General features: G+C 39.4%; 9 protein-coding genes across 22 annotated transcripts; 5 read left to right on the top strand and 4 right to left on the bottom strand.

Moving 5' to 3' along the window:
• Window positions 1–65,035: 65,035 nt before the first annotated feature.
• On the top strand, window positions 65,036–88,016 carry LOC109040168 (UPAR/Ly6 domain-containing protein crok). Its single transcript, XM_019055988.2, has 3 exons — window positions 65,036–65,404; window positions 78,106–78,279; window positions 83,969–88,016. The coding sequence occupies exons 1-3, from the start codon at window positions 65,326–65,328 to the stop codon at window positions 84,193–84,195; spliced, it is 480 nt and encodes a 159-aa protein (XP_018911533.2). The 5' UTR covers window positions 65,036–65,325; the 3' UTR covers window positions 84,196–88,016.
• A 12,287-nt stretch (window positions 88,017–100,303) lies between these two features.
• sra (RRM_RCAN_like domain containing protein Sra) lies at window positions 100,304–108,579 on the bottom strand. The gene is made up of 4 exons (XM_019055996.2): window positions 107,975–108,579; window positions 106,807–106,980; window positions 105,772–105,940; window positions 100,304–105,002 (listed from the first exon to the last, which is right to left on the bottom strand). The coding sequence occupies exons 1-4, from the start codon at window positions 108,203–108,205 to the stop codon at window positions 104,860–104,862; spliced, it is 717 nt and encodes a 238-aa protein (XP_018911541.1). The 5' UTR covers window positions 108,206–108,579; the 3' UTR covers window positions 100,304–104,859.
• A 122-nt stretch (window positions 108,580–108,701) lies between these two features.
• ENGase (cytosolic endo-beta-N-acetylglucosaminidase) lies at window positions 108,702–119,436 on the top strand. 3 transcript variants are annotated; one of them, XR_002009800.2, is made up of 11 exons: window positions 108,702–108,948; window positions 109,659–109,914; window positions 110,329–110,477; window positions 111,257–111,554; window positions 113,069–113,234; window positions 114,008–114,223; window positions 115,341–115,525; window positions 115,871–116,005; window positions 116,468–116,611; window positions 117,413–117,669; window positions 118,773–119,436. XR_002009800.2 is itself a non-coding variant. In XM_019055991.2 (10 exons), the coding sequence occupies exons 2-10, from the start codon at window positions 109,661–109,663 to the stop codon at window positions 117,543–117,545; spliced, it is 1,680 nt and encodes a 559-aa protein (XP_018911536.2). In that variant the 5' UTR covers window positions 108,702–108,948; window positions 109,659–109,660; the 3' UTR covers window positions 117,546–119,436. The 3 variants fall into 3 exon arrangements, 1 of the variants encoding a protein (XP_018911536.2); XR_002009799.2 differs by having other exon boundaries at window positions 118,187–119,436; XM_019055991.2 differs by having other exon boundaries at window positions 117,413–119,436.
• On the bottom strand, window positions 118,805–123,459 carry LOC140223981 (uncharacterized). The gene has a single exon (XM_072296655.1). The coding sequence runs from the start codon at window positions 123,102–123,104 to the stop codon at window positions 121,608–121,610; it is 1,497 nt and encodes a 498-aa protein (XP_072152756.1). The 5' UTR covers window positions 123,105–123,459; the 3' UTR covers window positions 118,805–121,607.
• A 94-nt stretch (window positions 123,460–123,553) lies between these two features.
• On the top strand, window positions 123,554–126,214 carry l(3)neo43 (cytochrome c oxidase assembly protein COX16 homolog l(3)neo43). The gene is made up of 3 exons (XM_019045217.2): window positions 123,554–123,973; window positions 124,640–124,754; window positions 125,316–126,214. The coding sequence occupies exons 1-3, from the start codon at window positions 123,825–123,827 to the stop codon at window positions 125,484–125,486; spliced, it is 435 nt and encodes a 144-aa protein (XP_018900762.2). The 5' UTR covers window positions 123,554–123,824; the 3' UTR covers window positions 125,487–126,214.
• A 1,615-nt stretch (window positions 126,215–127,829) lies between these two features.
• sws (patatin like phospholipase domain containing sws) lies at window positions 127,830–163,397 on the top strand. Of its 2 annotated transcripts, none has more exons than XM_019045198.2 (27): window positions 127,830–128,119; window positions 129,220–129,307; window positions 130,057–130,160; window positions 131,398–131,514; window positions 132,659–132,753; window positions 133,692–133,786; window positions 134,444–134,589; window positions 135,533–135,742; window positions 136,618–136,717; window positions 137,339–137,490; window positions 139,483–139,710; window positions 140,049–140,257; window positions 140,533–140,664; window positions 141,085–141,208; window positions 141,773–141,929; window positions 142,047–142,202; window positions 142,814–143,046; window positions 143,888–144,070; window positions 146,146–146,301; window positions 147,070–147,189; window positions 148,505–148,691; window positions 154,609–154,725; window positions 155,885–156,096; window positions 157,029–157,118; window positions 158,232–158,415; window positions 158,911–158,996; window positions 163,168–163,397. In XM_019045198.2, exons 1-27 carry the CDS (start codon window positions 128,012–128,014, stop codon window positions 163,225–163,227), a joined length of 3,849 nt encoding a protein of 1,282 aa, XP_018900743.2. In that variant the 5' UTR covers window positions 127,830–128,011; the 3' UTR covers window positions 163,228–163,397. The 2 variants fall into 2 exon arrangements, with proteins under 2 accessions (XP_018900743.2, XP_018900741.2); XM_019045196.2 differs by lacking the exon at window positions 154,609–154,725 and adding an exon at window positions 153,593–153,709 and having other exon boundaries at window positions 127,831–128,119.
• A 1,736-nt stretch (window positions 163,398–165,133) lies between these two features.
• LOC109032875 (bestrophin-4) lies at window positions 165,134–197,997 on the bottom strand. Of its 5 annotated transcripts, none has more exons than XM_019045203.2 (12): window positions 197,740–197,997; window positions 183,122–183,630; window positions 179,387–179,497; window positions 177,994–178,165; window positions 177,006–177,135; window positions 176,440–176,681; window positions 175,578–175,718; window positions 174,847–174,954; window positions 173,910–174,137; window positions 171,751–171,943; window positions 170,154–170,183; window positions 165,134–168,564 (listed from the first exon to the last, which is right to left on the bottom strand). In XM_019045203.2, exons 2-12 carry the CDS (start codon window positions 183,190–183,192, stop codon window positions 167,831–167,833), a joined length of 2,160 nt encoding a protein of 719 aa, XP_018900748.2. In that variant the 5' UTR covers window positions 183,193–183,630; window positions 197,740–197,997; the 3' UTR covers window positions 165,134–167,830. The 5 variants fall into 5 exon arrangements, with proteins under 5 accessions (XP_018900748.2, XP_018900750.2, XP_018900749.2 ...); XM_019045205.2 differs by having other exon boundaries at window positions 170,169–170,183; XM_019045204.2 differs by lacking the exon at window positions 197,740–197,997 and adding an exon at window positions 187,011–187,408.
• A 97-nt stretch (window positions 197,998–198,094) lies between these two features.
• LOC109032844 (NAD-dependent protein deacylase sirtuin-5, mitochondrial) lies at window positions 198,095–206,076 on the top strand. 5 transcript variants are annotated; one of them, XR_011899232.1, is made up of 7 exons: window positions 198,136–198,470; window positions 199,276–199,550; window positions 200,678–200,895; window positions 202,060–202,205; window positions 202,803–202,953; window positions 204,074–204,197; window positions 205,650–206,076. XR_011899232.1 is itself a non-coding variant. In XM_072296654.1 (7 exons), exons 1-6 carry the CDS (start codon window positions 198,437–198,439, stop codon window positions 204,138–204,140), a joined length of 891 nt encoding a protein of 296 aa, XP_072152755.1. In that variant the 5' UTR covers window positions 198,136–198,436; the 3' UTR covers window positions 204,141–204,156; window positions 205,650–206,076. The 5 variants fall into 5 exon arrangements, 4 of the variants coding, with proteins under 4 accessions (XP_018900697.2, XP_072152755.1, XP_072152754.1 ...); XM_072296654.1 differs by having other exon boundaries at window positions 204,074–204,156; XM_019045152.2 differs by having other exon boundaries at window positions 198,095–198,208; window positions 204,074–206,076.
• A 911-nt stretch (window positions 206,077–206,987) lies between these two features.
• ovo (transcriptional regulator ovo) lies at window positions 206,988–262,260 on the bottom strand. 3 transcript variants are annotated; one of them, XM_019045147.2, is made up of 7 exons: window positions 261,571–262,259; window positions 217,421–218,658; window positions 216,050–216,355; window positions 214,370–214,603; window positions 212,278–212,605; window positions 211,600–211,724; window positions 206,988–210,673 (listed from the first exon to the last, which is right to left on the bottom strand). In XM_019045147.2, the coding sequence occupies exons 1-7, from the start codon at window positions 261,692–261,694 to the stop codon at window positions 210,503–210,505; spliced, it is 2,526 nt and encodes an 841-aa protein (XP_018900692.1). In that variant the 5' UTR covers window positions 261,695–262,259; the 3' UTR covers window positions 206,988–210,502. The 3 variants fall into 3 exon arrangements, with proteins under 3 accessions (XP_018900692.1, XP_018900693.1, XP_018900694.1); XM_019045148.2 differs by having other exon boundaries at window positions 214,430–214,603; window positions 261,571–262,251; XM_019045149.2 differs by lacking the exon at window positions 214,370–214,603 and having other exon boundaries at window positions 261,571–262,260.
• Between the last annotated feature and the right edge of the window lie 26,098 nt (window positions 262,261–288,358).

Genomic DNA, 288,358 nt, shown 5'->3' with positions numbered 1-288,358 from the left:
AATGAAAACATTTTTCTCGGGTTGACAACGTGTCTCGAGGACCAACCTTTTTAAGTCAGTCCCCCAATGACGCTCACCTATCACTCACAATCGGAGATTATTTATGCGGGTCATGACCTTTGAGCTGAAAATAGGGCCCATTTTTGCGAGGGTAAGGGGGGCCTCCGAGTCTGGCCTCAATTAACGTGGTCGCAAATTGGTGTGCGGGTCGCTGGATTTGAGTCCTAGAGAGTGATATACTGCCCTTGTGGTAGTCACCCGAATGTCGCTCAGTTGTAAATTCAGTTCCCAGCAAAGAATAAAACCAAAGGAATCAGACAAAATCCGTTAGACTGTTTTAAAAAATACTTCATTTGGACCTCAGAATAGTTCCTGGGATTTTATTTAATTAAACTTTTTATAGTGAAAAATTAAAATGTCTTGATTAGGGTATAGAAGAGAAGTTGCTGTGCGTCCTAAAGTTTTGATTTTTTAATTCCCAGTGCGCCAGGAAGAGGGCCGCCTGACTTCTGCAATATATCTTGAGCCAATTTTAGCTGGTGTTGAATAATGCTGTTATTGTTCAGAACCTACTTGTGGGGTCCGGAAAATCTGCGGTGGCCTCATTAAAAATACGTTAGTCATTACCTGCACGTTATCCTCTAGTTTTATATTTTTAAGGATTAAACTTCTTAATTTCAACAGCACATACTTTAAAAGCCTATAGTATTTTCTTCATTTTTTTTCTCGTTGTCCTTTCCTATTTAAGATTTATGCTATGAAATCATGACTTAATAAAATAAGTTTCATCCCCTACCCCCGCAAAAGAAAAAATTGTACAAACATCCATGCTCTGCGAGCTGCCTATCACGTAACAGTAAATCCATTACGTTCCAGGCACCTCCACCGGGATTCGAACCCGGGACCTCAGGGTCACCACACGGTTATGGTAACCACTAGACCACTGAGGTCGGCGATGAACGCACCCCTAATCTTTCCCTCAGTCTCAGTCTCATGTATACCCAAAGATATTCAACCGGTTTTCAAACTATGGCCATGCAGGCGTCAGCGTCAGTGCTACCCTCGAAGAAAGCCATGGTTTTTTCCCCATTCATTCCACAAGAACTCTTACAAATGGTCCACCCTTATGGTATGGTGACGCACAAAAATGGAAACCACCCCAGGAACCATTAAATTTGAAGTTTTCCCAACTTGTGTCTATCGAGCTTGAGCGCAATAATAAAAAAGTTCGTGAGATTTTTCGATGGGATTCCCACGTTTCTCGGTTTGAAACGTTGCGAATTTTTCTTTTTCAACCCTGGAGAGTCTACTTTTACTCGAATTTAATTTATTGTTATTTTTTACTGTCATTTAAAACCAGCTTCCAATTTATTCTGGGTTTTTTTTTTGTTCCAAATAATGAGTTCCCGGTGCAAAATTGCAATGCAAATCTCGGAGATTTCCACGCAAGGTTCAGATATACTCGCTTACTATCACTGGTTCACTAGTGGCATGCTATCACTCATTATTTTTCGCTTAAAATTCTGTGTTTCCGACGCGAAGTTGCAATGTAAATCCTGGAGACTTTAACGCGCAAGGCTAGGAAAAAAATTCGCTTGCTATGCATGAGAAGGATGGCTCACTGATGCCATGTTATTACTTTTTCTTTTTCCTGTCACAAATTCTTCGTTTCCGATGCAAAGTTGCCATGTGAATCCTGGAAACTTTAACGCAAGGTTAAGAAAAAAAAATTGGTTCACTCACAAATTCCCAATAGAAACAAATTCAATTCTTTGTCTGAACACTAAAAAAAAGTACTTGACTCAAGCATAATGATTCTTGAAATTGCTTCCTAGAGTTTCTTAATCTTAAATCAAGCTGAATTTCTCTTGGAACAAGAGAAACCATACTTGGATTGAGTAAGACAGTAGCTTAAACTAAACAACATTATTCTTGGTACAAGAAAAAGTATTTCTCGGTAACAAATTTAAGTATCGTGATGCTGGTGTCAAGCACGTGCTTTTTCCCTGAATGTTTTGCCATCCAACCATGTTAATTATGAATACTCCTAATACTTTCTCAAAAAGTCGATTTGTAAAATTCTCGTCTTGTGAATCATTTTTTGCGTTAAACTTTAAGAGTTAATATATACTGAACTATTTTAGTTCGTAACTTTCCTAGTGTCCCTTTCTTACTCCATTTTTCGCTCGTCTCGATCCATCGGTTCAAGGAAAAGCCCACATCTAGACTTCCATGCTAAGCAAGAACACCGTATGAGCCCTCACCCGTTGCCAGGCCTCATTTGACAAATCTCGAATTTTCCGGAAAATTTGTGGATACTTTTCCTTCAAATGTTCAGAGAATATCGTTCGTAATTTGGACTACATTTTGCAATTTGGACCTATAGATTCTAGCCCGGTTTAAAAGCAACGTATGTGACATCAGTTTCCCTATGCACATAAGCGTTTTTCCAGAGGAGCCAGAATTTATAGTTCTAAATTGCAGAATGCGGTACATTTGATCTACGGTGTCGAAAAGTTTCAATGAGAAATATGCATGATTATCCTCAAAAATAAGTCTTTTTAGAGTAAATTTGGCAACATTCGAATGTTCTTACGGCGTTCTTCCTCTAACACGGCAGTAGACAACTCTATAATCGCCGGTGAGTCGCGTGGCGGCACGCCTGGCGTCAGTGCCATAATCAATGGAGCCTCCGGTGGGAAAGAAACAAAGCACTCGAGATATTCGTCGACTCATAGCGCAAAATCATCAAGAGTTCTAATTGGCAGCGAAAGGAAGGAGGTGAGAAGTGGTTGGAGCTGCTGGAGGCTGTTGAGTGTTGAGCGATGGAGTAGTTATACACTCGGGGCATTAGTTTGACAAATAGGCACTGAAAGATTAGCCCAAGATCCTCCTGACCCATCATAGCAACTTAGCTGCCACCCCGAGAGACTTCCCGGTAAAATCGCTTTTAAGGTTGAGGATGCAGGAATGCAGAAAATTCAGCGATTGGCCTCCTCTTGGGCCTTCCACCTTTCTTTGCAATAAACCGGCTACTGCGCTTCAATATTTCATTGACTGTAAAATATTCCACCAATAGTATTATTTTTTTTTTTTTTTTTTTTTTTTTTTTTTTTTTTTTTTTTTTTTTTTTTTTTAAACTTGTGATTCTGCACAAATCAACTAATTCAATCAAAATAATGAAACTAAATTCAGACCAAAAATATTTTTAGTTTTAGATTTAAAATGTGACTGGAAATTTTAGACACACTGGAAAAAAAACACATAGGATCCAGAGTCTAGACTTTTGAAAACATTGACAAGAAAAAATACTCTTGATTCAATCAGATTTTTGCTTAAATCAAAAGGAAATCCGCTCACATTAAGAGGCTTGGTTCTTGATTTAAGCAAAAACCGATTGAATCAAGAGTATTTTTTCTTGTCGATGTTTTTAAGAGTTTGGACTCTAGATCCAATGTGTTTTTTTCCAGTGCATGAATTTTCGACTAAAATTGCAGTTTTTAACAAAAGGAAATATCAAAAAAACTATAACAAAAATAGATAAATGGCTGTTAATTCCTCAAACAGCGTGATCGCCGTAGCCTTATCGTTATAATTGGTGTATTGAACTAAACGTTCTTGCATTCGACCCCTTAATTTAAGGACTGAATATTGCATTATGGTTCAAGCATTATTTCATGAAGTTAATGTCTCGAATTTTGCTCAGAATTATAGTAACCTCTCCATTAATCTTTACATTATAATGTAACGAACCTTAAGAAATACTATCAATTGGGGGAATGGACGGGGTGTGTACATAGCTCGTATCTGTTTTTTTTCTTCCTCAGTGAAGATATTTGTGGACGTCTCGGCAACATTGGCAGTGATAGTGAAGACAACACAAGACCAAGACAAGACAGACCCAGAGATCATCTCTCAGTTCTCGAGTATGAACAGAGGCTCTAATTATTATTAATCTAGGTGGCACGGCTAACGCGCGGGCAAAACAAACTCGTCTGCAATCAAAAACCAACAAGACGCCCCTCCTCCTACCTCCCTCCGGCCCCCCTGCCCCCTCGGTCGGGCTTTTTAATTTTGTTTGCTCGCTGGCGCAGAAACAAAAGGCGGAAAACCAATTATTTGTTCGGCTGATGATAAGGTGGCTGCTAGGAAGAGTCCCAGGCGATGAGCCCTGTAATTACATTATTGGTTTTGAGAAACACGAACTTCACACAGATACCCTACAAGAGTAACACCTATCATGTTATAAGTGCCCGCAACCGGACACCTGCCTTTTTTCGACGCAGGGCTTACAGCATTAGACGCGAATCGCTTCAAATTGATTGCCTCAAATTGCCCGCCGCCCGCCGCTAAGGAGTCAAAAGTTTGGAAACATGGATCTTTGGAAGATCAAAAATACACTGGAAAAAAAACACATTGGATCTAGAGTCCAGACTCTTAAAACATCGACTAGAAAAAATACTCTTAATTCAATCAGATCTAAGCTTAAATCAAGAACCAAGCCTCTTAATTTGAGCGGACTTCCTTTTGATTTAAGCTTAAATCTGATTGAATCAAGAGTCCTTTTTCTTGTCAATGTTTTCAAGAGTCTGGACTCTAGATCCAATGTGTTTTTTTCCAGTGTGGAAGAAGCAACGTATTGTTGTCAAATTAATGTTGGCAACATTAATTTGACATCAATCTACCATATTTGAGAGGCTCAGAGGACATGGCGCATGAGTGCAAGTTTTGCTATTTCAAGAAATACCTATGCTGTTGAAAGTTACAAAATTACATGGAACCTTATGGCAGAGAGAAAGTTCAAACTAACTTTTTTATGCTAAAAATTGGAATTTGAGCTAATTTTTCTCAAAAAAAAAATGGGGCCGGGTGGCTATTTTCTTCTTATATGTCTAAAAAAAAAAACATTTAGTTATGCACGGAAAAAAAAAGGTTGTCTCGTGCAAGCCATGAAGATGGTCGATTCGACCATCTTCGAAAGCTGAAAACCGCGCCAACCAAATTGTTGGCTAGATCGACAACCAGCAGGTAGTGACGCTGCCTTCATGCCGCGCGGCTGGGTCAGCCCTGCGGAGATGGTTAGATCAACCCGAGCGCTCGGCCGCAGCGCTCAGCAATTATGTCAAAGTGACCCATTTTGAGGGCTACCATGCCCGCTTAGTTTTGCCAAAATGGACAGCGGTCATTGCTACAATTTTTCGGGGCTTTTAATGGAAAATAGGGGGCCAGGAGCCCCATAAAATAAATATCTGAGAACGCTAAATTGTAAAAATGAAAAATATGAAATTTGTTAATTTACTCAACTTATTTTACTACGATAGAATTTTTTCAACCCATTATTTGGGATTGAACCTGGACCTACCTAATCCTAACCTAACACCCTAACGATTGAGCTATGACGACCGATGATGAAGGAGCACAAAAAATCTATATTTAACCGTCAACGTCGATCTGCTTGAGTTTGATAACTGAATTCGAATCTAGATTTGTATTTGTGATCATTTGTTTCATTTCTTTAAATCGCACAGCCTGTTTTTTTCTTTATTATACTTTTTATTTCTACTACACACGCTACAAAAAAAAATATGATCGGATTTACCAGTGTTTGGTTATTATTAACCATGCTGTCTTCTTGCTTTTTTTCCAATGAAGCTGCGCAGTTTAGTTAGTTACCAATATACCAGTATTGTAAATTACACGATACGGCTGACACCATGCTAGTGTGGCGTTTCCGACTGCGTAGTATGGTAATTTCAAGCTTCCCGAATTCCATATGCTCCGACGAACTTTATGGATTCTAACATCCACTCAACATATATTTTTAAATATTAACTCAAATTATCAGAAACAAATTTGATATGAAAGTAGTAGATATTTTACTTACTTTTTGATTAAAAATTCCGGTACACATACAATTACTGGCAGTTAAAGCAAATTTGACGAGAAATAGCAGATAATTGCTTCACCGATTTCAAGTAAATGATACCAAAACGAAACTTGTTTTTACCGTCAAAGAATCATTTACAGACTAAATCAGTTTCACAAAAAGTTTGATTTCATAATAAGTAGATAGATAGTTCAAAATATACCTAAAAAAATAAACTACACGCAGTACCAATTGCCACAGTTCACGGTGGGACAGAAACTGTCAAATTTTGATTAAAGCTTATATTCAACAAATATCCCAGGAAAATTTTACTCTGCATCAGAGTATTTTGATTCTCTAAAATTTTAACACAAATAGATATACGAACGAAGTATTCAATAATCACTGGTCTATCATTTTCAAGGGACTTCCGTATCTTCCCGCTTTCGCAATGACTTTATACAGAACCGACACTCACTAAATAACAGAACATTATTTTGCGAAACGCCCTTCAAGTTTTCAGAATTCACACATTTTGTTAGCCAGATTCATCGCAGCAACTCTTATAACCTCCAAAAAGTGGTCGATACAGGTAACTAGGAAATCTCGGAAAATATGCGTGGAAAGTTAAAACAGATAGATTTAAAGAGAAGACGGTAGCTGTAGAAACGATTCGAACACGAATTTGGGCAAATTACGCGTAAATTCACATGGATTAATATAGATAAATATAGCCAAGCGCACAGACTCCGAACAACAACGTGATGAACTCGTAACTGAGTGACAAAGGAAAAATGGCGGACCGCAGCTTAGCCAGGCGGGAACTCTCACCGCGCTGACGGTACCTGATGGTTGGGTCGCCTTTGTGATGGCCAGTTCAGCTTTGTCAAGATGGTTAATCCGTCCATCTCAGCCACAGTAACATCCGCCGTAAGATTCTTGCTGGCTTGGCCTACTTGTGAGGGTATGATAACATACATTGCTGGTTGCACCACTAAAAGATGCAACAGTCGGATTTAATTTAGGCGTATAGGTAAATTGGATTCGTGCTTGGTCACATCGGTCAACGTGGCTGGTGAATCCAACTATTTTTGTTGGTTCTCACGGCTTTTTACTTTTCAACCATACCGCATTAGCTGTTAGAGACAACCTGTTTTTTTCCGTGTGCACTCTGCACAATGAGACATTACAACATAGTCTGATACTCACAGCCATGAATTCTTTTCAAAGGTTTTAATAAAATAAAATTCATTTAACGAATACGTATTAATGTCTGCATACAAATTAAGATTAACAAAGAATCCATGTACTCCTTACTTTTTGGTGTTCCCTCTTTGGAACCTCCCATTCTGGCTGTTGAAGCGTCAAGCGATACCTACTGTGGGTCAGCTGGTTTTATTTGCTTAAACAAGTCTGTTGAACGCAGCCGCCAAGTTCCCTCAATTTTAATAACACACCGTGTAAAACTAAGCGAAATTAGCCAGACGATGATATTAATAGAGGTCAGCTTCTTGCACCTTTCTTTACCGACAACGCTTTCTCTCCCTTTTCCGCGTGTAAGTCCTTACGTTCTCTGGTAGTAAGATGAAATTATATCGTATTGTATAACGGAATATTCAGCTGTTCAACAATTTTTAGGGCATCACTGAACTTTATCTACGTTACTCTTTAATTATAATTAAGTTTGTATTTAAGTATACCTGCATCAATTAAATCATATTCTGTCTAAAATTTGTAAAATGTGAATTTTGATTTAGCATAATTGTTCAAAAATTATATATGTTTTTTTTTTATAAACATATTGAAGGTGCTTTTAAAGATCGGTGTGCTAGTTCCAAGATCGTTCCAGAAAAATAAATAGATGAATAAACGAGAGGATCTCTCACAAAATGAAAGAAGCTCAAAAGCTTGCCTTGAAAACATGTTTGGCAAATAACTTGAAAAGGACTATACCTCTTAATTATCAGTGTTCAGACCCGGTCACGGGAGTATTGGGGGTGTGCATGGGACCTGCCTACAGCTTAGAGACGTGTTTAGGTGGTTTCGTTGCGTTCAAAATTGAGGTATTTCTTGGTAAAAGGGCGTAAAAAACTTCCAATGCTGCTGAGATTGTGCAATGTAGTTCTCTGGTTGAGAGTACCTTATCCGGAAGTTCCGCCATGAATATTTCCCTGATCTGCTCCGATTTTTTCCTCACTACTGTAATGACTTATAGGTCGACTGTGAATACATTTCATCCGCCGCAAACGCTATGAAAAATTACTCAATCTTAGCAGCATTGCAACCCTCATAAGCCTTTTCATCGAAAAATGCCTCAACTTCATCGACAAAGATCAATCCTTGAGCCCGATCAAAGTATTCGCACGGAATTTTAGCCAAATTTTTGACCTCCCTCTTCCCTTGTAGGGCACCCTTCACATAACCTCTAACACAGCTCCCCCCTTTTTTAATAGCTCGAGCCCTCCTCCCCTTTCGAGAAAAAAAACGGCGAAAGCCTGAGAAGTAATTTGGAAAAAGTACTGTTATAAAGAAACATTGTTTTCTTCTTTAAGTATGAGGCTTACTATGCCGTCAGTCTCTCCCTCAAAAGACCCAGTAAGATAAGCTTCCTACTTAAGTGGCTTACGCAACACTGGAACGTAAAATTTCAATACTAGAGAAAGGAAAGTACCACGCTTAAAATGATACTAGAAAAACAATTGGATTACATTATGCAATAAGGAACCACTCTCTCTGGCTCTCCCATAAAATCACATATCTGCATAGGGAAACCAATGGCATGTACGTTGTTTCTAAAATGGGCTAGAAATAGTGGTTCCTAATTGCAAAATGTAATCCAATTCATCTTTCCAAGAGGACGAATTCAGTCATTTGAGAATGAATCCAAGGTTTTTCTATGCATATTGAGTTTGAGATTTTTTATTTTTTATTATTCTATAAGCGGGGAAAGAGAAACAAACTTGATTGGTGCCGTCGCTTACAACAACAATACATCAAATCGCTAGAATAACTGATTTTAAATTTCCTTCTCAGCCTTTCGTTCCATCCGCGCCGCGGGAGCACTCAGCTGGCGATAGCAAGTGTGCGAAAGTCGTAAAATCTACCGCAAACTGTGCGCGTTAGATTAAGTGATACAAATTTTTTCATCCGAATTTTAGAGCGCATCATTAAGCCCAGATGTCACCCATCTGATGTATAGTGCTCTGGCCGATCGCCGCTATAATTTGTTATCAGCAACATCGTCGGTTAAAAGGAAACCAACCGCGGCGCAAGAACTTTCGGCACAGCTCGGCCGTAATGCCGCACCGATGGATCGAGTCAATAGGAGAGGTCGGACAAAATTTGAAACTTTAAACGCTTATAACTCCGCTTATACAAAACTTTGAGGTTCTAAAAGTGGTTCCATTGGTTTCCTCGTTAAATTTCCATTCAAGAGCACCCCTTGAAATTTAAATTGTGCCGAAATAAACATCAAAATTTGCAGTTTTGGTCAAAAATTTCATGTCCGACCTCTTTAATTGACTCGATCCACTGTGCGCCGTGCCGTGTAAACATTTGAATGAGGCCAAATTCACACATTTAACATTTCAATTCACTTCGATATAAATTTATTTTTGAGGAAAGCCATGAATAGATTACCTATGTATAGGGAGAGTATGGACATGTCGAAGTATGGAGCTCTTAGGGCCCAAAAGAACAGCCAACCTTTGGAACTTCTGATTTTAATAGAGAAAATTTGGCCACATGTGGATGCTCTAACGGCCTTTTTTCTTCCTCGCACGGCACAGCTGGACTCGGATTTTTGTATTTTTACAACTGTGCTCCAACGACACAACCGATCGAATTTCAAAGCGACGCCGCGCCGGGCGGCGGCGGCGTCGGTTCGTGGTCGTCGTGTGCCAGAACCGTCACAAGTCCCTCTCTAGCAAAATTTTGTGGCCTTTTAAGGCAACCCTCACCGCCCCGAATCGAATCGGCCACGAAATGGCCACCATCTTTCCGGCCTCCGCCACGCGCACCCATTAGAAATATTCCTCCGTTTTTTATCCTCCAGCTTCTCCGCTACTTATTTAAACGCGCTTCTCCCCCCCCCCCCCACCCCCTTACTCTCTATTTTTCTGTTTAGTTCCATAAGAGGTAAATAGCGCTAAAAGATTTTATCTCTCGACTCAATCCTCTTAGATCGCCGTAGTATATGCAAAATTCGTTAGGGCCCTCTTTAAAAGGTAGCAAAACTATTCGGCAGACATTCTGTGGGGCATCTGGTGGGCATTCGATCAGAATTCGAAAAGTATAAATCTAAAGAGGCTCAGGAATGGGAATGTTTACAATTTTATGACTCGTCGCGGGATAATCCGCGATTTCGTCCAAAATTAGGTAAACTTGCCACTTTTTTCGCCTAATGCTGATTTATGAGCAAAAGGATTAACAAAACAGACCTAGTTTGACGAACTTATGTAGCACCTGTTCAACGTGTGACGCTCATCAATCATCACTTGTCAAAAGTGAATTTCCCTGCGTGTAAGAAAATGTACGCCCTAGAAGACTGCCATCCTAAGGAAGAACGCCGTATGAACATTCGAGAGTTGCCAAATTTCCCCGAGTAAAACATGTATTTTTGAAGAAAGTTATGCGTATTTTTCCTTGAAATTTTCCGATATTTTAGATTGAATTGGGAACAAAATTGTCTGAAAAATTGGAAGAAAAATATTCAGAATTTTCCAGTAAATTTGTTGGTTATTAAAGGAAATATGGCAACGCCTGAAGGCTTATACGGTGTTTTTCCTTAGCAAGGCAGAAGAAGCGTCCGTCGCACCTCTACGCGGATTTTTTTAAATATTTTGTCTCCAAAGCCAAAACGTGCTTCTTCTTCGTTGATGTATCTCATACACTATTTCCATTAATACACTATTTTTTTTTTTTTTGTTCCAAATACTGAGTTCCCGATGCGAAATTGCAATGCAAATCTCGGAGATTTTAACGCAAGGATCAGAAAAACTCACTTACTATCACTGGTTCACTAGTGGCATGCTATCACCCATTATTTTTCGCTTAAAATTCTGTGTTTCCGACGCGAAGTTGCAATGCAAATCCTGGAGACTTTAACGCAATGCTAGGAAAAAAAATTCGCTTGCTATGCATGAGGGGGATGGCTCACTGATGCCATGCTATTACTTTTTTTTTCCTGTCACAAATTCTTCGTTTCCGATGCAAAGTTGCCATGTGAATCCTGGAGACTTTAACGCAAGGTTAAGAAAAAAAAATTGGTTCACTCCCAAATTCCCAACGGAAACAAATCCAATTCTTTGTCTGAACACTAAAAAAAAAGTATTTGACTCAAGCATAATAATTCTTGAAATTGCCTCCTACAGCAATGTCTCGTCGTCGCTCCTCTGGCGTAAGGGCGTATCTCCAATTCCACTTGAGCCTTGAGAAGCATGGAGTTATATGGAGAACAGGGCTCACGTTGAAATCAAGATACTCCCTTACGCCAGGGTAGCGACGACATCGTCGTTTATCCCACGAAAGAACGTACTACATTTGAGGGGCCTAGAGAAGAAGTGCAGTTTTCGAAATAAATTGAGATATGAATGATTGCAGGTAAATCTAGTCTTGATGCAAATTCTGTGAAAAATTCGCTACCAAATTTCAACTTTAAGGCATCAAAAATTGAGTTTGAAATTTTTTTCCGCCACAAGGAACCATGCAATTTCGACACATCAAACACTTTTTTCTCGAAATAGCAAAAACTGCACTTCTACGCCTTGTCCTCCAAGCCCCTCGTTTCAATGTTGCCAGATTTATCCCCCGCGAATTGCATTCTTACCGGGAAAATTTTGAGAATTTCTGACTGGAATTTTCACCAATGTATCCTCTAATCTCCTGCAAAAATCATATACATTTTCGACGAAAATGATGCCGGTTTACTCTCGTAAAAATGATTTGTTTGAGTCAATTTTGCAACCTTGAAATACAGTTGTGCTTCTCCGTGCAGGAAACGACAATACAAATAGGTCTTTCATTCAACTTGGGTGTATCACGTTCCTATGCCCCGGCAAATGCACCGTTTTCCAATAGAAAAAATTCCCATCCTTCAGATGAACTTCAACACAGTACATTTTCATGTAGCTTCCAGCTCTTAAAAGAAACGACATGCTTTAGAGGGAACTCGTGGTGTTAAGAACGCATGGAGAAATGTGACATTTCATTGAATGACTTCTTGACGACTGAGTTAGGAGCTTAGTGAAAAGATTTTGAAAACATCACCAAAGCAACAAAATTTTCATTATCCAGTGGTTCCTAGCAACTCTTGCCCGCAGCTGACCAAACTCGCCCAAGACATACGATGATTCTTGAATTGAGAGGTTGGAATTATTTGTTAAAGAAGCTCCGACAGTCAAAAATCGCGTATTTCTATGTGTTTTCATGTTAACGTGATGTCAAGTTCCTCCAACTGTAGAATCTAGAAGTTTACACTTCAATATGTAGTGTCTGTGTGTTTACACTACTCCTTCCTTGGATTCTGAAGTGGGCCAAGCCAGAAAAGGGGTGAGAATGCGTGTCATTTGTTTGTCCGATTCCATTAACCGAGTGATTTGGAGCCGGACACATCTTACCTGTGTTATTTCAGGGTGTCGCACTGTCTCAACAAGGAGTGTCAGGACTGTCTGCCAAAATTCGCAGATTGGCGTTCAACGAGAATCGATTTGGAACCCAAGTATCAAGAGAACGAACAGAAAATCTCAAATTTTTCTATCTCTGATCCAGTCAAGTTGGATCAAGTCAAGATATTTTGAAGTATGTTTTTTTCCATGATACTCCTTACAAGAGTAATAAGGAGTAAAATGACCGTCTTGACTGGATTTAAAACAAGCATATTGCTTCCTCAGACAACCGTACTCGAGGCAAAATACCAATGCAAATACTCAAACTACACGATACAAAATTGAAATCAGAAAGAGAAAAAGGAAAAGCATGGGTAAACCCAGCACCGAAAAAAGTATGATGATTTCAATTATTCTCTTGGCTGATTTTGATGCTGGCTAAGATTGTGGTCTCATTAGCCTGAAGTATGGTCGAGAGAGCAGAAATGTGGTTGATGAATTCATCGCTCCAGCTTTCCTGTTACATTATAATTTTTATTAGAAAATAAATTAACGTTATTTTTAAAAATCTTCACTGACTTTCATTCTATCTACTCACACAATAACCAAAGAAAATTTCGAAAAATTGCTACCAATCGTTTTTCATAAAAAAGCAACACAGTTCCGAATATTTTCAAACGTCGCAATCGAGATACATAATCTTTGATTTTCACTATCGATGTACATACATGTTTGGTAAGTTCTATTTAACTATCAGTTCCTCTTTTTCACATCCTTTGGTGAAAAAACTTCCGATATCATAAGTCATGCAGTCATAACTTATAGGGTGGAAGCGAGAGACGCTCTGCCGTGCTAAGGAAAAACACCGTATGAGCATTCAAATGTTGCCAAATCGCCTACCATGAAATATTCAATTTGAGGAACTTGCAGTGCATATTTTTCCTTTATATTTTCAAACATTTTAAAGCAAATCACGGACGAAATTCTTCGCAAAATTTGAACAAAAATATTTACAAATTATCCGGAAAATTCATGTTTTATCGAAGGAGATTTGGCAACGCCTAAAGGCTCATACGGCGTTTTTCCTTAGCACGGCAGGGCTGCCCTCCCCACTTCCTTCAAATCACCTGAACACGCTCGTGAACGTGGAAAGACTCCTCTGCCGTGCTAAGGAAAAACGCCGTATGAGCCTCCAGGCGTTGCCAAATTTCCTTCGATAAAACACGAATTTCCTGGTAAACTTATGAATATTTTTCTCCCAATTTTTAAGATAATTTTGTTCGCAATTTCACCTAAAGTCCCTGAAAATTTCAAGGAATGATACTCATATCTAATCTCAAAAATTAACATTTTACTAAAGGAAACTTGGCAACTCTCGAATGTTCATACGGCGTTCTTCTTTAGCACGGCAGTCCTCCAATCTTAACAAACCTGTCAAAAACGTAGTTTTTTTATGGCTCTCTCGAGGCGGGGCTACACAGTTCAGAACTTAGCTGTAAATGGCTTCATAAAAATTCACGACTCAAATTCGATTAAAACTCAATCGGTGTCTGGAGAGTTACGGTTTGCGGGAGATGAGCGAGCGGGCCCGCAAAAAGGTTTTAAATCATCTCGCCCCAGTAATCTCAAATCGTCAGAACAAGAGTACATTTCATTGAGTGGCGGAATAGGTTCAGCGAATTTGAAGATAACGTAATTGCGCGGTTCGCCTTTAAATCAAAGTGCAGTTTGAAATTAAAAGATAGGATGCATTGATGGTTGGGACGGGTGGAAGGATAATTTTGAGAATAATGTTTTTTAACACTTTAGAGACACCCGTTTCCTTTTTAGAGAGCGGTAGGGGAATAAGCCCGGCATAATAACCTACATTAATATTCAGTAGTCTTGCTGTGAGATACGTTTTTATTTGTTTAACTATTTATCACTTTATTTTCAGTGAGCTGATCATGCGAAATATACGCTTTGAGTATAGCTCCATCTCCAAAACCGTCTCGGGAAATATTCAGAAAAGAGTCCTATTCGACAACTTTACAACCCTGCTGCGATCCGAAATGTAGGATGAGGGTCCAGATAAATGTCGTTCTGACTTGGCACACAAGCAAAATGAGGGTCTAATGTAAACATTAAGTAACAATGATGTTGTAGGGGGTGGCCAGGAAAAGAGGATTAGGCCGATTCCGAACGAACTGCATGGTGCTGCGACGCGTTTTATAAGCGCGAAAGATGCATTCTCGGCGAAAGAAAAATTTGCAGCTGCTTAATTCAACCAACCCGTTTAACATGCGATAGCCACTAATTCACAGTCACCAACTATTTACATTCGGGCGCACACTACTGTGCCATTCTGTGTATAATCTCGTCTTTTCGCGTAAAGAAGAAAGTGTGCGTGTTTGCCAAAACTCCATAAAAGCAACAAGCAAATAATATTGAACAGTAAGAATGTTTTTGACGGTAACGACGGTAATGTGAGGCGCAGCAGTACAATATGCGTCTTGACACGGAAACTCAAGTTTTTCAGTGGAGCGAAAAAAAAGCCCTGGTTGGAGTCAAAAATATCGATTTTCAGATTTCGTTGCTGGACACCCTCTATGACATTCTCAAAACTGTAACTTTTACTTCCACGCCAAAATCATAACAGCAAAAAAACTTCATTATAAGTCACAGCAAGAGGAATTTCTCAGGCATGCGATAAATATTTAACAATCTGTTTTGGATTTTTAGGTCTGGCAGTGACCTTACCCAAAGATTGAACTCTATCACAGGGCCGGATTAAGGGGATTGCCACATGGGCCGCGGCTCATTGCGGCAAATTTTGCCATTTTTATAAATGTAGCCATAAATAAAAATCCGATTCAGACAAAAAAATTACGAACGAGAAAAGGTGACAAAATCTCTCATTTCCTGAGAGTATATCTCTAATTTTGTCGTCCTTCTGTGATACAATAGACAGCACCTTCGAACACGGAATTTGGCCTGGAACGGCGCGGCGCAGAGAGCAATGATGACGAGAACTTGAGATGAAAAGAAGAAACCCTCGGCGCGGCGCGGCGGTATATGAGCACCTACAAGACTGCATGAATACTTCACGCATTGCGCCAAAGACAGTGCGGTCGCTGCGGTCAGCAGCGGGCAGCGTGAAACGCATAGCGCCTACAAGACTGCATGAATACTTCACGCATTGCGTCAAACACAGTGCGTGCAGCAGCGGTCGGCCCGAAACGCATAGCGCATGTAAGACTGTATCGGAATACTTCACGCATTGCGCCAAATACAGTGCGATCAGCGCGGCGCGGCGGCGGAAGTTAAAATTATTAAACCACATTTATGTTTGTTCTTTCATAATTTTTTGGTTCATTTCTTATAAATGGAGGGCCTTGTCCATACAGAGATAGGTTTACGGAACTTAACTTTCGCGCAAAGTTCCGTGAACTTTTGCTAGTAGTGTTGACCTTGACAGGGCTTTCACAAGAAATTTTACCAACACGAGTAAACGCGTCTTATACGCCTCTCCCCCTCCGACACGTTTACTTGATGGCTTTTATGGATGTTTCAAAACGAATGAGAAGGGGACGGCAAAATACAGGCGGCCCATGGGTGGCAAGTAAATAAATCCGGCCCTGCTCTATCATGTATCAATTTCCCGAAAAATAAACGCCCATCTTTAAAAGAGAATATTCATTTCTCAGAGAATTGGTGATTATTGGTAAAATTTGGACTGCGGAATAAAAATTACATATGCACCATTTATCAAATGTCAGCCTTTTTTTAAGTGTAGAGATGTGCAGTCTCGATTCCGGGACCACTCACCCAGAGACTTGTCACCCACGGAGTAGTCACCCAGACATTTCCACCTAGAACTCTTGACCCACACCATTTAGATCCTCGTGCACTTTTGCTTACATGACTTTTTGCAGAAAAGATGTTTTGACCTACATGCATTTTATCCTACCTGTGGAAGTCTTAGGTGAAATCCAATTGTAGGCGTACTTGATTTTTAAGTCTAGTTTCCAGTTATTAAGACGAGGCCGCAAGAGCTGTGCTCAATTCGCTATCTTTTAAAATTTAGACCTGAATGTCATTACCAACATTGTTTTCTACAAGGAGATTCCAGCAAAAGTTACTGGACGTTTCGCTGGAACGGTCGTCGAAAGTAACTCGCCCTCCGCAGATAACACTAAACTAAAATGCGTGATACGACTATTTCAACTCGTGAGCCGCTCAAATTGCATCCATCTAGTTGAAGGCGAACTTAAGTTCTAACTCCAGTTTTCAGTTATTAGGACGTAATCGCGATATTGGTGCTCAATTCTAACTTTTGTAACTTGATGAAAAGGCTTCTAGGTAAAAAGACACGTAATTTAAAAGGATTGTGGGTGTATACCCGTGGGTTAAAAAGTTTTGGGTGAAAATGTGTGGGTAAATAGTCCCTTCGACGAAAAGACTGTAGGTGAGTAGTCTTGGCACTGTAATCTCATAGCATTCATTTAGTTTGAGTCCACCCCTTTAAAATAATGAGGGCATTTTCGCGAATTCATAAAACTAACATTGTCATGCCAAGGAAAAACGCCATGTGAACCTTCAGGCGTTGCCAAATTTCTTTCGATAAAGCATGAATTTCCTGGTAAACTTATGAATATTTTTCTTCCAGTTTTTCAGATAAAATTGTTTGCAATTTCACTTAAAGTTCCTGAAAATTTCGAGGAATAATATTCATAACTTTCCCCGAAAATAAACATTTTATTGAGGGAACTTTCGCAACTCTCGAATGTTCATACGGCGTTCTTCCATAGCACGGCAGAGCAGGTATTAAATCCCCTCGAAGATTCTTTTTGGACTGCTGGAGGAGGTTTGATTCGATTTCGATGTCGAAGACTGAGCTCACAAATGTTACTGGGAGGTGGAGATTCGAAGTGCGAACCACCTAACTAGGCTCATAAAATTCTGATTTGTAATTATATTGTCATGGGAACGGAGTTCCCCATGATATTAGAATCGTTCCGTTGCTTTCGCTATGGGATTCCCTATACCTCTGCGACCTTGAGCGTTTCGCCCAGTCTCCGATTTTTGGTTGATTTTCCGATGTATCAAAAACCGTTGTATTTTTTAGCCAATCATGTCTCTACGTCAAGTTGTGTTGATTGCTAAAATTCGCTTTCAGCGAGTTTTTTTCCACCTCGAGATGTCGTGTCTGACTGGTAAATCTGCGCAGAACCACGAAGTTCCGTTTTTAGGCAAATTCTTTTTTTTGGGAGGTTCTGATTGGTTATTTTTCGCCATCAGTTTTCTGTTCGTTGGTGCAAAAGATCGCCTACCTCGGTGTTCTTGAGAAGCCGCCATTATCCCACCTCAAATTTGAAAAATAGAAGTAAAGAAATAATAACCATCGTACAAGGTGGAAAATTGTTCTGGAGGACTCGTTACGGATAAAGAAGTCAAAATCAGAGCTCGATTGATTGATTTAATTCATGGATACGCAAATATTGCCTTAGCTCAACTGCCGCGATCGGAATGCGTGCTGGGATGGACCTCGAGACGCATTAAAACAGTGCGAACCATGGCTCCTACAGCAATACAGCAATGCGCTTCATATCATCCCAAAAGCAGTCTCTTGTGATAAGTCCCGCCCATTGCTTGAGTCTTTTGTATGCTATTTTTACTCTCGCTCACGTGGATCCGTCATAGCCTAGTTGACTAAACCGCCTCGTATTTTTGATTCGGTGCGGGCACCCGGCGATCGGGAGTTCGATACCCGACGATGGAAACTACTTTTTAATGGTTGTATTGAATGTTTTAGACTAATCATCAAAAAATAATTAATAGTAGATGATAAATGTACGAACATTTTCTCGTGAGTTAATATGTTAAACAAAAATACTGGAATATACCTTCTTCATATAATCAGCCACATGTTCCCCCAAATTAATGACGTTATTTTCTTTTTTCAATAAAGTTAATTTGCATTCAACGTTCGTAAGTTAAGCAAAAAGTACCTATTGATACAAATAGAAAGACATGAAAATAGTATGTCTAACATTTCAGTTGTTTTTTTTTTTTTTATTTATTTTTTGTTTTTTTGTTTTTTCAATAAAACAAATTGACTGGGACTAGAATCATCGTATCTCTGAAGACAAAAGCTAAGTTTTTTGATACAGAAATACTAATATATTCATCCTTTATATAATCAGGGAGATGTTGACCCAAATATTGATGTATATTTTCTCTGTTCGCCCAAATTAATGATGGTATTTTCTTTTTTCAATAAAATTAATTTACATTCCACGTTCTTAAAGCAATATTTTCTCCAAAATTCAGCAAAAAATAACAATTTATACCTACGCAAAAAGTAAATAAATAAATAAAGCAATGACATGAAAGTAGTATAGGTAGTACACATCTAACATTTCGGTTACATCTATTTGAATGAAAAAAATGGCAACTTAGGAAGCACATAGGTCACTTATCGACGGTGAAACTACCAAACCACGTATCTCGGTTTGCGACGTCGCAGACTTCCTGTCATACTTTATTTTTTAAATGAAAAGCTACTTAACGTCCAGTCTTGAAAATTTCCGTGATTTTTCCTCTTCGTGCGGAGAAAATTCTGTGAAAATTTCAAGGAATGATATTGATTTGGTCTACTTCAAAAAAATAAAATGTGAGCGGAGATTTTTAAACACCGCAAACGAGATACGTGGTTTGGTAGTTTCACCGTCGTTATGATGCGTATTCGGGCATATGCGTAGAGTAAAAATATCATACTTTACGCCGAAAAAACGAAACTGAAAGTTAAATGCGTTAACTTCCAAAAACCATACATAATCCAACGAAAATAAATAATTGGTAAATAACAGCTTTCTTGTATGCAAAGAAAAAAAATTAAAAATGTTAAAAAAGAGATGTCGACACAAAATTACATAGCCCCTTCAATTCTGAAGATACTACAAACGAACTGTACCTTAAAATTTTCATATCCCAGAAGCAAAAGTTCCCATGACGAATATTGCTATCGCTAGTATGGGGGACTGTACTCAGTACTGTCACAGGTTTAGCAAGCCTGCGGACCCCAGCTGGTAGCCCCTGCCTTAAAGGGGGGTGGAGATGGTCACCGGCTTCATGGCGTATGAACCACTCATCAGAGGGGCAGACAGGGCTCATAGCTGTGGTGAAAGCAGCCTGTCTAGGAGACGGTACTCCAAAATCAAACCCTGGTCCTCCAGGTTGGGGGTTGGGGCATCGGGCTAACTCCCCGATACCCGGAAAAAACTTAATGTTAAAAAGCCTAATAAAGATAGCCTCGGTGATAATGGAAAAAAACGGATTTTGCGACACAAACTACGGAAAAGGACAATGGTTTTTGGGACTTGGAATGTACAGGGCATTTCTAATAAATTGACAGAGGTTGTATCGGAGGTAAAAAAGTATAATGTAGATGTCGCCGTGTTAACAGAAACGAAAAAGAAAGGCACAGGATCAGAAAACTTGGGATGTTATGATCTGTTCTATAGTGGTGTCAGTAAAGATCAACGCGCACAGCAAGGAGTCGCCATACTTATCCGGAAAAGTTTGCGTCCGTCTATAACTACTTGGGAAGCAGTAGACCAGCGGATCATCAGAATGCATCTTACACTGCATGGTCACAAGGTGGCCCTGTTAGGAGTATATGGTGTGAATGATGATGCTCCCGTCAATCTAAAGGATCAGTTCTTTGAGCAACTCAACGACGAGGTTCTGAGGGTTGGAAGGACAAGGGAGGTCATTATCATGGGAGATTTGAATGGTAGAACCGGACGAAGGAATGGTTCTAAAGTTGTTGGACCTTTCGGTGAAGAGGCGATGAATGACAACGGTGCACGCATCATTGATATGTGTGAACAAAACGAGTTGAAAATACTGAACGGATTCTACCAACATCGAGATATCCATAAGTACACGTGGGTTCAGCAAACTCGGGGGCTGAAGTCAATCATCGACTACGCGGTCACCAGGCAAACGAGTACCATGAAGGTTCAACAAGTAAGAGTTTGCCGGGGGTTCTCCTGTGGTAGTGATCACCACTTTCTCAAGGCGGAGATTGCATTTCCGGTTAAGTATGGGCTGCAGAGGAATACCTTGCAACATCAGAAGTGCCAGCCACAAGGAACGAAGATCGAACAAGTGCACTACAACATCGATAGCTTACAGCATGAAAGCGTGAAAGCGCTCTACAGGAAGCGGCTGGATGAGAAACTGGGAGTAGAAACTTTCGATACTGCAGAAGAGTTGTACCAGTTCATCAAAAGTTGCATACATTCAGCTGCGAAGGAAGCCCTGGGTATGTGTAATGAGAGCAAGGATGTACAGAAACCCTACTGGTGGGACAAAGAGGTAGAGGAGGTAATTGAAGAAAAGCGTAGGAAGTACCATGACTATCTGGCTTCTAGGACTGCAGACACCCGCGGCGCGTACAGGAAAGCCCAGGCGAGGGTTCGTCTTTTAATCACCAGGAAGAAAAACGAGTCTTGGGAGACCAACTGCTCAAGGATTGACACATACCTGGGGGGAAGGAAGAGTGCTGAGAGCTGGAAGCTGATCAAAGGCCTAAGAAGGGACATGAAACGGGACATTATATCTCCGATAACAATCTCACAGCTTGACGAACATTTTAATAAATTATTGACGGAAGGACGACCAGAGTTTCAAACGGGGAATGCTGAAAATATAGTCGAGGATCACTCAATGGAAATTCGAGTTGAGGAGGTGGTCAAAGCAATCAGGGAATTGATGAATGGAAGAGCTCCTGGGCCAGGAAACATTCCAGCCGAGTTAATTAAATGTGGGACTGGCAAGTTGGTTAACCATCTCAGGGATTTGCTGCAGAAATGCATTGACGGTGATGACATCCCGAAAGAATGGAAAGAGGCCTGGATAACAGCGTCGCATAAAAAAGGAAGGAAGGATGACTGTGGGAACTACAGAGGGTTAGCGGTGACAGGAACGATAAGTAAAATTTATGGAAAAGTGTTGAAAGCGAAGATCGAAGAGGAGTGGACCCCGTTCGAGGCGGAGGAGCAAGCAGGTTTTAGGGCTGGTCGGTCTACCGCTGATCATCTGTTCTGTGTTACCCAGTTAACCGAAAAGAAGAGAATTGTTGGCCAGGAGCTTCATTTAGTGTTTTTGGATATTGAAAAGGCTTATGATAGTATTCCTCTTGTGAAACTCTGGGAAGTCCTAGAAGAAACTGGTTTTAGTAAAGGACTTATTGGGGCAGTCAAGCAGTTTTATCGGGGGGCTTTTGCTAGAATTAAGTGCCAAGGAAGGCTTTCAGACGGTTTTTTTGTCACCAAGGGGCTTAAGCAGGGATGTTGTCTGTCACCGACGCTGTTTAAGATATATCTAGAGCACGTTCTGAAGGAATGGAAAAGAAAGTGTGCCGGCATGGGCGTCCCTCTAAATGACCAAGAAACACTGTTCACGCTATGCTTTGCTGACGACCAGGTAGTCATAAGTCAAGATCACGATGACGCGGAGTATATGACCCGGAAGTTGGTGGAGGAGTACCGCAAATGGGGCCTCGAGGTTAGTGTCCGTAAGACAAAAAAGATGTCAGTCGGAGGTGCTCAGCAAAGCATAGTCCTGGAGGATGGTCAACATATAGAAAGTTGCGAACAATACAAGTACCTGGGGGTGAACCTGACTTCGGATGGGAAGCTGGATCAGGCCATTCGGGACCGTAATCTTCTAGGAAGGAAAGCCATCGCCATGCTTAATGGGATCCTTTGGGACCAAAGGATTTCCAAAGACAACAAGAAGAGGATTTATAACTCGGTTGTCAAGCCTATTATCACCTATGGCAGTGAAGTGTGGCAGTTGAAGAAGCGGACCCAAGAAATGCTCAAGGCGACCGAGATGGATTTCTGGCGAAGATCGGCTGGAATCTCGAGGAGAGAACGTGTCAGGAATGAACGTGTCCGAGAGATAATGGGCGTTGAGGGGACGATTGTGCACGATATCATGACCAAGCAATTGGTATGGTATGGGCATGTGCAGAGAATGGCTGATACCAGGTTGCCGAAGAAGGTGTTGGAGTGGGTCCCCCCAGGTAGGCGACGGAGAGGGCGTCCAGCCAAACGGTGGGTAGAGGGCATCCATGAAGAGATGGAGAGATGCCACCTTCCGGAGGATCTCTACCATGACAGATTCCTGTGGAGAATAGGCGTCGCAGAGCGCCCTAGCGCGCCGTAAAAGCGGCTCATACATACATACAATTTCACTTAAAGTTCCTGAAAATTTCGAGGAATAATATTCATAACTTTCCCCGAAAATAAACATTTTATTGAGGGAACTTTCGCAACTCTCGAATGTTCATACGGCGTTCTTCCATAGCACGGCAGAGCAGGTATTAAATCCCCTCGAAGATTCTTTTTGGACTGCTGGAGGAGGTTTGATTCGATTTCGATGTCGAAGACTGAGCTCACAAATGTTACTGGGAGGTGGAGATTCGAAGTGCGAACCACCTAACTAGGCTCATAAAATTCTGATTTGTAATTATATTTATAAGTTTTCTTTATTTCTGCGGCCGCTAATCATTAATGGTGATGGCAAACTGCAGATGTGACAAATCAATTTCCTTTATTTATTTTTGGCACTGTGACGGTAAAGTCCGGTTAATTTGAAACGTATGCATCTAAACAACCCCTAAATAAATTCCGAAACGTCACGCACAAAAAACCGCTATCCGGCTTATCAAAGTGCATCACAATTGAACCACTGTAGCGCGGTTGAATGGCACGTAACCATAGTATAACCAAAGACCTCTGAGCTAGCGCACTGATTGTTACAAGGAGCCATAATGAATAAATAACTGATCATGAAAAGATTCTCCGTTCAAAGGCCCCAAGCCAAGGAGCAGGGTCCTTTTACAAACAAACTACCTTTGTTACGCGATTTCTTTCATCGTATCTCCCGTCTTGAGCTTCCTAAATCCCCTCGATTTTGAATTAAGGGCAGGTTTGTGGTATCGAGCACAGAACTCATTCAAACACCCACCTACGATCCATGTAAAATGCGTGGAATTTCAGCACTCTTTGCCAACGCCGGATGTGACATAGCGCCGAGAGTTGCCACTGATTTTAAAAATTCACCCTACTGACGGGCTATTCAAGGATCTTTTTTTACATTTAGTAACCTGACTCGGCACCTGACTTTCCGCGAGATCCGTTGGGAGGGGGTGGTTAATTTATCTCCCACCCGATGATATTAACAATCATAATAGCCCTTGACAGTGTTCTGATCTTATTTCGAAGGTTTTTATTATGATATTCTAAGCTTCTCACCCCCTAACTTCCGAAGAAAACATACAAGGAAAGTGCAAGTTCCACTTCAGACAGGGCCGCCACAAGGAGGGATACTGTGTCCGTGGTACCGGGGGGCCGTGCCGCCCGGGACACACTACATCGAATTCATATATAACCCTTGTCTTGTAAGGAAAAGTGAAAAATTTACTCTAAAAATGTCGCAAAATGTTAATAAATTTTCAAAAACACGTTGTACATGCACAGTGGACGAAGTCAATAGGAGAGGTCGTACAAAATTTGGAAACTTCAAAAGCTTATAACTCCGGTTACACAGAAATTTGAGGTTCTTAAAGCGGTTCCCTTGGTTTCCTCGTGAAATTTTCTTCTAGAGGTGCCCCTTAAAAGATAAAATGTGACGAAATAAACATCAAAATTTGCAGATTTAGAAAAAAATTTCATGTCCGACCTCTCTGATTGACTCGATCCACTGTGTGGCGTGTGATGTATCGCATCGGTTAAGTAAGATTTTGACTTTTCGGCCAAAAAGAGGACGATGGCCCCTCCGCATGAGCCTAAATAATAATTTTTAGCCATGAATTTTCGGTAGAATTCAATTGAACACAGTATTTTGGACGCGATTTTTTTTTCCGTATTTCCATCTGTATTATTCTTCCTCCTTTCAGTGATACACTTGAAAGTATTTTTTAAAGTATCTTTATATAAGTTTTCAATAATTCTCAATAAAACAGTAGCTCCAGGGCTGTTCGTGGGAAAATGAAGAATATTTCAAAATATTTTGCCCATGGTGATGGAGGTCAAAGATGCGTGAATATATTTCGAAGAATCATCCAAGACCGCTGAGTTGAATGGAGACGGCAAGCAATACCTGAATCACATCTTAAGGTTTGTGAATGGACAAACTTCGAATATAAGGTCCGCGAAGATTATTGTTGAGGAACCTATTCAACCGTGCGTGCCAAGGAACGATGTTTGACATCTGTTCCGGGACAATTATTATTTTAATAGATTTGCCAACCCGCGGACAAACCGATAGAATCACCCCCTCGGGAGAGCCCCATTTCCTCCCTTTATTCGAACCTTTTTCGAGAATAACGTTAATCACAGTATAAATATTGAATCCGTCTCAGTTTGAAACTAATACGTCCGATCAAATCGCTCAATAACCTAAAATAAACACGCTGGCTCCATTCAGCGGCACATCGGCGGTGGGTTGGTAAATTGGATCTTTCACGAAGCAATTTACTCGCGCAGAATTGTAGTTCGTTAGACTTAAGCAACTGTCTGCATTTTAGCATGAGCCCCTAACTGGATAAGAATGCACCACTCCAAGAGCTCAAGTCGAAACCCAGATGATTTATTTTTTCTCCTAGCGTTGACAAATCGTGGTCTGTTAGGGTAAATGGCTGTCGATCCACCAATATTAGTCATATTTTGGTCCATTGCACACCAGCTTTGGCTTAAAGGATTTGGAGAAATCCACTTTTTGGCGCTAAATATTTACAGTGAACACACATCTTTCGTCCCGAAGGTGCGACTGCAATTGGATTCGCTGGTGGTTCGCCGCAAGTTATGAAGTTATGTTTAAAAATGTGATAAGCTTAATCTGGCTTTTGTCGGAGTTTATATTCTAGAATACTTTTGAAGTAAGAGTAAAGCCCCTTGAAGGTCCATTTCTGATTGACTCTGCCACTCAAGTCTTTGCTGAGCTAATAGGAACCACAAACATAATGGACGTTATACCGTAGGAGGTTAAGGCAATTTTTTTAGGAGAGCGATTTTTGCTGAGTTCTATCAAGAAATTAAAATCAAGGTTTTCGAAAGGGAAAGCTTTTCAATACCCCCAAGGGCAATTTACGAGAGGTGACTTTCATAATGTAGGTAAATCTGTTCAATTGCGCAGTTGAAACGATCCACATATTAGATTCTACCGATAGGTGTATTGAAAACGAGGGATAAAACCTCTTTTGATTCCTAGGCGGATCCAGACATTTCGAGCAAGGGGGCGAAAAGGGGGTCCGGGGGGCTTCCCCCAGAAAATTTTCAAAATTTTAAAGCATCTAACATACGGTTTCAGTCAATTTCGTCTTGAAATATTTCCAAATATAAGCGTGTTTCTTCCTTTCGTTCCTTCCTTCCTTCCTTTTCCCCCGTTTCTTTTACCTTCGCCGAAAAAAAGTGATGTTGATTCAACATTCTGGATGTAAAAAAGTGTGCGAGAACTCATAAAATGCTGAATTACCCAATACAGCAGTTACTTTAGCAATGACAAGATGTAAATCTAACTGCTGTGGCGGGTAATTCAGCATTTTACAAGTTCTTGCACACTTTTTTGACATCCAGGATGTTAAATCAACTTCACTTTTTTTCGGTGTTTCTTTCGGGCAATCGGGAGGGGGAAGTACAGCCTACACCCTCCCCTCCTTTGAACTCGCTTATGCTTTAATTCGTGGCTTTGCAAATTCCCTCTTTAAAGAAAAAAGTATAGCAGAATTTATAAAACTATGCTATCAGAATCCGTTTTTTTTTTTTTTATTTTTTTGGCTTTATAACCATAATTTCTGTTCAATATTCATCACCAGTCCCGTCTCAAATGAAGATTCATGGCCGTCAGTTCTAGTTAAAGGGTCCTCTCGTGTTCTGTTCCATGTAAACGAGGATCGTTTAAGGATGTTTAAGGATTTCGTTCCGCATCACCGGTCGCGACGAGCAACAAATGAGCGGCATCAAACATAAAAAACCGCACACGCATAAGAAACCCCGGAAAAAGCGCGTATCAGCCGAACTGCTGGCACGCGCAGTTACGCGCCCGCTGAAAATTCGTGATGAAGATAGTGCTCTCTCGCTTAACACCCTCCAAATGTTATTCGCTCGGGATTCTGACGGAGGCTCACGACAAAATTCGGCCGGTCCTAATCAAGAGCTACCGGCCTGAGCGAGACGATCCGGAGATCGGAGATAAAAGATCCAACCGGGAGAAGGTGCAAAAAAATCGATGAAATTCAAATTTCGGCTGGTTATGCTCGACTAACGCCGTTAAGCTAACGAAGCGTCCATGTGAAGCTCGCGTTGCACCCCCCTCCCCCTTTCGCCGGATTGTGGCGGCCAATTAGAACGCAAAACCTGAGGTGTAGAATGGGTTCCTCCCAGATCCCGTCAACGCACATTGTTGCGATGTTCTTGGGTTCGAAGCAGTTAGTCACACCAAAATTGTAGTATTAGCAGGCTGACTATTGACATTTATAGATAAAGCTATAGATAAGGACGACAAAACGGGTATAGAGGGATCCTACTGGTGGAAGCGGATGGTTGCAATAGACATAGGAGGTAGGGAATAGACTATCTAACGGCAACCCACCAGAGATCCAATAGTTAGTCCATCATTCACCCCCTTAGTCTGTAAAAACTACCCATTTCAACCAATAGGATTGCTCCATACTTCGTATGTCTTCTTTGTCTATGGTTTTGTCTGTAAATTTCAATAATCAGCCCGCGCGCAGGTAACCGACATTTTTTATTATTAAAACCGAGCTAAGTTTCGGATAATCGAAGTAATTTACAAAAAAATACACCTATCAGTATGGCTGACAAATATTCTGGTTACATGCGGGCTGTTTATTGAATTTTGTAGACAAATTATGGACCAAAAAAAGGGAGAAATGGAGCGATCCTATTGGTAAAAGCGGGCGGTTACGATGTATAAAGGAGATGAAAGTGATAGACCAGCTAACGACTACCCACGAGGAGCCCAATAGTTATTTTATCATTTTTCCTCTTAGTCTATAACAACTATTCGCTCCTGCAATATAGTTGACTTCCCACGTGATGATCCCTATCCTCATAAAAAAAAAAAAGAAATTACACGACATTCTAGAAAGACCATACAGGGTATCACAAAAGAATAACCAAAAAAAAAGACTAGAAAATAAGATTTTTAGTTTTTTTTTGTAAATCTATCTGCTCTTAAAGATATGACCACTGTTTAGCATTTTTGTAATTTTTAGATTTTTAATTTATGAAAATTTGTAAATTTTAAATACTGAAGATGATATACATATATATTTACAAAATAAATGAGACCTCTGTAACTTTATAAGCCTGAAAGGGTAAGAATATAGTATGATTTCTATCTATCTTATAGGTAGAATTGAATTTGAATACAAGTGTAGTTCTTCCCCTCCATTCCCTGTTTTAAATCAAACTTCTTCGATAAAAATCTCCCCGACATTGCAACCTCGGAACAAAGGCTGTGTGTTCCTCCTCCCAAAAAACAAGTTGGCATCGAAATTTATGAATGTTTAACGCAGTCAGAAAAAATTAGATGTGCCTCGTTAATGGGATTTAATAACAATAATTAAAACGGTTTTTCACAAATGAAGCGGGGAAAGTTGCAGCTCTCAGCGCGCTCTGGCCACTAGACCGGTAATTACTATTACCAACAACATTTACCGGCAACAAATCGCCGCTCATGCAGGTGTCGGATTTTTGGCTCATTACCGCTGGCTGTCGACGCACAGTGGATCGAGTCCATAGGAGAGGTCGGACAAAATTTGAAAACTTTAAACGCTTATAACTCCATGTATACAAAAATTTGAAGTCCTAAGTGTGGCTTCATTGGTTTCCTCGTAAAATTTTCTTCTTAAAGCACCCCTTGAAATTTAAAATGTGTCGAAATAAACACCAAAATTCGCGGTTTTAGTCAAAAATTTCATGTCCGACCTCTCCAATTGACTCGATCCGCTGTGCGACGGAGCGACTAATCGATTATTAGCCGGTTGTTTTTATACGGTTTCAATGATTATAATAATTTTCATTATCTGGTCTATAAAATTGTTCAGAATATAATCCGGTTGAAGATGCGTTGAGGACTGCAGGTGAGTTACCTCATTATTAATGAGTGAGGAGAATAAGGTACTAGCGATGCGATCATTAGAATGCCATTAAGCAAACGGAGCTTATTGGATCCTTTTTAAAAATAGCGTATCATTTACAACTATTAAAATGGCGTATAGTTAGATAACGTCGAGTGACTTAGTCATACACTGAAAAAAAAAACTCCGGTCTTGGAAGCCGCACTTTACGGACATATCGTCCGCGTTTCGGGCTCAGAGGCCGAAAGTTCCGGGCGTGGCACCTGGAGCAGTCAAAGCTACGGCTCCAGCACCCGGAACTTTCGGCCTCTGAGCCCGGAATAGACAGTATGTCTATACTGCCGTGCTAAGTAAAAACGCCGTATGAACCTTTAAGCGTTGCCATATCTCCTTCGATAAAGAAAATAAATTTACCCGGAAAATTGAGAATATTTTTCTTCGAAATTTTTAGATTATTTTGTCCGCGATTTCATCGAAAATGTCTGAAAAATTCGAGGAAAGCTATGAATATGCATAACTTACCTAAAAAATACACGTTTTATCTGAGGAAATTAGGTAACTCTCGAATTTTCATACGGCGTTCTTCCTTAGTACGGCAGTATATAGCCCATAACTTTTTTTTTTGGTGCACTAACATGATTGCATAAACATGAATACAAACACAAACCAAAGAACATTAAGGACATTTCTGCCGTGCGAAGGAAGAACGCAGTATGAACCTTCAGGCGTTGCCAAATTTCCTTTGATAAAACCCAAATTTGCAGGAAAATTGTGAATATTTGCTCCCAAAATTTTCAGACAATTTCGTACGCAATTTAATCTAATATACCTGAAAATTTAAAAGAAAAATGTGCATAAATATCGTCAAAAATACATGTCTTATCAAGGGAAATTTGGCAACTCTCGAATCTTCATACGGTGTTTTTCCTTAGCACGGCAGATTTAGCTCTTAAGAGCGACTGTGAGAGGGCATCGCCTCGTTGAGGTACGTGGCGAGCAATTTTTTTTCTTTTTTTTTTCTTTTTCTCCACGCGAATAAAGGCTCGTGGCAGCGCGCGCTCCGGCCGGACAAGAAAGCGAAACCCTACTAATAATCCCTTTGGCGAATCCCGGTGGTTGAATGGGTGGGTGTGCCCCAGGGACGGATCTCGCGCTTCCAGGCGTGTTAAACTCCTTGTAAACATCCGGGAAACATTCGGGAAACACTCGCGAGTGCTCGGACACAAAGGACCTCCGTCGTTTGTCATTCAATAAACAAATCTATTTTGCGCTAATCCCGGGAGCGTCTTGGCCAGGGGCGGATCAGGGTCGCCGCTTCCTTAAGAATCCGATCAATGGACCGTGGGGTCACTTTTAACGCCAGCTTTCTCGATATCTTGGATCCTTTGTCGGGGCACCTCGGGGGCTCTCCGCGTATTCTGCCGTGCTAAGGAAAAACGCCGTATGAACCTTCAGGCGTTGCCAAATTTCCTATAATAAAACATAAATTTCCAGGTAACCTTATGATTATTTTCCTCTCAATTTTTCAGATAATTTAGTTTGTAATTTTGCCTAAAGTTCCTGAAAATTCAAAGGAAAAATATTCGCAACTCCATTAAAAAATAAACATTTTATCGAAGGAAATTTGGCAACTCTCAAATGTTCATACGGCGGTTTTCCTTAGCACGGCAGTATTCTTGGACGTTGAAACCACGCTGTCGTGCTAAGGAAGAACGCCGTAAGAGCCATCAGACGTTGCCACGTTTCCTTCAATAAAACCTTAATTTACTGGGAAAATTGTGAATTTTTTTCTTCAATTTTTTCAGACGATTTTGTTTGCAATTTCGTCTAAAATGTCTGAAAATTTCAAGGAAAAATACGCATAATCGTTCTCAAAAATATATGTTTTATCCGGGGCAATTTGGCAACTCTCGAATGGTCATACGGCGTTTTTCCTTAGCACGACAGCGCGGATCTTGTGTGCACTTTCTGTCGAATGGGATCTATCGATCTTATTAATCTATAGATTGAGGAGGGGCCCTTCACATCACGACCTTCATACTGCCGTCCTAAGCAAAACGCCGTATGAACATTCGAGATTCACCAAATTTCTTTCAAAAAACCGCTTATTTATGAGAAAAGTTTTGAATATTTTTCCTCGAAATTTTTAGGAGCTTTAGTTGAAATTGCCGACAACATTGTCTGAAAAATTGGAAGAAATATGTTCATAATTTTGCCAGGAAATTCGTGTTTGATCAATCGAAATTCGGCAACGCCTGAAGGTTCATACGACATTTTTCCTTAGCACGGCGAAATAGGTTTGGAAATGTATCGATCAAGGTAGCTCGATATTGATTCAACAATCGACTCATTGACCGAACAAGGATGGAATCCGTCCCAACTTCCGTATCTGCCTTTGAATTTAAGTGAAGACTTGAGATGAATGGCCGAAATAGAGGGTGTGCCTCGCGCTATATCCCACCCTTACCTCTGCATTTAAGTGCAATTGATGCGTTTCCAATGTGGCGATCTAGGTGCTGACCCCGATGACCATTCACATGGACCCATTCACCCATTACAATTATAAGCAGTTCAGCCGAGGGCTCGAGAGTCACTCCGGTGCAGGATAAATATTTGCATCCAGGGAGGGCGTTGAGGGAGGGTGATGAGTTCATTCTTGACCATGTCACCTACCCACGGCAGATTTAGCTCTTAAGGAGCGACTGTGAGAGGGCATCGCCTCGTTGAGGTACGTGGCGAGCAATTTTTTTCTTTTTTTTTTTCTTTTTCTCTCCACGCGAATAAAGGCTCGTGGCAGCGCGCGCTCCGGCCGGACAAGAAAGCGAAACCCTACTAATAATCCCTTTGGCGAATCCCGGTGGTTGAATGGGTGGGTGTGCCCCAGGGACGGATCTCGCGCTTCCAGGCGTGTTAAACTCCTTGTAAACATCCGGGAAACATTCGGGAAACACTCGCGAGTGCTCGGACACAAAGGACCTCCGTCGTTTGTCATTCAATAAACAAATCTATTTTGCGCTAATCCCAGGAGCGTCTTGGCCAGGGGCGGATCAGGGTCGCCGCTTCCTTAAGAATCCGATCAATGGACCGTGGGGTCACTTTTTAACGCCAGCTTTCTCGATATCTTGGAGCCTTTGTCGGGGCACCTCGGGGGCTCTCCGCGTATTCTGCCGTGCTAAGGAAAAACGCCGTGTGAACCTTCAGGCGTTGCCAAATTTCCTATAATAAAACATAAATTTCCAGGTAACCTTATGATTATTTTCCTCTCAATTTTTCAGATAATTTAGTTTGTAATTTTGCCTAAAGTTCCTGAAAATTCAAAGGAAAAATATTCGCAACTCCATTAAAAAATAAACATTTTATCGAAGGAAATTTGGCAACTCTCAAATGTTCATACGGCGGTTTTCCTTAGCACGGCAGTATTCTTGAACGTTGAAACCACGCTGTCGTGCTAAGGGAAGAACGCCGTAAGAGCCATCAGACGTTGCCACGTTTCCTTCAATAATATCTTAATTTACTGGGAAAATTTTGAATTTTTTTCTTCAATTTTTTCACACGATTTTGTTTGCAATTTCGTCTAAAATGTCTGAAAATTTCAAGGAAAATTACGCATGATCGTTCGCAAAAATATATGTTTTATCCGGGCAATTTGGCAACTTTCGAATGTACATACGGCGTTTTTCCTTAGCACGGCAGCGCGGATCTTGTGTGCACTTTCTGTCGAATGGGATCTATCGATCTTATTAATCTATAGATTGAGGAGGGGCCCTTCACATCACGACCTTCATACTGCCGTCCTAAGGCAAAACGCCGTATGAACATTCGAGAATCACCAAATTTCTTTCAAAAAACCGCTTATTTATGAAAAAAGTTTTGAATATTTTTCCTCGAAATTTTCAGTAGCTCTAGGTGAAATTGCCGACAACATTGTCTGAAAAATTGGAAGAAATATGTTCATAATTTCACCAGGAAATTCGTGTTTGATCAATCGAAATTCGGCAACGCCTGAAGGTTCATACGACATTTTTCCTTAGCACGGCGAAATAGGTTTGGAAATGTATCGATCAAGGTAGCTCGATATTGATTCAACAATCGACTCATTGACCGAACAAGGATGGAATCCGTTCCAACTTCCGTATCTGCCTTTGAATTTAAGTGAAAGACTAACTTGAGATGAATAGTCGAAATAGGGGTGTGCCTCGCGCTATATCCCACCCTTACCTCTGCATTTAAGTGCAATTGATGCGTTTCCAATGTGGCGATCTAGGTGCTGACCCCGATGACCATTCACATGGACCCATTCACCCATTACAATTATAAGCAGTTCAGCCGAGGGCTCGAGAGTCACTCCGGTGCAGGATAAATATTTGCATCCAGGGAGGGCGTTGAGGGAGGGTGATGAGTTCATTCTTGACCATGTCACCTACCGATCTCCTTTCAGTTGGAAGTCCTCCGGTAAGACTTAACGTAGAGAAAACAACTTCACTGGAAAAAAAACACATTGGATCTAGAGTCCAGACTCTTAAAAACATTGACAAGGAAAATGACTCTTGATTCAATCAGATTTAAGCTTAAATCAAGAACCAATCCTCTTAATTTGAGCGGATTTCCTTTTGATTTAAGCTTAAATCTGATTGAATTAAGAGTCCTTTTTCTTGTCAATGTTTTCAAGAGTCTGGACTCTAGATCCAATGTGTTTTTTTTTTCCAGTGTTCGTTTAAAACAATCTAGTGGCCCACCAAAACATGTCGATCCAGGTTACTGAAATTTTCGGAATTTACAGAAACCAAATTTCGGTTCAGGTAATGAGCGGCGTGAATCAATGTCTATCGATATCATCCCATACTAAATCAAAGTAAAAAAGATTTGAAGAATTATGATAGAACATAAATAAGAACTTTAGAGTTTGTTTTAAAAGTTTTTAAATATTCGGAAATTTTTAAATTTTACATACTGTTGAGTAAACCCGCCGTTTTTGTTCAAAATTTTTCACGACCGTCGCAGTCAAGACCGTCGCACCGTCTCAATTCATCTCTTTTTTTATGAGAAACAATCCCAATTTACGACTTTAAATTTTGAACCAAATCTTCTGCTATCGAATACGAAAAATCATGGAGAATTTAAGTTTCATGTTGACCAGCTTCTCGAAAGAAAAATAAAATTTCTAAGGAAGTCTGCAACGTCGCAAATGGAGAGACGTCGCCTCTCATTTTGCCCGAAAATACGTATGTATAAAATCGAAGGCATTATGACTGGCCTCTCTCAACTTATATTCGTCTGTAACGATAAACAATGGGACGCGCTTGCTACGGCGCCTTGATACAACTATACAACCTCGACGGATGTCCGTATTGCGTTCAAAAAATTGAAGGCGTTTTGACTTCCCACGCATAATACCTGTAGTTGATTCGATCGACAAACGCGTTGGTCGGCGGTGACGGGGACTTGATGCTACTATTTAAGCTTGTTGGATGTCCAAGAGAGAAACCAAACACGCACAATGCGGGCGTGGAAAACATGAACGTTAAAACACGCGATTGTTATCTGGTCTAATCCAGTTCAGGTATTATTTCGTCCCATCACACGTGTTTTGGCGGATTGGCGTCGGCCATGATGAGTATTGCCGACGATGGAACGACTCCTCTTACAAAATGTTCACCTGTGCCGTAGTATCGCTTTTGAAGCGGGAAGCTCAAAAAACCGCAAATTTCTTACGCAGACTGTGAAGTTATGAGTGCATTTCAGACTTTGCCGATGCGCTCATCGTGATTTTTGAGCATTCTTGCACTTTTGCTCCGGCAACAGGCCGGCGCGCGACTTAGAAAGAAATGATGACGAGGACTTGAGATGAAAATCAGAAGCCCTAGGCGCGGCCTTCGGCACGTAATACATATTAGCGCCTACAAGACTGCATGAATACTTCACGCATTGCATCAAACACAGTGCGGTCACTGCGGTCAGCGTGAAACGCACAGCGCCTACAACACTGAAGGAATACTTCACGCATTGCGCCGAACACAGTGTGGTCTGCGCGGCGCGGCGCGGTGGTGGAAGTAGAAATCATTAAACCACATTTATGTTTGTTCTTTCTTAATTTTTTCGTTCATTTCTGATAAATGGAAGGCTTGACCACACAGAGATAGGTTTACGGAACTTAACTTTCGTGCAAAGTGCAAAGTTCCATGAACTTTTGCTAATAGTGTTGACAGGGCTTTCTCAAAAAATGTGTCCAACACGAGTAAACGCGCCTTATGCACCCCTCCCCCTCCTGCACGTTTACTTGATGGTTTTTATTGATGTTTCAAAACGAATGAGAAGGGGGCGGCAAAATCAGGCGGCCCATGGGAGGCAAGGAGGTAAATCCGGCCCTGATTACCTCCTAGAGTTGTGCTTTCACGTGCCAACGAGTTTATATAATGACCAGTGGCAAGGTTTGAATGATCGATTATCGATGTCTTCACATTCGAAGCCATGGTTAAGAATCGATAATTAAGCTGTTCGTTGCGAACACCCTGTTTATAGATCCTTTTCCAAATAAATATAATTAAAGTAGTAAAAGAAAATCTTCAAACTTAAAAAAATTTGGCGGTAGCTTAACCTAACTAGAGGAATCTGCTCTGTAATTGACAATCCACAATCTGTTAAATTTAATTTAACAATATTTATATATCGCTGTTAAATATAAATTCAAAAATAGTATTTGAAATTTGTTTAAACTCATAAAATCAAGTCAACACATAATTTTTTAAAAATGAAGTGGATTACATTTAAATTAATTTAATAGAATAACTCAATAAACAAAGTTTAAAAAAGAATTTAGAAGTATGATAGATCAATCGATATACCACAAAACATGCCTCGCCACAGAAAATGACGTGAATTTTTCATAATTCAACGTTGACTAGTGCGAGTCTGGTCGCGCTATAAATATAATTATTACTTGAAAACTTTTTATTTTTCTTCGTGTTAGCAGAAAGTCCATCGATACTGTAAGCTGAGAAAAAAAGAAAGGAATATGAAACTAAGCTTTGATTATTTGCCAAGCGCGCCGATTGATTTCAATGTTTTTTTACTCAAATTTTATCGGACCGCAAATATTTTTAGCAAAATTATCAACCCTGCTTTAACTGTTGCGAACTACAAAATAGAAAGAAACGAGGAAATCTAAAGAGGGAAGGGCAAGGAGAACAAAAAGTAGAACAAGCAAAACATAATGGACCGTACACGAGAAGCAAATTAATGTATGCAAACTAGAATCTCCTCGATGAGATGAAAAATATTCAAAAGCATTGTCTGATACAAAACCGCATTTGTCTATTTAACATATCGTCCATTTTCGGATTCTGTTTTGAATAAAAGTTTAGGAAATGACCAAATACGTGCGAGCCTCCTCCATAGTCGAAATATTCTGGTCTACATGTCAGGAGCCTGATGTCAAAGTGGTATTTTTTTTTCTTTTTTTTTTTTTTTTGTCAAAGTGGTATTGTATCCGAGAAAAAGAGAATCCTCTTTTCAATTCTACCGTCGCTTTTCCTGATGCAGGAATGCTGGTTCCTTCTGAATCAGAACCCACCAATTTTGATAAGCGCGTATGTATTGAGTTGGTAGTCGAGGTTTGCACGGCTCACTCAAAGGTCAATCGATTGGTTACTGGAAACAGAGGTCCTGAACGAGAGAGGAGGAATGTACCCAGAAGCGGATCCAGCAATTTGGCAACACCGGGTTTCCTCAATTTAAACCTACGTTAAATAATCGATTCTTATCAAAGCACCTGGCCCCTCCAAGAATCGATACATTTCCATAGGTTTAAATGGCGGAAAATTATGTTGCCGATTTGCTGGATCCGCGAGTGAATGTACCTCCTGACACAATGGGAATTAGCCAGTCAAAACACGAGTATTTTGGCAATATTGGGTCAGCATTGCCGCAAAATTATGAAATTAATTATCTTAAAATTATGCCAATATCATACTAAACGCTAATGATAGAACATTGATTCATTATGGTAGGATTTTACTAGAAGTCATTGAAAATGTTGTTAGTATAAGTAGCTTTATTCTCAATACATTGACTGATGTTATGTTTTCTTTACCATTTTCTTCTGTTTTTTAACAGTATCCATCCGTTTCATCATATTTTAGGTGCACGGAGTTTGACCTGAACTTTTTTTTACGCATCAGTTCGTTGTTTTTGCAAATTTTTAGTGTCGGTTAAATTGCACCGCCAGATGTTGCGATTCGTGTGATGTAGCTGTCAAAATCTGAGTGAAAAGTGAATTTTACAACATAGTTTGGATCCTACATGTCTCCCGTGCATGTAATGCATGCTGGGTGGGACAGTAGCGAAGCGTGAATGATCGATTATCGATATATCTCCATTTGAATCTATGGCCAAAGAATCGATTATAAAGGTGTTCGTTGCGAACACTCTGTCTGTCGATCCTTTCCCTTAGATTTAAATGGCAGATCAATCGATATATCGCAAAGCACGCCACGCCACTGGGGTGGGAGGGGACTATCACAACAGCGGGCCGATTATCGAAACTGATAGACAAAGCTATAGACAAAGACGACAAAAGGGATTTGGAGGGATCCTATTGGTGGAAACAGATGGTGGCAATGGACATAGGTGGTAGGTCATGGACTAACTAATGGCAACCCACTAAAGACCCGACAGTTAGTCCATAATTTCTTCCTTAGTCTATAAGAACCAACCATGTCAACCAATAAGGTCGCTCCATACTCCTTATGTCTTCTTTGTCTATCGCTTTGTCCATCAGTTTCAATAATCGCCCCGCTGGAAAGCAGCGTGGCCAGTGGTAGTGAAATTAGAGTAAAATGCCCGTTCACATCATCAATCATCGGACGATTCGTTCCGGGTCCGATGAAAGCATCTTCAGGACGGACTGGCTCCTCGACCAGATATGACAAAAACCCGAAAATGCTGAGGTCACCCAGGCAGACCACTTATCATTAAAAAGTCTTTTTGGTGGTCCTACAGCGAGAGGCAGACACATCGTCCTTCGTGTTCAAACCAACGAGGCTTGATCATACTGCCGTGCTAGGGAAAAACGCCGTATGAACCTGCAGGCGTTGCCAAATTTCGATTGATAAAACACAAATTTTCTGTTAAACTTATGAATATTTTCCCCCCAATTTTTCACATAATATTTTTCACAATTCAACCTAAAACCCCTGAAAATTTCGAGGGAAAATATTCATAACTTTCCTCAAAAATAATCATTTTACTGAAGGAAATTTGGCAACTCTCGAATGTTCATACGTCGTTCTTCCTTAGTACGGCAGCATAGGTCGACTTAATTCGGTCCTAGGCTCCAAATCCTACTTTAAATTTTACCGAATCCACGCCCGAAAGCGGGAGTTTCGGTCAGATTTGGCAAGTATAATTCGACCACGCGCCGGTTCCCAATACAATGTTATAACGTACGTTCTAAATGTCAAATATTTTGTGCGTGGAATATATTTAAATCGATCGAGTGAGCACCGACAATCGGGCTGACCCTTTTTACGAGGCGGTTTTTTGCGAGGCACCTTTTGCGGGCTCTTCCTAAATCATTGGAGCGATCCGAGGTTAAATTTATTGGATATCGGGACGTCTCTTTTATTCCGCGAGCATTCATTTCACTCTCGTCATCGCCGTGCGAATGTTTCTACTCAATGCTTTCTCGAGCCCTTGTGAGAATCGGGCACCTACTTTTCTCCATTTGTGCAGGCTCCATTCAGATTCACTCAGATCTTAGGAATTGTGAGAAAGTAGCGAAGCTCGTCTCGACTTGAAATGGAGCTTACACTTGACTACTAAAAATTACGCTTCGGTTAAATCTAATCAAAGATTTTGTGAAGTATCAGATAAAGGTCAACCAATGTTGAATAAGGTTGAATGAACCTGTTGACAAGATTTTTCGGTTTTCGGCTACTCATAATGTGAAAACAAGACTTGAGCTATTAGCCGATTTTAAAAGTATATGCAATGATTACGAATCAGGCCATGCTTAATAAATAAACAATGTGCTTAGGATCATTAATATTATCGTAATACGTAACTAACTAACTATTTTAAGTACTCAATGCTTTCTCGAGCCCTTGTGAGAATCGGGCACCTACTTTTCTCCATTTGTGCAGGCTCCATTCAGATTCACTCAGATCTTAGGAATTGTGAGAAAGTAGCGAAGCTCGTCTCGACTTGAAATGGAGCTTACACTTGACTACTAAAAATTACGGCTCTATTAAATCTAATCAAAGATTAGGTGAACCAATGTTGAATAAGGTTGGATGAACCTGTTGACAAGGTTTCTCGGTTCTCAGCTACTCATAATGTGAAAATAAAAGTTGAGCTATTAGCCGATTTTAAGAATATATGCAATGGTTGCGACTCAGACCATGCTTTAATGAAATAAAACAATGTGCAAGAGGATATTAATATATTTACATTTTTACATTTTTTTATATATGTTAAGGTAAAATTGTAATTCTATTAATACCCTCTTGCACATCATTGATTTATTTTATTAAAGCATGGCCTGAGTCGCAATCAGTGCATATATTTTTAAAATCGGATAGGTAATAGCTCAACTTTTGTTATGAACCTGTTGTTGAGCTTTACAGCTTATTCTTTACATATTATTTACACTAATTAGTTATTAGAGATGGGTAATGAATGGGTAATTGAGGTTTTTTTTTCATTATTATTATTTCCTTTGTCCCGACAAAAAATTATGAAAATATTCCGAGTTAAAGATACGGACTGTAAGGAATTCATTTTAATATTATGTCCATTTATACAAGTAGGTAAGATGTAGATTGAAGAGAGTTCAGGACAGAATGTAAGTAGATCATTGAAATAAAAATATGATTTATACATTACGAAGAAATAAAGATTAAAAAATGACCTTTAAAAAGAATAGTTTTCCGACCTTGTACGATATTTTCAATGTGAAAACAATATTATCATTTTTCATATAGTAGAGCGTGAAAATTAGAGTCATGCAAGAATGGAAATTAAAATGTAAGAAATCCGTAAGTCACAAAAAAAATTAAACAAATGAAAAAATAAAAACAAAATAATAGGTTTATGAGACGGACCTCCTAAACATTTGTGCGAGCATGGGTCAAAATGGAAGGAAGAAAAAAACGAGCATAGTGTTTAAAAAAATATACGACTCCCCTACGATTAGTTTAAGTAGACGAGTTTAACACCTGAAATCTTGAGTCTCCAGCCCCGACAGGACAAAAAAATATTCATTCCTCTCAAACTAATTACCGTACCGCGTTTAAATTTATACTTGAGGGATCTGTTCCAGCCGCAACCATATCCAGTTACTCCACCGCAAATGTCGTCGCAACCTGTCAGCATCCCGCAAATTCGCCCCAAGCCCCCAGCAACCCTGACTCAACGTTGCCAGTTTGCAATATTCTTTCAATATGCGTACTCAATGCCGATGCCATGGACGACTTTTTGCGCGAAAATTGACAGCATCGCTCAACGTATTGAGCGAGTGTTGTCATTTTGCATAGAATATGATCAATCTGATCCAGAATATTTTACAGAAGAGAATTTCCGGGACCGTCTGATGGATCGACAACAATGTATTCTTAGCCGCCCCCTGGCGTCATGTCCATTACGCACCCTGCCGGATATGACACGGGTTTGACAAGCATCATATCAGATGTTGCGGAAACTTGTCCATTGTTGCGAAATTATGCAAAAATCGACGGTGTCCCTTTTAAAATCAGAAATTTAGGTGTTTGAAAAGTTAAAATTGGTTTGCCCTCTCAGGTTGGCTACAACTTTTTCCACCAACGCAATTTGTTCTCCTCGACAGTTTTTGAAAATATTTTTTGTATCCATCGGATTATTCGAAAGTAGATTTTTCATGTTGAAACAGGCGCTTTGATATTTACATGAAACGTTCATTAAGCCAAGAAACGCTGAAAAAGTGTGGCGATTACCAGAAGTATGATAAATTCTATCATTATAGTAGACTTGATTTTTAACACAGTGATATTGTAGGGTAAACATAACCAGAAATGAGGGACTTGGCGGACAAAGCGCATACGTGCAGTTTTTGAAAAAATTGAGATGGTAATAATCAAGTAAAACTAGTCTTAAAAACACTCATCCTCTTCATCCCCCACTCATTTTCATTAATGGTTAGCTTTTACTAAGATATTTATGTTATATACTCTTAAGTTAATGCTTAATATGTATTACATAGATGTGCTCAATAAATAATTAAAAAAAAAAAGACTTATAAGGCTTATTCTGAGAAAAATTCGCTCCCTAATCCCAATTTTTAAGCATCAAAAAGTCAGATTGAATTTTCTTTCCGCCATAAGGATCCATGTGATTTCGAAACTTCCAACTTTTATTTCTTGAGATAGCAAAAACTGCTATTATACGCCTTGTCTTCCAAGCCCCTCAAATCTGGTAGCATTTAACATATTTTTAGTAAATACGACCAGAACTGTGTTCTTTGCTGCCCTAGAGTCTGTTGGTGATTACTATAGACATATCATCCAAACCATACTCTTTTCTCAGTATGTGATGGCACGCTAATTTAGGCCCTACTCTCTCTCAAAATGTAGATGATGTATCCCTTATGTGCAATTTATGAACAGTCTCTAACGTCTTCCATTATTTCATTGAATTTCAATGACATCATTGAGTACCTGTAGATACTTGAAAATGAATTTTTCAGTCATAGCTGGCAACTGTGTGGTATATGAACGGTCAAATTTTTCGTGGATTTGGGCACAGTGATGCGGGTTCGAACAGTTGAAGTAGCCATCGATGAAACCGGGAAAATGATCTGATGACATAACCAGATCACGAGGGTTGAAAAGGCTACGGTCCACTGATTACCGCCTGATTGACCGCCTGATTGCCCGTCTGGAGACAGGAGCACCGACGACGGTTTGGAGTGCTTCAGTTGGAAACTGTAGGATCCCTAGACCGAACACCTACATTTTTGATGTTAGTAACTTGTTTCGTCCGTATTTTGAAAGGGTGGATGGGCATGATTGCCTACTTGATCTGTTAATTACTTAGTAAATTATTGATTGATTAGTACAACCTTCTGGGGAACGGTTTAAAACGAGTTTTTCCTCTTTTCTTTGATTTTTTGTTTGTTACTTTTTTTTCTTAATGGTTAGCTTTTACTAAGATATTTATGTTATATACTTTTAAGATAATAGTGCTAAATATGTATTCATAATGTGCTCAATAAATAATTTAAAAAAAAAAAAAAACTTTTTTCTTTGGTAGCGATATGACACCTCTACTTCTGTTTGAATAAAAAAATCTCTTATACTGGACATGAAAAACTTTGCAAGTGTAAAAGAATATATATTTAAGCACTTACATCAAGAAAATAATTGATATTGGATTTTTCCGTCAAAATGGTTGATTACCATCAAACTCTGTTTCGTTCATACTCAGCCATTGGGCCAGAGATTTAAACGAACGGTTAAAAAGAATAGCGAACCAAGTAATTAGCTGAAATCTGCTTTTAGAAGTTTCCGTTATTATTCATATCAGTTTGACATGAAAGGTTCCTTAGCTGTGCTTTGGTTAAATATTTTGACTCACCAGGTGCACCAAACAATCTGTTTCATAACAATCATACGTACCTACGCTACTAAAGGAACTTTGTCACACGCGACCTCTACGCACATAGTTCCTTTTAGCTAAGTCTAAGTAATCACTTCAACAACTCGATGACCTCAAGAGCACGGAAACTTGTTCTATTTTATGTTTGATCGTTAATTTAAAAAAAATCACCAACTCATATAGTAAAAATAAAACAAGGCATATGGGAAACAAGAGCAAACACTATTGATTAGTTCAACGTGTAAACATAGCCTCAAAAGTCAAAAGAGTAATCTGTGGGAACTGATTTTTTGGGATAAGATTTTTTACCACATGGCAGTGGAAAGTGACATTGTTAGGCATTGTCTCATATTCAGCTTTTCTAACTTAAATCCTAAAATTTTTGTTTGAGATTGTGTTCTATTGTTTTGAACCAAGCGATACATCGAACTACTATTGAATACGATCCATTACATGTGAGTAGTCTCAGAAGAAGTAAAGCCAGTGTTAACAACAAACGAGATGCGCCTCAATACCGTCGCGATAACTCATTGAGTTCTCGAACCGCGCGACTAGTAAAAAGTGATAACTGTTGAAATCAGAATCGCCTTCAAGAATGTGTGATACTTCAATGTGCGCCATCAGCGTTTAAATAGTTACATACTCTGCCCCTTCAAAGCAAGTGCTTCATATATCTGCTGCACTTTTACTTTTATAATTTTTTAACTGCAGAGCGTATATCGTGATGCGGTGGATGCGTGATTAATTGATTATTTATTTGATGTTTGAGAACCGAAAACTATCGGAATAATCCCGTCAGGAATTTTTTTGTGAAAATAGACAAAAAATGGATTAAAAAAGTAAATAATTAATTTTTTTGTGTGTGTGACTTTTAATTGAAACCAGTCAAGAGAATAAAAAAATTAACCATGAGAGTGATGTCAAGACTCAATTTCAGCGTTATTTGATCCCAAAACGAGTATCAACTGTTGACAAGTACATCTACCTAAAAAATTCAAAATTTAAAAATGAACATCGGCAGTTTTTGCATGACGTGATTCAATTTTAATTTTTTATTCTATCTTTTAACCTTTCTTTTTCTTCCAAATTCCGTTTTTAGTGTTTTCATCCCTTTAAACAACCGTCTCGAAGAAGGAGCTTAGTAAATATAGACACGAACGATTGACAAAAACAAATTGCCATATTATATGTAATCGTTGAATCGATGGCAGTCATTCCATCTTAAATCGATAACAAAATTCGCGTTTTGGGAGCGACAACATTCATTAGATCTAGATCGAAGCAGGCGTATCAACATGTTACAGACTGCATTTTGGACATCGGGCGAAGACAGAACCCTTCTTTTCAAGGCTGCCGTGCTAAGAAAGAACGCCGTATGAACATTCGAGAGTTGCCAAATTTCCGCGGATTAAAAGTTCATTTTAGAGGAAACTAATGAATATTTTTTCTTGAAATTTTCAGACACTAGATCAAATTATGAACAAAATTATCTGAGAAATTGGCAGAAAAATATTCAAAAACTTTCCCGAAAATCATTGATTTGCCAGAGAAAATTTGGCAACGCCTGAAGGCTCATACGGCGTTTTGCCTTAGCACGGCAGAGGGCCAGGAAGGAGAAAGGAGACAGAAAAAAACAGCCCAGCTGAATCGTCGGTCGGTCCGGGGGTGACCCGATTCAGAACTATTTAATCCTATCTCAAAATGGTTCAGTGGTTCCCGTTTTATAATGTGCAGCACTCCCACAGAGTGTTTGGCACTTGAATCAAATTAAATGGAAACATTTTTTCTCCCCGTTCAACCCTACTCAATAATGCATAAAGTGTACCCGGCGGATCCTCTCGTTAGCTCAGTTGAAAACTGTGTCAGTGAAAAAATAGCGATGTTAACGGGGGAAAAAACCTCTCCGAAGGTACAAAAAAATGAAACCTTGTCGGTGTCAGAGATTTTTCGAACTCTTTTATTGGGTAGCGTTTCACGTCTCTGACCCTTTCTTTCTCCATCCATCTCTCGTCTTTTGGCGATGCGATAAAAAACCTCAAAATATAGCGCTTATAGAAATGTGTTTCTCACCTCTTTTGAGGGAAAGATGCCAAGGACAGAGTTTTGTTACTTTGTGAATTTATTTTTCCGCAGCGATTGTATTTTATCCAATGGTACGGCACCCCTTAGTCTTTTTTAGCGAATATACGAAAAATAAATAAGCTTTTGAAATACTCCTCTGAGAGTCATTCAGTGAAAGGTTCGCCTTTCCCAACTTTCTAAATTCACATTAGTGAACAGGTTTTCTATAGTTTCAGTTTCATAACATTAGGTGCGATGGTGGAAGTATCAAACTACGTACCTATCTCGGTTTGCGACGTTGCAAATATCCTAAAAAATTTAATGTCCTAATGAAAGTTTAACCATCGTTTCTGCACACAATTTCGTTAATTTTTCGTCAAAAAAACAGCACTGCTGATCAAACTGAAGCAAAATCAGAATTGATGAGACAGTGCGCGCTAAAACATTAACCCTTCGTACTAACTCTACCGGGTTTCATAGTAAATGAAAAGATACCCTCAAAAAGTTTCACAGGTCAGCGCCAATTAAAACAAAAAATTCTAAAATACAGGACAATTTCAAGAAATGATATTGGTTTGTTTACCTTCAAAAAAAATAAAAAATGGAGCGGAGATTTTGAAACACCCCAAACGAGATACGTGGTCTGGTAGTTTCACCGTCGATATGTAAAAACACTGCAGGTATTTTTATTATAAAAATGAAACGAATAAGTAAATGACGAGTCCGTCATTACTGTTAAGATGTGTGGCACACGAGGGCAGACACTGCAGGTATTTTTATCATAAAAATAAAACGAGTAGTAAATAAGCGAGTCCGTCATTACTGTTAAGATGTGTGGCACACGAGGGCAGATGCAGACAATATCGTCCTCCAACGACGCGTTATCAATCCAAAGCTCGCATTATTACGTCGTCGGTCGGGGTTTGATAACCCGTGAAACCCCCGATTTTTTCACCCGCGACAACTGTGAAAAGGCTAAAATATTGTGAGTTCACTCCACTCAACAAAAGCTCCAGTGGGAGGTAATTTTGTGCACGGCTTACGCCGCGATTCCACCGAAGGCGGTGTGTTTACAATCATATCCTCCGACCTGCGTCAGGAAACCCACTCACTCCGATGTATAAAAAAAGGCGCTCCGATAACATCAACATTATTCTTCCGATCCTACCTTTTAAACCCAAAACCTAAACCTTTTACTTTCCTTCGCGTTCCGGAGAGTGTTTTGTTTGGATATCAGATGACATAACATCTACAGCTCTGCTTGAGACCACAATTATTTGCCCCGCGGCAGCGTGGCGGGGTAGGTTTCGTGCAAGGGTACCCCTTTACAGATTTACTACCCCTTGCAACTACCCCTTTCACTTGGTCGGTGCCGCCTCAGTGCCATTATTTGGATGATTCCTCGGGCTGATATCGGGATTCTGTGGATAATTTTCCTAGTGTCGACACATCTTCGATTCGGAAATAGTATTATTTACCTTTCCCGGGTATTCCTCGCCGGTGGCACCAAGCCTTTTGTCGTTGAAACGATATAGGTGCAGCGACAAAAGGACCTCTGTTATCCTTTTTAAGTACTTTCCTATCGAGCAAAATGATCTTTCATGAACATTTTATTGCTAATAAAATGTCTGAGGAGAGCAGACGTGAAGCAGTTTCGGTTGTCGCACTTCCATCCTGGGGCGGCATGAAACATAGAAACAGTAAATGTGTGTGTAGGCAGACCAGACAGGCCCGATTTGAGACGAATGCTTGGAGAAAAAGACTTCGTAGATGGGACCCGAAAAGCGGCGATTTCTGCAAGTTGGCAACAATGTTTTAATTTCATTGAAATGCATAAAAAATATCGATTATAGGTGGAAAATCGATTGTTTATCTACATTTAAATGGAGGAAGAACAGTGTTGATAACTTTCCGGAATCGCCACCGACCCGAAGTTTGGTCATATGGATCTCTGAAGTTTTTGGATGCCCGATCTAAAAACTTCATGACCTGAACTTTGGGAACGCGAGACCTAAATTGGTTTCGTGCATTTTCCTGTTACTCTACAGGTAGAGCAAAATTCTTGAAAGCTGTAATCTACATGAATTGGACGTATTATTACCAAACAGAACTGTGTGCAGGTGGGAAGGGACGTCAAGGGCTGTAAGAATGAATGTGAATTATAAAGCTCCAGTGACGTCAGCGGTGACGATGAGGCCGCAAAACGACGATCTGGGTCATTAACTCATGAGCCCTGTCCCCAAAGCTCTAGACGCATTAAGTCCCGTATCCAGTTTGCACATAATTCCGTTTAGCAGAATGTAAAATCCCGCTTTTCTAATGCAGCGAACGGAACTACGTGCCACCTGTATGATTCATTCTTACGACCCTCGACTTACGAGCACACCCCATCTTTCCCACCTGCACATAGTTCTGTTTGGTAGAAATACGTCCAATTTGGAAATAAATTGTAAGGCCGGACATTCTACTGCGCGATAACCTCCTTTAACTACGATTGAATTCCACTTGCCATTACATGTTTTTTACCTGCTCAATCGCTTATTTGCCTCCCCGATCCGCCCCGCATATTTTTTGAACTCTGGGAAAGATATTAACACTTGGAATTTCCCTGAATTTCATTAATTCTCTTTTTCTCACTTGTGAATCTAAAACAAACTAAATAAAATAATGGCTTTACTCCTGAATATTAATAAGGGATGATTGGGGGCTCCTTTCGTATTCGGGTTGAAATAAATTATCTTTGTTTGTTTTTGTTATTGACACCTTACTTATAGGGGCGAAAATATTTCAATTAATCATGTGAGATATTTGGAGGATTTGTGTGATCAATATCACACACAAAGCAGTTCGAAAATACTTTGATTTTCGACGGATACTGCCATCTTTTTATTCATGAGATCTTAAAAATACAAAAAAAAACTCTGAAAACTACACATTATTTGGACATATTGTACAAAAACTTGGATGAAAGTATGAAAAATAATTTATTCTTCCTTGCTCTTATTTTTAAAAATTGTTGATAACGCATTTTGGTCATTGTGTGCTTATCATAATGAATATTATGATTTTTTTAACGCATTTTTAAAATAGTTTTTTGCCGTGCTCTTTCCATGACCCCATGCAAAGTACATTATCAGATCTCAAATCTAGAGCGAAAAGACTCAAGAGAAGATAGGCGTGATATTCTGGTTTATTACAAAGTATGCAAAAGAATATACGACGAAAACATTACGCGCGCGCTACTCAGGTGCAAAATGTAATCCCGCAAGCGGTGTAATATCTGTAATTACCACTACATAGTTTACGCTCCGAACTGCACTTGTATCGAAGCCGCCATTAAAAACTCGTAAATAGTCGTTCCTTGGCATCCGAAATCAGCCCAACGCCCCGCAAAGACGGAAATTATACGTCGGGGGATCGTTTTGAATTGCCTTTTTATTTTCTTATTTTTGGTGTGAGCATGTGTCAGGCGGGACGCAGCGCAAGTGGTACAAGTGCAGGCGAACTTTACGAGTTTTCGGTGTTTCACGTTTAATTGTGTTCGAAAGGAGGTCTGCAAGTAATGTGCAGGTTAGGGGCTTCCAGTATCGTCTTGAAGCTGCAATTAGCACTCAGTTTCTCATTTTTTAATCTCGCCGTTTTAAATTATGAGTTTAAGCTTCTGTAGTGGTAGAGGTAGAGCAACCCTGCGAGGAAGTTTCAACGGAGAATTTCACTGCCGTGCTATGGAAGAACTCCGTATGAACCCTTGGGCGTTGCCAAATTCCCTTTGGTAAATCACGAATTTTCGGGAAAATTTGTAAATATTTTTCTTTCAATTTTAGATAATTTTGTCTGCAATTTTACCTAAAGTTCTTGAAAAGTTATCGGAAACATATTCATAACTTTCCTCAAAAACAATCATTTTATCGAAGGAAGTTTGGCAACTCTCGAATGTTCATACGGCTTTCTTCCTTAAAACGGCAGTGTAGGTGTAGGTGTCATCCACGCGGGGCATGTGCAAGGAATGAGTGGGTTTCTTCGCCAAAAATATCAGTCAATTAATCAATGAATTTTATTATTATATTCCTCTCATTTCTCCCCCTCTCTCCTTTCCTCCACTCTTCCCCTTCTGCCCACCTTCTGAAAGATAACCTTTTGTAAGGGAGGAAAATCTATTTGTGTAATAAACCTCAAAAATGTCATCGACTCATCAATCTGGTGCAATTAAAGACTAATATTACTGTGTATATTCTGAGCAGGGCATAAAAAAAGAAAAGAGGCATAGAGAAACGCCACGAGCAATTGTTTCCTCTTGAGCGACGTGTAAATCATAAAAATGTTCAACACAGGAATAAAGTCATTATTTGAACTGCAATTAATCAGATGTTGGGTCATTCATACGACGTTAAAGTCCGAGGGATTAAAAAAAACTGGAGGATCGAATCGGGTGTTGAATAATTTTTACGTAACTCAAAACAATAGCCACCCCCATGGTGAGGGATTCGGAATTTGGGAGCACCTGATGGTACTCAGGCACACCCTCCTCTCGGTATTTGTCCATTTTCTTCATCCCTTGAATGTTAGAGAGGCAAATCTCCGTTGGAATCTTTACATAATTGCATATTCAACGCAAAACATAGATGTAAGCTAGTTTTCTAAAGTAGCTATAATCATATAATGAGACAGAAATACCCGCACCTTAATATAATATTTTCAGGTGGCAATAAATCCTTTATGTCAATAATTTTTTTTTCCATTCCAATTGAAAAAGGATAGCAGGAACTACCCAGTAGCGTGGCGTGCTTTGCGATTTATCAATTCACCTGCCATGTAATCTTATGAAAAAGGATCGATAAATAGGGTGCTCGCAACGAATACCGTAATAATCGATTCTTTAGCGTAGCTTCGAATGGGGAAAAATCTATATTTCACGCTTTGCCACTGGAACTACGAGTAGTTCAGTAGGACATTTTTTTTTATAAATGAAGTCATTTAATACATATTAGGTGTGTATGGCTCCGCCTACACTATGCTGTTAATTTTCATTTACTAATTTCTTAATAGTGGAATTTTACACAAAGTTAGCCTGTGATATTTCGTGAGATTCTCAAGGGAAGTGGAAACCCACGACAGCATACAAACGTAATCTAAAATTGCGAGGTTAAAAATCATGTCGGTGGAATTTCGTTTTGTGTGGAAATCAATTAATTAAAAAAAAATTGCTACGACTCTTAAATGCTGCGGAGGCCTCATCACTGATAAGCTTTTAAAACATTTTGAAAGAAGCTATTTGATCTCTTTTGAGGTATAGGCGTTTTATGAATTCGCAACATGACTCGTGAAAATGATTTTAGAAAACCTTTGATTGAAAAAAGTACCGTATGTAAAAAACACCGATGCGCTAATCACGAAGCACGCGGCCGGCTGTAAAAATAAAAGATCATCTAATTTTAGTGTAACTCGTTCCATGATTAATGTATTGAAGTTCAAATGGACCACATTTTACGATTGGGAACTATAATTCCAGGCGCATCTATAAAAGCACGTACCGACAAAGGGAAACTTATGACACGTATGAAGCCAGAAATTGTAGTCGCTTATTTCAAATTAAGGTCCATGCAGGGCCGGATTAAGGGGTGGCCACGGGCCGCAACCCATGGCGGCAAAATTAGGGAGCGGCAAATTTTGCAATTTTTTTTAAATGCAGGCACAAAAAATTGGATTCAGAAAAAAATTACAAACAAGAAAAAGTGACAAAATCTCTCATTTCCTGAGAATTCATTAATTTCTAATTTTGTCGTATTTCGGGATACAAAAGACTGCGCACCTTTAATTAGTTGAGTTAAGAGAGAAACCAAACACGTAATATGGCCTGGAGCGGCGCGGCGCAAAGAGAAATGATGACGAGGACTTGAGATGAAAAGGAGAAGCCCTCGACGCGGCGGTCGGCAGTAACACATATTAGCGCCTACGAGACTGCATGAATACTTCACGCATTGCGTCAAACACAGTACGGTCAACAGCGGTCGCGTCGGCGCGGCGTGAAACGCACAGCGCCTACAAGACTACATGAATACTTCACGCATTGCGCCAAACACAGTGTGGTCAGCGCGGCACGGCGGCGGAAGTTAAAATTATTAAACCACATTTATGTCTGTTCTTTCTTAATTTTTAGTTTATTTCTTACAAATGAAAGGCCTTGTCCCCACAGAGATAGGTTTACGGAACTGAACTTTCGCCCGAAGTTCCGTGAACTTTTGCTAGTAGTGTTGACAGGCCTTACGCAAAAAATGTGTCCAACACGAGTGAACGCGTCTTATACCCTTCTCCCTCCGGCACGTTCCCTTGATGGTTTTTATTGATGTTTCAAAATGAATGAGAAGAGGGCGGCAAAATACAGGCGGCCCATGGGCGGCAAGTAGGTAAATCCGGCGATGGGTCCATGTATTCTTGTTAATGTCAACATACCACTACACAGGGTACAAAATGAAACACAATAAAATGAAACCTATTTATACCAAAAGGAACTATGTGCATAGGAATCGCGTATAACATAGTTCCTTTTAGCATAAATACGTCCAAATATTATTTTTTCCTAATTTGTACGCACAAGACAATGGATGCTCTAAAACATTTCATTTTCTGTTTATAAGTGAGTAAACTCTTCTTTCTGTAAGTTTATTCACCCTTCCCACTCACAGGTAACGAAAATCTACTCGGGTCGAATCGAGTACTGAGCTAACTTTGGTATAATTTTCCTAAGTACTGATTTTTCTTTAGGACAAGACTCGAGGTGTCTCGTGTCGGCGGGCCGATTATTGACATTGATAGACAAAGCTATAAACTAGGAAGAAATAGGAAAGATGGAGCGATCGTATTGGTATAGTTGTCATGGACTAAGGAGGAAAATGGTGGACTAACTATAGGGTCTTTCGTGGGTCGCCGTTAGTTAGTTTATTACTTGCTTCCTTTGTCCATTGCAACCATCTGCTTCTACCAATAGGATCGCCTTATTTTCAGTGTGTCATCTTTTTCTATCACTTTGTCTATCAATTTCAATAATCAGCTTGCAGGAGAGGACGTAAATGTATACGAGACCAGGGACCACGGAGCAACGAATCTACGGCGCGACGATGCAACTATTACTGACGGACGGTTGTCCTTGTTGCATACACCAAATAATGAAGGCGCTTTGGGTAACGTTTGGAGCGATTACGACGTTTCGCAACCGCCGATGTTGCATGGCTTTGATAGAATAGGGTCGTTGTGGAGCATTCTCACGTGATTCGCTCTTGCCATCCACTGTGCTCGACAAAATAGGATTCTATTTGCCCAAAGTATAGGATGAACTTTAAATCTGATTTACCCACGCTGATTATGCTTTTTGACGAACGGGTGATTTGAATTTATAAAGTACATTGGAAACTACGAACGGTGATGTATTACTTATGACTTAATTTCGGAATTTTTCCGTGTGCTCAACTTACTGAAATGAGAAAATATATCCAAACACGAATTGTTTATGTTATAATTTGTTATGTACTTGAGTGCAATTCGGGAAATATCAAGTGCGTGCAATGCGTGTTTTGGTATATTTTCTCGATAAGAACACGCGAGATGCGTTTCGCTAATTATGTTCAACTTGATTTGCCTGAGGTTTTAATGAAGACACGTATTTTTTAGACGTCTAATTCTTAATCTATTTTGTGATCCATTAAAGGCGCAGAAGATCTTCAAACAGTTTATGATCGCCAAAAAGCGTATAAAATGCACTCTTTTTTACAACCGGAATTCTTGATTTTTCACTGTTATATCTCAGATGCCGGTTGAAGTCGAATTCAGTATTGAAACTGACTATTCTGTTGCAAATGCAATAACTTTATTTGTTTGAAAAACAATGATCCAGTATTAATTAATATTTTCCGGTGCGTGTCCTGATAACGTTAAAGTTTTTTTTCTTCTTTTTTTTGACAAGAAGTAGTATTAGAGTTTGAAAGTTAGGATCTCGCCAAATAATTAAGTGACAAACACTTGTGTACATCAATCAGTGGTTTTTTTTCCGTCGAAATCGGACAGGCGAACGACCTGGATGCAAAAGCGAAGACGATAAGCTGCTCGAAGAGACGAACGCAGGGGCTACTTTAGCGACTGCAGGTATGCACACTAGCCAAATTGATCAAAAATTCGGAAAAACGTTAGTCGAGGGCTTCTCAATTTAACCACGGACGTAGTTACAAAAGCGACTGAAATGATCCAACCTTACCCTAACCTAACCCTAACCCAACCTAGAATACCTATGTAGGAGTGCGGAGTGAACATTGTTGGCCAATTGGGGTTGACATTGGAATCTGAAGATTAGCAGTGGCATTTTGGGCGCATCTGGTTACTAGATGCAACCTTCCCAACCGTTGAGACCTCCGAGGAAAATCAACCACAACATTAAACTAGAGTCTGAGGAACTCAAGATACAATTATTATTAACTTAGAAATCTAAGCTTCCACGGGACAGGGGGGAATTATAAGTAACAAATGACTGTATTATTTAGGAACTTTCTTTTAAAATGTAAACAAGGCCTTCGAGTGATATTCTGTTAAATATCATTCCACCCTGTAAATAAACATAATAAAATAATTGATTTTTTTAAAAAAAAAAACCCGTTGAGACCTCCCGATGTAACGTGTACACATGGTACATAGTGTGTTGCTTTATAGGTAATGATGCCATGTTGGTACAGGCGCCAAAATTTGAATCGTTTTCATTTTTTTGTGATTGTAAAAACTGGTCATAATAAGCTGTTGACAAAAAAAAATTGTGCACGGACGTATAACCCGGCTACATAATTTTTGGACCTCGTAATGTTTGAATATTTATATCGTAAACGTTCTCTTCATGGCTACTTTTGAAACAGTCACGTGCCTATTCCTTCTTCCTCCTACGATGACGTATCGTTCGGCTTATTCTGTGGCCGCCATAATCCCACCTTAAGTATCAGTAATATCGTAGAAAAAATAATGAGCATTGTACATGATGAAAAATGTCTCTAGAGGACCCATTACGTCCATAGAGGCGAAAATCAGACGTCCCCCCGACGTCGCCGTGTGTCCCCGCCATCGCTGCTGACGTCACTGGCGCTTTATAATTCCTGTTCATTCTTACGGCTTGTAACTGACGAGCACACTCCTTCTTTTCCACCCGTCTCTGGCTCCTCTTAGCATAAGCTCGTCCAATTCGACATTTATTATTTACAGATTTTGGTAACTTTTTTTTGAAAATTCGCGAAAGTCACGTCACGCTGAAGTACGTCGGGTGAATGGCTCTTGCTGTGATTGAAATTGAATCAGTGAGAACGAAAACACACCAACTCGGTAACTCGAAAATGCTGAATTTTCATTAGAGACAGTTGCTTTGCCTAAAGGTCATTGAAGTTATCGCATCAATTCCATCCTGCACCTTCAAAATGTCCTTAAATTCTTGTTTTTCGGCATCAAAAGTATTTTTCTTCGACTAACTTTTTCACCTACTGTACACTGGAAAAAAAAACACATTGGATCTAGAGTCCAGACTCTTAAAAACATCGACAAGAAAAAGTACTCTTGATTCAATCAGAATCTAGCTTAAATCAAGAACCAAGCCTCTTAATTTAAGCGGATTTCGTTTTGATTCAAGCAAAAATCCGATTGAATCAAGAGCATTTTTTTCTTGTCAATGTTTTCAAGAGTCTGGACTCTAGATCCAATGTGTTTTTCATTTTTTCAAGTTGGTGCGTTTTCATTCTCACTAATTCAATTAGACCAAAGTGGCAACGTGGGAGGAAAATTTGAGGAGCGCGCGCAGGCGCACGCTGCAAAAGCAAAAAGCGGCGGATTTGTCCGACTGACGACTGACCACAACTGAAAAATGGAGGCGATTAAAGTACCTGCTTGCACTCGCCGCCCGCGCCTCCGGGCGACTCGTAAAATGTCTCCATCCTCAGATCAAGATCGGCCCCGAATCCGCCGGCAGAGATGCAACTCAACTCGCTTTTCACTATTTTGATATGGGGATCCGAGCGGACTCATTTGCAATTTCGCAACGCGGTTGCAGTCCGGGTCGGAGTCACCTTAGTCTGGCCGACGGGAAAAGGGAGCCCGATGAGAATTAGCGGGGATCTGATTAATTGCCCGATTCCCTCTGTGCACGTCTGCATTTGTTCCCCCTTTCGTAGGACCGGTCAGTCGTCATAAACGAATCGCCGCACGGTGGACCGGAAAGAGCCGCCCGGGAGACAAAGCAGTGCTGCAATTTTATTTTACCATTTAAGATTCCAGAATTCCCGGAATGGAGAAATTGAGATAAAGAATAATCGGATTCAGAAATAAAAAAAAGAAAAAAAAGAAAAAAATTCAAACGAGAAAAGATGACAAAATATCTCATCTCCCGAGAGTATATCTCTAATTTTGTCGTCTTTCTGTGTCTGTGATACAATAGACAGCACCTTTAATTAGTCGAGTTGAAACTAAAAGAGAAACCGAACACGGAATATGGCGTGGGACGGCGCGGCGCAGATACATGCCGATGATGACGAGATCTTGAGATGAAAAGGAGAAACCCTTGGCGCGACGCGGCGCGGCGGTCGGCATGTAACACATATTAGCGCCTTCAAGACTGCATGAATACTTCACGCATTGCGTCAAAGACAGTGCGGTCGCTGCGGTCAGCAGCGTGCGCCGTGAAACGCATAGCGCCTACAAGACTGCATAAATACTTCACGCATTGCGCCAAACACACTGCGGTCAGCGCGGCGCGGCGCGGCGGCGGAAGTTAAACTTATTAAACCACATTTATGTTTGTTCTTTCATATTTTTTTCGTTCATTTCATATAAATGGAAGGCCTTGTCCACACAGATATAGGTTTACGGAACTTAACTTTCGCGTCGAGTTCCGTGAACTTTTGCTAGTAGCGTTGACAGGGCTTTCGCAAAAAATGTGTTCAACATGATCAAACGCGTTTTATGCAACCCTCCCCTTCTGGCACGTTCACTTGATGGTTTTTATTGATGTTTCAAAACGAATGAGAAGGGGGTGGCAAGTAAGTAAATCCGGCCCTGCAGGGGGGCCTGTGGGACTGAAAGCCCTGCCCTAAATTTACCAGCGACGCAATGAAAAATTAAAAGAAAATAAGAGGGTAATTATCTCATAAATTCACAAAATGTAGTCAACTTTAAGGTATGCGTTTAGGTGTAGCCGTGAAGTGCATCTAAAATGCACTTAATTTTTCAAAATTTTTTCGAAGAGGCTCCAGCACGTCCCTTTTTACAGGTGTGTATTCCATATCCCTTAGACTCTCCTACTTGAGTGGGGTTAAGATTGGGGTTTCTCTAGTCTGCTGTGCTATGGAAAAACGCCGTATGAACATTCAAGAGTTGTCAAATTTTATCTCAGAGAACAGTTATTTTTAAAGAAGGTTATGAATATTTTTTCTTGAAATTTTCTGGAACTTTAAAAAATTGCCAACAAAATTATCTAAAAAATTGGAGGAAAAATATTTACGCATTTTCCCGAAAATTAGTGATTTACCAAAGGAAATGTGGCAACGCGTGAAGGTTCATACGGCGTTTTTTCTTAGCACGGCAGTAGGGGAGTTAGGCCTCCTCAGGGTAATGATCCAATTATGCCAATGGCTTAAACGCTACTTCGCTGAGATTTCGAAAAAAAAATCACTAGAGCTAAAATCCAACCCACTTAGCGGCGAGTTATAAATGGACCCAAAAAGCAACGGACAGATCGTCTGGATTCCGTTTGAGATAATTGAGACATGCAAATCCCTACCACTCATGGGTGGAATGACGCGGGCGTGGGCTGATGCTTCGGCGAACGTTGCAGCGCTTTGCGATATATCGATTGATCCACCATTTGAACCTATGGAAAAGGATCGATAAACAGAGAGTTCGCAACGAACACCTTAATATTCGATTCTATACCACAGTTTCAAATGGGGAAATACCGATAATCGATCATTAACGTCTCGCCGGTGGAGCGTTGACAGGTGCGCGTCAGGAAAAAAACACACGTGTGTCAAATTCCTGATGTGGTCTTGATTTGGTGCAGCTGCAGCCATGCATAAGATGGAAATAACAAATCATATACTTTAAAGTATAGAGTCGTAAAAGTTACGCGTAACGCATAATGCCTGAGGCGCGAAGTGCTTCGAGGGGTTGAACCGCGAAGTAGTCAGGGGGCGTGCCCCCTAGTCTAAGTATATTTAGTATACGTAGATCGTAATAATCGCATACGTTTTAGAACCTATCAAAATCAAGTAATATACATAATCAACTGCACTGAATTTTTTCTACATGGGGGAGATCTGTGGGCAGACTTGGTCTATTCCTCACGTTTTTTTTTAGTAAAACTGACCCACCATTTGGGAAGAACCCATATCCACGTATCCACCGATGAGGCTGGTGAGTCTCTTCCAGAAAAACTGATTTCATTTGAGTCTATCTATCGCTAAAATTTGTGAAAGGCGCGCTGCACATGATTCCTCGCCCTTTTAAGCGCCTATCTCTTGCATTTCTCTTTAAGATACCTCACAATTGATAGACTTGTAATCAGGCAATAACACTGTAGTGACTAACTTTTGGCGCACTTTAGAATTAGAACACACATTGCGCCTTTTAGGCCCAATTTACTGACAAATGAAAACATTTTTTTTTTTTTTTAAAAAAAAAAAATCAAAAAAATCGAAGGGTCTTTTCCTAAACTTTCATTTTTGTATATCCAGAGGAAGCATTATATGGATTACTTTGAGATCGTATTCGATCAAATGATTTCATGAATTGCTCCACCCGACCCCTCAAGTTATGTCATGATGCACACTGCGAACATCCAACTCGAAGTGAGATCCGAAATACGCATTCTGAGGTATATATCGACGGTGAAACTACCAGACCACGTATCTCGGTTTGCGACGTCGCAGACTTCTTGTCATACTTTATTTTTTAAATGAAAAACTACTTAACGTCTAGTCTTGAAAATTTCTGTGATTTTTCCTCTTTGTGCGGAGAAAATTCTGTGAAAATTTCAAGGAATGATATTGATTTGGTCTACTTCAAAAAAATAAAATGCGAGCGTAGATTTTTAAACACCGCAAACGAGATACGTGGTTTGGTAGTTTCACCGTCGATATGCGTTTATACGTGTCGGCAACAGATCTGCCATTAGTAAAACAGAAACTGTAGTTATGTTTTTAATTATTAAATCTTTAATGTGATAATTGTGGCGATTTATGGTTTTGGCGTAATCCTCGTTTTGTCACACACCGTTCTGTTACCCTAGTACGTCACTAGTTCTTAACTATTACACTCATTTTTTTTTTTCAAAACTCCCAAAATGACGGACTTTTCTGTTTGAATGTGTCCAATGTGAGGCCACCAAAGCCATGTATTAACCAATAAGAGGATTGGATAGTGACCCAACGTTAAAAAAAGTGTGATCCGCAATGACACACAAGAAACTTGTTACCTTCACGACCAGGAGCACCTGAGATACTCCACTCCTATAGCCTTTTTGTAAACTTATTTAATCACCTGTAAAATTACAAGAGCTCGTAGCGTCCCTCGATGCCTACGACACGCTACTCAATCGATGATCGAGCACAGAACGTTGTCTCCCGGACGAAAGAACGTAACTCCATTCCAATGTTGCCAAATTTCCCCTCGAAAATTGCCTATTAATCAGGAGAATTTTGGGTATTTCTGACAGAAATTTTCCCTGATTTTTCTCTAGATTCCAAGCAAAAAACAGAGATATTTTGGATACAAATTGCTCACGTACATTTTTGTAAAATAAATTAATTGTTTAAGTCAATTTGGCAACCTTGAAATGGAGTTACGTTCCTTCGTGCGGGAGACGACGAGAAGATTCAGGAGCATTAACAACGATTAGCATATCCGCCGATTTTGAAATCCGATCCCGGAACCATACTGTCGTGCTAAGGAAGAACGCCGTATGAACATTCGAGAGTTGCCAAATTTCCCCGAGTAAGACATGTATTTTTGAAGAAAGTTATGCGTATTTTCCCTTGAAATTTTCCGATATTTTAGATTAAATTGGGAAGAAAATATTCTGAAAGATTGGAAGAAATATGTTCAGAAATTTTCCGGTAAATTCGTTGGTTATTGAAGGAAATATGGCAATGCCTGAGGGCTCATCCCTTAGCAAGGCAGCGTAGAAGATTTCAAAACGCTCTAAAATTAACGGAGGATCGGCCAAAAAAATACGAGGAAAAATAAACCTCGCGCCAAAAGACCGCTCTGAAACGCGATACGGAAAAAATGAGTCTTCTCCACTTCACGCTGCACCAGTGGCGAGGCGTGGATGATCGATTATCGATATTTCTCCATTCGAAGCTATGATAAAGTATCGATTAGTAAGGTGTTCGTCGCGAACACCCTGTTTAACGACCCTTTTCCATAGGTTTAAATGGCAGACCAATCGATATATCGCAAGACTCGCCACGCCACTGCGCTGCATGCGGTCTCGGTCGCTTTTTTTCTTCCCGTCTTAACTTCCCTTCCCACCCCCAACCCCCATTGCATCATTTTTACAAAAATCAGGAAAGAGCGGATTAAAACCAGCTTTGCCGATCATGTTCTATGCCATTTCTCCGGCAAACAGAGAAAATAAAAGGAACGGAAAAAAAAACACTCCTTCGTTTTCCCGATCTCGGCCCGCTACAAAGGGCAGTTATTTTTTGTGACTCGGCTGGCCGGCAAAAAAACCTCCCCAGGCGGCCGTAATACCTCCCTCGGTCTCCGTTTCTATTCCCCCGATCGGAATGGATTTCTTTTTATCATGCCTTAATCCGCGTTGTTTAATTTGTATCGAGAGCAGGACCTCTGGATGGGGAGGGGGGGGGGGTTGTGGACCGGGGCAAAGGTCACTCGGTATTTTAAACACACGATCATCCCGGCTTATGGCCTCAATTCCGTCTTTGTGCTACCCTCGATCGTTTTTCGTGGAGGTCACCTCTTCCTCCCTCGCGGTATAATGGACTGTGATGGACTCCCGGGCCGAGTTAAGATTTTTATGAATTACGATGTTATTCTTATCATTATTCTCCTTTTTTTATTGGCCTCCTACCTCGTGAAGCTTATTGCATTATTTCTGGATTTAAATCTGCAGTCTATACGTTCCATATGCGAGGGACACATGCACTCGGTTTTTCGGCCCTACGGTGGTCCGAGACACCAAAGGTTGAAGAATATGAGATTAGTGGTTTTTACTGGTCATATCATAGCTTCACCTGACCAACTTTTTGAATAATACAATTTCCATTGTGTGTCGCATCTGCATTCGGGTGTATTTGCGTTTCGATCTACCGCGATGTTTTTGGATCACTCGCTTTGAAGGGTTTTGATAGTGAGGAAGTTTTAAATATTTAAGTAGGATCAACGCGGAATAAAATAGGGTAGTCGACACAACCAGCGGGTGGTTAAAAATGCGCCAGCTATCGTACGATAACTACCGCGGTGGAGGTCACAACTAACCCGGTAACATCCATGGTTGTTGATATAACTACCGCACGATGGCTGGCGCATTTTTTTCCAGCCGCTGGTTGTGTCAACTACCCTATTTTTTTCCGTGGATACATTGTATAGACTTGCTTGGTTCATCCCACCATCAATCTAGGAAAAAATTATATAAATTTCACAGTAAAAATTTTTATTACCATGTATTATTCATTTATTTTTTCTTGATAAGTTTCTCGATAGATAGTTTTTAGGGAAACCCTTATATCAGTGCCAGGCTAAGTTATGCATTTTTAAATCTCGTCTCCCGTCAGTGTAATCACATGTGGGAAAAGATTCAGCCTGAATCATGCGGCTTCCAATCCTACACCATCGCCAAATGTATCTCTTTAATAGATTGGTCCTTATTTAGGTAAATCTTCCAATCCAGACATACTTCTTTTACGTAAATGAATCCTGGTTGAAAAATTGTCTTCAATAAATCAAGCATGCAAGCAAATTTTAATCAATGATACAAGCAAATCTCATAATTCAACACGCGTTGGTAGTATACTAAATCTTGAAATATGCTGAAAATGAACGTCCAACCGCACACTCTCTTGTACAACCCAAGAAGAAAAAGGTGGACTGTTTTGCTCAAAAGGGCCAAATTCAGTTGAATATTGATAATGAAGCCACGGTATATTTTGAAAGACACGGGAAGTGATCAGCAGTACGCCCTGCGTTCCATCGAAAGAAACTCGGAAACTGGTTGATTTAACGTAATTACGCGTTAGTGGTTCGAAGGATCCGCTTTTCAAATTTGCAAACAGGTGCAACCGGACCGATCTTATTAGCTTATCCATTTGCCTTTAACACCTCCACATAAATCGGTATTAACTGCGATCGCCCATGGAAAGCATTATAATACTCTTTAAACAAGAGAGGAAGAAAAGCCTTTCTAGATACGGAAAAAGTGCACTACAAATCAGGCAATTCGACGGGCAATGGTTAAAATAATGGACGTTCCCTCGACAAAGTAACGTATACTACACTTCAAAGTTGAAGTGTGTTTATTCGAAAACTTACTTGGAGACTAATTGGCATTTCTAACTGAAAATTCGCCAATTTCTTCTCTTATTACAAGCAAAAATCAGCAAAAATTGGGTCAAAAACTATCCTAAGCCCTTTTCTTGTAAAAAAATTGGATTGAGCCAACTTTGCAACCTTAAAATGGAATTTCGTTCCCTCTTCCGGTGGACGTCAGAATCTACGGGGAAAGGGACCTTTGTGCGAGGAGACAAAATGTTCAGTAGGGGGACTTTTTTGTCAAATTAGGCCGGGGACTCAGATTTTGAGATTTCGACGGAAATTCTACCTCGTGTACTGAAGAATAAACTACAAGTGGCTTTATTCATGATTGTTCCAATTGGGTGTGCTGTATAATTCGGTAATTTGGTATCTTTTTAAAGCTTTTTTTTCTAATAAAAACTCCTTAATGCGTACTAAAAACCTTTAAAACCCCTCCTGTTATAGAAATTTGCATAGAGAGGAACTGGTGCATATAAGGACTGTACAAAAACGTGTACGAAAAATAATACCGGACCTAAATCCAAAAGAATCAATTTTTCATTTTCAGGGGCTATTTTATCTGGGTAAATCAATAATAACACTTTGAAATTTGCCATGTTTTTCCCGAGATAAGATGAGAGATATATTTTAATACTTCATTCGCGTCTATTTGTATGCTTTCGGTAAGCGGAGTGTAGCCAAGTACTAGAAATAATGTAACATTTTCTGTAAAAACACTTACATTTTATTAATAAATTTTGACCGAAGCTTTTCAAAGCAAGCGCTTCATCGTCAGGGTCACAGAGTAAACATCACAAAGGCCATAATTTAATTTCAGACAAGGTAACAGATTCCAGTGGTAACAATTGATAACAAATTGTTATAACATAACATAACGTAACATAATTTGTTATTAATTGTTACCACTGAAATCGGTTACCTTGTCTGAAATTGAACCATGGCCTTTGTGAAGTATACTTTGTGACCCTGACAGTAAAGCGCTTACTTCGAAAAGCTTCGGTCAAATTTTATTAATAAAATATTTTTTTTTATAGAAAATGTTACAGTATTTCTAGCACTTGGCTACACTCCGTTTACCAATATATTGTGCTATAAGTGCTACTACCTTTTAGACATTATGTTATACAATGTTCGCAGAACTTGATGTATGCTTTCGTCTAAAAGGGGAAAAGAAGTATGAGTAGATTGCTTCGATGGAACAAAAGCGGATGCGAAAATGTATAGCCCTTGCTGTGAATGGACCCGAAGAGTTAAAAAAGCGCCGAAGCAAACTGACTGACAAGCAGTATTATCAGCTCAAATTTGCGTTTTTGCGTGTATGATGTAAAGATTATGAACTTTGATTATGTTCCTCCGGATGCAGTAATGAGAAGACAAGGAAAGATGAATAAATAAACAAGCAGTTTCAACACAAATAAGCCAAAGAGCGCGCCGATATCGAGGTCTGAATTAGCTGAGGCTGAGAGTACATCGATTGTGAAACTGAACAGAAAAAGAATAGATATCTCGATTGTGAAATTAGATAATTTCGAAGGCGCCAAGATATCATTTTAGGCCACTTCCACAATATTAGATTTTCGGATCTCGAAGATTTGAGTTGAAAGTCAAGTTTCACCCGGTACCAAGTTCTATAAAAGTGGATCAAACAGGAGCCGTGCATCCTAGACTCAGCAGTGCTCCACCGACAGCCACACGGTAGTAAAGGCTACCAGTCAATACGAGTACGACGTTAGGGCGCCTTCAATTACGCCTGATACTGTGCAATACTTCTGTGGTGGAATAGTTGCTCAGAGCGCCTTCAGCACTGTCGCTTCGATTTGATGGTAGAGGATAACGATTATTACCGCTAAAAGTGCTTACACTCTAGCGCTGCAGCGCCTGCGCAATTGCACATTTTCTAATCACCGACGGTGACATGAAAAACATACCTCAATTTGCGACGTTGCAAGTTTCTCTCTGCTTATTATATCTGAGTAAAGTAACTGAGTAACTTTAAAATCTGCCGTGATTTTTTCGAGATAAGATGAGAAATATTATTTTCATTCAAGTCAATCTGTATGCTTTCGTTAAAAAGAAAAAAAAAGTATATTAATTTGTAATTGTAATTTAGTATCGGCATTAGCAGTCTCAACCTCATGAAATCACCCTCTGCGACATTAAAGCTGGGCGCATTCTGTAGGGAGTTCTTTATATTAGAGCTTCACTCCGTTTGAGAGAGACGGCGGTAGCGGTAGCGAGAACAGTAGTGACCTTTCATTCTATCTTTTTTCGTTCTTCTTCACTGCCCTTAATGCTCATTACAAAAAAATTAGACAAAGATCTTGAATCTACAGACTTCTTATGCAACACTGATAAAACAATTACAATCTACTAAAAGTCTGTTTGATTTTTTACACAGTGATACTATTTAGTGAAAATAATCAGAATTGTAGTAATACGTACCAGAACTCTAGTGATACTTACCATAATTTAGTAAATGCTACTACAGAGTCTGGTGTTTATTGCCATACTCGGATCACTGTGTCAGAGTGATAAGATCCAATATGTTTTTTTACCATCTTCAGCGAATGCCATAATCACACTATATCAACGATGATAAGGCGATGTTCGATATATACACACACACACACAAATAATTGGTGCTGGTAATAGGACACCTTACCTAGAGGGTTCCAGAGCTTTTTTTTATGCCGTTGTGAGGAATGTTCCTGTTTTAAGCACAGAGTATACTCTGTGAAGATGACCGAAATTTTGTTTCTCAACAGAAACATTCCGCAGCTCTAACAAAGAAAGTTTGAAAGTCCTGAGGATAGAGTGATAATTATCTGCACCGATCACTTTTTTGTATTCATGTAACGCACGATTTTATGAGATGAAAACCAGTTCTGTCCTGAAAACGATAATAATAACTCGTGAAAATAATAAAAGTAAAAAGTATGCCTCAGGAGAAACTTAGCTGTTTATAAAACCGAAGGAGTTTATTTTAACGCCATATCAGTTTGCCTTCAATTTTAAGTGTAGGCATTACGAGATTCTACGTGATTAAATAGTGGTATCGTGAACTGGCACGTTCAATTGGAACGCACACAAATAGGAGCTTTTCTCCGAACGTGAAGGGGTTACTTTGCCGTCATATCAGATAATAGGAGGAAAAAAATGAACAAAGAAGAAAAATAGCAAAGAGGAAGGAGAAGAGGAAGAAAAAAGGATGAAGAGGAAGGAAAGTCAAAGGAGAAAAGTAAAAGGGATAGAAAAAGAAATGAAAAAAAGAGTAAGAAAAAGATGAAAAGAGAAGGAAGAGGGGAAAAAAGAGAGAGGAGGTAGCCGAATATAGTCTTATAAGTCTCATATACCCGTAAACTTCCAAAAATAGCCGGAAAAGGCTATGAATGGCATTGAAGGTATGAGAGCAGCCCAAATTATGCGCCTTGACGGCGGCCGTAAAGGATACTCTATGACGTAGGTAATCAATGGGTTCTCCTATGACGATGACGTCATCAACTGAAAATAGCCGGAAACACTCGAAAACAGCCGAAAATGTCCGGAATATGCCGAGTGGAATCCGGATGCAACAGGTGGATTGAAGGGTGAAGAGGGGGTAGGGTAGAGCAAGGAGTAGAACGCGGGGAAGAGTAAGAGATGAAAATAGTGTGGTAAATAAGGAAATTACAGTTTGTTAATAAATATTAAGGAGGCATTTTTATGGACTTTTGACGAAAGGAGATGGCTGATAACTTGGTATGTAAAGTTTTTGAGAGAATTTGGACAAAGACGGATGATGAAAATCGAGCGACGTGTCCTCCCGCCGCCATGATCGAGTCGATGAAAGAGGCCGGACATGAATTTTGTGACTGAAATTGCAAATTTTAATGTTTATTTTCACGTTTTTAATTGTAAACGGGCTTCTCGAAGAAAATTTCACGAGGAAACTCATGAACACTTTAGAACCTCGAGTTTGTATAACAGAGTTATTAGCGTTTAAAGATCGAATTCTGTCGAGCTCTCCTATTGACTCGATCCATTGTGCGCCGTGCTCACCTGATCTTCACTCAATTCGCCGACGTCACGGCCGAACACAGCGCCGCACGTGGCCGTTTACCTAAACCGCGCGAGGGATCGGGCTTTCCTACTAATATTCGTCCACGCGTTCTCCCGCAGGGTCGGAAAGCTCGGCCCAACTTCGTGACTTTCCGTGAGAGCCCGTCACCCCCGAGCGAGAGCCTTCGAGGCCAGTTACTGACGTGCTCACACACCCTTGATGCGCTTTTTTATACAGCTCAGCTGACTTTTGTTTTATTTTTTTTTATTTTTTATTTTTTTATTTTAATTCGTCCGTTTTTTCTACCGTTGTTGTCTCTACCCCGTTGTGTTTACTTGTGTTCATTCGTACGGTTATCCTCTGTGTTCTCGTTATTTCGTTAGATGCTCCTCAGCTGCCTAGAATGAAACTGAATTTGGAGTACTTGAGCAGCTACTTCTTCGTCAGCGTTTTCGCCTCCGTTTGCGTGGTCTTTGCATCTGGTGAGTTGCATCGGATACCATGGTTCGCCGTCGTAGATTTGTTTTTGAGTTGGAATGGTGGCTAAGTTTCGATAAATTTGACCAATAGCGCATGATTTGACACAACATCCACTCTAAAAGTTCAAAGGGGGAAAGTTGAAGGATAATCAACCCTTGAACACGATCTTCATGTCAGTCGGCCGGACGAAAAACAGGAAAAACGAAACACGGAATTCATAAATGTTTCTTTCATTGTTGATGGTTAATAGTTGAGAAAGTTTAATCTTTGACTGAGAGTAAATTTTCTAATTATGGTTTTTGTGCATGGGTGTCTTGTGACATTGCATAAACGGACGTATTTCTATCAAACAGAACTATGCGCATTGAGACATGAGCCTTGAGACCCATAAGAATATGTGCATACAGGGCTCACGGCATGATGCACATAGTTCCGTTTGACAGAAATACGTCCATATAAAGCACGTCGATGGCCTGATTGGAACCACGTATCACCGTTGCGGTGTCTCAACATTTCCGCTCCTATTTCATTTTTTCGAATAGAAATAAACCAACAAATAGCCTGAAATTTTTACAGAATATTCTGCTAATATGGAAGAAAAATAAAGGACGTTTTCAAAAAATTACGTTTACAAGTTTTCCGAAGAAAAAATAATGTATGATGGGAAGTCTGCACCGTCACAAACGGAGGTACGTGGTTTCGCGATGGCCATCGATGTGGCTGACATACCTAGTCCTAGGGCCTCAATACTGCCGTGCTGAGGAAAAACGCATATGAACCTTCAGGCGTTGCCAAATTTCCTTTGGTAAATGACGAATTGTTTAGAAAATTTGTAAATATTTCTCCTCCAATTTTTCGGATAATTTTGTCGGCAATTTCACCTTACATTCCTGAAAATTTCAAGGGAAAAAATTGATAACTTTCTTCAAAAATAACTGTTTTTTGAGAAGAAATTTGGCAACTCTCGAAGGTTCGTACGGCGTTTTTCCTTAGCACGGCAGAATAGATCACTCAGCAGGGAGACGCGTTAGGGGTCGCGGATGAGAAAGCTTTTTCGTGGAGATGTAGTGGATACGTCGACATTTTTAAAATTCGAAGTTATCCGTAGAGAAACAGCGTTTTTCACGAGCATCTCTCTAAACTTTCCCCTCCACAGTCTATTCGAGACGGATGAGGTCCCTTGCTGAACCGAATTTAGTGCGTTTTGCAATTATTGAGGGGCTCGGAGGACAAGGCGCATAAGTGCAGTTTTTGCTCTTTCGAGAAATACGTGCTTGAAATTTCGAGATTACATGGATATTTATCGCGGAAAGTTCAAACTGACTATTTGATGCTTGAAAATTGGAATTAGGGAGCGAATTTTTCACTGGATATGCATTATGACTAGTTTTACTTGCAATCATTAACATCTCAATTTTTTTCAAAAACTGCACTTATGCGCCTTGACCTCCAAGCCCCTCAATTGAAACAAAGTTTTCCTGTGTGCTGAGTTAATTATTATTGAAAGCCAGGAAATTCCTCGTATTAGAGGATTAACTTTGTTGAGGTATAACTTTAATGAGTTAGGTACTTTTAATGACAGAATGGATCAGTCTACAGAGGTGACATGCGACATTTGCTCGGCTCCAAAAATATACTGTATTCAGGTTTAGTATTTAACGAAGGGTCCTACGGCTCAAATGGAGTCCAAACTGGCCTTGTTGACCATGTGATTTGACTTATAGTGTCCTTCTCTTTGCAAGTTGTTCCTTTGGCCGAAGTTTATAATTTCAATCTGGAATCCGTAGTCATTCAAATAATCCTTTATTGAAGATATTCATTTTAGAGGCCTTTCGATTTCGATCCAGAGGGTTCTTTGGGCCATTTTATACAGTTTGTACGAGGAAGATCACTCTTACGGAGGAGTTCAGGCACGGCTTTGTCAAAGGAGACATACAGTCAAATCAAAGCCTCAAGCAGCCTATTTTCATGAGTATCAAATACCAGTTTTCGCAAGGCTCTCTGCATCATTTTTTCAGACTGAAAAATTATTTTTACCTTGAATTGAGGGATTCAAAAATTTAATACGCCTAAAGAAGGATGGGGGCATGCAAGACTAGGATACCGCCATTCAGCTTTGCAAATAGTTACGAGTACTTATTTGGCACAGTGTAGCTGTGTGTATCTAAGACACATACGTGACATTGAGTGTGAAAAAGTGGGAGGAGAGTATAAACAAATTATAAACAGTGAAAAAAAGCGGAGGTGAAATAGAATTTGGGATGCTAAACACTGACAGGCAAACAGTAAAGATAACTTCAAAAGCTACCTTTTTTGAAGAGCCCTTGGATTTCACTGAGATGAAATCTACTAAGTATAGCCTCCAATTAATTTTTAGCTTCAGTTCAAAGCTGATTTCAGCGATAAGGTTACGTAAACTTTAAATTTTTTGCACATAACAAAACTTTTTTTTTTTAAATTGTGTGAACTTGACAATCTTGTACGCTGAGACCAGCTCTGAACTCAAGCTAAAACGTTCTTCAGAGACTGATTTCTCCATCAGCTTTCATTTTAGCTTTAAATCGATGAAATTTCCGGGCTCCCAAGAAAAGGGGCAAAAACTACCCTTTTTTCGGAAGCCACTTAGACCGCGTCTAGTAGAAAGGAGCCAAGCCATATCATCTATTGCCAAATTTAACTGGGCAATTTTATTTTTTACAAGAGAATGTTTGTGCAGATTCCTCACAAATTTTTAAGGAATTTACTTTGTACTTTGCAGAAAATTCACTGAAATTTGCTAAAAAATCCGCGCAACCGTTTTCATATAAAAAATTAAATCACCCAATTAAATTTGGCAATAGCTGATGTGGCTTAGTTCCTTTCTGCTTAACGCGGGCCACTTTTGAGGCGTCTGAAGACAAATTTTTGAATATTCTTTTCTTTACCGGGAGCGAGCAGTAATCTCACGTGAGACGATAAGCTTGGAACTTGGACGTGATGAAAATACGTTGACCTAACCCACTCCATGGGAGCTGAAAAACAATCCTCAGAATCAATTAAGAAGCCTTTGAACGCCATTCCCAAGTTTACTATGTGCATTGTGCCCCCTTTTGACTGCCGATTGCGTGAATATGGCTTCCCACTTTTTTCAATAGACCCATACTGCCGTGCTAAGGGAAAAGTCTCATGAACACACAAATTTTGCCACATTTACAGCGAAAACATATTTACTTTTGTGGAAAGTTAAGTGTATTCGGACCCATACCTACAGCCGTGCTTAGGGAAAACGCCTTATGAACATAAAAATTTTGCCACATTTACAGCGATAAAATATTTATTCTTGAGGAAAGCTATGAGTATCTTTCCTTAACATTTTCAGACACAATGGACTTAACGACGAAACTAAATTCTCTGAAAAATTGGGAGAAATTACTTACAAATTTCCCTGAGAACTCGTGACAAGTCATAGGAAATTTGGCAACGTCTGAAGGCTCTTACGGCGTTTTTCCTTCGCACGACACGCACCTGGAGCTGCCAGGTCGCAGTGAGCCTCAAGTCCCTATCGGTGGCGTGGCGAGCTTCGCGATTCATCGATTGATCCGCCATTTAAACCCATGGAAAAGGATCGATAAACAGGGTGTTCGCAAGGAACACCTTAACAATCGATTCTTTACCATAGCTTCAAATGGGAAGTATCGACAATCGATCATTCACGCCTCGCCACTGATTATTTTATGGATTTGCGATATATCGATTGATCTGCCATTTAAACCTATGGAAAAGGATCGATAAACAGGGTGTTCGCAAGGAACACCTTAACAATCGATTCTTTACCATAGCTTCAAATGGGAAGTATCGACAATCGATCATTCACGCCTCGCCACTGATTATTTTATGGATTTGCGATATATCGATTGATCTGCCATTTAAACCTATGGAAAAGGATCGATAAACAGGGTGTTCGCAAGGAACACCTTAACAATCGATTCTTTACCATAGCTTCAAATGGGAAGTATCGACAATCGATCATTCACGCCTCGCCACTGATTATTTTATGGATTTGCGATATATCGATTGATCTGCCATTTAAACCTATGGAAAAGGATCGATAAACAGGGTGTTCGCAAGGAACACCTTAACAATCGATTCTTTACCATAGCTTCAAATGGGAAGTATCGACAATCGATCATTCACGCCTCGCCACTGATTATTTTATGGATTTGCGATATATCGATTGATCTGTCATTTAAACCTATGGAAAAGGATCGATAAACAGGGTGTTCGCAAGGAACACCTTAACAATCGATTCTTTACCATAGCTTCAAATGGGGAAATATCGATACTCGATCATTCAGGCCTCGCCACTGATCCCAATCCTCATCTATTCGGCGAATGTAATACCTACTCACAGCTTAATGGTTCAAAGCGGCGGCAGCGATCACAAAGTTGCTAGATTGCTTTTAAACTTCACCATGGCTTACGATAATATCTTTGTATTTTCTGGCACTTGCGACATGAACCCCCAAAGATGAAGGCGGAAAAATGCGTAACGCCCAACAGTCTACTACAATGATTTATTTTTTAGGGATTTTTAAGTGAAAAGTAACCAAAATATCTGTTCGACATTGTTTTTGAAAACTTTTAAATGAGTGCAGACGATTTACAGAAATTATTTTGAAAAACACTTGATTATAATTAAAAACAATTAAATAAATAAAAAAACAATCGGAGATTTATAAAATCGCAAACGAAAATACTACGTATAATTCATTTTTAGACTTTAGCCATCGATATGTGAGCCAACAAACGGTGGATAATAGTATATCAAACATCTCGCTTTGGGGAGGGCTGGAAGGTTCTACCATCAAAAAAAAGGGAAGGATTTTTTTGAGAAATCCGACTTGTTTCGAATTTAGCCGTTCGATTTTAAGCATTCATTAAGGGCGGTCTCAGACTCTCCAGTTTACAAGGGTTGACTACAATTTATTCAAACTATTTGTAGGTCAATCACTGTATCTTAACGTCTCACTTCTGTCAATTCAACGAGAATCTCATTCTTTCCCTTCTTTTCTATTTTTCACTTTCCTCTCTCATCTATCTCGTTGTTCCTTTATCTGTTTTCGCACAGATTCATAATTTTTCCCCTCGGCCTTCCAAAGCTCCACCGAAAAAAAGGGAAGTTGATTTAACATTCTAGTTGTAAAACAAGTGTGCGAGAACTTAAAAAATACTGAATTGCCCACCACAGCAGTTAGTTTTACATCTTAGCATTGCTAACGTAACTGATGTAGGGGGTAATTAAGCATTTTAAGTTCTCGCACACTTTTTTTACACACTCGAAAAAAAGTCACTTGGATCTAGTGTCCGAATTCTTAAAAACATTGACCAAAAAAATAGTCTTGGTTCAATCCAATTTTGTCTTGAATTGAAGAGCCGAGTTTCTTGATCTAGGCGGATTTCCTTTTGATTCAAGCAAAAATTCCGATTAAATCAAGAGTATTTTTTCATGTCCATGTTTTTAAGACTCTGAACTCCAGATCCAAGCGACTTTTTTCCAGTGCATCCAGAATGTTAAATCTACTTCTCACGTTTTTTCGGTGTCTAGTTCAACCCTAGAGAGAGGGCGAGTATCCGTTTTTGAACTGTCAGGTGCTTGATATTGAAGCGAAATGAAAAGCCGACCTTTTTTTGTTCTTGAATCCACCGGGCCTTTCATCGTGCTTTCGCGCCGGTTGCATGGGTTCGGAAAATGCATGCATCCACCGCCGAGTAGCTGGTGCATGGGGATCATTACGTCATAGAAGCTCCAGTGTCCTATCGATCTCTTTGCAAGACGTCAAACCGACCCAGCGCTGCCAACCCTCTACTAATCTCCCCGGAGTAGTACGATGAGATTTACATAAATATACAATTTACGAAATATTCCGTATAAAATATTTTGTCAGAAACGTTTTCCACAATAGTTTATCACAGGTCTATCCGTATAAAACCCACTGAGAAACAGGTTCAGTTTTACTAGAGGGTTGGCAGCGTTACATACGTTTTGTGAGGATCAGAAGATCTGTTTCAAAACCTCAAATAGGCTTTTCTGCTGATTTTTTCTTTCTTTTTTTCCTTTTTTTGTGGTGACCTTAAAAACGCATGTAAGTCTTAACTTTTTCTCTCTCATTAATTCATCATATACCTACGTTCCTCGATCATTTGGTCGTATTTATGCTAAAAGGAACTATGTGCATAAGACTTCCGTATAACATAGTTCCTTTTAGCATAAATATGCCCACTTATCGGTGTCAATACGGGTTTAAGAGGGAATTTCACCACAAATCTCATAGTCTGTGATCATCCACTGAAGCAAACTTTTTAGCAGAGCAATAATCGTCGATTTGGGTAAAATAATCAAATTTTGAGAATTTTTCCCAAAGTAGAAGTTGCAAGCAGTGTTTATTTATATGTCAAAGAGGACATGATCTGCATCATTAGCCACCAATTTCGTATACTGAGCATGACTAAGTAGAATTTTTAAACACTCTCTTCTGGAATGATGTTTTTTGAACGGCAATTTGAAATGGTATCAAATCCTGTTTGGTTCAATTTTTTTGTGCGCTTTTGTGCCAAAATGTTTGTGGAACACTCACCTTACACCAGTAACGACCTTGATAAAATCAGCGCAATAGTCTAAAAAGTGGCAAGGAAGAAACCACTTAAAAAGTGGGAGACCAAGCTTTAAAGACCCTTTTAAAGGCTAGGTTACCTACTTTAGTGCTACTTTCTCATTGGTATGAATTAATCAGTTTGTAGTTTTTGCGGAATATAAATTACTTAATTCCCTAGATGGTCTTATTTTGGACTCAAGGGGACAAAATCCCGATTATAAGATCGAAGGTTTGCACTCCTTGAAAGGGTAATGCAAATAATCTAGCTGTGAGGTGACTTTTATTTAATCAGGCATTTGGTCTCCTATTGACGGCAGATTTTTTTAGTCTATTCCAGTAGAGCGTACCGTTACATGCCATTGTAGACGCGTACAAACCTGCGAAGAAAATCGAATAAGTAAGACATTAGGATTTCTCGCTCTGGTTCGTTCATAAATAATGGAACTTGGCCCGAGTTATCTTGAGGCGTAAAAAACGCCTTCACTCTCGCTTGATACCTCTGTTAGCATGGGCGCTCGAATAGTGGTATTCACGAAGTACGATCATATTCTAAGATTTTAATCAACTGGGTTGTATGCCGGATTGATTGGATTTTTCAGTTGTCTGTGCTTTCTCAATTGGACAATAGAGAGAGAAGGGAAGAGTTTTTTTTTTTTTTTTTTTTTTTTTTGAATCTGATAGCTCTTGGCGATCAGACACATGATTATGTATTTAGTTATTTATTTCCGGTTAGGTATTAGTCTTCTTGATACACGCGCCAAATTCCGCACAGTCGTGCAGTCTCCGGAAAAATGATGTTTCTACTTCGATAGTGCACATGTGAAGGTTTTTAAAAAATTGAGTTATCAATGATTTAAAATTGAATTGGTCTCAAAATATATTCTGTAAAAAATTCCGACCTAAATCCAATTTTCATTCATCAAAAAATGAGTCTGGACTTTCTCTCCACCGTAAGGTTTCGAAACTTTAGACATATATTCCTGGAAATTCCGTAAACTGAAACTATACCCACCATATTCTGCCGTGGTATCAATCGACAGTCGCCAAATTTCCCCCGATAAGATGTTCATTTTTGAGCAGAGTTATAAATATTTTCTCTTGAAATTTTCATATGATATAGGTCTAATCACAAAGAAGATCTGATCCTTGAAAAAGATCTCTGAAAAATTGAACGGAAAATATTCGCAAGTTTTCCTAAAAATTCGTATTTGATCAAAGGAAAGTAGGCAACTGACAAAGGTTCATACGGTGTTTTTCCTTAGCACGACAGAACAGGTAGGCGGGTTCTAGAGTGCGACGAGACCAACACGAATTCTTCCGTGTTAAGGAAGAACGCCGTATGAACATTCGAGAGTCGCCAAATTGCCCCAGATGAAACATGTATTTTTGAGAACGATTATGCGTATTTTTCCTTGAAATTTTCAGACATTGTTTACAAAATTGCGAACAAAATGGACCACTAGACAAGGGACGAATTTAAGCATTCTGATACATGTGTCTTAACCAGAATTTCACGTAGAACACGATTCGCGCAACGAAAATTACTGGAATCAATTCCTAATGGAGATAATAATATTTTTATTTCACATTGGTTACGAGGAATTTGAACTGCCCGCTCACAAGAAACTCAAAGCTCTACGTGAGTCTAATCGCGCACTACAACGATTTCAGCAAGCTTCTCAATCGAGCAATGCTCATTTTCCACCATGTGTTTTTCAAATTATAAGTAATTTGCTATGGCTGAGCCAAAGTGTCAAGATAGAGGTTGCCAGATTTTTAAATCGCAGAGACGTTCATGATAACGTTTAGCGCGCGATGTGAATCACGTACAGCATTGAGTTTTCATGAGCGGGTGGTTTGAATTCACGCACCAAGAATCATTAAATATCTTCGGAATTAGTTGATTTCGGTAATTTTTGTTATGCGTATCGTGTTTTACGTGAAATTTTGGTTACGAAACATGTATCAGAATGCTGAAATTCGTACCTTGTCTAGTGGTCCATTGTCTGAAAAAATTGAAGAAAAAAATTCCCGATTTTCCCAGTAAATTGAGGTTTTATTGAAGGAAATATGGCAACGCCTAAAGGTTCATACGACGTTTTTCATCGGCACGGCAGAACAGGTAGGCGGGTTCCAGAGAGCGACGAGACCAACACGAATTGAGCAGCGGTTGGAGAGGTCACACCACGTGAAGGACGCGGTCGAAGAGGGGATGGAATGGCCGACGGAGATTAGGGGGTGGAAAATTTCGTGCCGGGTCGAGTTATTCCCGGGTGCAATAAAAGTTTTTCGCAAATCTGGATTAGTGCAAGTGCACATTGTTTGTGTATTGATCAGGACGAGGGGCCACAAACAACCCGCACGAGCGCACAACGGGTCCCCCTCCCCCCCCTTTTCCAAGCTGAAAACAACACTTAGATACCGGCAACCGAGCCAATTGGGGGCTGCGCACAGATTCACTCCATTCGGATGAAATGGGTCTATTGCTCAGAAATGATACATGCCAACCGATTGAGTGGACAGTAAGAAAACAACAATTTAAAAAGCAACACTGAAAAAAATAATATTCTGTTTTAGCAGGTAGGATGTCAAAAATGTGCCTAGTCATCCCAAGATGCTACCTTCACTGCCCCCGCAGTTGACTTAACATCCTGTGAATGCAAATTCAATTGGGTGGGCAATCAAAGTAACATCTAAGAATCACTAGACACATTTTTGACATCCTAGGTGCTAAAACAGCATACCATTTTTTTCAGTGAAGTAACAAGGTTAAAATTTCACGAATAAATCCAAAACGCTTCGTTTTAATCTTTTTCGTTTCGAATTTTTACCACTTTTCTTTTTACTATTTTATCCAACTGAGGAAGGCATTGGCGGATCCAGAAAATTGGCAACATTGTGTTTCCTCCATTTAAACCTATGGAAATGTATCGATTCTTGGAGGGGCGAGGTGCTCTGACAAGTATCGATTATTTAACATAGATTTACATGGGGGAAATCCGGTGTTGCCAAATTGCTGGATCCGCCTGTGGAGAAAGGCTGGCTTTTCAGCCGAAACGTTTTGGTTTTATTCGTGAAATTTTAGCCTTGTTACCCGCTTTTTAAATCGTTGTTATCTTAATCTATTATTGTGTATCTTGTCACGGGCTGCGGAGCGTCAATCATATCTCACGACTGAGTAGATTTTTCGTTGGTAAAATCGCATAAAATCACGCTCTACGTAACATCAAAAACGCCTTTCAAATACATTACAAAACGCGCAATCTTCATGTCCCCAAGTAGCAGTGATCGCGATAAGTTGCGATTTCATCGGAGGATGTATCGCGATTTTATCGATGTCGATTTATTGAAATGTTTTGCGATAAATTGCATCGCATAAATTTGCGATAAAATTGCGATCTAATTGACGGCGGTTCTCCTCAATATTATCGAACAAAAAATCGGGATATATTGAGTTAAAATCTCGATTTTATCAAATGCAATTACTTGGAGATAAAATTGCGACAAGATCGAGAATAATTGCTCAGATATTGATGATCCTTGCGATTTTATCGCCAAACAATCGTAAAAAAAAATCGCAACCTAATTTCAAAATATCGCAATTTTTCCGTTGGAAAATGCTACTTGGGGCCCGCATCACCCGCTTTCAAACTTACTGTAACCCAGTGGCGTGGCGTGTTTTGCGATATATCGATTTATCTGCCATTTAAACCTGTGGAAAAGGATCGAATCAGGGCGTTTGCAACGAACACCTTAACAATCGATTCTTTACCATAGCTTCAAATGGGGAAATATCGATATGTCTCGAAGCACGCCACGCCACTGCTGTAGCCCAAGCAAAAATACCAGGTGAATTTTGCAACTCAGATGGAAGTGATACTGAGGTCAGCGCCAAATAACACCTAGGTCAGTGTCCAAAAAAATGTAATCACAGTGCAAATTAAGATGACGTCAGTATTGATCAGTTTTTGCTTCTGATCATTAAGACTGAAAAGTGTCAGGAATCGAGACTGATGGTATCTTTATTTGCACTGGTTCAATTTGATTTTTTGGAAACTGACTTGGGTATTATTTGGCGCTGGCTCCAGTGCTACATCTGTGCACAGATTGTGCAGTTTAGAGTGAATTTATGACTTTTTTTATGAGCTCAGCGTGGCTCTCTTAAGATTTCACCCGTGAAAAGTCTACACAGCCGGCTGTATCTCTTGTATGCAACATACCCATTAGGATCACCGGACAGATCCACATTGCATTAATCCTTTTCAGAGAGAATTTCGATTCCTGAAGTAAAAATCCACGTATCTCCATTGCGATGTTTCAAAATCTCTGCTTCATTATATTTTTTCAAAAAAAAAACAAGCTAACTGTACAGCTTGAAGTTTCTACGGAATAATTTGCTGATAGACATGAGAAATCAAGGCAGTCCCTTGGTAAAAATTGGCGATAGGAGCTGCGTTTCAAAATACCATAGGAGTTCTTATAGCCGACTAAAGAAGGCTATTGAAAATCATGTAGCTGGCTGTAGAAAGCGGAGCAAATCATATAGCCGGGCTATACGAAGCTATAAAAAGTATACAGTCGGGCTATAGTTCCTATCGCCGGGCTTTACACTTTATCGCCATTGGCTATAAAAGGCTATAAGAAATTGTGTAGAAATCCGTGTGCTTTGGAAATCATAAAGTTTGATACGGAACTACCTTCATATTTACAAAACACACATTATATTTTCCTGTAAAACATATTTTTCTTTTCAATTAAAATGAGAACAGTCCATACAGAGTATGCAAACATTTCAAAATCATGAGTTGAAACACGCTGACTCCGCGAGATTAAATATTAGAGCTTAACACAAAGCGGAGCGGCGACGCACTGGCGCCTGCAAACCTAACAGGGATACTACGCGCATTGCGCAATGCGTGAAGTATCCCTGTTAGGTTTGTAGGCGCCAATGCGAGTTACGCGCTCTCTGCCCGCCCGCCGCGCCGCAGCGTTCCACGGTGTCTGAAGCAAGTATTTCACACCATAGGTATTGCACAGTATCATAAGAAATTGAAGGCTCTCCAACATATTAAGAATAACAGGCATCCTCCAAAAGTACGGAGCTTTCCTAGCAAAATAAATCAAGATACTACGGCACAAAAAGAGAGCGGTAGTCTAAAAACTAACTAAGTCTTAGTATCCGTATTTAGTAACGTTTAGCATAAACTTTATCGTCAGGCTGTTGCTTAATCGCCATCGGCTATAAAAGGCTATAAGAAATTGTACAGCCGGCTACAGAAGCCATTGGAAATCTTACAGCCGGCTTTAGGTCTATAGTATTTTGGAACACACATTCTACTGCCAATTTTTACCAGGGTTTTCAAGTAATAAATGTGATTAGATTCCTAATGCAAAACTAAAGTATGAAAAGAAGTTTGCAACGTCGCAAAGGGAGATACGTGGTTTTGCTCTTTGCCTGTAGATTTGTCTGAATGGCGAAGAGGTATAGAGGCTGTAGAGGTCTGCACCGCCGCGCCGGGCTGATTATTGAAATTGATGGGCAAAGCGATGGAAAGAGAAGACAAAGGGAAAATGGGGACAATAATTGCTTGAAGTGGGTGGTTATCATAGATTAAAAGGGAAAATGATGGCATGTGGATCAAGGGAGGCTGTGTATAATAATATGTAACATAATATACGGCTAGTGGAAATCGGAAACATTCTTAACTCGATTTTATCGAAAAATGGTTTGGTTTCTTTCCGAAATACTCGGTCAAATTTTGTTCAATCGGACACAACAAGCACCAAAATAGACCCAGGATTGACCCTTGGGCAGCGACTCAAAGTTCGAAGACGAAATACAACCACGAGAGATCCGGAAATGGAAATCGAAAACATTCTAAACTAGATTTCCTCGAAAATGTGGGTTGGTTCCCTCCTGGTGAACTCGATCCAATTAACCTCTCTAAGCCATGGTATAGTTATAAATGTTTTCTACCGCCTCCTCCGAGACACATTTTTCCTTTCTGCATGGGAAATACATTTTTTATTTTTTATTTTGGAATACATTTTTTATTTTGTTTTATGTGCAGGTGCAGAGGAGCCGAGCTCGATATCATGCTACTCGTGTAACTCGGCGTTCGACCCGCGCTGCGCGGACCCGTTCGACCCATACTCGATCGGCATCGTCAACTGCAGCCTCCGACCCAGGCTCGAACACCTCCCCGAGCTGGAGCCCGTCATCTGCCGCAAGACCTACATGAAAAGTAAGTCTTTTCTCCTCTTCCACCCCCTCCTTTCTCCGCACTTTCTCTCCCTCTCCCCCACCCCTCCTCTTCATCCCCCCATCCCCCTCTCGAGACGATCGAGGCTCTTATTCCCGCCCGGTTCCAGGTCAAGGGGGGCTTAAGTGCATCGGGACAGGATTCGCAGTATCCGAGGAGGTGGCGGAGCGATTACTCGGATGGGAAAAAGATAAGAGGGAGAGGAAAATCTGCGATGAGAAACGGGGAGCTCTCTTACGATGGAAATTGGACTGTATTTTGCAATGGATCGTATTCGATAGTGGTGAGAGGTATCGTTTGGTTCGAAACGATAGAACGTAGCCTCAAAAAAAAAAATTAGGATTTAAGTTGGAAAAGCTGAAAATGAGAAAATTCCTAGAAATTTCACTTTTCATTGCCATTTGGCACTCAAGAGAATAAAAAATCTATCACAAATGGCCCGTTCCCTCCGATTTCTAACTTGACTTTTGAGGCTATGTTGGCATGTCGAACCAATCAATATCGATACAATATCCTGTTTGATGTATCGAATAAGATCTATAGTCAGGAACCACTATTTCTGGCCCATCCATAAAAGCACCCAGGAAAAAACAGGGAGCGGGAAAGAAGGAGAGACTAAGGAAAAAATGAAGTTATGTATGAAAAGAAAAGGAAGTGAAATATGAGAAAGAAGAATAAAGAGAAAGGAAAAAGATTAGGAGGAGAGGAAAAAAACAGGAAAGTAGAAGGAGAAATTAAGAATAAAATGAGAGGAAAAGAGAGGGAAAGTTAAAAACGAGGAAGAATAAGAATAAAGAGAAGAGTGAAAAAGGAGAGGAAGGCAGGGAAAAAGATGAGGATGAAGAAAAATAGGATGGAGCACTTGTCCGTGTAGGAACATGAATTGCATGTACGTTTTTTTTTTGTTTTTTTTAAATGAGCCTAAAATATTAGTTCCTTATTGCAATATGCAGTCCAGCCCAATTGGAAGTCGTTGCTTGTTGCTCAACAGTCTTAATTTCGTGAATATGAGTCTTTATTGTTTAATCCGATTCGTGTAAAATTTCGAGAAGTTTTGACGATCCGATTAATGTCGTACCCTAGATCCTCATCGACTGCAAAAAAATTGCGCAAATTTCATAAAGCCACTCACCAACGCGTTCAATTGCTTCCCATCCACAGGCCTCTATGGAGTATAAATGACCTAACTATTGACTATACATCATCTTGGGTCTATATAAGCTTAAGTCCCCCAGTTCAACCCGCCCCCCCCACCGCACCTCCCTGCGCATCCCCCACCCCCTCTCTCACCCACCCCCGCGCCGCCCTTCCGCCCCCCCCCTCCCCGCCCCCCTCCCCCCCCCCCCCCCACCCCCCCTCCCCCCCCCCACCCCCCCCTCCCCCCCCCCTCCCCCCTCCCCCCCCCCCCACCCCCCACCCCTCACCCCTCGCGAAGCGCCCCCCCCGCCCCCCCCGCACACCAACACGCGATACCCGCCGACTCCCCCCCCGCCCCCCTCACCCCCTCGGCGCCCGACCTCCCCACCCCCCCTGCTACCGCCATCCCCACCCCCCCACCTACGCCCCATACGCCCCCCTCCACCCCCCGTACCCTCCCTACCCCCCCCCCCCCTTCCACTTCCCACTATCATCCCCCCACCCCCCACCACCCCGCCCCCCCCCCCGACCCCCCCCGCCCCCGACTCCCCCCCCCCGCCCCCGAACGCCCCCCCCCCCCCCCACCCCCGCCCTCCCCCCTCCCCCCCGCCAGCCTCCCCCGCCGGCCCCCACCCCCCTCCCCTCTCCCCCCGTCAGCCCACTCCACCCCCCCCCCCCCCCCCCCCCCCCCCCCCCCCCCCCCCCCCCCCCCCCCCCCCCCCCCCCCCCCCCCCCCCCCCCCCCCCCCCCCCCCCCCCCCCCCCCCCCCCCCCCCCCCCCCCCCCCCCCCCCCCCCCCCCCCCCCCCCCCCCCCCCCCCCCCCCCCCCCCCCCCCCCCCCCCCCCCCCCCCCCCCCCCCCCCCCCCCCCCCCCCCCCCCCCCCCCCCCCCCCCCCCCCCCCCCCCCCCCCCCCCCCCCCCCCCCCCCCCCCCCCCCCCCCCCCCCCCCCCCCCCCCCCCCCCCCCCCCCCCCCCCCCCCCCCCCCCCCCCCCCCCCCCCCCCCCCCCCCCCCCCCCCCCCCCCCCCCCCCCCCCCCCCCCCCCCCCCCCCCCCCCCCCCCCCCCCCCCCCCCCCCCCCCCCCCCCCCCCCCCCCCCCCCCCCCCCCCCCCCCCCCCCCCCCCCCCCCCCCACCCCCCCCCCCCCCCCCCCCCCCCCCCCCCCCCCCCCCCCACCCCCCCCCCCCCCCCCCCCCCCCCCCCCCCCCCCCCCCCCCCCCCCCCCCCCCCCCCCCCCCCCCCCCCCCCCCCCCCCCCCCCCCCCCCCCCCCCCCCCCCCCCCCCCCCCCCCCCCCCCCCCCCCCCCCCCCCCCCCCCCCCCCCCCCCCCCCCCCCCCCCCCCCCCCCCCCCCCCCCCCCCCCCCCCCCCCCCCCCCCCCCCCCCCCCCCCCCCCCCCCCCCCCCCCCCCCCCCCCCCCCCCCCCCCCCCCCCCCCCCCCCCCCCCCCCCCCCCCCCCCCCCCCCCCCCCCCCCCCCCCCCCCCCCCCCCCCCCCCCCCCCCCCCCCCCCCCCCCCCCCCCCCCCCCCCCCCCCCCCCCCCCCCCCCCCCCCCCCCCCCCCCCCCCCCCCCCCCCCCCCCCCCCCCCCCCCCCCCCCCCCCCCCCCCCCCCCCCCCCCCCCCCCCCCCCCCCCCCCCCCCCCCCCCCCCCCCCCCCTGGTCCCGTTGGCGTAATTATCATACTTTTGATCGGTTAGTCTGCGAACTGGTCGCTCAGTCCATGGATTGGGTAAAATATTGCTCAGACTGGGCAATTCCGTCAACAAACATGAAAACTACACAAAATACACCATAAAACTTGGTAACATAAAATTTGGTAAGTCACTCGGATTATCCGATATTTCCGTAATCCGACACTTCATCCGCCTTTAATGGTCAGATAATCGATGTTCGACTATAATTCAAGACATTTGTGATGAGACGTATGGAAACTGGGAGGAAGCAGGTAATTCTAACTGATCTGAAAATAGCGCTCTTACATGTGTCAGGAATTTGCGCTTTAAATACTGATACCCATGCAAAATTTCGGGAGAGACACGATGGTGCCACTGATTTTCTCTGAAATCAACTCCAAAGTTCGGAAAAAGTTCTCAAAGCTGAGGCCGTAACGGAGGAGATATCCCGCGCTACCCCCGAGAGTCCACTTCTATATCGAGACAAACTCTCTGTGCAAAGATAGGGAGCAAATGCATTAGCAGGGTTGCCGTGTTATCTGTTTTGAAGTCCCCAAACAAAGTGGCACCCCTGTTAATGGTACCTATTTGCTCCCTATCTTTGCACATAGAGTTTGTCTTCGTATAGAGGTGGACTCTCAGGTTAGCGTGGGATATCTCCTCCTTTACGGCCTCAGGTTTGAGAGCTTTTTTCGAACTTGGAAGTTGATTTCAGAGAAAATACCAGTGTGTTTCCCGCAAAATTTCACGTAAGATGAAGTACTCAAATTGCAAATCCATTACGCATGCAAAAGCTCAATTCTACCTGTTATGTCCTTCATGAAATGCTCACGAACACGAAAACAAGGAGGTGGGAACAAGTCCCATTCCTATCAAGACACAAATGTTGGGCTAACTAATGTTTGATCCCATCTCCGGGCACTCAATGGGCTACTTGTAAAGGTTTCCCCTGCTAAAAATGGTGAGTCCAAATGAGTAGAAAATCAAAGTCATATGAATAGAATTTCAACTTATATGAAAAGAATTTAACTCATAATGAGCAGAATTTCTCTATTCACTTTTCGCCAACTCATATGGCTAGAGATTTCAACTCACATGAGTTCAGCGTTGAATCTAACGTGTCCGATATCTCAGAAACTAGTCACCGGATCAAAAAAATTATAAGAAAAAAATGTTCTTATTTTCCAAATTTACATACTATGTCGGTGTCTCCTGGTCAAAAACACCACTTCTGAAAAATGAAAAAAATTTAATTCATATGAGTTGAACTTTTCTACTCTTATGAGTAGAATATTCTAGTAATATGGGTAGGATTTCTACTCATTTAAGTAGGAAATTCTATACTCATGTGAGTCGGCGAATTCTGAATAGCCTACTCATCATTTTTAGCAGGGTCATGGTGTACACTGTACAAGCGTTGACACAGATCTCCCTGTTCGAACCTTTTCGCTGATTTACCCATGGGAATAAAACTGCAGTTCCTCATCGATTTCATTCCCGTGTCTTTGAGATTCAATGACAGGCGGCTCAATTACTTCATTGGAGTGGGAGTTAAACTGCGAGCTGATTATTGAAATTGATAGACGAGGCGATAGACAAAGAGGATATAGGGGACATGGAGCGACCCTATTAGAGGAAACGGATGGTTATTATAGACCAAGGGGGGCAATGATGGACTAACTAAAGGGTCAACCCTTGTGGGTTGCCGTTAGTAGTCTGTCAAGAACCGCAGTTTGTTGGCGGTCGAAACGTATGCAACTTTTTCATTATTCCTCGTCTCCATCAGGGCCGGATTTAGGGGGTGGCCACATGGGCCGCAGCCCATGACGGCAAATTTTGCAATTTTTTTAAATTTAGGTGTAAAAAAAAAATTATAAACAAAAAAAAGACGAATATATCTTTCATTCTCTGAGAGTATGGTAATTCCTAATTTTGTCAGTTTGCGGTGATACAAGAGACAGCACCTTTAATTAGTCGAGTTATGAGAGAAACCAAACACGCAATTTTGCCTGGAGCGGCGCTGCGGAGAGAGCAATGATGCCCAATGATTGAGATGAAAAGGAAACGCCCTCGCCTCGGCGTGGCGGTCGGCATGTAACAAATATAGCGCCTACAAGACTGCAGGAATACTTCACGCATTGCGTCAAACACAATGCGTTCAGCAGCGGTCGGCGTGAAACGCATAGCGCCTACAAGACTGCATGAATACTTCACGCATAGCATCAAACACAACGCGGTCAGCAACGGTCGACGTGTAACGCATAGCGCCTACAAGACTGCATGAATACTTCACGCATTGCATCAAACACAACGCGGTCAGCAACGGTCGGCGTGGAACGCCTAGCGCCTACGAGACTGCGTGAATACAGTGCGGTCAGCGCGGCGGCGCTGCGGCGCGGCGGAAGTTAAAATTATTAAACCACATTTATGTTTGTTCTTTCATTATTTTTTCGTTCATTTCTTATAGATGGAAGGCCTTGCCCACACAGAGATACGTTTACGGAGCTTAACTTTCGCGCCAAGTTCCGTGAATTTTTGCAGGTAGGTATTGTTGACAGGGCTTTCGCAAAAAATGTGTCCAACACGAGTAAATGCGTCTCATGCACCCCTCTCCCTCCGGCACGTTCACTTGATGGTTTTTATCGATGTTTCAAAACGAATGAGAAGGGGGCGGCAAAAGACAGGCGGCCCATGGGCGGCAAGTAGGTAAATCCGGCCCTGGTCTCCATGTAGTTTGAAATATTACTTGTTTAATTTTTTTTGGCTTGTAGCTCGATTTTTTTCATTAAATCAATCACCAGGTTCTGCATAGCTTAGCCAGCTGAATTTGGCATCAAAATCTAATTTTGATTATTGTGTATTTCAGTCCAGGGGAAGGAGCGTGTTCTGCGAGGCTGTGGCTACATCGAGGGCGACGCGATGTACAACACGACCTGCGTCCGACGGACCGGCACAAGCGAGGTGGAGGTCATCTACTGCTCCTGCAGGGGTTCCCTCTGCAACTCGGCCGTCTCCATCATGCAGAGCCCTCTCACCCCACTCCTAGTCTCGATAACTAGCCTACTAGCAATAGCCAGGCTCGCTCAACTGTAACAACTCTAGGCCCTTCTCATCAATACCTGGTTAGAGTCAGAATTGAAGTGCCCACTTTGTTACTTGCAATAATAGCTTATCAGGCTCGCGAATGGGGTGGAAACCTCCAACCTCCGGAAGTTACGCTCTTCTTGGTCTAGTCAAACTTCTTAACCGTCTCCTACCGGAAGATTGGATGTCCACTCACATGCGAGCATAATCACTTGTCAATGAAGAGTTCGTCATAGAAGCAATTACTGTGGAACTTGCGTTATGATTATCGACGTCGCAGATCGTATTCGATAGTGGTTCGATGTATAAAGAAAAGATCTCTGCATGGAAGAAGAACGGTTGCTAAAAGTTTCCACTTTTGAGGTTATTGTTATTGTTTTAAACCAATCGATATCAATATATCGCATCGATAGAACGCCTGTTTGATGTATCGAATACGATCTGTTGTATTCAGTAGCGGCGAAGCGTTCGATCGACTATCGATATTCCCCCATTTAAAGCTGTGATAAACAATCGATTATTAAGGTATTCGTTGCAGACACCCTGTTCATCGACCCTATTCCATAGGTGTAGATGGCAGATCAATCGATGTATCGCAAAGCACGCCACGCCACTGAGAGGTAGTCAAGGCAGCTCGTTTTGAACTTCGGTGCTGCTGAAGTAAAGTGAATTTTCGTCGTTTAATGGATTGTCAAAAGTTGATTGCTAAAGAAAGACCGTTATTACACTTACTTATTAGCGAGAAGTGACTTGGACGGAGGTTGGCGAAATGTGGTTTGAGGTGGATGGGGTGGGGATAAGGCGAATGTAGCGTAGCTTAGGGGTCGTCTTTGCATCTTTTAGCGCAAAAAAACTCAGAAAATGAAAAAAAATTGACGTTTTAAGAACACGTCGAGGTCAGAGATGATGAATCAGGAATTGGAGAGAGACGCAGATGAAGTTTACCAGCGCTGTTTCTAGCTTTGAAAACACTGCATTTCCAAAAATGTATAACATAATTGGACATATTTATGCAAAGAGGAACTACGTGAAATTAAATAAAATCAATTGGAGTTTTGCGACGCACGCACGCAGTTCCTTTTGATTAAATTAGTCACTTAATTACCTTAAGTATAAGTAGTCTAATCAATAATGCAAATTATATTTTGAGACTTTGATCTCATGTTAAATTGCAAAATGATGAGCATCGAAAGCTGAAAATCGATATTTTTGACACCGAAAAAGTTATTCCGCTGCGCCAAATGATTTGAGTTTCCACCTTGTGGCACATTTTGTCCGACTCTATCTTCAGTTGTCTGTGACGCTTGCACAATATTTTGTGATGACATGGTTTGCCATCACAGAAATGGGGAGAAGTTAAGTGCCTATGTTAAGGGGATAAGGAGGATAAAGAAGTCAAGTGCCTATGTTGAGGGTGTATTTTATGAATATTAGTAACAAGTGGGGTGTATTGTAAAATTGGGAACCTATTTCAGCATTTGCATGGTATAATGTCACATTTCAAATGCATGCGTTAAACGTCCGTTTTAAACAAAAGACGTTTCGAGATAAATTGGGATGAATAATACTATCAATGATTTGGTACCTCCTTTCATGTTAAATCTCTAGCTAGTCTCTATCCTATAAGTATAGTCAGTCATCGAGGGTTGAGAAGCTTTGTAATGGGTAAACCTTGTGAACGTTTTTCTTTTTTAATTTTTTCTCTCCCTCTTTATAAAACTAACTCGGACAGTTAACGCTCTTTATTTAACGAGCAATAATTAATCTTAAAGGTATGTAAATAACGTAAATACACTTGTCCTTAGAATAGTCCTGAGTTTTTGGCGGAGGTTATGATTAGCTATAGCGTTAAGGGTGAAAAAAAAACGTCCGAAAACTGATTTTACAACCATCTTGATGGTTCCATTACATAAATATACATTTACATATATTAGGAAAATGCTCTAATTAATTTTCAATCAGCACCTTTTGATCTCATTGGCTCTCTCTTAACTGCCCGTAGTGAATTAAACAAGAGTATTTAACAGTTTAATTATTTTTGCTCAATCGGATAAATTATACATGAATAGCCGAGAGTTCTTTGCGGGGAAATTTTCGATTAAATGTTTAATAGATTGAGAAATTTCGCTAGAGATGCCCTAAAAAAGTCTCAATGATTGTTAGTTGGTGTAGGTAATGAAGTTTTTGCATAGGAAAGACTGTAAGCCGATTAAGTTTGAGAAGTTGCAATGCAATGTCAGTGTTGTCGATGGAACTGAGAGGCAAAATTTCTATATGGACGTATTTCTACCAAACAGAACTATGTGCATCATGGCGTGAGCTCTGTTATGCACATATTCTTATGGGTCTCAGGGCTCATGTTTTAATGCACATAGTTCCATTTGACAGAAATACGTCCATACAGCAGTCAAACAATTATTTTTTGGGTGGAAACAAAAAAAAAATTCGAACATTTGTAGTAAAAAAAAGCACCACTATTCCTTCCGGAAACGGATAGTTCCATTTTTACAATGTTATAATTACTAGTAAATTTCCACCTTGCCCTCACAAACATGAACTGTTATCTGGAAACACAGTCGCGGTGCCATTATGCCACATGCTATTTGATATTTTCAGAGATATCGGATGTCTCTTAAAGACCCTCAGAAAGTAGGAACATATTCAACACACGCAGAATTTCCTTGAGTTTAGTGCCAGGAGCCAAGCATCGTTGATTTTTTATTTTTCCACCGATGGTAGACGTGGAATTCGTTGAAATTAGACAATTATTAAAGGCCGTCCTTTAATGACATCACGATCCTCTGGGATATGAGCATCCGCGTGATGGGAGAGGGGAGGTTTACACTGTGCGATGTTCAGCAGAAATTGGCGCGAAATTTATTTTCAAAGGTGAAAATATCGACCAAAAATGTTAATTTATTGCGCAAAAATTGATTCTAGGAAAGCGTGGAGTAATTACTTTTTTCTTGGGAGAGGGGGGGGGGGGGGCTCAGACCTGGGTGGCAACTGCGTGATGGAGAAGGGAGAGGGGTTTCTGAAGTCCCCTAAGCATTCAGGTCTATCGACCTCTACGACTAGCAATAGGAATAGTAAGTAAGCGCAGTTGAGATTCTTGCAAATTGGCAATACTGTTTTTTCTCCATTTAAATGTATGCAAAACAATCGATATCTATCGGAGCAAGCTTCGTCACTTAGAGTCGATTGTTTAAAATTGATAAAATCCATTGTTGCCAACTTGCGATGATCGTCACTGTCATTTTCCTCTATCGCCAAGTATTCCACGGAATGCATTCACGTGGGGAATCAAATGGGTCAAGAACGGCAATGCTGTTGAGGTTGTCTATCGGTCGCGGCGCGGCAAGGCTCAGTGGCGTCTATGCAGTTTCGCTGAGTTTCGTATCGATCGGGCCGGGAAGTCTCGCCGGGTTGTCTACCAATTCCTAACAATGCCGGCACACGGCCATCTGCCAAGTGGGCCAGAAAATTGATCAATTATTTCCTTTCTTTTTAAATTTGATCTTTCTTCTAAACTTATCTTCGTCAGCAGTAAAAACAGAATAGAATGTCGACTACGTCAACCGAAGCGAAAGCTCCGTAAGAACCAATGTTACCTAACATTTTCCTTCCCTGGGTCGGTCAATTTCCGTACTTATTGAGGCCTGATTCGAGGTTAACTTACAAATATGGAATTGGAGGGGGAAAAAACATGAATTTTAAGCATTTTTACATTAATTCTCCGGTTTGCGGTAAATAAATGTAAAAAAAACCTCTTTAAATTCCTAAGAACGTATGCTACGTATCCATTACCATTCGACCTCCCCAGAACGAGATCTTACCGCAATCGTAAACAGTACTTATTGATGCAGTTCCCCTTCGTTGACATGAAAATGGCGGAGGCTTGCGCTTCTGTTGATGTTATTCTCTTTATTCTATAATAACAGTAATTATAATATTCTAATGGGCTCGATGGAATGGTCTGAAACAGTAATTTTTTTAATTTCATCCCGTGTAAGATGTATATAATGGACCTCTAGAATTTGAGTAAAAATCTAAGTACAATTGGACGTATTTCTGCCAAACGGAACTATGTGCATTAAGATATGAGCCGTGAGACCCATAAGAATATAAGCATAACAAGGCTCACGTCATAATGCACATAGTTCCGTTTGCAGAAATACGTCAATTCAGGTCACGCTGAAGACCGAATGGATGTGATAATGGTCACACTAGGTCACATGACGATCGAATGATAATGTGTAAAGAGGGGATACTTATCTAGAAAAAACTTTACGAGACTTTCTGTCCTCGTAAAGTGGTCCATTGTTTTATAAAAAAGGCTGTTTGGCAAAGACGGGAACTTTTGTGGCTTCCTTATTATCGGTTTCATTTGACTGCTCCGCGCGCAATATATGTTATAGAGGACCCGAGCGTGGTCTCCTGATATCATCGTTAAAAAGTACTTGAAATAAGCTATTTTCCGAGGAAGGCATGGTAAATGATATTATCCAACGGACGCGTAGATACGAACGCCAGTCGAAAGGGATCCTGACTCTCTAGAAGACCGATCTAATTTCATTTTGCAGTGAGGAGCTACTATTTCTGGCGCTCATTAACGGGGAAAAAAAACATGCTATTAGTTTCATTACGCAATAGAAAGACGTTTTATACGTAGCTAGATGACCCAGAAACACTGGTCCCTCATTGCAAATGCAGCCCATGGTCAATCAATGTTCCCCCCGCAAGGGACTGTCCATAAATTTGACGTATTTCTGCCAAACAGAACTATGTGCATGACGAGAGCCCTGTTATACATGTATTCTTATGGGTCTCAGGGCTCATGTCTTAATGCACATAGTTCCGTTTGGCAGAAATGTCCAATTACGTAACGCTCTAGGGTGTGGGTGGATTTTCATAATTTTGTGACCGATCGTAACAAGTGATGTGGGGGTGTCAAGCTCAGTGTTACGTAATAGTATGTAAATTGGATGTCAACTTCTTTTGCTTTTTCAGTTTTATATGCTATTTTCTGTTGTATTTTCTCGGTGAGAATGTATTTCTCCAATTATTTTTTTTTTTTTTTTTTTTTTTGTTAAAAAAGGGGGGGGGGGTCGAAGCAAATGTTACGTAATTATTTTGGAGGTGTCTGGACCAGGATTACAATCGCATTAGAAAGGACAGCCCCAATATTGCCGACTTCCAATAATCACCACTGTGTAACTGCGCAACCTCACGACCGAGCTTACTAAGTAGTGGAAAAGTCAATGAAAAGAAAATGAAAAAAATCGTAAAGTCGTTCTTGATCTGGGAAGGCACGAAATGAGAGCATAGCATCTGTGAGTTTCCTTCAGATAAGTTTAAAGTTAATACTGTACGTTTGAATTCTCTTTCATTGGAGGTACTTACTTCCGGTTCCGAGTTGGGGATTTTCTCTGTGCCATGGTGACGAGGCGTGAATGATCGATTATCGATAATTGCCCATTTGAAACTATGGTAAAAGATCGATTGTTAAGGTATTCGTTGCGAACACCCTGTTTATCGATCATTTTCCATAGGTTTAAATGGCAGATTAATCGATATATCGCAAAGTACGCCACGCCACTGCTGTGCCGCGGCGGCGTATTATAGTGCACTTCTTACCTCCATGATTTGCACACGATCTATACGTAGAACTTAAGAAGTTGTGAAACTTATTCTAATGAAGTAATGAGATGATTCTCTCCTTAATATGATAAGATAATTTTTTAGGGTTTTAAGGTATTCTTTATTGTATTAAATAGACTGCTCGAAGTTAATGTAGGTAGGTAAAATGGATATATCTCATTAGATCTTAAATTATTTTTTTCTCCTGTCGTTTGTGCTGCCAGGAGTGTGTGTCAGCAAAGGTGGGGGACTATGAAGGGGTGTAACCGTAAACAGATGTGATTTAGAGACTGCCCATTATGTTTGCAACGGTTATCCAAGACCAAAAACTTTTCTGCGATGAATACCTACACACCTTAAAATCGAAAAGAAGAGGCATTGACACAATTTTACTGTAACTTTTTTTCCGTGCGTTAAAGTACCAAGATCAAAATTTTTAAACCGCTGAATATAAAATACCTCTCTTCAACTCATTTGGCAGCCAAAAAATTTTGACGCATGAGGCTCATCTCAAAACTGCAACCCCCCTCCCCCTCCTTCCGAAAAAAAGCAGTTTCTGCCTCTGATACAAAAGCGGAGCAATTACTTAAAGTAAATTGGGCAAGTTAAGTTGTTTCAGTCAAATTTTCATTTTGCACGCGTTCCTCAGTTTATATAAGCTCTGAGATGCCAAGTTTTTTTTTAGTTTTTCTCAGGCCACTTGAGCTTTTGTTCATGACATTATACTCAAGGTTCTTGATATATGATTCAACTTCCTGGAAAACCTAATGACTTTGCCGGTGCACACTTCAACTGCACTTCTCTTCAATCTTACCTAGGGTCCTCGTGTTAAACATGACTTTTATAATTCTGTTACTCTGATGAAAACTGTTACTGTACACAGCACTTAAATGAAATTTTGCTTTCCTAGTTTTGTTTGTTTCAATTTACATCGTCGAAGTTTATGAATCTAAGTTCTTCTTTGTTTAAAATGCGCTTGTTTAATTTTAAAAAAAATGTACTTAGTTTTTAAATTTTGTATTGAGCTTACTTTCTTGTTGACTAATTGTACGGAAGCTGTTTTTCTACGGATAATATTAAACAAAGATTGAAGGATCGTAGTATAATAAGAGTTGTTGAATTCGAGTTAGTAGTTGAAACTAGAGCACATGAAATGCACTCAAATAATGATTGATTTAAATAGGTATAGAGGTAAATGATTACCTATGATACTTCATCGGCTGTCAGACCAATAAAAAAGTATTTTTACCAAGTTCTTATTAAACTTTTTCTAATAAAGGTTGATGTCAACCTGATAGTTATGATCGATTAAGAGAATCAGCCGTATGATAAGTATTTTTGCGCTGGAACAGTCTTAAATATGGAATTTGGTCTAGAGAAGGAAATAATTACCTAACAGTCTTGACAGGTAGGTAAAGAAACATGGATTTATAGTTTCTTACTTTTTTCTGTTTTTTTCATCTTGTTTTCATTATTTACCTTCATATTTCTTGTTGATATAAATGAAGGAAGAAAATAATTTCCTTCTATCCACCTCTGAATCATGTTATAAAGTGGGGAAAACGTTTGAAATGCTCTAAACCAGAAGAAAGCCAGCTTTTATTTTTTACAACCAAATAATATTATTGAAGAATCCTCAAATGTAATCATTGAGGTGATACAAAAGTGTTGCGTTATATAGGGATTGAAATCGTAATTTTCAGGAATAAATGGAATATATCATGCTAATAAAATAGGCGACCATTCTGATTAGCCTTTTTTTTTTCGTTTTTATCAAAGATGAGGAGCGATTAAACTTGATACCTAAACGGAATTAAGTGACCTATGTTATGCATTAACTTAATTAAGCATCACCAATAATACCCAATATCCTTTGAGTTCCGTTCTCACTTTCTTCTTCAACTACTCTCTTCGAGAATGCTTGTATTTTATTTGTCACCAATTATTTTGCCTTTTTATACCGTGAAATATATTAGTTGTGCCTTTCTTGTTGGAGGAACAGCTTCCATTAATGCTCTAGGTTCTATTCAATTTCTTCGTTGATTTCACCTTTTGAGAAATTGTGCTGAGAGTAGTTTTAATATTGTTGCTGATTCTAATAAAATTATCTGAAGTAATTCAGCCTACTCCTGAAAGTTTCTTACTTAACCCTTTTGCTGTCTCTGTGTTTTTTTGGTTTTTTTTGGTTTTTTTTTTTTTTTTTTTCTTTTAATTAATTTGCATCCCTCTACATGTGTACATCTATACATGATTCTTGACCAGAATTTTATGTGAATCACGATTCGCGCGACGAAAATTACTAAAACCAACTCCTAACGAAGATATTCACGGTTTTTTTCACCGATTGAGCACAGGGAAGAATTTTATGAGTGCCGCCGCTCGCGGCGCACCATGATCCAAAACTCAAGAATAGGAAGAAATAAGACGGATAATGACTGGAAGATCACGAAGTTTCATAACTAATGTTTCTTGAGTCGCTAATTTTGAATTTGATGTCAAATTGCCTACATTTTAACACCCCGACCTATTAATTGTGGGCAAGTTCATGGCACGCTGCGGCGCGGCGTGCAGCCAGCTCGAAACGCGCCCCGGCGCCTACAAACTTAAGGGGATACTTCAAGCATTGCATAATGCGTGAAGTATCCCCTTAGGTTTGTAGGCGTCAGTGCGCGTTTCGCGCTGGCAGCAAGCCGCGGCTCTCCCGGTGGGCGGGTGAGGAACGATTTCTTGCAGGAGAGCTCCCTGGCGGAGAAACTTGTCTATCGTGTAATTTTTTTTTTTTTTTTTATTGATTTTTTTTAATTTTTTTCTTTTTAAATTTTTGACTTTTACAATTACGTACTGGTCGTGTGCAGTAATTAGTGAACTTTCAACGCTATAGATGAAGTGTAATAATGAAAGGCGGGTCGTCCACCATGCGCGCTACTGGTCGTTTTGTGATGAAACTTGCTTTAAGTGCCGCAATTGTCAAGAATTTTAGTTTTACAACTTTATTTGAATGATAATCTACCGTTTTAATATCTTTAGAATGAATTTTGAGTATCAAACGGTTCCAAAACTCGGAGATTTTCACGAATCATGCGAAAACCGCTAATGTCCAGAGTCTTTTCATTTTAATTATTCCGTCCCAGACAGAGGAGGAGCTGGAAACTGTTAGGGATCCTTTTCTACGATCCTCTCCTGTAATAATTAACTTCTGAACATTTTCTAATTCCGCATTTTAAAGGCTCCTACAGTTTTTTGCAGTTCTCTCAAAAAAAAAGAAAATGGACATTAGCGGTTTCCGCATGAGCCGATTCAAATTGAGTCCATATTATTTAGTTACATTTTTTCCTGCGCTTGTTTATTTTTAATCCTTCTAAAAAATGATCAAAGTGATTGATAGAGGCTTAGCATGAACACTTTTTGTCCTCGCGGTCAAAACTGCAACAGCGGTAAAGGAACACTGACAAGGCCGCAGTGTGGAGGCTGATTTAATATCAATCTTAAATCGCATTGCTAAGGCGCAATGATACAACTATACGTACTCTCCGGAACGCGTGAGGTATCACGCCACATTTGAAGGCGTTTTCGAATTTGCCAATTTTAGTAATCCAGAACCTTACGTGTCATTGATTGGCGTCAACCAAAACTGGCCAGCAAATATTAAGCACTATTGCAGCCCTTCTTCAGAACATGTACTAAAAATTCTGTTCCTCAAAAGCAGAAAGAATGCAGTACTTTTTCGATGCCTATTAAGTTGATTGTTAAATTGAGTCCATATTATTTAGTTATATTTCTTCCTGCGCTTGTTTATTTTTATTCCTTCTAAAAAATGATCAAAGTGATTGATAGAGGCCTAGCATGAACACTTTTTGTCCTCGCGGTCAAAACTGCAACAGCGGTAAAGGAACACTGACAAGGCCGCAGTGTGGAGGCTGATTTAATATCAATCTTAAATCGCATTGCTAAGGCGCAATGATACAACTATACGTACTCTCCGGAACGCGTGAGGTATCACGCCACATTTGAAGGCGTTTTCGAATTTGCCAATTTTAGTAATCCAGAACCTTACGTGTCATTGATTGGCGTCAACCAAAACTGGCCAGCAAATATTAAGCACTATTGCAGCCCTTCTTCAGAACATGTACTAAAAATTCTGTTCCTCAAAAGCAGAAAGAATGCAGTACTTTTTCGATGCCTATTAAGTTGATTGTTAAATTGAGTCCATATTATTTAGTTATATTTCTTCCTGCGCTTGTTTATTTTTATTCCTTCTAAAAAATGATCAAAGTGATTGATAGAGGCCTAGCATGAACACTTTTTGTCCTCGCGGTCAAAACTGCAACAGCGGTAAAGGAACACTGACAAGGCCGCAGTGTGGAGGCTGATTTAATATCAATCTTAAATCGCATTGCTAAGGCGCAATGATACAACTATACGTACTCTCCGGAACGCGTGAGGTATCACGCCACATTTGAAGGCGTTTTCGAATTTGCCAATTTTAGTAATCCAGAACCTTACGTGTCATTGATTGGCGTCAACCAAAACTGGCCAGCAAATATTAAGCACTATTGCAGCCCTTCTTCAGAACATGTACTAAAAATTCTGTTCCTCAAAAGCAGAAAGAATGCAGTACTTTTTCGATGCCTATTAAGTTGATTGTTAAATTGAGTCCATATTATTTAGTTATATTTCTTCCTGCGCTTGTTTATTTTTATTCCTTCTAAAAAATGATCAAAGTGATTGATAGAGGCCTAGCATGAACACTTTTTGTCCTCGCGGTCAAAACTGCAACAGCGGTAAAGGAACACTGACAAGGCCGCAGTGTGGAGGCTGATTTAATATCAATCTTAAATCGCATTGCTAAGGCGCAATGATACAACTATACGTACTCTCCGGAACGCGTGAGGTATCACGCCACATTTGAAGGCGTTTTCGAATTTGCCAATTTTAGTAATCCAGAACCTTACGTGTCATTGATTGGCGTCAACCAAAACTGGCCAGCAAATATTAAGCACTATTGCAGCCCTTCTTCAGAACATGTACTAAAAATTCTGTTCCTCAAAAGCAGAAAGAATGCAGTACTTTTTCGATGTCTTTATGTTGATTGTTAAATTGAGTCCATATTATTTGTTTATTTTTCTTCCTGCCTGCGCTTGTTAATTTTTAATCATTCTAATATATTTTCTTTGCACTAAATACAAGCCTACCTTGAGCACACTTACAATTTGCGGTCAAAACTGCAACAGCGGTACAGGAACACTGACAAGGCCGCAGCGTGGAGGCTGATTTAATATCAATCTTAAATCGCATTGCTAAGGCGCAATGATACAACTATACGTACTCTCCGGAACGCGTGAGGTATCACGCCACATTTACAGGCGTTTTCGAAACTGCCAATTTTCCAAAACAGGAACCTTGCGTGTGCGTCGCGCTTAGATAGGCGTCAACCAAAACTGGCCAGTCGTCGCATTGATTGGCGTCAACCGGCGAAACCCGCGAATGTCCATTTCTTTCAATTTTGAGATTTTTGGGTTAAAATAGTCTCGGAGGTCAGACACACTCATTATTGTGGTGAAAATGTTTGTTCTTAAGGTTTGAAGCCCTTTTCAGGGGGGGCCGTGGTCCGAATCATGCGAAAACCGCTAATGTCCATCTTTCGTTATATGCCTCATTATACTGTACAACAAACCAAAGTAAAAAAATGTCTCCTGGACGAAATTAGGTGATCTTTATGCATTTTTGACGCTTAATCCGAATATGACCTCCGTTTTTTTCCATCACCCTCCAATTTTCCGGAAAAGCCGATTTTACTAGGAAAAATTACCATTTTCGGGCATTTTCAGTATTTTTCCGACTGCTATCCCCTGCATAATGTAGGTAAAATTTTTCGTAGCTACGAGATTCAATTGTGCCGATGTCTCTTTAACTGGTGAGTCCGGAAATGACTTTGATTTTTCCCGTTCACCTCTCTTTTTTCCGGGAACGCAACTTTATCCCGGGAAAATGAGCAAATCCGACGCATATTTGTCGTACATGCGTGTCGTACACGAAAACTTGGCTTTACCGGAAATCTGAAGCGTGATAGAAAGAAACCGAGGTCATTATTCGGATTTGGCAGCTCAAAATACATGAGTAGCATGCTACCACGGGTCCAGGAAAATTTATAAAAATACATTGCATGTACGACAAATATGCGTCGGATTTGCTCATTTTCCCGGGATAAAGTTGCTTTCCCGGAAAAAAGAGAGGTGAACGGGAAAAATCAAGGTCATTTCCGGACTCATCAGTTAAAAAGACATCGGCACAATTGAATCTCGTAGCTACGAAAAATTTTACCTAGATTATGCAGGGGATAGCAGTCGGAAAAACGCTGAAAATGCCCGAAAATGGTCATTTTTCATAGTAAAATCGGCTTTTTCGGGAAATTTGAGGGTATTGGGAAAAAACGGAGGTCATAATCGGATTCAGCGCATCAAAATACGTAAGGGTAACTTTCTTTACCCGAAAGGCATACTGAAAAGTATGCGTTTTCGATGATTTAGAACCGACCATGCACGAATCATGCGAAAACCGCTAATGTTCAGTTTATTGCTGGTCGTTTTGTGATGAAACTTGCTTTAAGTGCCGCATTGTCAAGAATTTTAGTTTTACAACTTTATTTGAATGATAATCTACCGTTTTAATATCTTTAGAATGAATTTTGAAAGTATCAAACGGTTCCAAAACTCGGAGATTTTCACGAATCATGCGAAAACCGCTAATGTCCAGGGTCTTTTCTTTTTAATTATTCCGTCCCAGACAGAGGAAGAGCTGGAAACTGTTAGGGATCCTTTTCTACGATCCTCTTCTGTAATAATTAACTTCTGAACATTTTCTAATTCCGCATTTTAAAGGCTCCTACAGTTTTTTGCAGTTCTCTCAAAAAAAAGAAAATGGACATTAGCGGTTTCCGCATGAGCCGATTCAAATTGAGTCCATATTATTTAGTTACATTTTTTCCTGCGCTTGTTTATTTTTAATCCTTCTAAAAAATGATCAAAGTGATTGATAGAGGCTTAGCATGAACACTTTTTGTCCTCGCGGTCAAAACTGCAACAGCGGTAAAGGAACACTGACAAGGCCGCAGTGTGGAGGCTGATTTAATATCAATCTTAAATCGCATTGCTAAGGCGCAATGATACAACTATACGTACTCTCCGGAACGCGTGAGGTATCACGCCACATTTGAAGGCGTTTTCGAATTTGCCAATTTTAGTAATCCAGAACCTTACGTGTCATTGATTGGCGTCAACCAAAACTGGCCAGCAAATATTAAGCACTATTGCAGCCCTTCTTCAGAACATGTACTAAAAATTCTGTTCCTCAAAAGCAGAAAGAATGCAGTACTTTTTCGATGCCTATTAAGTTGATTGTTAAATTGAGTCCATATTATTTAGTTATATTTCTTCCTGCGCTTGTTTATTTTTATTCCTTCTAAAAAATGATCAAAGTGATTGATAGAGGCCTAGCATGAACACTTTTTGTCCTCGCGGTCAAAACTGCAACAGCGGTAAAGGAACACTGACAAGGCCGCAGTGTGGAGGCTGATTTAATATCAATCTTAAATCGCATTGCTAAGGCGCAATGATACAACTATACGTACTCTCCGGAACGCGTGAGGTATCACGCCACATTTGAAGGCGTTTTCGAATTTGCCAATTTTAGTAATCCAGAACCTTACGTGTCATTGATTGGCGTCAACCAAAACTGGCCAGCAAATATTAAGCACTATTGCAGCCCTTCTTCAGAACATGTACTAAAAATTCTGTTCCTCAAAAGCAGAAAGAATGCAGTACTTTTTCGATGTCTTTATGTTGATTGTTAAATTGAGTCCATATTATTTGTTTATTTTTCTTCCTGCCTGCGCTTGTTAATTTTTAATCATTCTAATATATTTTCTTTGCACTAAATACAAGCCTACCTTGAGCACACTTACAATTTGCGGTCAAAACTGCAACAGCGGTACAGGAACACTGACAAGGCCGCAGCGTGGAGGCTGATTTAATATCAATCTTAAATCGCATTGCTAAGGCGCAATGATACAACTATACGTACTCTCCGGAACGCGTGAGGTATCACGCCACATTTGAAGGCGTTTTCGAATTTGCCAATTTTAGTAATCCAGAACCTTACGTCGCATTGATTGGCGTCAACCAAAACTGGCCAGCAAATATTAAGCACTATTGCAGCCCTTCTTCAGTACATGTACTAAAAATTCAGTTCCTCAGAAGCAAAAAAAAAATTGCAGGACTTTTTCGATGCCTTTATGTTGATTGTTAAATTGAGTCCATATTTTTTAGTTATATTTCTTCCTGCGCTTGTTCATTTTTATTCTTTCTAAAATAATTCCTTTGCACTAAATACAAGCCTACCTTGAGCACACTTAAAATTTGCGGTCAAAACTGCAACAGCGGTAAAGGAACACTGACAAGGCCGCAGTGTGGAGGCTGATTTAATATCAATCTTAAATCGCATTGCTAAGGCGCAATGATACAACTATACGTACTCTCCGGAACGCGTGAGGTATCACGCCACATTTGAAGGCGTTTTCGAAACTGCCAATTTTCCAAAACAGGAACCTTGCGTGTGCGTCGCGCTTAGATAGGCGTCAACCAAAACTGGCCAGCAAATATTAAGCACTATTGCAGCCCTTCTTCAGTACATGTACTAAAAATTCAGTTCCTCAAAAGCAGAGGGAATGCAGAACTTTTTCGATGCCTTTTAAGTTGATTGTTAAATTAATGGCTGCTGTTGTTAGTTGGATTACACTTGAGGGGCTTAGAGGACAAGACGCATAAGGGCAGTTTTCGAAAAATTGAAATACTCATGGACACAACGAAAGCTAATTTGAAAATATATTCTGTGGAAAATTCACAACTAAAACACAACTTTAAAGCATCAAAAAGTGAGTTCGAACTTCCTTCCTGCCATAAGGCTCCATGTAGTTTTGAAACTTTGCACAAATATTTCTTGAAATAACAAAAACTGCACTTACGCACTTTGTCCTCCAAGCCCTTCATTTTTCAATGAGGAACCGCTATCTCTGGCTCTCCCATAAAAGCACATGTCTGCATAGGGAAACCAATGGCAAGTATGTTGTTTCTAAAATGGGCCAAAAATAGTGGTTCCTTATTTCAAAATGTAATTCAGTTCTCAAGAGTTTTCTATATGGCATCACAATCGTTTTTACCGTGAAATCCTCATTGCCAGAATTCAAATGACCCATGTTGCACCGTGGCAGCGTTCCCAAAAGTTGCACATTCTCCACCGAAAAAATTAAATTTTCACAAAGGCATCGCTGATGTCAATCCCCCAAATTTCTACAGATAACATTTCCGCAATTTGCACCATTTTGCTACGCATGCCGTGATGAAGCACTGCTCATTCGGACTCCCGAGGATTTATGGTGAGCACGATTGTGAATGGGACGTACTTAGAAAACCACCGACCGCAGTCATGCGTTGAGCCTGAGAAAAACAGAACGCCTGCAATTCTTTGTGTATGCAACGTGGACATCCTGAGAACACGAATAGTTGCATCCGGAACTGACCATTGAAAAAGCCGGGCGCCTTCAATTTTTTTCAGCTTGTTGCAACAAAATGTGTCTCATTGCATTCATAAGTCGTCATTGCGCGAAGATACGGCGGTTTCAGTTTCAATTTGAAAAAAAAAGTAAATTAATGATATGAATATATGTATAAAATTGAGGCTATTCGTGCGGCAATTTCTCACCGCATTTACAAGCTTCTTGGACTTCAAAATTCCTCGACTTTTCAGGTATTTTGAACATAAAAATCCCCGACTTTTGCCTGGCTTTTTGATGGTTCTTTTTTCTTTCATTCACGTGGTTTCTGATCAAAAATATTTATCACGAACAATTCTGAGCGCAAATTCAGCACGTAACTTGAGAAAAAATATATCGACGACGTAAAACCGCAGTCACTCATCTCGTTTGCGGTGTCTGAAAATCTCCGTCTCTATGTTGTTTTTTTAAAGGAGAACAAATTGACATCATTCCTAGAAGTTTTTGCAGAATTTTCTTCGCACAGAGAAGACAAATCAGGGCAGTTTTAAAGAATTGCCGTTGAGTAGTTTTCCATTTAAAAAATAAAGTATGACAGGAAGTCTGCGATGTCGCAAACCGAGTTGTGTGATTGCCGACTTACACCGTCGATATGCAGCAAAATTCCCTGACTGTTTCCGAATTATTATGGGAAACAGTCCCTCAGCTTTAGAACCATGGGGCAAAACCCTGATTTCTGATTGGAGTACCTATACAGTCTGAACCAATTGTAAGATTCTCCGGATAAAAGCTACGACTTTAACTTCTGATTAGTCCGATCTTACTGTGGCTAAGGAGCCACCCATCCATGTATCTGTAAAAAATGGAAGGCCCTGACGCAGTCCCTTCGAAAAGAAAAAAATACGGTCGGAGGGGGAATAAATAGGAATATTAAAGAAATACTTTTGGTATATATTTCAATTCAAATGCAGATGACAAAAACATTCTTAAAATATATGTTTCAGACCTACGAATGAAAGTTAGATTTTTATCAGAGATGCATTTTCCAGCAAGCTAATTTACTGTGGAGCATAGATAGACTTTCCATACATATAACAGCTATTGAGTCAAGTAAACAGATCAAAATTTGTTGAAACGTGACCGAATCGGTGAAATGAGAATTGAGACCTTATTTTCCGGGAGAAACTTTCCCTTGACTTTTTACAAAAACTTAAACCACATGCTCGAGTGTCATGTGCCTTGTGATTGTATTTCAGTTCATTCAGTCAGAAATTTCAACAAATTTTAAAAAAAATTGAAGTAACCCTTAAACACAATCACTCAGATTCTCAAAAAAAATAACTAACAGATAGAATTTAGAATTTAAAATCAAATCGTGATTTTCTCATTGAACAAAGCAATGCATTGAAAATCGAAAATTTCTATTTCTAAATTTTTCTTCACAACTAGAGATTATTATTAGAGATGGAATATTCCAAGACTGAATTCAGTTTTACAAAAATACAATTACAGAGAAATTATCCAATAAGTACCTAACTTTCATTAGTATATTTTAGAGTGGGTAACTCAAACTTATATTTTAATGCAAGAAAAAAAAATTCTCTTGAACTGCAGGATAATAAACGCAACAGAAAGGAGCGGCTAGTTGAGGCAAAAAGAAAACCTTATTTCTCCCATGTCTTTTCGAAAATCTACCTTGATAAAATTCAGTCACGGCAAAAATAAAATTTTGAAAAAGTAAGAGATAATTAACTTATTTTAAAGGAAGGAAAACTTAAAAACAATTGTATTCCAAAAAAAAGGTAGAAACTTCATTATAAACCAAGAAAAAATAATAATTGACTACAAAATTTAATGAAAACAATAAGAAAAGATTAAGAAATACAAATACAAAATAAAAAACAAACATGTAATTGAGAGTTCAAAAACAATACAAATGACACTCGGGTGCCTCCAATTGACAAATGGCTTTTTTAAAGGTTCTTGTGCATACTTCTATTTTCCACTATTTCTCCACATAATGCAATTTTTTTTTTAAAAAAAATCTATCTAAACTATGATTTAATCCAACTGTATGAAATTCAAAAACTGTACCAAGAATACCTACATTGAACCATACACCAAACGTTATAGGTAAGTATGACTTGCTTGCAACTAACTCAATTTAAAAGGATAAGACTCACAAAGTGGCTGAACAGTTGTGAGCCAGATGGAAGAAAGAGGCTTCATATTCTGATCTATTAAAGAGATTTGGCTATTCAATAGCATTGTAGGTTTATGAATGTCACTCTGATACTGTTACACTATAGTTTAAACGCAATTTTATTGAATTGAATGGACATTTCCAAATTAAAAATGGGCGGAAAAATCTTTCATTTAATCAGTTTACTTGAGCCAGAAATTTATAACAGAAAAAGTTCAAAGTAATTACAAAACCTCAGATTGAGAGGAAACCAGGGTTATGAGGTAGAGGGAGATGAACAGTTGAGAAAAAATGGGGACACTTTTCAACACAACAGGGACTTAAAATCTAGAAACTTGCATTATCTATCTTACCACAATCATCATTGACAATGTTTATGAACTGCAACATGAGTCAGACTGTACAGAGGATGTCTTGGGTAAACTTGCTGTTTGGAAAAAGTAACTGATTTTGAATAATCTTAAGATGGAGGCACCCAAGCCAACTAAAGTCAGAAAAAGTTAGGTTCAGAAATTCTAATTTTTTTGGGTTCTTTCCTCAATGAGGAGATACCTCTAAGTTTTCAAGAAACCTATGTTTCTATTTAACTTAATAAAGCTCAGTTTTTACAAGCACTCAAAATTATAGTGAGACAAAAACATGTTGAAGAAATTAAATTTTACCTAAATGTGACACTCTCTGGAAAAACCACCCATGGCTTTGCATACATCGAGATGACTTTTGTCTAAATGTAAGTCGTTCACTCTTTAGAATGCTCAGAAACTAAGGATATGGACAACTATGGAGCAATTACAACTGTGAAGAAGGACAGTAGTTTCTCTGCCGAAATGAAATCCTACTTTTGCATGATAAGGCCATTAATCCTTTTTTAACAAAGCAAAGCCATTTAGGTCAACATACTAAATACAAGCCATTAAAAACAATGTATTGCTTAACCATATTCGTTGTTATTATTGCCCTCAGAAAAAACCCTCTTTCCCCGCAGGGCAAGGGGCAGTGATCCAAAGCGCATTACAATATGTAAAAATTTAATGAGGAGTTGACAGAATATCTATTAGGGTATAAACCCTAAGAAGAGAAGAACTCACTGCTGTACTACATCTTGCAATATCCTGCTATTTAATTGAGAACTTTTAAAGAATATCTTTGAAAGAAACAGGAGGCTTCCACTTGTTATGAAAGTATTCTGTAATCCAGTAACCTTTACTAAATCAATGATCAAAGGTTACTTCAACATACACTTAATCCGGCTATTGGTCCATGACAGTACCAAAAGTGATGCAGATCTGTGACTATGCAGCAATTGTTCTAGATTAACCGTAAAGTATATCACATTGTTTACATCTTAAATGTTTTACTACTTTTTGAAAGTTTGAAAAATACTTCGTTAATGTAAAGGAATACAGAACTGGTTGTACATCTCACAAAGATACATTTAGGTTGATACTAAAGGCAAAAAAGATACATAGAATGACAGTGGCTCAAATGTTAGATTTCTGATATGGAAAATAACATGAATACAGGAGATAAAAAGATCAAATAAAAAATAAGAAAATAAAAATAAAATAAAAATGAAATGAAATAATAAAAATAAATCAAATAAAAAAAATCAGAAGCATATTGTGGGAACAGCCATTCGTAGGAATTAAGACTGAGATTCTGCTGCCTTGCAACAAAAAATAGAAAAAGAAAAGGAGAAAAAAAATTTAAAAAAAAAAAATGAAAATAAAAAATGTAAAAAAAGTGCTTTCAAAACTTTTGAGAGAGCAGAAAGTCAGTCAAAATTAATTTAGACCTAGGTTCCAACTTTTTGAAACTAAATCTAGAACTTTCAAAACTATTTAAACTCCATGCAGCACAGACTGAGAAGTCTTGCCTCTACTCACAATCAGTATCATAATCTGGCACTAGCTGTTTCTTTAAATTCATAAATCATAGAGATATAATCTCTTAAAATACATAATTAGCCAATGGATATGGTGCGAAACCTTCTATAAATGAAGTCAATGAGAAAAATAATTTATTCTTTGTTGCAGCAATTTTTTTAATTTATTATCTTTATTTTAAATACCAATGACTCGAAATTCATTACCGGCAGTAATCAATTCCGACTGACATCTAATTTAGAATTGGATGAAACAGGTGCTTGCAATGAGAGATATAATTTGCTTGCATGATGGATTAGATTTTAGGATTGTTGAGAGCTAGTTTTGGCTGCTCAAACACTTCTATACATGGAGAATGACTTTCCATGAGACAGATTCTTCGGAACTTTCTGTGTGGATAGACTCCCTTCACATAGGTAAGTTCTATTATAATGTTTTACAATTTAAATGACACTTCAATTAAGGCTGGTCAATTTGAAATTAGTTGACACATGTTGACAATGATTAAGTTCTCTCTGCCTGTCATCATACCCCACTCATGGCACTGAGACAAAACAGAATCCTCTTCAAAAACTTTTTCTTCATCATTTGGTTTTAGTGATTTTGTTGACTACACGAAGTATTCTTCATCCAAATGATTGTCACTCTTTACTATGTATCAGCATTGTCACATAGTATCCATTTTTCCAACTTGCTTGAGAGATCGACAATGAAACCTTTCTGCTGAGCAATTTTAAACTGTTTCTATGATAAGCCAGCGCCAACTGCCTTATACTTATCCAAGTAAAAGAGTGAGAACTTAGAAAAGCACATGTAACTTTGAGAATCAAATTACACTTTTGAAAGGAATGGTAGTAAAAACGATTTTCTCCCAGTCAACCAAATTGACTAAATTTCAGCCAATCGGAACTCAATTAATATCCTTCCATTCCATCTAAAATACTTTCTGCTACTTTTTTAGAGGCCATTTATAAATTACGTAATGCTCTAGGGGGAGGGGAAATCAAAGAGAGCATTACGCCATTTTGTTTCTACATTTTTAAAGATAGGAACCTATGTCACAAAAGCATTACATGGAAGGAGGGGGGGGGGGGTCAAAAATGCCATAAAAGAGCATTGCGTAATTCATGAACGCTTTCTTAGTTGTGTTCATGAAGAGATTAGTCCCGAAGAAAAATCAAATCCTCATTGTCTTCCTATTTCTAAAAAGCTCAAGGGCTCCAATTCTAACAATGAAACAGACCAGAATTCCAGATTGGACCAACAATGAGCTTCAAAAATTGCCATTAAAGTAAGGGTACAAAAATAGGGGATAATGCTTCCTAGAAGCACACATTCAACAGAGGTAAAATTGAAAAACACTAGACACGGAGCAGGAAACAAAAGATGAGAGATTCTCAGTTGTATTTCGGACAACTTGTAGGAAGGATTTGCGGTTTTCGCTGCTTATCAGTGGCTTGAGAACTCAAACCATCTTCGCACACATGAACAACAATACCTGGCTGCGTACTTGACGCAGCATGAAGCTCGTGCATTTTACCTGCAGAAAAGAAAACAAGTGGCTCAGAGCAGCTGATAACAATACACACACATAAATCACTAATCATCAATTCTTCTTCAAAATACAGACATCATCAAGGTTAAATTGTGTAGATTGACCAATGTTGCAGCTGTTGAGCAAGTAGCCAAAATTTCAGCTGCATAAAACTGCACTGCCGTAATCATTTTCACAAAACTGACAATATGAATGATAGAAAAAACTGGTTTCAGGAACTTTTGATGAGCAACAATCAAAAATTAATACAAATTTAAAGTAGGAAAATTGCAATACCATTATTACTAACATTATGATGTCCTCTACTTAATCTAAAATAATTTTTATCCAACGCATCAGAAAGTACAGATGATTATGGGTCCAATTGTGAGGTGAAAAACTTAGAGACATGTTACCTGCATAAATGAGTAGTTGGATACTTACCTCTCACAATTGCGCTGGCATCTGAAGTTTTTTCATTGATCAGCGATGATGCTGATTTGCATACTCTCACATCAACTTTACTCAAATTTTTACCCACATAGCTAACTTCTATTTTAGTGTTGCCCTATTTAATTGGATCTCTTGCCCTCTATACTCTCTGCAACACATCATTCTTCATTTATCATCATTGTCAAATATCTGTCGACATTCTTAAAAAAGTTGTGCACATCCTAAGTACAAAGTAATTCCAAAACTTATTCGCATGTCGTCAGAGATCAAATTATCAATGTCGGCGCTTCTGAAATGTACGAAATGCCCAAATACTACTTACCAGGTGTTAAATTTGCAATTGCAGCTATTAGATCATAATTAACTAGCGGCTCATTTTCTTCTCTTGGTTCCCAACCCAAAGGCGGAGATGCAGGGGGAGAAATTAGGAACTGCTTTACGGGTGCTGGTAGTTGTAAATGCCGGTCAGCTACATCAATGGGTGTCACAGGCTAATACACACAAAAAAAAAAACACTGTATACTAAACAATTAATAATCTATAATTGGCTAAATGCAAAAACTGCGAATCTCAATTGCAATGTTTAGAAACCTCTAATAACCATGAACCATTAACGAAATTAAAACGGAAAAACTTTTCTGCTTTTAGAGGCTGCACTAGAAATGATCGAGAAATTTTAAAAAAGTACTCACTTGCGCATCAATTAATTATTATCGCCGACGCGTTTTGCTCCCGCCCGTGGAGCGAAACACGTCCACAATAATGATTAATTGACATGTAAGTGAGTACTTTTTTAACATTTCTGACCATTTACCATGTTTCATTCCTTTATAAAGAGAACTACAGTCTACAATGAAAACAGTGGCAGCAGAGGGGGAGTTCAGAAGAGCGGTTGGATCTATCGTTAGAGGGTTGAAACGCACGTATACGGGCACATTTAAAGGACCTGCACTTGCAAAAGCCAATCAAACCTATAACTATGAATTCAACTGCTCTCTTGATTCCACCTCTTAGCTGCTAGGTACTTCTTGCATCGTCGACTATAATTTAACTTAACCACCTAGTGGTGCTCAGCACACTCAAGGGACATTTTCTCAGCAAATGAAAATATATGCCATAATTTGAAAATTTAAGGACAAGGGCTCATTTGCAGATTATCATCTGCCAATAGCCAAATATTTATAAGTTTCAGCTAATAAATTCTCTGGTTATGATGATGATTTAAAAAGGACAAAAAAATGTATGGCATCAGAGAGGCTAGAACAAGCATGTAATTTCAGAGCTACATTTTGAGATTCTGCTAAAAGATGAAGTTAATGCAAAGGACCATCATAATCAAAACCTGAGCAACCAATACCTGAGCAAAGTAACAATTGATGATGTTATCGCCGAAACGTGTCTGATGCAGATGAATGCGGGCTTTCGCAGCAGCTGCTGAGCAACCATAATCCACTCGCATGCGCCGGAAACTTCGGAAATAGTGAAATGAAACAGGCTCACCGAACCTAGTGAATATTTCTTCAATTTTTTGCTGTCAAAATAAAAGTACAGATTATTAACTTTCTGATCCGCAGTGCCTTATATATGGATTGCATTTTGCAAAAGGGAACCAAAAGCATTCCAATGTAACTAGGATTGTGAAACTATCATTCATTGCAATAAAATTACTGGAATCATGCAAAAAATTAAATTTACAAAGGTAATTTTCATCTTGAATTTATAGTTTATTGGGAGTAAAGATAACATTTGTTTCCATGATCAGTTTATACTTGCAAGGTAAAAAGAGTTGCACAGTCTTAGCAACATTGGAATGCTCTTAGTTCCTTTTTGCAAGATGCAATCCATATATACTACCAAAAACATGCAAAAAAAGGCAATAGGGCAGATTTCAAAAACCTTTCCAGTTTTTTGCTTCTCAATCTCATACTGATGCAAAATTAAGTAGAAGAAAAAACAAAAAATAAAAGAGGAAGTAAAGAATAAACTTAAAATCACTTTCGAAATTTAGGAGCACATTTTAACTGGGCGTAAGAACGAGTAAATCCGACCTGGCAAGAGACTTAAAAGAAAAGGAGTCGTCCAAACAGCCAATAATTTTTTGGACTAGGGCACTGTGTCCAATACAGCAAGATGCATTGGCTTGGTACAATTTTTAATTCAAGGATTCAAGAAAGAACCATACATTGTGTTCTACCTCAATTTCTTAATGAACTTTTGACCATTCCGTTTCTTCGCACAGCTTTGAATACATTAAAATATTACCAATTTAAAATTCACGAGCTTAGTTATTCACACTCATTGGCTATTCATAGTTTAGAATTTTGTTCATAGTCAATCAATTTTTTTTGTTTTATTTGTTTACTGCTTATTTCACTGCATGACCTTTAGTGTCTGCTACCCGCACATGCTACAGAGTAAGCATTCATCTCAACTATATTCCTGATGAAGGTTCGGTGCATTTACATGCTAGTTATTACAAAATAAGAGCAAATTCAAATTCTAAAATATAAATAAAATAAATATACCTTCAAAGTATCAGACTTAAATACATCGCTCGATAGATTCGTTACAATTAAAGATGTGGGCAAATCTTCATCATTTAAGAGCTCTTCAACAGTTGATGGTTCTCTGCTTTGGGCATACTCTGTTTCAGACTTGTAATGATTTAAACTAGGTAATCCATCTGTTTCGTTGATAATCATGTTTTCTTCATCTAATGCCTCGTCGACATCGATGACCATTTTACCCTCTTCCATGGTCAGATTTGAGAAAGTTAAAAGATCACAGCTCGGTGAACTACCTCAGAGAAATAAGGTCGGGATAATGTTTGTGTGTTTGTCACGCTTAAAGACTAAAGCTATACTCCAAATGGAAATTCTGGTAATTGGAAAAGATCAACATGATTTCTGTGATCAGCTGGGATGTGCACGGTCAGGACACTGATAACAGTTCGATTATATTGTGAAATCCAAATATTCTGTAAAATCAGATGCACTTCCAACGCGTGGAACCCTGAAAAAGATTCAAGATAATTACTCCGAAAGATTTAAAAAAAAACACGAAAGATGTGTAACACGATCACACGACACTTCAGAATCCGAAATTGCTGAAAATTTTTATGTGTTATCATCTGTTTCAGACAACAACAAAAACAACGAATGGGGAATACGATGCTGCCATATCAAAAGAAATACTTTATTTACACCCATCAGCTGACTGTTGGCAACGATGCTAATCTTTGTTGTGTTTTGTTGATAAAGTGCTGTGCTATGATAACAAGTGACTTCTGTAATGACGTGACGCGAAATGCACGCATTAATGCAATGAGCATATTTTCTGTGTTTTTCATTATCACTTCAATGCTAATACTTCGAGAAAGAGAATATTTGAGACGATTGGACGCTTTTCCTCATAGTTTTACTTAGTTTTTTTATCATCATCTTTTTGTCGGTGCTTTGTTCGAACACTTTCCTACTCCAACAGCATTGAACTTTCCCAAGTAAGTCAGTATACTGTGAAATATTTTCGTCCCGTATTTTGTTTTCCATGCATCGATGTCTGTGTCAATTGAGGAAGTTTAATAATTCAATGGAAAATTTATGAGTGGCGAAGTCTTAACGGTTTTTATGAGTCAACATAGGTACATGATATGCTATCAAGATCACTAATTGCAAATCAGCCCTTCATGAGATCCAGAAAAGAAACATTCCAAGCCCTTCTTACAGTAATGTCAGTCTTTAAATCTACACAAAATAATTACCTACCATCCTTGGTCTTTGACAAACACAAAACAGACTCACCGGAGAATGATCCACACATGAGCTCGCTGTGAAGAAATCATTTCCCTTCACCAACATCTCACTTCCTTTGCTTATCAATTTCTCGGTTGCTATGTTTTTGCATTAGATGTGTGGAACTTCCTCAATAATTGAGGAAGTGCTTACCTTTTCTCTCCAGTCGGTATGCAATAGTATAGAGCTCCACTCTTCAAGAGTACGAACATCTTTGAGTGAAGGTGGATAGGATTTATGTCCAGTTGTAAAAAACCACTCTCCACTGAAACCAATCAGTGTACTCACTCACCTAAGTAATATCTCATATCATTCTGACTATTTATCTGCTTTTATCAAGGCCTTTTGCGACGTTGTTTTAGAAAAATCACAGAAATTAGTATCTTGAGACATGAAATTAATATATATTGGTTTTCAGGTATGAGCTGCAACAAGATAGTTGATCTGATGTGTGGTCCTATAAAGAACTTGGAAGATCTATTTTGTTGGCAAGTACCTGAGCTATCATGGGCAGAAAATGTCATCAACTTAAAAAGCAAAACCTTCTTCAGCTACGCTGGTAAAGATTGGAGCTGTAAGGACGTACCGCCAACAAATGTATCCAAATATTACAGTGAATCAGTACCGAAGACACTGCTTTGTCATGATATGAAAGGTGGTTATTTGAATGACAGGTAAGTCAGAAATGCCTAATTTTAGACAGTTATGTCTTAAAGAAGACTTTTAATTGTGGAGCTTTCTTACCACCAGGCTACGAAATTTAATTTCAATCATTAATATTCATCTTCATTAAGAAGTGTTTATTGTCAGTTTTTATGCTATATTATTTGTTGTCTCTTAAGGGACTTTGCCGAATCATTATGTTCTCTGTAAAATGCTTGATGGGATTCATGTTTCAGGAAGTTCAAATCGGTCCTCACAAGTACCCTACCTTCGATCCAAACAAGCTACTTATACCTTATTTTATTATTCTCTCTGCCTGTACCTAATTAAGTGCAATTTTAAACAGATTAATTCTGTAAAAATGTCAAAAGATTGAGAATTTTCCTTTCATTGGTTATCTCAATTTCATGCCTTTGAATTTTTAGATTTGTTAATGGAGCAGCATCTTGTGATGACTACAAATTCATTCATTGGAGTGGAATCGATATTTTTGTTTACTTCAGCCATGAATTCATAACAGTGCCTCCTCTTGCGTGGATCAATGCTGGTCACCGACATGGTGTTCCTGTCCTTGGTAAAGATAATTTTTTTCTCCTTGTAAAATTTTATTGTGGCTACAAAAGAGGAGCAACACAGGATAAATCCTGTTACAGATTAATTTTGCTGAGTACTTATCTAAATTTTCCTTTAAAATCAGAATAAGTACGGATTTGGAAACTAGACACAGCAATTTGCTGTATGACCCTCACCAAGACCTTGTTTGGTTACATCAGTCACATTGTGATTTGAACCACATTTACTAACTGCACGAAAATATTTGACATTCTCTTGATCCTATTCCATTTAGACAATTTATTTTAAGTACCTATTGGAGGAAACAAGCAATAGTTGTGTATCGTTTAAAATTTTCCATCAATATTTTTTACAAGGTGAATAAAATTTAAAGAAATAATCCTTGATAGTTTTGTATATTGAAGACTAAAGCATGAAGAAAAGTTTTAAACCTTATATGATAACTCTATCTTACTGAAATATATTTTCCTTATTAATTTTATCAATAATAACGCTTGGTCTGTAATGGGCCATGGATAGTCGTAAGTTAAATTAATTACAGACAGTCTGCCTCTCTTGGATGCTATCTATCAATGTTGCAAGGATGACGAAAGCATGGTCTGCTCATTTTTTCTTGCCGAAACTGAATTTTAATAACTTAGCTCCTTCACATCTAAAATGAGTGGCAAGTGACCCTACACCTAACAAGTGAGAATGTATACTTTATCAGTTCTTGGCAAGAAAGTAGAACGGCATCTTTACAGTGCTGTGAATAATGCGTGTGCTTTATTTTTAATGTAGGTACACTGATAACAGAGGGGGAACAAGGTGAAGATCTATGGGAAACGGTCCTTGCTAGTGAAGAAAAAGTACAGTCACTTATCTCGAAGATGAATGCCGTTTGCAATCACTATCGCTTTGATGGTTACCTTCTGAACATAGAAAATAAGATCAACCCTGCAAAAATGACCAGCTTGGTAACTTTTGTTTCTAGACTGAAAAATTCCCTGGGCACAGATAAATTAGTGATCTGGTATGACTCCGTCACCCATCCTGAAGGCAAGCTCGACTGGCAAAATGAGCTAAATTTTCTAAATAGGTATGTACTGGCGTTACATACCTTCTTAGGCTTAGATTCTCCTGAAATTCTAATTTACTATTTTATAGCTTTTACAGGGTTGCCACAGTCAGGGAAAACCGGGAAATGTCAGGGAATTTTAAAAAGTCAGGGAAAATGACGAAAATGTCAGGGAGAATTTGTTAAATCACCTTCATTTGCTTTCTAGAATGGGTTTGAGATTTTGAACAGGAAATTTTGCCTGAAAACTATTTTCAATTATTTAACCATCTGTCACAGCTTCAATTGTCAAGGAATTTCACCGAACCGTGTCAGGGTAATCAGGCAAATGTCAGGGAATTTCATTTTCTAAATTCTGTGGCAACCCTACTTTTAATGGCCCAAGGCATCAACATCCCTCGACTGACTAACAACAAATTTATGAAGCAACTGAAAAGATAAAATAATCTAAGTAGCCAAACCCCCTGCCTGCGTGTTTCTAATTCACGCTGATAACTCTTAAAATAATGTATCCATTTTGCAAAATGCACTAATAAGCTGAATTGTATTATCAGTCTCCCATCTCCTTCCAAGACTTGGAGCCTGGGGTGCTATTTTTCTTGATGTTTGATCACGAGTGAGAGATGAGTCGAGTGTTCAACTCATTCAGTCTATTTCTGATAATCAAATATTTGCCTTTTGATAAACTTGCTTCAAATGAGATAACTCCCCAGATGACGATTGGAATGTCATTGGGAAAAAGAAAAGTAGAATTGTATAAAAATGCAGGAATTCTATCCATAATAATTATGAATGAAGGAGGATCAAGTAGGGCAAGTATTTTTTTCATTTGAATTTGGTTACTTACAGACAAAATTCAATGAAATCAAGTCGCAGATCATTTTCACGGTGAAGTGTAATATCTCTTGGCAGCAGATACTGAATAAACAAATGATTCATTGTAACAATGATATGATAGTTGTGTGGAAGTGAACTTAAACAGAGATTGTTTTTTCAAAAGCACAACAGATTTTTCTGAGTATTTTCGAATGGCTTGTGTCATAGAATTATTTCTTCTAAAGCCAAATTGGTGGTATAAATACGGGCTATGTTTGATCTAACACCAACAATTCCAAGAAATTTTGATTGGGAAGAAAAGGGCAGTGGGTTTGTCGTGAGTTTTCTTTCCCTCACCAATTAAAGAGCCCTCTAGTTCTCGTACCTTTGTTTTTAATTCACATTTAATCTAGGCTGGTTGCCTAGATCCTTACATCTGAATTTGCCCTCTTTTTCAAGAATTATTGTTACAAAAACTCTCTTTCGTTCACAAATTGTTTCAATCATACAGCAGTCGGTAGAATTAACTCCTCTTTTTCATTATTTCGATCGAACTTAATTCTTCAATGAATGTCTGAAATCCTCCGAGCTGCAAGCTTAGATTGCTGGCACTGATCCAATATGCAATGTATGAGCTAAACACTTACAATGCCACAAATACAATACAATACTTACGTAATACTTATAATGTATACTTTGCTTTCAAAAATATAAAACAGAGCATTTTTTGAAGCTTGCGATGGAATTTATCTCAACTATGGATGGAACGAGGACAAACTTAGAGCAAGCATTTCTCGAGCAGGTGCTAGAGTCACAGACGTTTTTGTTGGAGTTGATGTCTTCGGGAGAGGCTGCTATGGTGGAGGAGAGTTCAACTCAGTTGTGGTGAGGAATTTGTGTCATTACACTTCTTCAAAATAGAGGGTACGTTTTTCAAAGGCTCAACAAAAATGACTTCTCAGTGTGGAAAAGTTGTTTCTAGAATCACCACCACATTTTTCTTAATCGAGAGGAGCAAATTGAAAAAGGTGTCTAGCAAGCGAGAAGAATCCAAAAAAGTTTTCAGTACTGCTGAAAGTAGCATTTATCATCATGAACCAAGGATAAAATGTCATTGGGCTTTTGAAAATGTTGAATTTCAACTTTACAGATCGTTTGGTCAGCCAGCGGCAGGCCTCAAAAATATGTGTTTGAGAGCCGGACTACATTTTGTGACAAATTCGGAACACAAGTTTTGAACACTTAAATCGATAGCCTTACATGCTGTGACATGGAAAATGGTCGTTGTCCACGTCATAGCAAGTGCTAACATATGGCAAACAACCATTTTCCAAGTCAGTTCAGATTTAAGTGGTCAAAACTTGTGTCCTGAGTTTGTCACGAAATGTCTCTATCCAAAAGTTTTTTAAAATTCTATCTGCAGTCAAACTTCTTAAAATTTTCAGTAGATTTTTCATTTTTTCAGGCTGAAGCTTTCTTGATCAGGTTACATCCAAGCCTCTGCAGTATTTCTTGTTACCTCAATTTATACATTATACATTGGAGGAACGAGAAATAATGTTTTGATTTTTTTTTTTCATTTAAAGTTTCTAAGAATATTCCATAATTTTAGTATTACATAATGAAGTATATCCACTTAAATTCTATTCCTTTCTTAGGCAGTTGCAAAAGCTCGAGAACTGAATCTATCTATAGCAATATTTGCCCCAGCTTGGACGCATGAGTGTCAAAACGAATCGTTGGATTATGTTCAAAGAGAAATGAAATTTTGGGAAATGTTATGGCCTTATTTGTATCTACATGGACCAGCGTCCCTGCCTTTTTCAACATCTTTTTGTCAAGGTGTTGGAAGGAAAACTTTTTTGGAAGGAGAGGTAAGATTCAATATAAATTTTCTCAAAACTCCATTTTTCTCCTCCATTCTCTTTGGCTTTACAGTGTTCAATTGTATTCCATGTCTTTTAATGCTAAACTTTTTCACCTCTCTTTTGGCTGTCTTTCTCATGCATTATTTTAAATGCAATTTGAAAAAAATTAATAAAATGCAACGCCGAAGTGTTATCGTTGCATGCCTGCTAGATGTAGGGGTTGAAATCATGGAAATGTAAAAATTATTTTTGTGAGTAAAAGATAATGAAAATTTATGGGTGCACCATTGCTAAAGAAATACTCGTTGGTGACAGTGATGAGGGAATTATAGAGTTATGCGTAGTATAAAACACATTTTCAGAAAAAACAATTGTAAACTAAATTAATGAAACATAACAAAACTTACAATGAAATACAAATAAGGAAAACAAGCAACCATCTGGTAATGAAATATCATTCAACGTAAATATTCAACCAGAAATAGCTCACGGAATAATGAAACAAAAAGGAAATTATAAATCCGAGATTTAAGAAATTTGAAATAAAACAGGTTATAATGACAATCCTCTTTGTACTATTAAGGTTGTTAGTATTTATGTGCTCTCGAGAACGAAAGTTTCCAAACTCTTAAGTTGATATTCATTATTGCTTGCTGCTATGATACTTCAGAACCATTATCCATAAAACCCCTCATCATTGCACCAAGAAAACATCACATGGGTATCATGAATGGAAAACAATTTAAAGGAAAGAAATCACCTCCTGTCATACCAGTTAATAATGGTGCTGAAGCACCATGAATAGAATTACTCAACGTTCCAAGAAATTGTTCTTAAAGGCAGAATTGCTGAATTTTAACCCATTTCACTCCAAAATAACATTAACTTTTTCAAACAAGAAAAAGAAAAGAAGAAAGAAGAGAAAAATTTCTCCTCTGGATGTAAGCAGTCGTCACATTAGCCATTAAATAGTATGCGAGACAGGACTGGTTGAATACTATACGCCAAAACAAAATCTAAAGCATGCCCACATAAGAATAAGTGGAGTGTGCTACATTTATATTTGTAAGGCAAGCTAAAAAAACAAATCAGTATAAATTTTATTGGTTTCAATTTTCATCAGGCACTCACAGATTCGCCTTGGTACAACCTGGCAAAACAGGAGTACCAACTTACAAAACCATCCTGCATTGAAGACGTTGGTTGCAACCCAGATATAAAGAGATGTTTCCACTACACAAATCAGTGCGCCTATAAAGGAGGTTGCTGTTTGCTGTTTGCAAAGCATACAGGTGTCAACACTTATCGGTAAGCACAAACAGCCATAGCTTTTAGTTTCATTGATTTTTACAACAGCAATAATGTAGTTTTGCCATCCCAGAATGGGCCTGTTGCAAACTTCAGTTAGAACTAAAAGAGGATTTGTTACTAAAAGAAAATGGCTCAAAAATATTTACATTCCTACACTTAATTTTCGATATTTTTTTCTTTTCTCATAAGAGCTCTCAGTTTTCTACCTAAATTTAGTGTGTAGTTGTGCTGAATGTGTCTAATTCCAAGGGAGCAAGTGGCATCAGTATTTCTGAAAGTAGGTTTTTCTAAATGTATAAAACTGAAATATCTTTTATCTCTTACATTTGTTTTTCTAATCAGGCTTTTCATGTGCGGTTTTGTCAATGATGGAACTGTTTCACTCAAAATGATCTTCGCTGTCAAGCCGATGGATGCAACCAAAAAAATTGACTACAATCTGGTTCTCACTGTCAGCGATTCCTTGGGACCCACTTCGTAAGTTTGCTCCTCTCTTTACAAGTGTTTGCATGTGTTTGTTCACCTCAAGGGATATTCCAATCGAAAACAGATGAAACACGTAATATTTATCTCCTGCATCAATTTCTTTGGCACCCAATGAAGGGAAATTTTTAGATACTCCAATTTGCCGATGAAATGTTCCATAGAATAAAAAAAAATGCTTTCTGATTTCATAATGCTCACAGGAATTAAAAATTAGTTTCAACAGAGAAAAAGGCAGCAAGTGAAATACAGCCCTAAAGTACAAAATTTTCAATTGATACCCGAAAATTTTACTTTTGGCTGGTTATTTCCCCCATTCTGATGAACTATTTTCATTTCAACAAGCAAGGTCCCTCTATTCATGAGAATCTATTAGGTTATTTTGGTAAGTTTTAATTCATGTTGTTTACGATATAATATGAACTCTTCTTGTTTGAATTTTGTTTTCATCTGCAGGGAGCTCAAAAACAACAGTCGAAGGAGCTCAAGGAGTAAAAATTTAGTTTTAAGAAATAGTGAATTCTTAGCAAATGAAGAGGACTACAGCGCCATAATAGTGAATTCGGAGTCTTTAAAAGTAATCAACAATTGGAACATCAAGTAAGTGTGCATCTATTCAAAACTTTTACGCAAATCTAAAGCACTGAAAAGCGCTGTTTGTTTTGTGACAATCCATTGAAAAATAAAATTGTTTATAAGAAACATTTCTCACCAAACCCCGGCACAAGTTTACAAATGAATGAGTTATTGCCCTCTAAACAAGAAAGTATAATCAATGTTTACTTTCTTGCCGTAATCATGCACAAGATGCACTTATGTATTAGTCGCAACTATTAATTTTTTCTTTTTTTCTTTCTTTTTCAATACATGCTAAGTGAGAAAATCCCAAAATATTTCAACTCATATGTATTCAAATTCAAATGTTTGCTCATTGTCATTGCTTATATGGTGATCATCAAGTTCCAATCATCAAACATGATTTCACATTGAAATGGACCCTTCACCAGCTACAGCAAAATTTTTACATCATCGACAAGGGGGGGAGTTGTCATGAAATAATAAAAGCACCGAATATACGCAGTGAAGCTGCATAGACTCAAATCTCATTGCTGTGTTGCAAAATTTCTGCGCCCATTTAATTTTACCAACACTGTTGCTACAGATTTTCACAGAATATTCTTCACACAGAGAATAAAAATAAGGGAAGTTCTCTAGAAATGACGTTGAACATTTCTCAGTTTAAAAAAATGCTATGACAAGAGGTTTGCTGTGGGGCAAAGCAAGATATGTGCTTTTGCAATTTTATCAACAACATGCTTTTGCAACTTGAAACTTTTTCTTTCTTTATCTTGCTTTCTCATGTGAGTGACACGCAGTCTAATATTGTTGTAATTTATTCAGTCAGTACAGATTCAACTATAGAGGAATCCTGACAGACATCTCCATGGTTGTGCCTGAAAATTGTGAGCCATTCATGATTGGTCTGCTGCAAATAGAAAAGAACCAGTTCATCATTGCTGATAACTACTTTTGATCCAACAATCCAAGGAGTGAACGCTTGCCTGAAAAAACCCCTCTAATCAGAGTGAGTCAATCTTTTTGAGGTCAGCTGACTTTCTGGAACACTGGTCTCAGGTGGCCATTGTCAGGAGATATTTGTAAGTTGCAAAGTTACTCTAAGTGCTGTTATAAAAGCAATTACGTATTTGAATTAGAAATTCTCAAAGGAGTATAGAAGGAAGGACCATGTTAGTGAACCGTTATTTATCGCATGTCCCCTTGGGAGTCAAGTTTGTTTTGTATATTATTTATCAAAATAAACTCTAACTTATTCAACTAGCCCATTAAACTTGTGTGGATCACATCAAGTCTTTAAGTGTTCCAAATGCTCAAGGTCAAGAGGTTCAAGTTGAGCAGCTGTGTTCATATTTGTATCAATAAAGGGCATACAGTTGAGCAATAATTTTGTACCCTCAACACTATCATCATTCCCATTTGATTCGATAATTTTGTGAGTTTTTTGTTGCACAAAGTTCTTAAAACACTCATCTGTGATCTGGTATCATTGAAACCACAGCATTTATATCAATTTTGAGGACTGAGGTCCTGTTTCTCATAAACGATCATATCTAGAATTTTAAGGCTGATTCCTTTGATTCTTAAAACCTATTTCAGGGTCCTGCTCACTGTAACAAGCCTGGTGAATTGGTGAGCCTCTGTCCATCGCTTTTCCTCAATAACATTTCGAACTGTATTTGAACATTGTATTTAAAATTATTTCATTTCTGTAAAAGGTACGAACATGGTGTTAATGATATTCACTAGCCTGCTGATTTTATTTAGTTCCAAAAAGCCGTCATAAATCTTATTACATATAGTTTACAAACAGCAAAAGTGCAGGAAACTCCTCAAAGCAAAATAAATTAATCGCAATCTTGCGCTAAAAATTTCCTCATCCCGTCAAAAGATTTTAAATATGCATTGAGCTGAAAACATTTTTTCTTTTGCTAAAAAATGTATGAATATATTAAAAAAACCGTTTCAATAGAAAAATTTCCTCACTACACCTGTAAACCGGAGCTCTCAGGCTCGATCATTTTTGCATGCCTTACAGACATGTTTCTCTAAATTTTCTATCTGCTGAAGACTCATTACCTTTGGAACTCCAAAAATTAGAGGAGACAATAAAAAGCATACACTTTAGCTCGGAAATAATAGCATTCACTAAATAATTTATGACATTACATTTTACTTTTCGCAGATTGCAATTGTGTCGTTTTTAGCTATTTCTCCTGTTGTTTGGATGATTTTCAAGAGGTATGATCGCGTCTTAAGAATGAATGCCAGTCAGTCTATGATCATTTCATTGAATGATGGAAGTTAAAATTTCAAGTTTAAGGGATGCTATTCAAGTCACCAGCACCCCTCGAAGTTTGGTGCCTCCGGCAGTATCCCATGTAAAGTACCTTCAAGGTTGAGACAATTGTTGGAGTGATTGATAAGACACTGATTCATGTAAGTCATTGAAAGAAAGACTTTTTTAGTCTTAAGGTTCTATATTTAAACGCATTTCTCCATCTACTCTGTCCCGTTTTCATTTTCAAACTTTTCAATCCAAATAGAAAAAAAGTTTGAGTTGAGCATTTGCTTGAAAACAGTTGAATTTTGCCAAGATAATAACATTTTCTCCCCCACCTAGTTATTCTATTTTAAGCTCTTGTTTTTTTTTCTGAATTATTTTTGAAAAAATAATGTTACCATGATTACACATAGTAAGAAATCCTCCCTGTGTAAGTATGTAACTTGTGCATTTTTAATCTTTTTAAGTGATATTTTCTGGGAATTTTGTATGAAAGAGAAGTATTTTTTATAAAAGTAATTGTTCCGGCTCAAAAATAAATCTATGTTTTATTTTTTGTTTTCAACTGACTTCATAACTATTTCAATGAATATCTCTGCATGATAGATAATGTATTGGCTCAAAATTCTCATCTAAATATTGACCTATCGCAAAAGATAGAGCAGGGATGGTCTTCAAATGATACCAATTAGCAAGGCCTACAGTTTCGCAGTTCTGAGAGTCTGTGTCAGCACAATAAGACATCTTAATGCGATATATTAATGATAACTCACCAGACAACAGCCAAAAAAACATGAAAAAATGTTGCTGCAATGATATTTTTAGCCATGGAGTTGTGAAGTTTTTGCTGTTTTCAACCACCTCTAACGACCACTTGCCGGGTGGGAAAGATAGGGTTTTGTCTTATTCCGTTGAGCCAACATGGTTTCAATAATCGGCCTGCAGAAGTCTCTAGTTTGAACTTTTTTCTTTTGGTCTCCTTATTCTTCGAAGTGCAAGCATGAAAGCCGTCATCCTGGGATTAGAATTTTAGAGGACAATTATTTGTTGGATTTAGAATGGATTATAACGTCTCTTGAAAAAAATGCCTCTGAATTTATTTACATCCGCAATATGTTTGAGGTGTTTGTCAATATGGTTTCAGAAAGTTTACCTGCCATTTTCTCCTTGCACAATGTCAGCCTAGATGGTACGATTTCAAACCTGTGCACATTTCGAAATGGCTCCTCGTCTGTTCATTCTGATATGCAATGCCACTCTGTGTGCATATAGAACCACATGTACATGTTGCCAAATTTTCTGGAAGAAATTCCGTTTCAAGTGGAAAACTAATAATTTTTTTTTCTTCTTAATATCAATTTCAGGGAATATAATCGATCAAGTTTTTTATTAAAAATAGTTGTCTATTTTGTCTAGAAATCTTCAAAAGTTTTTGGTTTAAATGGGGTTCCTGAATACCTACCTACTCTCAGAGTTAACTCATCAACCCATATTTGTTTTATTTACAGGAACCCCTGGATTAAGGAGTTCACACTCTGAAAGTTTTTTTTTTTTACTTTTTTATCTTCTCTAATTCAGGAGATTTCTACTGTTGAACATCTCTTTGAAACATCCTCTGTAGCTTCAACCTTTTCGAGGCATGCCACCACAGCGATAGATAATCAAAGTTGATGAGTAAGAGTCTGGATTAGAGAAGAATTTTTAAGTCTGTGATGTACCAAAGATTGTATTTAATTAAACTTCTGTGAAACATGTATACAAAACACAAGTTTTTAGAAATCTAGAATAAAAATTTAGTCCAAGAATACATTATTTTATGAATATTAAGAAATGGAACTTAATCGATTATTTAAGTAAGTACAAATCATTCATTCAGAGAAAGAAAAGATTTCAAAACTGATGAAACAGACTTTATTTAAAAAATAAACCAATATTTACAGAAAAGACTTTAAGTCAGACTAGATTGAAATTTTATTATCAGCATATTTACTTGGATATATTTTATCAGACCTGGGCAATTTCGTGGCTTATTAGTGATGGTTGGTAATTTGCTAGGATTCTACTAACATACCATGAGCTCATCTCTTAGAGCCTAGAACAGAGAATTCAGTCCAATAACAGGCTTTACGCTTACATATTAATAAAAACAATATACAAGCCATCAAACAACCATCTTCTATTGAGATTAATATTGCCAAAAAAGAAAAAGGAAAAAAAAAAAAAAAAATGCAACCAGATCTGTGCATATGGACCTTATTTTACGGAGAAAGTTTTCTGCAACTTTTTGCGAAGACTTTTAAACCATGCTTTTCTAAAACCGAAGAATTTCTGTCTTGGAACTTCAGTACTAATATCTCCTTAAATTTTTAAGTTTTAGAGTCCAGCTTACACCAAAATTTCCAAATTTTCTTTCTGCAAAAAGTTAGGAAAAATTTTCCCTTGGGAGATATGGTCCCACTTTACAGATCAGGTCACAACTATTAACCTGGAATAGATCATTATCGATCGACTTATTGTTAGTAAGTCAGGAACATAAAAAAGCCAGTTAGGTAACCAGTGAAGAGGAACAATGAAACAATTTTTCAAACATTAATTCTTTAGAAATTGATCCTGTACTTACTGCATATGAATACTGAAATTGGTTTTCCTTTTCATTAGGTATTTCAATTTTATTTATTAGGTAGTTAAATTACACTATTTGGACGATTCAGCATAAATTAGGTACCTGGAAATAAATCAATAAAAATGCAATATTCTAAAAGATAAATCAGCCATTTGAACTAAAATTTTTGAATCATGATGTTCAAAGCAATGAGCTCGTGCATTTTCAATATCAAAGGAAGCAGATTCTTTTTGGTCATTCCAAGTATCAATTACTGATGTTTTTGAGTAGTTATTGAACCAATTACTCACCAATAGAAATCTTTGTCTAATGAAGTAAATGTAGATATTGGAGAGGTTCTTGACAGTATGATGGAAAAAATTGGTGACAGCAGATTTCTCTAGTTTCTTGATTTTTACCTCAAAGTCAGAGCAAGCGTCATTCTCTCTTTTCCCCACAGCGTAATACACAAAATTATGGACAATATCAACTGTTTGTGGAAATAAATCTACTTGCTCCTTGATAGAGTAGAGTTTTTGACCATATTCATTATCATATATATCGATTTTAAATTTTTTTTCATCAATTGAGATTATGAAATCATTTTTGAACAGTACATTATCCACAGCATGAAAATACAGCTTTAGATTCGTTAATATTTCATTCTTCAAATCATAACTGTGAATTAAAGTAGAGTTCTTGGTATTACTATCGTGAAAAATTCGAAGGGTTATGAATAAATACTTGACATTCATGACTAAGATGCACTTGCAAACATTTCCCTTTGGTTGCGGAACAACAATTTCATTTTGTTTAGAGCCAGACTCTACATCCCAAACATGGATTGTTGGAGTGCGGTCATAAAATGAACCAGCAAAGTAATTGGCATTGGCGCAAAAACAAAATCGGTAATTTTGCATGTACTGTCTTAAAAAATACTCATTGTACCACTCCGTAATATCCTCTTGATTTGGAATGGACTGACTTTCTTCCTCTGGGCGATCAAACAACCGCCGAAATTTCAACCTAAACATTGGCCACATGTTTTGTTTTTGATATATTTGCAATAAATTGTACTGCACAACCGTGACATAACTTTCAGTAAACTTGAAATAAGTGGCATGAGAGTGGTGGTCTATAGAATAAGTTATTGAGCCAAGCTCAATTGGTTTTCCCGTTATATCCCAAACAGTGAAAGAGTTGCCACGATATGGATTCTGGTCGAGTAAGAGATTCTCCTGGCATTCAATGTGTCCAAATTCACCTGCGAACCCCTTGCGAAACTTGAATGCAACAAAGTTACCAGTGCTCCAATTACAGTCTAGGAGGTTTTGCAGCATGCAATGTAGGCGAGATTCACACAATGCAGACATTCGGTAGCTTTCATTAGTTGGCAGCGATAAGAATGGCTCGACAAAGGAGCATGAGTCCAAAATAAAGTTGGAGCTACAGTTATTTCCGATCCTCGAGGCGAAATGTTTATCATAGAACCATGACCATATTTCTTCATTATTGAATGCTTCTCTCCATGCAACAGAGACCCGTGAACAATTACACACATCCTTGAAGTTCAAATAGTGACAAATTTGTGTCAAAACATTCACTGGGAGGCATGATAAGTCACAGCTCATTATAAAGACGGAGTTTCTACTTGAGTGAGCGATTGACTCCTATAACACAATTAACGACAAAAAGTACATGAATTCTGTGCAGAGAAATATTTCTTTTACTTCATCACTCGAGGAACACTTATTTTCAGCTAAAATTTCAGAATGGTTCACAAAACTGACTAATTGCGGGGCAACTTGAATCTGGTGAAATAAATGGATAATTTAAAAAACTATAATGAATTGAAAAAAGTTCGAACTTTCCCACTTTCATGGCCGATGATCTGAAATTTAAAAAAGTTAAATTGCAAATTTTTCCGAAAATAGCAAATTATCACGATTTAATTTATCAATTATCAGTATTATTGATAAGAATCAATGAGGGAAACGTAAACATAACCTCAATCACTCGATTATTTGGTTTTTGAGGTTATATTTTTGTAAACAGCGTGTTATCTCGTTATCTGGCCGCTCCCGCTCGTCAGCTCAGAGGTTTTCGAAATAAGTTTCGCATTCCTTAGGTTTTTTAACTATTACTCACTTCGCAGAACAACCCATCGAAACTAATTCCAATCGAACTCTTTCTATTTCTCGCAAAGAATCAAGTGACAGTCTCACAGTCAGTCACCACTGGATTGACTAGAGCACTTCAGAATAGCACCTTCTTTCATCACCTGAATCCGTCTCAATTTATTGCCCTGAACGTAGAAACAAAGTAGCTTACCTAAATGTTCTATCAGTATAATGAAATTTCTTAATTCTCTGAAGATAGTGCAAGATATTCAATCCACTTTTGAACGGTGGAATCAAAACAAATTCTTTCGATACGCTGCTCCTTTTGTTTTACTCGTCGTTGGTTCGTCTTTTGCGCTCAAGAATTTCACATCATTAAGGTTTGTATGTTTTGTATCTTCTTATCTACTTTGATTTGAATTTTGTGTGGATGTTGAGATTATGAAGCGTCCAAAGCTATTGTCTGCAATGCAACTTCGATCTTCTACATGTATGGTTTCGGTCTTAGACTTCTACAATGTGGTGAAACAAATAAATTTTATATTGTATGATCTTGACTTAATTTTGTATAGGATGAGAAACACTTTTCAGTCAAATAAAAATTCTCAACAATGTGCAATTGCTACAATCAGTATTTTCCTAGTCCCTACTCCTAACAACTGTAAGTGTAAACTTTCAGTGTGATTGAAAAGATTCATCCCCTTAATTTTTTAATTCAGTGCCAAAACAAGGATGGCAGATGTATGGTAGCCTAGAAGTATGCAAACTTAAGTAATTGTCCAAGGCTCTAACTCCCCCATACTGTTAGAGGCAATTGTGCGAAAGTCATTCAGGGACTTGTTTCCAAATTCGTACTTCATGTACTTACAGAGCTCCTACATTATTGTGTATGTAAATGTTTTTGAAGTAAATGCAAAGAAAAAAATGACTGAAAATCTCTACTTACTCTACAGGGCTTAGCTTTGTTCATACTTCTGACTTGTGTTTATCTTCATGTATTGATTAGTTTCTAGTTCTTTTTAACTTCTTTAATTTTTGCCTTTTAGATATGAGTATCGTTCAACTGCAAAATTGGATCCCAAAGAGTTCGAAGCAAAAGGAATCAAAATGAAACCACCAGGATCCGTTACTTTGGAGTCTGAATACGAAAAATTGAAGGAAGTAAGTAGAATACTTAAGCTGCCAAAAAAAGGTCTAAGGCTCGTACTGATGAATTTGATTTGTTGAAGATAATGTTTTGTTGATTCTGTTGAAAATATCTCATTACAGAATGTGTCCAAGAAATGGAATCCTTCTTGAACTTTAAATAGGTTATTGAGAAGCCTTACTGAAGAAAGAGCAGTCCGTAAACTAATTCATTTTTTCTCATACTTATTGGAAGTAAAAATTTTAGTAATCTATTTAAAAATTATGGTTTCCCTTCATGTGAATCTTATCACAAAAATGCGCAAAATTTCATTGAACTTGGTAATTTATGCCGTTAGAAAATATAGTGCACCTAAGTAAGTATGTAAAATAGGAAATCAAAAATTGCAGTGAGCCAAAGCAAGCAAGAGTCTGTCATATTTTGTGGAACAAATTATATATGTAATGTATCCTTCCTAAAAACCTATTTTTATTTTGTTTTACATAGAGCTGCCCTATTTTTTAGCTAAAGCAATGTTCTCCTTCTTACTTGAAGCCTACTTTGGCTGCTACATTCATAAATTTGACTTTTTTCAGCTCGATTTGGAGAACTGGGAGCAAGTTCGAGGTCCAAGACCTTACGAGGATCCCTCTGAATTTGAAGAAACCAAACGAAAACAACAGGAGAAGAGAGCTGCTGAAAGGCAAAAGAAACGAGAACAACAGGAGTTAGCGGTGAAAAGAGGCCGAGGTCAACTGGAGGAGTAAGATTGATACTGTGAATACAATGGAACATGATTCGACAACCAATTTGAACCATGAATCAAACTGCTTGCAACGTAAACTCCTTCCAACTAATTCGAGACCTTTTGTTCAAATGAGTTTGGAGGAATTGTCCCTAGTTCAAGACCTTTCTTGCTGGACAAATACCAAAGTTCGTTGTATCGGTTATCTAGTGGATGCAGGCCCCAATTTACTCTTGCGTAGTTGTGCAGAAGCTTCCGGTCAGTTTGAGATCAAAGTTGATGTATCACTAATGGAAAGGATTCCCCCCTCAGGAATTGTCATTCAGCTGTTCGGAGAGATTTGTCTGAGTGAAGCTAAAATTCCATTCATAAGAGGTTGTTTGTACAGAAAATTTGAGTCAGTAGATCTAGTTCGTTATAATCGTGCGATAGATACCATTAACAGGTATTTTCCCTGGAATATAGATGTGAATGCAAGAAAGAAAAATCATCAAAATGATGAGGGGAATGAAATATTAGAATATTGAAAGTTAGAGTCAGAAAATTATCTTGAAGCTTTTGAAGAGTTGATTAGGATCATTTTTTGGTAATACCTGTGTCTGAGTTATTCTTTAATTCTTGATTTTCTGTTTCCAGAAAGAAAAAGAGTAAAATTTTCGATATTAGTCTAATCTAAGTTCGTTTCTTGTAGTTGTTTTTAATTTTTTCCACTTTTATTTTTAATAAAAAAAACCCTCTTTTTTCTGTAAACTGTCTTTGTTTTTTCTGTCATTTGTACAGTAAAAGTAGCAAGCAATATCAACAGACCAATCCCTCTCCCTGCAGATATTCACTTCTCATGATGGAAGTAATAAATCTATGGCAATGTGTATTTTCCGTATAATGATTTTCTCCAACCAAAACTCGCTGTGCTGTGCTTTACTGATTGAAATCAAACCATTCTAAGATGTTTAGGAGTATCAGGGATCCAATCATGCATTTCTAATTCCCTCTCACTTGCAAAAGGCGCGGCAGTACAAGTCTATAAGAATAAACGATCTTCAAAAAATTGGTTCCAAATTTTATTGAAGTTTCATCTCTAATCACACCTAGGGGATTTTAAAGGATACATTGGTTTATTTAAAGTTCAAATCGCTTTGTCTCTGCAAGTTTTTCTCACTCTGAAAAGTTGACTTAATACGGACAATCCCTTCCTGCTACACCACCCCATTTGTGTATTACAATCAATTGGTGTTGAGGATTTATTAACAGATCACACGGTCGGTACCCAAAAACATATCCTTTCGGAAAAATAATTCACTCATTTTTTGTCGGTTTTATGGTCTTATCATGTGACGGGGATCTTTAAAATTCTAAGTACTTTAAAACATGTGTACATCTCATTATTCACCAAGTGTGAAGTCCTACACCTCAGGTTCATTCGTTTCTTGTTACGACCAGGGCCAAATTTAGGGGGTGGCCACATGGGCTGCAGCCCATGGCGGTAAATTTAGTGGCCGGCAAATTTTGCAATTTTTTTAAATGTAGGCATGAAAACAAATCGGATTCAGAAAAAAAAAATTACAAACGAGAAAAGGCGACAAAATCTCTCATTTCCAGAGAGTATAGTAAGTTCTATTTTTGTCGTCTTTCAGTGATACAAGAGACAGCACCTTTAATTAGTCAAGTTAAGAGAGAAACCGAACACGCAATTTGGCCTGGAACGGCGCGGCGTAGAGGGCAATGATGACAAGGACTTGATATGAAAAGGAGAAGCCCTCGGCGTAGCGGTCGGCATGTAACACATATTAGCGCCTACAAGACTGTATGAATACTTCACGCATTGCGTCAAACATCGTACGGTCGGCGCGGCGTGGAACGCCTAGCGCCTACGAGACCGCAAGAATACTTCACGCATTGCGCCAAATACAGTGCGGTCAGCGCTGCGCTGCGCTGCGGCGGAGTTAGTTTGTTCTTTCATTATTTTTTCGTTCATTTCTTATAAATGGAAGGCCTTGTCCACACGGAGATAGGTTTACGGAACTTGACTTTCGCGCAAAGTTCCGTGAACTTTTGCTAGTAGTGTTGATAGGGCTTTCGAAAAAAATGTGTCCATCACGAATAAACGCATCTTATGCACCCCTCCCCCTCCGGCACTTCGCTTGATGGTTTTTATTGATGTTTCGGATTGCTCTTGGGAAATTTTTCGTGCGTAGATTCGAATTTTCCGCGTTTTTAATTTGGAGCAAGCTCGAACCTGATTGGTAAAAAATAGGTTGTTCTCATTGGTGGAAGCTAGGTTCTCCTCATTGGTCCAAAATGACGTCACTTTGTTTCGGCTGAAAAACGTAACAACTGATAAGAAGTAAAGTCATACAAGACTTGTTTACTTATGTACCTACTTTAAATTATCCTCTCAAGTCCAATCGGGTAGCCGTGATTCTACAACATTCCATGACTACTTATCTTTTCATTACATTTGTGTTGCATGTTCTGAGTTTCATGCTCTAGTCTCCTAAAGTCTCGTGAATTACAATATATCTTGGAAGTAGTAAATATTGTGTCAAAATGGAAGTGTTACGGTTGTATCATCATCTGAACAAAGGGTTGGGACATACCTCATCATACCTCCTAAATCTTTTCACAAAATTAGAGGTGGATCTAGGAAAATACCATGTAAGTTGTTAGTTCTTTTGCCCTCCAATCAAATTTTCTTCCCTACTATTAGCCGTACCAGTGCGAATGTTCACATGAATGCCCTTAGGGATTGCGAGGTGGGTCAGAAGAGCTCACTAAGCACCAAGGGACTTTCGCAAGTCAGCAATTTAGAGAAACCTCTGTAAAATTGCCAACCATTGGTTCTTTGTAAGCTTTTCTTAAACTTGCATTCAAAGTGATGCTGGGGGCACAAAGTAGGTATGAGTGAACTTGTCTCACGAAGGAGGATTTCACATTGCCGAAAGAAAAGGGAGGTTTCATTGTTTCCTAAAAGTAAAATTTGTGTGTAGAAGGCTCTCTTTAAATCCAGGAATTTTTTAGATGAAAGATCTAGAAGTTAGTTAAACATGCAGCCCTTCTTAGTTTTAATGTTAAAACAGCTCTGAATTTGGTTGTATGTTGGTTTCAGCACTGCTAGGCTAGTCTGGTCATAGAATAATAGCTACCAGAAAGGTAACAGACAGATTTTCCTGCAAGATCGCACCTAGTCACCTTTTCAAAGTGGACTTTGCTCCGTTTCCCCGTCTAATTTGAAACTGCAGAGAGAAGTAGGGTGAGAGCGGCCAGGCTGTGCTCCGATTCCCTGCGAAATTTGAAACGGCAGGCTGAGTGAGGGCTGCCGGGATTTCTAGAATCGGAGTAAAGATGGCCACTGCTGGCCTTCTGGTAGCTATTATTATTTTATGGTCCAATGACTGTTTCTTGAAAGAGGGAGGGAAGGGGGGTCAAGCTATCATGCTAAAGAGGATAAGAGTCCCTCCTGAAAAATTTTCAGATCTGTTGCAATCAGAAAGCAATTTCAAGCTATGCTCCATATTTTCTAAACCGATGGGTAAAACTCGTTCTAAAGAAGAACAAAAATCATGAAACTTTTCAAGTAGGTAGTGCTGATGAATATAGCTCCCTGCTATAAAAATAGGATCTCTCATGAAAGCTTCCAATTTTTAAACTGAAATAAATGTGTTTTTAGTTTCATTTGGGAAAAATGATGCTAATATGTCTCTCCCTTGCACTTTTTATTTTTTCAATTGACTTATCATTGTTTCTTTTTTTTTCAGAATTTATTAGTATTCTGCATACCAGCAATTTTGTTTGGAATGTTAATGGGGCTCATTGTGATGTTCGTCAGAAAATATAAATCCAAAGGTAAGTGTCTCTATTTTTCTTCACTAAAGACAAGGACAAGAGTCCTCTAAGTACGTTGGCTTCTTTAAGTTCATTTTGTCTGTTTTAAGTTTACAATTTCAAATATAGTGTACGTGTTCAATGTTCTGTATTATTCAGTTTTTATGTCAATTTTTTTTTTCCTCTTTTCGGTTTCTTTCTTAAATTTGATTTTACTTTCTTTTTTTTTCCTCCTTCCACCGCATTTCTCCGATCGTTACTGTTTGAGTTTGTCAAACATAGACTCTCACAATAGCTATTAAATTTGTAGATAGCTGTACGTAGTTGGTTCTAACACTCAACTAGGTAATTCCTCCAATTTAAGATACCTTCTGAATCCGAAGGACAGAGAAATTCTCGGAGGAAAATGACCAGTAATTTCTCTTATTGTCAGTAGGATAGCCATTATTATAAGAAAACTAATTTTTACATCAAGTTTATCCCACTTATTTTTATTTCATCTACTCATCTAATTGTGCCTAGTTTTGACAAAATACAACCAACCCCGAACATCACTAATATAAAGGTGAAGTATGAGACTATTAAAGTGCTGAAGTTTCAATTCTGGTTTCATGCTTTGATACAAAGATTTGAGTGAACAGCATAACCTGTGCGTCAGATAAGTTTTAAGTTAGATTAATACTTGTTTTTGCAAGCAGTGTCCAGTTTAATTTTTTATGCATTTGTAGGCAAAAAGATAGGTAATCTAATTTTTCTTCTTCACGTTTCAGAGTTCCTGCCAGAAGTTAAGCAGTTTGTTGGAATAGGTTCAGGAAAACCTAGATTCCGCAAAAGGGATAGAGTTCTATTCTATGGTCGAAAAATGTTAAGAAAGGTATGAGCTCCCGCATCAATTGTGTTTGTCTTTTGCATATATGATCGTTCATCCAAGGGATCCCTGGAAATCTCTAGAAATCCTGAGTAAAAATGATCATATAATTGACGATTTTATTGAGATTGTACATAAAGAATCTGAAATGCTTGAAATGTACCTGTAATTAATTTTATTGAGGATAAATGGATGAATTACATGGAAATCAGGCTAACTGCATTTCATGGCACCTAATTTTCTCTCTTGTCATATTTTTTTAACAGAGAACCAAACTACTTAATGTCTTTGAACTCTCTGTGCATTTACTTTAGGTTATGCAAAATATACTCACAAAATTGCAAGTTTCAGCATTACTCAATTTTCTGTTATATCAAATAAAACAGAGAAAATTAGGCAGCGCTTGATGTAGTCATTAATGTAGCTTCCGAGTACTTGAGTTTATATGCATGCCACTCTCCATTTAAGGAACTGGAGCAGTGATTATTATTTGCATCATTCTTTTGAATTTTGCATATGCCATATCTCAAATATAATGATCAATCTTTACAACAGCTCATCTTATCAAATGGTCAGGTATTCAGCAATTGTATAAACAAGGAAAAACATTTAAAAATGTGGCCTGAACTTTATGCAACAAGGTGGTAAAATAGTGCTTGGTCCACACTGTTCCGAAGGGAAAACAAGGCCAAAAATTTGAGATCTTACAGTATCTAATCTGTCCTGCTCTGATACTCATTAGATCTCAAATTTTTACTCTAATTGAGATTTGTGAACTTTTTGACCTTGCTTGCCCTGCAAAATAGTGTGAACCCAGTACTATTTTACCACCTCCTTGCAACTGTATGAAGAGGCCGCACAATTAGGCCAAATTTTCTCGCAAGTAGAAAGTTTGAATGATAAATAAGAAAAGTGCTGATTTTCAACTAGTAAAATGAATTTGATAATTTTCAATAATCAGAATTTTGATGAAATTGCATGTATTAATTGTTATACATAGTGTCTCACTTTGTTTAGTACTCTCTCGTAAAGGAATTGTTGTAAATGAATTCTCAGCATAATTAAACCGTTCAAAACTAACCCTTTTGCAGACTTCCATAGCCTTTAAAACAAGGAGAAGATTGAGCATTGTTATTAAAATAATTACCTAACTGGGAAATAAACTCTGAATGAAAAAGAATTTAGGTTTCCATTAGCAGAGGGTGTACTCTCAATACCAATGATTTTCTGGTTTGATTTTTAGATGAGATATCTATCAGGTCAGGTGCGTGGTGGCCAGGGTAAGAAACGGAAAATGGTCATGAAATTTGCACGAAAGCTGTTACGCATGAAGAAAGATAATCTACCACCACAACTGAAGGTGAAGCTAACTTTTTTACTTCCTTTTTTTATGTTTCCTGCTTGTACTGAATAACCTTATGTATTTTCTTCTTTTCCTTTTGAATATGTGGACTTACGTGAACCCAATTGTTACTTCAATTTGTTCTCATGTTATGCTATTCTTACAATGATACCGTGGTTGATTATTTGGGGGAAAGAAAAGCTCTCACTTACAAAATTTTCTAGTACACTGTACTTAATTTTATGCTTAAACACAAAAATTGGAAAATAAACTACAACTTTGATTCATCTGGTAGAGGCCAGAGTCAGTTGTCATGGGTTCATGCCTCCTGGTTTGACAAATCGTTAGTCAGCAGTAAACGCGTCTTTCTATACCACCGTAAGAAACTTCTGCCCTCCAAAAGCAGTTGGGTTATCTATCAGAAACTTCCACAAACAAGCCACCAAAATCCTTTTGTCCTGTTATGGTTCTTACTCTATGAAGGCTACAAGAATCAGTGATTTCTCATGCCTGATTGCCTGCCAAGGATGCCCGAAACGCCTGATCTCTCCATTCTGAGAACTGATTTAAGTCTGCTGATTCAAGTTTTAAGCTGTTTTATTGACGGTTGGGTCATATGGCCACTGCCAAAGGAGATGACAGGTTTTAAAAGGCTCATTGTTTGAGAGAAAGGGTCTCATGAAACATTTTTCTGTGAAAAGAAATATTTTTCCATCAGACAAATTTGAAATTTGACTGTGAGGCAAAAACGCCAAATTGCAGAAAACAATTGGCATTGAGGACCTTTTTTGCATCCATGGTCAAATTTTATTTTAAATGTTTTTTCTTCAACTGCTCTACGACTATGATGTTTTGTAATAGTATCTAATGTTAAGTCTAAAAAAATCTGTAGGCTTAAAAATGGGTGGAAATGTTGACAATCAGCTTTTCATCAGATTTTCAAATCCTGATTGACATTAGCTAAAAGAGATTAAGACAAATCGAGATTACCAAGAGATCGCTTTTTGGGTGTTTTTCACAGCTGCACTGGCGAGGAGAACCCATCAAAAATTTCAAAACCAAAAAATATGAATGAACTGTCATTGACAATAATATAAATTCAAACATTGATCATTTTGCTCTCATTCACCCAAAATAAATGCTCTCATTTTTTTTCTCTTAGGTTTTAGAACCTCCAGCAGAATTTTTGCAAGAGGATATCTCATCAGATGACAAACGAGTACCATCTGATGCCTTTTATATGTTAAGAAGTATAAGGTAAGATACTAATTTATTTTTCAAAATAAATGTTTTATAGAAACCAGTCTTTCTAATGCTGCCCGTTTAAGTCCAGTGTGGTTTGATTCCCAGCCGATGGAGTGTTTACCAGTGCCTTAAAAACATTTAGAAAACCATCCAAGAAATTTTGGCTGGAGCATTTTAAGGTTTTTTAAAGGTTGTCTGCACAAAATTTCAGCAAAAGAAGCAGATTTGTAGAGCTTGCACATCGGCTTTTCCTAGCCTTGATTGTGTAGTGGTCAAGGCAGGTCACTGCCAGCACTGACGTCTTGGGTTCAATCTCCAGTGATAACAGGTATTTAAACACATTTGAAAATCCATCATCATGGCTGCGGGTAACCATGCCACTTCAATACCCCACCTTGTCCCTCAGAGGTGACAGGTGAGGAGGGACATGGCCATTCAGTACAAGGATGTCCACACCATTCTGCTGTCTTGTGCTTAAATTGTAGAGCACTTGAAGCTTGCGCAATTGCCAATGTCACCCACAAGTGGGAGACTGGAACAATAGAGTCAACCCAGTAAGGGCATTACTATGCTTCAAAATGCCATGCTTGATAGCGTTTGCCACAATTATTGAAACAGTGTATCGTTGGCTCATGACGTGGTTGCTGAGCCTTGCGTCATAATGAGTCTTGTCTCTGGCGCACCAGAAAAACAAGATAAAGAGCATGGTCCAACAGAAACTCTAGCTTTCCTTGCCTCCAGGAGTGAGGGCAACTTGAATAAGAGGGCAGCATGCGGCAAAGAACTTTAATTATTCACAAAATGAAGTTGTGCCGGGATCTTTGCATGGCCTCAGAGGGAAAATAATTGAACATTCAGTACAGTTCTCCCTCTCGCATCACTATTTTGATGTTCAATTGCAGTTGCACTGAATATTTTTAAATTATTTAAAGTTTCTCTCTTTGTTTCAGAATTTTTGGCACTTTTGAAAAACCAATATTTTTAAAGCTTTGTAGTCGCACTGAAATTCTGAAACTTTCAGCTGGAAGTTATCTATTTAAAATTGGCAAGTATTTAACGTTTTTAATCTTTAACTTAACCTTTCATTACATACGTTTTAGAATCTCTTTGGCCAGTATCTTAAGATGCTTCTTAAAACATTCTGGACTAAAAATTTCAGTGATTTTGCCTAAAAGACAAAGATTTCAACGCTTGTGAGGAATTTGAAAGAAATTTCAAGCCAAGAAAATTTTAAAGATTTTCTTACAATTAAACCTAAATATTCGAGCTGATTAATGAATAATTTTTCATAGTAGATTCTGAAAGCAATACAAACTCAGCCTATAATGTCTTGCGTCATTATTTTGCAACAGCTATTTTGGTAAGTTCCTGGAACTAAGGAAATTTGTGCTTTTATAAAGATGTTTATTTTAATTTAGGATTGAATTTAAGGTAGTGGGTAATTAATGGATGAGAATACAACTTTTTTCTGGAAGTTTTGTCATAGCTAAAAAAAAAATAATAATAATAGATTTTGAAACAAAGGCTTCAAAAAGGTCATCTAAATTTTTTTCTGATTAATTGTTCAGTTCTTTTCGTGCTAAACTCTTGCAATATCTGTATGTGGTTTGTTGTAACCCCCCTTGGGCCCTTAGCATTAAGATTTTGTATACCTAATCACATTTTTTATTGCAATTCATTCTTGTATTTGCATTTCTTCCAGGTGACCCAGATGAAAACATTTACATCGTGCAAGATGGGAAATTGAATGTAACCATACAAACCCTGGATGACAGCACAGTTGAATTCAAAATAGTGAAATCAGGAGAAAATGTTTTTTCGTTGCTTAGTTTCACAGATGTCCTTACGGTGAGTAATGAAGGGAAAATGTAATTAACTTAAGACTGTCAAGGAGAGAGTAGCTTTCAGTGCTGAATTTGTGAATACTTTAGGTAAGGTCAGGGTATTAATGACTGGCAAAATTGGTCTATTATTGGTTCCATTGCATATAAGAGAGTTTAATAAATGTTTTGAGACAAAAGGTGACAAAAAATTTCAGACCAAACTGAAAGGTTTGAAGTTAGCAGTTCGTAAAAAATAGTTTTTTTTTAGAAAAAGGGATTTAATTTTCTCATACCCACGCCAAGGGTCAATGGTGATAGATCGAAGTGTAACCCTGAGCTCTCTGTTGGCACAAAACTAAACCACTCAGTATTTTGATGTAACGCCGAGCAGAATAGATAGTAGGGAGCGTTTTCATTATAGTCAAACATTAAAGTATAGAATTTTTTACTCAATTTAAAAGAAATTGCTCACCTAAAAAATTTGCCCCCAACTATCATTTCTCACATACAGCCACGTTCGATTTGTGCAGCCTGATTATTGAAATTTATGTCAGCCCGACAAGAATCGAAAATCGATACATTACTTGGCTCAGATAGGACTATGTCTTTCTTATCTTTCCAACATAGCCAGTTGGTTTCAACAATCAGGCTGCTGGTCAAGTTTTTAAGACACAGTTCTAACTTATTTTTTTTTAAGCAGATTAAACACTTCATCAAGGATTGCTTCTTGAGGAAGAATTCTTGCTTTCTGAAAGGAAAGCAGTGCCAAAAGAAAACATCCTATAAATCATTTCCCTTCCTATTTGAACTTCAATTTCTGATTTTGCTTTTTTAAAAATTTCAATACAAAATTCAATTCGAGCACCGGAGGGGGGGAGGGGAAGATGAGAACCCATGCTGATTTTAACTGCAGATGAATGGAGCAAAAGATCACATAAATAATCAATTTAAATTCTGTTTTTTTAAAGGGACGAGTAAGTAAATTTAAATCCGTATCTGCAAGAGCTATTGAAGATTCTACAATTTTGAAACTTCCCATGGCAACTTTTCAAGAAGTTTTCAAAGAATACCCTGACTTCCTGGTGCGTGTTCTCCAGATCATTATGGTGCGGCTGCAAAGAGTCACGTTCACAGCTCTGCATCAGTACCTAGGCCTTAGTGCTGAGCTTTTTGCATCTGTGAGTATATTTTCCAATCATTTGTAAAATCTCCTCTACCACTGTTTCTTTGCCTCCATCACGGCACAATCTAATACTACTGTAAGTGGTGCAGTCATTTAGGCCGATCTTTTTTAACTTGAGGTTTTGAGACTGTATTCAGTCTGTGACAATCACAAAGTTGGAGTAAATTTAGTTCCCTTCTAGAAGATTATGGTAGCTATACCTTGGCAGGGAATGACCTTTGAATCAGACAGCTCTCAGCCAAAGAAACCAGTTGCCTTGAAACTGAGAAAAATCGATCTGAAGTTTTATTCCTTTACCAAGGTTCATGTAACACATTTTTAAGTCAAACTCTTGTACTTAAAATATATTTAGCAAGAAAAAATGAACTTCCCGACCACCTTTACAATATCCTTATTAATTCTATTCTTATTTAAAACATCAATTGGTTACCTCTTGCTAAACACTGTTGATTCAGCCAGCGTCTTGAGAAAAAAGCCCACTTCAATCAGATTTTCAAGTAAATAAAATATTTAGCACATGCCACATGTTATGATTGAAAACTTTGTAAGAAAATTTCGATATTAAAATGGATTGTATGGGCGTACCATTGTTGCTTTGCCTTTGTTCTGCTGTTCATGGTTAATGTTTAGCCCTCAACATAGCCAATTATTTGAATTATGCAGCTGATACAGACATTATTAGTGTTACATCACAGAAAGGTTGTGTATTTCTTATTTTTTGGATTAAAGTCGATATGATGTAGAGTCCCCATGGCAACACCTCCACTAATAGAGTGTACTGGGCCTCAGAATCCCCGATTTTTGAAGAAATACAGAAACTTTGGTATATTGTTTCGTCTGAGGTAATTTTAAAATTTCATTTTCTTCCAGAGCCACAAGAGAAAAATCACTCTCACTTCACCATCAAGACCAAAACATCTGGATATCTCAGTGATCGCAGAAGAATTTCCTACCCAGGAAAATGCAAATAGTAGGTTCAAATTCTCCAGAGTAAAGGTTTTAGTCTATAAGTTTACCATAATTTTAAACCAACAAAAAATCCATCGAGAAAGTAGTTGAACATCAGTGTCTAGTTTAATAACCGTGAACTCTTTTCATATGGAAATAAGATATTTTAAACGAATAGGAATGTCATAATTTCCATAGCTTTGAAAAATGTTTTAGTGTAGTTTAAAGCTCCTACATTGCAATCGCTTACTATTGCAACGAAAAGTTATGACCCGCAAATGAGGTCGATAGTGATCTTGTTAACATCTCTCTCTGCAATTCTTTAAATTTTAACAGGAATGAGAATATAAAAAATAATGACATGCCGAACATCATTATTTTAACCCATTTTTTCCTTTTTTTTCAGTTATCCGATAGTTTTCTTCCTTGATAGTATACTCTGTCCTAAAATTAATTTTATCCAACCAAAAAAGAAAAGTTATAAAATTTTGAAATAAAAATAAAAAAGAAGGGAAAAACTTGAAATTTGCAAGATTTTTACCTGAATGTATCTCTGAGCATTTCTCGTATTAGCTCCTTGAGGAAGCATGACTTCCTCTCAATCCAATTGTTCCAGCCTTCATGATAAAATTTTGTTTTTCAGCTGCTAGTGAAAACAATCGTCACCCTCAAGGAGGCTCAGAAATAATGAATTCTAGTCATCCTGTCCGCAGACATCGTCGTGTTGGCTCCTATGGTGTTGAATTTAGTCTACCACCTGATGTGACAGAATCTTCCTCACCATCTCAAAATCTGGTGAGCAAAATTTTTGGATGCACTCATAGCTCATAGCTTTCTTTTAAACTTAAATCAAATATGTATCTTCATTTTAATTTTCTAATAGAAAAAAATAACGTTAGTTCTGGTTGTATTTATGTTAAACTTGGTGGAGTTAAAACTATACAATTCCAATCAGCTACTTTATGAATCACCAAAATTTGGTTTTATTCTCCAACAAAAATCATAATTTCAAGCAGATTAAATTATTTTTGGACTTTGAATTTCTCAAGAGGGAAGAAACATTCTTCATAACAGGATAGAAAAATTCTGAAAATACATAATCCAACGGCAAGCAAGTTTTCTTATAATTCAATATAATGTTACAGAGAATACTGAAAAATATTGAATAGAGCTATCTTTAAGGACAGAACTAGAGTTGACGTGGATTCAGTCTTTATCAGAATGGTGATAGTGCTATTTAATGAAACTTAGATAGTATCTATCTATCATGCATACATACTGACTTTATCAGTGCTTTTTCAGATTACAAGTTCATCAGCAGGAAAGATTGTAGCATCAACTTTAATCTTTGTTCATAATAAATCAATGCCACAACAATTGATTATACATGTACTAATATGCTGTTTGTCTTGTTCAAATCAGTTAGGAATGAGGAATAATTACTTGACCCTAGTTTTCTATTTTTTTATTTACTCATTTCAAAGATGCACCTTTGTAGGCCCCCACAAAAAAATATACAAATTTTTAGATTCCCTGGAGTATTCTAGAGGTTTTTAGAGTATTCTAGTATTTTTTTAAAGTTAAACCAATTTTCCGTTTTGTAAAACATTCGAACGATTTTTCTTTAACTTTTAAGAATATTTATTAAAAATTTATTTTCGTAATTATGAGTCATATTCTCTTGAAAAAATAACATTTAAGTGGACTTTTTGAAGCTAGGCTAAGTATTGGGGAGTGAGCTTTTCTAGTATAGGCAAAAAAACATAATGAAAATAAACTGCTCACTCCTAGATGTGACATGAATTTTGTAACAAAATAAAAATGGGCAAATAGACAGAAACTAGGGGGCTACCCCCCCTGGCCGCTACGCGGCCCAACCCCCTGAAGGCGCTCCGCGCCATCAATGGGCCGCTTCGCGGCCCTATTTTTACCCTCCTATCGGTGTTAGTTTTATTTTTCCCCTAAAAAATTACGATATGAGGTATACTTTAATTTTAAACATTACTTAAAATTACTTTAAAATTAAAAGGACGCGTTTTGGAATGACTGCTTGATGAAATATTGCAGTAAAACAATAAACAATGATAAGGGGTAATAATTAAGATTGGCTGAAGTCGGGGATCGAACCCATACCGAGTTACGAACGGACGCCATCGACGTCTTAGACGACTCGGCCACCGCTCGACGTTAGGTCGCAGGAGCGAATCTTGTGTAGATAAGTGAAGAGTTGATGCGCAGGCTACACATCCACTGCGCAACCTCTTCGACCACTGCGCATCCTCCCGCGCATAGCGGTAGCAGTCCCGGAGCATTCTGTAAATTTACTCACTTTTATAACGTGATTTTAAAAAAACCTGGGTCCTATTTCCAAAATCTAATTAAAGCGGGCTCATCTAGGGCCAATTACCTGACGATCTACGCAAAAATCATGGAAATCGGCCCAGTAGAACGCTCAAACGAACTATGACAAAAAGTATAAATTTACGTTGTTTAAATGGGAGATTTCGCAACTTTACCACGTAATATAAAAAAACCTGGTTCATATTTTGAAAATCTGAAAAGAGTTGGCTAATCTAGAGACAATTGCCCGTCGATTGCCGCAAAAATCATGAAAATCGGCCCGGTAGAAGGCTGGAACTAAGCGTCACCAGTTACGCAAAATTAGGAGGTCTCGGAGCTTATAGTATAGATATCAGCAGTGTTCTTTGCTTATTCAAAAATCTACAAGAGCTTTGAGAGATTTAAAATTTGAAGATTTTATAAGTGATATTATGTTTAATACTACAGGCTGCACCAGATATTCAACAAAGTGTTTCGACATCGGTTACCCCACAACCAAAGCCTCATCGAAATGTTGGGGCAGATTTTGGAGATGAAGAGCAAATGTTGAAAAAAGCCTATGAGGGATTGATCAAGGAGCTAGGATTGGAAGATACTCCGCAGTTGCTGGAAGGCAGAGTAGAAATGAGAGATGTCTCCCCAGGCACTTACCTAATGTGTGAAGATTCTCATAAGGTAAGATAAAAGCTCTTTGATAAAATTTTGAAACTATACTGTGTATTTCTTTTCAGTATTCCTGTAAGTTTTCAGCGCCAAGTACCGTCAAGTACTCTAAACACTCCAAAAGTAAAATCTTGATCTTTTTCGTTAGACAAATTCATCGCAAGAGAGTACATGTAGCCTCAGATTTAGTGTCACCAATATCGCAACTATTTTGAATTTAGCTGCAGCTTTGTTTGTAACATGCTGTCCTTGTCACGACGTATGGAAAAAAATCAAATCAAATAAAGAAATAGTTTGAATGGTGTAATTTGAACATTTGCTCTAAATTGTGTATTATTTTGCTCTTACAGGATGTCGCTTTCATCTATTTAATGTCTGGCGCTCTTGTTGTGTCTCAATCTATGTACACGGACCCTGGAAATGACGTCCATTTGTACACTGTCTATCCGGGTGAAGTTGTTGGCGCATTGGCCGTCGTAACCGGAGAACCAAGCTTTTTCACTGTGCGAGCTAAACATACCAGCTGCATAGCTTTTTTATCCAAGAATACTGTCTTCTCGTGAGTCATTACCTGAGTAACTATTTTTCTCATCGACCATTGATTCTTCCGTTGAAAAATTAATTATTGCGCTTGTGAAATTAAAGAAGTCAAAGATGTATAAAAATTTCCTAGCAAGTTCTTTCACATTAATTATTTAATAGATGAAGTTTGCTTCATTCTTCACGCCTCTTACGCTCATTGTCTACTTTATTTGAGCACACTCAAATTGAAACCTTTCCAATGGTTCCACATTGTGACAACGCTTATCTGTTTTAATTTCTATTTTTAAACAGGTTGATGAGAGAACGACCATCGGTAGTGCTTCATTTAGCGCATAGTATTGTTAACAGATTATCTCCGTTTGTGAGGCAAGTCGACTTTGCATTAGACTGGGTCTTCCTTGAAAGCGGACGTGCTGTTTACAGGTAAGAAGAGTTTTTCCTGATCGCAGTGTTTGTAGAGGTCAACAATATCAGTTTATTTATCATGAAAGATTTTATGATTGTCATAGTGAAAGGTCAAATTGTCCACCTTACAGATCATCACAAAGTTCACACCATGAGTAAGTATGATAAAAATCATTCATTTTCATCTTTAAGTCACAGAAAATCATAAAGATTGCTAGATTTAGTACGCACACTTTTCCTTTTTCGCCAGATGTGAATTTTGGTCGTCAACTTAAAACTTTAGACACAGTTTTAAGTAATAAGTAGACAACCAAAATTCACACTGAGCGAAAGAGGAAAAGTGTGAGTACTATGCTGATACAACCCATTAAATGAGGGAAAAGAAACATTGTTGGATTTTGTTTAAATTGCGTTATTGAATAAATTCTATTTTTCCAGGCAAGGTGACGAATCTGATAGCACTTACGTTGTTTTAAGTGGTAGATTAAGATCTGTAATCACCCATGAAAATGGCAAGAAAGAACTAGTGGGTGAATATGGTAAAGGCGATTTAATTGGTATCGTAAGTATTTTTCTCTTGTCTTGTCTCAATAACTTGTGCATCTTAGTCCTTTTATTTTGTAATTCATGGGGAGGTGAGCAATTAAAAAATAAAAAATTATTTTTCTACTTATAAACGAAGAATGGAAATTTAGTGAATAAAAAGTTGAAAAGTTCTGTCATTTCTAAAAATTTGATGTGGCATCTATTTAAAGTGTGTTTCTGCAGGATAATTTTAAAATTTTACTAGGTTGTACTTGTTGGAAATGTTTCAATAAAATATTTTGAAAATTTCCATCTTTTTCATGGATGCTGAGTGACACTTTGATTTAGCAGGATATGCTCATCTATTGTTTTGGATAATGTGGCTCTGTATAAGGGTTATTCTGTGTTTTTAGAACCCTAGGTGCCCCCCCCCCCCCCCCCCCAGCAGCATCACTGTTTTTCTCATCATGTAAGACATAATCATTAAATCCCCCGCAATTGCCTCACTGTTTGCTTTCTCATTGCTGATCTAAAAGTCAGTTGAATTTCCAAAGTTTGTATACCTTATGAATTATATTAATTGATTTTATTTATTTTTCAGGTGGAAATGGTCACTCAAAATCCTCGGAGTACCACTGTCATGGCTGTTCGAGATTCTGAACTAGCTAAGCTACCAGAGGGATTGTTCAATGCAATGAAACTGCGATTTCCGATTGTTGTCTCACGTTTGATAAATTTACTAGGGCAGAGAATTTTAGGTGAATAATTTTATCTCATTAAGTCTCTTTTTGAAATTATTAGTGAGAATGTTATTCAATTTTGTTTTTTTGTATAAAAACCATTTTTAATGATGAAATCTCTTGGTGTGATTTTAGGTGCATGGCAAAAACCCAAATTAGCTTTAGCAGCTCCGACTGTTGATTCCACTCTACCGCAAGGAAACTTCTCAACTGTTGCGCTAGTTCCAGCTTCAGATGATGTACCCATTACTGCATTCACTTATGAGCTTTACCATGCTTTGAGCGCAATAGGTAATTAGCACACCTTTCCCTCTCTTTTTTCAAATTCAAAAGTATCAAGAAGTATTGCAGTTTATTCCTCTTTTTGTAAGACTTGTTATTCAGTCAAAACTTTGTTCTTTTTTTCTTGTTTATTGAATTTATATTCCAAGTTCCATTGACTTGGAACAGAGATTAAATGGGTTTGAAGCTTCGCTCTTGCTCATTATTGAAAATAATCTTTTACTTAACTTCCAGCAAAGTAAATATTTTCAAGGACATTGGATTTATGGCAGGAGAAACCAACCCTCTAGATCAACTCAAAACTTTCCCTAACTCAATTCTTTGAAAATTTCACTACTACCCTAATAGTTTTGGACATTTTGAGACTTTGTAATGCAGACATGCCTTGCTGTGTAGAAACCACGTTTGTGAAAAAGATCGTTTTGGTTGAGCGGATACGTATTGGATGAAAAATTCTTGGATGAAAGTAATGAGAATTTTGCTGTGTCAAAATTAGCAATAAATGGGCTATTTCTGTGGTAAAGCTTTTTTCTGTCCCTTTGTGATGTAAGATTCAGTTCAGTTTCTGAAAATGTCTCTCTCAATTGCTTCCTAGACCAAGTTTTTCATTTTTTTTTCAGGTTCAACTGTAAGACTGACATCAGACGAGACCAAAAAAATTCTTGGAGAGGGCATTTTTGAATCGAGTAATGAGTATCGCCTTACTTCTTGGCTGGCTCAGCAAGAAGATCAGCACCGAGTCGCTTTATATCAGTGCGACTACACATTTACTCCCTGGACTCAAAGGTGCACTCGGCAAGCTGATTGTATTCTAATTATCTGTCTAGGAGATAAACCACCCAGCATAGGCAAGGTAACGTATCTAAAATAATTATTTTTATTTGCTTTGTGGTTACAATGAAACTTTTGGTCGAAAATCGGCTGTTTAAAGAATACTCAGGGAGGTAATGTGTAAATTTTTTGTCTTATAAAAGTAGTCAATCGCAGGAAAATATCTGCCTTGCCTGCATCAGTAATGTGAACACACCGCTTATTGTTAGCTATGCAAAATTCTTAAAATGTATTGTTGACGAATATGAAGACTTACAGCGGCTGGTTATTTCGTTATTTATCCTCTTTAAAAAGTAACTTTTTAAGTTTTATGAGTAGATTTATGGACCATGAGTAGATAAAACTTTGTATCTATTAATTGTTGAGACAACTGTAATCATGAGCAAGAAAACCACCTCTGTGCAGTGAGCTTTAATTCAGCAACTTTAGTAGCATTGACTGTCAAAAAAAGCCAAAGAACTCTCAAAGTGCGTAGAGAATAAGGTCATAAAAAGACTGTCAGATGTTATGATTAGGAAAGCTTGAAAGTTTTTTTTTTATTTATACAAGTTTGCCACCCTGCTCTTTTCCAAGTTTTCTATCCCTTTATCTCACTAAATTTCAATACATTTTAGGTATATTTTTAGTTTAGTATGTTGCGTGTATTGCATTGTACTTTTACCTCCAAATTGGAAAAGATTTCAGTTAAACATGGAGGAAAGCTCTTATAAGATACCCTTATTTTCTGGAGTACAATATCCCTCCACTCCTCACAATACCCTATAAACAAAACAAGAATTCATGTAATTACTGCACGTTTGGTCATGCTTGGTATGTTTATCTCTGACATTTGAATGTAACTTGTTCTATTTATTATCTTTCAGATTGAAAAGGAAGTGGAGAAATTAGCGATACGGACACAGAAAGAACTAGTGCTTCTTCACAAAGAAGGAGGGGAGAAACCAAACAACACAGTTGCATGGTTGAATATGCGAACCTGGGTCTCACATCACCATCACTTACTTTGTAAGAAGAGAATGTTTGTGAGACACAGTGTACATAGAATTGTAAGTAAACACTTAACTTCTGAACAAATTTACTTTTCACTTTATTTTTCTACAGAGAAATTTCTGGTTGAATTTGTTTGAAAATTTCTCTGAATTGTATCGGCAGCTCAACGAAAATTCTGTGAAATTTTTGGACAGCTTTGTTGAACAATTTCTTCAAAAAAAAATAAAAATTTTGGGTTCGAGCATTTTGACACCGAATTCCAAATCCGAATCTGCGTCCCAACACTAATCCTAGTGCAAGGGGGTTGGATTGGATAGAATGACACATCTAACAAATTGTTCACCTGTGACGTAGTATCGTTTTAGAATCGGGAAGCTCTATAAGACGCTAACTTTAGGGCTGTGCGAGCCTGGTTTTTTGGATTCGAGCCGAGTTCAATTATTTTTTCACTAAGTCGAGCCGAGTTCGAGCTTTTTCGAGCTTTGAAAATGACCCTCAAGCCGAGTCGAGCTCGAGTCGAGTTCGAGTAATTTCGAGTTTTAAAACGTGATTTAATCTATTTTCTACAACAAATAATTCCAAACAAGACTCATAATATGATTTTAATAATTATTGACGATGACACACTAGAAAGGATTTAAACTAAAATTACAAAATGTTCGGCAGTAAGAGCCCATTTATGCCCGCGATTCGTGTCGCCGTGTCGCCGGCGGCAGTTGTCGCCGCGACGTATTTTGGAATCGCGCGATCCATATTCTTGTGGCCGCAGCACCTTTTTTCTGCCGCCGCGGCACCGTTTTTTTGGAGCGCCAAAGGTCCAAAACACGTGCTCACTTTCAGTTTTCCAAGCGGCGGTCGCTGCCGCAGGTTGAAATTTGTCGCGCGCATGAGAGCCCACTTATGCACGCGATTTTTGTCGCCGTGTCGCCGGCGACAACGAATCGCGCGATTTCAAACTACAAGGGAGGCTATGGAGCCGTTTATGCAAGCGACAGCAAATCGCGGCGGCAAATAACTGCCGCGGCGATTTCTAGATCATGTCGCTTGTAATGCGCTCATTATGAGCCCATTTATGCACGCGATTCGTGTCGCCGGCGGCAGTTGTCGCCGCGACGTTTTTTGGAATCGCGCGATCCATATTTTTGTCGCCGCGGCACCTTTTTTCTGCCGCCGCGACACCGTTTTTCTGGAGCGCAAAAGGTTCAAAACACGTGCTCGAGAAGTTCAATTCCAAGCGGCGGTCGCCGAATTTTGTGGCGCGCATAAGTGCGCTCATATGACTCCGTGTAGTTACAAACCGCGGGCAGCAGGAAATCGCCGGGCGGTAGCGTGTTGGCGCTGCGGATGGTAGAAATTTTCCGACGAGACTCTGATGTTATTCAATCGTAAAATGATGGCAAAACTAATAATAGTTTAAGTATGATTGAAATATTTGGAAGTTGGACTCTTTCGGCGTTTCCGGCTCAAAAAAACTCGAAATACTCGAAAAAACTCGTGTTGTTGACACTCGAGCCGAGTTCGAGTACTCGCTCGAACCTAACCTAACTTTCGAGCCGAGTCGAGTACTCGATACTCGGCTCGACTCGACTCGAAATTCGAGTACTCGCACAGCCCTAGCTAACTTCTTACGCAGATTGTGAAGTTAGGCGTGCATTTCAAACTTTATCAATGCACTCATCGTCATTTTTGAGACATTTACTGATAGAAAAACTCTTATTTTTGCTCTAGCAAAAGTTTGCAACAGGCTCATCATGTATTAATTACCAACAAGATCAGAGGAAATCTTAAGAAATGAGGGAGTCCAACCAATCAATGCGCTCATGTCCGATCCATGTCTCTATCCATGTCTGAGCTTCGGCCATCCGTAACCCACCATTTCAAATCAAATTCATACTCTTAGAACTTGGATCAGGAAATTGAGAGTTGTTTGCTTTCCATTTGCAAGTGACACCATTGCTGCCGTCCAATAGCGCTCAATCAATAAATGTGGACAATGCAGCTACTGGCACGTCAAATGGTTTACTGTCTGTGGCAGTCAAAAGTAAAAAACTGCTAAATTATTTGATCCAAGTTGTAAGAGTATACCAGGAAGATAGTTGAAATATTAATAATCAATTTTTTAATTTTTCAGAATGAATTATACAATAAAGTTCTCATGTCAGAACCAAACATTCACTCAGATTTCTCAAGATTGGCACGGTGGCTAACCGGTCAGTCGGTTGGACTAATTTTAGGTGGTGGGGGTGCTAGAGGTGCTTCTCATGTTGGTATGGTGAAAGCCATTCAGGTAAGTGTTACATTTGTAATCAATCTTTTCATTCATTGCTGCAAAAGTAAAATTTAATTTTTATTCCTCTTTCTGAGCATTAAACTATCCAGTGACCTCAAAGTTTTGACTCCTTTCACCGAATTTACTCAAGGTTTGTCAAATGTTTTTATCCATTTACTGTCGTAGTGACCAATTGGAAAGAAATCATTTTACGTTAATTAAATGAATAAAACATTTTATAGAAACAAAAACTAGATTTACAATTAGGCCCTTGCAATTCAAAGACTAAATACAAATGATTGATCGTTTGCTTCCCAATACTGCTGATTATGACTAGTTGTAGTGTCAGAATGGATTTTTGAACAGGGTAAGAAACTACAAAATACAATAATCACTTATTTTAACCATCAAATTTCTTGTAGGATACAGTATTTACATTGAACGCTTCAATGCTATAGTGGAAATCTAGAGGCTTCAGTATCGGCCAATTTGAAGCCCCTGCTCACTAAAAAGCGGAAATCCATTTGTCAAACAGAGCAAATTGGAACTTGAAAAGCTTCATTTAAAATTATAGTTTTTCAACCTCATATTCCAAATAATCATAACTCTGATTTGTTGTGACCTTTTGAAGCGTTTTTTGTGCCAGAATATTTGTGAAACACATCTTCATACAGCAGCACCACTATGTTAATTATAAGTTTTTTGGCCATACAATCCTGTTTCATTCGAATTATCAAGTATGAATGACGCAGAGTTTCTACTATATTTTAATGGTAAATTTTTTAGGAGGCTGGAATTCCAATCGATCTAGTGGGTGGTGTCAGTATAGGTGCCTTCATGGGTGGACTATGGTGTCAGGAACGAGACATAACTACCATGACCCAAAAAGCAAGAGACTGGTCTATTGTAAGTTGTTTATCTTTTAAATTACGATTATTTTAGTAGAAATATGCCTATCTTTTAAATTACGATTATTTTAGTAGAAATATGCCTATGAGAAAAAAAGTTTAACAAGTGGCCCGAACTGTATGTAACAAGGTGGAGAATTGGTGCTGGGTCCACACCATTTCGCAGGGAAAACAAAGCCAAGAAATTCCAAAAATTATAATTTGAGTAAAAAAAAGGTTAGACTTAAAAAATTTATTTTTGACTCTAATTAAAATTTTTGGAACTTCTTGGCTGTTTTCTTTGTGAAATGGTGTGGACCCAATACCATTTCTCCACCTTGTTAGAAATGTGCTAAGTCAGAGTTTGTATTGGTCAGAAATCTCCATAACCTGAGGAATTTTCTAGTCTGGGATAGTTCTCACGAATGAAGTCGTATCATAATATCCCTTTCACAAGCACTCTTATAAACAGTGCTCTCTAGCTTGGCCTTAAAATTTTAGGAGCCTTTTGGCAAGAAAGACCAACTATTAGGCTTCATCCATAATAGTTTAAAAACTGTAGAGCTTTTTCATTGAGCAGAAAACTTTTCAAAGAGTCAAGTGACATCAGAAATCAAATCTGTAAAAAGTGTTATCCAGGCAGCATGTTTGGCGCACTGCTTCTTTTTTTAGGCGCACATGGCGCATGGCATCAAATACAATTTGACCATCATTTTTACAATTTACAACTTTATTTTTAAAGTTTTTTTTATTACTGGTACAAACGTTATTTTTCACCGATGTCCAATAGCGATTCCTGCCCATTAAATTGTGGGAAACTAAATTGGTGCGGGGGGGGGGGGGGGGGGGGCACAGATTTTTATTTTTTTTAAAAGTGAGTTTTATTCTGTGCTTTATAGCTGTATTTGAAAATTTGTGGCTAAGTGATTAGCAAAAATAGTTCTTATACTTAGACTATAAGGGGAAAAGAGTAGCAAAGTCTGAATAAGCGCCTTTATGCCTCACGTGGCCCTGGTTGCGGGCCTTCCCTGCTCAAGGCGCAGCATACTAGCGCTGTTGTCACCGCGGCCTGATACAGCCCGTTTGCTGCAGTGACTACCGCGTACAAGCGATTCGCATTCGCATATAGCTGCCACCACTTGGCTAAGGTTTCTGCTACTATCCATACTGCAAAGCTATTTTCTAATTGCTGTTAGTATAATTTTTAAAAGATTATAGTGTACTAGAAAAAAAAAATCATTTCTCATTGCTCAGGGAAGCAGTGTTTCTCTAGCACACTTGCAAAAATTGCCCCTGCCAATATTACACCCGTTTATTGCTCTGTTCCTCTTTAGAAAATGACAAACGTTTGGAGGAAGCTCTTAGATCTAACGTATCCTGCAACGTCCATGTTTACTGGCTGTGAGTTCAACGAATCAATCCGTGCTACTTTCGGTGATACGCAAATAGAAGACTTATGGTTGCCTTACTTCACTGTCACAACTGATATATCTGCCAGTGAAATGAGAATTCACACTCATGGTAAGGTTTTCCAGCTTCTTCTTTTTTAATGAGCACAGAGTTCCATTTTTAGAATGTTTAATTTTGATTTTTAAGACGTTTGTAGAAGGTTTGGTTGTGGGAATCAAAGTGTTTTTATATAAGTCCCAAAAATACAGCGGAAAAAATAGGAGTTAAGAGTTGAGATTTCATTTGTATTTTAGAAAGGTGAATTCAAGCAGCTTATGTTGCCAAAAGTAATGATAATGGAACAATTTAACTCAAATTTTTTTTATTTAGCAAAGCATAATCATGATTTGTCTTAATACCAAGTTCATTTACTGAAGAGGATTTTTTACACCTCCCTCTTTTTTCTTTTTCTTTTTTTCCTTCTTTCTCTCTTCTTTTACAATTTAATCTAGATGTAGAAGCCCTGTAGTCTTGAAGGAAAAAATCAGATAAATTCATAAATGTATTTGATACACAAATTCATAAATTAAGAGAAAAAAATAATAATAATAAAATGGAAATGTCTTCCCTTTTTTTTTTGGTGCACAATGTGTTTGTATACGTACGATTTTTTAACTCTGCATGCTCCTCTGAAATATGTTGGCTTCTGAAAACTTTGGCTTTGATTTGCATGTATAACTAGGACTCAACTTCATTTTTTGATCAAATTGTAAAGAACATCTTTAAATTTTTTGGAACTCCCAATCCTAATGAGCAGCACACTAAATGTATCTATCGTGTATGAAAGGTTGAGTTGAAAAAAAGAAAATAAGAAGAATAGATGTTAAGAATGCACTTCCACCTTGTGTCATGAACAGCCTCATGCAAAGGGAAGTATGTTAGGTTGAACATGCTTATTACTTAAGCGGGCTAATAATGTATGTACCTGATATCTTTCCTGTTCCCAATCTCCTATGTACTTAGACTGTCTAGACAACGATGCACATTCCAATCTTTGCTAAGCTCATCATCACTCCGTAGGTCACATCGTAAAACGAAAATGTATCAAATGAACGAAAACCAAAAAACTTTAAATGGAATAAAAAACGGAAAGTAACAATAAATAATCACAGTAAATAAGGCACAGTTGTCCCAAGGCTCAACTTATCACTCAGTGATATATCGCTCAGTCAGTGAGTTATAAGATGAGCCTCTGGGCAAACGAGATTATTTATCATTATTTCCCATTTTTATTCCATTTAAAGTTTTTCGGTTTTTGTTGGTTTTATACATTTTTGTTTTACAATGTAACTTGCGGACAGTAGTCCGTCAAGTTTTTAAAGACATGAAGATGAGCTTCGCAAAGCTTGAAATGTGCATCATCGTCTAGACAATCTAAGTACATAGGAGATCAGGAACAAGAAAGAATTCAGTCACATATGGAAGTATGTTGTGTCTCGCACTTCAAGATGAACACAGTACAGGCCATGCAGCCTAATTTACAACCTGGAGCCATCTTTATGTTTGAGAAGCATACTATGGGTTTTCTATATGTCTCATGAAATTGTTCTTTCTTTGGATGCTTTTAAATATTTCTTGTTTTGGTTACGCAATGTGTGAGGAGAGCAAAACTGATCGGTTAATATTTTACATGTACTTTTATCTCCTTTCTGAAGAAACCAACCAGTCAACTTTAACAGCTTTTGTAATAGATTTAAACACTGATCTTCTCTCTTTCTTCTTATCTTGCACGAAGTGGAATTAGAAAATAATAATGAGACTCGCTGTAATTGATTATGTTTTTTTCTTGCAAATTTTTCATGTATGGAAAATTCCTCTGCCATAATTTTTACTTATTCTTAATTTGTTGTTTGTAGCATTTTTTTATTGACTTTAAACTGTTCAATGAAATGCTTGTGAGATTTATTTGGTTTTTTCAATGGATTTTATTGATCCTACTTGTTTCGAAGTAGGAACATTTTTTCTGTAGTCAAGATATAAATTATCTGTTGTTATGACAGATCCATTGGCTCATCAGTAATTTTCTCTCAAATTATATCTTTGCCTTTGAATTTCTTACGAGATTTTTCATTAGTTTTTGTTGTGTTTTATTAAGAAAAGCGTCCTAATTTTTTAATATAAGCTTAGTGAAATGTTGCTTTCCCCATTTGCAACAAACTACAGCTCGAGGAAACGGTAATCTTGCACATTGATGTAATTAGGTATTGCCTTCTTGTAAAAATAAGCAATTTTTATTAGTCTTTGTCAATCTAGTCCATGTTACACAGTATTTACTTTTTCTCTCTCTCTTAAAAGCATATTACTAAAAATATTCTCTTCTTATTTTGACCTTTTGTAAAATGTGGTCGAATCCATGTAACATTCCTTGATGGGAGAAAACCTCTTCATTAGAAGGACATTAGAGCTTTATATCGTTGTCCCCACGTATTCCCTAAAAAATATAAAAATATACTTTTAGGATGACCCTTGTATTTATTTTTTAGGCAGACAGAGGGAAGGAGTTTTTTAAGGAACATTAAGAGTTTTGCCAAATTCTAGTCCTTGAGCACTGATCTAGCGACTTGATTTGGATGGGCTTTAATTTAGCTAAGTTCCAAGAAAAAAAATGTTTTTTTTTAAAAAAAACTGATGTAATCAATTTTTGCATGCGGGGGGAGTTATTTTTTGTTTTTTTATGTATTATCAATCTATCAATGTTTCATCAGCCTAAAAAATCCTCACAACCTGCCCTCTTTTTTTCTGTCTCAGTTGCTCTCCGTAGGTAACTGGCTTTCATTAAATATCCTTTCTTTCTAATTTAAGCGCTGCTTTTATTTCATAAGTTGCTCGCAATTAATTTCACACTTCTTGAATACTTCTTCTCGAAAACTGCCTCATGCTTAATGCTAGAAAAGTTTTGGCTTCACCTTGTTCGTGGCTGATTAAAAATTCATCAAGCATGAACGTTATTAAATCACAAACATTTGCAGCTTAATGAGCTTAAGATTTAAGTACATATCTGTGCAATCAAAACAATTTTATATTTTTCTGAGGCATTGATCTTTCTAACTTTTTAGGACAATTAAATGATCAGTGAAATGTTTGGTGCAATGTAGAGGAATCAGAAATCTGACATATTTTTTTTTCATAACAAGATGAAAAATCAACCGTAATCTAAATAGAATAAAAATGCCAACTGAATCTAGGGCAAATAATAAATAAAAATATTAAAACAAAATGGTTTTAAAAAATATGAAAATCTCCAACCTAATAACCAAACTTAAACTGTTTGAATTTGGTCCTACCCAAAGCCTAGATTTCCTCTTATTAATGCAGTTTTAAATTGTCACCAAACAATATCCCTGAAAACAGGAGGTCTCGCACTGTCCCGCTTAGAAAGTGATCAGAGTATGGCTGAAAGTTTCTTGTTAAGAAACTTTTGGACTTTCATTTTGCTGTTTTTGCGAATAGGCTCCGTAAGTTCCAAAACTGGCTGAGAGGGTCGCTGGTTGAAGTCTGAAGTGACAAGATAAAACACTTAGCATTTAAACTGTGACGCCTTAGTGGTCTAAAGTGTTGTGCTCTAGGCAAGAGGTTTGCAAGTTCAATTCTCGTCGTTGTGGCATAATTTTTACTTGTTTTTATAATCGTTTTGTTTTGATTTTCTCCTAATTTCTTCCAACTGTGTAAGTAACTAACTTTGTCGTTAACACAGTTGTAAGGAAGTACAAAAGAATAAAATCAAAGCACTCACTGGAACAAATAAAAATTATGAGAGAGCACAGGGAGTCAAACTTCAGATCTATCAGCCAGAGCCAAACGCTCCAAGCGACTATACTCTATTGCAGCACTGATTTGCGAGGCGTGTTACTTTGACATCTCAGCAAGTAACCCTCTGTGCCAGTTTTTAAGGAAAAATTTGTATAACTTCTGTGGCCCGTTCCAAAAATAGATTGGTAATAGTTTGGTGATTAGTTTGCATGGAAGAACCTCAGGCCATTCTCCTATCAAAATCTATTTAGCAACTGTGTGACTTGCCTCGTGAAATATGTTTAAGGCATTTGAGGATTAATAAACATAAATCTGTATTCAACCAAGATAACTGGTAGGTATGATTTGTCCTTAAGACAGTTTTATGAGATGTGCACGTTTTCTCATTTTTCTTATTTCTCATTTCCTTTTTCCAATTTTTATCATGCTACTATCTTTAATTTTTATTGAGCGTTATTACCTCCACCTCTATTCTATGTATTTTTTTGGGCTCTTTCCCTTCCCCTCATATACTCTTCCTGTGTTACTGTTTGTTCAGTCTCTGTTCATCCACTTTGCCTATCTGTAATAAATCCCTCTCAGGGTTTAGCGAATATTTTCTCCCTCAGATTTTATACCTCTTGTTTTTAATGTGATGCTTTATTATAAAATCGCTTATTGCCAACTCAACTGCAGCAGAACATCCGTCACTCAGCAATTAGTGGTGTGGGCCATCATTGGATTTGTTAAATGCCAAATATTCGCACATACTCATAAAATATGAGAGATAATAAGGGAGAAGCGATAGGAACTCCGAGAAGGAAACAAGGGAAATGCAAAGATTGTGTCAAATGTCCCTTGGATAATTCAGGTACCAAATAACTGAGCACTTTTTGAACTAAGTACCAGTGTATTTTTCCTTGTGTCTGAGTCTTATTTAGCTCCTCCATTCTTCACTCTTTCCCGTTTCATATAAAGAATTCAGTTTGAAAATTAGGTTCTGTTCACTTTTATTACTAATTTTAATTTGCTTTCAACCTTCCTCATATACCCCTCTTTCCCCGACATTTGACCGCAAGAAAGAAATGCTACGATACTGCATTAGCATGAAAATAAGTTTTTTTTTTTTTAACTTTTATCAAGTGAAGGTGAAACCAAGAACCAGTTAAATGACCATTTTTGCCCCAGATCATACCATATGACAGATCAAGACTGTAATACGAATAAAAATACTTGTTTTGCAGGATCTTTGTGGCGTTATGTGCGCGCATCTATGTCTCTCTCAGGGTATTTACCGCCTCTGTGCGACCCTGTCGATGGTCACCTCTTGCTCGACGGAGGCTACGTCAATAATTTGCCAGGTACATTTCACAAGCATTTCATTCCTCTCAACTGTACGTTTTGACTGTTTGAATCAATGATTTTCCATCAATGTACCTGCGAATTTAATATTTTAAATATTAAGTTCAGTTTTTATTATTTTTCTTATTTTTCAACAAAATTCTAACACATTAGCCGCCCATTATTTACGCTGTTGCACTTGATAGAAAAACAAGTTATTAAGGTAAATATATGTAATGTAATTACAGTTCTTTTAGAGGTATCAGGCGATCACTTTTTCTAATAGAGATATTTTGAAATATACAAGAGAAATACTAGTTTAGTGTGGGCAGAAAAATCAGGTCTGTTGTCAGCACAATCGTTCAGAATTCATCAGGTGTGCACAGACCAAACTGAACTTTCCTGAATGAGTTTCTTGCTCGCATGGTAAAAAGATAGATACTGAAAAAATTAACTGGCTGATATCTCTCAAAAACTGCAATTATATCAATTGACAGCCATCATCAAATTTCGCTTCATGTATATAATATGTAATTCGTGATAATTATATACAGCCACATAATGTAATTCACAAAAAGAATGGGTCATTCAGATAATTAATCAAAAAAGTACATGGCAGTTTTGTACTTAGCTGGTTCTAATTCCATTCTAGACTTTTCACTTTTTTCACTCATTCATATTGTGTTGAAACACTTCATCATTAGCAACATTCAATATCATGGTTGTCCTTCATATGCGTTGTAATTTCATTTCCTAAAAATTGGAGGGAAGCATTATATGGTCATTAAAATGAAACAAAATAGAACTAAATTGAATGGTGAATCATTGATAGAATCATCAAAAAGTACAGTGGGAGGCAGTTTAAAGAGCTGTTCAAGTAGCTATGATAGACTAGTTAGAGTATAAAGAATATTTACAGGCTCATTATGGCGGTATACTCGCGCTAGTATGTCGATAGCTGGAATTCTTCCCCCCCTATGTGATCCAATCGATGGTCATCTTCTGCTTGATGGCTGCTACGTTAATAATGTCCCAGGTATACTCGTTTATCTATGTTGTCTGTCATCAGTTCAAAATTCTAAATAGTTCACACAGAGATACTTTTAAAATCAAGGTACTTGCGTTCATAAATTACATCCTACTAAAAATTGAGTTTCCAGCCCCTTTTCGCCCTGTCACAAAGGTCTAGACCGTCTCTAAATGAATTTTTCGTGCAGTTCCTCTCCCATATTTAAAAAACCTTAAATTTATGATTAAGTTTTTAGAAGACTGGCTGCTTATGAGAAAAATACCAAGGAATAAAAAACTGTAAAAGGAAAAACATCTCTTATGAGTATTTTGAACATAATATATCACTTATCAATGTGAATATAATGAAATGAAAAGAATTCATGATATTTTTCTTTTTATCTTTCTTCGTCCTTAGCAGCATCAACATGATATGAACATAACTGATTTTAAATTCAGCTCCATAGAGTTAAAGAAGCGTGGGAAAAGATTTGATCAAGATTTTAGACTCTCAGTTGGAATATTTAAGGTGGAATATAGTTTATGATTGATTAGTTTAATTTACTTAGTTTCTGCTCACTTTGTAAGTCCCAAGGTTTTTCTACACTTTCTGTATCCATTGATACAATCACGCCTAACCAAGGTACTTATAAATGTGAGCATTTAACATTAATCAAAAAAAATATTGATGAAAATATCCTTTGATTTCCATTGAATTAATTGTAATATTAAACCTGTATTAATATAAAAATGTGGAGGGGGGGGGGGGAAATTAGTTGAAACAACCCAGAAAATGAAAAACTTCCGGGCACTGATGTTTTATCTGAAGTTATATATTCGAGCCTTCTAAATCTCTGAAATTTTCAGAGCGACTTTCTCTCCCACAGAATTTTAAGAGGAAAATGTCAACTTCACTCTAGTTTGCAATTTAGCTGTAGGGAAAGAAATTAAATTAGTGCAGGAATCACAATGTTGAAATGCACACAATTTAAAAATATTTCTGAGAAATTACAAATGAAATTTAATTGAATATCAACTTCTGATCACTACTGAAACATCTCACAGATATCAATTAGACAGATAACCTCCCCTTCTGCTTTCATCTTTGCGATTTATTTTAAATTTAGATTTTAACTATCTGCTAATAGGGTCATTACTAATCTATGAATGATTTCCGATGATTTTAGCTGATATCATGCGAAGTCTTGGTGCTAAACATGTGCTTGCAATTGACGTGGGCTCTGTTGATGAAACAGAATTAACAAATTATGGGGACTCTTTGTCTGGCTGGTGGCTGCTGTGGAAACGATTTAATCCATTTGCTGCTGCTGTCAAAGTCCCTAATCTACCTGATATTCAATCCCGTTTGGCCTATGTGTCTTGTGTACGACAGCTCGAGGTTTGTAAAATCTCACATTACCCTTCAATCTAAGAAATAGGTATCTAGGCTGGGTCAGTCGGCTGGTTTCTTTAATACCTATTGTACTGAATCAGGTAGGATTTGTGCTAAAAAGAACCTTCAACGTGATACCCTTTTTTATATTTGTTCCCACTCTTTGGAAAAACAAGTGGAAGAAAAAGGGGGAAAGTTCAGTGATGTGGCCAAAAATTCAAGCCAATAAAAACATTCTACAGAGCAGAAGCTCAAGGATACCATTCTAAAAACTGAAAAAAAACGCATTGATCAGCAGCCTAATGATGGCATAGTAATGCCTCTTTGCATGGGTTAGCCAACAGTCCCGTAATTGAGCAGAGTTGTATCAAATGATTGATTTTCTCGCATCTTAAAATGATTGGATATGTCGTTTCAGAAAGTATCTAGTTCTGACAGAAAAGGTGCAAAAATAAAGGGGAAAAAATGCTAAATCCACTGCTTCTCATAGCTTCAAAAATCTATTTGGCACTGGTTGTTGATCTTCCTGAAGAAGGCTAATTACTAATTAATGGGATTAATTTTTTTTTGTAAAATTTTTTTTTGCGCTTTAAACTTCAGAGATAAGCTATTTTGAAATAATTGAAATTTACGAATGTAAAAGTGTATGAAGGATCAAGTAATTTCAAAGTTGAATCTGGCTTTAAATTCATTTTTCGGCCTGTGAAACGAATTTTTGATATTTTCTAAGCAGATTTTTTCTCAACACAATACATTCAATCGTCAATTTTTGTATTTTAACTATCATGTGAGTTTTATTTTAAGATATCTGTCTGTCAATATCCTCGTCCGAATGTTGATAACTCTAATCAGATTTTTAATTTTCTGGTATTTGAATTTCAGATTTTTATTCATTTTTGTAATTTATGTTTTTTATCATGTTTTTCTGAAACCATCAGGTTGTCAAGAATAGTTCCTATTGTGAATACATAAGACCACCGATTGACAAGTACAAAACATTACAGTTTGGAAGTTTTGATGAAATCAAGGTAAGATCTTCGACTGAAATTCGTGAACTAATGACAAAAAGTGCCTGAAGAACCTTCATGAATGAACATTACACATGGGCCCATTAAAATGTGCAGCAGTTTAGTTCAAAAAGCCCCCATATTTTCTTAATTTTGTCCGTAGTAGTGAGATGAATTATCACACAATTCGCAAAGAGTCCTCAGAATTAGGTTTACAGCGGAAAAGGGGTCAAAAATCAGAACAACTAGATTAAGCTTTCAAAAAAAAGACTGAGTTAAACAGAAAGAGATTCAGTCACAGTTTGAAAAAAAAATGAGTTAGAAGTAATTTTGAGCTTAACCAGCCCCACACTTCTTCCTGTTCATAATGTATAGTAATGAATTACACAAATTTTGAATGTGTAATGGGAAGTTGAACTTCATCTTTATCATTAAGTTTTATTTAAACTTCAAACCTATTCTTCTCTCCTCCATTTTGATGTGTTTTGGTTCCTCTTTGTTCAACTTGATTCAAATGGTCCCTTATCAAGTATGATAACTATCGGAACTTGCATCTAACAGAGCGTCTTTGGATTAAAATATTAACAACATCAAAATCTGGCCTGCCGCCTCTGTAAATATTAGCTTTTAAGTTGGGTAGATTATCTGGGTCAAAGTGTATAAGTAAACATAAAGAATTTCAACTTTGAAAAGTTAGGGCTAGCGCTTCAATGTTTTTTTTTTCAATGAACATTTTCATGAACCAGTGAAGTAACTCTTCGGATTTATTACATTTGGTTTGGAGAAAGTATTTAGATGGATTTGAACACATAGAATCAGTCCAACTGCATTTCAAATCGTCTCATATTTTCTTGTGTTTAATTTTTCAACAGAAAACCTAGCGCCTTGAAACTCTCTATGACTTTACTCTATTTTACAACAAATATATACGCTAAAAATTTCTTATTCGAATTTTCCTTGATGCTCTGTAAAAAAATATGAAATGAGAGAAGATTCTGCAACATCATTTGGAGTTAGGCTTGTTTTGATTCAATCCGTCCATTTTATTGATGTATTTCCTTTTTGAATGAACTCTTTCTCTGAAATTTACTTCATTTGTCAATTGTGTCTCACCTCCTGGCATTCACTTTATAGGATGTTGGATATCATCATGGAAAAACTTACTTTGCTGGACTAATGAAAGGCGGTCCCCCGCCTTTCTTGAAGTACTCTGAGAAAAACTTAATCAAAAGAGATAGATCTGTTCCTCAATATCAAAACTACACTTTCACTGATCTCGCTGAAATGGTGTGCTCGTTCAAAACAATGTCTTACGAAGGTATATTAATAATCATTTCTAAAATTCCATTTTTTTTTTCATTCAAACTTTTAATCGCTCATATTTCGAAACAAGGTTTTTCAAGAAATGCCCCTTTTGCACCCAACTCCTCAATTACGATCCCGCATGAAGGGTTGAACCTATCGGTATAATGTCGATAGATACGCCACAGAATCTCATTATAAATCTACCAAGATTTTTACGAGCCTCTTTGGTCCAAAATGAATTTAAAAATAAAAATGAAAAAATAGAAAATTGAAAAAAGGTCCCTGGAATATGGTATCTTAAAGATAACACTTTTTTTACTGCTTTCAAGATTTGTAGGATAGTTTTTTGAAGAAAAAAAGACTTGCAAATCAAAATGTAAGGTGATTAAACAACAGAAATGACTTGGGCAAAGGTTTTTTAGACTTGTAATAAACCTTGTGAAGGACAAACTAAACTTCAAAAGAAAAGAGAAATAGCGATCTTATAATTACATTTCTTATTTTTCAGAACTTTCATCCTCCACATCCTCCGAGTATGAAGATGATGACCACGAAGGTGGCTACCATTCAGAACCTGCTCACAGCGTTTCAGATGTGAGTCTCATCACTTTTCCATCAAGATTAGTAACCTAACCTTATCTAAAAATTTCAGAAGCCATTTCGGCAAGTTCCTTAGGAAACACAAAGATTTTCGATAATGAGGCGGAAAAGAGCCATCCTTAAAAGAGGATTTTTTTGCCTGTTTCCAGACTCTCAATAATTCAGCCATCGAGCCAAGGTTCTAATACGGCTTATAAACACTCCGCATTCAGGGAAAAATTTGATATGAGTATAGGAATGGTCGAAGAAATGCATCAGAATCATTTTGCGTAACTTGTGTAATATAAGCATGTCAAAATGCCCTTGTGAACGGATTTTTATTTTAACCATTTTAAGTCATCAAGGGTGTCCTAAAACTTAGGTTTTGGGGAATTTTAGCCCCCCAACCCCCTCCGCCCCCCCTCAGACCCCCAAAAACCGCTTTTTGGGGCTATTTTTGACTATGCTAACGTCTTTTCCTCATAACTTTCGTAATTTTCGATAGAATTGAACCAAAATTTGTCAGAATCTACATCAATCAGCTTAGTTTCTGTAGAAAAAAATTCATTATCATCGGATAATATTTTAGCTTCTAAAAAAATTCGTAAAATTTTTAAAAAAAAATCATTTTTTTTCCTTTTTTCGCGCTAGGTGACGTATGGAAACGAGGACACAAACAAAAATTGTCTCTCTTCTTAAGTTATACATCCAATAAGACACAGAAAAAATTTCGTGTTGATCGGAGTGGTGCGCCATACTTAAAAACGCAATTTTCTAACCTCAAAACGGCCAAAATTCCACCATAGCCTCCTTTGATGACTAGGCGTGGAGAAATATGTAAAGAGAAACATCCGGTTTTATCGTCTCACCTCTTAAGTGACCCACTTAAGTACCTTGAGCCAAAATTTCGAGTTGATCAGAGTGGTGCGCAACACCCAAGCACGCAATTTTCTAACCTCAAAACGCCGAAATTGCCCATTTCGGCACCTATTATCACTCCGCGTGAAAAAATAAGAAGAGGGACATCCGGTTTTATCGTCTCACCTCTTAAGTGATCCATTTAAGTACCTTGAGCCAAAATTTCGAGTTGATCAGAGTGGTGCGCAACACCCAAACACGCAATTTTCTAACCTCAAAACGGCAAAATTGCCCATTTCGGCACCCATTATCATTCCGTGTCAAAAATAAGAAGAGGGACATCCGATATTATTGTCCTACCTCATAAATTAGACACTTAAGTACATTTAGTCGAAATTTCGTGTCGATCAGAGTGGTGCGCAACACCCAAGCACGCAATTTTCTAACCTCAAAACGGCAAATTGCCCATTTCGGCTGATTTCGCACCCATTATCATCCGTGTCAAAAAATAAGAAGAGGGACATCCGATATTATTGTCCTACCTCATAAATTAGACACTTAAGTACATTTAGTCGAAATTTCGTGTCGATCAGAGTGGTGCGCAACACCCAAGCACGCAATTTTCTAACCTCAAAACGGCAAAATTGCCCATTTCGGCTGATTTCGGCACCCATTATCATTCCGTGTCAAAAAATAAGAAGAGGGACATCCGATATTATTGTCCTACCTCATAAATTGGACACTTAAGTACATTTAGTCGAAATTTCGTGTCGATCAGAGTGGTGCGCAACACCCGAACACGCCGTTTTCTTGTTAATTTATTTACTAGCATTTGCCAGTACTCAGTGCACCTACTACGTATTATTGAAGTTTGGAGGAGGGAACGCTTCTACGTGGGGGATGAGCGAGCCTCCCTACTGTCATATAATTCCTGGGAGTTCAGAGGTTTCGCTGAGTGATCGGGTCTGCTACGCGGTGGGGTGCCAAAATGAACTTTGAAATGTGCATCATGCACTTTTCAAGCGGGCTCGTCGCGTACATAAAATCATAATGAATGCCAAAATGGGAATGTTGGGAGGTTTCAGGTTAGAAAACGGCGTGTTCTGGTATCGCGCACCACTATGATCGACACGAAATTTCGACTAAATGTACTTAAGTGTCCAATTTATGAGGTAGGACAATAATATCGGATGTCCCTCTTCTTATTTTTTGACACGGAATGATAATGGGTGCCGAAATCAGCCGAAATGGGCAATTTGGCCGTTTTTGAGGTTAGAAAATTGCGTGCTTGGGTGTTGCGCACCACTCTGATCGACACGAAATTTCGACTAAATGTACTTAAGTGTCTAATTTATGAGGTAGGACAATAATATCAGATGTCCCTCTTCTTATTTTTGGACACGGAATGATAATGGGTGCCGAATCAGCCGAAATGGGCAATTTTGCCGTTTTGAGGTTAGAAAATTGCGTGTTTGGGTGTTGCGCACCACTCTGATCAACTCGAAATTTTGGCTCAAGGTACTTAAATGGATCACTTAAGAGGTGAGACGATAAAACCGGATGTCCCTCTTCTTATTTTTTCACGCGGAGTGATAATAGGTGCCGAAATGGGCAATTTCGGCGTTTTGAGGTTAGAAAATTGCGTGCTTGGGTGTTGCGCACCACTCTGATCAACTCGAAATTTTGGCTCAAGGTACTTAAGTGGGTCACTTAAGAGGTGAGACGATAAAACCGGATGTTTCTCTTTACATATTTCTCCACGCCTAGTCATCAAAGGAGGCTATGGTGGAATTTTGGCCGTTTTGAGGTTAGAAAATTGCGTTTTTAAGTATGGCGCACCACTCCGATCAACACGAAATTTTTTCTGTGTCTTATTGGATGTATAACTTAAGAAGAGAGACAATTTTTGTTTGTGTCCTCGTTTCCATACGTCACCTAGCGCGAAAAAAGGAAAAAAATGATTTTTTTTTAAAATTTTACGAATTTTTTTAGAAGCTAAAATATTATCCGATGATAATGAATTTTTTTCTACAGAAACTAAGCTGATTGATGTAGATTCTGACAAATTTTGGTTCAATTCTATCGAAAATTACGAAAGTTATGAGGAAAAGACGTTAGCATAGTCAAAAATAGCCCCAAAAAGCGGTTTTTGGGGGTCTGAGGGGGGGCGGAGGGGGTTGGGGGGCTAAAATTCCCCAAAACCTAAGTTTTAGGACACCCTTGATGACTTAAAATGGTTAAAATAAAAATCCGTTCACAAGGGCATTTTGACATGCTTATCCCGGGATACCCTTGAATTGGAAAACCAAGACCCCTTATCAAAAATTGGCTTACATTGGTAGTATTTTGCCCCCCTAAGTATGTTTTAAGAATCATTTCTATGTATCCTCAATTTTTCCCTGAATGCTGTGTCTGTCTTAAGCTTCCATTTAAATTTTATTTAATTTTGGGCAATTTTTTGTGAGGCTCTTATGCAAGAAGAAAGGATGTAACAGAAATCAGAGCTTCGCCAATTTTTTAGGGACCTCAATGGACCATTTGCCTTTATTTTCAAATGGCTTGCCTAACTAGCTACCTAATTTTTAGGCGTATTTTGAGTATGGTGCTCATTGAGATTAGAATATTGCTTCCGATTGAAGTAAACCAACTATGTTCACCTTTCATAATAAACTCCCTCCTGATGCAGACATCAAAGGAGGTCAAAGAGAAAAAATTTTCCAGGAACATGCAGTTAGATCAGTATTATTTTCTATCCATAGAATAGAATTTTGTTAACAGGAGTCAAGTACTTTGCTATGTTGCTATGATTACTAAATTTCCTAACTACACAAAAAGAGAAAGGCTTGCAAATACGCGGGCAAAGAAAGGATGCTGAAAATCTGCGTAGCATCACTCAAATATTTATTTCAACACTCCTGCGTTTAATTTTATGTTGTGAGGAAGTTATGATCAAAGTGGAAGCATTCTTATCAACATTCGAGAGTTGTTGCGTTGATCTTCAGTGTTCCAGGAATGCAACATCCCTTCGTTTTCTGAATAGTATTTGCAAAGTCTTTTTCTCTCTCATTAATCCTCTTCTTTCTTTTCATGTACAAATGGTAACGACTCTTGCAGTGTTTAAGCCCAGACTGTTTAGCTTAACTCCTTTTAGGTACCCACTGACTGCGTAATATAATTTTTAACAGCCCGTAAAATATGTCAGAAACGCAGAGACTACTAGTGTGTGTTGTTTTTTCTGCATTATGAATAATTGCTTGTTCTCTGTTCTGACGTTTGTCTTTTAATGTTTTCTTTGTTCTCACCTTCCATTTTTTGGATCTGCTTTCAGATGAAATTTCCGGATCGAGGCACAAGATCGGTTTCTTCTGAAACAGAGGAGATGGAATGAAGTCTCCTCCTAATTGCCAAAGTTACTCTAATTTAATTGTACCTACCTACCGTTGAAGGAACTGATTAATGATTACTTTAAGTCATTTTTGAAGATACCACTTATTTTGTGTAATTTGTTTTATATTGAGTTTGTATAATGTTGCTGTAATATATATTTTCTAAAATCTATCTTGGAGAAAGTCTTCAATTAATGAACCTATTACACCTATTACCATACCATATAACTTATTATCCCTTCAGCCCTACGCTGATGTTAAAATTAAGGAGGAACAACCCTTACAGCTCAAGCTTCTTAATGCGGCATGATTCCTGTAATATAATCTAACTATGTATGATTACTTGGACGTATTTCTATCAAACGGAAGTAAGCGTTTCCGTTGAGTTCCTTTTGAGGAATTTAGAATCCTGGATAGCGCGTTCTGTCAAACGGACCTAAGCGCCATGGAAAAGCATTGCGTGTATAGGACGGAATAAGCCAGACGCCTGATTCCGCCGCCAATCCAGGCCCTCCTCTACCTTCCTCACCCTATGGCGCTTAGGTCCACTTGATAGAAATACGGTCACTTGTATGACATTATTTCTGCTTACAATCAGCAATACAAGTGAAAATGTACTCCAGCCAATTTGTCACCAAAACAAATCAAAGGCTTAAAAAGTTTCAGGAAACTATGAATGTACTTTGTTAGTTAATTACAATCTAAACAATTTTGTTTTTTTTGTTCTGTAAACTGAGCGTCAATTTTCCTGCAAATGTTATGATTGGAAATTTTTCTAGACATTGAAATGGCTCCACTTTTGCTACTGAAAAATGTAAATATCTCCTAAATCGTCGGTCGAAGAGCAAAACAAAGCAAATTTTCCAGCCCTCCTGAATGTCTGGATGTACTTTTGCAACCCCCCTCAAGTCCATGAGGCCATGAGGTCAGGGATCCCGTGGCCTCAATTTAAATTTTTGAACTTCGATTTTTCAATGCCGTGAAAACGGATCTATTTATCTATGCCCCTTAAAACAGCAAATATTTCTTAAACTGTCGTTTGAAAAGCAAACTTGACCAAATTTCTCTGTACCCTTGAATTTGGGATCTACTTTCATATTCCCTGCATGCCCTAGTAGGATTTGGGGCCTTATAGACGCAATTTAAATTTTCAAAAATAAATTAATCAGGAACAATCATGCATTTTATCATTCAATTATTTTGTAATTGAGGCATTGCCTGCAAAAAGTTACCCACGGTGCCTCTCTGCAGAGAACTGTTTTATCGATTGGGCGTATTCATGATGATATGAACAATGTGCGTCCAGTTTGCGTGCAACATAGTTTCTTTGAGCATAAGTACGTCCAATTGAGCATACCCTGAAAGACAAATGTACCAAATTCGGGCATGATCAAATAATTCTATGAAAAATGCCAACAAAAAAATGCGCTGTGGAAAGGCAGAATTGAGGCGTATAGAGACAGCTGGTTAGGTTGGTCTTGAAACATCTTGAACGGCATATTTCACGAATTTCATTAACTATTTAACATTCTATTTGCCTTCAAAAGTACTATTTAAGAGGGATTAAATTGGCTCAAATTGCTGTTCTATGAACAAAAGGCCCTCAGAAGTCAGGACACATCCATTTATGCTTTTTTAAACAGCACATTGATAAAACTTTCTCAATTTCAAGCCTTTCCCTCTTCTAAGGGATTACAGGTCAAAACTACTGACAGAATTTGTCTCAAAATACCAATTCATCTCTGAGTTGTTTCGTTTTGAAAACTTTAAATATGTTTTTTAAAACTTGGTTTTACTATGAGAGCCCTTTTTGCGTCTAATGTCTCGGTCGTAATTTTTATTTTTGGTTTAACATTAGTCATGCCATCTAGCATATTCATTGGAGTCCTGGGTGAAAAATTAAGAGGATTTCATCTGGATGTAAAATAAAATTAATTTAATTGAAAGCACATAAGTATGTGTACATATCTGTCTACTTTATACAAAATTATATTTAACTGGTAGAAGTAACTATTTACAAACACTAAAAGTCAGTGCAATAAAAATACAAAGGAACAAATTGTGAGTTGCTTCAGTCATTATTTTTTGTTGAAGTTGCCTCCTACTAGGTCAACAAAGATTCATGTAAAAACCAGAGCAGACTGTTAGATTTTAAAGCTTTTTCGGCTTACAATATGCTCTTAAAAAATTAATGGTGAGCCATATAAAAAATCAAGTTTGGAAAAAAGTTACAAAGTAAGCTAACAACGTAAGAAAACAGACAAACAATAATGATAAGGCCTTGAGCATAACACAGATCAATACCACAGCAATAATAACTTTTAGGCACGGCCTCAAATAGTTGAATGGGAATGGAAATGATGATCTGGACGAAAATCCAGAAGTGTGCGAAGAGGATTTGTTTTAATTCAGGGTTAAATTATTCGACATTGAAAATAGGCACTTTCTTTTAAACGTGCTCAGAAAATGTGACATCATGTAACTATCCTGTAAATTTGACTGTCCATGAGGAAAGGGAATTTTTTCTACAAAAACTCAAACGGTTTATGTTACATAAGCTCAAAATATTCATGGAAAATTTTGAGACAAAAAAACACAATACTGTCAAACTTAACCAAAGTTATGGAAGTTTTAAATTCGCAGTTCAAATTTGGAGGAAAAGCTATATGGAATTCTATTCTGTGATAAACGAAGCAGAAAATTGTCATATTTCAATTCAATTTTACATGCTCTGATGGTAAAAAAATGAGCTCAAAATCGGAAAATCTCATTTTCCAACTCATCTCGACAAACTGATCCACTGAAAATTTTGTTTCCATGAACCTAAGTTCTTTTTCCTTGGGACAGTCAAATTAAATTAATCGAAATGCAGGATTACTGCGTTGTGCGGCGAAAGATAAATTCTCTAATAATTCAATTTTGAAATTGAAAAATCGAGTGGTACTTCAGAGAAGAGAAGTATGAGGGTATGAAAAGAAACTTGGGAGACAAAGAATAAGATAATTCATAATCATCATGAATGCACGGAAGCTGTAAAGCACAAATATTGGCAGTAATAGATGTGATGGAAGAATGATTTCCAATTGAACTAATAGAGAAGAGTTTTGGTTAGCACCTTTTCATACACTCTTGGAGTAACAGCCCCCCCCCCCCCTCTCCAATTACATAGTCCATAAACTTATTAAAGCACTAGCATGGAAAATTAAAGCTTAAATTAAGAAATACATATTTACTCCAAATTGGGAGAAAAAATTGATTGTCTAAAATCTTTACCTTATTTAAAACATACCTAAGTTAAATCCTGCAGTTACTGCCAATGCTGGAATGACTGAAATGATCTTCTGCCTAGGGCTATATTCTTCATCAAAACACAACTACATTAGTGTACAATGTGCATAATGTACAACTGTAGGGGTCAATGAAACAAAATTAAAAGGAAAAAGAATCTATGGAAGAGAAAAATAGGACTTGACGTTGCTTGGTCAATTTAGAGTTTTTGAAAATCCTGTTAACAGGGTGAAAATTTAGTTCTGCAGTTGTGACCTGAAATCTCACTCCACCTCTCGTTCATTTTAATTTCATTAAGTGACACACAGTTCAAGTTTTAAGAAAATGTACCTGGTCATTGAGTTCTAGCTTTTTGTTCTTTATTTTCTGGTTTTGACCCCTTCAATTACAATAGATGATGCCAACTGGGCTACATTTTGCAATAAAAAACTAAGTACAATTCTGGGCTTTTTTTTAGAAACAACATACGTGCCATTAGTTTTCCCATGCAGATAAGTGTTTTTTACAGATGAGCCAGAAATAGTGGTTCCTTATGGTAAACTATAATCCTCTTCCAATACAATAGTCTTCATCTGTTTGAAGTTATAATTGCACATTGGATAACATTCCTTTAATAGAATTCATTACAAAGAATTGAAATATTTTTGTTTTTTGTCCTGTAGTAGGTAGTTGGTTTTTAATCACAGTCCATTTCTTTATGTAGAAATTCTTTCCCTATTTTTTTCTTTCCTGAATTCTAGGGAAGTTCTGGTTCCATCAGAATTGCACAGCCTATATCAGTGACGTGGCGTGCTTTGCGATAAATCGATTGATCTGCCATTTAAACCTATGGAAAAGGATCGATTAACAGGATAATGTTCGTAATGAGTGCCGTAATAATCGATCTTTTTCCATAGGTTTAAATGGCAAATCAATCAATATATCACAATGCACACCACGTCACTGGCCTACACCTGAATGACTGAGGGGATCAAATTCCACCATGTCTGATTCTTATACATACTTGTTTACATTATGGGATTCCTGTTTTGTTTTTTACATACTTATTCACTTGTATGAAAAACTGCAAAACAATAATGGTGGTTTTCATAGAGCTTTACATCTCTATATTCAATCATTTCAAATCTTCTAGAAGGATTAATGCATTTCCGTTGTTGGTTCAGTAAAAGAACCAACATCCCACTTATGTTAATACTTGCAGTGACTCTGAGATGAATGGATTGAATAAAAATTGTACGATAACCAGTCTCCAGAGCAGGAAAATTGGAACTTTATCAAAGTGACTGGAAGGCATATTATCTTGAAATGAAAAAGAGATCACAGGGGAGCATTAGAATTATTAGTCTCACTATCACCATTTTGAGTCTGATCATTGGGATTAGAATCCTGAGTAGGATCTTTGACGTCTTGACTAACGACACTAGGTGCTCTTGAACGTGGTAAGAGACCAGTGCGAGAATTCGCACTTATATCTAAAAGAAGTGCTTCTGCTTCATTCTGATCGACGCTGAACACATCATTGGCACCTGAAATTGAGCGAGCGTAGTTCCTTTGAATTTTTTCTCTTTGCCGTTTCGCTTTCAGCCGCTCGAAGTCATCGTCCGATGAGATGCTCGTCGTGGAGCCTATACTTATCTTATCGACTGCATCGCCATGGATGATACTACCACTGCCAAGACCTGAAAAGGCATCACTACCCACGAGCCCACTTCTGGCGGATAGTATTTCAGTATAGGTGACATTTGATGTAGCGGGCGAGTGACACGGGTTAGCTGGAGCGATAGCTGAGGTTGGCACTGACCGTGAGATTAGAGGCGTGTGCTGTTGGCGGCCGGGTGGCACAGGAACAGGAGCAGAGGCAGGGGTAGGTGGAAAAATGGACAGGACGCTCGGTCTAGGCTCTTGGCGTCCGGACGAAGTGATTGTTAGCTGCTCGTCAACTTCTTCGATAACTTGATCAGAAATGCGCATACTCCCTCCTGGGACATACTTTACTGTCAAGCTATCAGTGCTGTTACTGATGCCGACTTTCCCATCATTGGCACTGCCATCTAGAAAGCAAGAAAATTACATTTTAAAGCTCTCAAGTTAAGATCACACTTGGGGTTGTATTCATGATCGTTCTTTTAACATCATTTTCCTTTCCTTACGAGGCCCTACATGGTTTACATTGTGATTACGGAGGGCTCAAGGATATCCTTGACAAGGCATCGAAAAAAGGACAATAATTTACTACTGCAAAAAGTAAAAAATATGCAAGAAAACATTATTTGATTTTGATAAACTTTAAGGTAGGTGCGAATCAACCTTAAAATTTACAAAACTCACAATATATTTTATTTCATATTTTGTGTTTTTTGTAGTGGTGAAGCATTGACGTCACTTCCAAGGATCCATATTCAAAGTTATACTGCTAAGTTTTACTCAAGGTTTGCATGAATTGCCTTCTTTATAGTGCTATACTAAGGATCTCTTTGAACCTCCTTTAATCACAATGTAAATCATTTGGGGCCTCCTACGGACAGGAACTCTTAAGGAACGACTATGAATACAAAAGGTATAGAAAAAGGGCAGGGTAAAACATAGCAGGCCTTATCCGAGTATAAAATTATCTACCAGGCCTTATCTGAGTATAAAATTATCTAAGAGGTGTTGCAACATCAAGTTCTGATGGCAAATTTTTTTTCTGGCTCAAAAAAACAAGCACTTGCGTAGTTGAAACAACACTTAATGTAATTCCACTTATTTTCCAGCGCTCCTTACTGCATAAGGTGAGGACACTATTCAAATAATTTTTCCTGTGCTGTAAATTTTGAAAAGTACACTAAAAATGAACTTATGTGAACTGAGACTGATTTACTACTATGAAATTGAAAGTACGTAATAGTCTCTTCAATTTTTGAACTACATATTGCGAAAATACGAATATTGGACACTATTAGAGGAAGGAGAAAAATAAGGCAATCACATCTGGACTATTATACACAGTTTATGCGCGGTGGTAAGTTTGAGCAAACTATTTTACAAAGCTCAGATAACGCAGGTGCAAGCAATTACAAAAAGCTGGTGTCATTCATAGGTGGGTATATTACTTATCAAAAAAGTTGTTGAATTCATTTTAACAGGATTCTCTGCAAGGCATAATGTCCGATTTAGCTTATGAACAACTTTCTGACTCCAGGAGACAATTAGTCAATTTCACAGTGATAATAAAGTTGAGCTTTGTTAGATCTGTACTTAATAAAAAATTATGACATAATAGCAGACACCGTTCAGAAAATAGAGTAAGTGAAATATTAAAATTTGAGGCCCCCCTTTTGAGGGTTTTCTTTAGGCTCACATAAAAATTCTGCCAATTAAGACTTACGACTGATCTTTTCTGTTATACAAATTATTTCCATCAATAGACCATTCATTATAATCTATAACGATTCTTTTTCATTTTCGACAAAACTTTGAGCTCACTTGAACCATAATAGACTATGAAAAATGTAAAAATTAGCTCTTTTCCATCGAAAATGAGAAAAACTTTGTCTGATTTCTTAATTTATTTATTTTAGGAGATCTATTGGAAATTTAGTCCACAGTCTGCATTGGAATAAATACTAAAATTATGGAAAAAGGAGAAAAGTTCCATTACCTATTGCGAACTTACCAGGTTTCAAAAAAGCTGGGAAGGAAAAAAAAGACAGAAAATTAAAATGGATTCTTGGTTTTTTTTTTTCTACACTATGATAGAAGATAATTTCGGCATATGGATTTGTCTTGTAGCATATGTTTAAACTATTATTGCTATGCCTCCTAAATATACCGAGGATAGTGAATAAAACGATCAATCTATTTCCAGAAAAGGGGGCGGCTAAATTTGTTTAACCATAAAATTAAATCTCTCATACTTTTTGCCTGCTTAATATTGTGGCAGAGGGAGAATTCCCTCAATAATAGACTTGAACTAATGGTAGAAAACATTATCCAACATATGAATACAGAGCTAATTTTAATTGAGACACAACTTCAACAATATGCCTCTGCTATTTTCTAGGTTCACAAATGCCACAGAATACACCCTCGACCAAAAGACAAATCCACTTCGAAATTGCAAGTGAAAAGCAGTATCAGAATAAAACGGACAATGCAGTAAAACCTTGAGTTGATAATTATTTACAAAACCAAGCATGAACAAAAATGAAAAACAAACTATACAGGAGTTTCCAGTTTCAAAGAAAGCTGGTTTGACAGCAATTTTAAAATTTGGATGTTTATGCATCAAAATGTGAATAAGGCCAAATCTTCACTTCTGAATTGAAACATTACTGACGTTCTACAAAATGAGCATACTGATGAAACATAATTACTGAAAAGTGGAATTTGCACTTTACAAGAGGAGTTTAAGAAGGGTTTAAGAAAATCATGATCTCACAATCCGAAAATTGTAGCGAGCATGCAGTAAACTGTTGGCTGTAGGGAAATTTCCAAGATAACTCTTTATTCTAGCTCATCACGCTGACGAAAGTACCGGATTGTAAGGTTTGGTCAGTGTTTCGGATCTATTTAAATACCTGAAACTTAAGGTTTCACTGCAGGATAAGGGGAAAGGACTAGTTAAAATTGTTAAACTAGTTAAAATTGTGCAGCAAGTGCAGTGCAGTTTATAGTTAGTATAGACTAAAAAAAAAAATGATGAAAACATGAAAATCAATTGTTGAAGTTATAGACAAAGATAACTCTGATAAAACTAAGATTTTAATCATTAGCCTTCAGTAGAAAATTGTGTTTTTACCATCAGCGAAGCAGGATCATAGTATAATGGAAGGTTCACACTATCTTAAGGAAAAAACAAGGCCAAAATAGTATAAAAATAAAAACAATTATTACTTTTTTGGCCTTGTTTTCCCCTTAGGATGGTGTGGATCAAGCATTTTTCTAAAATCCTGCTACATAGTTTTGCAGTTTAATTTCTCATGTTCACTTTTTCTGTTTATTATTTTCTACTTATCAGTCAGTAATAGAGCACTTGAGAATTGATGATTATTGCTCTGGTTGAATTCTATCTCAGAGAGTAATTTTAATCACATAAGCATTATTGATTATTTAATGTGATTCTGAGAACTGTCGCCTATCATTAAAAATATAGATTGAATTAAGGTGATAAGCATGTGGCATTGAAGCTTACGCTGTACACAATTACCAATGACAAGACAGTAGAATACAAAAGCATGGCAGCGTGAGACACTTACAAGAACAAGCACCATCCACGGACACAGTGATCGGATCCCGTGAAAACTTACGGCGAATGACTGAAGCAATTGAGCCCACCCGATGAAGTGAACTAGCCAAACTGTTGGAAGAACCAGCAGACATTGTTCGGTCTGCACGACTCGCTCTACTTGCACTACGCCGGCCAGCTGAAAATGTTATTCCTTCATCTCCCTAAATAAAATACAATAATATTTCCATTAAAACAAGAAAAATATGATAATTTGAGGCTGCTCACACAAAACGACCTCAGTGTCCAAAACATTGAAAGCGAGATTATCGTGTCACTGCCTGGAAAAGTGTTTTATGAACAAAATGACACAAAAGATCTCCAGTAATATGAAATTTAACTGGAGTTTAAACAATTTGAAGTAGACTATTGAGAAATCATAGTATTAAAAAGAAGCAGTCTACAGATTTATCTACAATGTTTGGAGTTCAAAATTGTCAAAATTAAAATGTAATTTTATTTCTTCTGTTGGAACAAAAAAATTGAACAGCTTGCCACTTACTCTGAGGTAGCAACTGCAAGAAGGCGGTGTTTTGAAGAGGCTAAATTTTGCAGTAGAGCCAAAAAAACCTAAAACTTTGTTGCACAAGCAAGTGTTGTTCTGACATAGTAAAATTTTCATAAATTGCAGAATGCTCGTTTTCAAACTTTGAGATTCTTTTTTTGAATCCAAAAGGACTACGTGCAAAACGGGCCATTTGGGGCTCGGGGAGGATACCTTTAAGACTTGCCCTATTCATTCACCTAACAAAGCCCCATCTTTCCTCAAAGTTTCAAGCCCTCCAAAAATTTTGGGGAGACTCGGCGGGGGGTCAAAGTTAAAAACCGGCAAAATTTTCGCGAATTTATTACTCGAAAACCAAGAAGTTTTGGAAAACGCGGTTTAAACGAGCGCATTTAGCGTGACGAGAGCTTTCAGAAATGTATAACATCATAGGGTTTTGTCAACTTCAGCTCGAGTTATCGCCTCCGAAGCGCCAGAACACTCAAAAAAGACCCCTTATTTTTTCACGTTTGGGCCGATTTAAAAAAAAGCCATTTTTTTATTTTGATGAAAAACTGATATGTTGTTCCTGACTCTCTGTAGCCCTTCTAGCTCTTTACCGCATGCTGGGGAAATGTTTTGGTCGCGAGTTATAAGAGCGGAATGGAGCGAAGGTCGGGAAAATCGGCTATTTTAAACTGCGCGCGGCGACGGATCAGGAGACATGTGGCAACAATGCGAGGTCGGCAGAGGAGTGTGATTCGCCGAACTGAGTGGGAGGGGACGTTTTCCCTCCGATCAACGCCGCGCGCGTAGTTTAAAATAGCCGATTTTCCCGACCTTCGCTCCATTCCGCTCTTATAACTCGCGACCAAAACATTTCCCCAGCATGCGGTAAAGAGCTAGAGGGGCTACAGAGAGTCAGGAACAACATATCAGTTTTTCATCAAAATAAAAAAATGGCTTTTTTTAAATCGGCCCAAACGTGAAAAAATAAGGGGTCTTTTTTGAGTTTTCTGGCGCTTCGGAGGCGATAACTCGAGCTGAAGTTGACAAAACCCTATGATGTTATACATTTTCTGAAAGCTCTTGTCACGCTAAATGCGCTCGTTTAAACCGCGTTTTCCAAAACTTCTTGGTTTTCGAGTAATAAATTCGCGAAAATTTTGCCGGTTTTTAACTTTGACCCCCCGCCGAGTCTCCCCAAAATTTTTGGGGGGCTTGAAACTTTGAAGAAAGATGGGGCTTTGTTAGGTGAATGAATAGGGCAAGTCTCAAAGGTATCGGCCCCTAGCCCCAAATGGCCCGTTTTGCACGTAGTCCTTTGCAAGTTCACTAAAATTAGTGTTCTGATTATGGAACAAGAGGGTTGCCGCTGACTTTAGTACCTGAATCCCACCTCAATATAATAAAAATCCCACCTCAATATAATAAATTCGAAGAGACTTTAGTTCAAAGCATGCCTTGCGATTGCAAATTCTTCAGGTTCCATGGGAACACTCAGCAAAGTTCTCAGTCAAAAACTCAACTCTAATTGACAAAATTCACACTCCAGGAAAATCTACCCCCGTCAGCATCTGCTTTCTGCAGAGCATTGCATATTGATTCAATTTGCAAGTTTATAAATTTTATTATGTAGGCATTACCTGCTCGTTAAGGCTCATTTCATCAATTTTCAAAGATGATGGTGCAGCATATTCTGCTTCAGCATCTGTGACCGCAATATTTGTGGTGGAAGGTTGAGGGGCTTTTTCCCGGAATGGTTCAGTGGCAATGGTATAAGGAAGCTCAGTAGGGAAAACTTCATCCCAATATTGATCACGGATCAGTTCTGGATGCTCGTGGTGCATTTCGTCCACAATCAAATATGACACCTGTGAGGAACATAATGGATAGAACATGAGTAAGGGTAAATGAAAACTTAAACTTAAGAATGATCCATGATCAAAAGCTTTACTGAAAGTAAATACAAGAAGATTACGGATAATGAATCTGGAAAAACCCTGTGCTTCAGTTCGTGAAGTCGCAAACTTTCCGTCACAATTCACAAATGAAACCAATCATTATCATTCTAGGAAATTTTACATAATTATTCTTTATCCACCTGCAGAAGTTCTTTAATAAGTTCAAACAGAAATATTTGCCAATTTTTTTTTTTTTTTTTATTATTGTTAGAATTGAAGTGGATATCGTTAATGCTACTTTTGAAACATTGAATGGGTCACAGGGATTTGCAATTTAATGACTTTGTCTTTGATAAAATTATGCAAAAAGCATGATGGTGCTGCTGGTTTTCTCTCAATCACTCCAAGCCTTAAAAATGCTCTGATAGATAAGGTCGGAATAGGGAGGATTGTCTATGTTATAGCTCCATTTTATGCCTTCCCTAGACCACTTCCTTGACGAGCATTATAGCCCTATGAAGGATTAGCAAGCCCTGCATTGTTGTAAAAAAATGCAGCTAAAATGCCTTCAATTTTTCTCCCAGACAACTTGGACATCCCTTACGCGAGATTAATTGCATTCAAGCGTTGTTATCAAAGTCACAATGCTGCACGCTTCACTAGTGTAACGAGAACTTACAGTGACATTTCTATCGACGATCCAATTTACTTCAAAGTCGTCATCATCTTCACCAAAAGGATTAATTAAACTTTCAGCCACTTTCAACCATCCCATGTAGAAGAAAAACTGAAAAATAAAATGAAACTTTTCAGCTAAAACAAAAATTAAATAAATATAAAATCCAATGTGTTTTGCAAACTTGAGATTAATTTTAGACAAGAAGAAAAAATCACTTTATCCATATTAACATTGAGCAAATATTAATGATGAAAGTAAAAAAAACCACTTTCCTCACTTCCTAATGTAGCAATTTTTTGCTTCTTATTTTATTCCATCAAAGGCAAACAAAAAAAAACATTATTTCTTGGACTTTATACTCATTTCTGTACAAAATATTAATTAAAAAAGTCAAATATTGACATTCTTAAGTTATCTCTGGAAAAATAATTTCTCTTCATTCAGCCTCGACTATTGAGTGAAAAATGTCAAGCATTGACATTCAATCATTTATGTCTGAAAAAATAAAACTACAGTAAAAATTTTGAATAAAGCAGGCAATGGATATGTTTCCTCTGCCACTCCTGATCTGTTTCGCTTTCAGAACTAAAACTTGCCCTAATCGTTTCCTTAGGTTTTCTTTGTCATTTCTTTTCACATATTCATTTGTTGATTACTTAATATTCTCTGTTGGTTGAAGAGGAACCAAAAAAGACAGAAATAAATTATGATCAAATAAGATGAAGTATTACCTGAAGGGTGATGAACAATGGAAAGTAAAGATCAATTATATTGTTGTGATTTTTCATTGGATTATCTTTGTCGGTGATTTCTAACCACTGCCGACCCATCACACTTGTAATGAAAAACGAATACACAGCCAATGTAACGACCTGGAATATTGATGAAATACAAAAACACTGAAGTTAGGATCTAAATTAGTGGTGGATGAAAATATGTTATAAAACCCGAATGATGCCTAAAATCCAAAGAAGGACGGACTTCAAAAAACCTGACTGACTTTTTGCAGAAAAAAAAGCTGTGGCTCTATGCAAGGATTTAAACATCATTTTGAGGCATTTGACGATGGTTTGACACTTAAATCCGTGATACTTCATGACAGATTGGATTACCTTCTCACCAGCCTTGCTGGCTGATTTTTAAGTCAATTCAACAGAGAGGTTTTCAATCATACCATGCGTCTTTCACCATTCAGAATTGCATTGTGCTTCTAGTTTTAGAGTGTCATAATGTTTAATTTTAAAAATGCTAAAGCTGAGCAATCTAAAATGAGTTTGTGAAGCTATTTAAGATTAAACCTTTTTGGAGCGCACAATGATTTTTCCGCATAAACATCCGCATTATAATGACTGATGAAATAGTAAGCTTTAGCTGAGATCAAAAACTCTATTAGAAGAATAATTGATGCGGTAAAAAAGAAATTTGTTTTCCACACAAAGGACACTGGAACCGGGTTCAACTTCGACCATCCCTAGACAAAGTCTCTCATCAAAATTGTATGAACAATGCTTGCAAGCAAACTGAAATTTCCAAAATGGATGGAGTCCTTTCTGGGGTAAAAATTTCTGAAACTATCCGAAATTATAAACTTACCTGCGTATAAACTAAAGGCACACTAATTGTGTCATAATTGAGGAGGAGACCACATTGGCCTCTGAACTTATTTAATTCATCTATTATTGCTTTGGCTGAGAAATCATCTCGTATTCTACCTTCTTTCCTAGCGCGTGTCACAATGCTGGCGGCCCAAACAATTGGCAACCACTGTTTGGAATGTCTTGGAAATTTCTCATTTAAATCATTGACTATGATTTTCTCATTATCAAGAAGTAATCCTGAAACCAAAATAATGGCTTAAAAAGATCAATAGAAACGAGGCAGCTGGAAAAAAACTTCAATTATTAGATGCATCTAAAAAGATGGTGAAAGTTGTACTAGTTTTGGAGATCTCTTCACCTCAATTAAGAAAATCTACCAGAGGTTAATCACTCAATTTTCTTCAAATAAACAGGCTCAGTGTGATGCTTTTTCATTTTTTATTCTTCCACTGAATGTCATGAATCTTGAATTCAAAAATAAATTTTGTTAAATTTTTTCTCAAATAATTGTAAAACAGTTTAGAGTGGTGTTGAAGTTTTGATTAGGGGTGTAGATATTACCTGCATCAACAAAATGTTCCAAGGTTGGGAAACGTTTCTTCACCCTTGGACTTATCATAGAAAAAACCATTGTAAGGCATAAACACACATATCGCATGATGGTACGTCGCATTAATCTTCCTCTTTCATCCTGAAGACAGACAAAAGAAAGAAATTTAGATTGGTAAACACCAAAATTTACTAGCATTGAAATTTGATCACTTTCAATAATATTCCTAAAACTAGATTGAAGATTGTACAATTGGTTGAATTTTTTTAAAACAAGCTTTTTTTCTTATTATAACAAGGACAATAATGATGGAAATAGAAGAGGTGGTATTATGCAGGGAGAACAATTCGTTGACATGATATTTTTTGTTCCAAGGGAAATTTGATTTTTGGCTACCATGAAAATCGTTTTATCTGCTTTGATAAGATTAATTTAAAAATGGAAAAGAAAGCATCTTCCTAGTTCGAACTAATTTATGGAGGGGTTTGTAAAAAGAAAAAAAATCTTTGAAGACCCCAGTTATTTTTTTAATTGTGTAGATATTTTATGAACAATTATTTTTATTTGGGGGCAGAAGGGAGGGAGGAAAGCGTTGATGAGGCGACAAAACCTATAGTGAAATTGCCCCTTAAAAATATGGCTTTCAAAATTAATGAACAAAAATACGGCAACATACAAACTTGAGTTCATTTCAAGCATGAGACTAATTACAAAAAGATTTATCTAATGTTATGACGACATTTCATTTTTTCATGTACTTAATAATAATTTTTTAAAGTAAAAATTTGAAACGAAGAGACTAAATTAATACATGATTTCACTATATTCAATAGCCCTTGCCAATATTTCGCAGAGTTAATTTAACAAATAGGCAAGTGCTGTCCACAAAGCCTCCACCAACAGACAAAAATGACCAAGGACAGCTTTTGAAAACTCTAAAAACTAATTAACCCCAAATGAGATAAAAAAAAGTCTTTTTCAAAAAGTAATGTCATTTACCTGGCCATGAATGTGTGAGCTGACGAAAACTGCTATTGGGTCAGGCCATGGTATGCTGTGATATTGGTCCCACCATCTTTGCATAATAATAGAAATATAGAAACCAAGCACAAATGATAGCGGAATCAAGTTACTGTAAGTTTCACAGTATTCAGAGATACTTTCAAACAGCCTGTAAACATAAAATGTAAAAATAAACCACTGTGAATACAAATGAAGTAATTAGTACACCATGAGCTGAATAAATCGAGAGTTCACTGAGTAAAGGTATTCACTTTCTGGTAAAAACGTAGTGTTGAAACGATTACACTGCTGCAGGTTGATTGTTAAAATTTATAGACAAAGAAGACTTTAGGGAGTACGGAGCAATCCTATTGGTTGAAATGAGTGGTTCCTATACTCTAAGGTAGAAAATGATAGACTAACTATAGGGTCTCTCCTGGGTTCCAGTTGGTTAGTCTATTACCTACCTCCTTTGTCGATAGTCCAACCACCCGCTTTCACCAATAGGATCCCTCCATATCTGTTTTGTCTTCTTTGGCTATAGCTTTGTCTATCAATTTCAACAATCAGCCCTCTGTTTTTAATCATTCCACACCGATTTTTAGTCTTGCCACAGATTAAAGTCATACATATTCTCTTCATTTCCATGAGAGTCAATTTAATTTAATTTTTCGATTCTGAAACTGATGATAACATACAATTTTAAATAATTTCACTGACTGACTTTCGGCAACAGTGAGATACTTATTGGGGGTATTTGTCACTTTTTTTAGTATCATCATGATAAGACTGGTAACACTAGAGAAACTTGTGAGGTATACTTAGTGAGTCTCGGGGCTCTTAAATTCAACGAGGCGCTTGGAGGACAAGGCGCATAAGTGCAGTTTTTGAAAAATTAAGATGTACATAATTTCAAGTAAAACGAGTCATAAGGCGAATATTATGAATAATTTTCTCCCAAATATCAATTTTTAAGTATCAAAAAGTCAGTTTGAACTTTCTTTCCGCCATTAGGATCCATATCATTTTGAAACTTGGAACACATATTTCTCGAAAAAGCAAAAATTGCACTTTTGCATCTTGTCCTCCAAGCCCCTTAAATGTTCTTTCAAATTAGTGCTTTGCCAAAAGGCAGACTACTGCAGACAGTGATATATATGTTTCATTCATAATGATGTTCAAATATGTTTCATCGTAGATTTATGAAAAATTGGCGCTACGCGTCCATTTCAGCGTTAGGTTGCGTAGTTTAGTTTTAAATGCTCCCCTTCTCTCTATAGTGCACCCGTAACGCACGCTGAGACGCCCCTGCTCCCCCTTGAGCATTACCGGTCATATGAACAACCCAATCATAAAAGAAAAATTCATAATTTATAAAATAAATGGTTACCTTTTTTGTTCTTCATCAAGAGCAAAGCGATACGTTAGGTTTAAAACGTAGTAAGCCGTTAAAAACGCTACTAAGTCAGGCCAGACCAGTTTATAAATGCTGCCTTTCCACCTGAAAAAAAGAAAAGGAAAAGAAAAATAGTCATGAGATTTTTGAAAGAAATGCAATAGAAAAAAAAACAGCCTCTCTTATACTGAAATTCTGCAAAGTGAGACTTCTGACATGAAAAGAAGACATTTTGCCGCGCGAATGAACCCATTAACAGTGACACTGTACTGTTAGAAAATAGCTCCCAACCCAACCAAAGAGAGTGAATGCTTCAGGATTCTAGTGCGATTTTTGTAAAAGTTCCAAAAGTTCCGTACTTTTCCGCCGTTTACCCGAGATTTTTTTTGTTTTATTATAAGGCTTTCTTTAGTGCTTGCTACCTAATAAAATAATAAGTCATGAATAAAGGAGGGGCTTGGAGAACAAAACACGTAAGTGCAATTTTTGCTGTTTTGAGAAATGCCTACATGTTTGAAGTTTCAAAATTACGAGGATCCTTATGGAGGAGAGAAAGTTCAAACTAACTTTTTGATGCTTAAAAATTGGAATTAGGCAGCTAATTTTTCACAGAATATGCATTTAGACTAGTTTTACTTGAAATCATTAATATCTCAATTTTTTTCAAAAACTGCACTTATGCGACTTGTCCTTAAAGCCCCTCAAATGTAATTTTTTATCCAACTACGAGAAAATTCTACAGTTTTTGTATCTTTCTCTGAATTATTAAGTTGCAAAATTCTTTTTCTTCCTCCGGTGCCTACCTGACTCAAACTTACATCTTTCGTTGATTCATATTCTGAAGTGGCCTTTTATTTAGAAAAAATAACTGGTTGTTCAAAAGGAAAATAGGACTCTGAAATAATTTTTAATCGATGGTCGAAAATCTATAGGTATTTATAGCTGCTTCGTAAGTATTGTACAGCTAGAATACAATTTTCAATTGTATAGTTTTTGCACATCAATTAATGGACTAACAATAAGTAGGTACATATTTACAATTAACAGCCCATTTATCACTACTCATCGTAGGTATTTTTTGCTGCATTGGATCTTCGCCATGATAATGCACGACTCTTTAGTTACGGATATTTTCAGAAACGTTGCCATTGTATTCTGCCGCGCTAAGGAAAAACGCCGTATGAGCGAGCATTCAAATGTTAAGAAATTTATTGAGAAAGTTACGAATATTTTTCCTTGAAATTGTCAGGCACATCAGATCATATTTCGAAGAAAATTCCTTAACAAATCAGAAGAAAATTATTCACAGATTTTCTCGAAAATCCATGATTTGTCGACAGAAAATTTGGCAACGCTTGAAAGCTCATGCGACGTTCTTCCTTGGCAATGGCAAGGCATCATTGTGATCGGGTGCAAGAATGACATTGCCCTGGTAAAAATTGGCGATAAGAGCTGCGTTTCAAAATACCATAGGAATTCTTATAGCCGGCTAAAAAAGGCTACAGAAAATCATATAGCTGGCTGTAGAATGCAGAGAAAATCATGCGGCCGGGCTATACGAGGCGATAAAAAATGATGCAGCCGGGCTACAGTTCCTATCGCCTGGCTGTTGCTTTTTCGCCATCGATTATAAAAGGCTATAAGAAATTGTGTAGAAATTCGTGTGCTTTGGAAATCATTAAGTTTGATATGGAACCACCTTAATATTTACAAAACACACGTTATATTTTCCTTTAATACATATTTTTTTTCATCAATTAAAACGAGAATAATCCATACAGGATGTGAGAACATTTCAAAATCATGAGTTGAATAACGCTGACTCCGCCAGATTAAATATTAGAGCGTAACACAAAACGGAGCGGCGACGCACTGGCGCCTACAAACCTAACAGGGATACTTCACGCATTGCGCAACGCGTGAAGTATCCCTGTTAGGTTTGTAGGCGCCAATGCGCGTGTCGCGCTGGCTACCTGCCTGCCGCGTCGCAGCGTGCCACGGCGCTTGAGGCAACTATTTCACACCAGAGGTATTGCACAGTATCATACGAAACTGAAGGCGCTCTAATATATTAGGAATGGCAGGCATCCATCAAAAGTACGGAGCTTTCCTCGCAAAATAAATCAAGATACTACGGCCCAAAAAGAGAGCAGTGGTCCAAAAACTCACTAAGTCCTAGCATCCGTAATTAGTGACGTTTAGCATACACTATATCGCCTGGCTGTGAGTTGCTTAGTCACCATCGGCTATAAAAGGCTATAAGAAATTGTGTAGACGGCTATAGAAGCTATTGGAAGCCCTTGTAGCGGCCCGATTATTGAATCTGTGTCAGCCCGACACAAGACATAGCTCTATCTTAACCATGCAATATATCGCAATTCGATGTCTTATCGGGCTGTTTTAAACCTTCAATAATCGGCTCCAGGGTGTCTAGCAAATTTTTCTTTTCCTTCTCCCTGACTTTCAAGGTTTTCCCTGACCTATTGAATTTTCTTTCTCCCTGACTTTTCATGACCTTTTACCAAGATTTGCTTTCAGTCTGTACGATGTTTCCCACCCTTCAAAGCGATGGATTACAATTCAAGAATAAAACCTTTCTGCAGTCTTTGGGTGTCAACGGAGACTCTCGTAAAGAAGATTCTTTTCTTTCTTCCACTATTACATCAACTTGATCTTTGGTTACTTCAAAAAACTTTATAGAAATTTGCAACTTCGGGAATTGAATAAATAGAGGAAGAAATAGTACACTTCCGGAGGGGTCGCGGACGCTAAAGGAGGCGTCGCGGACGCTTTAAAGGCGTCGTGGACGCTTCAAAAGGCGTCGCGGACAATTCAAGAGGTGTCACGGACGCCTAAAACGTGTCGCGAATGGCTTAAACTTGTCGCGGACGCTTGCACAGGCGTCGCGGACACTTCCAGAGGTGTCGCGGACGCTGAAGGAGGCGTCGCGGACGCTTTAAAGGCGTCGTGGACGCTTCAAAAGGCGTCGTGGACGCTTCAAAAGGCGTCGGGGACACTTCCAGAGGTGTCGCGGACGCTAAAGGAGGCGTCGCGGACGCAACACAGCGATAGAGAGAGGGAGCACCACTAGTCAGCACCATAGAATAAAGAGACTACGCTATGTTGTCTCTTTATTTACGTCAGCACTAACGGTTCAGATGGCACCTCAGACCAGGAGACAGCGCTGCACGGCTAAGTATCGAAGCGCCGTAAAGTTATTCAAAAAATCGCGATCTTCGACGGGGGTTCGCTTCTCTCCCGGTTTTGCGTTTTTCTTCCCTGACTTTCCCTGACTTCTCCCTGACCAATTTCATCTCCCTGACTTTCCCTGACTTTCCCGGTTTTCCCGGTCGCTAGACACCCTGGGCTCGCAGAGCGGGACCGCCACTATGCCGTGCTAAGGAAAAACGCCGTTTGAACATTCGAGAGTTGCCAAATTTACTCCGATAAAATGTTTATTTTTGAGGGAAGTTATGACTATTTTTCCTTGAGATTTTCAGAATCTTTAGGTGAAATCGCGAACAAAATCATCTGAGAATTGGGCGGAAAATATTCATAAGTTAACCAGAAAATTCGCGTTTTATGATAGGAAATTTGGCAACGCCTGAAGGTTCATACGGCGTTCTTCCATAGCGCGGCATCACTGAAGAGGCACATGCTCTACTTACGGACAGTGCAAACGCACTCAAATCTAAAATAGAACAAAGCGAGTTATTCACGCGATCTCACCTGACGAGAAGCTTCAAAAAGCAGCCAAAACCACGGCAGGTGGCTACTTCGGCCGTGTAAGTGACGGTCATCGCGCTAGTTTAGTCAGCGACGGAGAAACTATAATCAAATTTCGGGACGCGTGACCCAGGGTCCTCCTCGGGTGTGCCGCGAAAATTTTAAAAGGAAGTACATTTCTAATTGCCATAAACATATACAACAAAAACAGAACAAAAATAACGAAAAACGAATACAGCACGCTCCGAAAAACCGAGGACCTTCCACTCGAAAGTGATGCTAACTAGAGATTAACGATAAGCTTCGGGGTTCGGTCGGATCGGGATAAAATCTGGGAGGACGGAAATGTATCACGAATAAGAGGACCGCACTGTGGGAGAGATTAAAATTTTCAGGAAAAGGGACACCATTGTTCCGATCACAGCTTTATCAGCAGGGATTTTCACACCGACGAGGACACCGCGGCCGAAATTTTCTCGGCCCCCGAAAGTTCAGCCTCAGCTTGCGCATGTCTGAAACAGAAAGAAAAAGAGATGATAGGGAGGTTATACAAAAATTCGCAACTTTACCGTGTAATATACAAAAACCTGGGCCATATTTCCAAAATCTGAAGAGAACGGGCTCATCTAGAGACGATTGCCTATCCTCCCGCGCTAGGAGAAAACTCCGTATGAGCCTTCAGACGTTGCTATATTTCTCTCAATAAAATTTGGACTCATGGGGAGGATTGAGAATATTTTTCCTTACATTTTTCAGACAATTTTGAACGCAATTTAATCTAAAATATCTGAAAATTTCAAGGAAAAATATGCATGACTTTCCTCAAAAATACATGTTTTATCCGGGGAAATTTGGCAACTCTCGAATGTTCATACAGCGTTCTTTTTTCGCACGGCAGTATCGATAACCGCAACAATCATGAAAATTGCCCGGTAGAACTCTAGGACTGAGTGTTACATACCAGAAATGAAAATTTAGAAGGCTTGAGAGCTTATGGTTTAGATACAACAATGTACAATTGTGCGCTTCAAAAAAAAAAAAAAAATAAATGAGTAAATGAAATCACGGAAAAGCACATTACTTCAGTGCGTCTATGCGAGTAAACCGAGTAAACATTATGCAGCCGTCTATGGGAGGAGGAACTATTGATTTAAATCTATACTGACATTCTAGGGAAAAACTTCATATGAGCCGTAAAAGGAAAAAATCCCAACGAAGGACAACTCGTTAAAAAAGGCTTAAGGAAACTCTGGGTACAAATTATGCTCCGATACCAAAGCCATCTCGATAAGCGGTCACGTTTCAATACATTAAAGGTATCAAAGAATTTTTCGGAAAATTGACAAGGTCGCGATAAAAATCAGTGATAGTTTACTTCATTGGCATAGTTAGCAACGTTCGAATTACGTCAAAACGTAAAACAAACCAGCAAAGCACCCTAAGTTAGTGTCGGAATGCGACAAGTGCCTAAATAAGTAACTTTCATTATAACGCCTGATGAATGCAACTATTCGAGCTCAACGGATGTCCGTGATGCATACGCACGAAAGTGTAGGCGTTTTGACTCTCCTGAAGTTAAGCGCTTCACTGGCAACACGATCGAAAATAACAGGGCGCCTTCAATGTTTTGTTCATACTACAGGGACATCTCTCATCTCTCTAGCACGAACAGTTGCTCTTCAAATCATGCTTGGCACATTGCACGGTTACCATAATTTCTTTGTATTCAAATTCAATATATTTTTTCACTTTTCCCTGACTCCAAACTTGTCTAATTTCCTGACTTAACCTGATTTTCGCACAAAAATTGTCACTATTTTTTTTTCTTTTTTTTCAATATGCTGATTTTCGGTAAACTTTGGGCAAAATTACCTTGTTTAGAGATCGGATTATGGAATAAAACATTCAGCGGCTAGTGAAAAACTGACAAGTCTTCAAAATGAAAAAAAAAGGTGACCAAAAGGTAAACAGTTGGAACAGTGATGTTTCATTAGCTGTTGTTATCATGTTGATTTGTTGATCAGTGGACTTCACGCATTGCGCCAAACACAGTGCCGACTTGAAACGCATATTAGCGCCTACAAGACTCATGAAATACTTCACGCATTGCGCATATACCACGGTGCGCACTTTTATCGTTGAAAATTCGTAATTTCTTGGTGTTAGACATGTCGCCCGTGGTGTGCACAATACTGCCGTGCTAAGGAAGAACACCGTATGAACATTCGAGAGTTGCCAAATTTCCCTCGATAAAATGTTTATTTTTGTGGAGCGTTATAAATATTTTTTCTAGAAATTTTCAGGAAAAGGTGAAATTGTGTCAGAAATTCACCGACTTTTCACAGGAATACCCTGACTTTTCCCGGTTGCCACAGATTCCCTGACTTTCCCAGTTTTCCAGACCACCGGCAACCCTGTATCGTGATGCACCAGTAGCGAGGCGTAAATGATCGATTATCGATAATTCCCATTGAGTCAAAGAGTCAAAAAAGAATAGTATAATAATAATGATAATTATTTCTTTTCTTTTTTGTCTTTTTTTCTTCCTCCCCTTAGGAGTCCCCCTCGTGTAATTTACTCCTTTGCAATCCCCTCTCTTTGCGGCCTTTGTTTTGGCCTGTCTGCGAAGAGCTCCCCCGAAAACACTCATTTTTCGAGAGATTTTAAATCGATGATGATAATTATTTTTCATTGCCAAATTTTTAAGGGGCAGTGCTTCTTCCACACCCGTCTTTTCCCCTTCACCCTCGCAAGTGGAAGAAGGAAGATATGGAAAACTGCGGGCGCGGCTTCAAACACGGGGTTGGCGACAAGGAACGTAAATTTTGTATTAATTATTAGAGGGGTCACGCGGGTTCCTCAACCTGCCTTTTCTCGCTTCGTCCCTTATTCAGTGACGCAGGCGGACGCGTGTCCCTGTCCCGTGTCTCCGTTCCTTGATCCCTGGCGCGAGCACCCATACCCTAGGCGAGACAGGGACCAGGAGAAGGGGGTCAAAATCCCTTTCTTGCATGTCCTCAGTTTTCCCGAGTCACTTAAAAGCCCCACTTCGCATAATTCGTTACCGCAATTAAAACGCGTTATTTGTCTGGATTGACGATAAATATTCCTGGTAGGGACTCGCAGAATTCGCAGGGGCCAGTTGGGGTCAGGGTGTCTATTAAAACAGGCTGGCCACAGATCAGTTCTTTCACAGTACTTTTTCGGCACATTCCCGAGAAATTCAGACAACATTTCCTCCTTAACAGAAAAATTCAGTACTTTCGTAGTACCTCCATCCGACGAAATTCGAAAAATTTCGAAAATTTGAAATTCTCGCTCGAGTTGCGACAAAAATGACGAGGCCACAAAATTCCATTGGTGGCTTGAAGATTAACTGACTGCACAATCGCTATCTTGCAGACGAATACTAAAAAATATTACTAATACGAATACTACTATGACAAAATTACCGTGCGAGTACCGTTTTGTTACTAAAATTGCTTTGTTTCACGTGAGGCTATCACATCTACGAAGGATAAGTGGTCTGTCGTCACGATAATTGAACGGCTATCGTTTCATTATTGCCATCAAGCAAAAAAAGTTTGTAAAAGATTATTTGGATTGCACTTTGCAAAGGAGCCAAGAGCATTCCAATGTTGTTAGGATTGTGCAACTTTGCAATAGTATTATTGAAATGATGCACACAAGAAATAAATTTACAAAAGTTATCCCTCGACTTGAGATTATTGTTTTTTGGGAGTAAAGATAAAACTTGTTTAGGTGATCAATGCACTTTTGCACGGCAAAAAATTTGCATAATCTTAGCTACATTAGAATGCTCTTAGTTCCTTTTTGCAAAATGCATTACATTCATTTACTTGTAGGGATTTTTCAACAAAGCATGTCTTACCTTAAAGAAGCTATAACATATGTAATAACACGTACGCCGGAACAGTTCTAATATAATTTGAAATTTAAAAACTTCCTAAATACATGAATTTACGCGTTCTATTTATTAAAGTATTATTTCTATTTAAAAAAAGGGGAAAAACATCACTGCAACTAAGGCGGAAATAGTCAAGCATAGACCATCAAAAGACCATATTACTCATATTATAAACCACATTTACATTTAATTAAAATTAGAAACTACACATTAAATCCCGGTGTTTGAATTGGTATAATTTTTGCACAAAAAATCGCGAAGCCCTTGAATGCGGAGGAAACGTTGCACCTAACAGCGCGCAGCGGCGATCGCTTGGTGACGCTTGGCGGCACAGACTGATCAGTGGAAACAATTCAATTACAACTTGAAAGCGGCATTGAAAAAAGATAAGTAATAGATAATTCTAATGGATAACGCCGAGGCGCTTTTTTTTCTCACAAATACCTGAGCCAGCGCGGAGAGGATGAATTACTGGGAAGGGAACTTGACTTATCCTGGGGCGTTAATCTGAGTGCCGCAAATGGCACGCATCATTCCGCGCGCTGCGAAAAATTTAAGTGGATCACTTCCTCCCCTGAGCACTGAGTTATCATTTCAGCTCTATTCCACTCGCACAAAAGTAGGTGCCGCCGCAAGTCCACAAAAATCATCAGATTTTCCATTAGACTCGCACATATCCATGTGCGAGCCTAATGCATCTGCATTCAGGGTTGCCAAAAAAATTTGGAAATGATTTTCCCTGACTTTTCCAGGTTTTCCCTGACGCAAAATGGAGAAATTCCCTGACCTTTGAGAACGCGCGCCATGATCGCACAGCCAAATTTACACCTTGCTAGCTACCATCGCACTAATATAGCGTCTCATTTGAAACGCGCTGAAGCTAAGGAGTCAGAAATTAATTGTAGAACATTTGGATATACTTAACTCTTGAGTGCATCGCGAGATATGCCACTTCTTCGCAATTTATAGTGCGTTCAAAACCGAAAAAAGAAAGATTTTAAGCAACTTGTGAAAATTGTCAATTTTTCCCTGACTTTTAGCTGTTTTTGGTCAAATTCCCTGACTTTTCCAGGTTTTCCCTGAATTCCCTGACCGTGGCAACACTGTAGTATTTATGCTTAAAAAAAAAACTATGTTAAACACAAACCTTATGCACATCGCTCCTATAAGCCACCAAGAAAAAAAATACGGGTATTCTACAGGGTGTTCGGAAGTAAACGTACTTGACTTTCAGGATCGATTTATCAGCTCAAAATATGACTTTTTTGTCCCATAAACATATGCCTGAAAACGCCTGGAGCAAGGGGCTCCGAAAATCCCGAAGCTGTCGCGACGACTCTTCCTCGCTCCTTGCTTTGTAGGCGATTTTCTTACAGTTCCTGCATTGACAATTGCCTACCCAGCAAGGAGCTTTGAAAATCTGGAACTTTTTCTAGCCCCTGTTGCGTCGAAATGACGAGTCCTGGAAAATTGTGTGCAGTGCTTTATGCCCTGGATTTTTTACGCCCTTCCACGTGCCGTAATCCATTTTTCCAAATATCATCTACCAAAAAAATTATCCCAATTTTAATATTCGGGAACGCTCGTAAGGTCATTTTCCGAAGACGTACGTCCGTGAAAACACAAAAAATGAGCAGTGCGCTAAAAATATCCCTCCGCACAAAGTTTCAGCTACTTACGACTAAAAAACGAGAAGTTAAATCAATTTGAAAGAAAAAAAAATGGCAACTTTGGAAACGCATAGCTCACCTATGAGGTGTTTTCGGGCATATGTGTACACGAAAACTATGGCTCGTCAAATATTTTCCCATCGTCCTGCAAAATTGTCAGTTTGCAGATAGGCGGTAATGTTCCTTACGCTAACAGCTCTAATACGTACAAAATATGACTCGTCTTAAGCATATTTGGACCGTGTTAAGCAGAAAGGAACCAAGCCACATCAGCTATTGCCAAATTTTTGGGCGATTCAATTCGTTACATAAAACGGTTGTGCAGATTTGTGTGCAAATTTCAGTGAATTTCCTGCATTGTGCGAAGCAAATTCCTTAACATTTTCGAAAGAATCTGCGCAAGCGTTCTCTTGTGAAACATTTAATTGCCCGGTTAAATTTGGCAACAGCTGATGTGGCTTGGTTCCTTTCTGCTAAACGCGGTCCGTTTAAGTACGGTTCTTCCGACAAAATGTGGGCCCTGTCGTTCCTGGCCTGACTCATTGGTGAACAATTGTTGAGATGGAAAATTTGAAATACATGTATGGAAACTCAATGGAAGTGAATTTCCTTCCATGATCTAGGAGGTTGAGAGGAATGGTGAAGTCTCATTAGAGTGATAATTGACTGACGGCATGTTCGAGTTAAGTATGAGTTAGAATCATTAAGTATGATGTAACAGCGCGACGCACAGTAGATCGAGTCAATAGGAGAGGTCGGACAAAATTTGGATACTTTAAAAGCTTGTAACTCCGTTTATACAAAACGTTTAGGTTTTGAAAGTGGTTCCATTGGTTTTATCGTGACATTTTCTTACAGATCCGCCCGTTAAAATTTAAAATGTGACGAATCAAACATCAAAATTTGCAGTTTTAGTCAAAAATTTTATGTCCGACCTATCTGATTGACTCGATCCACCGTGCGACGCGGCGCATGGCAGTGGTATCGACTGGGAGGAAAAAAGAAACAACAGATTTGAGTCGAGGACACTCCGCCGTCACATTCATCCGTGCTAAGGAAGAACGCCGTATGACCCTTAAGACGTTGCCAATTTTTTTGTAAAATACGAATTTTCAATGAATGAAATCTGTGAATATTTCTCCTGCAAATTTTCAGAGAATTTTATTTGCACACAGATTTAATTATCTGAAAATTTCAAGAAAACGTATTCACGATTCTCATTAAAAATACAAATTTTATTGGAGGAAATTTGGCAACTCTCGAATGTTTATACGACGTTTTTCCTTGTCAGCACTGTAGCACTGTCCGATGTCCGTCGCTCATCGATGACGTATCCGAGGGGCATGTCCATATCGTCAGTCCCAACTTCCGAGTCATAGAATAATAGCTACCAGAAGGGCAGCAGTCGGCCATCTTTGCTCCGATTGAAGAAATAGAAATCCACGCGACCCCCGCTTAGCCTGCCGTTTCAATTTCCGCGGGGAATCATGCCCAAGTCCGCTTTGGTCTCGGTCGAGAAAGATTTGCACGGACTCCTGGATTTTCCGATCTAAAGGGATTATTGGTATGTTGAGGAAGAAGCGTTGGATATATTACAGTTACCGCCGTTACCACGGACAGGGAACTAAGCATTTACACGTCCTTGCCGACATAGTTTTGCGGCAAGATAAATTGCTGAAACGAGTCTATCCGGATATTAAATTTTATTGCACATTGTTACGAGAATTTGACTCCGCTACAAGAAACCAAAGCTTACGTAGTCAAATCGCTCACTACAACGCACAACTTCTCTCGAGCAATTTCATTTCCACCAGTGTTTCACTATGGTAATTTGCTATAGCTGAGCAAGCGTCAAGATTGAGTTGCCGATTTATTTATCGCAGGACGTTCATATAAGTTAGCGCGCGATGTGAATCCTCAGAGCATGAGTTTTCATGAGCGGGTGGTTTCAATTCACGCATCAAGATCATTAATATCTTCGGAAGGAGTTGATTTCGGTGATTTTCGTTGTGCGCATCGTGTTATACGTGAAATTTTGGTGAAGAAACATGTATGAGAATGCTGAAATTCGTACCTTGTCTAGTGGTCCATTCCGATGTTATTCCTCAGGATGGGGCCCCGGTCTCAGGGCCACTTTTCCTCATAAGCGTCTTCACGAGACCCAGTGGCCATACTCTCCCTATCAATGTACTCTAAAAGCACAGGTACGGTACGTGAGGAGTTGCGAAATTACTTCAATGAGCCGGTTGATGAGCAGTGGACGCAGTGGAAACGTGTGGAACTCAACCGGACCAAACAAGGAATATCTCAAGAGGCATGCAGTGCTATCCACGCTCACCTCGGCCTAAATCGTCGTTCCTCCGGGAAAGAACGTAACTACAAGTCAACGTTGCCAAATTTCCTCTCGCATATTGCATTTTTACGAGGAAAATACCGGACATTTCTGACTAAAAATTTCTCCAGATTTTTCTCTGATCTCATGCAAAAATCAGACAAGTTTTGAACGAAAATTGCACAGGTACATTTTCATAAAAATCGAATTTTTTGAGTCGATGTTGCAACCTTGGAGTGGAGTTACGTTCCTTCATGCGGGAAACGACGAAATGGGTTAAGGTCTCATTTAGATCCGCTATTTTGAAATGGTCAAAGAGAAAGAACTCGTGAGCCCGAGCATCCATTACGAACAACACATTCCAAGGCTCATGCGTTCCTGGACTTGCGCCTTTTTTTTAAAATACCCGATTCTTTTATTGAGCAAATGAAGTTTTTTCAAGAGGAGGAAGTTACGATTCGATTATTACCGTGCGCAATTTCGCAGGAGACGGCGAACTGGTTTTGTCCGAAATCGACGCCAAAGTTGGTTAAAAAATTCTCAAAACTGAGACCGTAATGCCGCGCCGGCCGGTACAATGAATGATTTTATTACACAATTCACGTCCATACCATTGTAATTAATGAAATTCTCCTCGCAGAGGTAGGGTTGCATACATTCTTGCCGTGCTACGGCAAAACTCCGTAGGATCGTTCAAACGTTGTCAAACCTCAGATAAAATATTAATTTTGAAAAATAATAATAATATATTGCTTGAAATTTGCGAGAATGCTAGATTTAATTTCATTTGAAATGTTCTGAAAAGTTTGGTGCAAATGATAAGCTTTTTATGCAAATTTGGCAACGCACAAATATTCATACTTTTTTTTTATTTTCAGCAGGGCAAATTTGAAGGCGTGTCCTGACTGCGTCCTATAAAATTCGTTTCAAAGATTCTTTACAAAAAACAGAAACAGCGAGAAATGCAGCGAGGATTCTCAAAAGCGCGAGGAAAACCGGGCGAAATAAGAGCGATAACTCTTATCGGTTATCTTTTGACAAAGTAAAATAAAACAGGAAATACGCAACGTCGCGAACTGAGATTCGCGGTCTAATTTGGGTGGAGCTATTATCATGGCGGGTGACAGGCCATCGATAAAAAATGAGAGGCACATTGCACAGTGACACCCATTTTGTCACACCTATGCTGCCAGCTAAGGAAGAACGCCGTATGAGCATTCGAGAGTTGCCAAATTTCCTTCAGTAAAATGTTTATTTTTTAGGAAAGTTAGAATATTTTTCCTTGAAATTTGCAGGGACTTAAGGTGAAATTGTAAACAAAATTATCTGTGAAATTGAAGGGAAAATATTCATTAGTTTACCAGGGATTTCGTGTTTTTTCAAAGGAAATTTGGCAACGCCTGAAGGTTCATGCGGCGTTTTTTTCTTAGCACGGCAGTATGTAAACCTAACATTGCTTCGTTGATTTGGACGTATTTATGCTAAAGGGTACTTTGTGCGGAGGGTTAGCGTGCAACTTAAGCAGAGTGTCTACTAAAACAGGCTGGCCAAAAATTGGTGCGTTTAAAGTACTATTTCAGTATATTCCCAAGAAATTCAGTACCTCCTAGACAGACAAATTCAGTACTTTTTCAGTGCCTCCGATTGACGAATTCCGAAAAATCTCAAAAAGCTGAATTTCTCGCTTAAATTGCAACAAAATTGAGAGAATGCCGGACCTCCATGCGGAAATTTCGCACTTTTTTAGTACTTCCGGACCGCCCTTAAAAAATCAGTACTATTTCCGGAAATTCCGGACTCGAAGACACCCTGATAAGTCTTTTTGGCATAAATACGTCCATTTTGAAGATCCATTCTCCAAATGCAACCGACGGCACAGCGATGAGCGACGGTCGAGTGTCGGTCTGAAAGACGTTTTCCACCTGTGAGTCAAGTTGCGTACCCGCATTTGCAGTAGAGTGAGTATGTAAGGTCATGGATGCACATAAGTCATTGATTCTCAAGCTGTGTCTTGCAGCGCGCATCGCACAGTTAACCGGAGCCATGACTGCATGAGTCATTAAGAAATGAGAGTTATCTAAAGCCACGCGTCAAACGATGAATCCAGTCGACCAAGGCCGCAAGATAAAGCTTCCTTCTGGATTCAAGGTCTTCATTGTTGAGGCCGCGTATCCCTCAAATTCCAAAAACTAAGAATGTTATTATTACCGATGTAGCAGGGTGTCTACTAAAATCAGTGATTTTACAGTACTTTTTCAGTACATTTCCAAGAAATTCAGCAGAGATGAAGAAAGTTTATAGCCTACCCCAAAATGTACTGTTTTGCTATAATTGCGCCTCTACATAAAACAACGCGCTTAACAGCTTCCTTCCCCAAAAGTGACACGCTTGAAAGACTTCCAGCATAAAAAACAGCGCGCTTAAAAGTTTCCGCCCCCAAAAACAGCGCGCTTAATAGTTTCCGCCCCCAAAAGCAACGCGTTTAAAAGTTTCCTTCCCCACAACACTGCCGTACTAAGGAAAAGCGCCGTATGAACATTCGAGAGTTGCCAAATTTCCCTGGGTAAAACATGTATTCTTGACAACATTTACGCACAGTTTTCTTTGACATTTTCAGATATCGACGGTGAAACTACCAAACCACGTATCTCGTTTGCGGTGTTTAAAAATCTACGCTCACATTTTATTTTTTTGAAGTAGACCAAATCAATATCATTCCTTGAAATTTTCACGGAATTTTCTCCGCACAAAGAGGAAAAATCACAGAAATTTTCAAGACTGGATGTTAAGTAGTTTTTCATTTAAAAAATAAAGTATGACAGGAAGTCTGCGACGTCGCAAACCGAGATACGTGGTTTGGTAGTTTCACCGTCGATATTTTACATTAAGTTGCGTACAAAATAGTCTGAAAATTTTGGAGAAAAATATGCACAGTTTTCCCAGTAAATTCGGTTTTTATCGAAGGAAACTTGGCAACGTCTGAAGGCTCATACGGCGTTTTTCCTTAGCACGGCAGAGCAGCACGCTTGAAAGGCATTTATAGCACAAATAACAAGGCGCTTCCCTGTTTTTCTCTCAAAAACAAGGGGGGAAAAAATCTTTTAAAATTTTTTTACAACTTTCCAAAATTCTCATGCGAGCGGCCACGCAATCATGATCGCGTGACGAGAACATTCTGCACCCCTGAAATTCAGCCCCTCCTCAACGGAAAAATTCAGTACTTTCTCAGTGCCTCCATTAAACGAAATTCGAAAAATTTCGAAAATTTGAAATTCTCGCTCGAATTGTGACAAAAATGACGTAGAAACAACTATTCATTGGTGGCTTGAAGATTAACTGACTGGGCAATCGCGATCTTGCAGGCAAATACTACTCAAAGAATCAACGCGCATACTTTCCAGGTTTTATTAAAGAACACGCGTGGTATAAGGGGAAAAATTCCGGACCTTCTTGCGGAATTTCCGCCTTTTCTCAGTACTTTCGGACCGCCCTTAAAAATCGGTACTATTTTTGGACTTTACGAACTAGACACCCTGATGTAGGTATGACGGTCAACAATTTTTTTTTTACTTTTCTGAAGAAAAAAATTGTCGGACCCGCCATGGCGCGAGGCGTGAACTCGTAATGCTCCCCTCCATGCTGCCAATGCAGTGTCGCTTCGATTTGCGAGAAATATTAGAAAAAGAGGCCCGATTTCGTCTCTCCTATCTTCGACTATGTTGCTCGCGTAGCCCTTGAAGCACCCCTACAATTAATAAGACAAATGGAACTAGAGCAACGGAAAGGATACGCGATCATGACGGCGCAGAGATACAACTATTCGTACTTAATGGATGTCCGTGTTGCGTCTGCAAAATTGAAGGCGCGCAAGGGGCGATGTGTTATCATACCATGCTCCGCTCTATGCTGCCAATGCAGTGTCGCTTCGATTTGCGAGAAATAGTAGAAAAAGAGGCCCGATTTCGTCTCTCCTATCTTCGACTATGTTGCTCGCGTAGCGTAGCTCTTAAAGTACCCCTAAAATTGATAAGACAAATGGAACTAACACGACATTGAACTAGAGCAACGGAAAGGATACACGTTCATGACGGCGCAGAGATACAACTATTCGTACTTGATGGATGTCCGTGTTGCGTCTGCAAAATTGAAGGCGCGATGGCGCAAGACGTGATCACGTAATGATCCGCTCTATGTTGTCAAAAAGGGGTCGCTTTAATTCGGAGGAAAAGTTAAGATAATAGCCTCGAATACGCCTCTACTGCATAAAAAGCGAACTAGGAAGCAGAGTTTAGACTTTTTTAACGTGTCCATCGTGGTTTTTATGGCCATTTAACCCCTGAAAAATCTTGTCACACGGCTGTATCTCTTGAGTGCAACAGATCCATTCTTTTCCAAAAACTTCGAGCGATCTTGCCTCCTCCCTTGCATGAGAATTACAATTAACGGGGAAATGCTGCGGCACAAAAAAGTCGGAAAAACTCTTTGTATACCTTCAATATCCGAATTTCAATTTAGGATATACCGCATAGAGGGTCAAATATGCGTTGATTCTCAACGAATATCTTCGAAATTTCTCGCACACGAATTGTTCGATGATGAACCCTGCCATACCCATTTGGCGATGAGTCCTGGAATACAAGCATTTTTATGGGCTTCAAGGCTCATCAAAAAAGGAACTTTTTGGGTTATAACATTCACCGATTTGTAAGTTTTCTCCTGGGCTCGATGACGAGTTATGATCCCAATCAATCACCCCTTCAAGCTTTGCCATCGATTCGGAATTCGAAAACAGAATTGAACAGAACTGGAGGGGATGTAAGGACTTCCTCATAATTCATTACCTGTCAGCCCCCCCCCCCCTCCCGCGTACGGGGGAGTTGAAGAACCTTTAATATTCAAACATAGAAATAAAATGTCGCATTCGTTCGATTAAGCTATGCTCACATCGTGTTATATGTTACTGCCTACAGGTTTTTTGAGTCAGAGGCTCAACTTCCTCACAACTCAACAAATTTATTAAAACCCTGAAATCTACAAATAAAAAGAATCCGTACGATAACAGTATCAAAACACTCGGGGGGGGGGAGCGTTACGCCATTTCGTTATAACGCGATTAAGGCTAAGGATCTACGTCACAAAAGCGGAGTTAAAAATGCCTTTCACAATTTATGAACGCTCTCTAACTACTATAAGTGCAACCCTTTCATACAGGAAATAACTCTGGATGATCGATGACTTACAAATGTGCCTATCAGTACAGGACTGGATTTAGCGCTCAAGGGCTCGGGGTGCTGGAAATTAGGGACTCAACATACTAAAATTTAAGCGCTCCATGACACCCAAAACTCCAGACTTAGGGTCCCTCTGAATCCGTCTCCTAGACTCTTGAAGTCCCTATCCTCAATTGGTCAGATTCGAGATTTGTTCCAACCTGTATGGGTCCAAAATCCACTGAATTTGGTTGAATACCTTCCCCTGTTCTCATGAAAGAATCTGAGATTGCTCTACTTTGGCTACATCTGATAAATGGACCCTCATAAAAGTGCCAGAGGACATCCAGAGGAAGCTGGACTGTTATTTAAAGCCTTTTGATAAATTGTACCATACAATAGGAGAAAATGGTAACGATGCGCTTTCTTTACCACTTTTTTACAGTGTCTATTCATAAAGCAGTCCAGGGGTACAAAATCTACACAATCATGGACGATCCACAGAATACGTGAACAGTGACAAAATTTTTGTCCAAATGGACGCCAAAAAAGTTTTCGGAAAAAGTTCCGACAGTATACCTATACTCCCAACTTTAGGGGAAACGCTTAAAGCAAAGTTTCAAAACAGATGAGCAAAAAAAAGGTAATCACTTTAAAATATGTGGTAAAGCGAGGAGATTCTTCAGAGGAGACAAAAGAGTTAATAAAAAATCTGGTTAATGTGAAACATTTGGCAAAATGGCATTTATAAACCCCCCCAGCAGTGAAATATCTTTGTAATATTTGCCTGATGTTAAGTAAATCAGTCATATCTATGTTGTTTAAAAAAATGAAGCCCTACGAGCTTGGAATTAAGAGATTGAGACATTTTAAAAAAATTTATAGTCAAAACGTGATAACAGTTTAATTAATGTTTGACGGCCACGACAGAATGTAACCTTATTTCCGAGAAAGAACTGGCTTGTAAGAGTAGAACTGAGTATCCTTCAGTGTTCTGATATTAGTGAAGAATAAGTTCATGTATATACAGATAAAATTCAAGCATGCTCAATTGGTTTCCCTGCTCAGAAAAATTGCCCAGGAATAATTCAATACGTATCACTGTATATTTCTTGGATCTGGGAAACTGTTCTCTAGGTCTCGCTCTCGAACACAAATGCTAGAAGGCCGGTCTGAATACTGGGGCAGCGATGACACCCAATAGAGCAAGTGTGAATTCAACTTCGTAAATAGTCATAGATGGGTGTTTCTTTACTCATATACACACTCTACACTAAGATCTACGAAGCTGAGTCAAGACAAAAATCTGGCAATACAGAGACAGTAGCAAGTTCGAAGCTTCAGTGAAAGGACTGCCACAACAAGACGCAGCCCTCTTTAATCAGAGTAAGAGAAAAAGTACTCTCCACACAGTTGTAAAAACGCTTGGGGTGGAAAACAAAGCAATATCTTTGATGGAAAATGGAAAATTATTTACCAACCTGCATCCTGTCAATGATGGATACTGGCCGATGGCGAGGAATCAAGGGGTGGGACAATTGAATTGATAAGCCGGGTCCACTGTCCTTTAAAAAGGTGGCTCCAACTACAAAAACATCACAAACTTTCGAAAAATTCACGAATCAGAATTACAAATTTGCATGGAATTATTGCACACACAGTTTTGAAACAGATAATAAGTACGTCTGAAAAACTGATAATAAAAATTGTAAGTAAAAAATCCCCGTACGTAACGAGCTCCTAGACAAACGAAGAGAACGAGTGAACGAGACACCCGCCTAAAGTAAACAATAAAACTGATTGGTCATTGGTGCATTGGTTCGCCATCGTGCCTGCCATCTTTCGGCAGAAGGCGAAACTATAACCAAAACAAAAACTAACTGATAACAGTGATAACAGCAACAGCAAGGGAAGGGAATGCATAATCGCATGTAAAAACCGAATTTGAAAGTAAGCATGACACTTTCTTTTCTAAGTTCGTTAAAAGCGTTAGATTTTTATTTTAGCATTTTAGCTCTGCCGAAGATCATTCACATAATCAGTTAAAAATGATGATCGAGTGTTGTTGACAGCATTCAGTGTGTTTCTCTGTTGCAAGCTTGCATTACTTCTTTTTTCCCAACCTTATCAGTCTCCGAACTAAGTTCTGAATATTTTATCGAGAAATGGAACATCTACATGAAGCCTGTAAGTTTATGTAACAATCTGATTTGTAAGTAATTCAGCTTAAAAAATTTCCATCGACTTCCTTCAATTTTAATAACTATAGTTTTAACTATTTTTACTCACATGCTGCCTCTATTTTTTCATTGAATAACAGAGGCCAGATTTAAACAAACGTTCTAATACAGGCTGGATGTGTAATTCGCATTCTATATCAAGAGATGCGCCTTTCAAACCTTCGTATGAACGCCACTTGCGTACATGCAACTCTAAAGGGACTCTTCACAACCGCCATTAAGAGGCATGTCATATTGCGACAGTATGTTCTGCTGTGATGAATTGAAATCAACAGAAATAAATATAATGTGATGTGGGGGAGCATATTCATGGTGTCAGTTGGCAATCACATAACTCGGTTTGCGAAGGCGCAGACTTCCTGTCATACCTACTTTATTTTGTTACGAAAACTACTCAATGGCAATTCTGTAAAACTGCCATGATTATTCTTCTCTTTTCGAAGAAAATTCTGCAAAAACTTCAAAAAATGATGTCAATTTGTTCTCCTTCAAAAAAATATCATTAAGTCGGAGATTTTCAGACACGGCAAACGAGATATGTGATTGCGGACTCACGCTGTCGATATACATATTCAATGAACTGGAGTTAAGTATTGGCCTTGCATCATAAATGTTAGGTCCTTTATACCTTGCAATGTCAAACACAGACCAAGAGACAATTTATCGGTCCTGGCGCTCTGTAAAGAAGTTCAAAAAAAGTGCAAGAAGAACATAAGGATAATTATTTTGAAGAATCATCAATTTAAATGTGTGGTTTTTTGTGTGTGTTTTTTATAGCTTCCAAAGCATCCCTTCATAACTATTCTGGTCCAAGTACAAAGATGAGCAAGTTCCGGAAATTTGTTGAAGAAGCGAAGAGAATTGTCATTTTAACTGGAGCTGGTGTATCAGCAGAATCAGGTATACCAACATTCAGAGGAGCTGGAGGATTTTGGCGAACATATCAAGCTCAAGACTTGGCATCTCCAAAAGCTTTTCATCGGTCTCCATCATTAGTATGGGAATTCTATCATTACAGGCGTGAACTAGTGCTAACAAAAAAACCAAACAAGGTTTGTTTTAATCACCTGATCAAATTCTAATCTGAGACTAATCACTAGAATTTACAGGAGATAACTTTCCAGTTGTCTACTTTTGACTGTATTGTCCAGTAGACTGATATGTGGACGGTGTAAGTCGGCAATCACATCGCTCGTTTGCGGTGTCTGAAAATCTCCGCCTCTATGTTATTTTTTTAAAAAGAACAGATTGACATCATTCTTTGAAATTTTTGCAGAATTTTGTTCGCACAGAGAAGAAAAATCACGGCAGTTTTAAAGAATTACCGTTGAGTGTTTTTCCTTTTAAAAAATGAAGTATGACAGGAAGTCTGCGACGTCGCAAACCGAGTTATGTGATTGCCGACTTACACCGTCGATATGTATCTGTGCATGGCGTCCTCACCTGCGGTCAATAATGGCAGTGCAGTTGCTTGCAAACACAAAGTAAACTACTGCCAAATTATTCAATGCAAGTTTCAGTAATCTTAATTTATCAGCTGCCATACCATCAGTATGAGGTAAACACTCCTTTTAAGACTCATCAAATCCTTGCACAGGAAAGCAAACTCACTCATATGCTCGCCCTTTCCTTGGAGTGCACTAGATAATCAAATCATGTAACTTGTATCACATTTCGTAGCATTGCTGATTTTCTGTCAAAATTTAATTATTTTTATGGATTTGCTATTCATCATTACTGCACACAATTTGGTCTTTTTCATCCTGATCTTCCAAAAATATCCACTAAAAAACTGCGCCAAAACTAATGTCCAGTTTTATTCTCCAGGTAACATGTAACCAAAGGCGGATCCAGCAATTTGGCGACACCGGATCTCATCCATTCACACTTATGCTAAATAATCGATTCTTGTCGGAGCACCTGGCCCCTCCAAGAATCGATACATTTTTATCATTCAAATGGAGAAAAAACAATGTTGCTAATTTGCTGGATCCGCCAATCCATGTTACCAAAATGGAAGCAGTTGAGTGAATTATGTAAAACTATCTAGGTCTGAGGAAAGTCCGTAAGGAACCCATACTACACTCATATATTTGCAGGAACAATCTTAATTGTCGCCTATTTTTAACCAATCATGTACCTATCGAGTTTCATCCTAGTTTTCTTTCTCAATTTGCAGGCTCACATTGCGATTGCTAATTATGAAAAAGCATTGGAAGGGAACCCTGATCGCACACTTACAGTCATAACACAGAACATAGATAATATGCATCAAGCTGCAGGATCCAAGAATGTTGTCGAGTTGCATGGCAATCTGTTCAAAACCAAATGCCTCAAGTGTGGAGACGTAGCTTGGAATGCCGACAGTCCCATCTGTCCTGCGCTCAAAGATAGAGGGTTGCAATTTACTTTTTTTCCCTTTATTGAGTCCAACTTATACCATTAAAAATATTATCATTATTATCTGGGTGTCAGTTCTAGGTTGGTTATACAGGAGCAAACTCTATCGTGCTTTGTTTAAGAGATTGCTGCGCCTCTTAGCTGATTGCAGTAGGAGGCCAGGTTGAGTCTTCTCCGATTTAAACACCAATCCTACACCTCAATTTCTGCAGGCCACAAATCGACAGTAAAACTATCAGGCCACGTACCTCGTTTGTAGTGTTTAAAAATCTCCGCTTCCATTTTTTTCTTTTCTTTTTTGAAGGAGCGCAAGTCAATATTACTCCTCGTTTTCTCAGATTTTTCTCGGCTCAGAAAAGTGAAATCATGGAAGTTTTCAAAAACAAATTGTCGCAGAGTGGTTTTCCATTTGCAAAGTAAAGTATGACTGGAAGCCTGCAACATTGCCAGCCGAAATACCTTATGTGGTAATTTCGCTGTTGATAGTGTAAATTTTGTCTTACAGGATAAGGGTCTGGTCACACTACCTCTGATTAGGAAAATTTAAGCACAAGCGGATAGCTTATGAAAATCTGAAAACCATTAATTTTTTTATCTTGGCAAACGAGCCCTCCAAACATCATGAAAAAGCTAGTGGTCCACCACCGATCTCTAGCAGGGAGCTACAGATTAGAAAATTTTCAGTTATTTTTTCCTGTTTCACTTTTATTTTCCACCAATTTCGATCTTATTTTTGCTGATTTCGTCGTTATTTTTGTAGCGCTTTTTGCGTTTAAGAGCTTGAAATAAGGCCATTAACTTGATTTAATGAGCCATCTCTCAGTCTTTAGTCCAATGTTACGATTGCACTTTAAGTAAGAGAGTCCCTGCATTTGAAGATTAGTATAGACTCTGAGCGCACAATAGGCCTGCCACTCGCCATCAAATCGTTCACAATTGATGAATTCACGTTTATTTTTTTACCTTTCAAAAAACATGCATGTTGGAATCTTGAATTTTTTTCTTGTATCCAGAGATTTTTTAGTATTGTCAGTGGTTTTAATCCTCTTTCAAAACAGTGGCAATTTTTTAATATTCTCAAAATTTAACCCAACCCCTGATCAGTCTGACAATTAGTTATCTTGTATGAGCTATGCATTAATCTAGTCTGTTTTTCTCTAGTTGCCCGGATCCTGATTACAAAAATCTAGCGCCAATTCCTGAGAAAGATCTTCCTCGCTGTAAAAAACCTAAGTGTGATGGACTCCTAAGGCCTTTTGTTGTTTGGTTTGGTGAAGGTTTGGATCCCAAAGTCCTCCAAAAAGTTGGTACGTTTCATTTTCAACTATATCAAGCATTTTTTCATTGGATAGCCTATGTTTTTGTCACCAATGTATGTATCAAGAGACAACCAAGTGCAGACTTTGAAAGTAATTGTCAAGTATTCTGCTGTGCTAAGTGAAAACGTCGTGTAAGCATTCACACATTGCCGAATTTCCTCCTTGAGAAATATTTAATTTTGAAGAAAGTTATGAATATTTTATCTGGTAATAGGTATTAAACCGAAAGAAACGAAAACTAAACGTAATGAAACAAACAGGAAATCGAGGTAACAAACTATGGTGAGCTAATTTAAAGAAATAAATGAAGCCGAAACCAAAAAATTCAAACTCACAAAAATAAATTAAAATTGCTGCCGCGTTTCAGGGCTCCCCGGTCCCTTCTTCAAGGCTAAAGTCCAACTTTCGGAATTTAGAAGAAGGGGCCAGGGAGCCCCGAAACGCATCGGATATTTCAATTTATTTTCGTGAGTTTGAGTTTTTTAGTTTCAGCTTTCTTTATTTCATTTTAATTGGTGTATTTATTTGTAACTTTTTCCACACTTGTAAAGTACGTTTGAATGATCCATTTTTAAATTTTTGCAGATCAAATTTTGCAAGACTGTGATTGTTGTTTGGTTATCGGCACATCTTCTGTCGTTTATCCTGCCGCCATGTTTGCACCCCAGTTGGCAAAGAGAGGAGTTTGTGTCGGAGAATTCAACATTGAGGCTTCTGCTGCAACAAATGCTTTTCAGTAAGTTCATTGTACTGAAACTATGGCATAGGCATGCATAAGCCATATGCATCAGTCCACGTATACCAGACATTAGGAGGCAATAAAAAGTTACTAAATATCCTCTATTTCATCTCAGAATCTCAAGCACATAAAAGTAAAAAATTTATAAGGAAAGTATGAAAGCACTTGGAAGACCTGAGGTGAATTTTTGCAATGAAATAAAATTCACTATAAAATGTCTGAATGCAGAGTGATGATGATATTTTGTAGACTTTTCAACCAATATGAGAGTTAAGAATGGATGAATAGACAGAATGCTGCTTAAATTGCTAAACTACACGATTCGATGTACAGTGCTTAGGAGAGAACGAAAATGGCATCCATTCCACAAAGTGTTGAATCAATGCAACTGATAGGGTAGTGTCCACATTTCACTGTAAATGTGCACTATGTCTTTAATGTTTAACGTAAAAAACTTCAATGAAAAGTATTTTGTATTGACAATAAAAAATCAAGCACAGCAAAGCATTAATGAAACTCACTTCCTCCAGTTAAAACCATTTTCTTGTGCTATGGTCGCCATTTTTGTTGTGAAGTGATGGCTGTCAGTTCCATTACTCTTGAAGTCCTGATGGTGAAGTGAAAATGCCAAACGCCTCTGGGAGACAACATATCAACGGCGCAAGTCCGCAATCACAGATCTCGTTTGCTGTGTCTGAAAATCTCCGCCTCTATATTATTTTTTTAAAATGGAACAAATTGACATCATTCCTTAAAGTTTGTGCAGAATTTTCTTTGCACAAAAAAGAAACATCACAGCGGTTTTAAAGAATTGCTGTTGAGTAGTTTTCTGTTTGAAAAATAAAATATGACAGGAAGTCTGCAACGTCGCAAACCGAGTTATGTGTTTGCCGACTCACACTGTTGATATGGAAACTTGAGCAGTAACATACCATTGGTCAATTCCTAAAATTTCTGAAGAGGTGCTCCAATAGTACGACATCTTGAACATGATTCTAATGAGGACAAACATTATGTCTCAATAAACAATTGCTTCAAAAATTTTATGGGTGCCATCTCATATTTATTTTATTTTGAAGGTGCCCCTTAAATACAATGTGTTTTTTGCTTCTTTCAGATTTTATTTTGAAGGGCCATGTTCTAAAACTGTCCCAGTGGCTCTCGGATTTGAAGATGAAGAATAACACTCGATCAGAATTGGTGAGATCATAATTCGCAACTGAATCTTCTATGAAAGTTGTGTGAGTTAAAGCTACAATTTCCTTTATCTTTTCCAGACCACTGTCTGTTGGATGAGTTTACGATCAATCGACTGAGAAATTTTTTCAAAATCCACGATATAAGTAGAGTGGCAGAGGAACAGTCGGTTGACTGCCGCTTACTGTTAATTACGGATGAAGCACTAGGGGCTTCGTTTTTTCCAGCAACGTTACGAGCAGTAGCTGCGCAGGGTGTGCATAAGAACCAAACTTTTAGGCGGAATCTTAGCTTAATGCAGCACTTTGTTACTGCTGTGCAGTGTCACAAAGCTTTTATTTTGTAATTCTGAAATTCTTGATTATTATGTCAGTATAGTCTAATTTAACAGCCTACCTGCAGGCTGAGAAACACCCTGTAATATTTTTTACTTAAGTAAAAAATGAACTTTTCGTAAAAATTTGTGGATGGAGCCACTAATAAATCATTTGAAAAAGAGAATTTGGCAATATATCTGAAACAAAACGCTGCCTTGAGCTGAAAATTTCCCAGTAGGTTTTCCTTATCAAGCGCCCAGATTTGAGCAATATTAACCTGCGGGCTGAGTGTTGAAATTGATAGACTAAGAAGACATAAGGAGCATGGAGCAATCCTATCGGTTGAAATGGGTAGTTCTCGTAAACTAAGGGAGTAAATGATGAACTAACTATCGTGTCTCTCATGAGTTGCCGCTAGTTAGTCTATTACCCACCTTCTTTGTCCATTTCAACCACCCGCTTCCATCAATAGGATAGCTCCATACTCCCTATGTCTCTTTTGTCCGTAGCTTTGTCTATCGACTTCAACAATCAGCCTGCTGGTTTAGTATCAAAAACAGGCGTCATTTTTGTAAAGGCATCCAGCCATGGCTAGTGAAATGCAGTTTAGGGAGGAAAGAATGAGTCCTGATTTCAAAAGGAGTTAAAACATAATCATCCTTCTTCCGAAGTAGAGCTGCGCGAAATAGCTGACTTGTTGGAGATAGTCATTCCACGTTGTCTGGAAAATTCCATTTTTACTTTTAAAATGCACCAATTTTCATGAAATTTTGAGAAAATTTTATGTTGAGGAAACGGTTGCGCAGAGTTTAGGAGGAAACAGGAGAAAAAAAAGGCGTGATGGCACTTACGCCCCTTTCCCACATGGGTCCTCATGTTTTGTCCTTTTTCTTTCAGTTTGACCTTGATCATTTGTTTTTACTTTTCTTAGTGCTATGTGAAAGACAGATGAGAGGAATCTTTAGAATTAAGTCACTGTCATTTTAACTTAAATGAAATGTAAAGGAAAGTTCTAAGTCAAAACAAGGCAGCATCCTTGTAAAAAGTTAACAAAGAGGAATATTGGTTAGGGAAATTTGGTGGAATATTATTTTTGGGATAAATAAGCTAAACAGATGTACACTGAAAACCAAGACATGGGTGGCAAGTATTCATTCCGATTGCCTGCTGCTTTTGCAGGGAGGAGGGTGTCCAAGACTCACCGTGGAATACTGACAACAGTCTGGACTTGCTCAGGCAGAGTCTTGAGCAGAATTTTTCTGTTAAGTTTTGTTTTATCCCTGCATAATGCTCTGGGCAAAGAGGAAAATGATTTCAAGAAGAAAATAAGAGAAGAGAAGTATGCCCTTGACCTGGTTAGCAGTTGCTTGGCAATATTTCCATGATATTTTTTTAATTGTTTGGTGTATTTTCCAAAAACTCTGACATAATGCTACACATTTTCATGTTTCTTTTTTTTGTATCATGAGAGAACTTGCCGTTAAAACTTTTTTTCGAATAGTGTTCTTAAATTCATTGCAATAATATTTTGTGTGTTTATCCATCTGTTACCAAGATGCTCTACCATTTAAAAAGTAAGAATTGTCTCAGAAACTGTTGTTACTTTACTGACTTGTGATCTTCTTTTATTTCTCTAATAATCACATTCTCAGTTTTCGTATCAGAAAAAAGTATATTTTTTTCACTCTTGAATTCATCGTTATCAATGAGTGTAGCCGTATACAAACATGCTCCTTTTTTAATTTGAGTATATGTACTGCAGGTTTTTTTTTTTATAGTCAGCTGCCTCAATGGCTATCCCTAAGTCTGAGGAATTGTTGCAGATACTTATTCTTGAAATTTTAGGTTAGCAGAAGACCTAGTACAAAATGTTCAGAACCAAGAATAGTTTTGCTCTTTGACATTCAAATACCAACATTTAATTTTCAAGAATTAGAGACTGCACTGAAATGATAGGGATTTTCCTGGATTTTATGGAACAATTAACAATATGTATTCACTCAAGAAAAACAAGTTTCAAGTTGGATATTTTGAGCTTCTATTTAAAAGTGCTTCGCTGAGATAGCCCCGATAGTGTCTGAAAATATCTCTCCTGCTCCCGTGGCCAGATCTGTAAGTTTGCCATAATCCTCAGTTCAAGCAGCCACGCATGGATAATGTCTGCATGGACTCACATGGATGGCAGCGGACATAGCTATTCAGCCGCTGCATTGCATGAGCAGAGAGATATTTTCAGATATGCATGTTTAAATGGAAGCTCGATACATGCAACTTTGAGCTTATTTTTCATGATTTAATATCATTAAAAAAAATCTCGGAGAATTTCTGGCAACTAAGTGCACTCTCTACTTTGCAAAAATGCAAAATTCAAAAATTACTGAACAAACTCATTGTGAAACTTGATTCAGTTACCAGTGACTAGTCTGAAATAAAATATAGAAAATTTGATACCACAGGATGTACCAAGAAATGGTATGATAGGTAGTACTAGTATGTAAGATTGTAGAAATGCAATACTACAGGATGTACCAAGAAACTTTATTTAATACACAAAAAATGAACAGTCTTATGAACATACTTAACAATAATATTTAGCTAACTAACAGTTTGAAGATTCTAACGTTTTTACAGCTACTGTGACAATGAGATTGAATGGAATAGAAAAATAAAAAAAATTGCCGATAGGCGAAACAATTTAACAAAACACGATTCAAAGACCATTACACATATTTGCAAAATTGACTGTCATAGGACTTCGATTTGAGTGCATCAAAAATGTGCACCAACAGAAAATAATAATATGCACATGTGCTAATGTTACTCAAAAGAGCACAGGTCTGTATCCTTTTCATAAACTAACCGATTACATGAAGAAAGTAAGCACCATTTCAAAAAGAAGTCCAAACTTTTTGCTTTTCAGTCTTGCTTATAATTGTTAAAATTCATGGGTGATGTCTTGATTTCTTAAAATATTACTTCTGTGGGTATCTCTAAAGAGAAATCCAAGTCTGCATGCTTAATTAAGTATCATAAAGGAATCGACATTCATGCTAAAAGGGAAATTTTAGAGTAAAAATGTTTCACTTTCTAAGCATCCGAATAAAAGTTTCATCCTATAGCAGTAGAAAGAGAATTTAGATGAATAAATCCAGGATGAGAAAAAAAAATTACCAACGAGATATTCCAGGTACAAAGAGGAAATTCAACTGCACATTCCTATTGGCACGCAAGGCAATACACATTGCATATAATTATTGTTACGAGGTATTTAAAAAAAGTCAAGTTAAGAGCATTAAGGAGAGACACAGGGATCGAGTGTTGAGAAAGTTAGGTTAGATAGGTGGTTTTGGACATGTCTTGGAGTGCTGAAACTCACAATGAAGTTTCTTGTGCAAACAACAGATGTTTATTCATACCAATTGGGAATCATTATTACTGCTCTTGACATGCGACTACTTGTATCGGCCTATCAAGTAATTTAACCACTAACAGACGAAGACAAAAAAAAAAAACATTAATAAAATATTAAAAACATTAATATTATATTAAAACATTAATAAACGTATTTTATTGCACATTAATAAAAGTAACACTTTCTCAAAAATAAAGAACCGATGAGGACTATTCAGAGAACCTAAACTTATAAGACGAAAGGTAGTAGGAGTCAGAAAATTGTTCAAGGAAGAAAAAAGAATTGCTTAAGTACAAGGAAATTTACAAAAAGGCTATAAAGTCACTCTTGTCCGAGTTAGAAGTAATTTAATACGAAAAGCCCTCTCTTGCCAGAAGCACTGACAGTTAACGAGAGCTCAGATACTTGGATACTCTATGAAAGACGGAATTCAATTATTCCTGGAAGGTGCGCAAGAAATAAATAAATATTTGCCTAAAATCCCTTAGATTCCGTGGATCGATTCCTTGAAGATCACTTTTCTTGCGAAAAATTGTAATTGATGTAATTTGAACAAAGAAGAAACACAGAACTAAGGAGTTAGTTATCCTCATTCACAGATTGATTTGTAGTATTAATACAAGGTTCTTTCTCAAGAAAAAAAAACGGAATAACAGGAGAGTGAGAAGATGAAAATACAGGCAAGGCCAAGTTATAAGTTCTAAAAAATGAAAAATGATGATGAGGCACTTGTATTGAGGAACAATCCAATTTTGATTCCTATGACTAGCATCTCTTTTAAAATTAATCATGAACATTGATGCAACTTTTGGGCTAAATCTCAAATAGGTAAACAATTTTAAAGTGTTTCTTCCTGCAACAAATGTTAGTATCGCAATTTTTGAATTGAGAAACTTTTTAGACTGTGAAGCTGATCTTTTTCGTAAGTTCTTCAAGGAATTTTCTATTCCCCACTAGACGTAATATTTTTTAATCTCTTGCACACCAAACATTACACAAGAGGCGACAGGACTTTAACAGAGAAATCCAACACCAAGATAGAGTGATTACAATGAACGTTCTTGACCTTTGCCACAAAATATATCACACGCACCTGATAAATTAAAAGAACTCATGATCTTTATCATACAACCATGACCATATTTGAGAAAAGAGACTTTGCTGCCTGAAAACACAGCATTGCGTCATTTAAGTTGCTATGTAGAGGAGAGTTTTACATTGGTAGAGGCACAAAAATAACATGAAAATATGACTCAATCCTTACTGAAACACTCTTGATTGAAAAACAATGAATGCCATTCAATGAGACTTGGAGAGTTGAGCCTCTGCTTTAACAGATGGAGAATACCAAATGGAGGTTTTTTCCTACACACAGGACAATTTACAAAGATGCAGTAATTACAAAAACCAGGAAATGCTAAGATTGGACCGTGATTGTTCTGGCATGATGTGATTAAAATTTAGAAGCTCATGGGAGTTATGATAATGTCTTCAATATATATATTTTGGGAAAGAGCAATGATTGAAAGTTCCAAAAATAGTTAGTGAGTATTTGAGAGAGCCATTGATGCTCTGACTGTGAGATTGTTCACAATACTTGATGATAAATTTGATTTCTCAGTCAGTTCCTGTCTGAAAAATTGATTACTTATAAATGAAGCCGTCATATCGAGGACCATTGGTGCAAAAAATCAGGAGAGGTATTTTATTGCAATGTCAGTGTCAGCAAAAAAATGTATATCCGCGGACTCAAGTCCCAATTCTCAAACAGGGTCATGTCTATTTATAAGCTACCGAAGGGATGTACCTGCCTGCAGGACGGAGGATACAGTCAAATAAGTTAATAAATAAATAAAAAGTGCATAAATGGAAATAATAAATACCTACTTTACTAAATTTATTCACATTCAACAATTTACAAATTTACATGAGACTATCAGTAAATGCTCCTACAGGCGTTAACGCTTAAACATGATTTTTTAATGCATTAATTAATAATTAGACATGTTAATTATTAACTAAACACAATTTATTTCTTTCTAGATACAATGCCACTTGTTAATGCACATTGCAATGACATCATTGATTGGTTCACACGAAAAAACAGAGAGTTTCTGACATCATTGAAAGGTTTCCACTAAGGTTAAGTGACACGATATCCTAAAATCAATTTAAATTCAACAGTATTAAACTTGCACTATAATTTAAGAGGAAAAATAAGGAAACAGAACCTATCATCGGACTGATTAACTAAAATTCTCAATTAAATACATGTTTTAATTAATTATTAGGGGAGAGAGAGAGCAAGAAAGATATGGAAATGCAGATGAAAAACAGTGTCTAAAGACAGCTGACGTTTTATGCAAGAAATGTTTTTCGCATTTAAGATTGTAAAATCTGAACTCAAACATTAAGAGACAAGTCTATTTTTATTAGTTCTGAACTTATTTCCCCATGTGATGCAATATCTCAGCAGATCAAGAAGTGACACTGCTAAGAGATGATAATTTTTGAGACTTGAAAGTTGGGCAGATTATTTAATCTGTTGAAAAATCTATGTTTTAGCACTAACAAAAGGTTCCAAATTAATTAATTCAATTAACTAGCCAGCTGAAACTCCTTATGATCGGACTTGTAGAAGCATATTCGCAAAATTTGAATTTGTAAATTTGAAATGTCTTTTATCATAAAATTTTAGGAGTGCAGGACTGTAAGGATGATTATCTTTCAAGTGAAGATAGTGAACTTCCGGCTCATTTGTCGTGTGACCACACTCTTCACAAACGTACATCTGAAAATAGATAAAAAATAATTGGTTAGAGCCAAAGGTTTTACATCAAGTACACATGCTCAGCAGTTCAAGTCATTGTGAGAAAATTATGAGGCCACTAATATATACTTTCTATCGAGACAAAACCAAGAAAAAATTCAAAAACCAACATTTCCTTCTTCAGAGTGGCTGTGAATTCAAAGCATTTCTTAATATGTCCACATAAAAAATTTCGAAATTTAGAAGAAATATGGTGTGCAGAATCAGAGTCCTGAGCTTGCTGTATGGACACAATAACATACTACAGGGATCTCTTTTGTAAAGAAAAAATTGAAAAAGGTAGCTCTCTATTTAATAGCTGAGTGACTCCTGAAACTACATCAATATTGACTGCTAAGTGGTTTGAGAGATTTTGCTATTTTTTTAAGCAACAATTTACCAGAAATAAAAATTTAAAGAAGGCATTGGTGCAATCATGATGAGGAGCAAAATGAATACATGATATTACAGGGCTTTAGATTTGATGAAGTTTCATGCTTCCAAAAATCTTGTGGGAGGGCCCAAGAGCCCATTTAAGTGTCTTTCACAGGGGTTTACTGGTATTGAGCAGTTAAATATTATCACAAATTTTCTGGGAGGAGAGGGGGGGGGGGCCCTTCTATTGAGGGACCCTTTTAGGTACGCCTGTGCACAATGGCATGATTCTATCCAGCATAATCACCGGAAATTCATCTCATAATAGGAAGGCACCTCTAAAAACTCGTAGCATCAAAATCACTTAAAGTCAAATCATGAAGTTCTGAGTCATGCATTTCACTTGAAATTTCTAAGATTTAATACAACTTATTAGCTTAAAAGATTTTAATGATACATCAGTTAAAATTAATATGAATATTTTGATAGCATTGCTTAATTTTTTGCTTATAATGATTTTTTATGATACTTACTTTAGTTCTGCGCTCTTTGTAAGCATACTGATGTTGTACTCCATGCACCTTAAGACAATGAGATTCTAGAGAACATCGCTGTGTGAAAGATTTTTCACATAAATTGCACTTGTATGGACGGACACCTAAAAAAGAAAAAGTGAAGTTTAGATATTGATAGAGCTTAGTTTTTCTGTAGCAAAAATCAGTCGCTATAGGATAGCAGAGAATTTAATGAAAGAAATCAGGATAGCAACACAAAATTTGGTCTGGTTTTGAATAAAAAAGTAAACTTTAACTTGCAAGTTACACAAATTTCAAAGTATTTCTCTGGCTGTTTTAGGAAAATGGTAGAAAAATTGAGCTTTTTAATTTAACTCTTGAATCATTTGAAAAAAAAATACAGAAGGCTGGTTTGTGCTAATCTTTTTAACTTCATCACAAGCACCTGGAGGTTGTACTTGTGATTAAGGTTTTTTATTGGCATCTGAGAATTCCCAGATTGAAGTTCTGTTCTTTCAAGGAGGGTAGTCTTTGATTACTTCAGAGTATTAAGAATATGCAAGGAAGGGTGTGATGTACTGACAGCTGTAGTCTGATCTCTGACCAAGAATACCCAGCTAGAGGACTTCGCCTTTTACTGTGCAGAAAAAAAACCAGGCTGTAAAATTTAGAAAAAACCTGAAATTTAGAATTTACCTGTATGTGTGCGAGTGTGCCGTTTCAGGTCAAACGTATCATTGAAACCCTTCCCGCAGAATGTACATAGATAACGTTTAACATCACTGTGACATTTCATATGCCTGTTCAGGAGTCGCTGGAGACTAAAACTTTTGGTACAAAGATGACAGGAAAAGCGAGAATTCCCGCTTGAGCTGTCACGGGCAGATCGAGCGGGTGCCTCTTCAGAGCTTTTTTCAACTTCAGGTCGTGGCGTGGAATGGACAGTGTCCTGATTGGCCAATGGATTCTTAATTCCATGACCACCATTGACAAATTCTAGAGCGACATCTCCAGGCAAGCCCAGCTGAAACAAAGCAAAACATTCATTTCAAAATGGGAGTAGACCACAATTAGTGAAACCATTGTGTCACTTTACACTGGTGCAATCGTAGATTAAGGGGTGATTACCCTTGGAGACCAATCATCTATGTTTCTTGGAGTAATTTCATGACGAAGTTTGCAACAGGATCAAAAGGATTATAGCCTCCACTGTGATTAAGATGGGTGCATAAGTATGATGAAATCCAGTTCAATCATAAAGACCCAAATAGAAACTATTTTAGCAATGGTAACCATATAAAGACAAAAATGACCAAAACTTAATGGCCCCATTTATATGCATTAAAATGATAACCAGCTAGTGTAAGGCTTTATTTTCACCCTCTGTAAATGACAGAATAGGAATTCTTGAAGTATTTTAAATCACATTAACTCTATGTGCATAACTCAGTCAGAGAAAGTACAAAACTACAAAGGTAAAAGAAAAAACATCTGCTAGAATAGACAATACTCCTGATATTATAAGCTCGCTTATTTCCCTTGTTTTTGAGGGTAAAATTTGTTTGTTGATGTATATTTTTCTTGCTTCTTGATGAGGACTTATGTTTGGACTTCGTTGTTTAATTGTTAAGCAAAAAATTATTCTTCGGGAGTGAATAAGTGCCTACGTTTAAATTGGTAGGTATATTTGTGTCATAGCCAATTAAAGAGTGCTGTGTGTTGCATAGTGTCTAGAATCTATCTTGTGACCGGCATTATTTCGGAATATCTGAGACATATCTCATATATTTTTAAAAATTAATTATTTTTGCAGAGAGGGCATTGGGCAGCACAGGATCATGCTCTAGATTTATAATGTTCATGGTTCTTGTCAAAAGGATTTTTCTAGGAACTGTTGCGTTCAATTTAATTGCATTCAAAATTATGGAAGAATTTCATGAGAATGCTTATCATTGAGAATTGAAATTGCAGTAAGCTATAATTAATATACATTGACTTATTGCAGATGCGTCTTATAGTTACTCTTAGGTGTAGAAAGCAAAATATCGAGAGCCCAGAATATTTGATCTGACAATTAGGTATAGACTAGTTGAGGGCACTTAAGCAATTACTTCGCGTATAGAGTGCACAGCATCAAACAATTTTTCAATTTAATTTACAAGTAAGAAAGGTGTAGCTAGCATTTGAAACGTATGATATTATTAGAGAATATAAAATTATTCCGAAGAAAAATTTCTGCAACATGCTGCTTTCTCGTTACCTACACACTAGCGTAAAGCTGTCCGAAATATTTACATGAAACAGTTAATGCCTTAAACTACTTGAAAACTTTTGTTAAAAAAACGCCAAAGACACATTCAAGACTAGTCTCAAAAGGACTCAAGAGAAATAGGTAGTATAGTAACCAAACTTTTGAGAAATAGTAAATCTTTCTTGTGTCCTTCACATGCTTTTTCTTCTCCAAAGAGGAGGATGTCGCATGTAAATGGTACTATGGACATAGTGCTTGACTCTAATAGAAACTTTAAAGCAGGGGAAGCATTTAATTGGGAAATAGTGGGTTTGAACAGCCTCTGATTCTTAAGATTGAAAATTTACAAAAGAAGTGGGAGGAAAGAGGGAGGGAAATGTCAAATGGTGCTATGGACATAGTGCTTGACTCTGATAGAAACTTTAAAGCAGGGGAAGCGTTTACCTAATTGGGAAATAGTGGGTTTGAACAGCCTCTGATTCTTAAGATTTAAGATTTTCAAAAGAAGCGGCAGAGAAGAGGGAGGGAGTAACGTACTTTAGCAGATATTTTACTGAAAAAATGGCCATAATTCGGAGGCTCCGTTGTCTTGCTCACCCGTTGCTGAAGGACCCCAACTCGAACTTGAAGATTTGGAATGCCAGAGACATCAGACTGAGGGGAGGGTGAATCCAAATTGCAATTGGCAGGAGAAGGCAACGACATACTTGTACTCGAGTCCAGTTCTAAGGAGGAGAGCCCCGGCGATAACAAACCCACTTGTCCCGAGGTCTATGTCACAAAATCAAATTTTCCTTGATTAGAACTTATAACAACAAACTTATTTGGTTTCGTAACCGCAAGCAAGCCTATTAGAATTGCGGGACTTGAAGGACAAGGCACATAAGTGCAGATTTTGCTATTTCAGAGATACAAGTTTAAAGTTTCAAAATTACATGAGCCTAATGGTTGAAAGGAAGTTTTGACTCATTTTTTGATGGCATAAGTTGGATTCTGTGATTTTTTCACAGAATACATTTTCAAACTAGTTTTAGTTGAGTTCAAGAAAATCTCAATTTTTAAAAAAACTTCACTGACAGGCCTTGTCCTCCAAGCTCCTCATATATAAACATATGAAGTCATATAGTGTAGAGCCATATTTTTACTTCGATCACATAATTATTCGAATAATATGTCGATGCCTACAATGCGAAACCACGTACCTCCGTTTGCGACGTTGCAAACTTCCGGTTACCTAAATTATTATTTTTTTCATTTATTTTTTTTTTGGAAAACTAATCGACTTAGTTTCTAAAAAACCACCTTGACTTTTCTTCTCTTCAAGCAGACTATTCCGTAGAAGTTCCGAGCTGTATCGTTGACTTGTTTCTCTTTGAAAAAAATAGAGAAGCAGAGCTTTAGAAACACCGCAACAGAGACATGTGGTTTCGGACTTTAGCCATGGATATAAAATTACGGTATTTTTGTCTCTCCACTCGGTTTTTGGGTAAAAATTCACGATGACGCGGCCAAGTATGGGCAAGTATGGGAGATCAAATCAAATATTGCTAATAACATTAGTTTGATGATTATCTTAGTTTATATATCATATTTTTTTAAACCATTACTTCCAATCAGCGGTGTTACAATGTTAAGACATTGGCCTAGCAAGCTATTCATTTAAGGGGACTAAAAGCTTTTTTTTAGCCTCGCTTTTCGGGCATATTTTTTTTGCAAAAAATGGTCATAAGTCGTACCTATATACCTACCTAGAAAAGTCACACATTTGTTTTTGGATTTCTGTGGACACTTCGTGAATTCAAGCAAGAGTAATACTATGCACACGGGATAAGGATGCTTCCTTATTCCTTTTAATTTGATTAATTTGTGCATAGCTCCCTCAGCTTAAATAAATGCCTTCGGTTCTTCGTTCCTCTCACGAAAGAACAAAACTCTATATCAATGTTGCCAAATTTCCCTTTGCAAATTGCATATTATACAAGAGCATCTTGGGCATTTCTAACTGAAAATTCCACTAATTTCTCCTCGGATCTCGTGCAAAAATCAGGAACAATTTGGATAAAATTTGGACGGGCACATTAATTGGTGTAAAAAAAAAATACTTATTGCGGTTAATTTGGCAACCTTGGAATGGAGTTACGCTCCATCGTCCAGGAGGCTGCGGGTTGTGACAGTGACTGCCCAAACAGGCAGCTCAGTGCAAAGAAAAATACTCACCTCTGATTGATGTGATTGATGATGCTGCTGCTGTTGCATTTGTACTTGGATTTGGAGTTGTTGCATTTGTTGCTGGGGCTCGTCCGAGAGGAGGCCCATGTCGGGCTTTTCGACTTTTGGGATGAATTCCGAGTAGTTGCTGAAGCTCCGAGACTCCGTGCTTGAAACCGAGCTAGTTGAAAACGATTGTGAAGGAGAAGTGGTAGCATAGCTCGGCCTAGGCGTTGGGGGACTGTCCAAGAATCCCCGATGCTCCGGGAATGGATTCACGGAAGGCTCAACAGGAGGAGGAATGCTCTCGCCAGACTGAATTAGGACAGAAAAAAACCGTAAAATTAAACTCAAGCCAAGTGGTAACCCCGGCATAAAAAAGGCATTAAAAAAGTGTTCGTTGCCTAACCGACTGAAATGATCATGATGATGACTGATTGGTGAGTGCGGCTCCAAAACAAAAAATTAGTTCATTAATTTTAAAAAAAAAACAAAACATAGAATTAACTGGACTGCGTTCCGCAAAAAGGAAACAAGTCACAACAGCTATTGCGAAATTTAACTGAGCAATTTATTTTTTAACGAAAGAACGTTTGTGCGGATTGTTTTGAAGATTTTACGGAATTGGCAAAAAAAAAAAATCCGCACATAAGCGTTTTCATGTAAAAAAATAATTCGCCCAATTAGATTTGGAAATAGCTGATGTGACTTGGTTCCTTCCTGCTCAACGCGGTCCAACTCAAGTCAGATGAGATAGGGTAAAGCGCGATCCAAGGCGCCCGCACCATAAATGTCCTTTTCTGCATTTTTGCATGATTTTCAATAATTTTACCGTGCGATTGCAATTTATTGCAACCTGTGCTAATTGAGATCTTAAACTGGAGGGTCTTGGAGGACGCGGCGTATGAGCGCGGTTTTTGCTATTTCGAGAAATAATTACATGGATCCTTATAGCGGAGAGAAAGTTCAAACTGACTTTTTGATTCTTAAAAATTTTAATTTGGGAGCGAATTTTCCACAGAATATGCAATAAGACTAGTTTCACTTGAAATCATTAGTATCTCAATTTTTTCAAAACTGCATTTCTGCGCCTTGTCCTCCAAGCCCTCAGTTAGCCTCCACCTTAAGGGCCAGATACACCTGCGCGCTACACGCGCGTCTTCACCCGAAAAGTAGGATCCGATCCTACTTTGAGCGCGTTACGAGTGGCGAGTTGCGACCTGATTGCCTACCAAGATTGCCGAGCCCGGCCGAAGGCCTACTCGCCGCTCAAGACGCGCGTCTAGCTCGCGGGTGTATCTGCCCCTTTAAGACGGAGAACCGCAACATCAAGACCTGACATGGCGCTAACTCTACCTTGATGATAAGCGGGAACCTTACCTCTCTAAGGAACAAATCGGCAGCGTCAGAGAGGGTTTCCAGGAGTGCCGTGTGATCTGCCGGACTGGAAAACGTAAGCGTGGCGGTGAACTGAAGCGGGTCGACAATGGAGCCGGTGGCGGCATCGACCATGAGAGCATCGTCGTAGGGCAAGAATCCGCCGTTGTCCTTGACGTAGCTGGACAGGTCCTCGTCATCCTTGACAGTGATCCCGTAGGTGGCGCACACGTTCTGCAGGAGGGAGTACTGCTTCGAGAGGCCGTCGTTCCCGCCGCCGCCCGGGAAGTGGAGGGCGCTCAGGTCGTGCTGCCCGGTGTCGCAGTCCATCGGCAGGGGCGGGTTGAGGAGCCCTTGGAACTGGCTGCTGTACTGCTGCGAGTAGCTCGTCAGGCCTCCGCCCTTGAGGCTCTCGCAGAAGGGCGGCAGAGAAGCCATGGGCGGACTCGTGGGCCCGTAGTTGGACTTGCCGTTCCCGCCCGGGTTCATGGACCCGCCGCCGCCTCCGAGACCCCCTAGACCGCCGCCCGCGCCGCCGCTTCCCAAAGCACCGCCGCCTCCAGCGTAGCCGTGCCCGGCGCCGGAGCCTCTGGACCCGCAGCCCCCGGCGGAACCTCCGTTCTGGTGCCCGCAGCCGCCGCCGCCGCCTCCAGCTCCGGCTCCGTTGCGACTGTGACCGGCCGCCGCCGTCCGGACCCGCCCTTCTTTCAGGATCTGCTTCCACAGCATGATCTGCTTCGTCTTGGTGAAGCCGATCACGTACTTGTTCATCTTGGGCGCCTCGTCTTTCTCCTTCTTCGGGACGTGATAGTCGATCGGGGCCTCCTGTTCCGGTTCCGGCTCGGGTTCTTGGACGTGGGCAGGGACGGGACTGGGACCAGCGGGTGGAGTTCCGGGTTTCGGCGAGGGGGCCGTCGGGACGTTAGGGGTTCTTTGGATGACCGACACTTGCTGGCATCGCGGCTGGCTCAGGAGGGCGAGCGGGTCGCTCTTCGTCGGCAGGTACTCTTTCCTTTCGGCCGAGGTGGGGACGTGGTCTCTGCCGCTCTCCCGACGGAGGGGGTCGCCGAGGACCTTGGGCGACGTCGAGCGGAACTTGGACGATGAGAAACTGCAATCGAGGGTCTCCGATCTCGAGCTTTTGCTCCTGTTGCTCGGCAGGGACGGGCTTGGAACTCGACTACGCTCTGTGCTTGGGCTTTGGCATCTGAGAGGGTCCTCATCATCGCGACGACGATCATCTGCAACAAAAAAATCAAACACGGGAACATTAGTTTTCCATCAAGTCTCTCAACTTCCAATCGTCCTCCTCATCCGAAACGTTGAGAAGGAAGTCGAAAGAAGTATGATAATGAGTTGGACGTATTTCTATCAAACGGAACTATGTGCATTAAGACATGAGCCCTCTCCCGAAGTAGTGTCTTAGACGGTTCCGGGAATAATGATTGCAACTCTATTATTTAAAAAGAATTAAATGAAAATAAGTAAATAGGTAGAGACATGAAATGCACAATAACACTAAATTGATAGTTGATATGTAGCTATATGTAAGTAATTTAATCTATTTTGCACAATTACTATGTCAATTGCACTTCTTCCCAATTTCGAGCAAGACTGCTGTCGGTCTTGTTTCAAAATTGTTATCTGATAAATAAAATCATGATTAAAAAAAAAAAAAAAAAGACAAGAGCCCTGAGACCCATAAGAATACACGTATAACAGGGCTCACTCCATAATGCACATAGTTCCGTTTGATAGAAATACGTCCAGTTATCTTTCGATACCTCTTTAAACAGTCCCCCACTCGGTTAACCAGTTCACTTAAGATATGGTTGAGATTGCCGGAGAGTATGAACTTTTTTTACCATAAGGGTACCCTAAGTGAATCAGTCTGACGTCAGGCTATGTGTCATAGGCTACCCTGATTGATCAGTCAGACTGATGTCAGCCTGAATCAGTCAGACTCATGGCAGTTTATGAAACATAGCCTGTCGTCAGGCTGACCCACTTTTAATAGGGGCACTGAGCAAATAAGAAGCATGTCTAAGTTTCCGCGGACATTTAAAATTAAGAAAATTGATACATATCAAGGTTATAGATCTTAGGGCAGCCTGAAAGACTGAGGCGGGGGTGATTGGAGAGAACTCAGCATAAAAAGACGAAATACGAGGCATCGTTGCAAATTTTGTGAAACTTTTCCTTCAGTTTGACTCTGAGTCAGTAATGGTTTCCGGTTCGAGTTTCGGCGACGAATTCACATTAAACTGAAAAGTGGGTCTGCTGAAATCGAGTCACTCGATTGGATCCCTGAAAATTTGAAAACCGAATTTCTTTGTTTTTTGTTTTTTTTTTTTTAAAAAAAAAATTATTTACCTATATGTATGAAATAAGAAATAGAAAAATATGCGCGGAATTTTCATTTGAAAGATGGATGCGCACCATCTCTTTCAACCCCCTGTGTGTGTGCTGACGGCTGTGGCTGTTGCAAGTAAAGTTTTTGAAAAGCCAAATAAATCAGCTAAAAATAAGAAAATGAATTGAAGACAGAAACGTTTGGAAGTGAAGACGGTGATGACGTCACTTTGAATCGACCTGCGATGAGGCTCCGATTTTACTTATCTCCTCGACTTCCGTCATTACTTCTTTGAAAGTCCTACTCATCTGCCAGCTGCAGTCACTGCAACACAAAGGCTCCAACATGAGCTAGTGGCGACCTTGGCCTTGGCGTCCCTGGTTCTTTACCCCATCACTTTTTGTTTCTACACAAAAAATTACGAGGATTCCTTCATCATAATTAAAACCGATAGAGCGCTAACAATCAGGGGCGTAAGTAAAACTGATGGGTGAAAGTTGGAAACCCCAAACACATGTTCACTGGGCTCTCCTCGCCTTCTCAAGGTTATCCCACCGATATAATCCTTTCTCAGCTGCTCGAACCCCTGGCACCGATCGCTTTGGGTGGGAACAGCCTTGCTCAATTCATTACAGAGTATAGAGACGATCGATTATCGACGTCATTCTTCTTAAATGATCGTTGTTTGATTCAATACGGAGTTCACGGGATCACCGCGATGGAGCCCTTTGACATGTGTAGGGCTCCATCTAGCGAGCAGATTTACAAGAGCAGCTGACCAATGAGCTCTCTGCCGTGCTGAGGAAAAACGCCGTATGAACCTTCAGGCGTTGCCAAATTTTCTTTGATAAAACACATATCACCTGGTAAACTTATGAATATTTCCCTCCCAATTTTTCAGATATTTTTTTTTTTTTTTTGCAATTTAGCCTAAAGGTTCTGAAAATTTAAAGGAAAAATACTTATAACTTTCCTCGAAAATGAACATTTTATAGAAGGAAATTTGGCAACTCTCGAATGTTCATACGGCGTTCTTCCTTAGTACGTCAGCACTGCTGTCGTGCGAAGAGAGAGCGTCGTATGAGCCTTTTGACGTTACTTTAACTTTTCTACCCTTGCGTTTGAGTCTCCTCGGACCGCATGGATCTTTGCCGGCTCCGAGACTTGCCGTTCTCCAGTGTTTGATATGGTTAACTTTTCTATCCTTGCGTTTGAGTCTCTTCGGACCCTAATATACCTCCGTTAATATTTGAAGTAGAACTGTGGCGTTTGAGCAAACCTTACTAGTTCTTGTGGAATTCATTGGAGAGTTGTTACAGAGCCGCCGTACGGCGCAAAAACGACTCTTGCAACTAACGACTGCGGGATGATCATTGAAATTGATAGACAGAGCGATAGCCAAAGAAGTCATAGGGAGTATGAAGTGATCCTATTGATTGAAGTGGGTGGTTCCAATAGACTAGGGAGGAATATGATAGACTAATTACGCAGGGTCTCTCGTAGGTTGCCGTTATTTGGTCTATTACTTACCTCCTTTGACCATTGCAACCACCCGCTTCCAGCAATAAGATCTCTTCATATCCACTTCCAGGGTGTTTTCCCGAACATCCCGATTCTATCAGGATTTGAGGTCAATCAGGATTTGAGGAAAAATCCGTCGTAAAATCAGGATTGGAGAAAAGTCGGCCGTCCGATCGGAATTTATTATCGATCTATTTTTGTGAAGTTACATTCGCCTCCGCAAAAAACGGGATTTGATCAGTATTTGGAAAAATTATGAAATCAGGATTTAGCAGTCAAAAATCAGGATTTGAAAGAAATGAAAAAAACTGGACACCCTGACTTTGTTTTCTTTGTCTATAGCTCTATCTAGCAATTTCAAACATCGACCCGCTGGAGGACCAAACTCATCTGTAGTAGATGGAGAGAAGGGCAGGTGGTCCTCGAGTCGAAAGTGAAGCTACAAACAATCTCGTTAGGAGCGCTCCATACGTCTGATAGCACCCTCGCACAGAGAATGAAATCTGATCAAGGTCTTGGACCTCGATAAAAAAGGAACTCGGAATCGTCTTCTGGACGACCCCAGGGCGCCCCAAGGCTAAACGCCGGAATGAATGATCGAGCCGAGATTACACCGAGGCCAAAGCGCCAGATTTTTGATGCTGCCATCGCGCAACGAGCCTCCTCCTGCCTTACAGATGTTCACTCTCGCTCTCGTTCGTCAAGTGTGGGAAACCTGGTGTGCTTAGTAAATAAAAAACAACACCGACAGGTAGAGCAGATCAACTTTAGAAAGGTTAGGTCGATCATGAGAAAGGGTCCGATCTACGGTTAACGAACTTCCGCACCAGATTTTTGTGTTCGGACGCTCCCGAATCTTGTCCCGGGTTCCCGTTCCCCCACCATAAGCGCTGTTGTCAAATCTAATGCATCTAATTGAAGAGTCACAACCCTTTCACACTAGAGCCCCTTTATACTGAGAGTCAAGACAATGTGAATCCATTTCTGATTGGTTTCCGTATTTTAGGCCTTCACAGTGTCACAAACGGGAATAAAGATTACATTTTCACCGATTGCAAAGATTATAATCTGGAATGGACCAGGGAATTACGGGTTCGGCAAGGAACAAACGGAATGAGAGAAGGGACGGAGAAAGAAATTTGAGAATGGGTCGATCAAAGATTACGAAAAACGTTCAATTTGTGTAATCTTTATTCCCGTTTGTGACTCCATAAGGGGGTGTTGTCTTGACTCTCAGTATAAAGGGATTCTATTTCACACTATGGCCGTGTCTCCAAGGGCCGTTCCGCCGCGGATTGGTCGAAAGGAAAAATCCCAATTACGAGGAAGGGAAAATCAATATTTTCCCCAGAGCCAAGTATGGTGCTTGAACCCCTAAGACCAACTAAGAGAGAAAGGAGAAGTGAAAGCAAATTGTACGAAATTTTGTCGTTTACTCTATTTTTCGTGTTTGTTTGGTTAGATTAATTTATCTAGTTGTTAATTGTGTACGGTTATAATCTTGATACTGGTAAAATACTCGATTTAGGTACTTATTTAACTTCAAGCGCTAACTTGTAGCGGGAACGTTACCAGACGATGTGTCTAAGTATTTCACGAAATGCATGGTCTCATGTGTAGCACTAAAAGAGGTCATGTTTGTTTTTGTTTCTTGGATCCAATTGGACAAAATAAAGCTTCACTCAAAAAGCGCCTATGGCTCCATTACACGAGGATAACTTGGCGTTTGGACTTCGCTAATCCACAGAATATTACCATGAAAAGCACTCAGATTAAATTATGCAATGGGGAACCACTATTTCTACCGCACATTATAGAAACAATTTGAGTGCCATGAGTCTCCCTACGCAGATTACAGTGGCGTGGCGTGCTTTGCGATAAATCGATTGATTTACCATTTAAACCTATCGAAAAAGATCGATAAACGGGGGGTTGCAACAAGCACCTCAAAAATCGATTCTTCGCCGCAGCGTCAAGTGAGAGAAATATCGATAATCGATCATTCACGCCTCGCCATGGGCAGATCATGCTTTAAAGGACGAGCCAGAAATAAGAGTTACTTACAATGATTGTGTAAATGGAGAACCCGTCATACACGACACGAAGTTGAATATTTTAATTGTGAATTTCTCGTCCGAATTGGCAACATAGCCGTGGGCGGAGGGTTTGGTAGCGGAGCACCTAACAATGCTTTCGGGAAAGGGTTCCACTCGGGATATACGAGGAGGAGGAGGAATTTCGCAAAACAACCCTATTGCCTGCCGCGCAGATGGTGGAATCACCGAGCGGTAAAGGCCTTTCACTTGACGGTGGGAAAGTTACGGGAAAGGGCTCGCGGGAAGAGCCAAGCCGGCAAAAGCCCCGGTCTCGGGGAAGCGCGGATTTTACCCATCGGCTCCGGCAACCCCAGACCTCTTTCTTCCCTTTCTTCTCGCCGGAGCCAGAGAAGGGTGAAGGAGAGGCGCAAATATTTTGTAGCACTCGTGGGAGTTACCTGCTAATTGGCCCACCCGAATCTCCCCCAGTGGGACGTGTTTATTTATCCCACGGCGAAGTTATAGAGTTGCCGCGGCAGTGGATTAATATCCCAGCGACGACAACGGTGACCATCATCCGACCTTTTCCTTCTGCGGCCCCTGCTAAGGCTACGCTCGCGTTTTGCCGATTCCCAGCGACGCCATTCCCACGACCCACGCATTCCCCGATGATGCCGACTCCTCGGCTATCGAGCAGTGGCGAGCAGTGGCGTGGCGTGAATTGCGATACATCGATTGTTAAGCCATTTAAACCTATGGAAAAGGATCGATAAACAGGATGTTCGCAGCGAACACCTTAATAATCGATTCTTTACTATAGGTTTAAATGGCGTAACAATCGATAAATCGCAAAGCACGCCACGCCACTGGGCGAGGCCTGATGATTTCCGAGTTTCTTGTTACAAGCCCGTTATCCCGATAAATATTGAAAATTTGCGTTATGAAAATCAAAATTCCAGTCTAAATAAAATGACTGAGGAATGTTCGTGCCGAAAATCATGTTTCAAAATCTTAGGACGAAGTTAAAAATGCTGTTTCCGATTGACCATCGGCATCGAAACATTAAAATCGGTTGCAAAATGGAAATTGAACGGAACGGTATTGTCGACTTAGTTTAAGATCTTCGAAGATGATTTTCGGCACGAGCGATTCTTATTGATCGATCTACAGGCTGGAGATTCAATTATCTCAAAAAAATCCACCAAAATGGTTAAACTTTGAAATCAAAGGCGAGCGTGAACGATCGATTATCGATATTTCCCCGTTTTAAGCTATGGTGAAGAATCTATTATCAAAATGTTCGCGGCGAACACCCTGTTGATCGATCCTTTACCACAGGTTTAAATGGAGGATCAATCGATACATCGCAAAGTACGCCACGTCACTGTTTGAAATACATCGATCGTACCCTGAATGCATGGCAGAAAACCTGCTGATTCACAATAACCATACAGCACCAGACACTCTCAGACTGAGTCACTCTGAGTCAAGAGTGACAAGTCTCTGAGCTGCCAATTATCCATGCGGTTTTAAGAGACTCAAACGCGAGGGTAGAAAAGTTAACCATTTAAATTCACCACTTCGGGGAAGTAGGCGGCTTCGAAAGACTCGCAATCAGACGGAAATTAAAAAAGTTTGCCATGTGAGATGATACATCGCTTCAGGGTCTCTTACAGCCACGAGAGACTCAAACGCAAAGTTAAAAAAGTTAACCATGTTCACAAAAGTTAAGAATTCGCCCCCGAGTTCATGTTGATCTATACGTGCCACGTTTCACATATCTGATAGTACAAGGATGCTTTTTTCTTGCGTGCTATGTTGTATGATGGTACTCGCTGAATTTTATATTTATATTTTGGGAGATCTTATTTTGACTTAAAACGACGTTACTTGTCGACAAAATTTGGTTTTTTTTTTTAGTTAAATCCGTGCGGAGTCAACTTGAAATCAGTTGAATTAGTTGAAGAAACGTTGTTTTACTATGCTTTTTTTAAACTTAAACTTTACGATAAGACAACAACTTTTCTTTAACTTAAAAAACAGACTTCGAGTTAAATCCATGCGGATATAACTCAAAAACCCCACATTTCGTCGACACGACATGGCGCTTCAAGTCAAAACGATATTTCAAGAATTTTTCTCAACGCTTGTAAAATTAAATGCGAAATATTTTAATTTTTACTGTGCAGTTGGTATAAAACAACTAGAATCTCACATTACACAATGACACGTATCAATCAGTCGAATATCTATGCTTGAAAGCCCGCCTTTGAATATGCCATCATTACAGCGCATGCAAATGAATGTACTTACTTATTCAATGCCCTTATGGAGGTATATGAATAGGTATTTACATTTTCTCCATGCACTTATTCGACATTTTTTCGATGTATTGCTTCAAATTTTCATTTTTCCACACAGAAAAATCGGATCTGATATTGATCTCGAATCGGATCGGTGTAAGAGGTGTAAAATCAAATTATGAATCTAACGATAGCAAACGTATACGCGGTGCGGTTAAAAGCTCCCTTCTCATTGACGGATCCAACAAACTAGCAACATTTTCTTTTCTCCATTTAAACCTATGGAAATTTATCGATTCATTGAGGGGTTAGGTGCTCTGACAAGAATCGATTATTTAGCATAGGTTTAAATGGAGGAAATCCGGTGTTGCCAAATTGCTGGATCCACCTCTGTCTTTTGTTCTCGGAATAGTATTCATTGAAATTACTACTGCCATGCTTCTGACTTCAGTTACTTGCGGTCTACATGCATATCCCATCAAACGCAGATCTTCGCAGCAAGCCCTGCGCACGTTGAGAGTGCGTCCTATGGGAAAACGCCGTATAATATTTGAGCACTGGAAAAAAAACACAATGGATCTAGAGTCCAGACTCTTGAAAACATTGACAGGAAAAAATACTTTTGATTCAATCGGATTTTTGCTTGAATCAAAACGAAATCCGCTCAAATTAAGAGGCTCGATTCCTGATTTAAGCTAGATTCTGATTGAATCAAGAGTACTTTTTCTTGTCGATGCTTTTAAGAGTCTGGACTCTAGATCCAATGTGTTTTTTCTTCCAGTGAGACTTGCCAAATTTCCTCAAATTAATCATGTATTTGTGACGAAACTTTAGCGTAGTTTTCCTTGAAATTTTCAGACTATTTAGATCAAATCGCGAACAAAATTTTCCGAAAATTTGGGGGGGGGAAATTCAAAATTTTTTCAATATATTTGACTCTTATTGAAGGAAGTATGGCAACGTCTGAAGGTTCATGCAGCGGTTGCCCTTAGCACGGTATAGAAGACATTGGAAGAAGCGATTCCGCTGAAGAAGACATAGCGAGAGAAGCGGTAAAAGTTTGACAAAGAAGGAATCAGGCTCACCAAGAAGAGACAAAGCGGCCCAAATTTCGACACAGTTCGTAAATCATAGCTCAAGTTTATTTTCGTGTCGACGCCGACGTAAAATCAAAGGCTTCAGCGGGTCGAGCCTGGAGCGGTTGCGGCATTCCTAACGCATAGTCTCAGGGCTGAGCAAGGGTTTATTATCATGAAAGGTCTTCGACAGTTTCACGCTATAATGCAAGCAAAGGTTGTTTGGACAGAGGCAGTCGGATATGAATATCTGCATGGATCCTCGACTCTATAAGGATCCGCGATCGTGGGGCTCACGATAAAACGTACATAATTTCATTCTTTCTTGCGCTGTCCATTAGGCAACGGTCGACGGTTTGACGGTCCGAGAGCAGAGGGATTGAATAAATCACAGGTCCAGAATACAATGGAGTGGGTGGTGAGGGCAAGAAGAAATGGCGGGAACGAGAAAAAGGATGTCTTTTTCGTGGTGAGGAAGGGGGGCGGGGGTTTGGGGATCCATTCGTCTTTCCCCGGTTTGCTCTGAAAAAGGATCAGGGTGACCCAGAAGAAAAAGAGGCACTCCAATCGAGTTCTGCAAAGAACGGGGGTTTGTGAATCGGTATTTGTATACCTCCAGCCGAACCAACGCGAATTTCGGGAGGAACTCGATGATACCTCTAGGGCTGTCTGAATTAACTTCTAAGTCATAATGAGAAGCCGAGCTGCTTTTGCGCTCCGATAAATTGACCTATCATTGATCGGACGTGCAAAAACCGCCAATGTCCATTTTTCCAGTCTTCAGTTTTTTTGAGTTGATAATAATTTTAAAGAGATGATACAACCATAAAAGTGATGAAAGGACTCATTTTGGGATTATGGTAACCCGGAGACGAGTATTGACGCCACTTTCGTACGGTTGCATCCAAATCTTCAAAAGTATTATCGATTCAAAAAAACTGAAGACTGGGAAAATGGACATTGGCGGTTTTCGCATATCCCGATTCAATTAATGAACGCTGACAGAGGATTTGCAAGGGTAAAAATTTAGGAGTATTCGATAATTTATTAAAGGAAACTACGAATGGAGAATTTGCAAGAAAAAATTTCATTGCTGCATCTGAAAGTGCTCAATTGGACCGCGTTGAGCAGGAAGGAAACTAAGCCACGTCAGCTATTGCCATAATTGGGCTATTTGATTTTTTACATAAAAACGGTTGTGCGGATTTTTATGCAAATTTCGGTGAATTTTGTGCATAGTACCTGGCAAATTCCTTAAAATTTTCAAAAAAATCCCCATCAAACGTTCTCTGAGAAAGGAAGTGTTGTGCAGGTTGCCGTGTGGACACCGTGCGGGGTGCGCATGGATGGCATCTCCGGCCGGCGCACAGAAGTGAAACAAGTCAACGAGAAAAGTCGGACACAATAAAGAAGCTTCAAATGCCAATCTGCGTTTAAAAAAACGTAAAATTTCAAAATCCATTAGTTTTTCGCGTCAAATGTCTTCTCAGAACCACCCCTAAAAATGTACAATGTGATGAAACGGACATCAAAATTCTGAATAATGGTAAGAAAACTCATGGCCGGCCTCTCCCGAAGACTTGTACCACTGTGCGTTGTCCGCGACGAGGAGAGGACGAGGGGCGGGGGGCCGTGTACGTCCGAGTCTGAGCGAGGCAGCGGCAGCGCGCTGTGTACTGTGTACGGCACAAACAGTTATGACACAGCAAGAGAACGGTGCAGCCAATGGGTGAGGTCACCTTGAGCTCCGCGCAACATGGCTGCCGTAAATTCCTTGAGATAATACCTGGCCGTCCCCCCCATCGTCCCCCACCGCGGCCCCCCGACGACCCCCACCAGCGATTCATTGCGAGCCAGGATCGCGGCGCGGCGCTGAGTGCCGAGTCGCGTTGCGTTCCGCCTGGCTCCACTCTAATGGCCCGACCGCTTCCACACAGAAATCACGACAGGTCGTCCCCGGCTAGGCTCAGACAATGCTAGCACTATTCACTGTTGCGAAAAGAAAAAGGAGGGGGCAAAAAAGAGAATAACGAGAAGCTCGGAAAATACAAAAGGTAAAACTCTTCGGGAAAACTGGTAAAATGTACGAGTGATACAACCCCGTTTGGTTTTTTGAGTTTCTTCTTACGTATAAACGCACGAGTGATGAAACCCCGTTTGTTTTTCGGCGTTTCAACACTATTCACTGTTGCGAAAAGAAAAAGGAGGGGGCAAAAAAGGAGAATAACGAGAAACTCGGAAAAGACAAGAGGTAAAACTCATCGGGAAAACTAGTAAAATGCACGAGTGATAAACCCCGTTGGGTTTTCTTGAGTTTCTTTTTACCTATAAACGCACGAGTGAAGAAACCCCGTTTGTTTTTCGGGGTTTCCTTTAACTATTGAACCTAATCTTGCACTTCTGCTAATTTTTACCGCGTATATTTTGGTAGATTTTAATAAAAATGAAAAGATTTATCTTAACCTGCTTGTTTGTGGTGTCCGTTCGTGAACATTTTGGACTACCAAGTCCATCTTTAGCACCCAAAATTTCACAGAATTACGAACGAACATTTTGAACAATTCCTGTTCAATTTTTTGAAGAAATGTCTTCGTAATTGAATCTATATCATCTGAAAATTTCAAGGGAAAATATTCATAACTCTCTTTAAAAATAAAAATTTTACTGGAGGAAATTTGGTAACTCTCAGCTAATACAACTTTTTTCCTTGGAAGTGCTAGTACAGATTTTCCGGAGAGTTGGGGTCCGGTCTCAACCTCACACAGTGCATCGAGTCAATCAAAGAGGTCGGACATAAAATTTTTGACTAAACTTGCAAAATTTGATGTTTATTTCGTCATACCTATTTTCAGTTTTAAGAGTTACGCCCAGCAGAAAATTTCATGAGAAAACCAATGGAACCACTTTTAAAATCTCAAAGTTTCGAATAAACGGAGCTGTAAGTATTTAAAGTATCCAAATTTTGTCCGGCCTCTCCTATTGACTTGATCCACTGTGCGTCGCGGAAACTAACACGGGAGGGCCCGTTTGGCCGCCGAGTTCAGCTGCGCACCCATGGGAAATTCTCGGGAGCGAACACATCGGTGGTGTTGCCGGGATAGCAAGGGTAGGCCGTGGAAACGGTGAAACGATACACTTTCGTGTGGTTTACGGGGCGCGAGCATGATTTCCAGAAAGACTGAAACCGGGAATTCCCGGTCGCGGCGGAGGAGAACTGCGAGCGTATTGACCCCTGTCTGCTGACAGACACTCTTGAGCTTAGGTCTCTTCATCCGTTGACAAACAAACTCGACCTAGCAAGGGCAGAAAAGTTCGCCGTAACAGACTTTCTCAAGAATGGAAAGTCTCTGAGGTATACTCTACTCTAAGGCAGCGAGGATCTATGCGGTCCGAATAGACTCAAACGCAAGGGTAGGAAAGTTTCCGCCTTTGCGCAATGGATTCTGGGTACGATCCATGTACTAACTTTCAGGGTGATAATTTAGGAACCTAAATTCCAGTCTTTTGCTAATTATGACGGCATTGAAGAATACCTATTTGGAACGAAAATCATTTTCCACAGAAAACAGATTCAAAAGTACTGTTTCCAAGTAACTGGAGATATCGATACATTGAAAGTTGCAAAGCTGCAATTGAAAGTTGCAGAATGCTTTGCTGTGAAAGAAAATATCGCAAAAACAATTAAGGAAGTTTCTGACTCACTGGAAGAAAAGTCTCTTGGACCTATGGTCCAGGCTCTAGAAAGATTTGTCAAGAGAAAATGCTTTTGATTCAATCGAATTTTTGCTTGAATCAAAAGAAAATTCGCCTAAATCAAGGGGCTTGGCTCTCGATTCAAGCAAAAATCCGATCAAATCAAGAGTACATTTTCTTGTCAAATTTTTTAAGTGTCTGGCCTCTGGATCCGAGAGACTTTTTTTTCTTTCATTCAATGAGAACGGAGTTCTTTTTCCGAGGGCGGTCCTTCACCGCTGTGTACAGGCAATTAAACCGCAATTTGTCTCAGAGACTGGGCAGAATTTGAGGATGGCGTTGAAAACGGGGCCCGGGCGAGCGCCAATCGTGATTGGTCGTGGTCGGACGCCAACTCGAGACTATTCGCGCGGGGGAAAGCAGTGGGAGGGGGGAGGGGGGATGGACAGCGATAGCGAGATACATGGCCAAGAGCTGGCTGATTTAGAGGGGGGGGGGGGGGTGGAGACCGAGACCTAGGATGGAAGGCCCTTGAGCAGCATTTGAACTTGACTCAGATGGCCGCAGCCATGGCTGTAGACCTCGCGAAGTTGCCGCATTGTCCGCTAAACTTTCGCACTTCACATTTCCATACGTGGCACTGGAAAAAAAACACATTGTATCTAGAGTCCAGACTCTTGAAAACATTGACAAGAAATAATACTCTTGATTCAATCAGATTTTTGCTTAAATCAAGAACCAAGCCTCTTAATTTATTGAGCGGATTTCCTTTTGATTTAAGCTTAAATCTGATTGAATCAAGAGTATATTTTCTTGTCGATGTTTTTAAAAGTCTGGACTCTAGATCCAATGTGTTTTTTTCCAATGGGCCGTCCACGGAAAATGCCCTCACCTAGCAGGCTGATAATTGAATTTGATAGACAGAGCGATAGACAAGAAAGAACGATCCAATTGGTAGAAGCGAGTGGTTTCTATGGACGCACTGAAAAAAACACTCCAGCCGTGGAAGCCGTACTTACGGGCTATATAGAGATACCGTCCGTGTTCCGGACTCAGAGGTCGAAAGTTCCGAGCGCAGCACCCGGAGCAGTCGAAGTGCTCCGGGTGCTACGCCCGGAACTTTCGGCCTCTGAGCCCGGAACACGGACGGTATCTCTATATAGCCCGTAAGTACGGCTTCCACGGCCGGAGTGTTTTTTTCAGTGCGATGGAGGTTAGTCAAGAGTAGCGGGAGCCACCCGCGGTCGAGGAAAATGACGTCCTACAAGTCCCGATAGCAAAAAGGTGGTCGACACTCTTAGACACACATAACTCCCTTAGTCTGATAATTGATACGATTTAGAATGGAATTCGGAGAAAATTGAGGCACGGATTCCAACGATCGTAGTGGCCCTGGACGCAGCTAAGTTAGGCGGATGGCGTTTGAGGGTTTCGTTAAGATCCATTGAGTTATCAAAAATGATAGACTAACGGCTACCCGCGAGAGACTCTCTACTCAATATACATATTTTCCCTCCTTTGTCCATCGCAAGCACTCACGTCCAACGATAGGATAGCTCCATTCGCACCCTATGTCTTCTTTATCTATCGCTTTATACAACAGTTTCACTGATCAGTCCGCTAAGAAGGCAAAGTACGGGTCGAGAGATTTTTCTTTTCAAATTTGGACGAAAAATGTAAATTTGCGTTCTCGAACTATTGGTCAGCAGAGAGATAAATTAGGCAGATGGGCATATCTATCCGACATCGCCGATATTACGTATACGGAATAGAGCTATGACGTATCTGACCTTCACGGCCTCGACGTATTTTCGTCACGCTAAGCCCCAAGCAGGGGTATACATATGCACCATAACAAAATTCAGGCCTTCACTGAATGAAGAGAGTTTGGTAACAATTCCGTGATTTCGAGGAAAATCAAGATATAAGTAGTAACTGATTAATATATGAAACTCGAGAACAGTTTACCATTGCATTTTTAGCATTTCAAATGCAACGCATTAGTGAGAAAATACGTTTTACGTGTTGATCGATCCAAAGGTCCCGTTGACAGAACAACCAAAGGTCATTGGAGTCAACTCGAGCACTAAAGTAACTTACACACTTTTTCTGATGCGGATAAAATTAAAGTTTTCTATAAACAGGATTTTTCTTGAGAGAATTACGAGTTCAGAGAAGAAGAGGAGGGGAAAAATGCAAAGAAACTGCCACTATGCGAAAGAGAAACGTCTTATGAACCTTGAGATTTTGCCAATTTCAGCTTGATAAAGTACGAACTTTCTTAAAAATTCGTAAATTCTTTTCTTCCAAATTGGAAAATTTGATTCGCAATTTTATATGGAGTACCTGAAAATTTCAAGCAAAAATCTTCATAATTTTCATGAAAAATACGTACTTTTTCTCGAAAGAAATCTGGCAACATCCAAATGATCATGATGATTGCGGTGTTGTTCCTTAGCACGGCAGAATGGACCGCGAGACAAGGTACGAATTCGGTACGCATTATTATAGGTTCAGGCTTGGTATAAAACAAGAAATTAGTATTATAAGTTTTCAAAAAATTTCATATATTACTTATATTTGCGACGAGACAAAAATAGTTTACTTTACTATGCTGCTTTTAAGTCTGAAGGGACGGTCATTGAAATCAACAACATATCAAGATCGCATCTCACTTTCGATTTCGACAAGAATTTTGACATATTTGTGCATATTTGTACTGAAAGAAAAATAGTTTACTTTTGTACCTCTGCGTTTAAGTCTCCAGGAATGATAGTTGAAATTAATATCCATGCAAACGCTACAGATTGCATGTTATCTGAAGTTTGTTCGACGAAAGTGAGGTAACCCAACAACTCGAGACTTGATCGAAGAAATATGAAAAAAAAAAACAGGGGGTGCCCTCCCGGCCGCTGAAGAGACCAACCCCTACGGACACCACACCTCGTAACAATGACAATTGCAAGGTTGCCACAGAATCTAGAGAAGGAATTTCCCTGGCACATTTTGGTGGAATTCCCTGACAATTTCAGATACGCAGGATGGTTAACAAGACATTATTGGAAATAGTATTTACTTATAAAATGTGCTGTTCGAAACGTCGAACTCATTCGGGACATCAAACACAGGTGACCCGACGATTTTTTCCTGAAATTTTCGTCATTTCCCATGACATTTCCAGCAGTGGCGAGACGTGAATGTTGATTATCGATATTTCTCCATTTGAAGCTATAGTAAAGAATCGGTTATTGAGGCTTTTGTCACAATTACCCTTTTTTATCCTTTCCCATAGGTTTAAATAGCATCAGATCAATCGATATATCGCAAAGAACGCCACGCCATACTGATTTCTCCACTGGAAAAAAAAAAAACACTTTGGATCTAGAGTCCAGACTCTTATAAACATCGACAAGAAAAAATACTCTAGTTTCAATAGGATTTTTGCTTGAATCAAGAACCAAGCCTCTTAATTTGAGCGGATTTCCTTTTGATTTAAGCAAAAATCTGATTGAATCATGAGTATTTTTTCTTGTCAATGTTTTCAAGAGTCTGGACTCTGGATCCAACACTGGGGGGGGGGGGGGGGGGGGGGCGGCGGCACATTGGATCTATAGAGTCCAGACTCTTGAAAACATTGACAAGTGAAAATACTCTTGATTCAATCGGATTTTTGCTTGAATCAAAACGAAATCCGCTTAAATTGAGAGGCTTGGTTCTTGATTTAAGCTAAATTCTGATTGAATTAAGAGTACTTTTACTTATCGATGTTTTTAAGAGTCTGGACTCTAAATCCAATATCTTTTTTTCTAGTGAATGTGTTTTTTTTTATCAGTGATAGGTTTTCCCTGATTTTTCAAAACTCTCCGAAATTTCCCAGTATTCTCTGCCTGTCGCAACCCCGCTCAGTCGTTATCACACGGCGTTTTTCTTGGCGACGAGAGAATTATCACGACACCGCTGCCGAGTATGGCGACGACGTCTCCGAAGCCGACCAGACCTGGCAAGGCACGACGGCATAGAGACGGCGGCAGTGGCGTCAAGGTGGCTTGGGGTTAGCGTGGCGCGCGGTTAGGCGGCGAGGCCGAGGAGTTCTGTCGGACACCAAGTGCACGGCCATCGCATCGCTCCAGGTTGGAATTAAAAGTCAAAGTCAATGCTGTAACGCGGCGCGACCCCCCCCCCCCCCCCCCCCCTCGGGGGCCGCCGCGGTCCGGAACCGGCTCCGAGGCGAGCGCAGTTAAACCGGAGGTAAACCGAGAATGGAGTCTCGGGCATCGGAATTAGTGTTACATCAGAGAGACCGGAGACCGGAGCGCATGACGAAACAGTTGGACCGGAACGAGGATGGAACCGGTTCCCGGGCCGCGTTGCCGTTCACGTTCGCGTCCACGTCCGCGCCACCGGGATAAACCCCTCCTCGAGCAACGTCGCCGCTCCGAACCGAACCGATCGTCTTCTGGCTATAATAACCAACTGGTTTTGCCCACCACCACCCACCCCTCGCCCGGATCCATGATAACACACACCGACTCGTCCGATGCGATGGTCGCTCCACGTCCACTCGGCCGTGCTTTGGAAGAACGCCGTATGAGCCTTCAAACGTTGCCAAGTTTCCTCCGATAAAAACCGGATCTACTGGGAAAATTGCGGATATTACTTTCCAAAATTTTCAGACGATTTTGTACGCGATTTAATCGAAAATATCTGAAAATTTCAAGGAAAAATATGCATGAATGTTTTCAAAATTACATGTTTTATCGAGGGAAAGGCAACTTTCGAATGTTCATACAGCGTTCTTCCTTAGCACGCCAGTATGCAGCTTCAGACGTTGCCAATCATCCTCCGATAAAACCAAAATTTTTCGTGGAATGGAAAATTCATTAGTTCACCAGGAAATTCGTGTTTTATCAAAGAAAATTTGGCAATATCAAGAGGTTCATACGGCGTTTTTCCTCAGCACGGCAGTACTCCCGTGCTAAGGAGGAACGCCGTAAGAAGATTCGATAGTTGCCAAATTTTCTTTAATAAAATGTTTATTTTTGAGGAAAGTTATGGATATTTTTCCTTGAAATTTCCAGAAACTTTAGATGGAATTGCGAACAAAAATGTCTAAAAAATTGGAGGGAAAATAATCATAAGTTTACTGGGAAATTCGTGTTTTATTAAAGGAAATTTGGCAGCGCCTGATGGCTCATACGGCGTTTTTCCTTAGCACGGCAGAGTAGGGATCGGGCTGAGTTTTCCTGAGCACGGCAACACTGTTGTTAAGATAATAATACCGCGGTCTTGGCTGCCACTTGGGGAGTGGATAGGGCCAAGAAAACCCAATCACGACTCTCTAATTATCCACCGAGTCTTGGGGTCGGATCCCGGGTCCCCCTCAGGGGAGCCTCAATTAGCCGCCACCGTGCCACGGAGGCCCCCACCGACCAGATATCTATATGTACAGGGTGTCCCACGCTTCAACGGACAGGTCCCAGACTGCAGGCGGTGGCGATTAAGCAAGTTGACAATACTCTTTTCCTCCGTTTTAAAATTTAAACATTTTTTTAAAAAATAATCAAAAAGTCACACTGGAAAAAAAACATATTGGATCTAGAGTCCAAACTCTTAAAAACATCGACAAGTAAAAATACTCTTGATTCAATCAGATTTAAGCTTAAATCAAGAACCAAGCTTCTCAATTTGAGTGGATTTCCTTTTGATTTAAGCTTAATTCTGATTGAATCTTCAAGAGTCCTTTTTCTTGACAATGTTTTCAAGAGTCTGGACTCTAGATCCAATGTGTTTTTTTTTTCCAGTGCACGGGTGTGTTCGCGAAGTCACCAAAAGCTAGTTTTCATCTTGACCTTTACAAATGAATACTGAATCAACTTGGGAGGAGCAACGCGAAATGTTGAAAATTGTACATAAAAAATAACAAAAAATACAAAGGAAAAAAATTCACTGTTTTTGACACAACTCATTGTTTCCCTAATAACTGCTAAAGCATAAATAATTATGAGATTTTAATGATTATTCCAGAAATACTATTAGTTGCAGAAGAATGTTCACATTATTACTTCATGAAAAAGTGAGACTGAAATGTCATATCTACTTTACTTCTCTGAAAAACTTTTCACTGATGGTGGTAAAATTCCAATTTTTATCGAACATGCATTAATATTTAATGAAACTCACGTGGTCCTTGCCCACTGGAAAAGAAAGTAAACTCACCTGAAAAATAAAACAAAAAAAGAGATTAAACATGATGAAAAAATGAAAAAGGCCGCCATTCCGCTGACGGAAAAACGCCGAGACATTAAACGAACATACATATACATACATATTACATATGCAGCTGAAATATGTATATCAGAAATAGGGGCGCGAACGATATCACTAATAATGGACAATACATTCTGTGTAAGTTTATAGCGATTTTCAGATAGAAGGACCTGTCCTCATTAATTTTAATTAGCACGCAAAAAAATCGCCACGCCGTGCATATTAAAAAATAAAAGTTATAACTTTTAAGCTTATATTAATAGCAACAATAATATCACCAATAATATAAATCAGACCTTGATTTTATGGTAAACACTTAGTAACTGATACTTCTTATTTCGGTTTGCACCGTTTGGCAAATAAAGGAGACTTTAAAAAAATTTCCTAATATTTTTGTCTTTTTCCCTGACATTTCCCGGTATTCCCCGACTGTGGCAACCCAGATCAAAGCCATCTAGTTGCGAGACGATGCCGATTCTCTTTCGATAGACAAACTCTCCCGACTTCTCTTGCTTTCTTCCGCAACCCTGCTAAATAAAAGCAGAACCTTTAGTTTCCTGATCATTTTACTTGGCGCTGTCCTTTCATCCGCACAGCATACGACGTGATCTTGATCTTCATGGATGAGGCGTCTCTTGAGCGAGGAAAAGATTTATGACCTTAATTCAAAGCTCGCAACATGAGGTCAGCGCATGGAGCGAGGAGCCTAGACCCTTATTGGAATCACCTCGGTGAATGCCATTTCGTCGAGCGAGCAGAGGAAAAAACGGTAATGAATGGTGTTGACCGTGGTAACAGTAGCGGCTTGTATGAATAAGGCAAAAACGGATCACAAGTCAGAGACGCTGGTGGCGTTCGAGTAAAGTTTCTTCTTTTTCTTTTCGAGTAAAGCTCACCGGTGGTTCCCGACAACGCAAGCGGTGCGTCCAACGGCCCAGCGCTGAAGGCAAACCACGTTCCACCGCAATACGAATTAGTCACACTGTAAATCCGTAATTCAATGCAGCACAGGCTACATGAATGACAACTGCTCACTTTAACATTCGTATACAAATTAAAGACAATAGTGGTGTTTACTGGACTGCCTAACAACGTATAATTCGCAACCGGTTCGTCTATATTGATCTACTGAGCGCATGGATTAATTCAACCAGGAGCTTGGTAATCAAATCAATCGATGATCTCAGTTCTGCCTTTAAAGAAAAACACCGTATGAGCCCCCAGGCGCTGCCTAATTTCCTTCGATGAAATACGGATTTTAAAGGGCATTTTTAGATACTTTTCTTCCAATTTTTCAGAGAAGATTATTCGAAATTTGTTCTAAAGTATGAGTGGAGATTTCAAGAAACAACACTCATAATTTCCCTCAAAAATTCACGTTTTATTAGGGGAAAATGGTCCACAAAAGACCCGTTCCTTCTAATTTCTAAATTGACTCTTGAAGCTATGTTTACGTGTTGAACCAGTCGATATCGATACAATCTCACCTGTTTGACGTATCGAATACGATCTATTAAGTCGCGGGAGGATGATGTAATTGGCTGAAGAACTCCTCTTGCACTCAGGGGGGGAAAACGTCCGAATACAACAACAGTTTGAAGAGACAAGGAGAGAACAAAGAAAGAACAAACCGAATTCAAGGTATAGGGCGTAGTCGTGTGGAGGACATCTTTCTGCGAATTTGCGGATCAAGGTCGTTGTCGCGGTGACACCGACTGAATTAGACTAATTTGATACAGCCCACCGACCAAGCAAAGACTCCTCTCCGCCTATTCTTCTTGCGCGCCTCGCTTTAAAATTCGCACTCGCGTAGGAACGAGTTTGGCGAAAATATGCGCGAAAAATTCACCGTTACAGTCAAAGTCCTTTGCGGAGACGCTAATGCGAAGCAGAAGAAACTACGACGGGGCTCTAATAAGCTCTGGATTTAACGTCGCAGAAATCCCACACTACACTGCCATGCTAAGGAGGAACACCGTATAAACCTTCAGGCGTTGCCAAATTTCCTTTCATAAGACGCGAATTTCCTGGTAAATTTATGAATATTTTCCAGCCAATTTTTCAGATAATTTAGTTCACGATTTTACTAAACAGGGTGTCTAGTTGTTTTTCATTTTGGGAAATCCTGATTTTTCCTGATATTTGACTGCCAAATCCTGATTCCATAATATTTCCAAATCCTGATCAAATCTTGATTTTTTGCGAAGAAAAATTAAAATTTCTGCAAAAGGGTACGAGAAAGCAGAACTCTTAAATTAAGTTCTAAAGATAAAAAACAAGTGTGAATCGATGAAAATGTACTTAAATACACGCTAAGGAACGAGATCGCACCGATCGGACGCCGACTTTTCTCGAATCCTGATTTTACAATTTTTCCTCAAATCCTAATGAAATCGGGATTAAATCCTGATAAAATCGGGGAAAATCCTGATGCTAGACACCCTAGAGATTCTGAAAATTTAAAGGAAAATATTCATAACTTTCCTCAAAAATGAACATTTGATCGAGGAAAATTCGGCAATCGGCAACTCTCGAAAGTTCATACGGCGTTTTTCCTTAGCACGGCAGTACAGGAAAAAATTCGTCTCCCCGCAAGGAAAGAGAGGCGGGGTGTAACCGTGAATATGCACGAGGCAGTCCAACGCCCATTTTCGACAGTGTCGGAAAAATTACACCCATCAATTCATGCTTAAATATTGGAGCACTTTTCAAACAACTCGGCCCGTGTATTTTAATCCTGCGCGAGTTTTACTGGTATGGTATGATCTTTGTTTTCGAGGACGTCTCCCATTTAGTATCGATTTAATCACTAGTCACAAAGGTTGCTTGTGAGGCTTTATACCATCGATTTCGAGACTGACCCGGATTCGAGGTAGAGATTGTTTACATGGACCGATTTGGACGGAAAGGAACCGAACACATGAGCACACTTACATTTGAAAAAGAGTCGGTTGGATCTGGAGTCCAGACTCTTAACATTGAAAAGGAAAACGAATCTTGATTCAATCGGGTTTTAGCTTGAATCGAGAGTCAAACCTCTTAATTTAAGCGGATTTCTTTTTGATTCGAGCAAAATTTTGACTGAATCGAGAGTATTTTCTGTGTCAATATTTTTTAAGAGTCAGAACTCTAGATCAAAGTGATTTTTTTTTTTCGAGTCTATCAAAACACCAATCCGAAATAAATGACAGGTTCTTGGTTTCCGAAACGAGCACGACGAGTTTTTATTTATATAGGATTTTGAGGATTTTAGGATGTTTTAATTGATTTTTATTGGTATGATTTGAATTCATAGGTTGGCTACTTTTTAGGGTCCAAGAGCTCCATGACCTAAACTGAAAATTACCGAATTGTCCGTATTCTTTCTATTTCCTATATAGGTGCTCTACTGAAAATGAAAGGTAAACATTTTGACAGGAAGCGAGGGAGTGATGCCGCGAGTTTGGGTACCCCCAGTGCAAAATCACCAGATACGGAGTGAATTACGGTGATAGACAAGGACAGGAGGGGGGTAAAGGGGAACGCTTAACACACTGCCGTGCTAAGGAAGAACGCCGTATGAACATTCGAGAGTTGCCAAATTTCCTTCGCTAAAATGTCATTTTTGAGAAAACTTTTGCAGATTTTTCTCTGAAATTTTCAGAGACCTATGGTGGAATCGCGCACAAAATTATCTAAAAACTTGGAAGAAAAATATTCATAAGTTTACCGGGAGATTCTTGTTTTATCAAAGGAAATTTGACAAGGCCTGAATGTCCATACGGCGTTTTTCATTAGTACGGCAGTATGGCATAGCTACCCGTATCTAGAGTACCTGTATAGCGAGAGTATGGACAGATCGCTTCATGGAGGGCTTAGGGCCCAAAAGTGCAGCCACCCTTCTAACCAACTTCTGACGCACTAAATTTCACTGCCAGTCGGTAGATTCTAATTCTTACGAAGATGGCTAGGAGAGTACATAAATGAGCGTTCTTCCACAAAAATGAGTAAATTTATGCAAAAACTAAGTCAAATACGTGCTTTATAAACGATGGTTCGTAAGAATTGTATTAATAAATCGTTCTGGATAATTGAAATTCATAGGTTGGCTGCATTTCTGGGCCCTAATTTTATTCGCGGAGGCATCGGTGAAGGCCTGATGGATTTTCGGAGTTTCACATCTGTCTATACTCTCGCTATACAGGTACTCTACCCGTATCTAGAAGCTCGTTCACACGCCGAAACACCACACAACACGACACACAAGCGTGGCCGGAGCCGGTAATTGTTGTGGGGGCCGGCGAATCCCGCGTCATTTACGTAACAACGCAACGTCACGTCACGCCGCGCCGAGCCCGCACGTCCATTTCCACCGAGCAAGAGACAAATTTCCGCTCTCATTATATCCACTCACGGCCTAACCTATCAAAAATTAAGTGTGACGGCCCGCCGACGCCCAGGAAACCAACCCCGAAATTTCACGAGCCGATTTACATGAGAACTGATTTATTCGGTGCTCTTCTCTTCGTAGATAGACTCTTTCAGAGCCCTTTTCTACCCAGATTAGCGCCGTGTGAGTTTCATTTCTGATCAGCTCCTGCAGGTATATGTCACAAACTGCAAACAGATGACATTTTTGGCGATTGCAAAGATTGGAATCACCCGGAACGGCATTTCGCATATGCTGTAGAAGAAAGGGATGCCACTCGGCCCGCAATTCATATTACTGCACTGGAAAAAACACACATTGGATCTAGAGTCCAGACTCTAGAAAACATTGAAATGAAAAAATACTCTTGATTCAATCGGATTTTTGCTTGATTCAAAACGAAATCCGCTTAAATTAAGAGGCTTGGTTCTTGATTTAGGCTAGATTCTGATTGAATCAAGAGTACTTTTTCTTGTCGATGTTTTTAAGAGTCTGGACTCTCGATCCAATGTGTTTTTTTTTTCCAGTGCGCTCTTATTTTTTTATTCCCTTTGGACCCTAAGAGGTTCCTGACTTAACCTCCAAAATTACCGATAAGTTCGTATTTTTCCCAGGATTCTGACTATGTACTATACTCAAGACGAGACCCCGAAAAGTTGCACTGATAAAAAAAAACTACAGCGGACTGAGTATTGAAACTGATAGACAAAACTATGGACAAAGAAGACATAGGGAGTATGGAGCGATCCAATTGGTTGAAAATAATGGTTCCTATAGACTAAGGGAGAAAATGATGGACTAACGATTGGGTCTCTCGTGGGTTGCTGTTAGTTAGTCTATTACCTGCCTGGTTTGTCCATTGCAACTACCAGCTTCCACCAATAGGATCTCTCCGTATCTCTTTTGTCAGCTTTGTCTATAAATTTCAATAATCGACCTGCAGCCGTGGAAGCCGTACTTACGGGCTATGTGGACGGGCCGTCCGCGTTCCGGGCGCAGCATCCAGAGCAATCGAAGCTACGGCTCCAGCACCCGGAACTTTCGGCCACTGAGTTCGGAACGGACAATGTGTCTAATTTTTCCAGTGTGGCGCGGAGGAATATAGCAATTTGACAGCGAGGCTGGGAGCCCGAGAGAAGCGCCAAGACGCCGCGGCGGCGGCGGTGCTCTTGAAATCTCCGGTTCTCCGGGCGAGCCTTGATCCGTGACACGGTTAAGGATACCTGGGAGCTTGGAGATGCGACCGCGACGGCTACGGCGACGACGACGAGCGGCCAAGGAGGAGGTCGCCAGGGCCAGGGCAGGCCACCAACACCCAGCAACGTCTCAATGCCATTACACTTCACGGCGTCTCCCCCCCCCCCCCCCTCCACCGCATCGCCGTAAGTCGGAATGCGGCACTGCGCCGTCGCTTCCACTAGTCTCCCGACTCCTCTGCTCTGCCATGGTACCCCACAGAGCCGTACCGCTCAAATTTTCCAAATCAGGGTGTCTAGTTTTTTTCCAGTTTGGGAAATCCTGATTTTTCCTGATCTTTGACTGCTTGATACTGATTTCATAATTTTTCCAAATCCTGAATTTTTGCGGAGAAAAATTAAAATTTCTAAATATAAAAAACAGCTCGATAAAAAAAAACCGATCGGACGGCCGACTTTACTCATATCCTGATATTACGATCGATTTTTCCTCAAATCCTGGTGAAATCGGGATTAAATCCCGATTGATCTCAAATCCTAGTAGAATCGGGAAAATCGAGGAAAGTCTGGTGCTACACATCCTGCAATCTAATTTCCTTCACTATGAAGATACTCTACAAGACTGCACCGTCGCGAACGGAGATTCGTGGTTTCTCAGTATGGCCATCGACGTTATTACGCATTGACCCACCAATTATAGTCATAAATATAATTGAATTTTGGGCGGAAGTTTATAACAATTTATACTTAAAATTAATATAATTTCATACAGTATCTACCTGTAGAAAAATAATTGACCTAGGTCGCAGGAGCCGGCAACGAAGATAGGATTGAAGAGGATTAGTCACGAGCCCCTAACCTTGAGCTGTCAAATTGAAGTTCATCTCCTCAACGGAGCGGGAGATCCTATTCGTCGAAATTTTGCAGTTGGTCTTTGTGCCACAGCTTGAGCTTCATCACGAAGACCAGGCTACCCAATTGTAGAATGTCATTGTTTAAATATTAAATGGATCTTACTCAACTAGAGGGAGCCAGACCGCGTGAATTTGAATTTGAGAAAAAGAGTTTCGAAATTTCATTCATTTTGAGACTCGATGTTAGAAGTAGATTTTGACACGATATCATTAACTTGATAATTGGCTAACTTTAAGATTCCAAAATTTTAACTGGAGATTGGAGATCAGCAAATTGAATTTTGATTTTTTGTTTTCGACTCTGCAAATATACGTCCGGTGGCGAGGTATGAATGATCAATTATCGATATCTTCCCATTTGAAGCTGTGGTAAAGAATCGAATAATAAGGGACTCTTTACGAAAACCCAGTTTATCGATCATTTTCCATAGGTTTAAATGGCAGATCAATCGGTGGATCGCAAAGCTCGCCACGCCACTGTATACGTCACCAGGAGTGAATTACAGTATGCATGTGATGCCTTTTTTAATCTGTCGATGCACATGCAGTTTCTAGAGAAAAATGTTTCCTCTACCCACAGGAAGAGCAAAAAATTTAACAGGAATCGAAGCTTTGGCTGGACCTACGTGCTGCTGTGCTAAGGAAGAACGCCGTATGAACATTCGAAAGTTGCCTAAGTTCTCCGGATAAAACATGTATTTTATAGAAATGTATGCTTATTTTTCCTTGAGATTTTCAGATATTTAAGATTAAATTGCGGACAAAATTGTCTCAAAGATTTCGGGAAAAATATAGACAATTGTCCCGGTAAATTCGTTAATTATTAAGGAGATATAGCAACGTCAGAAGGCTCATACGGCGTTTTTCCTTAGAACGGCAGTGTGGTTTTGGTCATCGGAGGGTGGTAGAAGCAGGCCGGCGAACGACCCGACATTTAAATGGTGGGTTGAAAAAGGCAGGGCAGCATATATTAAAAGGGAGAAAGTCGACGGGAAGAATGAAAATGTCGAAGCCTCATCGTCATGCATTTTCCGGGCAGTGAAAGAGGCGAGGCCTAAACCATGGTCAAAGACAACACTAGACTACGACGAATCGCACACAAGAGGTCTTGCCAGATGGTGCTGAAAACCAGCCTTTTACCCCCATTTACACCCCCGAAACTTCCAAATTTCAAAACACAATCTGGCAACTTGCACACAAAATGCCTAGCGAAACGCACACACGCGGAGGGGCCATATCGAATCCTGCGCACCGGCCAGCGTGTATTCTAAAAGGCCGCGCCAAACCTGGCGGGATGAGCCGTGGATCCCTTTAGAATGCTCCTTAATCATGGCTCATCGGAGGATGCAGATACGCGGTTTTTGCATTTGTCGCGGGCGCTTCATTTCCTTTTCGCACGATCGGATCCACGACGGAGCGGACCTTCACACATACTGACATATGCAAACTCCAAGGTTGCCTAATTCTTTTATCCGCTTTGTTCTCGGCGGTGGGCGTGAGCTCTGGTGAATGGGCTCCGCGACAGCCAAAACATTGCCTTCACAAAAAAAGAACGGACGACGGTCTTCACGACCAACGGTGAGGCCTCATAATGACTTGGCGGAAAATGCTTGCCAATTTGAGAGCTAAATGGTAATTTTCTTTTGCTTGGCTTGTGTGCGCCTTTACAATGCTGCCATGCTGAGAGATAACGCGGTGCGAACATTCGGACGTTGCCGAATTTCGCAAAATATTGAGTTTTGAGAAAGGTTATGAGTACACCACTTTGAATGTTTCAGGTCTTTGAGATTGAATAGAGATTTGCACAGCAATTTTTATTGATTCATTTCAGAGTGATTAATGAACTGAGTTCGCAGAATTTTATGAAATTCACTTTTTGACATCGGAAAGTGTAGAAAAGAATTTAAGAAAGAGAGAATTTACTGCCTTTTGCAGCCCAGATGACATTTCCCATATTAACACATGCATTTTGGTATAGATTAAGTGAAAATACCTCCATTAACTGGTAAATTTAGAGACCAATGATAATCTTATGCTTATCTGATTCGATAGTTCTCAATGAGACATGATATTTATCAAATTAAATACACCTTCAAATTCTCTATTACGAATAAAAAAAAATTGCGAAGAAAACTATCCACATATTTTCCTGTGAATTTTGATTTTATCAAAGGAACTTTGGCAACGTTCTCAGAATGTTGCCATATTTGTGATATTATCTGTCTTTCTTGCACAATTCTACACGAAAATTTGCAAGATGGTATGTCAACAATGCCCGCTGCACGCGACAACGACGCATAACAACGAAACACCCTAAGACCATCACGGAGACTTAAACGCTGAGATAGGAAAGTAGAGCACAATGAGGTTCGAAAAATTAATGTTTGGCTGATCCTCTCTATCTTGGAAGTTGAAGTCTGTGCTGTCTGTTAGACGGAGTAAGGAGTCGGAGTCCTCAGCGGGCCGATTATTGAAATTGACACACAAAGCTTTAGACAAAAAAGACATACGGGATATGGAGGAATCTTGTTGGTGGAAGCGGGTGGTTGGAACGAACAAATGAGGTAGTCAAAACACTAACTAACGGCAACCTACGAGAGATTCACTAGTTTGTCCATCATTATCTCCTTTATTCTACAGGAACCACCCATCTTGACCGATAGGATCGCTCTATACTCCCTATGTCTTCTTTGTCTATCGCTTTGTCTATTAATTTCAATAATCAGTCCGCAAGACCTAAATGCATGAGTATAGAAAAGCAGAGTTCGAAATGTTTACAATCCACCCACGCAACGAGGGTTTGGTGCATGTGAAGTAGTTACTGCTCAGTGCTCGTATTCTTTAGCATTCAACGAGACGTTACTGCCTTCAATCTCTGAAAAATCCTCCATCACCAAAATCTTCAAGGAATGCGACAGCTGATATGGGCCGAGCTAATAGGATATTGGGTACATGGATGAGGCGGAAAATCTGGTGAATGGTTTCTTGTGGGCCGGAAGAAGAGGACCGGATATTCCGATTTATGTTAGTTTAATCCAAGCCGCTTTGGCTTTGGGGCCGATAATTTTAAAGTAAGGTGAATGACACGCACGGACACGGACACATTTTGAGGCTCAGTAAGTCCCCAAATAGCGTTCTGATGGTTGAACCCTACTCATCAACAGAACGGTCATGCAATGACCCCAGAATCTATGGTTGGCTAGGGTACACGATCAAAGTGACTATACTAGGGCCCACGAACGATGATCCCTGAAAAATCGGGCGAATAAACGCATGGACCATGTAAATGACAACGCTGCAGGGTCGAGCACGCACATCGACGAGACCGGGTATTGTGAACGCGAAAAGCTATTGTATGCGGACTGCTGCTATTCTACCCCTATCTTCAGGTCAAAATTCTTCATAGGAAGCCCTTTCGTAAAAGATCAATTTCTTGTAATTTTGCCCCAATCTCTTCGTCCATTACATGGTTGGATTGCTCGTAAAATTCTGAGCTAAATCATATATAATTGTTATATACAATTTTTATTTTTTCCTTCTTTTTCCTTTTTGAAGCGAAGTCCAATTTTTATTTATAACATCGTATCTCGAACTGTAACTTTGCTGCTATTTGACCGATTTTTATAAACGAGGCCTCTTTTTACTCGTGTTTTAAAGGAGAGTAACGAAACACTTGCTAAAAAAATGTTAAACAACTTTCAACAAATTTTGGTTTTTTCTAGCGGGAGGGTGAAATTGTAAATTACGCGTAAGTAATTAGGGTTCGATTGTGGCTCGGCTCGGCATTGTCCCCGAACTCGAGAATCGGTTCGGGCCGGGGTGTCGCTGTTGCCAGTGTTTGCAAGAAATACCCGCGGCTCAGGGATCATCGTTCGTGGGCCCTAGTATAGATGCTATTCTATGACGCACATTTTCACAGAGAATTCTTTCTTACACAGGAATTCAATCTTACAATTAGTTAGATTTGACTATTTGCACAACCATTTCACACAATGTCTGATAGGACTATTGGCAGGGTTGCCACCAAATCTAGAAAATGGAATTTCCCCGACATTTCCCTGATTTCTCAGACATTTTTCGGTGAAATTCCTTGACAACTGAAGATATGCCAGGTGGTCAAAAAGACATAATTAGAAATAGTTTTCGGGCAAATTTGTTGTTCGAAACGTCAAACCCATTCTAGAAAGCAATAAAGGTGCTTACCAATTTTTCCCTGACATTTCCAGGTTTTCCCTCCCTGATTTTTGAAAAGTCCCTAACGACAAACCCATCCTAGAAAGCGAGTAAAAGTGCTTATCAATTTTTCCCCGACATTTCCGTCATTCTGCTGGACATTTCCAGGTTCTCTCCCTGATATTTACAAGTTTTCCTTGACTTTTAAAAACTCCCTGATTGTTGCAACTCTGTATCAGCCTGCGGCACGTACATTTTCCCCGATTTCCGTCACCGCAGCAACTTCGCACGGTGGACACGGACTGAAACCCACAACCTGAAACCGACCCCCGCTCGTGTCAGCTTCGCGTTTGGAGTTGGCTACTCCCTCACGCCCGAGTGCCCCTCTCCCTCCCCCTCACGCCGCCCCCGAGGCTCCCTGGTTCCGCGCTCGGATTTTGCCAGCGCGACCCTGCCCGTCCCCGCGGCCCCTTGGAACCCCCCCCCCCCCCCCGGCCGTGGCGTTACACTGCACTGCCGATCAGCGTTGGCGGCTCCCCCCCCCCCCACCATCCGCCCGCTCGCAGTGATTCCCTTCGATCGGAGCCGGCGCACAGGTTCATTGTACTGATTCTCGCCTCGGCTCGACCGCGAGCCACTAGGACGGGGGATGAGCGACGGGGGGGGGGGGGGGGGGGGCGCAGCTCGCCGTGACCGCACCACAACGGGCACCACCGGGATCAGCTCCGAGCTTCGGCTTCGAGGCGGCCAGCCCGATACATCCGATGTAGGGGAAAAACCTTTCTCTTTCTCAATGCTACAAAAGGTACCTCTCGGCCGCACTGGGGTAAAACGCCGTTTATCAGCGTTGCTACCGTGCTAAGGAAATACAACGTACGAGCCTTCAGACAGTGCTGAATTTCCTTCGAGAATAGGAATTTTCACGGAAATCTGTCAACATTTTGTGGCAAAAATGAAAATCCGAGAAAAGCCTTCGTTTCTCTCTCGAAAGGACGTAAATGCATTTCAGTGTCGACAAATTCCCACACTTAGCATTGCGCATTTTTACGAGGAAAATCTTCGACATTTCTCACTGAAAATTTCACCGATTTTTCCTCCTATCCCACGCCAAAATCAAAAAAATTTTAGACAACAATTTCTCACGTGCATTTTTTTTTTGTGAAAAATCGAAGTTTTTAGTCAATGTTGCAACCTTGACGCACGGGGAACTACGAAGTGTTTGCAGATTTCCCTAAATATTCATATTTTACGGAGCACTGGAAAAAAACACATTGGATCTAGAGTCCAGACTCTTGAAAGCATTGACAAGAAAAAGGACTCTTGATTCAATCAGAGTTAAGCTTAAATCTAAAGGAAATCCGCTCACATTAAGAGCTTAGTTCTTGATTTGAGCTTAAATCTGATTGAATCAAGAGTATTTTATCTTGTCGATGTTTTTAAGAGTCTGGACTCTAGATCCAATGTGTTTTTTTTTCCAGTGCTCGGTAAAATATGAATATTTAGGGAAATATGCAAACACTTCGTAGTTCCCCGTGCGAACGAGCGTGACACCATTCCAAGGTTGCAACATTGACTAAAAACTTCGATTTTCAAAAAAAAAATGCACGTGAGAAATTGTTGTCTAAATTTTTTTTGATTTTGGCGTGGGATAGGAGGAAAAACCAGTGAAATTTTCAATGAGAAATGTCAAAGATTTTCCTCGTAAAAATGCGCAATGCTAAGTGTAGGAATTTGGCGACACTGAAATGCATTTACGTTCTTTCGTGAGAGAAACGAAGACTTTTCTCGGATTTTCGGTGGAGTTTCGTTCACGATCAAATGTAAATCATAAATTATCGGAGGAGCTTCTAGCCATTTATAGCAAAAAATCTGAGGAGCGAAAATCTCTTGAACAGTACTTCTAGACGAGTAAGTTTTGACCGGATTTCAGAACAGTTCCCACCCGTCAAGGCGAGCAAGAAGCTTAGTGCGAGGTTGAAGATGTTTCCTTCTCTTGTTTAATTGTTTTGACAGCCGTACAAAACAACGCTCAAGAGCGTATAGGCAAGTTATGATTCAAATTGGAAGTCTTCAGTTTAGCCAGCTTTCCACCAAATTTAACCCCAATTTCTAACAATGCAAGCTAGAAAAAAATAAGCTTTTACATCACACCCTTAGATAGTCTATCTCTCCCCTCTCCCGGTGTTAAACGTTAATTAGCGCCTGCAAGACTGAAGGAATACCTCACGCATTGCGCCAAACGGTGCGGTCGGCGCACAGCCCACATCAGCGCCTACAAGACTGCATGAATACTTCTCGCATTGCGCCAAACGCAGCGCAGTCGGTTGGTTGGCCTGAAACGCATATTTTAGCGCGTACACTAGAAAAAAACACTTTGGATTTAGAGTCCAGACTCTTGAAAACATTGACAAGAAAAAATACTCTTGATTCAATCAGGTTAAGCTCAAATCTAAAGGAAATCCGCTCAAATTAAGAGACTTGGTTCTTGATTTAAGCTTAAAATTGTCAATGTTTTTAAGAGTCTGGACTCTAGATCCAATGTGTTTTTTTTTTCCAGCGCTCCCTTCCTCCCAAAAAAAATACATTTCGTACCCACGAAGTTCCCGCTAGCTCTAATCTAGCACTGGGCACTCCCTCAAGGCACATGTCCATCGTGACCATCCGTAACTCTAACTGCCCGGGTCAATAGGGCGTCAGCGTAGAGGAGGCTTCTCTCTTCTCGGCAGCCTTTTATTCTCACTCTTTTGTCCTGTTCCAATACGGTCCCCTTCCCCTCCGAACACACCGCCAGGCCACTGTCGAGCTCGGCAAGAACAGCGTATCTGAACACGGTTTCTGTCGCGAGTTCCGCGTTTCTTCATCGGCGCGCGGCGTGGCAATCCTAGACGATGACAATCCTAGACCAGAGCATCTACGCCATTAATGCACGTCCACGTAATAACAGGTTTCGTCCGGGCTGGACAAGTTTTCGCATTTTTTCGAGGCATTGTTGCCAAGTCGGGGGTTCCTCTCTTCACGGACAACGGAGACTGCCAATTTTGGAGGAAGGGATTACATTTTGCAACTAGGAACTACTATTCCTGGCTCATTTGTTTCCTAAGAGAGATGTGTGCCTCGGCGAATGAACCAGAAATGGATTGCATTTCGCAAAAAGGAACCAGAGGAATTGCAATGATGCTTAGATTGTGCATTTTCATAATTTGCAATGAAATTACGGAAACTATGAAAAATTATGAAATTTACATGGTAATTTTTGTCCTAAATTTACAGTTTTTAGCGAGTAAAATAGAAACTGTTTAGGGATAATCAGGTTTTTCTTCCAAGACAAAAGAAGCTGCACAATCTTAGCAACATTGCAATGCTCCTGGTTCCTTTTTGCAAAATGCAATCCAAATAGCAGTTCCTAATTGCAGAATACAGTCCAAACATAGTCATGCGCTCAAGAGAGGTGGAAGCACTCGTGAAGTCCCGCAAAACACATTCCGCATTGCAGATTTTACGGAACGCCGCGCCGCAGAACTTAATCTTAGAAAATGAATTGAGGAACTACTCAAAAATCGAAAAATCCTTTATAGGCGGAAATATTCGCGATTTTTCCTACGAATTTGTGAAAAACGTACGTAACTACGCATTATGAAGTACATATCGACGGTGAAACTACCAAACCACGTATCTCGGTTTGCGACGTCGCAGATTCCTGTCATACTTTATTTTTTAAATAGAAAAACTACTTAACGTCTAGTCTTGAAAATTTCTGTGATTTTTCCTCTTCGTGCGGAGAAAACTCTGTGAAAATTTCAAGGAATGATATTGATTTGGTCTCCTTCAAAAAAATAAAATGCGAGCGTAGATTTTTAAACACCGCAAACGAGATACGTGGTTTGGTAGTTTCACCGTCGATATCTCAAAATTAAGGGACAAATATTCGCAACTTTCTTTCACATATATTTTTCCGGGAGTTTGCATCATTTGAATGTTCATGCGGCAATTTCCCTGAGCATAGGTATTCGACTGACTGTGAGTGGTAAGATTGAAGTTCATAATTTTCGATAAATCGATGGATCTGCGAGTTAACGCTATGGAAACAGATCGATGAACAGGGTGTTTGCAACGGACACCTTAATGATCGAATCTTTACCAAAATTTCAAATGGGGAATATCGATAAGCGATCATTCGCGCCTCGCCACTGGGTGAAAGACTTCTATCGAAAGAAGCTCACGTGAATCGACCGAAAGAGAAAAACGTGCGCGGGACAGGACTCGTTCAGTGGCGTGGCGTGAATCGCGATATATCGATTGTTATGCCATTTAAACCTATGAAAAAAGATCGATTATCAGGGTGTTCGCAGCGAACACCTTAGTAATCGATTCTTTACCATAGTTTCAAATGGCGAGATATCGATAATCGATTATTCACGCCACGCCACTGGACTCGTTGGTCAAATAGCCACACACGAATCGGTAAATAGAGGAGTACTGCCGTGCTATGAAAAACGACGTATGACAATTCGAATGTTGCCAAATTTCCCGGGAAAGTGATGAATATATTCTCTCATCAGACTTTTTGAATCAAATTAACCTATTTTGGCAAAAAGGAACCAAACCACATCAGCCATTGCCAAATTTAACTGAGCGATTTAATTTTTTACAAGAGAACATCTCTGCGGACTCCTTTGAAAATGGACCACTAGACAAGGTACGAATTTCAGCATTCTGATACATGTTTCTTTATCAAAATTGCACGTAAAACACGATACGCACAACGAAAATTACCAAAATCAACTCCTGACGAAGATATTTAATGATTTTTGATGCGTGAATTCAAACCACCCGCTCATGAAAACTCAATGCTCTACGTGATTCACATCGCGCGCTAAATGTTTATCATGACAGTCTCTGCGATGTAAAAATCCTCAACCTCAATCTTGACTATTTGGCTCAGCTATAGCAACTTACTAATAGTTTGAACAACACATGGTGGAAAATGAACATTGCTCGATTGAGAAGCTTGCTGAAACCATTGTAGTGCGCGATTTGACTCACGTAGAGCTTTGAGTTTCTTGTGAGCGGGCAGTTCAAATTCCTCGTAACCAATGTGAAATAAAAACGTTAATATCTTCGTTAGGAGTTGATTTCGGTAATTTTCGTAGTGTGAATCGGGTTCTACGTGAAATTCTGGTTAAGAAACATGTATCAGAATGCTTAAATTCGTACCTTGTCTAGTGGTCCATTGAGAGAAACTTGCTTCGTACTGTGCAGAAAATTAACTGGAATCTGCACAATCGTTTTCATGAAAATAATCAAATTGCCTGATTAAATTTGGAAACAGCTAATGTGACTTGGTTCCTTTCTGCTTAACGCTGTCCAAATTAGGAGCGCAATCGTCCGAAAAATCGGATTAGAAATAACTCTTATTGAAGGCAATATGGCAACATCTGAAGGTTCATACGGCGTTCTTTCTTACGATGGCAGGGTACCTTATCATCGCTACGCCTCGAGCAGACATGCTCCATTTTAATCTTCATCGAGATGCACAGATTATTTTCATATCTGCAGTCGCTAAAAGTGGCCGCTCATTAGAGCCCATTTATGCACGCGATTTTTGTCGCCGTGTCGCCGGCTACAACGGATCGCGCGATTTCAAACTACACGGGAGGCTATGGAGCCGTTTATGCGCGCGACAGCAAATCGCGGCGGCAAAACTGCCGCGGCGATTTCTAGATCATGTCGCTTGTAGTTAGAAACCGCCCGGCGATTTCCTGCCGCCCGCGGTTTGTAACTACACGGAGTCATATGAGCGCATTTATGCGCGCGACAAATTTCGGCGACCGCCGCTTGGAATTGAACTTCTTGAGCACGTGTTTTGGACCTTTTGCGCTCCAAAAAAACGGTGTCGCGGCGGCAGAAAAAAGGTGCCGCGGCGACAAAAATATGGATCGCGCGATTCCAAAAAATGTCGCGGCGACAACTGCCGCCGGCGACACGGCGACACAAATCGCGTGCATAAATGGGCTCTAAAGCAAAGCATCAAATGGCATAACTGTTCAGTTGCCAATGTCACAAAAAGTATCCATTATAATGAAAACATTAACAGGAAAAATAATTGCTGCATGCAAAAATCGAAGTCTCTCTATCGGCGATAAGGCAGCTAATAGGCATCTAACTGAAATGAAAATAAAGCGGCTTCGGAGCAAATCCAATTTTCCATCGAATAAATCTGACAAATCGACGTTTAAAATGCATAAATGCATATCTCGATCGCGGTGTTTCGAAATCTCCGCTACTCTTTCATTTTTAAAAGGAGATCGAACCAACATCATGGCTTAAAATTTTCATGTTCTTTAGAAAGAAAAGAAAAATCGATAAAATTTTCAAAAAATTCGATGAAAAATGGCAACATCCATATTGAAAGAGACATTACCACTGTTTGGAGGAGCGCATTGTATTTACGGAGTTTTCGGATGCTCACTATCAGCGCTTTTATCACTACCAGACGTATTACTTGAATTCCCGTAATGTAATTATTTGTGCTGGACTGGGGACCGGCTACTTTTTCGTCCACTAGCATGATAATGAAAAGGAGGTCACGATAAGCAAAGACAACGAAATAACCAGTCGAAAAGAATTGATTCAATAATTTACGAGTCCACGCCGTGTACATACGAGTCAAGTCATTATTATCTGATTCTGAGAAAGATCGGTTTAAAGTTGAAATATTGCATGTTGTTTTCGAATCGTGAAAATTATGTAACTACTGTTGCAATGTTAGGGTGTCTACAAAAACAAGATGGCCAGAAATTGGTACGTCAACAGCACTTTTATGGTGCATTCTCAAAACACTCAGTACCTCCTCGAATCCTCAACAGAAAAAGTAAGTACTTTTTCCGTACCTTCATTTGACAAAATCCGAAAAATTTCGAAAATTTAAAATTCTCGCTCGAAATAGGCCAAAAATGACGTGGACACAAAATTTGATTGGTGGCTTGGAGCTTAACTGACTGCAGAATGGATCGTATTCGAGAGTGATTCGATGTATGGTTTGGTTCCGAATAATAGAACATAATCTCAAACCGAAATTTCAAGATATTTGCCAGAAAAGCTGAAAATGGGCAATTTCACTCCTTTAGGCCAATTAGTACTCATACGAATCAAAAATCTATCACAAAAAAAAACCGTTTCGTCAGATTGCTCAATTGACTTATGAAGCTATGTTTATGTTTTGAACCAATCGATATCGATTTACAATCTCACCCGTTTGATGTATCGAATACGATCTATTGCGATCTTGAGGGCAAACACTACGCCCGGCAAATTCGGGTGAGGTGACCGGGAGAGATGGTGTAGAAGAGACAATTAAAAGGGCAATCAATGATTAGCCTCTTGGACTGGACAAGGGCTCTTGAGGAAGTATCCATGATGGTCGGAAATACTTGAACACTTAAGACTTGAGGATGCAGGGGAAACCCTCGAAGGGTGGCAAGATTGACAAGGTGTTGTGGTTAACGAGCATCAAACGCCGAGGCCAATCCAGGGAAAACCAAACCGATTCCCCGCTTGATAGCTTCTCAGTAACCTTCCATGTTGCCAAGCTATTCTCCCGCGCTAGGGAAGAACGCCGTATGAACCTTGAGTCGTTGCCAAATTTCTTTTGATAAAACATGAGGCTCTAGTTAAAACATAGTTTGATAAAACATGAAGTTCCTTTTGAATAAAAGTTATACCTAGATATCTCTCCTTGAAATTTTCAAGAAATTTAGATGAAAGTGTGAACAAAATTATGTGAAACATTGGAGGAATAATATTCTTTTACCAGGGAATTCAACTTTCATCGAAGGAAATTCGGGAACGCCAAAAGGTTCATACGGCGTTTTTCGATGCCACGGCAGTACAGCCATTGATTTGTGTTGTCGCGCGGTTTTCCATCCGCGAGGATTCATTTAGAACGGCATGGAAGTTTGACAGCGGAACCTCCGAATTTCCAACGTACTCAACGAAGATTAAATATGCGACGCGACAAAGCATTCTTAACAGATTCAGGAGTTTAAACCCAACAAAATTTTCAGTGGCGGATCCACCGTACTGACAACATTGTTTTTCTTCATTTAAATCTATGCAAATGTATCGATTCTTGGAGGGGCCAGGTGCTCCACCAAGAATCGATTATTTAACATAGGTTTAAACGGAGGGAATCCGGTGTTGCCAAATTGCTGGATCCGCCTCTGGCAATTTCAAAGGGAAGCACAACATCGGGACTGACCAGGGAATTCCTTTACCGCGGCTGGCGCCAGACTGCGCTCTGTCCTCATCGGCAGAAACAGCGTACCTGCGTACCTACAAAAGGTATTAATTGGATTTACGTGGTTCTATTCGGCTAGAGGAACAACGGGGCCGTCCCCACACTTTACTGGAAATCAACCGTGTGCATGTGTACTGCCGTGCTGAGAAAGATCGCCATATGAACCTTCAAACGTTGCCAAATTTCCTTCGAAAAATACTTGATTTACAGAGAAAATTGAGAATATTTTCCCCCAACATTTTCAAACAAATTCTTACGCAATTTAATCTAATATATCTGAAAATTTTAAAGAAAATATGCATGAATGTCGTCAAAAATACTTGTTTTATCATGGGAAATTTGACAACTCTCGAATGTTCATACGGCGTTTTTCTTTAGCACGGCAGTGAATGATACCGTGCCATGGAAAAACGTCGAAGGAACATTTGGACTACATTTTGCAATTTGAACTATAAATTCCGGTCCGGTTTAAAAACAACGCATTTCCATAAGTTTCTTACGCACATAAGTGTTTTTTTTCGGATGAGTCAGAATTTATAGCTCCAAATCGCAAAATGCAGTCCATTTGGAAGTTGCCTAATTTACCTCGGTAAAATATAACCTTTTTTTAAGACGACCGACTAATACTATTCCTTGGAACTGCCAGATGCTTTAGATCATATCGTGAAGCAACTTCAACATTGGAGGGAAAACATTCACCATTCTCACAGAAAATTCGCATTTTATTAGAGAGTGTTTGGCAACGCTGGAAGTCTCATATGTCGTTCTTCCTTGTCACGACAGTGTGGGGTTCCCAAAGGTCTTATAACGCGGTTGTTTCTAAGAACGGGCTCTGCTCGCATCCGTATTGAAATGAAGCGGGAGTCAACGGCAAGGACCAAGAGACATGCAAATGTCTGCAACGAAACCGTTGCGTTGAACTCATCGAAAATCACTTGGGTGGCCATTCTGAATCGGAAAATGAGGCCAAGTAGTTTTCACGGGTGACGTTTCCCGACCTTAAGGAAGAAACCGGAAAATATTAATAGCAGAACGATCCATCATTTTCACCAACTTTGACGTGTGTCACAGGACCGTGGCGGATTTGAATATAGGCGTGCTCGCAGAGTCCATCTACATGCAAAATTTGTCCGGTCGCGCATTGCGCGTTAAATCTGGACTGATAATTCTCATTCGCTCCTGCCGCGTTATTCAAAAACGTCCTAGGCGACAATCCGAGGGAAATGCGATTCAAGTATCGAAAAAAATCAAAATCAAAATATGACACCATTGTCTGGATGAGTATCTCGCCAACAAATTGTCTTCCGCCATGCTCAAAATTTTGATGTAAACCGAAGTTGAGACTGTTAGAAAAACATTCTTTCTGCCGCGCCCGAGATTCAAAATCACCGGAATAAAATGCGACCTTATTCTTTCAATTGGTACTAAAATTGACTACGCCCTTGCGGATTACAGCTGAAGTGGAATGCGTGGGGCGTTTTACCGCTAGAAAAAGCTCGAATTCCGATTTTTTTCACACTGTATAAAACAATTTAACTCTTCTCAGAAGTTTTTCTCCGTGATCTAGGATTTCTACCTCTGCAGGAGAACAAGAGTAAAAAAATTTAAGCTGCCATTATCATCTTTCTTCATTAAATTTTAATGCATGAAAATTTGTTCCTTCTGAATCTTCAGAGTTTCAAGGCAAATTAGTCTGGTGGAACAGACAATTCCCTGGAAAAGTGGAAAATCGTCCAAAACTTTGTCAAAGAAAAGTGGAATAGATAGAAAACCTAAAGCAGAAGACCGGCATCATTTACACATTCATACTTTTAAATGCGGCGATGGTCGTCATCGCTTCGGCTAAAAAGACGTCACTAATAAATTACAAAATCGTGTTTGGCAGTTGGACCAGTGATTTTCTTGAACAGAAAGAGTCGTGCTTGAATAAAACGGCGTTAGCATCGAGACGCCCTTAAATTTTCTATGAAAAATGTCGATATCATACTATAAAACTTGCAAATTGTTTTCCCCAAATTTTCGGGGAATTTTCCGCAATTTCATCTACTTAGTGATCGAATTGTCTATTTTTTAATGGTCCATCGGCCACTTCCCTAAAAATGAAACATTTTATCGATAAAAAGCGGAAAATAATCAAATACTCATGCAACGTTTTTCCTTGGCACAGTGGAAAACGAGATGTGATCAACGCTAGCATGAATTTGGTTCCTCTCTTCTAAATACTCATCTGCTCTCTCCCTACTTCCAATCGTACTTACTTAAACCGCGTTTAGCAGAAAGGAACCAAGCTATTCAGCTACTCAGCTTTCAGCTATTACCAAATTCAACCGAGAATTTTTTTTTTTGTTCAAGAGAGAACGCTTGTGCAGATGTTGTTGAGAATTTCAAGGACTTTGCTTCGTTTTTCGCAGAAAATTCACCGAAATTTGCAAAAAAAAATTCTACACAACCATATATGAAATTAATTTGCTCAATTAAATTTGAGAATAGCTGCTGTGGCTAGGTTCCTTTCTACTTAACGCAGTCCACTTGTGACTTGTAACTGGAAGGTTAAAACGCCTGTGCACAGCGTCCGCTATAAAATGTTGCAGCGAAGTTTTCATACCGGAAAGCTAATTAGATTCGGTGAAAATGACCGCAGCAACTGCTTTCGTTGAGCAAAGAAAGAACGAAAACTAACTGCAAATGCATATATGTTGCAGTGTACGCGTACCGAAAGCCGGTTCTACCACCTACTGTCTTGTAGGTTTGACCTCGTGGTTGAAGAAACTAGCGACATGTTTGCGGTTCTCACAACGATTGACGATCACTTAAAATTAGCTTCTGACGATATTTTCCACTACCGTACTTACAGCAGCCTGATTGTTGAAACTTGGACTGGCTATGTCGGCAAGATAAGACAAGACATGGCCCTATCTGCGCCGTGTAATATAACGTTTTTCGATTCTAGTCGTGCCGACATTTTCAACAATCTGGCTGCTGCGCAATGAAAAATGGAAGAAAAGTGCATATTGATGCGGTGGGAGGAGAGAGGGGGGGGGGGGCGAAAAAGTTACAGAAAAGTCGCGCTAAGGATGCCGCACAGTGGTTCGAGTCGATTAGAGAGGTCGGACATGAAATTTTCAACTAAAACTGCAAATTTTAATGTTCATTTCGTTACATTTTAATTTTCAAAGAATGCTTACAGAAGAAAATTTCACGAGGAAGGCAATGGAGCCACTTTTGGACCCTCAAGGTTTTGTGTAAACGGAGTTATAAGCGTTTAAAAGTTTCCAAATTTTGTCCGACCTTTCCTATTAACCCGATCCACTGTGTGCCGGAGTGTCGCCGACGAAACGCGTCCGCCTATCATAAAAATCTACGCGCAGATGAGTATAAAAAATACGCTCTTTGAACTATCGTTTGTGCGGTTCTCTGACAATTTTTTCGAATTTTGCCAACTCGTTAACATCCCTGACAACTGTATGATGTTTTTCATTTGGGTTTGGTTAGTGGTTCAGGTCAAACGGGTGTGGGAAAAGGGTCAAAAATGGAGTAAAATTAGAATCATCTGAGCTGTGTATCTCATATCAGGGATGAAAAAAGTTCTTATTGTTAGCCTTTCCATTACTCAAATTGGACCTCCCATTTGAGAAACCTGTTTTCCGCGGACATTTTAAAAACGCTAACTTTTTTTCGGCTCTATGTGTTTGAACTGCCACGATTTAGCAAAAAAAAAACATGATTATTACGGAAATTCCAAGAAAAACGCGCAATTTTTACCGCTGCAGTTCAACAACAAAAAAACAAAAAAAAGCGCTTTTCCGGTCTCCCACCTTGAAACCCCGTTTTCGGGGGTCTATCCAGAGGTGGATCCAGCATTTTGGCTACACGAATATCCTCCCTATAAACCTATGCTAAATAATCGATTATTATCGGAGCACCTGGCCCCTCCGAGAATCGATACATTTCCATAGGTTTAAGTGGAGGAAATCCGGAGTTGCCAAATTGCTGGATCAGCCAGTGGAGTCTTCCACTTTTCAGACGTGACCGATCGCGTGATCAAGAAGTTTTGGCAACCCTGCCCCATGTTCCTCCATATCTATTCTTAATCCATACGAAATAACACCATATCAGTTGGACGGACTCAAAGGGTCCTCCGCGATCTTTTCGAGGAATGGCGAGCTGGGGCCCTTTAACAGAGAGAAGGGGATGATTAATTAAAGACGTTTTGACTGAAAGGATGGAACAAAGGTGCACTTGCTTCGGACTAATGAAACATAGGTGAAGGGTGGAAAACCGGTTGCTACAACCCTCGGCACTCGCGTGACGATTCGAGGGGTGAGCGCTGGTGCCGCATGCCTTTAGTACAGATTCCTCCCCCTGCAGGGCCGAGGGTTCTTCCATTCATTCCTCGCGGAGCGACAGGTGAATAATTATCCACGATGCACTTGTCGTTCAGCGGAATTTAATGCTTACCGTGGTCAAATCAAGCGATTGTTATCCGAGAAAACAATTTTTCAGGGGATGGTATTTTAAGATGTACGTATTTATTTGCTTCAGTCGGCATAAATCTGCTAATACGAGGTCGGGTGGGTATGAACTACTTTTCTTGTAAATTAAGAGGTCGATAATTCGATCATATTTAATTTTGAGTGGCACCACTTGCTGCATGATCCTTGCGGAGAGGGGAGGAGGGGGCGCTGATTCCTTCCAGAGGATAAGTACGCCCCCTCCCCCCAAAATTGGGGGTCCATGGAACCACTAGCCTGCCGTGAAAAGCGAATGCCCCTCTCCCCTTCCTCCCAACACGGCAAAAAAAATCCAGCAATACCTAGGCTTGCGGGCTCACCCCCAAATTACAAATCGATGGTGAAACTTCAGACCACGCAACTTAGTTTGCTACGTCCTAGACTGCCTAAGAGAATTTACAAATTGTGGAAATTTAAGGAATTTTGAAGACATTTGAAAAGACTACTGGGCGTCCACAAAAATTTCGGCGATTTTTTCAATCTGCGCTAGGCAAATTCTAAAAAAATTCAAAAGGATGATGTTGATTAGTTTTCTTTGAAGAAAATGAAATAGAAGCTGAGAATTTTAAACACCGCAGACGAGAAACGGGGTTTGGCAGTTTCGCCGTCGAAATGTATGGTGGTGCCGTGATTTGTGGCGGACAATCATCCAGTTCAATAAGTTTCCTCAGCGAGTCGTGCGTCAGAGGTGTGCAAAAATGATAATTCAAAAAGATCGTCTAGAGAGCTCATTTCGTGCTGTTCCTATATAACAGCCTGTGAAAAACCGACGCGCCGCGCCGTCAACCGATGAAAAGATGGACGAAATGCCTGAAAGTGATTTACAGCTGGACTGCATTTAGCAATTCGGAACTACAATTTCTGGCTCATCTGAAAAAACACTTATGCGCACAGGGAAATCAATGGTATATACGTTGTTTTCAAACTGGGCCTGAATTTTTAGCTCCTAATAGCAAAATGTAGTCCATTTGTTTGCTTTCTCCCCACCACCTACCCTTCCTGTTAAGATTATAACTGAGAGAGAGTTCGTAATTCGGCTGACAAAATGCGATGACCGCGAGGAGCAAGCGGAGGGTAAGAAAACGCAAGGAAACTCCATGCTGAATCTAGTATTAGTTAAACCAAAAAAATTGCGTGGGACTCATTGTGGGGCCCTCGGGTGATACTCCCAAGCGCAATGAATTTTTCGCCAAGACCTCTAAAGAAGTATTCATTCGGGGGTATACGAGTATGGCGCCACGAGAGATGTCAAAATCAGAATAGGCATCAATTCGTCCCCTCTGTCACAGAACTGTCTGACATCGTGCCACTAAACGAGATGGAAGAGCAAGCCGAAGCAACGGCAACGACTGATGTTAGCTAAGCACTGACATTATAACATTACGAGGAAACATAACAAGACTCACCAGTTGCTTTATTGACGATCAAGGATAGAGGCTGATCATCTGCATGAGATGGAGACTTCTGATTCTCAAAGAGATTCTGGTGCTGCTGCAGGAGCCGGTTCTTCAGCAAGAATATCTTCGGCATCTTGAATTAATCCAATAGAGAATAGGCACAACACTGAGAATCACACACCGTTCACGGCTAAGAACATAATTTCAACCTTCTTGCTCTGACGGAAGAGCAAGGATCGGCCGGGACGCGTTGACGGTTGCTCCACAGCAACTAAAAAGTAAGTAATTAAGTACTAAAACACACAATTTAAACAATAATCAAATGCCGTGAACAATCAAGGAAACCGCGCTACGTTTATAAATACATCGAGTACGCGCAAAACCATTTCTTAGAATCATCGTTTAACAGACACGAATCACTTGGGAGGACACGATTCCACCGATCCGAGAATTTTCAATGGTGGCGTTGTCGAGTCAAGGAAAAATTCACATTCACAAATAGGGGATCACCAGTAGAGCACAATACAGTAAGAGATTCAGAAAAGCGCACTGTTTTTAGAAGCGTTTCAATGCGAAAAAGACACAAAATGAAGGAATTGAGAATAAGCTAGCGCGCGAGACTGACAACTACTCGGGCCTGCGACTGCGTTCCGTTGTGTGAGAGACCTTCAAAAGCAGGCAGGTTGATTCTACAGGTAGGGAGAATGTGGTGGGGGGTTCGGCTACGACCACATTGCCAAGATCACGGCTATCCTCGGCTCCGTGCCTGAGACATCCCAGAGGCCATTTACCATCCGAGCACTACCACCAACGCCGACGCACACACACTCTCGCGGCTGTTTACTTCGAAAACCTGTTCCTCCTGATTCTTTTCCCCTCTCTTTCGCTCGCCTTTCTTGTGATTTTCTTTCTACCCTCTGTACGCCTGCGCGCTCCCCGCTCTGCTCGCTCAACGGTGGAAGTGGATGAAATGGAAACAGCTAGCATTTTTTCAGTTTTACTTTTAGTATTATGTATCGCGTTGACGTAAGTTCACGATCTTTCGCCTCCGTTTTATTACGTTATTTCAAGGAAAAGAGCGCTAAATGAAGGAGTGTGCTAACGGCAAATATCCAATGACCTCACGACTGTGCAAGCGACATCTTCTTCACATCTTTTGATTTTCGCACAGTTGCGGATATCCACTTCCGTCTCCAACCCCGGCCCTTTTGAAGTCTTACTAAAAATCTTCGCCCGAAAAGGCAATACTGCCGTGCTAAGGAAGAACGCCGTATGAACCTTCAGGCGTTGCCAAATTCTCTCTGGAAGAACACTAATTTTCAGGACAATTTTTTAATATTTCTCTGCCAATTTTTTAGATTTTTTTTTTTGTAATTCGATCTATAGTGTCTGAAAATTTCAGGGGAAAATATTCATGATTTTCCTCAAAAATACAAATTTTATTCAAGGAAATTTGGCAACTCTCGAAGGTTCATACGGCGTTCTTCCTTAGCACGGCAGAATAGTCCACTATACATACATTGCCGGTGAAACTGCAAAAAAGCGTATCTCAGTTGCGGTGTTTCGAAATATCCGCTACAATTTTATTTTTTGGAAGGAGACCCAACCAACATCTTGGCTTGAATTTTTCACCGAATTTCCGTAATAAGAGAAGAAAATCGATAAACTTTCTAAAAATGACGGTCAGTAATTTTCCATGGAGAAAATTAAGTATGAAAGGAAGTATTCAACGCCGCAAACCGAGGTACGCATTTTTGCAGTTTCAACAAACAGTTTCAACATAGCAGCCCAGTAATGAAAAAAAGAAATATAAGAAGTTATTATCTTAAAATCTTCAATTTTAGTTTATAAAATGGCACAGGGTCGGACTGGCTCGCATCTGAGGGCGTAGACCCTTGGCTGGTTAAAGGGGCGTAATGTGATATTTCCTGGTAGGGCATTCCCTACGTGGAGAGGGGTTCAGAAAATTTTGGCAAATCAGCACAAGTTTACGCTGTTTTCAGGTTCAATGTTTATTGATCGCACGGAGAAAAAATTGCAAAATTGAACGTGAATCACAGCATTGAGAGCTCACGCTTCGCGTCATCGCGCCTTCAATTTTTCAGATGCAGCACGGACGTCCATCAAGTACGAATAGTTGTATCTCTGCGCCGTCGCAAACGCGCATCCTTCCCCTCGCTTTATTTCCATATTGTGTTTGTTTGCGTTTGTCTTATTCGTGATGGTGCTTCAAGCACTACGTGAATAACACAGCCGAAGGTAGGAGAGATGTGTCCGGACCTCTTTTTTAACTTTTCTCCCGAATCTGAGCGACACCTCATTGGCAGCATATATAGCAGAGCATTGAGAACTCACGCTTTGCGCCTTCAATTTTTCAGATGCAGCACGGACGTCCATCAAGTACGAATAGTTGTATCTCTGCGCCGTCGTTAACGCGCATCCTTTCCCTCGCTTCATTTCCATATTGCGTTCGTTTGCGTTTGTCTTATTTGTAATATTGCTTCAAACTAGAGCAGAGCATTGCGAGTTCACGACTCATACGGCATCGCGTCTTATATTTTTCATATGCAATGTGGACATCCATCTTGCGCGAATAGTTGTATCGCGTTTACATTTTAGATGTGTCTTAATTTTGAATTTCGAGATAAATTAAGGTTAAGTTTGCCCGAGCTATGCTATGGTATGTCCAAATCAATAGTCATTTGAAAAGGAAGAAATATGTTTAAAGGTCTCTTAAGAGGCCTATAAAGGATGCGTATGTCTAAAAATCGAACCGACCATCGCTTCTAAGGGAGTTACTTATAGCGAATGAAGGAGGGGGATGATAAAGCGCCTGTATGTCAAGAAGAAGGTGAAAATTTCACAGAAAATTGTTTACGCTTCAGAAAGTAGTTCTTGGACCTCTGTTCACCCCTATCATGCGTTGAAGCACCTTTCTTTACTCCTAACTCTCTCTTCTTCCGTTCATTAAAGAAATTTTTCTCACATATTCTGTCGTAATTTTTTTTCTTCTTATTTTATATCTGTAAGAGGGGCGCGTTTTTGGCGCGCAAAGGGGGCGTATCTGCCCATGGCAGATTGGCCTTATGGCCAGTCCGAGCCTGAAATGGCACATCACTTTTCACTCTTACAAAGAGAAGAGATTTAGAAACCGTTTATACGATAGGTATCAGGGCACGATAGGTAATCGAGTGAACGTGTCCGAAATGCTGCAAGCAACTATTACTGCTCCCAAACCGCTGACATTGCCTATCGAGATATTGAAGGCGAACTAGTCGGAATGAGTGAGAAACAATATGAGGGAAGGTATCAGGGACAAAAGACCCTCCACTGGTATCTTGGCAATGGTGACAGCTTATACTTTCGGGACTTCAGCGTTCAACTGTTGACCTATCTACTGGCTCGATGGTTAACAACCAGTGGCGTGGCGTGCTTTACGATATATTGCTTGTTATGCCATTTAAACCTATGGAAAAGGATCGATAAACAGGGTGTTCGGAGCGAACACCTTAGTAATCGATTCTTTACCATAGGTTTAAATGGCATAACAATCGATACATCGCAATTCACGCCACGCCACTGTTAACAACGTGTCGGGAGTTTCGTTTTGCAAACAATCCGAAGTTTGGGAAATTGGTTTGGTCATGATATCACTCAAAGCTCATCATTCTTCTAGTAGATAAGATGACAGTTGCTCCCTTATAATCGTCCATAAGGAAGTGTTGAATCCCCGAGAGTAAAAGCTTCCACCTGTCGCCAATATGCCAGTGGAGGGTCTCTTGTCATTAGAAGGAATAAGTCGCTACATTTATGAAGAAACCATGTGAACTTAACCGAATTCTTGCGAGCAACTATTACTGCTCCCAAGTCGCTTACATTGCCTATCGAAATAGTGAAGGCGAACTGATCGGAACGATAGAAGAACAATGTGAGTGAAGTATCAATCCACTAATGGCACGAATGATGCATATCTTGATGCAGGAAGATTATTTAAAATGTGGGTTCCTGCGAACTCACAATTAAAACATTAAGTCTTTAAAGTGACGGCGAAGCCACTGAAACCTCAAAATAATATTGTTATCAAATATTTAAATGGGCCTGGGGAAGAATTTGGGGGGGGGGGCCTCTAATCAAAACTGCAATAATCTAAAATCGACGGGCCCCCAAGGCCTCCAAAGAGGGAGAGAGGGGCCCTTTTGCCGCGCTGAGGAAGAACGTCGTATATGAGCCTTCAGGCGATGCCAAATTTTTTTTGATAAAACGTAAATTTCTTGGTAAACTTATGAATATTTTCCTCCCAATTATTCAGATAATTTTGTTCGCAATTTCACCTGAAGATCACTGAAAAAAAAACACATTGGATCTAGAGTCCAGACTCTTGAAAACAAAATGGCAAGAAAATGGACTCTTGATTCAATCAGATTTAAGCTTAAATCAAGAACCAAGCCTCTTAATTTTAGTGGATTTTCTTTTGATTTAAGCTTAAATCTGATAGAATCAAGAGTCCTTTTTCTTGTCAATGTTTTCAAGAGTCTGGACTCTACATCCAATGTGGTTTTTTTTTTTTTTTTTTTTTCCCCAGTGATTCTGAAAATTTAATGGACAAATATTTATAACTTTCCTCAAAAATAAACATTTTATCGAGGGAAATTTGGCAACTCTCGAATGTATACACGGCGTTCTTCTTTAGCACGGTAGCCTACCCCTACGGTCTAAAAATGAAGAATATTCAGGGGTAAACGCGGGGTGCCAGATACTAGCGTTCGGAGATTTTACGTAATTGCCGGAATTAAAATTATCTGAAAAATCTGAGCGGTGACGTCACGACTGGAAAACAGTCGGCGGAACAAGGAAAATCACCGTAAGAGCATTCAAATATTGCCAAATTTCTTCCGAATAATTATTAATTTATAATGAATTTTATAAATATTTTTCCTTGAAATTTTCAGTAACGATTTTTGACAATACGAATCAAATTCTCCGAAAGATTGAATGAGAAAAATTCGAAAATTGTCTACAAAAAACGTGTTTTACGAGAAGAAATTTGGCAAAATCCGAGTGTTCTTAGGGCGCTTTTCCGTGAGCACGGTGGTAGTGGTGCAAGGCTCTCGACGAAGACCGAGGCGGGAATAAACGGAGCCATGAATTGGCCGCTTTGAATGGCCATTGTAGCGAGGCCTGCTAAAATGGCTAAAACCCAGTGGCGCGGTGTGCTTCGCGATACATCGATCGATCTGCCATTTAAACCTGTGGAAAAGTACCGATAAACAGGATGTTGCGATAAATCGATTATTTACCACGGTTTCAAATGGGGAAGTATCGATCCATCGCGAAGCACGCCAAATCCTCCGGAGCTCGGAAATTAATAATGAGCCTTGCCAGCGCTCATTGTGGCCGTGGCCGTGCGAGTCGTGGTCATGGTCGTGGCCGCGTTGTCCTCCTCGGGTAAAACCGCGTAACATCCAATGGGAACCCCGCCGAGATGCGTGCTTTTGGCTCTGTGGAGTCGCCTCGGTCGCGGTCGTGAGAAGCGACTAAAGTAGCCAACCAGCGCTGAGGCTTCGGCTAATAGCTGCGTTGCCGCTACCACCGTAACCCACAGAGAACAGGGTGGCATGAAACGTAAGAAAGAAATGAAAGATTGGAAATTTCAGTGAAATATTTCATGAAACACTGGAAAAAAAACACATTAGATCTAGAGTCCAGGCTCTTGAAAACATTGACAAGAAAAAGGACTCTTGATTCAATCAGATTTAAGCTTGAATCAAGAACCAAGCCTCTTAATTTGAGCGGATTTCCTTTTGATTTAAGCTTAAATCTGATTGAATCAAGAGTATTTTTTCTTGTCGATGTTTTCAAGAGTCTGGACTCTAGATCCAATGTGGCTTTTTTTCCAGTGAACTCCATAAGGCTGGGAAATATTTCATATTTTTCAGGGGCTTGAGTTTGCAACCCTCACTCAAACACACAAAAATAGAATAAATTAACAATTTTTACATATTGTGAAACAAGAAAAGGGACCGGTATTTTTCCGTGTCTTTCACAAATTTCCGAAATTTCGAGGAATATTTCACGTGAAATTTCAAGAATTCATTTCTCATGAATTACAGAAAGCTTAAAGAGGAAGGCCCCCTTGGATAGAGTATAGAGTCCCTTTACACTGACAGTAAAGACAATACGAATCCATTTCTGATATTGGTTCTCGTATTTTAGGCCTTCACAGTGTCACAAACAGAGATTACATTTTCACCGATTGCAAAGATTATAAACTGGATCGGACCGGGGAATTAGGGGGACGGCAAGAACAAACCGCGAAATGAGAGAGGGAACGAAGACAGGCATTTAGGAACAAGTTAGTCAAAGATTTCGAAAAACGTTCAATTTGTGTAATTCACGCCCCGATACATCTCAAATGAGCCGAACAAAAAATTAAGATTTGGGAGTCACCAAGAAAGTTCATAGATTTTCCTCTTGTCTTACTTTTGTACCCGATCGTTTAAGTCTCTGAGGGGTTGTTCCAGCACTTCGCCGCGGCCAGGGGCGGACTGGCCATGGGGGCGGGGAGGCGATCGCCTCCTAACAATTTGCCACGGAGGTCCCGAAGGGGCCCCCGCGGCGAATTTTTTTCGAGTTATGGTTTTACCCCTGTAATGTTGTAATTTTTTTATCCTATTCAGTCACTAAAAGGTCCCAAAATCCTTGAAAATTTGTCTCTAAGTGACATGAAAGGTCGTCTAAAGCTTTTGTGATGAAGGGGCCCCCGAAGAATCCTGAGAATGGGTTATTTTGAAGTTCAAATACTGTAGAATTTGACTCCAATAATGCATAAAATTGCGTTTAAAAAGTGTGTAATTTTCCACATTTTCCGGGGGAGGGCCCCCGGATCTCCTTAGAGGGGCCCCCGAACGACAGGAGGGGCCCCCAAAATCTAGGTCGCCTCCTAACTTTTCGACTTCCAGTCCGCCCCTGGCCGCGGCCGCGTGAAAAAGTCTCAGCCGTGCTCAATTGTGATGAAAATGGATTATTTAGAAGATTCTGCAGCGATCCTGAGTGCCATTTAATGACGTCACCTGTTCCGAGCTACGAAGAATTGTCAAATTTTAGAACGACGGTTCCCGATGCAAAATGCGGCACAATACACTATTTCGATCCGCAAAACCTGGAACACAGAATTTTCTAAACTAAAAGGGCTAGATTGTAGGAGACGTTTACGAGGCCAAAATAAGATTTTTATTTTTGAAGTTTCTCCTAAAATTCCTCCAGTCCGAGCTACCTCCTCCCCCCCCCCCCATTTCCGGAGTGCATCGCTCTTTCTGAACTTCGGCGACGGTGTTTGAAAAATAGTACCTAACAGCCTATAGCTGTTTGCGCTGAATTTATTCATGGCCTCAAAAATGTCGAAAAATCAAGTTTAAGAGATGTTTCAGGGGGTGGATAGAGGGTCACAGATCATTCAGAGAAGAAAGCTTAGTTTTTTGGCTTTACCTCAAATTTCTTAAAAACTATAAGCTTCTCAAAAAATTGTTGGTGCCATGATTGATTATTGTTGTCTTCGGCGGCTCATGTGCTGAAATTATGCATCCCGGTGATGTACTCAAGCACCCTTTGAGGACCTGTTGAGGCCTGTAATGACGTCACCAGGCGGAAACATCTCAAAATAGCCGAACTTAGTTGAAAATGGCCAGAAATGACGGAGATCACCAGAAAACAGCTGAAAATAGTCAGTCTATGCCAAATGGCATCATGGGTGCAGAATCTTCCAAGCTTCTACATTTTCACAAGCCCGCCAGCCGGCTTTCCACAATTTCCTCACCAGTTTTCCAAAAATTTCCCACCAATCCATAAAAAGATGACGTTTTTCTCCTGTCTTCCTTTGATTTTCGACTTTTCGGCCCCTGAATTGTTCCCTTCTCCCACATTTTGGGTCTTTTTCCACATTTTCAAGTGCCCGGGCGGGCGCGTGATCGGGCATTTTCTGCATCCCTGCCCCTCTATTCTAAGAAAAAATATCCGGGGCCCCTTGCCGAATTGCCCCCTCGGCGCCCCGAGTCTAGATGCCACTGAAACACATTTCTATGAAGAGCGCAACTGACTGACCCAATAGGCGCGCACACAATGGGAGTGACAATGTACTTGCTGCCTTGCTTGCTTGTTCGTAGCCACATTCCGGAGTGCTCGCCGCCGTGCGATTCGACGTTCGGCGCTGCGACGCAACGCAACGCCCTGAGATCGACTTTGCGTCCTGCCACGGCTTAGCTCTGCTCACCTTTGCAAGGCGGAATCCACTCCAACATTCCTTTCTTTCGCCACTGCGTTGCACCCTCCGCTCCCGTCGTCTCTTTTCACCTCATTCCTCGCCTCATCGTCATCCTAACTTTTCTTCTATGCCCTTTCATTTCTTCATTAGCCTAAATCCGACAGCCGGAGTATTCATAATTTTTACCGCGGGCTTTCGTCTTCGCTCGACTGCCAAAGGCTATTCTGCCATGCTAAGGAAGAACGCCGTATGAACATTCGAGGGTTGCCAAATTTCCTTGATTAAACATGTATTTGTGGCAACATTAATGCATATTTTCCCTTGGAATTTTCAAATATTTTATATTAATTTACGTAGACGATTGCATGACTATTTTGGAAAATAATATTCACATTTTTCTCAGTAATCGAAGGAAACTTGGCAACGTCTGAAAGCTCATACGGCGTTCTTCCTTAGCTCGGCAGTAGGTATTCTAGTCAGTTTTAAATCTATAATATGCGTTTGCCTGCCCTGCTCGGAAATGCAAAATGAAATTTCTTTTTCCTGAAAAGTGAAATTCCATTTTCCATGAAATTTCAAGGATTTTTCAGGGGCTGCGTTTGTAACCCGCGACCATCATTCGAGAATTCGATCAGAAACTTTGAAATTTGACTCATGATTTTTTCTTAAAATTCAGGAACGGAATAACTCGACTGATGAAAATTTACACAGAATCAATGGCGAGGCGTGAATGATTGATTACACATAATTCCCATTTGAAGCTGTGGTAAAAGAATCGTTTTTAAGGTGTTCGTGGTGACCACCCTATTTATCGATCATTTTCCATAGATTTAAATTCGATATATCGCAAGGCACGCCACGCCACTGCACAGAATATTCCTCACACCAATAAGAGGTAAAATTTGAGAAGTTTTCAACAAATAACGTCGAATTTTTTCAATTCAGAAAAAAGCATATTATGATGAAAAATCTGCGAAGTCGCAAAACAAGATACGCGTTTTTGCAGTTTCATCTTCGATAGTCACTAGTCCAACTATCAGAGTCGCTCAGACTCGGACCAGCGGAGGAAAAATTCCACGCTCGTTTGTTTTGCTTTCCTTCCAAGGCTGAAGAGCACAGACAAATTGGAAAGACTTTCGAGTTGCTCACATTGTGCAATTGCGTCGATGTTGGCAAGTTTGCCAGGTGAGGAGGAAACACCGGTGCAGGGTTGCCGTTTCGTTGTTTCCAGGAAGATACAAGGTAGGCGAGGGTGTGGGAGAAAGGGGGCGGGGGAGCTTTGGCGACGTGGCGCGAGTGCGCGTGCGCGAGGCGACTGGCGGCGGCGGGCGCACCCTGTAACGGTACAGCCGATGCCGAACAGCAGGTCATCGGGACATAACACCCGACGCCGACGTTGAAAATGAATTTGCAGTGACTAATACACCCCCGCTGCCCCCTCTCGCCGCCGGCGCCATCGACTCCTTTCCTTCACTCAACTGACCTCCATTTTTTTCCAGCCCGATCATTTCCATTTCCATATTTTCAGTCTTTGCTCTTTCGTTCTTTTGGCCGTCGGCTCTCTTCCCCGCCTACTCCGTCGCGCTCCCACTATCACGCATGCGGGCACACGCAAGACCGAGGAAACACGTTGGCTCGTCTTTAGAAATGTGATTGATAAATATTTTCGAGTACGCTGAAGAAAAAAGATTGGTAGAATTTACCATTCTTTCGCGCTGTAGGTATTTCACACAGAGTCAATTGGACCGCGTCTAACAGAAAAGGAACCAAGCCACATCAGCTATTGCCCAATTTAACTTGGCAAGTCAATTTTTTACGAGAGAACGTTTGTGCGGATTTCTTTGAGAATTTTAGGGAATTGGCTTCGTACTATGGAGAGAAGTCACTGAAATTTGCGCAAAAATCCGCCCAACCGTTTTCATGTAAAAAAATTATTCGCCCAATTAAAGGCAATAGCTAATGTGGCTTGGTTCCTTTCTGTTTAACGCGGTCCAATTTAGAGTCAATTCTGTCAGAAAAAAGGTAAACGTTACTGTATACTGGTATACTGGTACAGGTAACCATTCATCTGGCAGAATCGACTTTGAATTCACGCTGTGTAAAATACAGGCGTGAAGGAATGCCAAGGTCTACCAATCTTTTTTTAGCGGCTCTGGTGCTTGCACTAGAGCTGCTATTCCGGACGGTCCCAGCTGGGGAGTATCAATGCAGCATGTTACATTGTAGAGACCGCGCGTTGGTTGATGGGAATCGGCGCCATTTTCGGCTATGTTCCTTGTCATGACTTTATTTTATTGCATACTGTTTTATTGTTAGTCAATGCTATGTTGTGTATTGTATTTTTGGAATCATGGTGATACAGTCAACAATTCAAAACTTGTTTGTGCTTTTATCTCGTGATGGAAAAAATGTACTTTACGTTCAAAATTTGAAAATTTGAATTTTAAAGTTTTCGCGGTTAAGGAAGCTTTAACCACTGGGTTGGAGCTTCCTAGTCATATTACTTGATATCAGCTGATAGCAAACAAAGGTTACCAGGGAAACCGTAAACGTCTAACAACTATCGTGGCCATTGGGGCGATTCGACAGTTTGAATCGTTTTCGTTGATTGAATCGACAGTTGTCGGATTGTACATCAATGACAAAATGTGTCTAGGCCCTCATTCTTGACTACAACTACTGCCCCCAGAGCCGCTCTCCGACGCCAATGCGTTGGAGCTTCCTGCTTGTTTTTCAGTGTAGCAGTAACCATAGTCACTTGAAAATCATAGGGAAAAATAGCAGCTTGCCGGCAAAATTTGAGGTTGAAGCACTTCAAATCAATGCCGTACATAGGCGGATCCAGCGGACTGATAATTGAAATTTATAGACAAAGCTATAGACAAAGATGGCATATAGAGTATGGAGCGATCCTATATTGGTTGCACCTGGTGGTTCTTACAGACTGAGGGGGGAAATGATGGACTAACTGTCGGATTTCTTGTCTGTTGCCCTTAGGTAGTCTATTACTTACATCTTTTGTCCATTGCAACCACGCACCCGCTTCCACCGATAGGATACCTTGGAACCATAAAGTATACCTTGGAACAGGGCCGGATTTTCCTACTTGCCGCCCATGATGGGCCGCCTGTATTTTGCCGCCCATGATGGACCGCCTGTATTTTGCCGCCCCCTTCTCATTCGTTTTGAAACATCAATAAAAACCATCAAGTGAACGTGCCAGCGGGAAAGGGGTGCATAAGACGCGTTTACTCGTGTTGAACACATTTTTTGGGAAAGCCCTGTCAACACTATTAGCAAAAGGTCACGGAACTTTGCGCGAAAGTCAAGTTTCGTAAACCTATCTCTAATGGATAAGGTCCTCCATTAATAAGAAATGAACGAAAAAATTATGAAAGAACAAACATAAATGTGGATTAATGATTTTAACTTCCGCCGCCGCGCCGCGCAGACCGCACCGTGTTTGGCGCAATGCGTGAAGTATTCACGCAGTCTTGTAGGCGCTATGCGTTTCACGCTGTCCGCACTGTGTTTGGCGCAATGCGCGAAGTATTCATGCATTCTTGTAGGCGCTATCCGTTTCACGCTGACCACAATAACCGCACTGTGTTTGATGCAATGCGTGAAGTATTCGTGCAGTCTTGTAGGCGCTAATATGTGTTATATGCCGATTGCCGCGCCGAGGGCTTCTCCTTTCATCTCAAGTCCTCGTCATCATTTCTCCCTAAGTCGCGCCGTTCCAGGCCAAATTGTGTGTTGGTTTCTATCTTATCTCGAATAATTAAAGATGCTGTCTCTTGTATCACTGAAAGACGACAAAATTAGAAAAAATTACTATACTCTCAGGAAATGAGAGATTTTGTAGCCTTTTCTCGTTTGTAATTTTTTTTTTTCATAGTCCGATTTTTTTTAACCTACATTTTAAAAAAAAAATTGCAAAATTTGCCGCCCCCTAGTTTTGCCGCCATGGGCCGCGGCCCATGTGGCCACCCCCTTAGTCCGACACTGCCTTGGAACGATATCCACGTGAAATGTCTCATATTCTACATCCATTTTGAATAACAAATCGTCATTTCTCGAGAACGTAACTTCATTGCAAGGTTGCAAAATTGACACAATCGACTCAGTTTTTTACAAAAATGTACCCGCGCAATTTTTTTTGAACTTTTTCTGATTTTCGCCTAAGATCAGAGGAAAAACCAAAGCAATTCTCAGATGGAAATTCCGGAAAGTCTCCTCGTAAAAGAGAAATTTGCGCGGGAAAATTTGGCAACATTGAAGTATAGTTACGTTTTTCTCGCGAGAGAAGTGACGAAATGAGGAGTTTTCCCTCAATGAACATGATTTCCAATTTTCCACCAGTTTTTCAAAATTTGAAGGAACTATGGAAACTGGATTTCTCGGTGACCATCGTCCTGCTTGTCGCTCGTTTAACGCTGAGGGCATTGCGCTATTGACGAAAAGTATAAGGGCGTTTATCGGGCGGATGAAGTGATGAACGCGGCTGAGTAGAGTGATACGGGCGCAAACCAAGCTTTAGAGTAGCGTGGCGGCATTAATTAAACGTCATTAACCAGAGGGAACGTGCGTCTAGAGAAAGAATTTCTTTAGGAAAAGGAGAAGCAATGAAAAAGTACTTTTTATTTGGTGCTTCATTAAATATGAGCTTAACTTAAAATTATTTTTGTCCATTTCTCAATTAAATCGACGTATGCGAAAACGTCCGTTGTCCAATACAGGGTTTCATAATTGCGGTGTTTTTTGTCCCACGAGACTGATGAATAGGATCGATCTCTTTCGTACACGTTTAATTACACTTAGAGGATCATTTATGAAATTGTTCTACATTCCTAATGTCTTAAACCATCTTGTGTCGTTAAGTTACAACGAAATTGTCCACTCAAACTCTGAAACACTGTCTTGGACATCGGACGTTTTCGCATACGTCGATTCAATTGGTATTCTCTCTGATGTTTTTACATTCTTGGAAGATAAGTATTTCCACCTTTGAGTGCTCGTCGTCAGGAAGCTGGGTTTTTCACTGGTATTTTTAAAAATTTGGAAATTAAAAAGAGATGGGAAATGAGGACAAGTTTGGTGATTGCCGCAAGATTACATTCAGATGAGGAAAGTCGGGAGGAACGACGCAAGTTTCTTTTCACAATTCAGGTTTTCAAGAGTTACATTTGAGGGGCTTGGAGGACAAGACGCGTAAGTACAGTTTTTGAAAAAATTGAGATATTAATGATCTCTAGTGAAATCAGTCTTAATGCACATTCTGCGAAAAATTCGCTCCCAAATTCAAATTTAAAAGGATCAAAAAGTCAGTTTGAAATTTTTTCCCACCGCCATAAAGCTCCGTGTAATTTCGAAACTTTAAACACGTATTTCTCGAAATAGCAAAAACGCACTTATTCGCCTTGTCCTCCAAGCCCCTCATTTAGTGAGCAGTATTATGGAATTTTTTATGCCCTTTCTTCCCCATCTCGTGCAAAATAATCGTGCATGAAGAATCCTGGGCGCGTGACATTAATCCTGGCCAGCAAATCCTCCAGTTAAAAAAAAAAAGATCAGTGCATTTATGAGCTCCCAAAAATGCAAACGGAAAAAACTACGGTTTTACCTACATAATGACCTTGAAGCATCCACGGCGTTGACCCTGAAACTTAAAATGATGAACCACCTTTTTTGGCGCAGGCTGACTCTAACTATCTCTCTCGTACTTGAAAAAACTTCGTCAGTTATATTTGCTGTGTTCGATTTTTTAGCATTGCTTTTGAACTTTCACATCTCATTCTCGATATATAATGCTTCACTTTAATGCTGCTTCATGCATTGGCCGGCCTTGCATTAGAATGATTATTGAATTAATCATGAAATATCGCTAAAATTGGAGTTTTGTTTCTTTTCTTTACTGTTGCGCTATTCTGGCCGTCCCGTTCCCAAATTAAAGGAAAGTTTACCTTGAAGAGAGCGGTATCAGTTACCCGCAGCACGTAAATGAAACCGTTCCGTTGATAAGGAAGGGAACCCTCTAAATGCGCAGTTTTAACCAGCTTACACAGGTCGTTTATCAACAGCTTTGTTGCAGAAATATTAATGCCAAATTTTTTCTCTCGTTGTAAGCTGTGCATACCATTTTGTTGCAGAAAACGGCTGCGTCGGACATTTAGGCACTCCATCATTTACTTCAAGACCGTACATAGTTGCCGGAAAAAATCAGCATTTATTCAAACCTATGTAATGTATCCACATTTTATCGAACGATCTGACAACTGTGAGGCCGTATTTCTCGGCACGGTTCGTTTCAGAGGGAGGTAAATGAAATTGTGTTGCCCACTCAAAATTCCTTCGAGATCTTGAAGTAGGATGCACACACAGTCATTTAAGCCTAAAATGAAAATATTTTGTCGAGCTCTTCGAAAATAAAATCGATTTTTGTGTTTTTGGCGCTAAAATGGCCTTCAAAGACGATCGATGATTAAATTCCGATGGGTTGTGCATATGTAAAATGGTACATGTGTAATGGACTCTACGTATTTTTGGACCAGGAATCGATTGAGCATGGGTCCTGAATCGGTCTGAAGCTTCATTGACCGAAAAAATGGGCCTTTTTTTTGGATTTTAGGGGTGCTTTGGGCCCATTTTCCCCCAATTTTGGCGTGAAAAAACCTGTGCCGTCATGGGTAATGATTATCGGGTCATTTCGGGCGGACCATCGAATGCACATGGTCCCGAGACACTCCGGGCTTCCGGAGTGATACAGGGTTTTCGAGATACAGGGGATCAAAGTCCCCGATTTTCACTCAATTCTGCAGGTATTTTAATGTTCAATTCCGACTTTAAATTGTTTTCTGATTTAGATATCGAAGCGCATTTTGCGGTGGTTGATTCAGCTACGTGTGGTGGATTTTTCTACATATTTCACAAACCCTCACTTTGTTTTTTTTTTTTGGGGGGGGGGGGGGGGTTGTCTTTCTCTGCACAGGGTGTGCACAAGGTGTGGGTACTTGTTAATACCTCGAGAACGGTGGCAGATATTGACTTACGGTTTGGACGAAACTTCCTTGAATTAAAGTAGGTACATTTTTGGTGAAGGGTTATGACTCCCTTGCCCCCAGGGAGGTGGGTGGTAGGTTCAACTTCTCGAAAATATCGATATGACCGTCATTTGAAAGCCTGCCAATTTTAAAACATCGTAATATTTTTTGCATTCTGATGTCAGATTCGTACTTTTCCTGAAAAAATACCCCTGGTTACTGAGTTTCATCAAAATCCACCGCTTAACGATCAAGATATCCATTTTCCGCTATTTTGAACTTGATCCATCCGCCGTTTTATGACGGTGATAGATGGCAACCTGCAATTAACGCGAATAATAGTTTTTTTTAAGTTCTTTCTAACGAGGTATCACACGATGGGGGTTCCCATTCTAGAATCGAAAATTGCCCTGTATTCCCAACCCTTGAGGGGGCGAGGGGGATCAGAACCCTTCACCAAAAATGTACCTACTTTAATTCAAGGAAGTTTCGTCCAAACCGTAAGTCTATATCTGCCACCGTTCTCGAGGTTTCAATCGTGGTTTATTATTTTTCCTTTTTGTGCCCAGGAGGGGGAGGGGGGACCCGCAACCCCCTCGCCCCTCGGATAGCAGCGGCTGCGACGAAGATCTTGCTACTAGTATAGTCAAACTGTAAAGAAATTCTGTGTGCTTGATGAGCGCATTCTTTCCGGACGCCAGGAATTTCAAGAACTTGGCAACACTTCATCTCGCCGGACTAAAAGCCACGACGTAAAGGCCACAGATAAACGAGTTGGGGGTACATGGGTGGAGAAGCGTCACGTCACACAACGGGTCGAGTCAATACGAGAGGTCGGACAAAATTTGGAAGCTTTGAACGCTTATAACTCCGTTTATACAAAGCTTTGAGGTTCTAAAAATAATTCCAATGGTTTCCTCGTGAAATTTTCCTCTTGATGCACCCCTAAAAATGTAAAATTCAACGAATTAAACATCAAAATTCGCAGTTTTAGTCAAAAATTTCATGTCCGACCTCTCTAATTGACTCGATCCACTGTGCGTCACCTCAATGCAGTGTGGTAAATGGTGTGATGACGATCCTAGCAAGTTGGCAGCAGTGGCGAGGCTTGAATGATCTACGATCGATGTTTCCCCATTTGAAGCTGAGGGAAACAATCGATTATTAAGGTGTTCGTTGCGAACACCCTGTTTATCGATCCTTTTCCATAGGTTTAAATGGCAGACCAATCGATAAATCCAAAAGCACTCCACGCAACTGGTTCGCAGTGCTGATTTTCCTTCATTTAAATCTAGTATAAACATTCGATTACAGGTCAGGCAGCCTCCTTCGATAGGTATCGATTATTTCACCCTCATGTAAGCTATTGAGATCTCAGTATCGCCGGTCTGCGAAAATCGCCGATGTTGACGCATTTCTAACCGGCGGAAAAACCAGTTTCTGCCTGGAGCATTTGAAGCGAGTAAATAAGTAAGTCGTATGCTGCAGCAAATTCCTTGTGAAAGAGTCTTCCTAGATAAATGCGACAGCACTGGCTGGCTGAATATTCAAATTCATGGATTCATGGTTGCCCTATATAATAAGGATACCAAAATGTTACATCTTTTTTTTAAAACAAAATAAGTGATGTGATTTACACCCAAGTTGTAGTGAGCAAAGCACAAAAACATAGCCCGAATATACGAATAAAGAGGAGATTTAATTAAATCTCCTCTTTATTTATTGTAGTGAGCTCAAATCCAATAGTACAAAAATAAGATGGGAAAGTAGTAGACAAATAAGACAAAGGGAAAGTGGAGAGTTCGATTCTGTCATGCTAAGGCAAAACGCCGTATGAACCTTTAGGCGTTGCCAAATTTCCTTTGATAAAACACGGAGTATCTGGTAAACTCAAGGATATTTGCCTCCAAATTTTTCAGATAATTTTGTTCGCAATTTCACCTAAAGATTCTGAAAATTTGAAGGAAAAATATTCATAACTTTCCTCAAAAATAAATATTTTATTGAAGGAAATTTGGCAACTCTCAAATGTTCATACGGCGTATTTCCTTAGCACGGCAGGATAGGTGAAAGCGGGTGGTTGCAATGGACAAAGGAGAAAGATAAAGGACTGTAAAAATAGTCTCTTTAAAATCTTGATTAGGAAAACTTTTGCCTTATATGGAATAAGGTTAAAGCGCTCATTTGCGTACACTATACTCGCACTCGGGCGTCATTTATGCAAACTTAAATGGATTTGTCGTTCTTGCAAAAACGCCATTCCTTGCGGACTTGGACGCCTCGCGAGTGGCGATTCTTGAGAGCTGGCAATCCTGTTTCCCTCCATTTAAATGTACGCAAAACAATCGATTCTTGGCGGGCAGCTTTCCTCGCCCACCATCGATATTTTCAATGGATTTAAATGGATGGTAAAACAGTGTTGCCAATTTACAAAAATCGCCACTGATGAACGCCTCGCGCATACGGGAAATTGCATTGAGTTACGGAGACTTTAACGCAAGGTTAAGAAAAAAGACCCCTCGCGTCCAATTTCTATTTAACAGCGTTGCCGAGCAAACAACAGGCAGCCGGGGGGGGGGGGGTCGTTTTCAAAGGCTGGCTCTTCTTTTGGACCCTAAGACCTCCACATTTCAACATGTCCTACTCTCTCTGTGTAGGTACTCTGGCATCGCCCTGCTAGATCAACCTAACTAATTAATAGCGGAAGATATAGCCGGACCACGGTTAAATTGTTGAATTACATTTATGCATGCATTTCAGAGTATCAACACCATCTTCAGCGTATTAAGAACATGATAAACCAAAAACTACAATAAAACTGTCGGCTTTTGATTAGTTTCTTCTCGCCTTAGGCATGCCTTTTCAACTTTTTATTGAACTTTTTGGTTTTTTCTACGAAATTTTACGTGAGAGTAACTACTCTACAACCCGGGGAAAATTCCTTGTAGCTGCCCAACAGTTGCTTGTAAGCCAATGCGGAATGAATTTTCATACGTTCAACCTCTTCCTATGGAATCTATCTGACCTCAGTCATGGACAGCTTTCAAGACGACACGGATGGTCTTACAAAGTAGTTGCACCACCGCGACGAGTCGAGAATCGAGGAAGAACTTGAGTCGGTTGGAAAAACGGAAACGTCATGCGGTCATCGCTGACCAAGCGGATCCTGCAAAGCGTAACCTGGACCATTACTTAGTTCCTTCCCATTGGAGTAACCTCCCGGCTGATTACAGCTCTCCGCAGTCAGAATGCTGAGCCGGACATTTACGTTGTTGCACGTTGTTCCCTTCAATTGAATAACCTCTCTTTGTAAAAATGTCATTTGGCAATTTCATTTACTTTAAAAATTTTCTCCTCGAAGCCCAACTTTTAGATATAAAAAAAAAAAAAAAAAAAAAAGCTAACAAGGGGAACTTACGGACCTGCCGCCTCCGATTGGGCTGAATTTTTTTTTACAGACTCTATGGACCAATTCTAGAGGTCAATTTGAGCCGTTTTCCCGAATGCGCAATAGGAAGGGCGTAAAAAATTCCCAAAAGTTGCGTTTTCGGCGTGTGATTTGGTCGTGCGGCGCGTGGCAACACTGAAGCAGCCTCTAGTACCGCTTTATCGGCCTGAAGGTTTCAGTGGAGTCCGGAGCCCTACTGCACACGTACTGGTTCCATGATAGTGATGTCCCGGGTTCGATCCTCGACTTTTTATTTTCCGCATGATCACGTAACATTTTATTTTTAATTCTTCATCCGCATTTATAAATCAAGCAGTTCCGATCACTATCCCCCCCCCCCCTCATTTTACGTACATTTTCCCCCGATATTTATTCACATTGGCCACATATAATCGTATGAAACTTCATTGATATAAATTAATGAATTAAAAAGCAAAAGAAAACCTTATTTGTTACTACATTATCTTCCAATGTTTTCCTGGAAAAATATGTAATGTGTAAATAAATCGAAGAGCAACCCCAAACCCATGTGCATGCAAGGGTCACCAAGAAACACATTATTTTAGCCCTTTGCTTTTTAATTCATTAATTTATATCAATGAAGTTTCATACGATTATATGTGGCCAATGTGAATAAATATCGGGGGAAAATGTACGTAAAATGAGGGGGGGGGGGGATAGTGATCGGAACTGCTTGATTTATAAATGCGGATGAAGAATTAAAAATAAAATGTTACGTGATCATGCGGAAAATAAAAAGTCGAGGATCGAACCCGGGACATCACTATCATGGAACCAGTACGTGTGCAGTAGGGCTCCGGACTCCGCTGAAACCTTCAGGCCGATAAAGCGGTACTAGAGGCTGCTTCAGTGTTGCCACGCGCCGCACGACCAAATCACACGCCGAAAACGCAACTTTTGGGAATTTTTTACGCCCTTCCTATTGCGCATTCGGGAAAACGGCTCAAATTGACCTCTAGAATTGGTCCATAGAGTCTGTAAAAAAAAATTCAGCCCAATCGGAGGCGGCAGGTCCGTAAGTTCCCCTTGTAAGAGTAATTGGATGCTCAGACAAAAGGTCATTAGCATCTCGTCCAAGATCTTAGACGAGATCCTCAATTGCTCACCCTTGTAGTGCTCGCCTGCTCATCACATTTTACACTGGAAACAAAAGTCGCTTGGATCTACTAGAGTCCAGACTCTTGAAAACAATAACGAGAAAAAATACTCTTGATTCAATTGGATTTTTGCTTGAATCAATAGGAAATTCGCTTGGATTAAGAGGCTTGGTTCTTGATTTAAGTAAAAATTCCGATTCAATCAAGAGTATTTTTTCTTTTCATTTTTTCTAAGAGTCTGAACTCCATAGGCGGTTCTAAACCTTCATGCTTGGGGGTGCCCAGAGGTGGAAAATGTCGGAGATCGGCCCCGAAGGGGATGGTCGCTTAGGGGAGGCCTAAGTTTCGGCCCTCGAGTTTTATCCCTTTCCTACCCTTCTTTCTCTTTTTCTCTCCTTCCTTTCTACTAAAATACGTATAAATTCAATGTAGAAAATGTTTAGCAAAACTTTCCATCAAAACTACAATCTTACCATAAAAAAACAGTAGAATCTTTGTAAAACACGGCTATCAATATTAATTCTGTTTAAAACATTTTCAATTAATTGCTGGGATTTTTTCTCAGTGTGATAGCGAATACAGAATCTTTAAAAGCAGTGATTTCACGATTCCGATAACCGTGCTAAATTTTTGCTTGGGGGTGCCCGGCACCCACTGGCCCCCCCGTAGAACCGCCTATGCTGAACTCTAGATCCAAGCTCCTTTTTTTGCAGTGTGAATCCTGGACTGTATGCTCACTCTAAGGGGTCGTTCAATTGTATTAGCGCACTTTTTCCGATTTTTGACCCCCACCCCCCTTTGTAACGCAGCACTACAACCCCCTATTGAATTACATAACGCTGGCCTGACCTTCAGGCCTTTTGGAGCTGAAGGAGGTGCACTGAAAAAACAAAAACAAATTGCATATCTATAGAGTCCAGACTCTTAAAAACATCGACAAGAAAAAGTACTCTTGATTCAATCAGAATCTAGCTTAAGTCAAGAACCAAGCCTCTTAATTTAAGCGGATTTTTTTTCGATTCAAGCAAAAATCCGATTGAATCAAGAGTATTTTTTCTTGTCAATGTTTCCAAGAGTCTGGACTCTAGATACAATGTGTTTTTTTCCAGTGGGGAGCCCTACAGATATTCTTTAAAGGGGTGTCTTATAGTAACCCCTAGACCCTCTTTGACGAGAAGCCTTTCTGCTCTCCACCACAAAAAGTTCCTAATTCCGCCCCCGCGTGACGCATCATATGAAATGCTACCACGAGGAAACAGGAATGCATCATTCACGAAGAGAGGCTTTTCGCCAAACCCCAAAATAACGAAATTTATATTATAGTATAATAATAAATACGTGCCAAAAGAAAACCGGGGAGAGATATATAATTTTGAAACTGAGGGCCACTAAATTGTATTCGATTTTAGAAGTTCATTTCTGTAGAAGGAAATATAATAATGGTTTTTCCCCCTTGATTTTACACAGATTAAACGATAAAGTGGGAAGGAAACTTAAATGGGCAGCTGTTTTTCCAACGCATTGAAAGCTGCGCACCGCTGGAATACGTCTACCAACGCAATGAGAGCCGCACTAACGGTAACATGAATCGTAAAACTAATTCGGACAATTAAAAACACTGTCTAAAGAATTACGTACATCAAAACACGCACAGTGAAGTAGCTGCTTCATGCTGGAGAACTAAGTTTGATAGAGCTCTTCTTTTTATCTTATCTTTTTTTTTTTAAAAGAATACATGGGAATACTCATGAAACCGACGATTTAAGGGTCTGGAGGACAGAGAGAAAGAGTCCACCAAATCCTGAAGGAGTCTGGAGGGACGCGACTTTGAGTTATCCTTGCCGAAAAATTGGTGAAATATAATTTCAAAGATGAGAGAAATGTTACGCCCTTGTTTCGCAAAATAGCTTGCATTCTTTGAAGAAAGTCGAACAGATTTCAGGGGTGCCAGGCCCCATGGACCCCTCATTAGTTCTGCCAGTTAAAAGCACCATTCGTCATTAAAACCGAAAGTACGGGTACATGAATAAAAATTCATTTTTGTGATTTTTATCTCTCGATCGTGCATCAAGTAATCTTAATATCAAAAGTAAAAAATTAAAAAAAATAGGACGTCATTAGGTATTTTTTAGTGTCAGATGCATTACGTCCCCTTGAGATGGATGTTGTTGTTTTTTTCTCAAAAAGTTTTGGTCTCATTAAATACTTCTGAAGTCTCAGTCTTTCTGAAATGGACACAAACGCTACAGTACTTCAAATTACCGAACGTAACTTGGAAAGCAGGTAAGGGAAGGTTTCGGATCAGCTCTTGATATTGTTTGTTTTTAATCGAAAAACTGCGACACATAACTGCGGCTGTGCTGAGTTTTACGTTACAGTTTTACCGAGTAAAACTGAGGTGACTTATCCATATTGAATCCTGTATTTTAAAGTTCGCGAGGTAAGAAGCTCGAAAATACGCAAATTGCTTGCTTAGAATGTGAAATCTGGAGTGGACTACTTACCCGACGTACTCGCAAGTTTTGGTTTTCTTGAGAAACAATTCCTCTCTGCTCAAGAAAAAAATTGCAAGCAGAGTTGCAGAATTTCATGGAACTTTAGAAAATGAATTACATATGAAAATTTACGAGAGCTTAAGAAAGTTCATGACAATTTCATGAAAGTTCAGGACAGTTCATGGGATCGAAAAAGCCCAACTCGCGCCGGAAACACCGTTCCTGCAATGAAACTTCCAAGGATAAATTATGCAGCTCCGAAAGCTGCTAATTCCCTAAACTGGCGGAAACGTCGCAAGCGACTTTTTCATCATATTACGCTAGGACATCCATTAGGAGAGCGCAATTGATTGGTGGAGCTCGGCGGAGAGAGGCTCTCGGAGGGTTAGCGAGGGGAGAGGGGGGCCGCGTGGAAAGAGCGAGGAAAACGGAAGGAAGGGGGCTCAGAGGAGGAAATGAGAAAATGAAGAAAGACGACGAGGAGCATTAAAAAAGCGAAGTTGCAGAGAGTTCAACGGCCGGTAAGGCGGAGCGGCGCGCGAATCAGGGGCGGAGGGTGGGGAGCGAGGAGGCCAGGCTAGGAGCCACGGCAACTGGTAAAGTGGTAACGAGCGAGGAATTTGCCGTTATCTCTTCGTCTTCGTCTTCTGCAGCAATGGGATAGGATACGAGGAGAGCCTCAAGAGGAGCTTGCCTCGCTCCTGCCGCCGCGCGAAGCCCGACTCCAAGTCAGTCCACGTCGAAGCCAGTCCGAGCTGTGACCTGGAGCCGAGTCGAGCGCCGAGCCCGACCAACCGCAATCGACACCCCACGACGGCGTTGCCAACGGCGAGTACCCAGTCCTCACAAACGCCCCGGAAGGTTGCCAAGTCAAGGTTGGCAACACTCATCCCAGTAGGAACGAGAGTCCCTTTATGTACTGACAATGAGAGTAAAGACAATGTAAATCCACTGCTGATTGGCCCCGTATATTAGGCCTTCACAGTGTCGCAAACGGGGATAAAGATTACATTTTCACCAATTGCGAAGATTATAAACTGGAATGGACCGGGGAATGGGAGGTACGGCAAAGAACAAATGAAATGAGAGTGGAGATGGAGACAGGAATCAGGGAATGGGTTGATCAAAGATTACAGCAAACGTCCGATTTATGTAATCTTTATTCCCGTTTATGACATCCACAAGTCGCGTTGTCTCAACTCTCTCCATAAAGGTACTCTAGGCAACACTCATTCGAGAAGGAACGAGAGTACCTTTGTGCGTATAGGGAGAGTATGGTCACTAGGCCCCTTGGAGGGGCTTAAGGCCCAAAAATGCCGGCGCTTCGATTTGGTTTTTGAGGATAGGAGGGGGGCCATCGACAACTTTTGGCAGAAAATTTTCGTCGCAGGAACCGTGTTTCACGTGAAATTTTGATTAGGAAACATGTATCAAAATGTAAATTCGCACCTTGTCTAGTGGTCCATTAGAGTACCTATAGATACTGCGGTCTGATTATTGAAATTCATAGACAAACAAGACAAAAGGAAAATGAAGCGATCTTATTGGTAGAAACGGGTTGTTGCAATAGACAAAGGAGCAAGACATCAAGGAGGTAAGCTATAGTCAGTCCATCATCTTCCACCTAAGTGTAAGACAACCACCCGTTTCAACCGATAGGATCTTCGCTCCATTTTCGTGTCGCTATCTTTGTCTACAGCTTTCTCTGTCCACTTCAATAATAAGTCCGCTAAAGGATATCTGCCCTTGAACCCCCAGGTATCATTATTTGGAGCAAGCTCAGAATGTCATCAATAACTTATGGATTTGCGAGGTTTAATAAGTATCTTACCCGATACAGTGGATAAAATAGCCATGAAGGAAATTGCACATAAAAAAAGCATTTTATACTCAGTCTCCACTTTTCTTACCCAGCGTTCAAGTCTCTCAACCTACGAATGTTAATTGTGATTTGCGCGATTTACTGAAGCAGCACTAAGTGAACTAAGTCTCATGGAGAGTATGGGCACGTCAAAACATGAGCCTCTCAGGGCTGAAAAGAACAGCCCACCTTCCCAAATCCCAGAAAATACCGCCGCAAATTTTCAAATTCAAATGCCAGACCGAGCTAGCAGAGCACGATTATTATGAACGCCCTACAGCAAAACTGAGGCAATTTTTCAAATTTGCGAAGGTTTCACCGTCATGTATCTTACAATAGGACAAAGTGACTAACCTTTTGTTCTCTTCCGGTAAATGTAGCTATTTTCAACGTTCATTGTGGTACCATGACAATTTTTATGCGATGATAAATATATCCGAAAGCGCATTATACGCAAAGCGCAGTAATAACACGCACCATTGTGCCGTGCCGCATAGTGGATTGAGTCAGAGAGGTCGGACGTAAAATTTTTGACTAAACCCGCATTTTGATGTTTATTTCGTCACATTTTAAATACTATGGGGTGCCTCTAGAGGGAAATTTCACGAGGAAACCAGGGGAACTATTTTTAAAACCTCTAAGTTTTGTATAAACGGAGTTACAAGCTTGTAAAGTTTCCAAATTTTAGCCAACCTCTCTCATTGATTCGATCCAGTTTGCGCGATGGACGTTTCGCGCCACCTCAGTGAGTTCAATGCTGCGCTGACGTGGCGTCCTAAGTGCGTTCACATGTTTGCCTTCACTGAGCAAAGGTAGGCAATTGCTTGGCTTCGGAGCATAGACGGATCCAGACACTTCACACGAGGAGGGCGAGAGGGGGGGCGGAGCTTCGGGAAGCTTTCTCCAGATAATTTTCGACATGTAAAAGCATCTAATGTGCATTGTGCAGTTTGAGTCAATTTTGTCAATAATAATTTGTCTTTTTTTTTTAGTTTAGTGGAATAGTCTTTTATTCTCATGCATCTGCATATAATACTTAATTTTATAAAAGTGTAATAAGATAACCTGAAAGTTTTAAAACATCGAAATTAAAACATTATTTAATTTGATTTAAAAGTCATTACACATTATTTATTTAACTAGATTATTAGAAATTGAACTAAATAATGTTTTGATTACGATGCTTTAAAACTCTTAGATTTACAGAGTCGGACTGGCCATGAGGCCAATCTGCCATTGGCAGATACGCAGATACGCCCCTTTTATGCATCGCAAACGCGCCCCTCTACCAGATACAGCAAAATAAGATGAGAGAAAAAATTATGACCGAGGAAAAATGCGGAAAATTCATACATAAACGGGAGAAGAGGAAGTAAGAGTAAAGAAAGGTCCTCGTTCGCATGATAGTGGTGAATAGAGGTCCCGGAACAATAAACCGGAAATAAGGCCCCAGAGACGCCTGGGCCTACATAAATTCTGGAAAATTGATGTTATGGTTTTTATTTATTTGCTGAATCCAGATTTTGTATTCGTAGCTCAATATTCTGAAGAGGAGAATGTGAAAAATTGGGACATACTGGCTTAATCAAGCTGTAATGAATGACAGTTATTTCACTCACTGGCAAATATTCGATTAAATAAAGGGAAAACTTATACGCCATTACGCTTGACGCTTATAGCTTTCGATATTGCGCGAAAAAGTTGGCCACTCTCCGTCGTAAAATTAGCTTTGAGGCATTGAAAATTTTTCTCGATTATTTTTTTCGAAAAGGGATGATGGGTGTCATTAAGGGAAGCTCTCGAACTTTTGTTAAGTGTCAAAATACCTATACATAAAATTCCTAAGATCAGTAAAAAATTATTTTCCGCGAAATGTTCACCTTTTTGGGGACACAGAGACGCTTTATCACCCCCTTTCTCATCCGCCATGTGTCACTCTCTCAGAAGAGGTAGTACAGTCAATTTTTATGACGTGCGCCCTTTTGATCGCTTGAGAGACCTCTAACATTTTTTTTCTTTTCCAAAGATGATTGATTAGGGCACATCCTATTTTCGGCTGTGTTGCTCACGTAGCCCTTGAAGCACCGCTACAAATGAGACACACTATAACACAATATGGAAATAGACCAAATGGAAAGACGGCGCAGAGATACAACTATTCGTGCTTGATGGATGTCTGTGTTGCATCTGCAAAATTGAAGGCGCGATGGTGCGCTGTGAATTCGCTATGTTCTGCAGCTCCGTTTTATGCTGCGAATAAGATGTCGTAAGAAAAGTTAAGTCACGAGGCTCGATTATTACGGCTCTCCTATTTACGGCTGTGTTGCTCATACAGCCTTTAAAGGACCGCTACAAATACAAATAAGACAAACTGAAACAAGCATAGTATGGAAATAGAGCAAAGTAAAAGGAGGCGCGTTGATGACGGCGCAGAGATACAACTATTCGTACATGATGGATGTCCGTGTTGTATCTGCAAGATTGAAGGCGCCATGGCGCTAGGGACGAACTCGTAATGTTCCGTTCTTTGCCTCCAGTCAGGTGTCGCTGAGATTCGAGAAAAAATTTAAATAACTAG

The sequence above is a fragment of the Bemisia tabaci genome, chromosome 2 (assembly GCF_918797505.1).
Source record: "Bemisia tabaci chromosome 2, PGI_BMITA_v3".
Taxonomy (NCBI): Eukaryota; Metazoa; Arthropoda; class Insecta; order Hemiptera; family Aleyrodidae; genus Bemisia; species Bemisia tabaci.
Note: the sequence above shows the minus strand (reverse complement) of the source record. Positions and strands in the feature narration are given on the sequence as shown.

Bases quoted from the DNA above. Each gene is read 5' to 3' on its own strand.
- LOC109040168 (XM_019055988.2), top strand. From the start codon at position 65,326: ATGAAACTGAATTTGGAGTACTTGAGCAGCTACTTCTTCGTCAGCGTT. The intron at 65,405-78,105 runs GTGAGTTGCATC...TTTTATGTGCAG, and splicing joins TTGCGTGGTCTTTGCATCTG to GTGCAGAGGAGCCGAGCTCG. The intron at 78,280-83,968 runs GTAAGTCTTTTC...TGTGTATTTCAG, and splicing joins CCGCAAGACCTACATGAAAA to TCCAGGGGAAGGAGCGTGTT.
- sra (XM_019055996.2), bottom strand. From the start codon at position 108,205: ATGGAAGAGGGTAAAATGGTCATCGATGTCGACGAGGCATTAGATGAA. The intron at 106,981-107,974 runs GTATATTTATTT...TTATTTTGACAG, and splicing joins TTAAGTCTGATACTTTGAAG to CAAAAAATTGAAGAAATATT. The intron at 105,003-105,771 runs GTAAGTAGTATT...TCTTTTCTGCAG, and splicing joins AATTGCAAATTTAACACCTG to GTAAAATGCACGAGCTTCAT.
- ENGase (XM_019055991.2), top strand. From the start codon at position 109,661: ATGAGCTGCAACAAGATAGTTGATCTGATGTGTGGTCCTATAAAGAAC. The intron at 109,915-110,328 runs GTAAGTCAGAAA...TTGAATTTTTAG, and splicing joins GGTGGTTATTTGAATGACAG to ATTTGTTAATGGAGCAGCAT. The intron at 111,555-113,068 runs GTATGTACTGGC...AATATAAAACAG, and splicing joins GAGCTAAATTTTCTAAATAG to AGCATTTTTTGAAGCTTGCG.
- LOC140223981 (XM_072296655.1), bottom strand. From the start codon at position 123,104: ATGAGCTGTGACTTATCATGCCTCCCAGTGAATGTTTTGACACAAATT.
- sws (XM_019045198.2), top strand. From the start codon at position 128,012: ATGGAAGTGTTACGGTTGTATCATCATCTGAACAAAGGGTTGGGACAT. The intron at 128,120-129,219 runs GTAAGTTGTTAG...TTTTTTTTTCAG, and splicing joins TGGATCTAGGAAAATACCAT to AATTTATTAGTATTCTGCAT. The intron at 144,071-146,145 runs GTAAGTAAACAC...TTAATTTTTCAG, and splicing joins GACACAGTGTACATAGAATT to AATGAATTATACAATAAAGT.
- LOC109032875 (XM_019045203.2), bottom strand. From the start codon at position 183,192: ATGACCGTCACTTACACGGCCGAAGTAGCCACCTGCCGTGGTTTTGGC. The intron at 174,138-174,846 runs GTAAGTTCTCGT...TGTTCCTCACAG, and splicing joins TCGTCGATAGAAATGTCACT to GTGTCATATTTGATTGTGGA. The intron at 170,184-171,750 runs GTAAGTGTCTCA...TTTCCTTCCCAG, and splicing joins CGTGGATGGTGCTTGTTCTT to CTTTTTTGAAACCTGGTAAG.
- LOC109032844 (XM_072296654.1), top strand. From the start codon at position 198,437: ATGAAGCCTGTAAGTTTATGTAACAATCTGATTT. The intron at 199,551-200,677 runs GTTTGTTTTAAT...CTCAATTTGCAG, and splicing joins TAACAAAAAAACCAAACAAG to GCTCACATTGCGATTGCTAA. The intron at 202,206-202,802 runs GTACGTTTCATT...AAATTTTTGCAG, and splicing joins CAAAGTCCTCCAAAAAGTTG to ATCAAATTTTGCAAGACTGT.
- ovo (XM_019045147.2), bottom strand. From the start codon at position 261,694: ATGCCGAAGATATTCTTGCTGAAGAACCGGCTCCTGCAGCAGCACCAG. The intron at 218,659-261,570 runs GTGAGTCTTGTT...TTTTTGTTGCAG, and splicing joins GATCGTCAATAAAGCAACTG to ATGATCGTCGTCGCGATGAT. The intron at 214,604-216,049 runs GTGAGTATTTTT...TTTGTGACATAG, and splicing joins ATCAATCACATCAATCAGAG to ACCTCGGGACAAGTGGGTTT.